Source organism: Nipponia nippon, unplaced genomic scaffold (genome assembly GCF_047370975.1).
Source record: "Nipponia nippon isolate SJK-2023a ecotype South Korea unplaced genomic scaffold, ASM4737097v1 scaffold_28, whole genome shotgun sequence".
NCBI lineage: Eukaryota > Metazoa > Chordata > Aves > Pelecaniformes > Threskiornithidae > Nipponia > Nipponia nippon.
In genome coordinates this window covers 1752800-2034977 of record NW_028262345.1, presented here as the reverse complement: position 1 = coordinate 2034977, position 282178 = coordinate 1752800, and the positions used below count along the sequence as shown (strand labels likewise).

Sequence of the window (282178 nt, the reverse complement as noted above, 5' to 3'; positions counted from 1 at the left end):
AGATGTTAGACTTGAGGTGAAGTTGTAACGTTGTGGCCCTTTACTCTTTTTACTCGCTGTGACTTAGTGCAGCTATAAAAGTGCCCTGTGCCACTAAAAGATTAACAAAGAGAATTGAACCATTTTATAACCTGTCTGAGCTTTAGCATGCTCATCTCTTCATGCGGAAAATATTTTCATATTGTTTAAATTACCTTTAAAAATATTTGACGTTTTTACTACCTCGTTAACTGTAAAGAACTGATATTGTTCCCCCTCCTCAGCCCACCCCTTTCGATTTTTTTGGAAATAGCACGCGTATGCGTACGTCCTTTGTCCACACCGAAGCCTGTGTAAGGAGCCACTTGTTTGAATGGTGGTGTCAGTGAGGGGGAAGGTCATTTTACGAAAGTGACTTAACAGAGCAATATCCCACATTCATGGCAGGCACGCTGCTCCTGTGATAAATTTAAATCGATTTATTGCACATCACTGACTTCCGCTATTTTATTTTAAATTCTGTAACCAGATCAAGGTCAAGGAAGCAAAAGATGAAAGGAGAGGGGGAAAGGAAGCCAGAAGAGGGGAGAGGCAGGCAGGAAGGGGGAAGGAGGACAAGGAATGGTTCAGAGCAGGGTTTGAAGGAGGTAGAGACTGGAGAGATGAGCATTACTCATTCAGAGGCACGGAGAAGGAAAATGGGTTAGTCTTCTGGGCGTGTAAGAATTGGGAGTATTGCTTGCTTAGGTTGTTTGTAATTATGTATTGGTACTGTTTCTAAATGCCAGGTATACTGTTGATAGTCCTTGCAAATGTATTATTCTTTTGGTAGCTGGTTGCTGAGCAGAAGTACTTCTGGACTTCTGATGTGCCAAGGAATTGCTGCGGTGACCGGGACTTCAGAAGGAAGGGTATCCCAAGGCCATTTTAGAATATGCTGTTACAAGATTTTACTGTAGTGTTTTGGTCTGAGATCAATTAAATTTGCTTTTCATTTGATTCATGCTGGAGAACAAACAGTCTGGATCTTCAGATGCCTCTTGAGGTCGATATGTTTTCTTTCACTGAAGGGAGTGTTTTGCTTGTGCTTAACTACTTCTTCTGCAGTAGTGTGAAATTTCATTTTAAACCCAAATGGTCCTTATAGTTTCGCTCAGGCTTTATATATATTGTTAAGTGTTAGTTCATCTGTTCTCTCAAATAGATATTCTTCCCCTGTCTGAAAGGGTTTGCAGTATCAAAAGTGAAATCATAGGACCAAGAAGCAGCCAAGTGTAAATGTCTGTGGAACAAGGTAGGCTCTGACAGCTGCCATTTAAATATGTGCTAAGACTGGTGAGATTTGTGGTAAGTTGTTCCAAGCTTGCAGTGCTCTTTGTATCTGCGTAGCTCCACATGAGCAATTTGCAAGTGTGGTATGTTTTTGCATACGTGTAGGGGAAAGGAGAAGGATGATGTGAAGAAGCTGGCTGACTCCAGGAAATAATCAGATCCAATTATGTTGTTGATGTTTAACTACCAGCTTTACCGAGATGGTATTTCTGTATCATGTTAATTGTGTGAGTGGTGCGGAACACAGAAGACTTTTCATGGAAGCTTGGGGGGGGCCTTAAGAAGGTGAAACATGGTGGCTCATGTTTCCTTTACAGTGAAATAATTCAGAAATAATTGGAGCAAACCCAGGAGCTGATTTTCCTTGTTGGGAGATGCTCCGCTCTCTGCAAATAGAGACAGCCTTGGTGGCCACAGAAGTTCCACCGCAGGGGCAGGGGCTGTCTAGGCATACTGCACCTAGCTTGGCGCGGTGTCTTTCCCCTGTGTATGGCAGAGGGAGTGAAACGTGGATCGGCTTCATCCTCCTCAAATCAGAGGCATGTAGTTTTCAGATACTGCTGCAGCCTTAAAACTTGCAGACAGTGTGGGGCATACAGTCCCTTCTGCTCCTTCAGGACCTTGCACAACACCCATGCGTTTGTTCCCACACGTAGGAGAGAACTGGTCTCCAGGAAGGTGGTTTTGTATTTTTCAGAAGAAAGAAGTTGCCCTCCTTGTATTATTTATCACATATATAAAATCAATTTGTGTGTATTTGATTAAACTTAAACTTTCCTTTGAGGTTTATAATCCGTTGTGTTTTTGAAGGAATTTTCAATAACTTCTCATCCTAGCCCCAAACTATTTATTAAAAGCAGCTTTAGGCAATCAGTACCTGCACTACAGTAGGAAAGCAGAGCTATTGGCAACTGCTATTTTATGTTTACTAGCTTGAACTCTGTCCTCTGAAAATTCATACTGTTGTTTCTCTAAAGCTTTTCTGGTATTAAATACCTTCTCTGGGAGATTTGCTTGCTCCTACACACTTGTAAGTGGACCCAAGCTAATGTCTTTTCCACTTAAAAGAAACATTTGACAAAGTTGGTCAGGCTTAAGAACTGTAGGCAGTAGTTTCCTGAGCCCAGAAAATAAAAATACAGGTTTCTTACACAGATGATAGTTTGAAAAATGCTTTTTTTTTTTTTCATATTACAGACATTTGTTTTTCTCTAAACTGCGTTAGGAATTTGTTTTGAGTGGGCGGTAGCAGAAATGAGGAAAATAATATTAGCGATAGATTGCAAATAATTTGAGCTGCGTTTTTGAAAATTACAAGTAGGTAATTGCATTTCTGTAGAGGTAGTCTGGATCCTAGAAAAACCTGACCCTAGAGAATCCTGCTGATCATACAGAGCCTTATAATCATGAAGCCACTTCACTTTTGCTTTCAGAGATGAAAATGACTGTTTTCTTCTTTGTTTTAGGATACCTGTGATCTCTCGTATGTGGAAAGAACGCTAGCAGAAAGGTGAAAAAATGGGTGTTAAAACATTCACTCATAATTCCCCTGCTCACAGTCAGGAGATGCTGGGAAAGCTGAACATGCTTCGCAACGACGGACATTTTTGTGATATCACCATCCGCGTCCAGGACAAAATCTTCAGGGCGCACAAGGTGGTTTTGGCAGCCTGCAGCGACTTCTTCCGTTCCAAACTCGTTGGCCAAGCAGAAGACGAGAGCAAGAGCGTGTTAGACCTGCACCATGTGACAGTGACTGGTTTTATACCTCTCCTGGAATATGCTTACACAGCAACACTATCTATTAATACAGAAAACATTATTGATGTGTTGGCTGCAGCCAGCTACATGCAGATGTTCAGCGTTGCTAGCACGTGCTCAGAATTCATGAAGTCCAGCATTTTATGGAATACGCCCAACAGCCAGCAAGAGAAGGTGCTGGATGCAGGACAGGAGAACAGCGCAAACTGCAATTTTACTTCTCGGGACGGCAGCCTTTCTCCGGTTTCTTCTGAGTGCAGTGTAGTGGAAAGAACCATTCCCGTTTGCCGAGAGTCGCGAAGAAAGCGCAAAAGCTACATAGTTATGTCTCCTGAGAGCCCCCTTAAGTGTAACACACAAACAAGTTCCCCCCAAGTGCTGAATCCTTCAACTTCTTACCCGGAGTCCAGAAATCAGCCCGTGGACTCGTCCTTAGCTTTTCCCTGGACTTTTCCTTTTGGAATTGATCGAAGACTTCAGTCTGAGAAGGTGAAGCAGGCGGAGAACTCTAGGACTTTGGAAATGCCTGGGCCCTCCGAGTCCAACAGAAGAATCGCAGACTACGTGACTTGTGAGAGCACAAAAGCCAGTTCTCCCCTTGTGATTGAAGAAGACGTGCGTGTCAAAGTGGAAAGGTTAAGCGATGAGGAGGTTCACGAGGAAGTATCGCAGCCCGTTAGCGCATCCCAGAGCTCTCTGAGCGATCAACAGACAGTCCCAGGAAGCGAGCAAGTGCAGGAAGATCTCCTGATCAGCCCACAGTCTTCCTCGATAGGTATGACCGTTTCTGGGGTTAGATATATGTACCAATAGGTATGTGTGCACTTGGTGCTTTTATTGGAGGAAATCCGCTTCATGTTTTTTCGTGCTTTACTTTTGTGAAACTGCATTTTGTTTCCTGTTTTATGAAATGTTACATATGAACCCCTGGTGGGGGGGACAGGACTTGGAGCTCTTTAAATAACTTTGCAGAAGGCAGCTAAGAAAGGTAAGCCTGTTGATAGCCCTCCTTATTCAGAAGAGATTGATAATCCCTTTTAACCTCTGGTGGCTTGACTGGGGAAAATAATTCTGTTTCCATTAGTGTCAAAAGGCATGATCTCAGCTGAGCGGCAACGCCAAATCTGAAAGACTTGTGGCTGTAACCACAGAGGGATAGAATGGTACTTTGCATCAGACATAAAATCTTGTATAATCATGACAGAGAGCCTTTGTAAGAAGATTTGCAAAATAAGTGGTGGAACACTGTCATCTTAATGCCCCAGACGAAAACAAAACCACACAGTCGTAATATTGAGAATCTTTCCATTTCTGTGGGATTTGGTTCTCAAGTTGCTTCTTCAAATACTGCCAATTGCTGAGAGAAACCTTTTTTCCATGAAAGGCAATTTTAAGCCAATTTCGGGTTCTTCTAGCAGGCTGCTGTTTATTAACAGCTAATACTTAAAGGTTACTGTAACAATCCTTTTTTTCCTCTTTGCACAGAATACATTGAATGGCTTTTAGTAAGTCAGAAGATAGGGGGTTTGCAATATTTCTAGTTTAATTACCAAATTTTTGCCTAAGTCAGCTATTTTGCTTTCAGTTAAGTGGCTTGATCTGTGCTTGGTAGAGTGTTTGTTTACTGAAAGATTTTTAATAAAGCCTGTTTGTTTGAAGACCATAAGAATGGCAAATGTACTGGCTGCTTCATTCAAATAATGTATACATGAAAGGCTGCTTCAGTTAATTAAATAAATAAACTACAACAAAGTAAATAAATGTAGACTAGTAGCCTACATTATTTGTTTTCTTTGGTCAGCGTGACACTGTGCCTTCCCTGAAGAAAGTCAGTGTTAGATCAGTCTGACCGTTCCAGGATTGCAATATATAATCAGCGTTGTTAAACTATTCAGGTAATACTTGCTAAAAAGAAATGAAAATATTTTCCATTTATCCCCTCCTTCAGGACTTTATGTTGTTGGTTTTGTTCGTGGGTTTGTGTAGCTCGTGTTGGTATTTTAGATCGGTAATGCTTTTTCCAAACGATAATGTTTTATTTACTGGAGACAAGGCTGTTTACCTTTTCTGAGAAGCAGACTTAATATCAGTTTAAATGTAAATCTTTTAAATGTAGTTTGCCAAAATAGTGCATAGATTAAAAAATAAAAGAAATAATTTGTTTGCTCCTGGGTAGTGTCCAGGAAAAGTGGTCCTTGTTCAAGAAGAGGTTTAGTTTGACTCAGTTTTTAACTCATTACAGTAGGAACATCGGAAAGGCCTCGCCAGGGCCATGTGATAAGAGATGCAAATTAGTTAATCAACATAATTGTACCATCACAGACAAAATAGAACAAGTAGAAATAATTATTAGAGAAAGTTAAAAATAGCATATCAAGTGAGAGGAGGGAGTTTTTACCAACTATAAATAACATACTTAAGCAGCTTAAAAGAAGAAACTGGGTGTAAAGTCTAGGTTATGGATGAGTAGCATACGATCTACGGAAGTTTTCAGAGGACATCTCTTGGAGTTAGAAAAATTGCGTAGTCAAAAGTGGCTTGAATGAATTGGGACATGAGAATGTGAGAGTAGGGCTGAATTGTAGAGAGAGAGGTGCCACTGAATGCTCTGAAATCTACTTTTCTAAGAGAGGCTTAGTGTTAAACAAAAATTACTTTGAAACTTACTCCAGTAGCCAGGCACTTTACTGAATTCTGTTCTTGCTTTAGCCAGTTTCCTGAAATGATTTCTGTTGACAAGCATCTGTGCACATCCATCCTCAAAAGGTATCTGTTTTGAAGCCACATGTTGTTTTGGGGAAGGTTTTCCGTTTTCTGTTTCCTAGTCTAGGTTTTGTACCACGGAGGTCATGTACCTGACCGTTTGTATGGCATGGGGCAGAGGGTCTTAGGCTTTAGTGATTATAATGTTTAAACTTGAATGTCTTGTTATTGAGGATATTAGTACAGCATGTTCTTCCTTAAAATGGCTACAGAGAGAAAAAAAGTACGCTAGCCCCAAACCTTTAAAGTACCAATCTGTTCTTTGTCCTTGAATATGTTGGAATTAATATTTAGTGGTCTTTGCATAACATTGTTAACTATCCTTGTAATAGCTTTTATTCACATTTTGCTATAAAGAGAAGCAGTGCTCCTGCTTTTTAGCACAGCTCACATGTACCTAATATATGATACGGCACGCTTTGTAGCTAGAAAGCACCTTTTACCTCCCAAAGATGTGTTTCCTTATGTAGTAATAATATAAGAACAGTAAATGGAGGCAGCAAGATATGTTAAAGTACAGCTTTCTCTTCCCTGAACATATTTTCCTCGTATAATTGCATATATTTATCTCAATGTTTTATAGTACATTTATAAAAGCATTCCTGCTTCTCCTTCTGATATTGCAAAAAGCTCTTATTCACTCTTTGGGCAATTTCAAGAATTGTTCATTTGCGATTTATTATACTTGGAAGCAGTTTATAATATGGAAGGAGTCGTGAAGCAGGGCCTTGATAAATAAGTCATTATGGTTACAACAATAGCTATGTCTGAGAAGATATTTTCATAACACATTAACACTGTTTCCATTTGAGAGGTGAAGGCATAAAATTAAACCTAAGAGCAATTGGGCCTATTTTTCAGTAGACTTTCAGTTAAGTATTTCATGAGAAAGAAGCATAAATCAAAACGGGATTAACTTTTGTCACTTTATAGATTACACAGTTGCTGAATTTCCCAGCCATGGTTTGTCAGCTTGTAACAAAATCAAAAATTTTGATTCTACTAGTGTTACTTGGAAACTGCTAGAGATGCAAGTTTCCTCCCATCACTGGCCCCGTAACATGACGTCACGTTAAGACAATAATCTTTCACTTCAGTAAGGTTTTGTAGAACACGCTGTCCTTTATAGGGACAGCCTTTTTTGGAGACAGTGCTCTCATTCTTTTTGACAAATAAGCACATTTTCTGATTGTCTTTCCATATCTTTGTTCCTTCTCTTTGGTTTTCCATTTTCTCTGACACTTGTCATGGTAGGCCTAATGATACTCATTTTTCCTAGTGAGCTTTAGAGAAAGGTTCCCAAATTCAGATTGCTCACGTACCACTCTCGTAGAAAGCGGAATTATTTTTACCCCAGCAGCAAGAGCAGCTCCTAGCACTGTCCTAAGCTTCGCTCGTTCTCAAGATGTAGGTGTAGAGAGAGAAATTTCATTCCCCCATCTGTTCTCATCTCACACGGGTTTGGTGGTGGAGACCCAAAGGCTGCTTGGCTGTCCAGAAAAGTTCAAGCGGTGCTTAGTATTCAGTCTCAACAGAGGGAAAAGGAGGCAAGACGGGGGTACTTCTGCACCACTTCCAAGTGACTTTCATGCTACTAATCATACATGCGTCATGGTTTGGGAACCCCTGTTTTGGAGAGGAATGACAGCAACTCCGAGCCTTTTGGAATTTGGCGGAGTTCAGTCATTCATTTTTATCATCTCCCATAGACATCATCAGAGGAAAAGGAGGAATGCGAGGAGATCCGGTCTGCTCTCTTCACTCAGCTTAAAGATGGAACAACACATGGTTTATCTAAACCAGAGGATTTTTTTTTTTTTAATCAAGGCATATGGTTGGCGGGGGGTGGGTACCAGTTCTTAGAATTGTTTTGGTACTGCACGGCCAACTTCCCTCTCTGTTATGGCAACATCAGGCCAAAATAACCTTGCCTAAACAAGGATTGAACACCAAACTCCAAGTGGCGATGAGGGAGGCTCGTCTGAGCAACAGCCACATCAGGTGAATGAAGTCGTAGTTTTGCTTTAGTGCTGCATTTACCTTAGATTCTGTTTGCAAAACCCACTTGAGCTGCATTTGCTTGATTGTTGGCGCACCGAACAGAGCTCGGGAATGGTTTTGTGTATACATTTCTCTTACAAACAGATGTTTGGTCTCTTTTGTGTTGCATTTCTAATTTCTCAGAGGGCTCTTCCTGTCTCAGCATCTTATCAATAAATGAAGGTGTTATCAACGAATATATGTATGTGGAAGATTTGGAACACAAAAGCAATGTAGCGTAGCAGGATTGAACTCTTTGTTGCTCAAGAAGTCTTGAAAACTGATGAAATAGTCCCTTTAGGTGAAGGTAACGTTTGTGCTTAACAGTGTTAGTACTGGATGTGTTTTGAAAACTCTGGCTGTGTTTAACATAGATTCTTTCCATGTTCTAGGTGTGCCAAATATTTGCCCTTTATTGAGTTGTCCATTTACTAAATAATCTGTGCAGAGGAGCAGCTGAGTTGGAACACGTTGCTTCCGGGTTTTCTAAATGATTTTCCTGAGACAATTCTAGTATCTCGTCACCCAGGAAGCAGTGTCTCTCAGAGATTTGGGAAAGCAAGCTTTATGTGTATTTACCTGTCCTCCCCAACCCTTTTGGAACACTTCTTTGCATTAAATCACCCTTTTTTCTTTGCCTAGGCTCAATAGATGAGGGGGTTACGGAGGGATTGCCCACACTCCAAAGCACCTCTGGCACTAACGCTCATGCAGATGATGATGATCGGTATGTACCAATGTAGTGTGCAAACTGTTCTGCAGCAAGTGCTGTGCTGTAATTAACCTTCCCAGCCTTAATCCCAGAATGTTTAGTTGTTCGTACGTCTACTTCTCTGTTGATCAAAGTACAATCAGTGCCTGAAGGGTCAGATGCTTTAGAAGAATGTGGGTGATGAAAGTCAGAATTTGCTTACTTGTTGCTTTTCATTTCCTGTCTATTTCCAGGCAACACCGGTGAAGAAAGATATTCATGCTTTCGCTGTTTCTTCATCACTGCTCTTTATTAATAAATAAATAAAAAAAAATCTTTACTGTGAAACAGGTGTGGTAGTTGCATGCGTGCTAAAGCTGACGTAAAGCCACAAAAGCAACAAAATGAAAACAAGTACCTAGTCTTGGCTTCACCAGAGCTTGCTATTGCCATAAACCACAGAGCAGGCAGAGCAGCCTTAAATCTCGTCTCCCAAACTTCCTGCATGTAGCTTCTTACCACGATGCTGTGTGTCATTTACTGTAAATATTTAGCGGTCTTTTGCTGTGCTGGGATGAGTGATTTATTAAGGGAATCCCTTACAAGGGAAGGCTGGCAGAGAAGGCTGAACTAAAATGGGTCTGTTTGGTTGAAGATGTATCGTCGTTCTGTTAAGAGCGACGCGGTGTACCTGCAAGTGGCATACAAGGGTACACACAACTGGTTTGACTTTTATTTCTTTGCTTTTGTGGTGTATGTCAAGTACGGTGTAGAGCTAGCTATTCCCTTTCTAAGGAAAATTTTTAAAGTATTGACAAGCTGGCTTTTGCATAGTATTTTGTTAGACAAGTGGGTCTGGGGAAGAAGTGTGAACCTTTGAGAGTTGTTCCAGAAACTGTGTCAAGTGAAACTCCCTATAGAGATAACTATCGAGAGCTGCATTTTCATAGCTCATAAAATCTTTCCCGTCATTTCTGTCTAAAACCTGTCCCGTTGTAGGATTAAATCTGAAGGGAAAATAACTGCCTAGATAAGATTTTTTGTATGACAGAGAAGATTTTATCTGCTAACAAGCCTCAGTATAAAAATAATACCCAGCACTTAGGGTTTGAATTGATAGTAGGAGCACATGTTGCATTAGAATTAATCCAGCTTTTTAAAGCTATAATTCTAAAGTCAAGTGGCATACATGTTTTCAGCAGTGGATTATTTCAGAAATTTCCTATAAAATTGCAGAGCTTCAGCACAAACTGCATAGAAAATTCAAAATATGTAAAATCTTTTTAACACACTGAAAATTCCCACTAAAATATCTCTTCCATGGAGAGAAGGAAAGAATATTTGCCTTAATTCATGCCTAAGTTTGAAAATAATTTGTCTCAGAGTGACAGAAGCATCAGCAAAATGAACTAGAATTTGCACGTTGTTTATATAACAACAAGGAAACTAATAGTTATGGGAATTTATAAGAATTTTAGACTCCAGAACTAAAATTTTCTACCAAGTGATTTATTTTATAAATTCAAACGCAAGTGCCAAGACTGTACTTATTCCATGAGTCAGTTAAATGAGTAGAATGGTGCTTTCAAGTCCTAAGAAGTTTTCTTTCACATGCGTGCATGTATATGCCTGTCCGGATGGGACAGTGCATTCTGATACGCTGTCACAGCCCTTCAAGCACTGGACTTTTGAATTCCCATTTCAAGCACAGGATGGGCACCTCAGCAAATAAATATGGCCTGTCATTCACCGTGCGGCAATTTGGGCACATGGTTTTGCGTGCACAAAATGAGATAGTACAGAATTCTGAATAAAATCAAACATTCAGCTCTAGCTGAATCAAATGAAAACATGATTAATAAATCATATGGATGGAGAAAGTTTCCCTCACCTTCTGTTTGGTTATTTTCTTTAATGCACGTTTAGTTTAAGTCCAGGTTGTACGTTGCTTTATTAGTAGAGATTCTCAAAATGTGAAAATCAGTTGTGAGTAGACAATGCAAATGTATATTGAAAAATATATATCTGAGTATGTATTTGTTATATTTCTATTCATAAAAAAGAGCAAAAGACTGTTCCATCTATAGGTCTTTCAATATGACATCCTTATCACTGTGGAAAGAATCACAACTATTTCAAAATTTAGGATATCTTATCTCTTGAGTTTCTGCGTTAAATGATTAACATAATTAATTGAGCCTTCTCCATAATCAGTGTTTCATAAACAGCAGGTCACATGTAATTGTTGTCAGCTTAATAGGCACACAGGAATCTGTTAAGTATTAAAACTACTGTTTCACAGTGAAGCCTGATATATTCTTTCTCTGATATTTCACATTTGGATTGCAGTACACTTTTCTAGCATAGATCTGTAATTCAGCTGTGGCTGGTTTAACAGTTAGTCCCTGCATCAGTTCATGGCTGCATTTAAAAAGGAGTTGCAAAGGCTCAATTATAGAAGATCTCTCTGATCCAATATAATGAGAACTGCCACTTTCCTAAAATAATTGTTATTTACAAATAGAGAGCATTTCTAGGCTCACTGAGCATTCTGGCATTCGCATTTGTCAGAGTTTAGTTCTACGTAGTTAAATATGTATATAATCTCTTGGTGAAAAGAAGAAAAAAATTGCAAGCAGAATACTGTAGTGTTACAGTGAAAACATTTTAAACCTATCTCTTTATCTAGCTGTTACAGAAATTCTCCAAGATGTTAGACGAATCTCAACTGTTAAATGCCACATTTGTCACAAATTGCAAGTCGTGAAAAACTGAGTATATATGGGGGAAAAGAAGCAGGGGAGAGAAAATATAATTGTGTTTCAAATGTAATTTCTTCGTTGTGCTAAGGTCCGCAGTTATGTCACCAATAGGTATTTCAGCCTGCTTGCAGTGTAAGGATGGAAAAAGACATGCCAGTCACTGGTAGCTGGAGAGCCTCGTTATTCCCATTTTATTTGCTTTAACCAGCCTTTCCATCATGAAGCTTTTCTGTAGGAAAAAAAATTCATTTTAAATTTCTTCTAGGGAGGTGGTCCCCATAGTACTTCTCCTTTCTGTTTCAGCTGCAGAGAAGTGTTTATTTTTGGATAACAGACCTGTCTGTTAGTCTATGTTGATGGAGTTTTCATTGGTAAAGTGGAAAGCATACGGTCATACCAACTCCAGAGACAAAAGTAGTGTTTCTGCATCTGAGTAGAGCAAAATCTGTTCGTTATCTAGTGATCTGCTCACAAAGAGGAACAGGAGTGCCAGAGTTCATGTCAGAAATTTGGTTAGACAAATCAGAACCTATGTTTAAAAACACACTCATTTATGTCAAGTGCATTTGGTGAGCCATCAGTTGGCTGTTTTAGACCCACAAGTGGCAGTGAACTATATTCTGCCAGGCCCAGGATACGGGCTGGTAACTTCCCTCTTGAAAATATTCCCTTTGGCAAAGATCAACAAGTCTGTCAGCATCTATCTTTTCCACAGCTCTCTAGGAGCCTACTGTGTATAAAAAGAAGTGAAGGACAATAAAATTTCGTCCTTAGAGCAAATATTATTCCAGTTCCATGTGAGACCAGAAATCCTTATGGGTTTTACAGACCGATTGATACCAAACTCCTGCAGGAAACTCTTTTATCTTGTGTGTATCGAGAGATACCTGGTGCTCGCTCTCTCCAGATAAATTTTACAACTGGAACTTTTGCTACTGGGAAACATTGTACTTAGAATTCGGAGACCTAGTTCTCACAGTTGTATTGACATCTATTTCCAGAGTAGATGAAGACAATTAATGTATAGATTTTAAAGAGACAACTCTAGTTCTTGTCCTCCTGTGCTGGTCTGGTCTGTGGATTTTTGCATGATGTGTAGGAAAATGTATTTGTGCAAAGTGCACGTTTCATTCCTGTGGACGTTAGAAGTCCACGAATTCAGCCTAACCTTGAAAACAACAGTCTGGGCTTGAGATGGAAGCAGACCAGCAAAAGGATTTGTTCAGTTAGGGAGACTTTCTGACTATGTGCAACAGGAGACATTGTTGTACTTTTTTCTCAATGCATTTCAGACATTACAGTTTAGTAAAACTAAAATTGCATTGTTCTGGCCAAGGGATATTCAGGGTCAGAGCAGTTCCCTGCTGCCAGTGACGTCTGATCTTCCATCAGGCTGTGAGCAAGCTGAAATGTATATTTCAACAGAAAATATAGACCTTAATGCTCAGGAAAGGGAAACCCCAGGTAAGTACAAGCTCCTATTGTTACTATGTTTGTACCAGCAGATTTGTTTTTATTTCAGTATGCCCTTTAGCGAAGCAAGTTCCTTGCCAGAGGACTTGGATTGTAACACTGTAGTTCCCTTAGACAGTTTGCAGCTAGAGGCTATGTAGGAGCAATTAGTCAGTTTTAAATAAATTACTTTGAAAGTTAAAGTGTTCCTTTATTATAGTCTGTGTGCTGTTTTTTAAATACAGCGCTTGAGCTGTTCTTATAGAGCCGATTGAATCAGATAAGGAGCAAGTATTGATTAATTAGAATAATATTTTAAACTTAGAAATACGTAATTGTAGATACAAATGTTTGTTCATTGAACTTGGATCAAAATGAAAATGAATCGGCTTTAATTTCATTTGTAAATATCACCGAAGCTACAAAATACTCCTTTGCTTTTCAGTTTGCTCAGTGCTTTCCTCAGGGACTGTTTGCTGATTGTAAATCATCGATATGCTTAAGAAAGTGCCCATGCCTGGAAAATAAAGTCCGGTTTGCAGGCGGTGCTCAGACCTGTTGCCCAAAGAAACAGAAGTCAGAGGTTATTCTCTGGTTTTGTTCAGAGGTCCAAAGTCAGTGACTGTAAGACTTGAGATGCAGGTCAGGTGCACTGCTAGAGAGGCAGAGATTTCCAGCATAAATACAGACCTCAACAGAAGTGCGAAAGGCCAGTCTTTTTCTTCTTCTCATACAAATGTGTTCAAGGTTCAGATTTCCACGGGCAAGGCTTCTTATTTTTTTCCTCTGGCTTGCTTGTAAATCAGTGAATTTTTTCTTTGTAGTTTGGAGAACGTTCAGTATCCCTACCAACTCTACATTGCTCCTTCTACCAGCAGCACAGAGAGACCCAGCCCAAATGGTCCAGACAGACCTTTTCAGTGTCCAACCTGCGGGGTCCGGTTCACTCGCATTCAGAACTTAAAACAACACATGCTTATCCACTCAGGTAAGAAACACTACTGTTTCCAAGAATTACTAATTTATAGACTCGCAGAGGTTTGTTCACTGTGCCGCAAAAATAATAATGCAATTCTTTTTTAATCACCTGCCAAGTGCTTGAGAATTGATTTCAGAAAGACTGGGTAGGGGTACGTCTCATTGAACGCTTGTTTTGATACATCAAATCTGACTGATAGCTCTACTCATGGATGATTAGCGTTTGTGTGGACTGAAAAAAATCTGATTGCCTGAGACTCATGAGAATAAGTCATTTTCATGATAAAGATTTGAGATGAAATAAAGTATACTTGGCTTCTTTATTATACTAAAGAAGTGATGCAGATTGAAATTCTTCCTCTCACATGTTGTAATTGTCTGCTCTGTTTTAGAGGAGACTTGCAGATAATATAGAAAATATTATCTGTCTTATGTCCTTGCACTGAAGAATGTTGTATGCCTTTGGATCTCAGAATTTTTGGAGGGATTGCAGGACAACTGACTTGGTTTGGTAATCAATTTAGCTCCTACAGATAGTACGGGTAGCAAAAGGTTTGTGTGAATGCCTCCTCTGAGTCTTGATCCCCAAATTGTTGCATTCATTTTGATTTCTAACCTAAGTATGGACTCCTAATGTCATTGCTATCAGTGTTTTTCAAGACTTGGCAGCATTATCCGGCAATAGCACTGACATTTTAGTGAATGAAGGGAATGTTAAAGGGTTATTGCACTTGAGCACTAAGCCTCATGGTTTAGCATCTCCTGGTTTGAGCTTGACTTTTACCTGCCCGCAGATGCTGTACCATTTTTGGGCAGAGCAACCACAATTGTCAAGCTGTAATTTTTTCACTGTCAGCAATTATTTGTCAAGTCCCTTCAAGCAAAATGATCATATGACATAATAATATGTGTTTAATACTTAAAAAAAGCAAAGTTTGTGGGCATATCAGGTGCAAAATTATCCTAAGCCGGTTGCTAAAGTCTTAGCTGACAGCAGACAGATAGGCAAAGCATCTCTGGCTGACCTGTCAACTGGCAACCCCTGGGCAAAGTTGGGAGAGATTTGAATAGCTGTTTTAGAGTAATTAGTATGCAAAAGAAACTCTCAAAACTTGTAAATGTTGAAAGTGTTTTCACATAAGCAAAATGGCTGAAGAGATTTTCCTCAGACTTTCAGAGGAAATAGATGCCCTTGGACAGTACGAAAGCATGAAAAGTTTTAGCTCCGCGAGACAATATTCTAGTATATTAACTTGTTTTCACATGCTTAACAAGGAGTTTCAGTGTAACCTTAACTACAGCTTTCTCTGTATAAAAGCCCCAATTAAAAGTTCAGCTCCCGCTTTGAACATTAGGAAAGCAGAGTGAAAGACTGGTGGAATTAACAGCCTGGACTGATGCACATTCAGCCTTTTGAAAAAACCTTTTTTATTCCTTGACAGCCCTATTATGAATAGAGCTCCATATTCCAGATTCTTGGCCTCATGTTTGGATTTCCACACTTTCTGGAGTTCAGACTTTTATTAAACCTTAACTTTTTGGTGATTCAGTCTTTTATGTTGTAATAGTTCTGTTTGGGTGTGATTACGTACTCTCTGCCACTGCAGCATGTTGCAGAGCTCGTATGTTTTAGGGTTTTATTAGTGCCTGTAATAAATGAAAAATGAACTACTAACAGAATTTCTAAATTAATACGAGAAAAAAATGAGAGGCATGAACCTAAACTGTCTTAGAGAGCTGTCTGTCATGCAAAGTTGCTGAAGGTTCTTGTATAGAAAGGTTCCCACGCAATATAAAGGCTGCTACTTCACCCTTTTATCACCATTCGTGCTGCATTACAGGGGCATCCTTGTGCACACAGTCCCCCTGCCAGAACACTTCTCTGAGGCCAAAGGCAGCCAGAAAAAGAGATTGCAATTAAGGGTAGTCTGATAATTGCATTGTTGGGAACCAGTCTGGCACAAGAATCTCCCGAGATCAAAGGAGTTCAAAGATGGTTTGAGATGACTGCTGCATCGGATACTTCTTGGCTGTGGCTCAGGATCTGAGCCATAGTATAATCCATGGAGGCTTATGTTCATTTTAAACTGTGGGGAAGAAGACGTGTGAGCGTTACGGACAGGTCACATTGTTATGAAATTTATTGGCAGCTGGGTCTGAGAAAGTGCAGCTCTGTGGTAATTGTTTCCGCCATTCTAAAGTTAACCAGAGAATTTCTTCCTAAAACAGCGCTTTGCTGTGACTGGCCACAGCTGCTGTCCTTTTGCCGTTAGAAATCTGGAAGGATTTTGCTGGTGACCTCTCATTACAAAAGGTGAACGTTTTTTTGCTCTCTCTTCCGCAGGCATTAAACCATTTCAGTGTGACCGCTGTGGGAAAAAGTTCACCCGAGCTTACTCGCTAAAGATGCATCGCCTGAAGCACGAAGGTAAACGCTGTTTCCGGTGCCAGATATGTAGTGCCACTTTCACTTCCTTCGGGGAATATAAACACCACATGCGGGTTTCCCGGCATATTATCCGCAAGCCTCGGATTTACGAGTGCAAAACATGTGGCGCCATGTTCACCAACTCTGGAAATTTAATCGTTCACCTGAGGAGCTTGAACCATGAAGCGTCAGAGCTAGCAAACTACTTCCAGAGCAGGTGAGGTGCACAGCAAAAACCTAACAGGGAAACTTGCTTCTTTTTTTTTCTTTTTTTTTTTCTTTTTTTTTTTTTTTTTTTCCTAAATCATCTTTTCCTGCTTTCAGGGCAGCCTGCTGTGCCTCTCATCAGGTTGCCAGCTAATTCCAGTCAAATTCATTCTTGCGCCACTCTCTGTTGTATCTGATCTGTCTTACAGCATATAAGCTATATAGGAGGGCACTGAAGAATGGAGTGATATGCAGAAGCTGCTTCTGGGCTACTTAATTTCTCTTTTCAGTAGTGTCCATGGACAGGCTAATGGTGTTAAGCCATAGCGTTCTATACTACGGTATCTGTGGAGTTCTGTAAATGATATGCTATTCAAAATCTTGTACACAGCCTGTTCGCTTACGTAGGGCATAGACTTATTAGTTCATTTTAAGTACTTGCTTGATGGTGGATATTGTGGAAAGATGGCATGACTCCATACCTTTTCTTTTTTCGTTTTCTAGGTAACATATTACTAAATGACCAGACTAATAGGGTTCAAAATAGTAAGGGCCAGTTGGACATCTCTTGTTTATCAGGGCACAAAAGACTTGGCACATCTCACAAATGCACTTCACTAAAGACTATTAAAAGGGTTCTGAGGCACGAGACTAGCACTGTATTCTCATATTGAAATAAATGTTTGTAACTGTTGGAATTTGAGCTGGAAGAATACTAAAGTGGATGAGGGAAATTGGAGGAAGATAGATCTCACAGCTCTTAAATGTATAGAGAGGGTGCAGCTTAGTATGTATAAGTCATCTGCCTTCAGAAACGTGAAAGAAATGTATTGTAAATGTTACGGCATCTACAATACCATCCCTTGTGATTTCTAGACATTATGCTTTTTCCCCTACAAAACGTTTCAGCATTTTGTTCTATTTAGTTATCTCAGAAGTGATGTAGGACGAAAAAATTACAAAACAAACCAGGAAAGCCAGTCACTGTTTTTCCAACAGAATATTGTTTAAAAATACAAGTGCTTCATACCTGTGAGTTTGCACGGTTCTTGTTCTTAGCGTTTGTGCCAAAATTAGAGTGAAAACTCTTAAGGGATGATGCCATGACTGTGGTAAGCATTTTATTGTTGTCGTCAAATTAAATTCAGATTAAAGTATGTGATTTTAGTTGTCTATAGGCCTTCCTTTAGTTTGAATTTACAAACACTAGGTTTTGCATCATGAATTTGGATTTGAAGCAGTGAATGCTGCTGTCATTTAAGAAAAGGACTGCTTTTAAATGGATTATTACCAGGATGAACCAAAGCATACGAACGTGCATATATGTAATATATATGTATACTTGCCTCAAGTACAAACTTACATGTCTGGTGCTGAAAATTTGCGAAGAAGTTTTATTTTCGTTACGTGCTCATGCTCTGAAAATACTACTGGAGAGTTTGGTAGATTTTCTTCGGATACACTGGGCCATCAGTTGGTAAGAGTAAGTTACAGAACTGTTGTCCAGAAAGGACTGAAACGGGAAGGAAATGCAATTCCGTTCTTTTCACAGCAGTGCGATACGGGTCAGCATCACAAAACCCCGCTGCAGTTGGCAGCCTCCTTATGCTTTCAGCAGAACCCTTGCTTCCTCGCCTCATGCTTCTGTTTACAGCCTGTCCACTCTGAGAGGAGTGCTGCTGCTGTTTCTTGGGTGGATCTTGTCTCGGTGGTGGAAAAGGCCCACGTCTTTGCCGGTGCTGAACTCATTTTTGTTTCTATTTTTAAAGGTTGAGTGCTCCCTTTTTTCAATGAGGTTTTCAGTGCCATATGATGTTCCAGACATTAACTTTCATTCTCATCAAGGTGATACAATCTAAATAATAAGAAGTTGCTGTGTAGGAAATATGGATGCAAACCAATGCGAAATAGATGCCTTTGAGTAAATTCTCTGTGTGTTTAAATGAGAACCAGGTTATAGTGCTTAGTGAAGTATGTCGCTGTGATGATCTTAGAGCAATGTGAAATGAATATCTTTGTTCTCTGTGCAATGCAGTATGTAGCTTGTGTGATGTAACTGATACAAAGAAACTGATATCGCTAATGTTTGTGTGAGAAATGACATTTCTCTTCTGTCCTTTGCCCCTCTTCTAGTGACTTCCTAGTACCGGACTACTTAAACCAGGAACAAGAAGAGACCCTCGGGCAGTATGAGCTAGGGGAGCATGGCTTTGAAAGCAACTCTTCTGTCCAAATGCCTGTCATTTCACAGGTGTCGTCAACTCAGAATTGTGAAAGCACTTTCCCCTTGGGGTCTCTGGGTGGGTTGGCAGAGAAGGAAGAAGATGTGCCAGAGCAGCCAAAGACTAACGCCACTGCTGAGGCAGCCGCAGGTGACCCTCCGAAACCGGAGCTGTCATCTATTACTATTGAATAATTCATGGTTTGGTTTCAGTTTTGTTCTTTGGAAAGTGCCTGTGTTTGGTCCTGTACATTTTAATTTAATTTTTTTAAACAAAAGTGGGGAGATTTTCCCTTTTTACTTTGTAAGCTACGCTTTAAACAGAAAACTGCAACAGATGTTACATTATTTTTCATGACTGAACGATCACTTCTGTGAAAATATTTAAGACTGAATGCACAAAAAGATCTTGTCAGAACATCATGGAAGCTGTGATACACTTCTAAAGAAGAACAACTGATTCAGATCACTTTATCTATTTCTTCTTCCACAGTTAGAGCAGCTCATTAAGTTTCTCTTGCTTCTGCAGACCCTCTGGTTAAGGGAAAGAAATCAGAGGAAACCTTTTTAAAATGACAAACAAAAGGATGCATTGGAAATCATTATTGAACAGTTTTGACTAGTTTTGAGTGGATGCTTTAATCTTCTGCATAAAAAAATGACACTTCCTATCTCTGTGCCTGCTGTTTTTCAAAGCGCTTACTGTAACCGTTTTCTTGGAAATGGTAAGCATTTTTGAAACTTAACAGTCACACGCTTTTTAAAAACACATTGTCCCTTTTCATCTCAGATGAATCAGTTTCGACAAACCAAGTGATGTCATGCCAGGTATTCCTACTTCTTATATTCCGGTCCTTTTAGAAACTGCTTGATCAAATAGCCTGTCCAGATTTGCCCATCTAAGGTTAGGCGTGGACATATTACAGTCGGGAAAAGTCTAATGGTGCATAATGAATTGAGGGTGATAGAAAAGTATATAGCCGTGCAAGCCTGACAAGTATCTCACGACTGTATCTTTCTGTAGAAGGGGAGCCACGTACGAAAACGAAGGTGTTCCCAAACTGAAATTCTTAAATCGTGGCCAGATTGTTTGCAGTTCTGGTCACTTCCCCCTATCGTATACACTGTATTTTTACTAATCTCCAAAAGCTAGCTAGAGGGAGTTTACAGATGGGAAAAAATGAGCTCTTTTGTGCATTACTGCACATTTTTTTGTTAATACATATGCATGTATAGTTTCTGAGATTTTTATTAGTCTGTTTTGGACAAAACAAGCAATTTATTCTCTTTAGAGGCCAACTTTCTAACCCAACAGGGGGTTGTTTACAAAAAGCCTATATAGCAATGATGAATTGTTCCTGTTTCAAAACATTTTAAATCCTTGCCAACTCGGTTTATTAAAGGCCATTACTCCAGCTACATACACAGCTCAAGTAAGCAATAAATTGAGAGATTTGCAATTTCATTTTTCCATATTTAGAGAAAGCTGCAAATTTAGAGTGTGGGATTTTCAGAGCAGTGAGTCTTGTTTTGTCGAGGCTGTTTGGGCTATAGTACTGCTTTGAAACCTAAATTAGGAAATACATTAGGAGGCTTGTGATTTTTCTTATTGCTTCTGAAGTTAACTCAGTGTTTGATGCCAAATGCCTATCGCCTACAGATGACATGCTGAGCGAGTAGGTATTACTTGATCTTAGTATTCCAAAGGCATGATATACTCCCTTAGTTTTGAATCTTTTTTTTTTTTTTTAAATTGTTGCTTTCTGTCCAGATTTGTTTTACGCAAACATGAGGAGGAAATGAAACCAATAGAGAAAGGTTGCTCCTGAAGAAACAGAAGGCACAAAAGTTGTATTATATTGCAAGATCAATTTGTATTCAGTTAGCTTAGGCAGCTCTGATGCTCTGTAGGTCTGAGTTGTTTCTACTAATAGCCAACTTTCGTAAGGAAGAAAGTCTGTTGCCCTTTGGAAAGAGCTTAAAGGGTTTCAGTGACTTTAACGATTTTTCTCCACTGTGTTTTAGGTAAAAAACACACATTTTAGTTAAATAGAGTGAAAACAGTTGGGATTTAAGTCCTTTCCAAGTTACTGGAATGACGTTTCTCCACCAGATCCGAAGGGTGTTTTAGAAACATGCTGCAAAGAAGTTCTCTGCTACAATTGAGTCTTGTATGTCTACCTTTGAGAGTCATCTTAAAAGGGCTTGAAGGAGAAATTCTTCTTTTGGGATGCTGTACTGTGAATTAGTCCAGTGTCTGCTGATGGGCTGAATTTAAAGACCAGTTCTCTTCCACTTCTGATTTCCATAACTGAGAAGCCAGTGAGACAAGAAAATGCCTTTTGCTGAGTTTTATCCTGAATTATAGGGCTGTGACGCTGAACTCAAATACATTATTTTCTTTTTTTCCCGATGTTGCTCCACTTTGCAGGTATATGAGAATCCTTTGTGATTCACGTAGTAAAAAGTACTTCACACAGAAACACATTTCCAGACTGTACAGATGTAATAATCAAAGGTGGTTAGATACAGACGGACATAATCTTCTGTTAGAATCTGATAATTTTCACCCATTAGATATTTTGCTAAACAGTTTATTGGTGAGGAGATGTGCAAATACAGAATAGACATATCTGGATACTGGATTTTTAAGACTTCAAATTTTGTGTCAGAAGGCAAAGTGCTTTCTGAATACCAAAGAGAAGGTGGGGGGGGGGAGTTAAAAAGACTTTGTAGCTCTAATCTGTTCTTCCTTGAAAAGAAATGAGTGTCATTAACTGTTAACACCTTGGTACAAGGCAAGTCGTGGGTTTCATTGTTCATTGCACTGTGTTACACATTATTTTTTCAACCCTGTAATCTCTGTGTAACATCTTAATTTAGTTCTCACTTTTCAGTCTGATTCAACTGCAGGAACAATAGAGTTCTTAGAGGATTTTGTTTGTTTGTTTGTTTTAGGGTTGGGTGTACTTGTGAATTTTCCTGTTTGTAATTGTTCCTTGTTAATATCTCTTTTCTCCATAGAAGTGAACACAGATTAAATACAAATATCGTTTTATTTCTCCTCCTGAACTTGTTGGAAGCGTTCAGTTCTTTGAAATGCTGGTGTTCTTCACAGGGTAGATGTAAAAACATAGGACATCGTAAAACAATCTCTGTTGCTTATATGCTTAGATTCCAAATTGAGCGAGACAGATGTCTAACTAAGCTAGAAGAAACTTGCCTTAAACTACACTTGGGATTAAATTTAAAGCATCAATATCTTTCAGTACATTATCAGAGGGTTTTGAACTCTGGCGTGCATTGTCTTTTTTTTACACCACACCACACCCCCCCCCCCAAAAAAAAAAGACCCCGTTATTTGGTATGCATTTCTAGTTCTGCTTGACAAGGATCACAGAATCACAGAATAGTTGAGATTGGAAGGGACCTCTGGAGGTGAGCTAGTCCAACCCCCACGCTCAAAGCGGAGTCAGCGAGAACAGGTTGCCCACTCCAGTCAGTTTTTGAATATCTGCAAACATGGAGACTCCCCAGCTTCTCTGGGAAACCTGTTCCAGTGTTTGACCACCCTCACCGTAAAAAAAGTTTTAGTATGTTTAGATGGGATTTCTTGTATTTTGGTTTGTGCTCACTGAGGAAGGTCTGGCTCCATCTTCTTTACCCCCTCCTATCCAGTAGTTTTACACGTTGATAAGATCCCCCTGAGGCTTCTCCAGACAAAACAGTCGGATCACTCTCAGCCTGTATGGCAGATGCTCTAGTCCCTTCATCATCTTTGTGGCCCTTCTAAGTTGTTTAGAATTTCTTCCAAATAGCTACATGTGTGAGCCATTGCAGCAGTTTCTTTGTCGATGAATAGTCTCCAAATCAATTCACGAAATGATTTATGTCTTGCTTCTGCATATCCTTCTCCCATGTGGCACCAATCTTTGCACTCAGTGGAAGATCCTTTCCTCACCCATTTATTTTGCAAGCAGAGTGCCTTCACTACCACAGAACTAGCAAGGTTCTGCCGTATGCCAGGGACCTGGATTCTCGGAGTCTCTGCAGGGTCCTTACTCCCTGCATACTGTGTAGAGCAGTACGTCTGATGGGAACGATGGGAAAGGAAGGGATAGGTTTTTTCCTGATTTAACGTGGTGTCTTGGGAGAGGGGAAAAAATGCAGAAGCTTTCTATGTGCCTGCGAAGAGCGGAAGAAAAAGAAGTAATGTTTTAGCTGTGCGGGAGATTTCGCCAAGTTGTAAGGGTTTGTTTTGTTTTTCGATGCAGACACATAGCACAACTCCCCTGGAAGTCCGTGGGGATGCCTACACATTTAGCAAATTAAGCTCCCCGTGAGAACTGCTTGTCACTGTTCTTACACCACATTAAAAAAAGATGTGTGTTCCTGATGATTTGTCTGTCTTACTACAGTTTGAGTTCAGTTGTCAGGCTCGCAGATACTATGGTCAAGTCTCTCATACTGAGAGATTAGTAGACTAGGTTATTGAAAATGGTTCTGGGTTCACAAGTATCTTGAGTCTAAAAGGTGTGAATTTAAACTTTTTAAAAAAGTAATAGCTGCCAATGCAGTAAAATATATTTTATAAGACTATGATCCCTATATGTCCCTTACGGGATAAAATTTTATTGTTTTTAAGCTATGGTTTAAAGTTTTATACGAGGGCTTCAGTTGCTTCTTGGTTGCTGGCTTTCCCCTCCAGCCCCAGGACGTAAGAGCACTGAGACTATTGCCGGTCTCTCTCCGAGACAACCATGAAGCATTTTATATGCAAATAGAACGGGAGCTTTGTGCACCCTGCAGGGATGGACAAAATGCAGATGTGGGAGCACGTGTTGCTCCTACGTCCATTGCAACTTCCACACCATCAGAATACGGAAAATAGCTAATTTTCATTCAGATCGATTACATTCGAGTTTTGCTTATAAGGTGAAACCCGGTTTTGGAGGGTTCTCATCTCCAAGTATGGACATAATAAATTCCATAGCATCTCGATGACAGATAAGAGGGTTTAAGGCTGGACGGTGCCTCAGCCACATCAGAGGTCCCTAGTAAATAGAGTCGGTTCAAAGCGTTTGAGGAAATGTACCATAAAAAACAAATGTGAATTTCTTTAATGCAACAGTACTTACTGCTCTGGGTTTTTGTTAACTCAATGTGTGCTATCACAGTAATTCAGTGTCCCACAGGTCTCAACTACAAATCTGGTTGCACTAAAAAAAAAAACGCGAATCAGTTTCTGGTGCTGCCAGCCTGTGTGGCAACTGTACCTACAGTCTTCCTGAGGGTTGCTGAAGTCCCCAGAGGAGTGATTTTGTTTAACCATTCGTTTAGCTGATGCATGCTTTTGATATTCTGACTTATAGCCCTGGCTACACAAAGTTCTTGGACAGCTTCTTTGCCCTGTTCCTGCAGTGCCTTCACTCTAGGTGCTGCCCTGTGGTGAAACCCCGAAGAGGGAAAAGAGTAAGCTGGAGGAAAAAATGTGAATTAAATTATTGTTGGGCTTCTTTGTGCATTTTAGTAACAGTGAAACCCCCTTAACTGTGCCAGTCTCCGGTCACCAGCCGTATATCCAGTCGTCATCTCATCCACAGTACAGCTTCTCTTGTTGATGCTGGCCACAGCTAGATTACTTGGCATGTTTATTGACTTAACAGAATTGTTTTTTGGTTTTGGTTTTGTTTTTTAATGTATACGATGTTTAAATACACTTCACATTTTATATAATACTATCTGGCTATTAGTATTTTTCAGGAACCATAGTTCTTGGTGGCTATATATATTTTTGTGACTTTTTTTGTAAACTAAGTGCCGTTTCAACGTTACAATCATTTTTAGAGTTATTGTAATCAATGTGAATATCATGTTTTTTCAAATCTGTTCTGAGCCTGTAGTGTTTGCTTTGTGATCATATGTGTAATGTATATATTCTGTATAGTTACATTGTATTGAAATACTAGCTTGTTTGATATAAGAAAAGTATGTATTGGGTACCTTTTTGCTAGCCTGGTTGTTTAATCTTTAAAAAAAAATGTTCTAAAATACAAAAAAAAAAAAAAAATCTCCAAACCGGTCCCATTATAGGTCAAAATCAAGGGGGGAGAAAAACTAGTTTTGAGTGTCTTTGGATAGAAACATGAAGCTAAGATTTTTCATTAAAATATTAATGTTTTATGGAGTATATCTTTGCTTTGTGTCGTTATTTAACTATACCAGAGTTTGTCTTAAAAGACTAGCCTTGACCTTGCGTAAAAAGGTGCCACTGTGTTGCTAGAGCTACGTTCTCTTACAACTTTTGCTTATAATTAGACTCAAAATAGTTGAGTGTGAAGAGAACTCACTGTTGCTGAAGCTGTCAGTGGGAGGAAGGTAGTTTAAAACAAAATAAGCGTTAATAAATGATTGGAGAAGTTACATGAGTAAAGAGTATTAAGAATAAAGTACACCTTTCTGTTTAATTTTCCATTGTATATTACATTTCCTTTTGTTAATATTCTCTTTTAGGCTGTATTCTGCAAAAGCGGTGGGGCCATCTTTTGAACGGGGTTTTATTGATGGAAAGCCAGCCAAGAATGAGCCTAATCAAATTAGTCAAAGCAGAAGATGTTTAAAAAGGACAGTAGACAGAGTCATCGTGATCGCAGCTGTGAGCTTCCAAATAGTCATGAAACAGCCTAGAGTCATGGGACGTAAAATACACCTCTGCCGTTTCTGGCAACCCTTCCAATTAAATTAATTTGCCTCCTACAGACCCACCTGTCTGACCGAGCTGGAATGCTGGCTGGATCAACACATAGCTAGGGCACAGGTAGGAAAACGGAAGTTTTGTCACTGCTTGGCTGAAATGATTATAACTCTGCCCAGTAGCATCTGTGAATAACGAGCAGGCTGGCACGGTTAATACACCAGCAGTCAAATTGTGTCTGGCATCTGACACGGGAGTGAAAACGAAAATGGAGAAGCATTCCGTGGTGCAGAGTAAGCAGCCACAGTGAACCGCGGAGGGGGGCGTTGAGAGTTTCTAAATTCCGAGTTCTCATTTTCCTGAGGACCTTGCGTAGGGATGGAAGTATTTTGTCGAAAGCATAATTGGAAGAGGGAACGTACCTGGTCAGGGCTTTGGAGAGAATGAAGTTTGAGATGTAAAGGCTTTGACTCTGTCGGTCTCCCGCAAAAGCAAGAATTTTGCTGCTTTGAAGAGAGACAGACCCAGTTAGGAGTATGCAGTGATGCTTAGCAGACCATTACAAATCTAAAGCCTGTATGACTGTATATGAACATATACTATCATAAAGCTAAGGCAAGACTGCTAAAATGCATACCTTTGATGGATATCGAGGTTCAGGCTTGTGACTCGAGCGGATTTTTCCAAAGCACAGCCATATATTTAAGTTTAGCATGAAACATCTATTTTAGACGTCCTTAACAAAGCAAGTGTACGCTATTGAAGTTTTTCTGTGGCTTCCTTATAGCGTTTAAGCATTTTATTCCTGACAGTAACAAAGTACTATTTCTTTTGCACAGAAGAGAGTGGCTGAGATGAGATTGAACTCGTAGCTACCGAGAACGTAGTAGAGCAGGGAACAGAGTTCTCCCAGGGCTTGCTGCACCGTTCCTACACATGCGATATCCTGGTGAAAGTGAAGCTGCTAAGAGAAACCTGGCTTGGATTATGTATAAAGCGCTTTTCACAAGCTGCTTGTGCATGCTGCACCTCCAGAGTACTGAGGGTAACTCTGCCGTCACCGTTCTTAGAGCAGAGATCGCTGTGAGACCATGAGCGAGCAAAGCAGGGGTAAGTGTGTACATGTTAGAGCCTCGGTTACAGCTCGGTTACAGAGACCTGCGGTTTTCAGTCGTTCTGATTTTTGGGATCTGTTAACACTTCTTTTCAGAGGAGACACGCATTCTCGAATAGCAGACTTACTGATAGTAGCCCCGATTTTCTTAGTTGCCTTTCACAAATCCTGTAGAAATAGGCCACAGACACCCAGAGTGAAAACCATGTGTTTGAAAACCACTCTAAAGGCTTGAGTTAATTGCCTTTGATCATGAGTTGCCTTTGTCTCAGTCACGAGATTTCCTGGTGAAGATTAGAGAGCGACTCACGGGGCATCTATTTGTGTCTCTCACTTGAACCTTTACCTCTGATTTTTAAAATTTGAACTCTTCTATCCAACTTTTGAAGTTAATGACCCCAACGTAAGAGAGGCACTTTGCTCAACTGCATGTTCATTTGCGTGGCTGTGCCACTAGCGCTGACTCTTAGACACCCTCCCGTTTCAAATACAACTGATCGGATTTATGTGGGAGTATCTTGGAGAATACATCCACTGCATTTGGCTAAACTGCATTCCCAGTCTTCCATATGCCTGCATCAAGCTAGATGCTCAGGCCCTGTGTTTTGCAATAATCCCATCATTTAGAAGATAACAGTTTTTTCTCACAAAGTACTGCTTGTTCCCCTGTGCACGCACGCGCGCGCGCACACACACACGATCTGTATGTGCTCATTCAGAAGGAATTTTGAACAACGACCATACAAAAACATCGATTGACCAACTCTTTCCTAGCTGCTTCCCTACAGAAACAGCTGGTATTGCTGTCTTTTTCTCGGTTGATTCTCATCGGATGAAACAGGTTGCTAGCTTAAACCTCCAGCAAGAACCCTGCTTTGCTCTTCGGTTAGCCCTTGCAAACTCCTCTTGAGTTTGGAGTGAAAAGAGAGGTGTGGTTTGCTGTGGTGCTGTGCTCATCTCGAAACAAGCTTCTCCACAGGGAGGCAGGACTTACGGACAAGATATTAACTGTAAGGAAGCCGATATATTTTGTGGACTTGAGAGGGGGTTTTTTGGAGGGCGGGAGCGTTGATGGTACTTCAGTATATTTTTCTCTTTAGTTTTTTCTCCGCGTAGACTCTGACATTTTCCAGACTACTTCTAAGAAAAACCAATGTCAGCTACGAACAGATTGCTGTTAAGTATGAAGGAACATCGAATAAGTTTGGGCAGCATTCGTTTACGCCAAAACAAAGTACAGTCCTTAATTATTTGTTGGCTTAAAGCATTTATGTCTGCAGTGCAGTATAGCTTTCAAACTACCTTGGGCCCAAGATAGCTGTGAGTATGCCTCTGGCATTTGCGCCTCTAGAAAGAGAGAAAACTAATGGTAAAATGGATCATCTGAATTCTTTGGAGGCGGGGGAGAAGTCTCCCAGGTGAGTACACCTCTGAGTCAAAGGGGAATAACCAGAAGTGTTGGGAGAGGAGCAAGGAAACCACGATGTGTTTGTGGGCTGGTGGAGGAGGCGGCTCTCCATTCCAGGATCATTTTTATGTGTGTAAGTGAAGACATTTTGACATACACACAAGGAGAAATGATCCCTCAGGGTTTGGTACGACATTGCTGAAGGGTAACAGTCCACTGGCTTCAGAAGAGCAAGGTAAATTACAATCCCAGTCCACTTAAGCATTTAAATAGTTTGCCTTCCCAGAAACGTGTTTAAATCGCTCCTTAAGAGCTTACTCATTTGGTGAACTTTACTTTTGCCAATTGCTTCTCTGACTCAGCACAGTGTATTTTATAGCCTGTGTATTAATGGGGTGCACAGAACTGTTTTTGGAGAATATGTGTGCATAAACAGACCCTTGCACTCTGTAAAACAAAAGTGGAGAGAAAAGACACCGAAGCGCAGGACTAATAGGCAACAGAGCTCAGAAAACCAAAACATCTCTCCAGGGTAGGGCTTCATCTTCCCACAATTTAAACGAGAAAAAGAACAAAAATCCTAACAAACCCTTTTATATAACTTCAGTGTTGCAGTGATCAGTTTCAGGGTTGACGTGACAGCAATTACAAACAACAGTTATGCAACTGCCTCCTTGATTGAATTGAAATTAATACAGAGAAAGAGCCAAACAAAAAGAAATGGCTTGGGGTTGACTTGTTATGTTTTAAATAAATAAAAAAAGGCTCGGGTCAGCCTCTTTTTTCAAAAGTGAGCGCAAGCCCAGGGTGAAAAATCTCCTTGAAGAACAGACAAAGTGAATTGCCCTTAAAAATGCTATTTGTGTTAGAGGCAGAATTTTGTTTATCTTCTAAGGCGTACAGCTCCTTTTTTTTTTTTAATCTGACAGGTAATTCAATATTTTAATTTTGCTCCAGTTCCTTTTACTTTAAAACTCTCTCTTAAAAACTGTTTAACACAGTGTATCATTAGGTATCGTGATTCCAGCGTCAGTGATTCACGCCATCTGAGGAGAAGGCCCACGTATGCGTCTGTGCGTACACATTATTTCCTCCGCTCACCGTCTGGCAGGCGTTCAGATGGTTTTGAGTGGAAATGAAGGCAACGTGGCTGCTGCGCGTTGCACGGGCAGCGTCTGGTATCTCAGGGAGAAATGCTTCCTTGGAGTGAATACCATTTGGTAGCGCTTGAATTCATGTAAAGAAGACTCGGGGAAATTCTTTGTCTAGCTGGCTGTACTGGCAAAGCCCGAGTCCTGCCTGTATCGTACCGGAGTTGTGCCCAACTCATTTTCTGTGATCTGTCTGATAGAGGCAGGATGCAGTTACTGTTCAGTAGCATTAATGGGACGTTAATTGTGTGGACATGAGCTAACCCCCTGGGATTAATTTGCCGTTGTGAGGTAGGTGTATAAAACAACGCCAGGGCGGATCTCTTATCAAAGAAATCCTGTGGCTTTTCTGTTTCTCCAGGATTTCTCCTGTTGATACAGGGAGTAACGTATCCAGGAAGAGACTGGGGACAGGAGTTAAACCTGTTGCTTCTTTCCTCCTCCTCACCTTTTCCACCCTGAGTAGTAGGAGGCAGAGGCGCCTCAAGCTGGTTGCTTCCACTGGTGGAGGAGGAAGCAGATTTTGGAGGCTCCTACACAAGATGGGTTTGCTATGCATCCCACTGACGTGTGTGCTAGCGTGAGTCCTCTGGGGAATTCGCTACCCTGTATGCAACAGGTTGGGTGAGCAAAGTGCCAAAGAAAACCTGCAGAATATAGCACTTTCACTATTCGTATATGCATGCTCAGCTGTGACGAGCCTTTGTGCTGGATTCCCTGCCAGGCTTGCCACAAGTAGACATTGGACGGGTGGCTTCATCCCTGGTAGCCTTGTCGTTGAGGAAAAAAAGCTGATCTCAAAGCTACCTACCTTAGCTGCCGAGTTTCCAAAGGCCATTTGTTTACACTTGTCTTTCCCGGGCCAGTAACTCAGTGTTGGCGTGCTGTTAGGTGACATGGAGAGTGCAGCGTATGTAGCTACTGCCTTGTCCTTGCTTGCCTTTCCTGCTTCCTTCCTTCCGCCTGTTGCTGTGGATTCTAAGGGAGCGAGGAAAAAGTGAAAGCTCGCATGGCCTTTGACATCTCTCCAAGCCAGAAATAAAGCACTGTGAGGTTAAATTTTATGTTTTGCTTAGCCTTCCCCTTTGGAGACATGAAAGGAATTATAGGAGCTTGATCTATAGTGTGGCTAGGCAGCTGTGATGGGTGCTTTATTAAAGTCTATAGCAATCAAGCTAACACAAACCAGAACCTTTCCCTCTAGCTTTATGTAACCCTTTAAAAAGTGATGGATGTTTTGCAGCAGGAGTGAGGGGAAATCAGTAGGTGAGGTCAAACTCCACAACATGATAACCAGCACAATTAATAGCACCTAACGTGAAATAGGAAGCTCTTGGCTCCCCAAATATTACATGGTTTATAATCCAGGACAGATTGCCTTTAAAGTATGGCTCTCATCAAAAGAGTGGCTATGGAGCTCGCGGTGCAATAAAGCTGTTCCATGGAGATGATCCTTTTCTCTGTCGGTGATATCTTAAGTAGTTTTTTTGCTACTGGTTTTACCCCTCTTTTTCTCAGCGCTATAGGAGCCATGCAGCTTTGGGGGAGGGAACTGGATTCCTTTCTTTCGAGAGCTGGCAGCTGAACTGTTAGCTGAACTCTGGTGGCAGCGGTGCCTTTTCCCCATCAGTTGCCATTTGTGCAAATTCACTGAATCAGCTGCAGAGCTGTAACTGGGCACGATCTGTTTTTGTCTTTATTGCTAGTGATGATGCCAGAAAGCCTGCAGCTTGAATTCCCATCTCAAAGTGGGTTTGCAGGACCCGTGTTCTGAAAAAGCCTTTCTTTTGTTTGCTGTCCAACACAGAGACTCTGAGCTGGATGTTGGGAAAGACAAAGAATCTAACAGCACAAGCACAAGCAACTTGCTTGACATACCAGGGCACATTTTCCTCTCCTTCAGCACCTTGGCTATTTTGATCCCTTAATTAACTGGAGACATTCCATTTTCTAGGTACCTGCTAGTAGACCAGGCAGCTACTTATCTGTCTTTTTTCCTAAAGCCAGAGAAGGAGGAATCAAACCTCAGCAGGAAGAGGGAAGAATCAAACCACAGCAGGAGGAATCAAAGAGAAAGAGGCGATTCCTGCTGAACAAACGTCACACTTACCAGGATATAAAAAAACCAGCCTCCTGGATCTCCTTGCCTTCTCCATCTATGCAGGGGCTATAGGCGTAAGTCTACACTCCATCTCCTCATGCAGTAACTTAGTGTTTTATGCAATGCTGTGTGCTATTACGGCTTTCTCTTACACAGGGTGCAGCCACATCATTTCAGGGTTTCTTGGGTTGTGAGATTGGCACAGAAGCATTCTAGTGCACTCAGAGACTGAGGTCCTCGTGTCCGTAATATTTTTTATGCAACTGCATAAAATTCATTACTGTGTTGTTGTTTTTTTTTTTTTTTTTGTCAGGGGTGTCAAGTATGTCCTCTTTTCTCCTTAAAGCTAACTTTATTCTTAAACTCCTGAAGGGAGACAGGGGGAATGAAGAAGTGGAGTTTTGGTTTTCTAAAAGTGTCTTGGAAAGAAAATTACTGGATTATTGTAATTATCCCCAAAACAAGGATATAAAACCCACAAAACTGGAAACTAATTTTCACTGCAACTTTTTAATTTAGAAAGTAACTTTCATTCTGAGTTGGTGGTTCATTTTGAAAAGACAGACTTTTTTTTTTTTTTTTTTGACAAAATACCTCTATGTTTTTGAAATTGCCTCCTGAAAATGTCTCCGATTTTTTTTCCAGGATATACCTTACTGTTAAAGGTTGTCTTCGTGACTTGGAAGACAGGTAATTTCAGATCATTAACATTTTTCACAAAGAGGACGCAGTTCCCTGCAGGACTCTGGCTTAGCCTTTTGGCAGACTCAGGAAGCCAGCACTCCCTTACTTGCATTCAAGTCATGTTTGGTAGTTTGGCTTTGGGGCAGAGGGGGTTTTGTCACGGCTTTGAAGGCTAGAAAACAAACCCGTAATTCCCCTTGAGAAAACCGAAAGGAACTGCGCTGGAAGATGGCAGCCCACCATAAAAGTGCATCGAGAAGGGCAGGTACTTGCAGCCCTCTTTTGGCTAAGCCATGTGTAGTTCCATTGCCATAACCATGGAGCAAAATGCTTGCCCTCCCTATTCTATTTTTAGAAAACAAATACAATATCATTAAAGCAGGAGAGAGGCTGGACTTAGTAAATCGCATTACCGTATTGGCAGAGTTTAGATTCCTGTCCTGGAAGTGTCCGTAACAAAACAACCTGCTTCATTACCCCTAGGTCCGGCAGCCTTGAGTGAGAAAAAACAGATTTTTGCAAAGTAAAATCAGTTCCGCCGTTACCTTTCCAGCCCACTATCCTTAAACAAAGCAGTTACTTCTTTGTGTAACCTTGTGGTGAATGAACTTCAAGTCTCTTAGCCAAGTCTGAATTTAGCTTGTGTTTTTTTATCTCCAGAGGTGTTTCATTAGCTCAATTACAAGTGACATGTTCCACTATGCACTGCTGACTGAAAAAACTCAGCCAAGCTAAATCCCTCTCCAAATAGAATCCAATTAACCTCTTACTCCCCCTTCCTTTAATCCCCCATGCCTCATGACTTGTTCACAGCCACACCTTTTAAAGAAGACCAAAGTAAACTACCTGAGATAACTATGTACTTAACAACTGAGGTGTTTGTACTTGATTTTTTGGTTTGGTTGGGCTTGGGTGTATGCTGTTATTGTTCAAAAAGTAAGAGCCTATGTTTTTTGTGATGGTGTCCAGTGACAGTTCTCTGTTGCACAACCCACCATTTGGGCAAGTGCCCCACTGTCCCCACCTGTACAAGACAGTAACACGTAGAAAAGTTGTCGAACGCGTTAGATGCAGGCCTCTGTGTAACTGCAGAGACCACCCAGGGACATAACTGTTGTTGCGAACGCGCCTGCTAACGACTCCGTTTGCTTATATCAACTTCAGATCCTGGTTAAACATTGTTTTGAAGGTGGTTAAGGTGCCTGGGTGTAACACTGGCTTCCTGCTCGGGGCTGAGTTTTGCCCTAGATCCGTTGATGTTTTGGCAGCAGCGCTTCCTCGCTGGTGTTGTCAAGACAGTTAGATGCTGAAGTCATCAGTAAGGCATATAACCCTAAATGGATGGGTTGGATCAGTGACCTACTTTAATATACGAGTCTTGCAGAAGTCTGACCTTCTCTCCACGATCCACCCTGAGACCTCAGCACCACGAGCCATTTCATCGCATCCTCTGCGCTGTTCTGGTCATGTGTTGAAGTCTTACTAGCAAGGCAGCGAGTCCATCAGCTGGGGCCAGGAGCTGTGAGTTGGAAACCCGGAGCGCTTGATTTGGCTACAGCCTTGCTTTGCAAATCCCCACAAACATCTCGTTTTCTCGATTTTTTTTCCGTTGTATCCTCAGTCTGTGTCCTGAAGAGCTTGTACTCCCTGTGAATTAGTGGTAGGATTAATTACTGGAATTTTGTCTGCTTGCATGCTCAAATAAGCTCTCAATCTGGGTTGAGATTTAGGCTGCAGCAGTTGTTGGTTTTTGTTTTGTTGGCAGACAGTTATTTTTTAAAATAGTTCTGTTTTCGTCTTATAAGCATTTTCCTCCAAACGTGACTATAACAAATAAGCAGTAAAACTCAAGAGAGTGGCATAAATGTGCTGTTGAGGACAAAGCAGCCCTGGGGACTGATCAGAACAGGTTACAGCAGAGGTGCGAGGTTACACCCCATAAACTGAGGAATACAGTAAAAGACACACAGAAAAACTCAGTCTCTTCCAAGAGGGATGCTTTGTGCGTTTTGTGGGTCTTGGATCAGCACGATCCAACTGTCTGCGTTGCAGCCAAAGCTAGTTTTGGAAGTGTTGCTACAAAGGGCACCATAAAATTTCATATCTTTGTTGGGTTTCACTTTTTACTCTTGGTTTGAAGGGCCTGACAAGCACGTTTCCTAAAAACCTGGTGCGTGGACTGACACTGGGAGTGCTGTATTACTGTCCAAAGTGAGTTAGTGTGTGATGTGGGATAGACTAGAAAAACAGGCATCTGTCTTGGGAAGGCTGACAGGTTCTGGATGGGAGTCGGGATGAGTGCCGACGTGGTGTTTTGGTGGGGCGACACGAGCAGATCGTCCAGACCGGTGCATGCCGGTATTTATATACGTGCGTGCATTTGTGCAGCTTGCTGAGTGATGAAACGGGATGAATGCCCTGTAACGTGGAGAGGCAGCGATGAGGCTGTACTTAGCTGCAAAGTCAATACAGAGAGAACTAGTCTGGTCAGGTTTTCCTCAGACAATTATCTATTTATTCTCTTCGTATAACATCTCTCTCAATCCTTTTTTGGCTTTTCTGCTTTTAATTCTCCTTTCCTCCCCTAAGCTGAGCATCCATCCTTCCTGTCTTTTGCCGTCTCAAGCCCGTTCCCGTCAGCGGTCCCAGCGGCCTTCAGACAACGCGCACACCTCCCCGCTTCCCTCGGCACCGAAAACGGCAGCCTTCTCCTCCCTTCGCCGCACCCCCGGGCAGGGCAGGACTGTTGGCTGCTAAACTCAGCCTATGCAGTTTCTCCGCTCTGGGCCCAGCTAACGTGCCTGGGTTTTACGTAGCAGCGGGCCCAATCCCAGCCCTGATCTAAGCCTGCCTCGAGGTGCTTTCCCCACCTCCCCAACCAGGCTGAGACCTTCACAGGTGTCTGTCCGGTTCCAAGCGTGGGTGAACCACGTCCCTCGGTGCTTCGGGCTGTTTGAAGTCTGCACAGCGTTTCTGTGGCTTTAGCCTATTTCTTCATTTAATGTTTTCTGTTCTTGGAGATGTTTTGTTTCTGCCTATCCCCTTAAGAGGTCAAGTGCTTCCACAGGGAGGTTAGCCTGTAGTTTTCCATGCACCCAAGCTACTCCACACACGAGTGAATTTGTTCTGTGGTAATACAGAGCAGGCAAAACCACAAGTAAATCAGACTGGGTTTTTTTCCCACTTTTAATAACAGTTTACTATTCTGTAAGTGCATGTAAAGCACATGCCCTATTCCCCCAGCCAAGGAGCCTGACAGCTTGTCAGCAAGAACTACCATAGGTCTAGAGTGACTGATTTATACAAGTAAAAGCACACGTGACAAGACCTGGCAGCAGCTTGCTCCTTTTTTTTTTTTTTTTTTTTTTTTTTGCAACGACTTGGCAACCCTCTCTCTTCTCCTTCATCCAAACTTTTGCCTTTTATAGTCTTTGAATAACGCCTTTTCTTTTTTTTTTTTAATGTATGTAGCAGTTTCCCCTCCCTTCTCTTTCAGCCATTTGCTCTCCTTATCTGAATTGGCCATGGGACAGGAGATCTTGGCTTCGCAACAAGCAGTTCTTGACTGAGTACGCACAATCACAAACCTGATTGCCCATGGACTCGTGTTTTTGTGCATGGGGGTGAGTGCATCAGGGCTTCATAACGCTGTGCTCTGATATTCCCATGCTCGTGTGTAGTACATGCTTGTGCTAAAACTCACCTTCTTCCGTAGAAGCGTATGCACGTACATGAGCTCACACGGGTGCGATCGAGTGTTTATTAACATCAGTTCTCATGTTCCCAGTGTGCAACACTCATTTAAGGAATTACACAAATTTATCTGCATATCCAAGCGGGAATTCTTACACGCATGCACACACAAACATATGTAAACCACCCTGCGTAATCATATGGCCTCCAACGTAGATTCAGACTTGATTATGTACGAAGGTTTATTGATTTGCTCTTTCTCACTCAAGCCTGCATTCAGGTATAGGCTCATTCGCAGCTGTGCAGCCACGCGGTTTCTCAGACACAAGCATTCTTAGGCACAGACAGTCTCTCACACATAAGCTTATAGATTTATGATTTGTTGTGAGACTGGAAAACAGCTGCTGCAGGCTAATCAAATACAGCAGAAGATTTAATGCAAAATATTGAAAAACACTGTCTGGTAGGAGGGTGAAATTCTGAAAAACATGCTGGTCTCATGGCGCTAGGCCAGAGCAAGAAGATTTGCACCTGGCCATGATAAACGTCAGCAACGGGTCTGGAGGAGGCTGCTGCACCCTTAGAGGGCTGCCAGATACACGGGCTAAAATTCACATTGGGTTTGGCCCTGCGAATAAGCTACATAAGTTTGAGGCTGTGGTTTTTCAGGGGCACGCAAGCAGAGCTGCTTAGCCTGGACTGGTGGGAAAGAAGGGTAGTCCAACTCGAGCACAAGCTTTGCAGCACGTTGACAGAGCAGGTTGAAGCGCTCACTACTGGCTCGCCTCTGCCCGCCTCTGTGGACAAATGGAAAGCCTGTTTCTCCAGGGCTGACAGTTCAGCACCTTTCACCAGTTCTGCTAAGGCTGCAAAGGCTTGGAAATAATTAACTGCAAAGGAAAGAATTTCATCTCAGGTTTCTGCTGACTGATGACACAGGCAATTTATGATGCCACAAGAAGCTCAGGCTGGGATTATTTCTATGTAACTCCCAACGCTGCTGCTTGGCAGCTTAGTGACTGTGTTGGAAGTGACTGAACTAGATTAATACCTTGTGGATTTGAACTATAAACTTCCAGGGGTTTGGAGTTCGGGGGCTCGGCTTAGCTGAGTACAGACTAGAGCTGCGGCACTTGCAACGTCCTCATCTCCCTTTCCCGGTGCCGGTAGGTGGGACCTCTCAGCACAGCTCTCCCCTTTCTCGCCCGGCTGGTATGATCTCGCTCGTCCATCTCCAAAGGCCGCAAAGGGTTGGGCTGTGAGAATAGCGCGGGATCAGTCTTCAAAGTGTCCTTCCCGTGAAGCCTTGGCTTGGCAGCCTCAGCGGGTCTGTGCCGCCGCTCGCGCTCTGGAAAACGAAGCGAGCGACTCCTGCTTCCTTGGGTGCTAGGCAGAGAAAACGTGATACCTGAGCAGGGTGCTCAGATGTCACGGCTAAAGGACGGGTGTATTTTGTTCCTGTCTGCTCTTGGTCTGCAACAGGAGACGAAAGGCTCCTGCTCCAGTAGTGGTTTCGGCTGCAAAGAGAGATCACTCTTTTGCAGTTGATGGCTGTGGGTTTCGTCCCTGTTATTTACCTGTATCAGTCTTTCTGATTGGGACTCCACAGGCTGAACCAGCAAGGTTCTCCGTGCACCCTGCCACGAGCGGAGAGATAAGATTTTCTGAAGAGAAGGACCACGGGGCAGGGGGGCCAAGCCCGCTGATTTTGCACATGCCTGTCTGCACGATCTTCAGCCAGCAGCTTACCCCCAATTATTCCTGGTCTATCCTATCCCCATGGGCTGTGAATACCTCCCTGTCTTTGCCGTGCATTTTGAGATCATCAGGTGAACAGTGCTGTTCAATCTGTTCTTTACAGTGAGACACCAACTGCACATCTACATATTGGTGAACCAACAGCTCTCTGACTCATGGCTGTTGGGCTCCACTCTGCCGAGGAGCCCATATTCCCTTTCTTCGTGGGTAGACAGCCCTGGGTGGCATAAAGTACACATTGAAACGCGCCGTCCAGGGATATGAGAAGCATCTGTTCCTTCCAGATGTTCAGTCATCTCATTGTTTGTTAGGTTCGAGGACAGGAACCCCCTTCAGTTATGTGAGGCACTCGCTGTTCTGAGATGTCCGGGAGAGTGTGTGGGGTGGGGGGAGAATTGGCTTTCTGCGACGCCAGCAAGGAATAGAGGCAGAGGTTTCGTGCTTTTTGGAAAACACTTGAAAGGCCTTTGAGCTCTGGCTAATCTCCATTGTTCGTGTGTTTTCCGGCAGCAGAATGAGAGAGGAAGAACGGAAAGAGGCAAGAGAGCAGAGCTGAGAATTAGAACTGGAAGCCTTTCCCGTGCTCAGGCGAGCTTGGCAGAATCCATCGTGGCAAATGGAGCTGGATGCAACAGAATCCAGGCTTAAGCTTGGCTCAGATCTTAGACCCAGCAGAGCCTCCTTAGATCTGCAGGAGCTTTGTAAGTAGATGAATGCATTTCAGCCAGCCTCACTGAACCAGACACAAGCGCAGCTGTTGAATTCAGCTGTGGAACGGGGCAGAGGGTAGCGTTGCCCAAATTTGAGGCCTTTTTGCCCACAGCCATTTTATGTCTTTGATTTTTTCTACAGTCTTATTTTCTTCTTCTGCTGTAGATCATACAAGACTGTTAGAACTACACATGCATTGCAAGCTTTGACCCATTAATACAGGTAAGCTGAGGCACAAAGCTGCAAAATGACATGCACAAAGTTGCCAGTAAATGTTTAGCAGAGCTGTGTATTGTACCTGAAATGCACGGAATTCCACCTTTAATCCTCTCCTCTCCCAGCACGCTGTGCTTTAGCACCGTATGGGCCATTTGCAGTGCAATTTTGGTCTGTCTGCGTCATTAGATCCTAGCTGACGGGTGGGTAGTTAGAGATCCATCTGAGTTTCATTTCTGATGGAGACATTTCTAAGCACAGCAATACCTAAAACAGACATGACTTGAGGAACAGAGATAGTGTGGCTCTTTATTTTTCTGTATGGGTTCAGCCAGGTACGGATTAGAGCAAGGCCGGAGTAGAAACTTGACATTGGCTAGAGCAGCGCCAGAAAGAGCTGTCCCTTCAGTATATCCCTCCCACTTTGATCCACTGAGGGAAAACACTGTGCAGCCCCCAAACTTTCCCACTCAACACTTGTTCCCTTTCCTCTGCACCGGAAGAAAAGCTTTGTTAAAAAAGAGTCGTTTTCAATTCAAGATTTTAAATGTTTTGTTCCTGACGGTGAGTCAATGATTTTTCCAGTCCCTCCCCCACAATAAACAAGTGCAGGCTGAGTGTGGTCCAGAGGAAAATGTGAGTTACACATGTTCTGGCCACATGCTTCTCCGATACCAATGATAACCATATGGTGGCTTTCAGACCCCAGCTCTCCAATGAGGAGAAATGTTAGCAAGAATCAGTGGAAGCTCCTGCAGAGTAGATACGTAACCCAGCCTTGCCTGTAGCTGCTTGCACGTGCCCAGCAAACACCTTCACAACCTAGTGCGGTTGTAGGGCCTTGTTTTGCGGTTCAGATTGATTGGGCTAATGAGCTTGGTTGAGAAACTCCTGCAGTACAGGAACCCGCGTGTAACAAACTCATCACTGAGCCCACAGCTCCTGTTGCACTTCTCTGCTCCAGCACTTTGCTGGGGAGAGGGGAGCATACTGCCCATCTCCGCTCCTTTCCGTGTGAGCACAGAAACTGTATTTTCTGTTCTGGGAAAGAAAATTAGAGGGGTTGGGGAAGGGCAGAGATGGGCCTTGGGCTAGTTTCAAGGTTTAGAGGCAAACCAAGTACGATAGGTACATTATAATTTTGGCATCTCACTCATTTAGGATGCAAAATTACTAGCTAGAACAGTCCATAAATTGCTTGTCACATTTGAGGACTCTCATAGAAGCAACCCTGTCCCAAAACCAGTGCAGGAACCACAGTGTGCAGCAGGCCCCCGGAGCGTGTCGTACCACCATGCCATGGGATGATACTGCTTGCATACCACGCGTGCAGAGCTCTCGGCTCCCTGTAAGTTAGCATCACCATCATCACCATTTTCTGCAGAGTAATAGGAAAGCTGAAGCCCAGATATCCCAGAAGACACTATTCCCATCACGACCTAAATACCTTGGAAGATTGGGTCATGGAAGAAGGTCCTCTCACTTTGAGGCTGGTGTCTTAGCTTCCCTTTCTCCAAGCTTGCCCTGGCCTTTGCTGGCACACAGTGTGCGAGATTTCCCCATGCATGGTTTCCCGTTCCTCTTTGAAAACAGCTAGTCCTTGCAAGCACTCGGTATCTCACTTACCTGAAGGTTCATTGATTATTTTTAGCGTAAGATCTCAGCTAGGTAACCTTTGTTAAAGCTAAGCTAAATACACAGCAAACATAAGCTTTACTCAGGCAGCAGTTCACAGGAACTTGGCAGAGGCCTGCCTGCATTTCAGAATCCTTGTCCTTTTTCTAGATGAAAGCCCTGCAGAAGGATTTGTTTTTCAGACAGAAGGCAAGCCAAGTTGGTGATTTCATCCCAAGGCAGGCTGTGTCAAGCTGGTCCTATTCAAACACGCAGGAAATCAACCTTGGAGCTCGTTCAGAAATGAGGATGGAGAGTGGGGGCTGAGAGGGGGGCCCTGAGGAGGACAAGATCTTGGATTCTGAAACTGAGCTCGGAACAAGCAGGGAAGATACCTGCTGTCAGTGTAGTCCTGTAAGGACCCGTCGCTCACCCTTTGAAGGATTACCTGGCAAGGCTTCAAGTAGCATTTCTTAATTTCCAGGTCTTCCAAGAAGCTATCCCCTCTCTGTCCTCGTGGAGCCCTGCGAAGGCCATGCACAGCATCGCTCCGATAAGAGGTCAGGTGGCTACCACGGGCGAAGGCAAATTTTCCCAGAGTCCCCTCGTTCCAATCCTTTTTTTTCTGTTTAAAGCAATCATTGTCTAATTAAAGCAGTTGCTTTCTGAGCGTAAATGTGGATTACTAAGGAGGGGAAGAGAGAGCGCTTGCTCTGAACAAGGGAATGGGGAGAAGGGAGAGGGAAGTGGAAAAGAGACTCTTGTGAAGTCGTTCTTTACAAGCTGTTATAATGATCTCCACTTAAACATTTGTAGAGCAGCTATATAACAGCGGTGGTAGAGGGGAGGCAACGGATGGCAGAATTCAGAACATTTGTTCTTGGGTCTGCTACAAAATCACTGAGATCTTTGGACAGTCCCTTCCCAAGCAGCACAGGAAGCACAGTGGAGAAAAACTTAATTTTATCTGCTGCATTTCCGCAGCTGCAAACTTGCCTGTGGATCGGCAAAGTTATCACTCCAAGAACCTCCAGCGCTATGCAGCATTTCTAATACAGATAATCACATGGAAAATTAGTGAGAGGAACCCGCTTGGGATGTATGTGTGAGTGTGTATAATTCTTCATCCCGAAATAACATCTGCAGGACCTTCTGAGCAAGGCAGGCAGAGTTTGCTGTCACTGCTAGAAAAAGCTCAGACCTGCCCCTTTGCGCTTACTCTGTCTACAGAAGAACTTCAAGGACTTCAGTCCTTCCTTTCTAGCAATTGCTTTCATGGATCCAGATTTTAGTGGTTTGGTTTTTTTAAAATCAAGCACTTTCTGATGTGAATAATACCAACAAAATGTTTGCAGCTTGGCCTGGAGGATGGGAAAAATGCAGATACCAAAAGCCAAGGCAGTTTCTTAATGTCGATGCTCATTAGGTCCTTTTTAACATTAGTGGCTGGTGCTGGAATCTGCCCACGCAGGCTGGAGGCTGAGGAAATATTATTTGAACACATCTGCTCCAAGAGATACTGTCAGACTGGGGGAGCATCTTGTGGTAATTAGGGGAATTCATTTCCTTATTTAGTCCAGCAGAGTTTTTTCCTGATTGCTTTTTTTGGTTTGTGGGATCCTTTAAAATTTTATTTCCTGCATTTTTTTTTCCACAACTGAAGGGCTCCCAGGCAATATTCAGACCCTGCGTTCACGTAGCACCTTCTTCCCTGTTGCAAAGCACCTGGCAAAGCTGGGTAAGAAGTATTTCAGAAGTAAAGGAAGCGAAACTTGCAGCCAGGGCTCGAAATACAACACAGAGTTGTAGACCATAATTGCCTTTCCTCTTTCCTGTCCCTGCCGTGTCTTCTCCCTCCTCCCTCCCCATTTCCCAGCCTACACGTGTGCATCTGCTCTCCAGATACCCTACAAGATCCCAGTGCCGGGGTTAAAGCAGACCAGTTGACTGCTTTTGACTCTTCTGTCCAAAATGCCCTGAGCTCTCCCCTGATCGCTGTTGTTCCAGTGGTCTGCACTTAGTCGTAAAAGAAAGGGCTTGAACCGGATCAGCCGGGCGACGTCCCAGGCCAGAAGTGCCTTCTGCCTCTCCTTTCTGCTGCTCTTGCCAAAGGCAGGGTGGTACCTGTCTTCCCCTACTCAAAGCTCAATCCCCCAGCAACTTTTGTCTCCCCATGAGCACTACTTTACAAAATCTTTTAAAGCAAAGGACAGCTTTAAGTCCCCGTCCCTTTTTCTGAAAAAGGGGCCTTGAATACAGCTTAATTAAAAGCTCATTCTGCATAGCTCATTTGATGTTGGTTTTGAAATTCTGTGCATTTTGTTTCCATTCTTACTCTTTTGTGCGTTTAAATCAGTACATTTCCAAATAAGGTTTTTGTGTGCTCACCGCAGATCTCTGTACGCGCTCCTTGAACCTTAATGCTTTTTGTAGCGTTGAGCAGTGACAGGGTTATGCTAACCTCTCTGCTTCACCAGGCACATTTGTTCCCTCAAAATCAACACAGCAGCTGTAGACACTGACATCTGAAACAGTCCTGGCTCTCTTTATGGCACAGAGTTTCTCTTTGGGCTATGTGGATTGCACGGAGTGCCTTGCAAGGAACACAAGCCAGAAAAGCAGGTGCTCAAGGACGATGAACCCTTAGCTAGGAAAATACAGGCTCTCGGGCTGTTTTCTTGTTGGCCAGTCTTCCCACCTGAACAGGCAACTGCTGCCCTCTGAGGCAGAGCGGCGTGGGAAGGCAGGAGCTTGCCAGCAGCGGAGAAGCTGCCCCGAATCAGCTTTTGAGTTAGGATGGGAAGGGTGCGTGTCCTGGTCCATAGCCACCCAAAGGTCCCCACAGAGCAAATATCTAATCCTGGCATCGGAGCTTCAGCGCAGGGAAATGGTGTGACTTGCATAGAGCCGGGAGCCAAACACAGGCAGCGTGACTGCCAGTTCGGCTGGCTAGCCGGTCATCTGGGAGCCAGCCCACGGGGCAGTTTTATTTGGCATGGAGGAAGCTGCTTGGGCAGCTGGCTAGACTGGGTGGACATGGCAGTGGGGACAAGGTGGGTTCACTTCAGGCCAGGCTTGGTTTGGGGCCAGGTGCAGCTCGACCCAAATCTGCCAATTAAGCTAAAAATGAGCACCTGGCTGGGCTTAAATACTGCTCTACGGAGAGGAGGGCTGGCCAGCCTTCCTCTCTGCTTGCTGAGCTTCTGTGGCCCTTCCTGGGGAAACTGGAAGCTTGAAGGAGAGGAGCTCTAAGCGGGAATATGGTTTTGCAGGAGATGAATGTTGGAGATTCTGGCTGAAACTTCTCTGCATCAGATCCAGGAGACCAAACTGTGCTGCTTTCAGGATCCTCTGGTTGGCAACATGCAGGAAAACCAAGGTGGAAAGTGAGTACTACAGCATAATGTTAAAGTACCAATGCTATTTGAACTGGGGTGAGGGGATAAAGCTGTGCAGTGGCTGTGTTTTTATCTAATTGCACTCTGGGGAGCAGGGAGCTAGGGAATGCTGCTGGGAGAGGAGGGAAAGGGGGGTGTGTGTGTTAGTTTTTGAAAAAAAAAAACCCCTCACTTTGAGAAAGCAAAGGTCATCTAGAAAAAGCCTGCGTTGGGGGCAAGATCTAAGAAACCTGCAAAAGTAATGCAGGGTTTCCCCCCGCTCCTTAGTTCCCATTTTCAGCTTGACCAGTTGCTAGAGCCCTTCCTCGGGTGGCCAGGGGTCTAGAAGCCCTTTTCTCTCCCTAAAGCAGGGGCAGATAACAACAACAAATGGCTGTCTTGAAGAACCGAAGGTTTTATTGGAGCAGCTCTCTGTTTTGTATCCGGATGAACATGCTGAGAGGACAAAGCGATCAAAAGGTGCTGGGAAGATGCAGCTGACACGAAGGCAGTGCAAGGTAGGGGGAAAAACTTACTTCTGTGAGCTGTTTAAGATGGCTGGGAGGGTGAGGGCAGGGCTTTGTTCAGTGCCTTTTGCCTGTGCCACAATCGTGTTAGTGCCGAGATCTGAATAGTTCTAATTTTATTCCTAATTATCTGTGCTGTGCACAGATCATAAAAACCAGTGATGTGGTTGCCCAGTAGAGATGAAAGCTGCTTACCTGATGTGTACGGTGAATAACAATGAGAATTAAGTTGCATGTTTTGGAATCACTTCTGCTGTTCTAGATGGATGAAGCTCTGCCACGAAATGGTGGATTTCCTTAAGCTTCCTCTGTTTCTTAGCACCCACGTTGTTAATTTTCGTAGGACTTTCCCGTTTGTTGTTCTCAGCCTTTGGAAGCCAAATGCTCAGAGGTGACTGCCTGGCATCTGTCCATATTAGTTGTGAAATGGGGAAGGTTGTGACCCAGAAGTATGAAATTTGGCAGCTTCCCCTGCATGTGCTGAGGGGGGGTATGGTTATTGCGGGGGGGGGGGAAATCTCTGAATTAAGGAGGAGCCTGCGTTACATTCCTAAGTGTAGTTCTGTGCATGGCATGACTAATGGAGAGCCCTCCCGGGACAGGGGGAATGGAGGTGGTGGTCATGGGGTCTGTGTCTTCAGGAGTCATTTTTGTTGTCTGATACTAAGAAGTGAGCAGTTGTCATGGTTACCGGCCTCCCCTTCCCGGTCTTGCCAAATGTCTTCTCTGGAGCCTGAGGCTTGGAGCAGGATTCGGTGTTTCTCTCCTGTTGAGATCGCACTCTGATCCAAGCACCTTGAATTTCAAACATGCCTACTTTGGCAGGCTGGTGTGATGTTTATGTATGCTTGGGTACCTCAAGAGCCTTTGGTGCCCCTGTCTTCATAAGAACAGGAAAGAAGCAATAAAAATGACCTATGGGTATACTTGGGGATGCAGCCCTGTGTCCGCAAGTTGGGCAGAGATGTGGGCTGTCTGGGTGGGCCTGTGGGGTCTCAGTTCCCTGTACCGTGCCTGGCCTCGGGGGCTCAGTACAGGCGGTGCCTCCTGTGGAAAAACTTTAAGGGATCAGAAAAGCTCTATCTTCTCTCTCATTCTTGCTTTCTGTGTTCAAACCTCAGCGTGTCTAGTTATGTAGTGGCCTGAACCACGGAGGTCAGTCTTTGCAAACATTTTGGCTCAAATCTGACTCTTCCCCCCCCCCCCCCCCCCCCGCCTTTTTTCTTTCCCTTTTTCTCTCAATGCCAGCAGAATAAGCTTGAGTGAGAGGTGAACAGGTAACAAGGAGTCTGTTTGGGTGTGTTTTAGAGCTGGGTTTGGCTGGCATTGCTTTAGAGAGTGAACTGAGCTCTGAAAAAGGGTTCATGTGAGTCCCATGCAGTGAGGGGATGGCAGGGATCACAGCAAGCCATGCTGTAGAAATTCTTGGAGCAGGAGGAAGGTGAAGAGTCTCAAAGGAAATGTGAGGTCATTTCCCTTTTAACATAGTACATTTCAGAGATATTTTAGCAATTAATCAATATCGAAATCTGCAGTCCATTATAGGGCTTGGCAATGTGTTATTTTATAGTCTAACAAATGGGAGCCTGCCTGTGCTAATAGGTTGAATCTCTGAGCTACAATAAAGGTTACTATCACATGTTGAGTGATAACGTGCTCCTCCCTGCCTCTTTTGAGATGAGGTCAATTACGGTTACCATCTATGGTAAAGATTTTCTTCCAATTAAAATGACGAGGATGCAAGGAATCCACTTTTGCTTTCTTTATTTTAAACTTTAATTACCAAAAATCTAGGAATGAGGGGCAGGGGAATCTCTCTGCATAGGCGGCCAAGTGTTACGACATAGCTTTGGCTTCAGGTGCCGAGGCCGCCGCTGAGCCCCTTTGTAGCCCATGCTGGAACATCTGGTCCATCTCAGGATGGAAGGTCAGCCTGAACAGCCGGGCAACGGAGTCTGGTCCCGACTACTGCACAAGTGCCTAGACTGTGGGGGCTGGACAGCTGCGTCTGGCGTAGCGAGCACGGAGCTGGGAGCCTGCACAGCTCGAGCCGCTCCTGGGGAAAGAGCTCAGCTTCCGAGGTCGCGCTGGGAGGTGCGGGCTGCGAATCGGCATCCTCCCTTCCCCTTCTGCCTCCTGGATGGCTTTGAGCGCCTCTGAGCAGAGCGCTGGACTCGCGGGATGCCTGGGCTTCCCCAGCCCTCTGAACAGGGTCCTGGTGAGGTGTTCTTGGCCTGGTGTGTGCACGTAAGGAGGCCTTGTGGTTAGGGCAGCGATCCCTTTCTACTTTACTAGATCTATAGCTGGTGATGTTGGCCAGTAGTTATTCCTCAGCTCTGCTTACCTGGTTATAAACAAGCTTGGGTCTCTCATCCTTTGGATTAACTAACCTGCCCATCGTTTTTCGGGAAGATGTTCTATTTTTCTTGCGCACACCCTCTTTGTTCTCCAAAAAACCAAATCGCACTTCTGCCTGGAGGCTTATTTGGAGTAGTGGACAGTGAGCAACCTCTGGCTCTGCTGTTAACTAACCTGGGCCCCTCTGGAGATGGAGAGGGAGTTGACTGCTGCCTCTGCTTTAGGGGTTATCAGGGAACAGTGTCGCAGGAGTGAAAGGCACTTGTCATTTAAATAGCATTAATAGGGCAATTATTATCTTAATAAAATGACCGATTATGACATTGAAGTTGTATTTGAGGTTTAACAGCTGCAGCAGCCCGACTGAATTGTATGTTTGTTAATCCTCAATGAGGGTGTTCTATTTCACTGGGTGATGTTTATTTAACGTGCAATAAGTGTCTTAGTGAATCTCTATTAAAGGCATATGTGGAAACCTTAATTTGAAGCATTACAGAAGAGAGTGAGACTGTTCAATTCATAAAATCCTCTTTAAACACTGTGAGCTCCAAACCCCAGCCAGTGCCAAAGCAAACTGTATCCTGTAAGCTCTGTGCCAGATGTCTCATGTGGGGTATACTCGGGGTCCAAAGAAAATAAGGTCTGAAGGGAACAGTTTGGCCATTGAATCTCCAATCCAGCCTATATAAAGGGGGTTTCGTTTCCATTCAGGAAATACAAACCTCTTCCATATGGATCCTGTTCAAAGTGTGTTTGCTGAACAATTCTTCCCAGCAGCAGCGATTCCCAGTAACACCTACGCCTGTGAGCAGAAACTAGATTTGGTGGGAAGGTTTGGGAAATATCCTAAACCTCTCTCTGAGTTTCTGAGAAAGAAGAGCCAGTAAATCAGTCGGAGGTGTCTCTGGGTGTTCGTGTGGCACCAACTGGTGCCTAGCCTGGCGTTAGGCACCCTAGCTATTCTGATGGTGTTCCGGGTCAGATGCGAGATGAAGCCTTAGCAAACCTGAGTTTCTTTCTTGTGTGTGTCCTGTGACTTTAGGTAACTTGCTACCGTGGTTCGTTGTGCCCTGGGCAGGCCACCCCAGGATATTGGGGAATTAACTTTTGGGAGACTGAGATGGCGTCCCTGGAGAGCCTGACTTTACTCTGAACCTGGCCTGTTCCTTTCTGGGTGCCTCTGCATGGTATTTTGCAGGTAGATGCATGTTCATTTTGCCTGTGTTCAGAGACATTTGGACATGAACCAGGCCTGAACTGGCACCCTGTAGAAGTGGTGAACTCAGCTAAGAGGTGGGATCCTTTAGTGCCGATTTGGCACTGAATTAGTGCAGCCACAGGACTTCCAGTTGGCTCAGACATAGGCGTAGCACACGTACAGACGTGACACAGGCTGTATCTTGAGCTCCTCTGAGTTTTGTGGCAATTCTGCTCCAAATCCAAACGTATGAACTCTGATGCCAACCTTCTGTCTGGGCCAGGACCAGGACATGTGCTCAGCTTTCCTTCCACCTATCCGTGAACCCTTCTCGATGGGCGAGGGAGGGATGGGCAGCCCTGGCAGCCTTCACAGCGTGAGCTGCCTTCGCTTTGGGTGAAACGCAGTAATTAGAGAGGGACCAACGCTTAAGGCTCCTGGGAGCTATTGCCAGCCCTGTGCTGTTTCCTCAGGTGGGGAAACATCATCTCTGAGAAACTTATTTGCTGGGGTGATGCCTTCTGCATGTCTGTATGAGGTCATCTGCTGTAATGTAATGTCTTCTCTGTTTTCTCATTACAAAGGTGGTTCTGAAGTATTGTCCTGCCTTAGAGGAGGAAACGGAGGGGCTGAGAGGATTGCCTGAGGCTATTTGACAGGGCAGCAGCAGGCTGGCATAGAAGCTGTCTCTTGTCCAAGGGAGGTTATTCAGCTCCCGTATGGACAAGACTGTCTTCTCCCTCATCCGTGGCTCCTGTTGTCTCTAACTCAGCTTTCCTCCGCTTGTGGTGTAAGATATGGCTGAAACAGCTTGCCAGCTTGCTGAGCTCTCCTTGCTGCTCTGACCATGTCCCTGGCCTAGGTGCCAGCAAGCCCAGCAGCAAATGGCAGGGCATACTGCTCCGAGTCTGTAAGAGCTTTGCTTGGGGCGGGCGTCCTGCTGAACATGCCCTAGCTGTTGTGTGGGGCTGGAGACCTTGGCACTCCTGGCTAGCAATTTACCTTTCCTTGCTTGTAATCTCTTCAGGGCAACAAGCCAAGCAGGCCCATAGGCATGATTGAAACATGGGATAAATATTCCGAGTGGCTTGATCTATAGGAACAAGCGCATGGGGGAGGGAATGAGTTCATCTCCTCCGTGCTCTTGGCTGCGGCAGGGCTGTTCCTATATTCCCCCGTGTGCCGCAGTGGGGTGATAAGCTGGTTGCAGGGAGAACTCTCTGTCCCTTCCCTGGAAGAAGAGATTCATCTGAACCTTCCTCCTGGGAGCGGTCCTTGGTAGGCAGCTGAAATTTTCCTTTTCCTCTCATCCCATGACTGCTAGGGAATATCTAGTCCCTTGCATTGTCCAGAATAATTCCACTGTCCAGAGGATTAGTGTGTTTCAGTATCTGTAGGCTGGCTTTTGAGCACTTGTGAGCTTTTTTGCACTTTTGAGCTGCTTTCTCCCCAGTTGGTCCCTCCAGCCCTTAATAATTTCTCTTGTTCTTGAAATAGCAGGTTATTGCAGCTTGCCTGCAGGAATATGTTGACAATGAAGCAAAGGACATCTCTGCTCCTTCCCCGCCTCTGCCCCAGCCCTGATGACCATGGCTGTAGTCGTGCTGTGGAACATGCAGCCCCTCTAAAACACCTCTGGTAACTGAAGTGGATCTCCATGACCTTGATTTCAATTTGGTGACTAAACTAGTCTGCAGGCTTTCCAGTCCTATCAACCCCATTTAAAAAAGAAAAAAAAACCACCATACAAAAAAGTACAAAAGCTCAACAATAGCAAGAGTTATAAGTACAATTTTTACTGTATACAGTTGCCCAAAGAGGTGGGGTGAAATTGGTGTGAACTTGGGTGCAGCAAGTTGGATCGAGCAGTGTAAAAGGAGCGTGGTGAAAGGTGACACGGTACCCTGTCATGTTAAAGACATCTTGGGTTTCTGGCGCAGAGATGTGGGTAGAAGGGTGAATGATAACTGTGTTTGGTGGAGTGAGGTGTTGTTTTTGAGAGGGGAAGAATTTCATTTCTGATGGGAAATGTTTTGAATTTCACTTGCTTTCCTCTGCTGTCTGTTCCCAGCTCAGACAACTCTTCTGTTCTTCAGCATGCTTGCCCGGGGCTATTGTATATGACTGTTTAAACACTGTTTAAACAGCCATAAGCCTGTTTATTTACTGAGGCTATAAATTATCTTGAAATCAGAATTCATCACCCTGCAAATACCTTGTTTTAACAGGCAAGCTGGCTCTCTGCTAGAATGGCAATGGTAATAGACCTCCTAGCTGCTCTGCCAAGTCTCTGCCAAGGGCGAGTGTCCTTGCGTGGGCAATTGCTGCCTTCCAGAGATCCAGGCAGGCTCAGAGGGTTGATTTCTCTTTGTGGGTTTATCTGCTACTGTATTGGGGAATGCAGCGGCCAGTGCGGGTCTCTGATGGATGAACCGTGTGTCCGAGTTATCTTGTGCTTGCTGGGATTTGTTAGGAAACTAATGATCTGTCTAGCCTGGTATCTTCCAGGCGTTAGCAGCAGTTGTCTCGAAAGAAAGCACGAGAGGCTGATATTAATCAAGGAATGAGCTTTTCCTAGTGGAGTTTTCTTCCTCACCCCAGCTAGTAATAGGTAACTCTGTTTCTGAAGCGTGTGGCTCTTAAACAACAACAAAACCAGCAGTACCCTGTTCCGTATTACTGGGGTTGTTTCTTACTTTTTTCCTGAGGCCTCAGACTTAGTGAGTAACTGGAAGAATTTGTCTGAAAACACATAAACGTCGCGCTTCCACTATGCGAAGTGTAAATTCCTTGTCAGAAAACTTCTGTCTCAAATGTTTGAGCTTGGAGATTTGGCCAGTCAAGAATAAAAGCCACCAAGGTGGCTGTTGTAAACTCGCTGTCTTTTTGTGGTCCTGGCTGTTGCAGAGGCTGTGGGTTTTCCTGTGGGTGCTGAAGTTTTCTTCTCTCGTTAGAAGCCGCTCCTCACCTCAAGCTGAGTGCTGTCATAGCAATCCGGGGCCCAAATGCTGTTGCATGAGCTGTGTTGGTCGGGTTGACTCACTCTGGCAGGTTTGGTAGCAACCGTTAATCATCTGACTTACCTGTTCTGTGCTGTGTAAGCTATCGCCTCTGCAAATTGCTGGAACCACAAAAACTGGAGATGGGAAAGATCTGAGGTCATCCAACTTCTCCATTTTTCCCCCTATGGGGGAAGGCTTGTTCCCTACACTAGATTTTCCTGTACTGGGTCCAGCTTTAAGTGACTCAAGCAGCAGGGTTTTCATCGTTTCCCTTGGGAGCCTGGCAGATTTCTCACCATGAGAGATGTTTTCCTAATCCTCCACCTGATCTGTTCCCCTCCCTGATTCCAGCATTGAACTGGAAGAGTGGACAGCGCAAAGCTACAGTGGGTTAATGCTCATCGAATTACTTGAGTACTGTCTAACTCTTTCTGGGTCACTTTGCATGTCCTGAATAAAAAGGCTTTTGAAAAGAGAATGTGATGGTGTCACCATAGTGACACTTACCTTAAGACTGGCAAGCGTTGATAGTGTAGGTAGTGTGAGTACCAAGAGCTGTGGTCCTTTGTAGGAGTCGCAGGTTTGCAGCAGGTTTTCTTTTCTATGGAATATAAGTGTACCTGCAACTGGTGGGAACTGGGAAGATCACCCCTGAAACTTGGCAAACCAAACACAGGGCAACTGCTGTTTTTATTTTAGGCTTTGCTTGCGCCTAACACTTAGTCAAGAAGCTTGATTTTTCTTAACAAGCTGAGGATTTTCCCACGGATCGCTTTCTTTGCTTATCCTGTCTGTGCTGCCAATGCTGTGTAACTAGTAGCTTGACTGTAATGCTGAAGTAATTCTTAAAATATTGTCTGCTAAATAGATCGGTCGTGACGGGATGAAGCCATTTTCCATGAAAGATGAGTGGGATCAGACGTTGGATACCCTGTCAAAAGGGAGCCTGTGCAAGAAGGGGGAAATAAATGTTTAAAGTGTGGCCGTGCAAGGGACAAAACTAGAAGCAAGTCCAGTGGTCTACCGCTAAGATAATTCCAGAAATATTTAGGACGGAGTGGAAAGTTGGTAGTGGTTAAGAGGTCTGTGGTAGTGTAGTAACTCATGCAATGGGAAGCTTTGGGTTTTTTTGTTGATGATCACTTGGGAAGCTGTTTTATGGTTTATCTGAAATGAGCAGTGGGGTCTTGAACCCTTACTCTCCTCCCTGGTTTGACCAGGCCTAGGGAGCGATGCTGTATTTGCACCTCTGCCAGGGAAATAGAGGGTGTTTAGCGGGTCCGTGCTCCTCGCAGCCCTGTGCCATATGCTGGTCCTGCTAACCTCTGGGTGCAAAGGGAGGAACTGCTGCCTTCGTGGGGAAGAGAGGTTTTTCTGCTCCATCGAGCACTGTGGCCGTGCTGGGGGGGGCAAAGCCAAAGAACATGACTAATGGTAACATAAAGAACCACCTTCCGTGCGGCCTGATTCACCCGATCCTTGCACAGATTCAGTCTTTCCTCCAGGAATGTTTGATAATGCAGCGCACACCGCTGAGATCACCCTTCTGGCAAGTGCCTGCTGTGGTATGAGACCCAGTCATCTGGCAGCACGTTGCTTACTGCAGTCTCCCCGGCAACCCTCCATGCTGTTCTTCTTTGGAAGCTCTGTGTATTTGTAAAGGAGCTGTCATCCTCCTTACAGTAAGTGCAGCAGATGTGAAAGATTTTACCTGTGCCAATGAACTCCAGACCAGGGTGCTGTTGCTCTAAGGAGCGATGCGGCCTTGGGAATAGTGCTTCCCTCTGAAAGACACTGTCCATCCACTCATTGTGTCCCAAAATATCTTTCTCTCCCACTAGTTACCCTCTCTGCGTGCTTTCTGAGCCTGTTTCTGCATCTCTAGCCAGCCGTGCTTGCATGAAGAGGCTGGGCTGCCGTGAGGATCACCGGATATCTCCGCTGAGGCAAGGCCTTGCAGCGCTGGCATGCACCACAGAAAGGATTCACTCCAGATGACAGGTCCTAAGGTGGATTTACCAGTCCTACAGTTGTTTGTAGCACTAAAGCATTAGTGCTCCCGGTAAGGAAGCAACTGAACTGTGGCTCAGACTGTCATGTCCCATGGGTGCTTCTCTTGAGCAGAAGCTGCTGGTGGTATTGCTCTGGAGAAACAGCCACTCTCTCTGTCTAGGGTGTTTAAACCTGGCAGTTCAGAGAGGCAATTACCTGCTTCCAGTGTCCCAGAAAGAAGTCCTCTGAACTGCTCTGAGAGAGGCTGTAAATCGGGTAGGGTGGATGCTTTGTCTTCTGAGTAGACCTAGTAGATGCTCAATGCTGAATAGAAACAAGCTCCATCAGTGTGATGCCGACTGCTGCCAAAACCCCTTCTGGAACTTCAAGGCTTGAAGTTTGTGTTCCGTCTCCTGCAACTTACAGAGAGGCTGCTCTTACGTTTCCTTTTCAGGTTCATCTATTGGTAATATGGAAATCGAGGTCTGGCATTTTTTTCTTGCTGAGGAGATTGTACTTTGTTGGGGCGAGCAAGGTAGGGGGGGAAAAACTCGGTACGCTCTTTGTGTGAAAGAACCTCCCTGCTGGATTGTATATGGACCCGAGACCAGAGGACTCGGTCCAGTTTCATCTGCTTAAAAATGGGCGTTTAATGTACGTTCTTGATCTTAGGGTGATCGGTGTGTAGCAAGAGACTCCTGTCTCCTTGGAGAAAGCCAAAGCCACTATCTCGGAGTAGCTGGACCATCTGACAGCTGGACTTAAATGAGGTGACGGTAGGAGCTGGCTTAGCCAAAGCATCTCGTGTTCCCTGTGGGTGACTGTGTGCTCTTGAATTATAAAAGCTGCTCTCAGTTTTGTCCCCCACTGTGAGCCCTGGGAGGGAAAGTGCTGGATTAGGCACAAGCTCTGGTGCACTGCACAGTTGGTTTGCTTGTCCGCTCCGTGTTGAGCGGCAGCTGCTGGGAACCTGCTCCCCTGGAGCTTTCCTACTGCCTTTCTGTCAAAATCCGTGCTCCCAAACCTGGGCAGACCCCTTGCCCAGTATACCTCATCCCCGCTTTGTGCTCTCAGCCTTAGGTTTCTCCCGAGATGCCTGCCAACTGCGCTAGACAGCCGGGATGCCGGCGTGTGTTCAGTCAGGCGCTTTCCAGGAACTCTGCGGCGGCTGCCATGTCTGTAAATAGTGTCACTTGATGTTTCCCAAGGGCTGGAGGGGAGAAAAGGCATTTCCCTCTTGCTATTGGGGTGATGCTGCAACGCTCACGAGACAGGAGATGGGAGCTGGTTTACCCAGTGCATCCAGGATCTGGGCCTGGGGAGGGAGAGAGGGGGGAACCTGCCCTTCCAGCCTGCAGAGCCCCAGTTTAGCAGCACGATCTAGATTGGAGTCGCTGGGCAGAGAAACCAAGCGGGGCCGAGGCATTCGGCACTTACAGGGAGCCTTCAGCCGTGATAAGATAACAGTTTGAGTAACTGTGAGGTAGAAAGTCTGCGTAGTGGATGGAGATCATTGTTGTTGAAGGATGTTATGGAGACAATCCACTTAAAGTCTTGGCTGCTGTGCTGGATTTAATTTTTTTTTTTTCTCCTGCTCATCTCCCCATCAGCAAGCTGGGGAATACGTGTGGGAAACAAATCGGCAGACAGACAGTGGCATGTGAAGCGATTCTCCCTGCTGGCACAGATGTGACTGCAACGCAATAATACAAGTGGTGATTTGAAGGCCAAAGATAACTTGCTGCTTTCTTGCTTGCAAGCCCTAAAATGGTTTGGAGGAAGGAGGCGAGAACCTGAGCCTACTGGTTTGTGAGGGATGTCAGATGCTGCACAGCTGCTTTTTTATCTAATTGCTTTCTTCAGAGCTCATAAGCAGTGGGGACAGGCTAGCGTTACAGCACATGATAGCATGAACCGATGCTTTACTGGTAGGCAGGCACATGTGTTTGTGCAAAAGGCTGTTGTCTTCCAGATGAAACAAGCCCTAAGATGTCTGTAGAGATTCCCCCCCTTCTCCTTGGGCAGCACACAGGCTCTCCATCCCCATGGGGTTTGCCATGCAAATGCTGGACAGGAAGGAAACGAGGTCTCCCCTAAACCTTGCCGTGCTCAGTTGCATGAGTGAGCAAGCACCTGGTATGATGGATTTAAAGAAGGACATGATCCTGTATGGTGCGATATAGGTAGTGGGGCTGGTCTTTGTGAGCACAAAGGAGACATGGTGGTAGAAGGGCCAGCCAAGAGCGAGCGAGGGAGCCGTGGCCTCGTGGTGTGCATCGGCACTTGGGGCCAGCCAAGCAGAAGGGCAGGAGGCAGGGGAGCGGGGATCGGCCAAGCAGAAGGGGAGCTGGCGTGAGATCCGGGGCCGGGAGGGCGGCGGGCGCTGTGCCGCCTGTCAGCAGTGAATCGCAGCCCGGGCACGGAGCGGGGTGCAGCTGCCATGCCCGTCGGTCGTGGCTGGAGCACGGCGGCGGAGTGCACAGAGAGCGCGTTTCTGTGCAGCCTGCCCTCTGTGGTGTGTTGGTCCGCTGCCCTGCAGCACGTCTTTCCGAGCAAGGCTGAGGCTTAATGCCTTGTCTGGAGAAAACGGAAATCTTTTAGGTGAAAAAGAGTAGGAGAGAGTGCTTTATGTGCCCTGGGTCAAATCCTCTTTGACCCCAAAAGGGCTTTTTAAGCACCCAAGACTGCTGTGGGTGTGGAGCTGCCTGGAACAGCATGCGGCGTCCAAGGGAGCAGGGCTGTGGAGCAGGATGGTGCATGGAGCTCAGTGCTGAGGCAGACCCCAGCCTGGCCCTCTTGCTGTGCACGTCCCCGGGAGCAGCTGGGCTGCCCCAGCCGGGCTGTGTGAGAAGGCTTTCCAAGCAATTGTGTGGGATGTTTTCCTTTGATTCATCAGCTGTAATTTCTCCCGAAGACCTGGCATGCTTTCCTGGTGGTTTGCCTCCTGCAAGTCATCTGTTCCCATCTGGGACCGGCCGCTCAGGGTCCTGACCTCCAGGCAGCCTTGCCTGGGTTCACTTCCAGGGGATGCAGCCTTTCCTTCCCCCCCTGCCCCCATAAGTATCCCGATAGCTCCCAGCGGCCTGAAATCCCCTCTGTTCCCTGACCTTGTTGTTTGTGCTGGCTTCCTGGGGTGAGAGGTTGCCCCCAATGATTGCATTGGGTTCCCCGATCTCTTTACTTTTCTCACAGTTTCTAAGACGACCGGTGCGATGAGATGCAAATGTCAGACCCTCTTATATTTTGTGTGCCTGGGGACAAGCCTGACTCTGCTGCACCTCCAAGCTGCTGCTGGATTATACAAACCCCTCGTCTTGCCTCTGTTAACAGTTCCCACCCGCAGCTCAGCAGCGTTTCACCCCGGCTAGCCCCGAGTACAGGCTAGGGCCGGGTTTGTGTTGCCGAAATCCCATGGTTTCGGAAGTGCACCGCATCAAAATGAAACGGAGCGTATGGAGTCTGATAACTGGTTTCTTTTAATGTGAAATGAGCGGAGGGCTGTTTCCTTTGAGTGCTGAGGCTGAAATACTGCAGAGGGGCAATAGTTTGGGAACTGCTGGTGGACTTGGGGGGGGGGGGGGCAGATATCAAGTGGGCTGCTGGCCATCAGCCAGCTCTTTAGGCCTGGACCTTTAACCTGAGGGATGGGACTTTCCAGGCTGATTCAGAGCTGCTTTTCCCCCAAAGCACCTCCTTCAGGCACCTGGCAGAGGAGGCCAGCTGCTGCGAGCCGCCTAGCTGGGCGCTCCATCCAGCGCTGCCTACACTTGTTTCCCTTCCCTCCCCACTCATTCTTTCTTTCTCCTCTTGGCTCCCTCCCCTCTGGCCTTTGGGAGAGGGGTCTGGGGCTTGCAGCCCGCAGCCCTGCCCCTTCAGCGCTTCCCTGGTGATGCTTCAGCAGCCCTTGCGCCTTGGCCGAGAGGGACATCTAGTGGGTTGGGAGCTCAGGGACCTGCTTTTTTTTTTTTTTAATTTCTCACATTTTAATTTATTTTTAATCCTTACGAAGGGCTGGTTTCTGTAGGAGCAGGAGCTGAGGTTTCTGAGTAGTCCTTCTGTACCGATTGCCTCGCAGCAAAGTGGACCTTTGGTGGGCCAGTTCACGGGGTGTTTCTCTCCCACCTGGTGCCGTGTGAATCTTGGTTGGGGCTCTTGGTTCCCCTGCTGCTCTCTGGAGGTGGCTCTGTCCTAATCTTGTGTCGTGACAAGGTGTGTTGAGCCCTTGGGAGACCAGCGGGTCATCGCCTGGGTGCTGAAGGAAAGAGTCTGCCTTCAGGGGGGAGCACGCCTGCGAAATGGCTGTGCGATAGCAACAGGACCTGCTTGTTTTGGGTGTATCCAGGTCTCCGAGAGCCTCCCTGCCCCTTGCATGTCTCCCAGCTTCCCCAAGGCAGGGCTAGTCTTTAACTTAATGTTTTATCTCTTGCTGAAATCCTGCTCTTGGCACTCCTCCTCTTCTCGCTCTATAAGCCAGCAGTAGCAGCAGGGAGGAAAGCGCATGAGGAGAAAGGTTTGTGTTCCTGTGCGCGGCTGGGGAATGGCGGGGTTTGTCTGGGGGAGAAATCGCATCTGCCTCGCCACCGGAGCCTGCAGGTCTCTGGTCCTACGAGGAGCTTCTGCAAAGGAAGCAGAGAGGTCTTGGCGTTATCTTTTTTTTTTTTTCCTTTCTAGTACGACAACCCTGGCCAGGTTGAGGGAAGCTGTGTTAGGTGCCGGGGGAAGGCTTAGCAGATGCAGCTGTTCCTGCAGCGCGGAGCTTGGGTAGAGAGTGAGAAACATGGGATGAGTGAGGAGCAGCTGCCAGGAGGAAGGACATCGGATCCTCTTAGGGCAGTACCTTTCCCTTCACTCTCTGTGCACCCTTCCTGGGGCTCCTGCGTGTCGGCTGCCAGCACCCAAGATGAGAACTGGGTGCTGCTAGCGAACCAGAGTGCTCTGCTGCTTTCCTTACTTCTCTCCTGACTTCTGTCCAAGCCGGGGGGTAGTGGCTGGACATTTTAGACACCCCTAATTAATATTAGCTTGCTCTAGCTGGGAGCAAGTCACCACTCCGTGTTGGTACCTACCAGTCCTCAGGAGATGGCGAGCATAAAAGCTGGGCAAGGAGGGCACCAAAGCAGTTGTTGTGCTGCTTTTAAAGCCGTGAGCCCTTGCAAAGCTTTGGGGTAGGGTGCTCGTTGTAATGCCGGTTTCCTCCCTCTTCCCGGGGGAATTGCACTTAATTCTTTCTCTGTACAATAGAAATACTCCAGACCAGGTTATCAAGCCCTGGAGGCGGATTTAAGGGCACTGGCCCTTCTCTGAGAAGGGGAAGGTGACGCTGGAGTCATCGATATCCCCTTGGCCAAACTGGAGGCCTGAAGACCGCAATCCAAACAGGACTCCTCTTGAGTTACAGGCACAGCAAACGCATGTCCGCAGCGACGCCGAGAGCGAACGCGGCATTTTCGTCTGGCCATCGCCCCCCTCTAGCTGGGTTGATGTTGTGAGCTGCAGTGGTGGGAGGAAGGAGCCCTTCATCACAGGTTCGCTGAGAGGTTGCTCGGAGCAGAAGCGAGTGCAGTCTTCCTAGGTAATCAGATCCCAGTGTGTGTGTTTGGGGCATAAAGGAAATGTGCTGGCAAAAGCAAGGATGAATTTGATGCCTGAGCCAAAAAGGCTTTTAAGAAATCCCTCCTGACCCCAGTAATTCAGGGCAGGTGATACTTGGTGTGGAGCCTATCTCAAGCGATGGCTGAGAAACGCTGCTGATCCGTGCGCTCCAGCACGCGTGCCGTACGGAAAGGCTGCGCTGGCCTCTCGGAGACCGCCCTGCCGCTGCGGATCTACGCTGCCCGGGACCGAGCTGGCTTCCTCAAAGCCCCTCGTGTGCGTAGTGCCAGCCTGTCAGCGGGGCTTTTGGGGAGGACAGAGGCGTTGTGTCGCACCTCGCCGCGGTGGGTTGCACGCGGTAAAACAAAACCTGTCCGAACGTGCTTCGATTTGGTTTTGCTTGCACAGGGTTCATGCTTCTGTTGGGAAGAGATCTCCTGCACTCTTCTTGCTCGGCCCACATGCCCTCCTGGCTGAGAAAGGATCCCAAAGCTGCCTGTGTGGGTGCAGCGGAGAGCAAGTAAATGTTGCATCTTGTGCTCAGCAGGTGACAAAACATCCCGCTGCCATTCCCTTGTGTGCAGGACCAACCGCTGGGCTCCGATGGCTTTGGGTGAGCTGGCCTACTCCTCTTCTCTTGCATCCAGTCCAGGCAGGACTGTTCTGTAAGTGATATGATGAAACGTCCAGGGCTGCAGCAGGCAGATTGGAGGCTGGAAAATCCAGGGGTGGGTGCGGCGCCGGGACCTTTGCAAGTAAGACAACGCAAGGAGGAAAGGGGACAGAGTCCCTGCGTGGTTGGGGCAGGGAGGACCTCGTATCCCCAGGAGGTGGCCTGGATTTGGCTGGCTGTGATATTTAGCCACTGGTGCCATACCAGCCGGGGTGCACAGGTCCTGGAGTCGTACACAGGGAACTGGTGTTCCCGAATCCGCCACGAGATGGGGTGGCCGGCGTGGCAGCCCGTGCTCCCCTTGGCTCCCGGCTGAGCCTGTGAGTTCTGGCTGGTTCCAGGAGGCCGGGACAGGGGTGGCCAGGACAACGCGTGGCTGCTGAGTCCCGTTTAGTGTCCAGCACTGCCAGCCTAATGCCTGCAGGACTTCAGGGATGAACTCGCCTCTGGGGCAAGCTACCAGTCTGTGCAGGGTCCTGCATCTCTCAAACTGCTGCTGTTTGGGCAGGGATAACTCCTGCTCCAGCGCAGTGTAGCTGGAAACCCTCGAGTCCCCAGCTGAGGGAAGGCAGCTGCAAAGCCCATCATGGTTTTCTGGTCTCTTACTGATGACAACGGCTGAGCCACTCTGGTCAGGAGCAGTTTTGGGAGGTGGGGAGCAGCAGTTTTGGGGTTTGGCTGACTTTTCTCTTCCCCGGTTTCTGTTTTAGTGATACCATCGGCCTGGGCTGGGCTGCGAGGATCAGACGGCTCTCCTGCACGCAAGGAGCGGCCAGCGCAGGACTCATCTGTACCCACCCCAGCGATGAGACAGGAGCGAGGGTCAGGACGGAGGTAGGAAAAGCGGCAGGGAGGGAAGACCCCTGGGCAGGGGGGGTTTAGCAGTGTGCAGTTTGGGCATGGAAGCAGCAGATGGCTTCAGAGCTGCAAGTTGTGCCTGTAGCAATGTTCTTGTTGCTGCTGGGGAAAACAGAAGTGCTGAGTGCGGCCAGCTTCGGGGGAGAAATGCAGCAATGCGCGGTTCGGGGCCCTGGCAGCTGCTCTGGGTCCACCCACGTGCCAGTGTTGTGTCAGAGATCAGGGGGTCAGCGAGTGACCACAGCAAACGCTTCTTTTTTTATGTTGCTGTAGGACTGTGTAAGCACAGATATAAAAATGTTCCTTAACTCTTTCTCTCTAGAGAGCAATGAGGCATAGGTGATCTTCCCGTGAGCCCTCGCAGCCTGGCTTCTGGTGTGCCCCGGATGATACGCCAGCCCTGCCAGCCGCCGCGGAAGCCCAATGGTGAGATTGCCAAGCGATTAAAATCCTCCTGTCTCCAGCAGAAAGAAGCTGGCAGGAACAGAGCAGCCGTGTGGTGCGCAGCACCAGCTGCACCACGTGTCCAGGCTGGACTTTGTTTGCATGCTGGCTTGTTTGTGTTTTGTTGGGTTTTTTTTTTTTTAAGGGTGCCCAAAACAGCACAGTGGAGCTGCTGTGTGTGGGAGCGATACAGGATTAAAGTGTTTGACTTCAAGGGGCTCAGCTCCCCATTTAGCATCAGTGCTGCAGGTTTCCTGGGTCAGGAACGCTTGCGCAGAAGCTCAAGAAGAACCACGCAGCCAGAGCATTAGAAAATATCCCAGTTTATTAGAGCATCTCCGCTTCATATAGAGTTTTACAAAACAATGTATTTACAGGCAAGGAGAGGGCTGTAAGAAGTCAATGGGAGCATGCTCTTCTCAGGGCACGGAACAGGATGCATAGAAAAAAGCAATCAAATCGGCACATTCACAAATCACTTTTGCATTTTTCCTTACAAAAGAAAGAAGGGTCTCAGGTTGGTGTCAGGCACAGCTACCCCCGTTACCGTTGCAGGAGGCGAGCTCCGGGAACGGATTCAGCGCAGCCCTTCCCCTCGTCGCAGCACAGCATAGCTCCCCTCTGCTGGAGCTCAGCAGAAGACGCGTCAGCTGAACCACAGCCTAGTGTTAAGGCACAGCCTCTCCAAGGTAGACGACCATCTGTCTGTCTGTGCACGCAGACCTGTTTCCCTCAGGGTAAGTGACCGCTTGTTTCAGCTGAACTTCTCTGTTTCAGTCCCCCAGCCCGGACTCGGCGTGACGTCAGACAGGGGAGACGACGGCGTGGGACACCACCAAGGGAGGGATCCTGAAGAGGATCCCCCCCAAAACCATGGTAAGAACTTCTTCCCCTGCCCCCCATGACTGAAGACCAGAAAAAGGGGTGCGGACGGCAGTTTGAAAACAAACGAAGGAGATAGAATATATTCTGAAAGCTTGTTTTTGAACCGGTCCCAATAAAGTTTGCCTCTAAACACAAAGTGTTTGTCTTTTTCTTTTTTTTTTTTTTTTAATTTAAATTTTTTTTTATTTATTTACTAAGTTTAATTTCTATATGTATCTTGAATGACTGCTCATTCAAGCTTACCCACAGGGGGAAGTTCCTTATACTCCCAACCTTGATTTCTAAGTTGAGACATGGGACCACTAAGGGCTAAACTAAACCTGCTGTTTGGAGTCCCAGGCACTTGCGGCGAGGTAGAGGGAGGGTTGAAGTTCACAGTAGTGGCTGCGCGCTGCCGGGAGGAAACGACAGTACCAATGTCCTCGGACAGCGGCGTACAAGTCCACGCAGGGATGAGCGTGTCCCTAAAGGCCTGTCTGCTGTTTGATCCAGTCTCGCAGGCTGGTGAGCCGGCTGTAGACTCCAGGCTTGTCTCTCTGGGCGCAGCCGTCGCCCCAGCTCACTACGCCGGCCAGGAACATCCGATTGCTGGGCTCCACGCTGACCAGGGGCCCTCCGGAGTCTCCCTGCACAGACGCAAACAGTTGCATAACCACCCACCCAGTACATTTTCCTAATGCAAAGCGATAAACAGAGTAAATCGCAACAAGTCTGTAATCCCTAACTCCAGTCAAAGGCCAAATACCCTCAAAACTCACTCAGTCAGCTGCCTGCACAATTTGCTGCCCATTCCCTGAACCAAGGAAAAAAATTATTGTACAGAGACCTAAAACAAATAAATAAGTATGGCATTAAGAGTCACAGCACCAGAATAAAGAGCTAACACATGGCCTGTCTAGCTAAATAAGGCGCTCGGTAACTAAGAGTGGAGCGTGGTCGCACTGTTCTCCTACCTGGTGAGGCGATTGGGAACCTAAGTCATGCGTTGGTGCTGTGCAGTTTTTGAGACTAAGTCCTGCGTCGACACAATTTGCTGCTCACGCCCATTCCAATTCGTCCGTTGTCCAAATCCAGGAGGATCCACACAGATTTGTTGTATATGAAGTGTGGGGATACGAGTGAAAGGGCTGAGCCAACGGCCTGTCTCCCTAACTAACATCCTAACTAATCAACCCGAGCGCTGGCCTACCTGGCAGGCGTCCACGCCGCCCGTCAGGATCCCCACGCACATCATGCGCGGCGTCAGCTGGTCCGTCAGCAGCTTGTTGCACACCGTCTGGTTGATGAGCCGGATTTCCGCTTTCTGCAAAATGGAGGCTCCGCTGCCTGCGAGGAGGGAGGAGCAGCATAAGTAAAAGCACGCAGCATTTTTAAGCCACATTTCCCTTCCCTGTGCCCTTTGTTCGGGCTCTGAACGACCCACTAATTGTCAGGTAAACCCCTGCTGCAGCAATCTGCTTTTTCCTAATATCGCTTTTTTCCAGCAGCACGTTAAATCTGCGCGCTCCTAAGGGACTCTCATTTGATTCCAGTCTCGAGGCGAGCTAATATGTTTAAATTGTGTCCGGCCAGCCCCCCTTTTCCCTAAAACCGCGTGCAAAAACAAGGCAACGCCAGCGCTCACCTCCTTCCACGGTCGCTCCCCATCCGGTCACCCACAGGTCCTTGCCCACGGGGAAGTTGTGGGTGGCATCGGGCAGGCAGATGGGCTGGACGACGGAGGAGAAGGTGACGGGGCTCTGCAGCTCCATCACGGCAATGTCGTAGTCGTAGGTGTAGTCGTTGAAGAAGGGGTGGGAGATGATGCGCTTGATTTTCCGTGTTTGCACGTCGGCGCCCTTGAGGTTGCCTTGGTTGGTCAGGCCCAGGTAGGCTGTCCACAGGCTGGCGTCCGAGTACCTGCACGAGTCCCAAAACGCAGGGCAGGGTGAGCCGCGTCTCACAGACGTCCTAGCTCGCTATCTTAAACATTTTCCTAGAAATGCCTGTAAAAACTCTTTTCTCCTATTCAGGCAAATGCCTGAAAATGGAAGCGCAAGCATCAAGGCGTCCTGACCGGGTTCCCACCTACCTGATGCCCTGCAGCTGCAGGAAGCAATGCGCCGCCGACACCAGCCAGCTCTCCGAGACCAGCGAGGCCCCGCAGATGTGGCCCTGGCCCTTGACGTGGAGGCTGACCTGCCACGGCCATTCTCCCACGTCCGAGTTCTGCCCGCCGACGATCCGTGACTTCCTCGTGAAGGAGCGGATCCCGCAGTCTGGGTGGGGAAGGAGAAGGGACGCTCGGTTACTCCTGTTCCCGTTCAGCTCCTTCCCTTGGCACATCTCCCACAGCACAAGTGCCCCGTTACCCAGGTCAGGGACGGCGGATGCCATCGGCACGGGAGCACAAACGCTAAATTTGCTAAAACATTTACTGGCCCAGTCAGTAAATGTGCAGACAAACCCCTGCATTATCTCTGTAAGCCCTCTCTAACCATCTCGAACAGCACAGACGCTCCGCGCGCTGCTAAAGAACACAGCTTGGCTATTTTCAGATCAAGGTATCACACAGAAAAACCCAGGGGCTCTCTTTGCCACACTTCAGTGTTTCTCTAAGGAGCCCGGCCCAGAAACCCGCATCCCCCCTTCCCCAGGGTGCTCACTGCAGTTGTCCTCGTCAGAATTGTCTTCGCAGTCCTGCTTCCCATCGCACTCCGGGTTCTGCTTGCTGATGCAGTGCCCGCTGCGGCATTTGTAGGTGTATTCCTTGCAGGGGACTGTTGCGTGGACCGCTGCAGGCAGGACGAAGGGAGAAGCGTTAGCCCCAGTTCTTTCAGGAGGCCTTTACCTCTTCTGCCCATCCCCAGGACATGGCCACCCCGTGAAAAAACTGCACACCCGGCCACGAGGAAATCCGTAAGAGGCTGCACTTGAGGGGAGGTCCCCTCCGCAGCCCACCCTCACCGCTGCTGCAGCTGCCCTCGTCGCTCCCGTCCCCGCAGTCGTCCCTGCCGTCGCACTTCTGGGCGTTGGGGACGCACTTGCCGTTGTCGCACTTGAAGCTGTCAGCCGCGCAGCCTGGGGAGGAGCAGCAATGAGCGACGGCAGGGCACAAATCCCACAGCACCTCCAGCACGCGGCTGCGTCCATCTCCCTTCCCCTCCAGACAAGTAAAGCCGCTGCAGCCACAACATACAAACGCCTATCTCCTGCGTGCCCAGTCTTTTCTTCTCTAAACCGCACACCAACACTGATTTACGCAGCCCTTTCTTTCCCAAAAGTCTGCGTTTCCTACACCCCTGCTCATCCTCGTTTCTCTCCTCCGGGCTCTGGCGTGGGCTCGAGGACGCGGCGGCAGGCCGGCCTTTTGGGTTTCTTGCCTGCTCCTTTTCCCGCACAGCACTCACCTTCCTCCTTCGCCCCCTTCGCCTTGCTCAAGCCCCCAGCCCTTTCTGCCCGCGGGGTGAGTTACTCACTGCACTGCAGCTCGTCGCTGTTGTCGCCGCAGTCATTCACGTTGTCGCAGACCCAGAACTTGGGCTTGCACCAGCCGTTCTGGCACCTGAACTGCTGGTCGGTGCAGGCTGAAAAGGGAGAGGGAGAAATCAGGGGAGAGACCTGCAAAGGCGCCTGTGGGGTCACCGGCGACCCCTCCGCCGTCGCCTCTGCCGCAGCATCAACGGGAAAACCTGGGCAGCTCTCCCAGCAAGCCCACGGCAACTAAGCGCACCCGAAAATAGCACGACAGCTTGGGCCCAGGCACGCATACGTAAACACATAACGCGCTTAGGCTATAGCACAGTATTTCCGCTGCTCTGGAGAACAAAACTGTTTGGGGTGCTGTAATGGCTTAGGCAGTTCAGGCTGCACTCGCGTTACGCCAGCCTAACAGCAGCAGGACAGCCAGAGGCAACAACTCGAGCAAAGTGTTGGCTACAAGCAGCGAGAAAACACCTGAGACACCCGGGTCACGGTGCTGGTAGCCAGGCTGGCAGCACGCTCTTCCTCATACAGCCCCTTACCTGCAAATGAGATCCCAAACCAGGGGATCCCGTCCTCTCTAATTAATTTCAGACCCCGGACAATAACAATACCTACGAGATAGCTCTGCTAACCCAAGAGGAAAACTTGTTGCACGAAGAAACAACTCCCATGTATCACACAGGTTTTCCAGATGTGCTCTGCAATACCTGCCCGGTTCGGTAACAAAATACATCCCTTTGTACCACGCAGCTCAGCCAAACCCACAACAGCCTTGAGGATTAAATAGAAAAACACATTCCCAGCTGGGAGGGATGGGAAAGGGAGGGAGATCCCACTGGGAGAGGGCTAGATTAGCAGGAACCCACAGCTCCTAAGCTGGGAAAGGATCCCAAATTGATCCTCTCACTCCAGCCTGGAGGAAGGAGGTAGCGCCGGTGCTAGCGAGCGAGGCGAGCACGAGACCGGCCGCTGATCTGCAAAGCCTCAGCACTAAGGCTTAGTTCCCCAGAACGAGCCCAAAGCAAATACCCTTCCCGTAACAAGCCAAAAAGCAACAAAGGACAGACTTACTGCAGGATCTCTCGTCGCTGCCGTCTACGCAGTCCAGCCACCCGTCGCAGCGCATGCTTCTGTCAATGCAGCGGCCAGTGTTGCAGGTAAACTGGCCAGGGCAGGCTGAGGGGGGAAAAAGGGATGAAATGACACACGAGCCTTCCAGCCATCCCCTCTGTGTCCCTTCCCCAAAGCACACAACGTCCCCTGTGCCCGCTTCCAGCACCCAGCATTAAAAACACTTCTTCCTCAGAACAGACCAGGGATACAAGGAGGTTTGCAGGAAATAAAAGACATGCTCCCATCGCCCGGGAAAGCGCACTGCCTGATTTACAGGGCGGCGTAAACGCAGAGGAGGGACAGCCTCCGGACCTCAGGCAGATCAGTTCCCCCCACAGCCTCCGGATTTCAAACTCACGATCGCTGGAGTCGTAGGACAGGTACTCGGCAGAGAAGCCAGTGTCCGTGTAGGACTGGTCTGAGTGGAACCGGACCTCGATTTTGTTGGTAGTGCTGACCACCACAAACTGGGAACGCTCCCCACAGTACCTGCAGGGAGAGAGAGCAAAGATGAACGGAGTGCGCTGGGCAGCCCTTCTTCCATCCCTGAACTCGCCATCAGCACAACGGGTCCCTTCGCGCACCCGGACAGCTAAGGGCTGCAGGTCTGATTCCGGCACGAGCCGCTGGACCTCAAGGTCTGCGCGCGGGAGCTGAATTTTGGTGCCGTTGGCAGAAGGTTCGGGCCAGGCGCAAACACCGCCAAGCTGTGACTTTGGAAATGATTGGGAGCGAGTTCATCCAAACCCCTGCCTGACACAGCGACGTCTCTGATCTCAGATCCACCGTGTCTCCGGATTTGTCCCGCGGGATCCCATCCCACCACAGGTTGGTAGGAATCGCTTACACAGCCACCGCTGCAGGAACGAGCCAGGGCCACAGATGCAGGTGCTGACTTTGAAACCCTCTCTCTTCAAGAAAGAGTCAGCTCCCTGGCCCAAAAAGTTGTGAAACAACATTGCTCACTTCCCCTACGCAGTACCAAGTTGTCTTTTTGGCCCAGCTTGCTTGTGTAATAGCAAACAGTAAATGTAACAGTAAATGCATCACAGAACACAACGCAATTACCCTAAGAATGGAGATTTGCTTATTCAAGCAAAGCCACGCCAGATGTTTCTGCCTTTCTGCACGTGAGGCGTGTGATGTGATGTTCCGCAGCATCTGGGGGGACTCAGCTGCAGCACGCAACGAACCCAGGGTCTGATCCCCAGGACCAAGCGTGCTCCCCCCCTCACCACGGGGCATCGAGCTACGAGAGCAGGTCAGACCCAAGCACCCTCCTGCCTCATCATACCCCAAAAAGCACCAGCACGCTTGCTCCCACAGCAAGTTTAAGGAAAGCACAAGGTGCCATATGACTAAACACAGCCCCTCCACTCGAAGGACCGAAGCCGCGGGTCAGACAGCGCCTGACACCCACCTCGTGTTGTTGATCTGCACGTAGTCCTTGGTGCAGGAGCTGACTGGGATCCCGGGCTCCAGCACGAAGAACATGTTGAAACGCACCTTCACGTTCTTTTTAGAGGGAACCTGCAAAAGGAAGCAGAGTCAGCGGCACCTTGTTTTCTGGAGCACAGAAAATGGGAGTAAGTTTCGTGGGAAAAGGGTTTGGGGGGAGGACAGAAGGTAACTGAAAAAGGAAGGATGTCCAGCAGGAAAAGAAACACCTTCCTGAAAAGCCACTGTGGCTCACACTGTCACTTAGACAGTTCCTTGGCTCGCTGACCCCAGAATCCCAGATCAAACAAGCACACAGAGGCGGGGTTGAAATCAGACCTCTGTCAACAGTGCCTGTTCTCCCAGGGCAGAAGGTTCCCCCCCCCCCCCCAGTTTCACCAGCAAGTGACTGGCCTGTCCCAAAGCCCATGTGCTCTAGCATTTTTTGCGTAAAGCTACAGCTATTGGGGGCTACGCTAAGTGTCATGCAGGGTTCAGGCCTCTCGCAGCCTCTGTTCATTTGACAGACTAATTAAGGCGAAGAGAGGGCCTCGTCTTACCTCTATGTTCCAGACACAGTCCATGGCTGGGGGGTAGTGTGCTGGGTAATAGGGAGTCGTGAAGGCGCCGCTCTCTCCTTTCAGAGTCCCACTGCAGGCTACAAGATAAGCACCAAGATGAAAACAGGTTAGAGATGTAAAGAGACGTGGTTTTCCCGAGCCTTAGCTGGCCATCACCCGAGGCAGGAAGGGAGGCAGATGCAACAGTCTCTAACAAGGTTAAGTCGATCTCTGGAGAGAGCAGCTCTGCTCCAAGGCTTGGAGACAACCCAGGAGATCAATTAGGTGCTTCCTGCATACATCAATCTGCATGTCTAATCCAACATAATTCTTATTTTGCCCTCCTCGGGGGATGTCATTACAGCAGCCAAGAGCACCGTGGGCAAGGCAAGCTCCAAGAGCCAAGATGTGACCTGCTTCCAGGTCTCCCGGCCCTGGAAACATCCCCGGCAAACTGACCGCAGCCACAGCTGCACCTCCCTCTGCAGTTGCCCGCGGCAGGGAGAGGTAGGGGGGAAACTGGGCCAAGGCCTCTGCTCACCTTTCATCTTCGGGAGCTGGAAGAACTCAGCCTTAAAGCCGGGGAATCTCCCCTCCTTGTTGGTAACCAACGCGACGAGCATGACGTTCTGGGAGGACAGGAAGGTCAGGTTGTAGGAAGGGGCGTAATTCCCACAGAGCCTAGGAAGTCAAGGACAAAATCCGTTAGACACAGCTGCACAGAGAGCCTCAAGCAGCACAGATCACCTCTGAGCTCAGTTACCAGCAGGACTTCTCAGTATCACCCTGTCACTTCACGCCAGGACTCGGTGCCGTACAGGAACCTAACGGGGACACTCACCTGACCAAAGCGTGGGGCTCCACGGGGCTCAGAGAGTTGTACACCTTGACGTAGTCACTGTCATCTCTGCACTGCTCCAGCTCCAGCGTCTTGAAGGTCAGGCTGATGATGGAGTTGGCGTCCGCCCTCAGCGTCCAGTAGCAGAGCGCGTTGTTGGGGTAGGGGCTGTTGGGGAAGCCCGGCGTGGTGAAACTGGTGATCTCCCCCTCCTTGGCGTGCAGGGCAAACATGCAGCTATCTGCCCAGGAGAGCAGGGAAGAGTCAACAAGGCAAACGAGGAGGTTCTGCCCTGTCTTTCCCTGAGATGCAGAGTGCAGCCCTTGTAATTCCTCATCTGCCTGCAGGTTGTCCCTGGGCAGATGCCTCTTGCAGGGAGCACCCTTGCTCACAACCTCCACCTACAAAGGGAGGCACTGGGGAAGGGCAGCCAGGGGCATGTGCTACCGCTAGGTAACAGCAAGGCCTGCGCCGCAGTCTGGCCGACCCCAAACCAGCTCCAAGCAGCACGTGGAGGTTTGCCTTGCACTCAGAGCACCTCTCTTCAGGCCCTTCCCCGCCCTGCAAGGGAAATCGCCACCCCAAAGAGGTCTAGGGACGCACAGAGGCTGTTATGAGACTGAAGAACTGCACTTACTGTCCCGAGCGGAGTCAGCTATGCTGGGGTCGACAGCTGCAGGAGAAAACAGAGGTGGTGTCATCCTTTGGGCTGTGGGAAGTCCCTGGGCGCAAAGCTGAAGCTGTCCCTGGGACCCACATTGATTTGGCCTTGCCTGTGGGGTCTCTCCCTGTAAGCTGGCCAGCGGGAGGCTGCTCCTGCCTGGGCTCCGGGGAGCCGAGTGATCGAGCTTGTCCTCTGCAGGAGGGAGGATTCATCCCTGTCCCTCTCCAGGTGGGCTCAGAGGAGAACACAGAGTGTTCGAGCGAAGGGGAGCGGGTCCGCGCAGCCTCCCCCAGTCTGCATGGCCCATCAAAGCAGTGCTGTGAAAGCCGGGTCCTTACACTCACCCTTGGAGCCATCCCTGCTGCCAAAGGCCCCCACGGGAGGGCTGTGACCGGCAGCTTACCCCTCCAGTGAAATGTCCCCCGCCCCCGAGTCCCACACAGAGGCCCAGGGACGGCAGAGCCAGCACTCACGGAAAGCGACGACCGACTCCACCTTCAGCATGGGGTTTCGCAGGCGGGGGTTCCACCTCTGGACCAGGCTCTGCTTGTCCGCCATCGCCCTGTCCAGACTCTTCTCCCGGTACTTGGGGACGAGGAACTCTGACCAGTAGTAGGCAATGACGCTGCCTTCGCTGCAGGGGAAGGGCGATTATGGGGTGAGAGCAAGGACAGACGCAGGAAGGCTCAAGTACCAGTAGAGAAAGGGTCCAGGCTACTTGACGAGCCATTTTTGGAGGACGGCCATGGGAAAGGGAGAGTCTCGATGACAAGTTAAGCAAACTGCACCCAACAAAGTCCCCTGCCAGCCCAGGGAGTCCCTTTCAAAGCTGCCAGGCACCACCCACTGCGGTTCATAGGGCTCTACCGCACCATACCTTAATTTTCCCCAGACACCTCCCTCAGCACACAGTGATGAGGACTGGCAGAAAACAATACACATTTTCAGGGCACTTTTCACTTCCCACCCTTTACTGTGTCACTCAGGGTGGCTACTGAGGTGCCTCCATCCCCAGCAGCCTGGGAACGAGGGTATACGGCTGCGTGACATCCCAGCATCGCCCTCCGCCACTCCCAGACAGGGCTCAGACAGCACCTAACACTCACCTGAACGCAGTTATCACTGTCTCTTTGTGGTAAGGGCCAATATCTGCCTGATTCCTGTAGATCTCCTCTACCTGAAAGGTTTAAAGAAGAGTGTTCAGCACGTCTATAAGTGAGGAGGGGGGAAAGGCTAAAGACAGACAGAGCTTCAAGTCTGCTGTGGAAAATCAGAGCACATACCCAGCATCCCTGGCAGCAGGAATCTGCAGGGGCCAAAGAGAAGAAGAGGGAGAGTTGAGAGTCTCAGAGGTGCCCAGACCTGCCCACCGCAGCCTGCTCTGACTCACCCCCGCTCTTCCCCAGGGGAAGCACAACAGATACCCCAGGCTGAGGGGAAAGGCAACACCAGCCACGGCTTCAGCACGAAGGGCAGACATGCTCCGGACTCATCCACTGACCCCGGGATTTGCCCAGGCAGCCTCCCACAGCACACGCTGGGTGGCACAGGCAGGGAGGCACTGGGCTGGAGCCGTGATGCCAAGACCCAGCTTAAAGGCAGGCTCCTTGCACCCAGCCCAGTGCGTCACGGCCAACGGGGAGAGCTGAGAGGAGCGAGAAAGCTCCGAGCAGTCTTACATGCAGGATCCCCGTGGCCATGGGGCAAGAGGAAAAAGTCCTGCTCGCAGGAGGAGGGATGCAAGAAACCTCTTACCGTGCTCTTCACCTTCTTGGCCAGCATGATGAAATCTGGCGAGCTGGAGTTCTCATAAGCGTCAAGGAAGTCCCAGTTCAGAACCCGTAAGTGGCCATTGAAAACCTTCCGGACGGCCGCGTTCCTGTCTGGAAGGCAACGGATCAGAGGCAAGAAGGGCAGTCAGGGCTGGGAGCATGGCACAGCAGGTCCCCAGTGACAGCAATTGGGGCAGGGGGGTGGAAATGGTGTCCCCCCCACTTCCCGGAGCCTTCCCAGAGCTGGAGACGGCACACGTGAGCAACACCATATAACAAAGCTTTCCCATGTGGATATGCTCCCAGGGTATCACCCTACACACCACCCCCCACCAGACGTCGTACTCACATTTGAAGTGCCAAACCAGGAGGCCGGTGACGAGGGAGATGAGCAGGAAAACAACGATCACGACGGTGACAACCACCCGCCGCTTCGGACCGCGCTTCTCCATCTTCTTGGAGTTCATGGCAGGGAGGAACTCCACCCCTTCGTCCAGGTGGTTCATGTCCTAGGAGAGGAGAGAGGGCAGGATGGTGGAAAGGCCATTCCCAAAGCCTGGTTTGGAGAGGTCCAACCACAAAGCAGTCTAGAGCAGAGCTACCTGTCCGCGGCAGCTCCCCACCACCGAGAGCACAAGGCATGCCACGGCGCCCGCGGCTCCGCAGCCACCCCACAGCAGGACAAACCCTGAAGGCTTTTGCTTTGCTTTTCCACACGCACCCGGTTCGTTTTTGGGCCTAATACAAGGTCATCAGCTCAAGTACACTCAGGGGCGAGTCCACACCCCACCCCGTGACCGTGGCAGGTCACAAGCCCGCAACCTGCAAGATCTCTGCCTGCCGGCAGATGAAACTGCAGACAAAAATTCACCCCTGCGAAGCGCTCGCTACGAGGCAGGTGTGTCACCCGCAGCTCGTGGGGCACAGCACGCTATAAATAGCATTCCTGTAAAAGAAGAAACTGAGCTACTTCCTCCCTTTCCATTTGCACAACTCTCTGTACGTCTCCTGGGCCAACACAGCACTCCTGTATTTCTGCTCGAGATTTCCCATTCAGCACAAATACCCATTAAAAGAAATAAACCAAAAAACAAAGATGAACACAGAAGACATCCCCGCAGCCCACGACCAGACGGACTCTCGGGACAAGACGTGTTGGGTAATGAAGAGCAGGTCCTAAAGGCAGCTGCCCAGGAACGAGGAGTGACACCCATAGCGCACAGCTCTCACTGTCATCACCGCCCACGCTGGGCCGGGTGACGAAGAGGAAGATCTCTGTCGCAGTGCAAAACCCTCGGTGCCCCACGGTTTCACTCTCTCGCACCTTTGGCTTACCTGCCCTCCATCCTCACCCTGCCCGCGGACCTGCACCTCCAGCCTGGGGGGAAATCAGAACGGCTGCAGACCCAGATGTTTTCAGAGGATGCCACGCAGCCCAGAGCATCCTCGGTACAGCAGACATCGGGGACCCGGACGCGCACCCGCTGCCCTAGCGCCTCCTCTCCTCCCACAGCCGGCTAAGCCGCGCTGGGAGAGCAGACCACAGCTTCTGCTTTCTTCTTGTGCCTCCCTCAGGTAGGAAGGGCTCTCTGGTGCTGCAAACTGCCCAAGCCATGAGGATGCCTCACCTTTCCAGTCACCGCCTTCCCGTTTTCCCCTCTCTTGAGCCTTACTGGGCATCCGGCAGCTTCCTGGGCAGAGGCACGGGGCTCCGGACGACAGCAAGGACGCCGCAACGCAAAGTGCCGACTAGCACAAATTCGCTGCATTCAAATTCCTGCGCTCCGCAAACATGATGCCGGGTCAGATGCTGCCTGTCCTCTCTCAGCCCAGGGCTGACACAAACATACACTAACGGCTCAGGCTAATTTGATGCAAATGTCACAAGCCCCCTAAAAGCCAGGAAAAACAACCAGCAAAGGGCGTCCTCTCGACAGAGGGACCTCTGAGCCCCCTGCGCGCTCCTGCAGACCCAGGCGATGAGCCATCCTCGCTGCGCTTCCCTTAGATGCAACGGCTTCACCCCCTTATCTTTCCCAAGCCTCACTTTGCGGGGAAGCCCAGCTGCCACCCGGATCATTCCCCCACTCCTTTTGCCCTTTTCTTCACCCGGTCTCTCTCCTCTCCTCCCACCCTCCACACCTCACACACAGCCTCTCCTCCCTCCGGTATTCGCCTGAGGCCCTTTACAAAAGAAAGGGACAGTGGCAGGCACCTTACCCTACGTTTTTGTAAAGGACTCTAAGTTGAATCCTCTGCACTTACCAGAAGGCCACCAAGACCAGAGCAACCTATGAGTTTTCGCACCATCTGCTCTCAGAATAATCCGAGTTTATCATTTGTAGGGCTCTCCATTACAGCATGGGGAAGGCAGCCTTCGTTCATTTGTGAGATTTACTGCCTAAGGCTGGGCAAGAAGAAACCAACGTGAAGCACACCATCTCTGAGGTGCCAGGCTGCTTTTATCACCAACATCCAGCCACTGCCAGAAGAAATAAAAGCCCTAGTGGGGCCACAGAGGACAATCCCACGGGGGATGCTCTGATCCCTGTTTGGCTTCCGTGAACAGATAGGAAAAACTTGAAAACATAACCCAAGGAAACTTCGAAACAGAAGACACACAAAATAAAGCCGAAATACGTACAGACATCCTAAATCAAGAAACTCTTCAATCAAAGTCAAGATTGCCTGGAGTCTGATGCACCATCTTCGAAACAGCCATCTGGCTCCCATCGGTTTCCAAATCATGCAAGAAATCCCCCCAAACCAGGTAAAGAGAGGAAATCGGTCACAAATCTCGCAACCACCTCCCCTCTCCCACCGCGGGGCCGCTTGCAACGCCAAGTCTTCCCAAGACTTCCAATACATTGCTGCTGTTAGCAGAAAGAAAAGTATTTAATTATCTTCTAGCATCTGCAGGAGCCTGTGGCAAGAAAACAACCTGAGGGGCTTAAATGATGTATCTGTTCCCACAGCAGCAGCCTTCCCAGACTCCCTGGGGTCAGCGAGGGAGAACCATCTGCCCCCAGCTCGCAGGGGAAAGACAGCGTCTCTGTGTGCTCTGAGTAACAATTTTTGGGCACGAGCTGTTCAGTCTTGGCCTTAATAACACTCTCCCCTGGCAGGCTGAATTCAGCTAGATGGCATTTCTTCCCTGAAAGAGGGATCGCGCACTTCTTGCACGAGACGCGTAACGTTACGGGGCGGGGGTAGCAGCAGCAAAACGAAATAGGGTCTCTGCTGGCTACCGGGAGAGCAAAGAAAACCCTGTTTTCAAATAGCGTACCCTTCGGCTGAGGGTACCTTCAGCCCTCTGCAAAATTCCCAAGATTCAGTTTCACCAACCTGCCAGGGAAAAAACGGGCTCAGCTGCAAGCAGGAGATAGTGCTGTACGAGGCCAGGCTACACAACACCGTGGCTGATGCATTTAACGTCCTCTTTGAGCTAAAGGTTGTGTCTTTGCAGAGAGAAAACTCTTAGATGGGAGCAACTAATCAGTGTGATTAAATCAGAAGGAAAACACAGCTCCCCTCCGCCTCCAACCCGTACAAACACACGCACCGCTCCTGCGGCTGCAGCGTGACCAAAGGAAGTTAGGCAAGAAAACTCACCATCTGATCTTTCTTTAGACAATTTCTCTGCTCTTCTTGGAAAAACAAGGATGAAAGATCTTAAACCTGCGAGAGTTTACAGCATGCCTTTTTGTCAGTTTGTTCTTGCTCCGAAGTTGAGACGGCAGCGATACCCACAGCACCAAGGGAAAATAAAGGAGCGGGGGGACTCCTAGGGAGGTTATTTTTGTTCTTACTCCTGTACGAGGTGCATAAGCAGCCACTGACACTCTTACTTGCCAGAAGTTACCCAGTGATTAGGGGCAGATATGAGACTGGATCCAAAGAGGTTTCCCTCCCTGCCCTCTGTTTCGTATTCCAGAGCTCATCCTCTCCCATCCTCATACCTTATGAGCACCATTATATTCCCCAGCCAACTCTGACGCTTGTGCGAAGCTGCTTTGAAGAGCTGTCGCATGTGGCAGCCCGGGTAAGCAACAGTGATTCCTGCAAACTCTCTTCTCAACAGAAGGCCAAGGATCTGAAGCATCCCCCAAGCACTACAGGAATGCTGAATCAGGCCGTGCCGGAAAGGTTTCAGACGAGGCCCCGTGTCCCGACCTCTGAGTAAGAGGCTGAATCTTCCTTGCCCACGCTCAGCACGAAAAGCACCCATTTGAACTTAGTACCCGACTTTCTGTGCCCAAACCGCGTGGCTCAGCCTCCGCTCATGCACATCCCCTGCGCTGCTGCCACTCCTGCCCGTCGGGGAAAAATACCTCCTCCACGGTGCTGGTCACCATCCTCTAAGCTCGGCAGAAACCAGATGGAATCAAAAGCGAGAGAGACTCGAAAGATCATAGTTAAATCAAGCAAAAGACGACTACAGTTTTAATCTCCTCTAGCTAACGGTTGCTGCACGTTTCCCTCGCGCATACTGAACAGTCCATCACAACAGCAGACGTAAACCAGAGAGGATCGGAAAGCTCGTCCTGCTCTCACCTTGTCCATGATTCTCCGAGAAACAGTCTCTAGCACAAAGTGACTCAAGGTCTGACTCTCTCGCCCTTCTCGAGGAAATTACTCCAATAAACATTATTAACAGAAAACCCTCCTTGATATTCTCTCCGCCTTAGTCACAGGTTCAGTTACTTCCTCGTGCTCCTCCTCGCTCAGCCCTCGCCGTCACCGCGGGGCTCCCCGCGGCAGGATGGGAGGTTTCTGGTCACAGCGTCAGCCCGGCTGGCGTGGCTGCTGCAGCCACGCGGTGCCCTGGCAGAAAAGCCACATGCCAATCAAGTGAAAGGGTCTGAAAGACGTTGCCCCATTTCTTCCACGCCTCAGTTTCCCCAGGAGCACAGACTCCGTGGGGAAACCTGGAAAAGGAGTGCGCACAAATAGATTTATACAGCGCTTGGAGGTCTCCTGCATGGAACTCCTCCATGCAGAGAGCTCAGAGAGAAGTCCCGTGCGCAAGCAAACCTTCCCACTGCACCTCCGTAAGCTAGCCGCACGATATATTTTTAGACAGCAACCGCACTCTGCCAGACTGGACAAACCAGATGCAGACGTGACTAATTCTGTCAGCAGGAAATTCAGCAGGCACATGGGGATGGTGGGAACTGCCACAGTCGACGCTGGACTGGAGATACTTACCCGAAAGCAGAGCTATCCTCCTGCAAAGCGGGATGGCAAAGGCTGGGACGTGCCACAGAGTACGGCTCTCCAGCAAGAAGGTTTCTGGCATGCATACAAAGCGGGAGTCCATCTAGGATCAGCATCTCCCGCAGAGGCTGATTTCTGGCTGCTTTGGCGGTTCCAGCAAGGCAGCGTGATGTGTCCCGGGCACCAAGGGCCCTCACTGCGCCCCTCTCCTCCGAAATGGGTGCTCCATCTCTCACTCAGTGTCTGCGTCTGCTTCGCTGGACCCTGACCCACAGAAAGCCTGGCCTCCTGGCCATGAGTTTCACCTGTCCCTTCTTACCTCTGGTTCATTTGTTTGTCCAGCACAAGGCAGCTACGAGATTCAGCTGCTTCCCTTGAACTTTATCACATTCCAGCCTCAGCTGGTCTGCCACAGGACTGCTCAGGGCCAAAGCTGTACAGATCACTCAAGGTAAGAGAGATGCGCAGCCAAGGCAGCCTCGCTGCAGAAGACCCGCTGTCTGGCACTAATGTACAAAGCCAAGAAAAGGAACCCATGAAACACAGGCTTTGGGGTGGCCTGGGGAGGTCTCAGATGAAGCAGAGTCATCGGACTGCGCGGTTAGACTCCGGCCGGGTAATTGCACCCTGCAGATCCCAGCCTGTGTATCCAAGAAGCAATTCCTACCTCCCCTTTTCCAGCCACACCTGCCTCAGGTGATGTTCAATAAAAACTAAAACAAATATCACACGAGAAATGAGAAGAATGAAATCCATCGACTCATCAACCAGCTCAGGACACGGCCAGCAAGCCGGGCTCGGAGCCTGGGACACCCCAGCCTTTGAGATCAATGGGGTGGGCTCGTGCAGTGCATAAAGCGCCAAGAAAGTTATATTTTCAAAACCTGAGGTTTCCCAGATCATACTGAAAGCTAACACCAGCTTTGTGGTGCTGGCGTAAGGGGAAACAGCCTGTTTGCCATATGAAGAAAAAAAAAAGATCCAGAAGCACCCATGGCGTGCACAGCATGCAACTCGCTTCACCCAAGTAGCTCGAGTACAGCTACGCAACTCTTGAGATCAACTCCTGCACTGGCTCTTGCTGCAAACCCTGATACTCCTCCAGGAAGAGATCTGATAAGAATAATCTTCTCAGTTCTCATCTTATTCTTGATAAGAAATACATGGAAACAGCACGCATAAGAGCCTAGTTTCCGTAAGGCATATTTGTGCTGTGCTGCCCCAACATGGGCAGTAAAGCACGGAAGAAACCTTGCCAGCGTATTATTTTTCGTCTTCAGTTCCTTATTAAGGGCAATGACACTATAAAATGACGACATCAGAACGAACGAGGGAATACGGAGCAGGAAACAGAGGACACAGAGTCCTCCAGACTGTCTACCTTCCAGGCACAGGGGGCGAGCGTGAAAGATACAAGTCACACACACCTATTTCACACACCAATTTCGAGCTCGGTCCTCTACAGTATTCAATCGTCTTGTGACCATCCTGAGTCATACGGGAAACCAAATTCCTTTAGGTTTATTACAGAAGAAACTAAAGTTAATGTTTGCACAGGACAGCACAGACTTGGCTTGCTGCCCCGCAACAGGCTTATCAGCGCAGCTGTGTCATGCAACACAGCAGCTCAAAAAAAGCGACCACGCTTCTCATTGTGTTTCTGTCGTAGCAGAGACTTCTACATGCAAGACAGCAATTCTTGGGGAGAAGTGGGAAAGAAAGCTACCTTACAGGCCTGGTACATGTAGCTATGAGCCACGAAATTCCTTCCTACAACACGCTTATGTCCCAAGACCAGAAAAGAAACATGCCACAGACGCAAACAGCTTATTTAAAACACTCTTGCATCTTTCCGGGTACAGAAAGTACTGTCTGAGCAACATAAACGCCCTCCAGCAGCCTAACAAAAACAGCTGCGCTCCAGACCTCGATGAAACACTCCCCGCTCATCATCACATTTCACCCACGCTCTTGACCGAGTCTTATATAGCTTTGAGGTGGATCTGGCCCACGACATTTGAATGTTTGGAGCCAACAGCAGGGGAAACACCAGCATCTCCGACCGTCTGGCAAACCCATCCCTATTAGCTGCTCCCTCCTCCGCCCCAGCCTATCGCCCGGGTATCGCAGTGCGTTATTTGCAAAGGCTAGCCCCGGCGGCCTTTGGATGGAAGTGGCTTATTCTACCCTGGGCAAGGCGAGAACCTTTGGTCTGATACCTTCCCCACAGCCAGGCCCTCAAGAATGCTCTTGCTGCTCCCTCAATGGTTTTACAAAGTGATCTTTTGTTTGCTGAGCAAAGGTCTGGCGCGCTCTCCATCGGCCTCAGCTTTTTTCTCATCGTGCCTTCCTTATCCCTGTTTGCCTTTGGCACCAACAGCAGCAAAACTGGCCTGAGCAGCAGCAGCTCACCCACCAGCCACTACCCGAGAGAAAAGCTCTACACCTTTCCAAGGAAAAGGAGTAGCTTCTCCTCACTGTTCCCAAGAACTGTCACAGCTCCTCTCCGCTGCAGGAGGAGACGCAGTCATTGCAAAACAACTCACATTTGCTCTGCCGTCGTGTTTATAGGGAGCCAAGTCCAATGACAGTCGGTCCACGAAGGACAAACTCCTCGGTCTGTTTACTGCCAGGAAGGCAGGTACCGTCTTCGGGGAAGTCCTCCTGGACCAGATCAGCTCCTCTTGAACTGATGGAGGGGGAAAACTGATCCAGAACCAGGGGAGGAAAGGACCTGGCATGCCGCTGCCCCGGCATGAAGGGACTTGCTCAAGCACTCAGCCCTGCTGTAAAGACACTGCAGCGTGCAAACCTACCTTCTGGCAAGAGAACAAGCCGGGCCGGGAAGATCGTGCTGCACACAACAGTGTCACCCCGACCCAGCCGGGGAACAAGGAGCTCAAGCTGAAGTGTATCAGTGAGAGCATCTCCTTCCCGCTCCTGGCAGTCACCGCAGCCCTGACACAGGCAGGACAGCGGGGCTGGAGGCAAGGGAAACTCTTTCTTGCTGTAGGCCAGCTTTCTGATCGGTGCTAAAACTGCCAGCTCCTTTGCCGCTGCCAGATAACAACCGCTAAAGCCAGGCCTCAGAGACCGACACCAGACAGCCTGCAGGTGAGCTGGAAAGCGCTGCTGTCATGCTATAAACTGTCGTGCCCAGTTTTGAAACAGCTCTGCGGCACAGAACAGGCTCTGGAGGTGCAACCCAAAAACACCAGTCCCTGCCCGACCTTCAGCCAGGAAGACCTACACGAAAAGCCAAGACTGCAGCTTAAGCTCGCTCACGTTTCAAAGCACACTGATAACGCATCGGTTAATTAACGAAGCCCCAAAGCCCTCAGTTAAAGTCAGACCTTCTGACGGCTTGGACAGGTTTAGTTAGATCCGTTGCTAAACAACTCGGACCTACGCGCTGCAAACGATTCACCTCCACGTAGTTTATCTTTACTCACATCCTCAGCACCTAGCTTAAGCCGAAATCAAAACCATCAGAGCGATGTTAGCGCTGACATCGAGGCGGTCCAACACGGGCACAGATCGCTGCATCGCGACGGGTGGGGATTTCCACTTTCCCATAGCTGTTTTTCCTTTTTCTGCTCCGCTGGGCTTGGCAGCGTCCCCCAGACAGGTTCCCCTGACCTCACCCGATGGCGGAGGGGGAGTGGGAGCTCCCCTGCTTCCCGAGGGATCCAGAGCCGCCCTGGTCAGTCCTGACCCGTGAGGCTGAAAGGAACCGGAGCGAGCGGAGGACGAAGCAGCTCGGCGAAAGGCTGACCGCTTTTGGGAGAGCCCCACCGCCCCCCCCCGGCACCGGGTGCCGCTCTCACCTGCGGTTGGGCGCTGTACCTCATGCCGGCACCGGTGGCCGTGGGGTCCTGCAACATGGCGAGAGCGGCTGCCGCGCCGGCTCAGGCCGCCATGGCGTGGTTGCTTCTCGCCTCGGCACGGCTCGGCACGGCTCGGCACGGTGCCCAGCCCCTCCTCTCCGCGCTCCTGGCAGGTGCGGGAAGCAGGAAACACCCCACGGGTCCCCCAACGCTCCCGTGTCCAGCTGCGGCTCCCGCCTCTCCCGCTTCGCAGGCGGCCGCAGGGAAATTAAGGAAAACGTCATGCCCGAAAAGCCATGCCCAAAAGCCCCGCGCAGGCTCTGCATCATCCAAAAAGACCCTTTTGCCGTGTGCTTTACTTTAGTAAATGAGACCAGAAAAATCTGTCTTTTACCGACGCAAGCTGCCCCGCAGCCAGCAGGCGGGCTTGCTAGCACTCATGTAAACAACAGCTTGTAGGGCAAAACTTTATGGACCCAAGGTCTTATCCCTTCTCGGCTGACAACGACTAGCAGGCTATGAAACCGTGCTGCAAAGAGGGCACAGTCCAGCATGCACGGGCAACTTTTGCCCCAGGGACAAGCCCGCTGTTCCCAAAAACATTTGGTGCGTTCAGGGGCTGCCAAAGCAAAACATTCCCTTTATCCCAGCCTGAAACCTGCTCTCAGCTAGGCTACAGCACTTCAGGAACGAGCCAGCTCTTACCAAACAGAGGAGACCAGGTGCAAAATGACGAGCAACGCAGCACTCCAGCAGAAACTGCACATGTATCCAAACCTGGCACTCGGAGTGTTGCTCACATACCAGCAACAGCTCCTGGGGACTCTATGGTCTAATATTAAACAGTGCCCCCAGAGAAGAAAAGGAGGGACCAGTGGCAAAGCCCTGGGTTTTGAGAATGCCCTAAGGCAGGTTTGGAAGAGGGCTTTTAACACTGAAACCTGCATTCCTGTCACAGCCTTACTCCATCATTTTCCCCTTCTTGGAAAGATGACTCCTCCCCCCCCCCCCCCCCCCAGTATTTACATTTCTCACATTCAAGAGTAAGTCAAGATTAAAGATAGCTGGACCAACATCATCCTTCTTGGAAAGGACCTTCCCTTCTCCGTCTTACGTGTGATAAGTCTATACCAACATGTGATACGCCCGACAATCTATCTGAAGGCTGAACCGGCCATCCCACTGCTGATCTGAACCCCTTTACACCAGCTGCATCCAGCCCCGAAACTGATTTTTTCCACATCTGAACATGTAAATTTCCCAGAAATCTGGTTTTGGTGTAACAGGAGTTGCCCGCTAATTCACACGCCGCAGGGAGATGCTTGCTAGGTTACTTTTGTTTCCCCTTGCTCTAAAATGTCTCCTGCAGAGCGCAAGATTTGCGTCCCTTTTGCAGGTGTTTCTCTGGGGAAAAAAGAGACGGTGTCAGGTCTCTGATCCTGCTGTTTTCTCTTGAGGTGAAAAACACAACATAACTCCTGTGCTCTTACAGAAATACTTGTGCCACCGCCTTCCCTGCTCCTTCAGCTACCAGAATCCCAATCACTCGCCGAGCACCGCACAGCAGGAAGCATCTCCGGATTTAAGGTATTCCCCTTCAAAAGCTGGCTTTTTGTTGGTCAACCTGCTGAAACTACCCGGCTGGCTGATGTCAGGAGCTGCTCTCAGCCCTCCCGCTGATGCCCAACCCTGCCCAACGCTCTAGTTTTGCAGCCACTCCCTACCTGGCTGACTGCAGTGCTCCAGCCTGACTTAATACCCCCATGAAACAGCATATTTTAGGTATAAAGCAGCTAAGTCCGAGCTGAACCACTGCTCTTTATTTCTGCAAATTTCTCCTCTTCAGCACATCAACTGATCTCCTCCAGGCAGGTGCCAGGCAAACACCAGTGCTCTGGGATGTGGCTAATGAGGGCAAGATGCAGACTCACTCTTTGAGGCCTATGGTGTCTCATGCAAAGATCCACAACTCTCAGCTTCACACAGAGCTGCGAACGCCCGGTGTTTCCTGTCATTCAAACCACTGACATTTTACGAACTAATTCATTAGCCCAACCGGCTCTTTGAACAAGGGGATGCAATCACCATGGGGAATAAAAGAAAGCAATATGCATGCTAAATATAAAATATTATACAGCTGGGAGTAGGCTGGTTTAGAGCCCTAAACGATAGGACTCCCATTTCTTTGCTGCTGAAGCAGTGCCTTATTTTGTGGCTGTGTTGCTAAGTCACCACGGTAGGTGAGGGCCCCCTCTTTCCGGGCACCGTACAGTCCCAAAACATCAAAGCAGCAATTCCCAGTAAGCAGTCTGGCACGTGCTTTTGCGGTAAGACGCTTCCATGTGTGTCTCTAGTCTGACTGAAGGATGCTGAGCCCAGCCAAGCCACCATGAAGAAAGACGTAACTGAAGCAGAAAGATCAAGCCACTTACCCACGTGCAATGGCAGCAGTCAGCAACAACAAAACCTCTGTTTCTTCTCCGCTGATATCAGTTCATTTAATAAAAGCTGTCACCTTCTCCTCCTCACGTTGTCTCTTCGTATCAGTGTGGCCACAGCAGCATTACGAGAGCAGCAAGTCGAGGTTTAACATGCCTTTAGGAGGAAGGAGAGCACTTGCTTTAGGCACCGCTGAAATCTGAGAACCAAGTCCGTCTTTGCCAGAACTGTACGCAAGTCGCAAGAGCTAGACCTCCGTGAGCTCGACCCCCAGGAAAGTCCCAGAGGAGACAGGGATTAGCTGCAGGAGCAGCAAACGCTGCCTCAACAGGCAGGATACTTCCGCATCAGCTCCCAGCCCTGGGAATGCCATCCACGTGAAAGAAGGGAAAACGTAGCTGCTTACATTAGGAATGAAGGCAGGCTGCCCGCAGGGAAAAAGTCTTCTGGTGGAGGCAGTTCCCAGTAATTCTACCTCCGTAAAGGAGCACCATCCATCCACACCGCCACACCAGCGAAGGGCCGGATTCACCCAGTGACAAAGGGTTCTCCTCCCCGCAGTGTGTCCCAAGGAGTCTGTTCACAGCGTGACTCCTAAATTCAAATTTCACCGGCAGTGCCCTCCCACCCAGATTCCTGCCAGACAACCCCGAAACCACCCCATCTCTGCAGCTAAAACGTTCAATCCGGTCTGGCAACTTCCACTGCGATACAAAGGATTGGGAGAGAGATAAAACTCACAGGGTGTCCTGTTACTTTGCATTCCAAAGAGTAAATACAAGGCTGATTCAGTGGGAGGAGAGGAAAACGTCATCCAGAAGCCCTGTGGTTTCCAGCTGAACCGGCAGCCCCCGAGAGCAGAGGTGAACACTGGGTACCGCTCGACTGGACCTGCACAGGGACAGCTCTTCCTCCTTTCTGGCCTGAGGCAAGTTGTCTTGGTATGATTCAGGCTCTCCACCTGTAATGCAAGGAGAATAATTACTGACTTTGGAGAATGGGACCTGTAAAAGTGCAATGAGTTGCCCTCAATTGGCCACATGCTGCTTTGAGGCAGAGCCGAGCGGCGGTGCTACTTTTCAGAAAGCTGTTCAAGGATTACTCTGTAATTTGGATGGGAACTTACCCTTTGATCTCCAATGCTTCTCTCAAAAGCTCTGGAGTGAGAGCCCCGCTTCCAAAACATGACTTTGGCAGGGATCACAAGTAGCTTTGCCCTTCCGAGATGATGAAAGCTGGCCAGAACAAAGGGCACTAGTGACCAGCTCCATCCCGTGGAAGGTACGGGCACGAGCAGCGAGCAAAGGACGTGACAGTGTACAACACGCTTGCGACGAGAAAGTCTGCCCTCAGCCCTCCAACGCTTCCCAGACAGCTGAGACACGCTTTCAAAATTAAGGCGGATCGTTTCTTGTGCCTCGGTTGCTAATGGTGCCAGCCACCTGCCAGCTGTGGGGCTCCAAAGGGAATCCAAAGCCCTAGGAAACACACCACGGGATGTAAGCTTGCTCCCAGGACTATACTATTAGCCGGGTCTCTTTCTTGAGCTCTTCCATGGCTTGTGAAAGCAGACAGCCTCTTTTTTGTGAGCTCTGAATCAGCAACAGCAGTGTGTGCCAGCCAAACTCTAAGTGCAACAGAGTGGACAGGCTTGATTGCCTGGTTTCTGGCACTGCGTATTTTGAAACCTGGCTTCACGCTCAGTCACGCCCAAGATTCAAAGTCAGTTAAGGTCCTGTCTGCCTAACGAGCTGCAAATGCATAAGCTGAGGCCACGACCTAGCTGGGGAGAGAGATGCAGACAATGCATTGGAATTACCCCTTTCTCTTTGGTTTATTACAAACAAGTAGAGCTGCCCCATGGCTCACCTGCCTTGCCACCTCATTTTCCACAAAAAAACGAAGTTCAGACTTTGTGTTGGCGTTACTTCAGCTGTTTACAACCCAAACAAAAAAGACGCAGCTTTGACTTTTCACTTATTCCTGTTATTTCCCTCACTTTGTCGGTGCAGAGGCCAAAGGGATGTGGCATGGGGTTTTTTGCTGGTTTATGGTCCAGCTCCTACTGTCTTTCAGACAATTAATTGCCTGATGTTCTTCCAGCTTTCTCTCTAGTGGGGCACGGTAAGACTGCACATGCTGTTAATATGCCCAGCCTAAAGCAGGAAAACTGGCTGCAAACTTACCCCCGGAGTTCAGTCTGTCGGAGGTGAGAAGCAATACCTTCTCTCCTGGACGACGCTAGTCCTCTCCGGGATGAGCTGGCAGGCTGGATGAAACACCGTGCTGACTGGATCAGGCTTGCAGACCTGATCTAGTCCATTCTCCACCCCAAAAGTAGGATCAATAATATAATATAATGTTTGTCTGAAACTCCCCTCCTCCCAAGACAATCTATTCTAGCATTAAGGTGTCCCTACTTTCTGTGAGTTTTCGTAACATCCAACCTAGATCTCCCTCATTGCATGAAAAAATTGGTAAGCTCTGACTTACTTTCCCATGGCTCTTCTACCAGTTGTCTGAAGCTCCGATGTTTGTCGCTGGCTCACAAGTACTGGTGGGGAAAAGGCTGTGCGTGGGCTGAAGGAGAGCCCTCGGATTCCTTCCACCAGGTGTCAGGGAGATGTTGGGAAACCTGCCTCACCTTGCGACCCATCTCGACCACTGGGAGAAGAGAGCGCTTCTCTTGAAGAACCAGTGAGCTGGGAACAGTGGTTCCCAGGCAATTAGTTGTTGCTCTCTGGGATGCTTGGCTTATATCATAAAAAAAGCAGGAAAAACATAAGCAGGGATTAAATCCAGTCCTAATGCAAACTCTGATCCTTCTTGCCAAAACTGTTAAAATCCAGGCGCGCAGACATAGTCAATGAAAGCTTTCTTCCTGCTGGAAGGAGCTCCTGGGTTTGCTGACTGTGAACAGATACAGTACCCTTTCAGCCTGCCCACATCACTTCGACTCACCGCCGCGACACAAGCTGAAAAATAAAAATAGCATAAATCCTATCAACCAGACACAAACTCAGCTTTCTAATGACAAAGGACTCACCCCTCTGGCTGGGGGCTCTCTTGGTCACAGCTATCTAAAAACACAGACCACGCTTTCGTGTCGCCCTTCAAAGGAACAGAGTGCTATTTTTGCGACAACGAAGCGCTTCGGGCTTTTGGAGAAATCCTCAGCTTTGCACATTAACACCTTCCCACCTGCCCAGCTGTCCTAGCGCATGTTTGGAACAACAACCCAGTTAGGTTTATGATTTTTGGTAAGCTACCAGCTTCGTACAAAGAACACATACAACACTGCGACGATAAAACTGACATAACCGCCTCCCTCGCTGCGTCGCACCAGCACCAGCTTTAAGACCCCTTCACAGCCATTACAGGGGCCAACCGAAGTTGGAAGTGCACTTTCAGTACAGGAACACTGTTAAAAGCAAACCTCGATACAATGGCTTACCAAGGTATTGCTTATCATTTAAGCTACTCAGGCCACCCCAGCTATGAAACAGAACTTATTTCCTTACGTGAGCAAAGCAGTGCAAAGGGAGATCGGTAATTCATAAAGCTGCAGTGACTCAAGGGCTTTGGACCATCTGCCCATACCCATAATTTCACTGTATAACTGAGAACACAGGAGCAATTCTCACCATAGGCTGACAAGCAACCCTTAAGCAGCTGAAAAGTCCACAGTACAAATACTTTTTTTCAGTAATCAAGCATGTTGTTCTATGCATAGAAGCATATTTTCGTATGTATGTCTCGTAAATACCAAGTAGCCATTGTTTCCCCAAGCACAAACTGAAAAATTTTCCCCCGTTGCCAAAAATTCATTCAGAATGACACACGGACGCATTAAAGTCACTTACCGAGTTTCAAACAGTGCCAGCATCTTTGCAGGTCCTCGCTTCCAGGTCCGTGTTAACTCTTCAGGCAGCATCAGCACAACAGGTAAAACAGCGTGACCTTCGGCAGGTTTGCTCCTCTATTTTCTGGGCCGTGACGGCCTCGCTCTGGGTCAGCACATCCACTTACTGATGCTCCCTCCTGTATTTGGTTGGCACCTTCTGCTCTTTAAGTGTTGTTGCAAAACTGTCCAATCCTGGAGCTCTTGAAGACCAGCATGTTTCTGCTTCAGGGATCTCGGTTCTGGCAGGTGAGTTATTTTGCTCCAGGTCTTGCAAACTGGAAGAAATTTACATTAGAAGATATGGATGTAAGGCTTACCAAATTGGTTTCGTGATCGCTTCTAGACAGAAGGAAACAAATTGGTTCTTAAAATATTTACCTCTGATTTAGCAGGTTTTTGGCCTCAACGCAGGATGCCATATACGAGATTAATCCATGCTCAACTGGATTAATCTGCATTGAATGGGTCACTTTACACAAGATGCATCATCCCCAAATTAAATCATTGAAAGTCCAAATTTAAGCTACTCATCCAGAATTCCTTTTACAGTCCGCAGAAAGAAATGGTTATACCCAGAGAGTGATTCATCCTACAAGAAGAACTGGAGGGAGCTCAAATGAATTGCCCTCCGGAGGCATCAGTGGCTGAAAAGGAACCTAGGGTGAGCAATTCAGATTGCTCTATCCAGAAGTTGAATGCACAAGTTAAGAAAGATGAATCCAGCCTACCACCTCTGGATACCATAATTTTTCTTTTGCGAAGTATATGGTTCTTTTGCTCCTTGTTATCCTCAGCTATCCCATCGCTTACTGGTACACAGCAGGGCTGCACAGCGAGAGGCAGGGTGGGAGAAAACCATGGTTTGCGAAAACACCCCCACATTTCAATACACGTTCACAAAACTCCCGTTAAATGATGATGCTAAGTTTGTACTCAAAAATCTTCATTAGCTATAATGCTGCTACCCTGAAGCTTTTATCAAATGAGTGACCGATATATTAGGCTACCGTTGAATGATCCAGTGTAGCACTGAGGACCCCCTTTGATGTACAACACATCCGACCTACCCACACAACTACGATTCAAGTAAATCTCAGATTGAGATAAACTGGTTGCTACCCAGCACCTACAGAATTAACCCCCGTTTCCGTTCGAGCCAGTTTCCACCGAGGACACAGCAGCGCATTCTCCTTTCCCCACAGCTCTGCCCAGTCTGCAACAAGTCGCTGTGTTTAAGGTGGCGGGGCAAAAGTCTTGAATTTCAGACTGCCGTCCTATATCGTGCTGTGCGAACAGTACTGAGCCAGAACGGTCCTGAGGTCAGGCACCGCGTACCAAACCCGGGTACAAGAGCCGAGTCTGTTGCGACTTCGTTCTAGTTTCTGTGGTTCAGGTTTGCCATGTGAAAAACAAGTAGCAAGGTTTCTGTTATTTACCTACAAACTATGCCAGTGACTGTAAGGCATTTGGAAAATAAAGATCAGCTGTTAAAAATACGCAGGTTGATGGCCAATTAGCTATTGCTTTTGAAAACGAACACTTGAAGTAACCCCAGGGTGAGTTCATTGGGTTATTAGGGCATCCTACTGAGGTATATAAATAGAGATTTCCCCCGTGATTTAAATAAAACAGAGCAGTTGTTAAAATAAAGGTTAGAAAGGCTTTAAATGGCCTTTGGCAGTTTGTGTAGCACGCTCAGTTCTTGTAAGCAATGATTACGTGATATTCTCTCGCTGGAAATAAACATCTGATCCACAGTTTTTAAGAAATAATCGGGGCTCTTGGATAACTCTAGTGAGCATCTCACTGTGACGGAAACAGGCTGCACTTCCATTTTTTAATTAAAAAAGGTAATGGCAAAGATGCATCAGACTGAAAGCCCCTTCAGTTTCCGGCAGGACAAACAGATGGAAAATGGGTAATACCAGCTTAATGCTTTCTCTAGGCCACCTTCCTCTGCACGCAGGCTCCCCTATGCAGCTCTGACTGCAGCACTCATCCGGAACAGACGTCAGAGCAAGAGGACGTAGGAGCAAACACCACTAGGAACACCGTCTAGCTTAAATATACCCTCACCCACTCCCAGCATACACCAAAAACAGAACTTGAGCCCCTCGCTGCCTTTCAACCTACCGCGTAGGAGTTAAAGGTTACTTAGTAAAAGCAAGGGCTCTTTAAGTGCAGAAGCTTCAGGGTTATTTTTCAACCAGAGTGGAAGCAACTCATCAGACAGGTGGCAGCTGAACCATAACAGGCTGTACTTTGTTCTTGAAAGTTGGAAGTAAACACGTACTATTGAATCCAGCATGTGGTCCATCGAAATAAAAAGCGCACATAGGGACGGATGCTCTTTCCCCAAAGAGCACGCACTTCAAAGGCAAACGGAACGGGCTTCGGCGAAGCAGCAATGACTGCAAAGGTTGCTCACAGGTTAGCAACCAGTTCAGCACAGACAGACGTGGAAGCAGGGAGACGGCGTTGACCTGAACAGCAACACTCTAAAAACTCAGTAGCAGGAACAATCGGAGATGCGAAACTCGTGGGATTAGATGCAGGTTTCTTGTTTTGTTAAACTTAATACTGCGCCAAAGCCTCCTGTGTCCAGTGACAAATTCACAGTTACTTGCAAGAGGATTCACAGAAATTTAAGGGGCTTCACACTGTAACCATCTTTTAGTACTTGACTGTAGGTTTGGACATCGAAGAACTTTATTAATCACGAACAGAACTAACACAGCAGTATTATGTTTTGGATTTAGAGGCTCTTTCACATAAGCAACACCAGGAAGTTGTTTGTCATCTCTTTCATTTCTTATTTTAACTTCACAACTAAAAGGACTCAAGAATGTCCTCGCCTCCCTCCCAAACCTTTCTGCTGCCTCCTTAGTCAATAGTTTAATGTACAAAAAAGGTATAAAAATTGGCAAAGTAGGACAGGAAAACTTTATCACTCCAGATTCTGTTCCCGAGGCATATAAACCATAATTCAAGTGCCTGCTTTCCAAGGGTGTACTGATGTGCCCTGCTTATTCAATACTTGCAGCCAGCCACTTCTTTTTTTACTGAAATACCCGGTTTCCTCCAGCCCACCCCTGAAGCAGCTAGCCATTGTACAGACAGACCGACACACCCAGCCCGAAGCCCAGAAAAACTGCCTGCTCCGCTCAGGCGCGGTGGTTCTGAACAGCAACACACACGGCTCCAGCCACGCAGTTCAGCCAGCGCTGGAGAGCACTCAACTGTAAGACTTGGTTCTTTAAATAATTATATTCAATAATGTGTAACTCGGAGCAAACCACATACTTTAAAAAAAAAGACTACAAGAGAAACCAGGTTAAAAAGAACCATCTTACAAAGAAGATGGACAATCTATTAGCCCTTGGCAAGCTAGACAATCATTGTACACAAAACAACAAGCTGTACAAAACCGAAAAGAGATGGCAGAGAGATTTGTAAGGCTTTCTGCCCTTTTATTCTTCTCCTGGTCCAACATGTCTTCTGATCTCATTCCGAGAAAGCTTCAAGGTCATGTCAGAACAGCCACAAATTCATCTCCGGTATGTGCAAAATTCAAACAAATTTACATATAGAGATAAAACTGCGAAGGTAAAAACAAAACTAAAGGCCAGGACCATGGGTTAAAATATTTCTTCCGAGTCCAAGAGACTACAGTTTGGGTATATTTGAAAACATATTCCAAACTTTTAAAACAAGCTACCGTCTTTTTTGACTGATAAAAAGGTTTATTTGTTGAGGAAAACTAAAGGAGGATCCTTCTGGTGAACACTTTCTTTTTCCTTTCCACTATATTCCCATGTGCCGACAGACTTGTTCACCCAATGACTTTATCTCCTCCACTTCTCACTCTTCCCCATGGTTACTAGCTTTTTTACAGGAAAAACCTTCTTGACTCTCGTCCTGCCTTTGACAGAAATTTGACGCGGAAGCGGTATCTGTTCAAAAGAAGTCTGAGCTCAGAGAGAAGGGAGAGGTATTTAAAACATCTATAAATAGTACACTGAATGTGTCAGGGATCTACTTCCAGGCTATGTTACAAACAAACTCTGGTGTCCAAGCCACCATCCTAAATCACCTATATAAAAGTAGTGACAGCTAGACTCCAGCAAAAGGAGGCATCTTCTTCTATGACTTTACAAGTTTCCCTGGTTAAGGAAGACCCAAGATCAACTGCTTTGTCTACAACCCAAAATGCACGGAAACGATATTTGCAAAAAGCCCTTTGGATGGGAAGAGAACAAAGAAAAGGAAGACATTTCTTAAATGATCAATGCCACAGCACGTGGCTTTACACATCTGGACTGAAACATGTTGTTTTGTAGTTACAGCATCTTTTGCTGTGAAATTTCTACCTAGACATCACAATGCTGACTCCAGACAAGCAACGTGACAGAATCCAGTCCAATCCCTAGCCATGCCTGCGGTTAGGTAGTCTTGGGTGGTTGGGTGGAGGATGACCAGGGAGGTTCTTGGAAAGTGATCCATTTTCAAACCAGTGTTCATAGCTGATCTTGGGTCTGTTTTGGAGATGGAGCTGTTGTCACAACCACAGTGGAAACTGCTTTAGTAGAGCCAGACACCGTTCCCTGCTGGAGATGGGAGGCTGGTACCGTTTGAATTCGAACCTGTTTGAAATGGAAAGAAAAAAAGCTCAAATCATGTCAAGAACAACCCGGTGACACATTGCACTCGCATCGCACTCTGAGGCGCTGGTAAATTATCCGTTTCTGCTGCCAACAAAAATTCAGGTATATGAACAAGACCAAGCACCAAAACACATCAAGAACAGAATCCGTCACAAGAAGATCACTCCATCCACTGTTCACGTGGGATGGTGGCAAGAGATCTCAACATTAGAGAGGAAGAAGTAAAAACTAGTTTGAATAAAAACCGACATGTCAGCTGCTTTTACAAGTTTTCAGAAGAAGGACTTGGATCCATGAGATACTTCACTTCTACAGACTTGTTACTAGCAGCTCTCAACGCAGATTAATTCTTTGGAATTACAGAACACTATGTTTCCAGACGGAAAGATGGATATGCAAAGAAGCGCTGCGATTTCTTCAAGAAATGGTGACCCACAGAAGCCAAAGTACAAAGCACTACAAAAAGAGCCAAGCGTATAGAAACAAACCTTTAAGCAGTTGGGAACATCTCCTGACGGGATTTTGGGGTTTACATTCATTATACTATCAGTGCTTTAAAAATATTTTAAAACCGTATCTGGATAGAGGGAAGGTAAAGGAGATGATGCACTGCATGTGCTTAATGCAGACACTACAGCCGAGCTATGTACCTTTACTTTTTACAGAACCCCACGTATCAAGTGCAAAGTCCTCAGGTGATGTTAAATCATAAAAAAGCAAATAATATTATCATTCTAGGTGCCGTTACCTGCGTGGCCTGGCCTTGCTGCTGCAGCTGCTGCAGTTGCTGTGCAGTCAGAAAGCTCACTGGCTTGTTCCCAGCGATCAGTTTTGTCCCTGCTGGCATCGTAGTCAGGATGATATTTCTACCTAATCCACTAATGCTAAGGAAAGAGAATTGTTCAAAGGTTAGTAAACAGCACAGCAGGCTAGGTCTTTCAGACTCACAAATTGTTCTTCAGTTGCTAGGAGATTAAAGTTACCTAATTTCCTAATGATTTTAAGTAGCGGGGGTTTTTTTCCCCCCACAAAACTGGCAAATACACAAGTGACAAGTTTATGTCAACATTTATCACTGTGATAGAGAATTACTTTATCACACGAATTAAACCCTCTAATTCTGGACTGTGCACCTCACCGGGTTAGTCTGATCAGACCTGAACACTTCTCAAGGAACACAGAAAACAGCCGAGCACAGAGTGTTCTGCCTTGAAATATTAACTACGGGAGACACTACCAGAATAAACAGAGAGACTTCAATATCTGAATGCCAGAGGAATTTTCACTGAGGCAGTTAACACTTCCCTAGTTTCTTTAATGGAGAGACGGCCTCAGATTACACATATTTTTAGGTATGTCACCAGGTTAATTCTTGATCAAACACAGAGAAGCAATCTAATAGCTGGCTTCAAGGCAAATAACACTTTTTCTTCAGTGCATTTGCTAGAAGCTACACCTCGGGGCACCTAAACAAAGATTATACTCTCATTGCCATACACCATATTCATTCCGTTTCTTGCAGCTAATGGACCTATTAATGGACTGCGAGTCTGTTCCCCCCTCTGCTTGCTAGGTCCCCAGGAACTTGCTGAACACAGACCTTCCGCAGCCTATTTCTAAAGCGAAACTACCAGATGTAAAATACTCACTTGGCCCCAAGGTTGCCCTTGATGATGGGGGCAGTCACCACACTCTTGCCTTTCACAGGCTGGCTGATCACTGACAGAGGCACTGTTATTCGTGCTGGTAGTTTACCCTAGAGAAGTTGAAGAACACATGAGGAGCCGCAGGGAGTTCAGCAGAGAAACTGCTTGACAACATGCAATTACCGCTCAGCTGGCTTTTTAGGAGTCCTGGGAGTAGAAACCAACAGCAGCTTTGCTGATGAAATCTGTGCTCCATTTCAGGCTCATTAAAATTCACCTCCATCTCATACACTTCACAGCTGCCTCAGCCCTGAAAACCCACATCATCTTTGCACCACAATATTACTCTGGGAAGGCTCATTGCATCCGTCCATGATTTTTATCCTTAGGAAGCTCTGGCAATGTCAATTAGCTTATTCAGCTTTCACAATACCGTTTATGGTGCCTCCAGCTTTGGACATTAAAATGGTATTAAACAGGGAATTCGGTAAAGAAGTTAAAACAAGTAACAAGCACTTCTAGTTCTGACACCATTCCAAGGGAAATTATTTCAGAGGCGTGGGGCAAGACGCTGAGCTGCACGAGGTAGGACTTTAGATAAGCAAAGTTTATTTCATTCACTCGCAACAGGAGGTAAGGGAAGACATATCTGACTGCTTTCTGGTCATTCAGCATTTAGCTACAGTTCCAACACCATGAAATTAGTTGCAGACCCACATTCTACAGTGCTTAATTTGAGGCTCTGTGGATGTAAAGAGAAGTTTTCAGACGTAAACCATCAGTACATTTCAGCATTCCCCTTTTCACCCACCTCCAGAAAAAATTTAGCATTACTTACTGCCTGGGATGTAGATACTACTGTGGTGCTGACGGGTACCTGCCGCACAGCAGTGGCTCCTGTGCCTATAGTTATGGGAGTCCCAGCAGCTCCCGAGGCCACAGCGACTGCTTTCGACACTGTGGCACTCATGGTTGGTAAAGAGACAGCTGAGGTATGGACTGTGCCAGGCACGCTCACTGCTGAGGAAGAGGGCACTTGCTTAGCATGAGTAGCTACCGTAATAGTCTGCCCAGCTTTGGGCGGCATCACCCCCAGCCCCTGCACGATTCTTATAGTAGCAGCCGGCTTGGCCTCAGTGGATGCCGCCGTAGTTATGGCTTTGCTCTTCTGATCTGCCACAGTCATGCCCAGAGCAGGCATCAGGCGGAAAGCGGAGCTTGTTGGCTCTGCAGTCTTTAAGTCAGGAGTCACTTTAACCACCGTGCTTCCAGCTGGGCTGGAAGAAGCAGAAGTGGCCGTGCTAGTCTTGGCTGGAGAATCAGCAGTCTGGACAGGATTGGATGTCACGTGCAAAGTTGCAGAGATGCCTTTCCCACTAGCACTGCTTCCCGCAGCTGCTGTGAAGAGGTCCTGAGTCAGTTTGACAGTAGTGACTTGAGATTTGGCCAGGGTTGCCATCATGTCCGGGGTGATCCGCAGCACAGTCTGTCCCTTCGCATCTGTGGTGATAGAGGACGGGGGCAGGCGCAACACATCCTTTCCTTGGATCCGAAAATTGGTCGCTGTGAGTGGGATGCCACTTCCAGGCTGGGTCTTCATGCCAAGTTGTCCTGTAATAGCCACCTGGAAGAGATCAGAGAAACCGCTGTACCTAACCAGGAGACAGTCAAAGTACAGCTTCCCAACAGGATGCTTCCTCCCATCAGAACTGCAGTGGCATGATGCTAGCACTCAGTACACTACTGAAAATAAGTTTTGGTTGCGTATCAGATGGCATTCCCAAAACCATATAAAATACAAAATACTGTGGAGCTGCTTTTTCAAACAACATGAATGAAAATGAGATCAACATCTGAAGATGGTTAACCTCGGACTAACACATCTTTTACCAGTACGTGAAAATGGGGCTCAAATACACCAAACCAGCAACCGCCTAAATCCGTACGGTCAATAACTCATACAGCGTTACGGCTCACTACAGTTTTCGCTATCTTTTCACATCTGCATATCACGTCTGCCACAACACGCAGGAAACGACTGGGTTGTGGAGCCCAGTTCCTTGTCTCTCCCTCTCTTCTCACCTGCTTGATGATATTCTGGCCAGCTACGTTCTGGATGACAGTGGCAGAGGAGGTGCTTGTAGCAGAACTGCCTGGGGAGCTGGTTACCGGCTTCACAGCAGGACTGGGTGCTGCAGACAGTCCTGTCACAGTGATGCCTGTCTGTCCTGTCGCGGAGCTTCCTGGTCTTTGCACCTGCACCGGGCTGGTTTGAGCTTTTACCGGCAGAGTCATCACAGCCTACGGAAAGACACAGAGGCAGCCTGTGAGCAGACTAACGCACTACTAACAGGCTGATAATGTACTCTTCTTGCCTCGTGCCTTATAGCTTGCAAGTTTTATGGACTTTTTACTGAAATGCACAATTTAATGGTGCCACATAAATCGGCAATAGGGAGGAAAAAAGGAGCACTGAACAGCACTATTTATGCACAACTGTTTCTATGCTCCTGCCCTGCAGTTACTGCATGTTCCAAGCGAGCAAGTAATCCCTGTGCACCACACGGAAATACTAGAAGTCAGATTAGAAGTCAGAGCTACCCCACCATTCCCATGCAGCCAAACTCACCTGAGGGAGCACTTTGGTTTGCGTGGCTGTAGCTGGAACGCGGATTTGAGGCACTGACGTAGGTGGCTGCTGCTGGGTTACCACCGGGGCTTGCTGAGACACAGCCGGGAGGCTGGACTGGGCAGTGACCACCCGGACCTGTGGCAGTCCCGAGGAGGTGGTGTGACTTACCACCCGCGTGGGAGGCGGCTGCGGCTGCGGCCCCGGCTGTGTCTGCGAACTCTGGGCTGTGGAAAGCAGCGTCCCAAGCTGTGGCATGGTAGGGGATGATACCAGAAGAACACTACAGAAAAGATAAAGCCAGTAGGTCAGCAAAGACGCAGATGACTGAGAAAACAACCATTAACATTCACAAGCAATGTACGAGACAGAAGAAGTACCTTTGGCTGGGTTTTGCTGGCTCTGATCCAGCACTAGATACACTCTTGCTAACCACAGACACTGGTGGGGGTGAAATAGGCGTTGCTGGTAATGCTGGTGCAGTTGGTGTCACGGGAGTCACGGGAGTCGGTGGCATGCTGGAGTCACTAAGGCTCAGCTGACTGGGCTCCGATGCGCTGCTGGGGAGTGCTTTCACAGAACTCTCCTTGCTACTAGATTTCTGCAAAGAAACCACATCAAGCATGAAGGTCTTTACAAAACCTGGGTTTGACTGCTGCACTCTAGAGAGTGGGCTGAGTACTTTAAGCTGAGTTCTGTATGATTATGAATGATGCCCCGGTGCTAAATCCTGAAATCACAGATGACTGACTGTCTGCTTTCCTCAATTGCGCCAGGAGTGGGCTGGTGCGTTTGGCTGCTCCTGTTCTCAGGGAAAAGTGCATCTCAGCAGCGACATTCATAACATGCAGATTTCCACCTTGGCTAATTTGCTAACAGCCAGCTACTTTAGAGATATTTGATATCAAAAAAATATACTGACAGCTTCAGCACAACAAGGATGACAGCAGCAGACACGTTCTGCACACTCTGCTGCAGATTAACCTCAAAACTAGATCTGAAAGACCACCCCTAAGATAGGGAGCACAAATGAATTCCATTAATCTTTCTGCTGAGATCAACAAAGATAACAGTGGAAGCTGGGAGGTGTAAAAGTCCCCTCTTGTCGTCTTCATTTTGCGCACTGGCGCTAGACTAACGCTGACGTTCATAAACATAATGAACTGGTAACTCAAATAGGTGGAAATTTTCATCAGCCACTATGGATGCAGAATTTATGGATTAGGTTAAGTCCACACCTCCTTCCCAATCCCAAAAGCATCTGTGCAAAGAAATGTACCATTTTAGCTGGAGGTTTTGGCTTCTGCTGAAGAGCTTTCTTGGCTTTTGCTGCGGCAGCTTGAGCCTGGTGGATCCGTTCTGCAAATACAAATTAATGGTTAGAGCTCCTGAACCCAAGCAAACCGATTTAACAAAGAGGCCAATTCAGAACTGTAAGTTCATCTTCAGACAAGAAATCAAACACACGTTGTCACATAATAGTGCAAAGAAAAATACCAAGTAAAATTAGCCAAAAAGGCTGAAGCAAAGACACATAAGAAGTTGTGAACGTACGCATACATCTGCAGTTCTTGCACACAGGATGCTATTTTTCTAACAAATAGTTCAACCTGACACACTGCTCTGCGAGACTGGATTTAAATGCTAATGGGCTAACGTTAGCAAACTGACTAGAGGAAAAAGCTAGACTGACAAATTAATGTTCATTATCCAGCTGGACTGAAGAAGCTCAAGAGATTTATAAACATTTTCAATTCTTAAGATATCACCAAGCCAGGCTTACCAAACTCTTCCTCACTCCTGTCCCGGTGCAGGTAGATCCACAACTTGCGTCCAATATCGTATTTCACACAGGGATCTTTCTCATAATGTAATCGATCCAGAGCACCACTAACAACAGTATTAACCTGAAAGTTCAGAATTCACGGAATTACAAGGTGTCCCTGGTTGGGCTAGCCAAAAGTCACGAATAAAAAAGCAATCCTTTTTTCGCATAAAAACGGAGTAAGCTGGTAGCAATCCATTTGAGTAAGAACTGACTGAGAGCAGATGTTGCAGCACAGGATGCTGTTTACCACCTTGGATTAAATGGAGCTTCCACCAAAGCTGAGCGCTCCGAAAATTGACTGTTTCTGAATCTAAAATTTGAGCAGATATATGACACAGTGTTAATTCTGTGGCTTTTCTAGCTGTTTTTTCATCATCCAGAGTTCGGTGCAGATTTGCAGCAGCTCACCAGAATAGAACATAGCTCTCATTCGCTAGTCAAAGCAGCATAAAAAACTATTGGGCCTCAGCCACTGAATACTGCCCGGGTCTGCGCAGTGTGTTTTTAGGAGAATCCGTTTGAGGCTAGATGTGACATCCAACTTACTTGAGCACTTGTGACATCGGGAGCTAGGAACTGGGAATCTTTAAGCAGCTCACAGATTTCAGCACGAGTTCCTTCTCCATTAGGAAGGCGAGCAGCAGCATCACGAACTGAAATACAAAATCAGAGCTTAAACTTCCAGCCCGAACTAGGCAGCTGTATTCAAGTACTTCGGCAGATACATTTTGGTATTCTCTCTTATCCCCGCTCTCGTAGTGCCTACTTACTCACTAAAATCTAGCCCCCATGATCCCCCCAGAGATTATAAAGGACCATTTTAAAGTACATCAACTGTGCCGGCTTTGTGCTAGGAGTGATGAACTTGGGGAACAGCACTGAACCCCAGAACGACTTCGCAACGCCCCAACTTCACAACAGTGTACTGAAACCACCACTTTGTTTTCCAGTTCTGTGAGCCTTAGCTTCAGCCAGCCTCATGGACTCTCCTCTCTATTTCCCGTTTTCTCTCAGATCAACAGCAATACACAGATGCCTTCTTTTCTAGTTATTCCTCCTCCCAGCATTTCATCACCTCTATTCCCTAAAATTTGTTTCTTGTTCGCTTACGTCACCCCAGTCTGCCCACCTTTTCCCTTTATAATGTAGACTCCTAAAGTCATTGTTTGGTGGGTCAGCGAAGCCCTTTTCTTGTTTAAAAAAAACTTTTTTCGCCATCACCTTACCGAGGGACAAGATGGTGACATATGCTGGTCTGTCTGAGCGCAGGAGAGAATGCTCTCGGGCTTTGTTCAATGAGGTTTCCTTGTCAAACACCCCCTTCACAGGACCAACAACTGACTCAAAGCCATGCATACGGAAAGTGAAAGCTTTGTGGGGCTGGCTGTAACGGTAACGTTCCTGTATTTGGAGACAGAGGATTGAATTTAGCGGGAAACATGCAGTGCAAAGTCTTAAAGCCTGTGCTACATTTATATTATAATTTATTATCATTTTCCAAAGTTTTTTTCAAATTAAAGGCTCAAATACTGCTGTATAAACTTATTTTGAATCAAGACAAGCACGAACTACTTCAAGCAGAATATAAAGCACCACCTAACCAAAGTGTGCAGGTGCAATACCTTAGGTTCATTGTTAAACAGCTGCACGGACTAGAGAGGTGCCAGAGATACACCGTCTGCCCAGCAAACACCCCTTCCCCCAGCAACAACAAACTCTTTCTTCCTCCTCTAATCCAGCAAAAGAGACATTTCCAAAATTTAACCTGGATATTCTACCATGCACACAGCACATGTCCCCAGGGAGATGAATCGTCATCATGTGCTTACCCTATAATATACACACTTGCATCTACTACAGACAAGATAACTAAGTGTATGGGTGCACTTATTGCCACTTGTCTTCTGCTTGTACTCTTAGATGCCCCAAAAATATAGAGACAGGTCATCCTCATATGCTGGGGGACGGCAGAGGAGATAAAAAGGTTGGCACTACCAATTTCAATTAATTTTGCCCAATACCCATGGGAAACACAGGTGCTTTTGAAGCAAGCAGCTAGGCTATATTGTTAGCCAGTTTTATGTAAGACCAAGGTACCTACTTCAAGGCAGAAGAAACATACTAATTCTTTACGTTAACAAAGTTTGTGCCACCCCACACAAATTCTCTTGTTTTAGTGGCCAACTGTTTCCACATGGGCATTTAGAATTAATTCTTACCTGCTCCTGAAACACGCGTTTCTCCTCTCCAGTGCTAGGTCGGACTACATAGTCAGTCCTTCTGAAACAAAGGTCACCATCAGTTCTGAGGAACAACAAGCCCACAACAGTCCCGAAGAACATCCCAAAGGACTAGTCACCTCACCCTTTCTGCAAATTCTTCTGAACAAATTCTGAAAGCATTTGACAATATAAATAAGTCCTGCAGAGATCTTAAAATACGCTCTGGGCACTACCTGAAGGTAAGCTAGGACTGTAAATCATCTAATTATCACGACACAAGTTAGATTGCAGGTTTGCTCTGATAATATACATGAACTTGGAGAAAAATCAGTTGACTTTGTGAAGTCTAGTTACTGCATTTATAAAATCAGACTATCAAGTGCCCTCCTGCCCCATGATGTAAAATCTTTTTGTTTTAAGCAACCCGCCATTCAGCTCCAGAGGCACAAGGACCAAACTTCATACCTTTAGCATGCACTGCAAAAGCTTTCAAGCAGTATTATACACTTACACTCTGGGAACTGGGGTTGTGGCATCTGAGCTGTCTTCATTTTCCTATCGAAAAACAGAGAAATGTCAATGTTGGATATAACCCAGTCAGGTTTTGTACTGCTAGAAGGTGATTTTTTTCTGACTCACTTTGAAAAAAGTCTGGTCTTTGGTCTCCAGCCAGAGCTGAAACAGCGCTGCCAATTCCTTCTCATGATCTTGGCAAGAACCTAGACCAAGAAATCGGGAAAAATAAAAGTCCTTTATTTGTTATGAAGCCGGTTGCGTGTACTTCCCAGTCATCTCCTGCTCCCTTCCCCCCTCTATGCATCACCAGTCACAAGGCATCTTCCACACTTCACAGACGCTCCAATCTCAATACTTGAACACATCCAGGCTTAGGAAAGCGCTAAAACCTCGTTCTTCTCCCGTGTTGGTACAAAGGACGGTGCTTCAACTTCCGGCACAGCGGGCAAGATACTGTTTGAGACACAGCGACCTGATACTTGCAGATGGCTCCCACCCTCCGAAGTAATCCCCGTCACTGAGTCCACGAGCAGAAACACATGCCTACGTAACCTCCACCAAAGACTGCGAAAGGGACGAGAAGAATAGCTTCCTGACTCCAAATCTCTGCCCGTTTAAGCCTGCAAATATGATCACTAGAATCACTATAGTTAAGAATGGAAAATTCTGCCTAGTAGCTAAAGGAACGAACATAAACGCAAGACATCTGTAATTCAGTCAGTATGAGCCTGGGCACATTGATTATCCATTTGCTCTTTGGTTCCCACTTTTAAAAATGGGAATAGTATCCCTTTGCTCCACAGAGAAGCTTAATTCATTTATAATTGTAATAATTAATAATTACTCTGAGTAATCGGAAGCTATGCTCTACAGAAGGGAAAATAGGAAGGTGTTCAGACAGATTTGAAAGGTGACATAAACATGGTTCGGTCAGCAACATAAAGAAATACAGCCCAGTGCCTTTGCTCATTTATCCTCGGTCTGCTGCTGCTACTCGTGTGTTGTGAAAACGTCGAACCCAAACCACATCTTTGCTCAGCTAAAAGAAAAGGCAAGGCCTTTTGAAGGACCAATGAATTTACAGCTCTGTCCTTCTCTCTGGGCTGCAGCAAGCTGAAAAGGAAAGTCCTGGAGAAAACAATGAAAACCTTTACTATAGGAGAAATCATAGAAGAGCACAAGATACTCACCAAGCAATTTCCACTGCTGAGTTTTTTCCTTGAATTCAACAAAAGGCGAGAAGCTGGAAGGAACATCTACGATGAAAAATGTGCATGTCAGAGACATCATACCATCGTCCAACTCCCGAAATCCTACTGCTGTAATGCAAGCTGTTGAGTTAGACTCGTAACGACAGATAAAGCGTTTTAAGTCATTATGTAAGTGCATCTCTAAATTTATACTTGCCCAAAGGGAAGGCAAGCACCTCAGTGCAAGCACAAGAAAAGAACAGACCAGGATAACGAGTCCTTCATCCTACAGGCTGTCAGATGAGATCCTGTTCATGCTGTGAGGCACCAGGACCTGTTACTGTACAGTGACTGTTCCTGGGCTCATGGGAGGCGAACTTGGGATTTACAGCATTCCCCAGCATTATGGAGAATATTAAGTATCCACGTTGCAAAGGCCACTACAATCTACACTGTCTCTCCCTTTAAAACTTCCCACTAAGCAAAAGAGAACCACCGAATAATTTAGAGTGAAAGGAACATCTGAAGCTTAACTGGTCCAAGCCCCAGGTCAATGCTGGCCCAACTTCATGCTTACAGGGGATGGCTCAGGGCATCATCTCATTTATTTTTTGTTATCTCCAAAGACCACCAGAACGACTTCACAACGGGAAGAGACTAATTTCTTCTTGCTTCAATCATCCTGCCTGAAGGGCGTGATCTGAACAGGACAAACTGTCTGTCTAGAGGCAATTTCACCCACATTTTCACGTACACGGGAATCAAGCTGCGTTTTACCTACTATCGGCATGCAAAACAAGTCTACCGCAATCAAGAAGTGTAAGCCGTAAAGCCTATCATAGAAATGCTGTCAACAATACAATGATTTATTGTAGTGATGAATTAAAAGTTGATTTGAGCTGTAATATAAACCAGCACTGATTAGAACAGAGGTACAAGCATCATTAGTATTCTTAACAGCCATTCTTACCTCTGCTGTCACCTGTCAAGTACTGCAAGGCGGGTAAAACCAGTTCAGACCAGTTAGGGGCAAAGGAGAACCAGTTATTTAGTGCGCTAGCAGGAGAAGATTGCCAATCCAGAACTTTATCTTCAAGCTGAAGAGGAAAAAGAAATATTCTGTTAAAGATCTCACACTTTAAGCTACGACTGCTTTAATAGAAAACAAAACAGCTAAACATATCCAGGGGACAGAAAGATTTTTATGTATACAAAAAAAACCCTACACCTGACTTTTTCAAGTAACCGTAACACGGTATTTCAGACAACAGACACCAAAAAGGGGAAAAAACTTCCCCACTGTCTCTGCCCTTAATATACAGAAGGTACCTAACCATCATCTAAAGAACGGATATGGAAAGACTTACAGATTCAACTGACTAAATTTATGAAACATGTTAAAAACAGAACGTGTTATGCACTCCCAAAGGGTTTTATTTCCTTAATATGTAATCCACATTCTAATATAATTTACAGCAGGACAACTCTGGAGAAAAATCACTATGACACAACTATAAAACCCTCTATCCCCTAATGTTGCTTTCTGCAAAGATTCCTAGATAAGTGGGCGGTTCCTTACCACAGAAAGAGTAGCAGGTCCTTCCAGAAACAGTATCTCCAGAAGAAGGAAAAAGAAGCTGGAAGATATTTCATTTATTCCAAGGCATGGCTTCATCTCTTCAAGAGGTCTTCAAATGAAAGAGAACACAAGCAGAGTGAGTTCCCTGAGTAAATATTCACCTTTGTATACGAAGATGAACACCACACGCTTCACCCATCCCAAGCTGCGCAAAACCAAAGCCTGCGAAAGTCCCGCAAAAATCTGAGCTGCAACATCTGTTGCTCTCTCCATCCGTGCAAGGCGTTCAGGGCCCTTCGAAGCACTTACTCCTCTTTGACAGATGACAGAGGGATGGGGGAAGGATCCTGAGACATCGGTGGGATTCCATCTGCATTGCTAAGAGAGTCAGCCAAATCTTCCACCTCGGATTTAATAATCTTCAGCTTTTTTTTCTTCTTATCTTCCTTTTCCTTCACCTTTTTCTTGAGGGTTGCAAGGTCGAATAAGGCTTTAGATACGATAAAAGGTAAGAAGAACAATGAGAAAAACTTCTTACCATATTTCATTGAGAATCGTTAACTACTTATTTAAACATACATTCAGAAATGTGGGTAGTGGGCACTCATTCACCACCAGTTCATTCCATCCTCCCAGTCCTTTCCACGAATCCTTCTTTTCCCCCTCAATGCACTCTGTTTTAATATAAAACCTCTAGTTTTTAAACCAATGTATACGAAATTAGAAAGGCAAAGGTAACTGCTTAGAGCAGAGATACAAATTACCCTTCCTCAATTAATCAGAAACTTAGTGGAAACTGGAGTTGTCTGTGAGCCACTGAAATGGAACAACTCACAACCCCAGAGTGGTTAGCCAGCTATATGAAGAGCAAAAGGACACAACAATCTATCGAGACCGCCTTCGTCCCGAGCTTTTCACACACAGGGGATACCCTACATTCATGCAGCGTGCAAGTGCCGCGTCCAAGCCACTGACCTGCCAAGGAACCTTTCCTGCCAGCGTTTACTCGAGTCATGATGTCCTCAAGAGTCAGGTCTGTCGTCACTAGATCGGGGTGGTCCTAACACGGGGCAACGGGATAGAAATTAAAATTGGGAAAGGACAAAGTGTTAAAATAGCAACAAGGGTACAGGAGATAACCCAAGTACTGAAATGCCCCACATTGATCCGGGATCAGCTTATAAAGTTATTTACTGCAATAAAAGTCGGGAAGTCTTCTAATCCCCAAATCCAGAATTTTGTCTCTCCAAAATACACTGCTAAAATTACAAAATCCTTCTGAACAGATAAGCATAAACAGGATTTGCATATATACGCTGACAATTAAATACAGGTTATGACAAAGGGCTGAAGGGTGGCTGCACACACAAAAAGTAGCAATCATTCTGTCATCCAGAAGTACCCTGAACTTTATGGCTAACAGATAAAAGACTAATGGATAAAACGTAGTCCCACCCCCCAGACTTCTTGACATCTTACAGGTTGACGTTTTCGCTTCTCATGGTGCTTCTTCAACATCATCTTCAGATCACTTTCCCCAAGTTCTATCTTGTCTGCAATGAGAAAACATTCAGAGATTTTTTGCAGAGTTTTCCATTATTGTTACATTACAGACTCCTTAGAATGCCATTTTCTATCCATTCCCACTTTCAACAATCTCCAGATTTTAATAACTAAATTTTCCTTATTTGAATTTCTTATTTTCTTTTAATCAACCAACTTATTTCAATACTTTCTTCCCTGGGTCATCAGACCTCATCGCTGATGCAAGTATGGAAGTGAAAAGTAGTGAGAGCCAGCTGTGCTGCACGAAGGGTTTGCAGACTTGATTACAGTAACCTTTGGAAGGGTTCAAACTGATTTCTTGCAGGGTCTCAAAGTAATTCTCACCCCTAAATCCGTATCAACCCCTAGTTCCGTTCTCACCTGCTGTTTTCATGTCCAAGGTTGACAATGTGGGGATCACTCTCAGGGGAACTGGTGGACTTGGACAACGTGCTGGAGAACTTGGTGGCCAGGAGCTTAGATCTAAAATAAATAGAGAAATAAATTTATTTCTGCAGGACCTAGCACCAATCTACATAATTCTATTACCCCATGTTCAGTAGATCACAGCCAATAAAACCAGAGTCCAGTTTCCATTCTTCTATCAAAGACACTGTCCCCGCATCAAAAATTTGTCTTTCTCCATTCACACCTCAAGTCTTTAGTTCAGCCCAGGGCATTACCTTCTTCGTCAGAAGACAAGGTAGTATCTCCACACTCTTCTTTCACTTCCCTCAGAATCTTCAAGTAGCGCCGATGTGTCCGTCTGTCTCGTTCTTCTGTGTCATACGTCGTCGAGAAGTGCTTTCTCCTTAGGGTCATATCAGGGCCTCCTTTCCTAGCTAAATCCAGCAAGTACTGGAAGATGAGATACGTGTGGCATTAGCTATCGCAGCTACAGCTCTGAACAGATAAGCTCAATTCATGTACTTTCAGCAAGTTTAACGTTTGGAGTAAGCACCTCACTTCTTTATAAAGTAACCCTTACAACGTGTCAGTATCTGCCATATATGCAATTTTAAGGCCAGCATTTTAGACCACCATTTAAAGCGGGCAGAAAGCAAAGAGGGATCTAATAAGAAATTTCTGCACCTTCACCTCCACATACAATACCTCACTGTCATTTTATGTGGACTGTTGAGAGGAACCTAACCACTGATCTGAGATTGATCTGTGCAGTCTCCATGCCAAATACCTAACACAAACATGGAAATCTGTCTCTGAAGAAAACATGTTACCCCTTACGGCTATAGAGGAAGTAACTTCCTACACACTTCTGTATTCTTTTTCCCATATCGCTGCAGGGTGTTTTATAATGACAGACATCCATCTTCATCCATACATCCCATACGTTTCAACGTCTAAGCTTAACGAAATGATAAGCGAGCAAGTATTTGCAACAAACGCATTTCAGTTGGCAGCAATTAGCTGACGACAGTATCCACAGAGGAAGATTTCATCGGGGATTTACTGGCGTCAGAATCAGAGTTTTGTATCTATTCTATACCAGTCCCCAGTCAAGCTGGGGAATTCATACAACTACATATTTAGCAACCCTACCTGTTTCACAATGATGGACATGGCAGAAAAGGAAGGCAGAATAACTTGTTAATAGGACAGTAAGGTGTGAAGGGGCAAACGCAGGAAGCGGGAGACAAGGTGGGCACGGAATAAAGCCACTATACACCAGTGAGAGCTACAAGAGTTTCAAAAACTGAAATTTGCAAACCTAACAATGTTTCTAGTGTTCTCACATTATAGGGACCACTGGACACCCAGAAAAGAGGCATTCATTAAAGGAAAGACCTCCGAGAACTGTGAACGCACAGTTACAGAACACAAGAAAGCGACGACCGCGCCCCGAAGACACTCACATTGCGGGAAGCGAGGATCTGCTTGAGCAGTCGGTAGAAGTACTGCTGCTGAGAGCTCAGGTAGCGTTTGTACTGGGACTTAAAACAGAGCTGCCGGTATTTCACAACTTCAGGATTAAAGTGTCCATCTGTAAGAAAGAGGTAAGAAGCACTTCAGTTTTCATCAACTGCTAGTTGAGAACTTAACCCAGAAAATACACAGAGGTTTATTATGCTCACTGACCCCGGAAGAGTTTCTGGGCGATGTGCAGTGGATTTCCGAAACGGAAGTTTTCGCCACTGAACAACGCAGAGATGAGTTTGTTCTGATGCTCTCGGTTGTTTTCAGGGAAGTGAGGCAGGAATTTTTTTAGGTGGTCTTGCTGCGCGTCTGTCAGCACCTCCTGCCACGTAGACAAGCTGACGACTTCAAAGAAGATCTCAGGCTAAAGAAAGCAAAAAGCAATAGTGAAGAAAACGCATCTGCGTCCTTGACAATTTTCTAGCCCTTAAGGCTTTCTGCGGTTAATGAACACAAGTCATGAGACAGTGTCTCATCAAACGCAGCAAACAGAGGGTAAGGAGGAAAGGTGAGGAAATTAATGATGCTATTGACAAGAGATAAATTCAAAACTTGTTACAAACAACTTTCTCAAAGGCATTTTTAAAACAAGAGAGACTGTTACCTAGAAAAAGAACATAAGAGAATGGTTTTAAGACGTTTTCCTGATGTTCATCAAAGCCCTTTTTGGCACCTTTTCCAGGACAGTCAGAAACATTTCCCCTGTTTTCACTTTGCCCTGTGAGCCCCACAAAGGCAGTTAAACATACTGTTTATCAAGGCCCTGAAGAGGTAAAGCATCTTCGCACTACTCACGTCCTCCAGAAGGTCCTCAGGCAGACTGACCCTGGTGGTGCCCAGCATGCAGTCCTCCATGATGCGTGTGCCATTGCCTTCCCCGCAGGGTCCCAGCTCCAGGGGGTCCGTCAGCATGTGATCCAGAGAGTCCATCCTTCGCCCTCTCCCGCTCCTGAACAACAGCGGCAAAACCCTCAACAACCGAAAAGCCCAAACCCCAGCACATCCCCAGCTGAGGAATGAGAAGCTGCATTTGATGAAGTGGTTATTTAAATGCAAGCTACAGAATCGGGCCGTGAGATACGTAAGATATTACAGAATTAATTTACAGTTTGATTGCAACACAGAGGAATGCTTTTCCAGACAGCGTGTCCCTGATACTGGGAAGGACAGGTGACCCATGTCACTTTGCTTCCCACCTGCAGGAGCTGCTGTCCACGGAGCTAAATACCATGAAAAACGACACCTCAATCCCGAAAGCGGTTTTAAGGAGCAAAAGCGAGCGGCGGGCCCGAGTTGGGGTTTCCCTCCGGTTGAGTTTGCGGCTGGGGGCGGCCTGCTGCCCTCAGGCACCACCGGGAACAGCTGCGCAGCTCCAGGCCCCCCCCGGCTCGCTTCTGGGGGAAAAACGCATGAACCACGCGGAACAGATTAACAAGAAATAAAAATAAACGCTTAAAACAGGGCCGGACGGTAAGAAACCATATTAAAAAAAAAAACTCATTTCATACCCGCTCCGCTGGCTCTGGGCGTGACACCGGCGTCCGGAGGGTACGGCGCTTCCCCGCTCTGCCGAAGGCACCCCGAGACGCCCCGGCCAGGCCGCCCCGGCGGTCCGCCGCCGGCTGCGAGGCCCTTCCCGGAGGAACAGCGGCGTCCCCCGGCCGCTCGCCGCGGAGGCCCCGGGCCGCTCCTCACAGCCCCGGCGGCGGCGAGGGCTGGGCCGGGCCGGGGGCGGGAAGCCCCCGCACGCGGCCCGCAGCGGAAGGCGGAAGGCGGCGGCCGCTCGCCGCGCCTGCGCCTTGGCCCGCGCGGCGCATGCGCACTGCGCGCCTGCGTGGCGGCTCGGCCCTTCTCCCTGTCGCGACAGAGCCCGTCGCGACAAGCGACGTTTGTAAGCCGAGAACGGCCAAGCCCCCCGCGCACTCGCCACCCCCTCTCCCGTACCCCCAGTCAACAGACAGGTCAGCACTAGTATTTTTTAAAAAAAAAAAGAAAAAGATTTATTAATTAATTTCGGTTTTTTTTTTTTTGTTTTTTTTTTTTTTTTTTTTTTGTTGTTACACGGGCCCGGTTGCACGAGACTATGAACACGATAACAGGCACTGAATGTACAACAAACATACACAATTAAATAAGAGAAGGGGCAGAGCCAAACAGCCCAAGAGGTGCAAATTCAGGGTGGGCTGGTTTTTTTTTTGTTTTTTCCTCTTTCTTTTTCTTTCTCTCTCCAGGAAAATACAGAATCAGACCCAAAACACCTCCCAGGAACAGCGAGGAGCCTGCAGCGATGCCCATCTTCAAGCAAAACGTGGCCCTTGTAGGCCATTTGAGGACCCCAGGGTTAAGCTCCTGTGGGACATTACCTAAGAGACAGATCTTTGGGTTGCTCTGGTTTAAAAAGAAAAAAAAAAAATATTATAGCTTCTGCACTGCAGAAATTGGAAAAAAAATCCATGCAACTTGTCTTTTTTTTTTCCCCCCCCGTCAGGCCCCTGCCATCTGTGCAGTCACTGTAGTTCCTTACTGTGGAAGGAAAATCCATGATATTTCAATTTCCAGGGACGCTTCTCTGGCAGCAAAGCATTTGTTAAAGGTGGGACACTGAATTACGGGTGTCGGGCTGACGGCCTGCTGTTGCTGTGGGACAGAGTAGAAAATTTGGTAAGGAAGATTTAAGTTCAAAGAGGCTGTTTTAAAATTGTTTTCTGGAACACCGTGTAGTTTGCAGCTTTAGCTAACTGGTGTAAGTGTCTTCAGTCTGTGATCCTTTCCATCAGAAGGTGAATAGAGCAAATTTTTTTTTTATTTTTTTTTAAACCCACATCTGCAATACAATGGTAAGTGGAAACAGTTTGATGTTCATCTATAAAAAGACTACAGACCTTTTAAGACTTCAAAATTGCTCCTGTAGGGCAGTATCCGCCTGGAACAGCCCATTTCCAAGTCTCCTATTTGCCTATTTTTTGCCTTGTTATTAAATAATCTAGCAGCCTGACAAAAGCCAAGACAAAAATACCCTTTCTCCCACACCAACAACATCACGACACCCAGTGTCATAATTCAGAAGCCCTCAGCAACGCAACTTCAGGTGATTAGTGGGAACGGCAGCTGCCGCTGAAGTCCACGGGCTCCCAAATCCACTGAATTTAAAGACACTCCTCACTGCGCTTGTCTAAGTGGGAGCTCTGGTCCTCATTAACTTGACCAATCTCGTTAATGCCCCAGTACAGTGGTACAGCAAGAGAAGCTAAATCCCAGGCACAAATTAATCCACTTTTTGGCAAGTCACTTCAAAGCTACCTCAAAACAGTTCTGAGCTGGCCAGTGTTTTCAATCTGATTTATTCTACCACGCACAGTCGCTATTTCCATGCCATATTAACAGATATGTTCATTACCAAAGCAATACCTGCTACAGGGCTTTGCCCGCAGGTCGGCAGACTTCCTCTTGTCCAGTCTGAGTGTGAAATTCTCTCGTGTCTAAGAGCTTTAACTGCCTAAGGCCCGATACCACAACCTGTAAACACCTGTAGCGCTTACTCGCACAGGTAACCCTCATCTAAATCTGTGGGAATACTTCCAGGGAAAAAAAAGAGAGTCCCACATTCACACTCAGTGCAGCACAAGAGAAAACACATCAAAAACACCTCTCTGTTCTTCAGTCTCAAGGGCCATGAAGACAAAACATCCTTCTTTGTTTTTGTTTTATAAATAAACGTATCCTGTTATGCACAGACATTCTGGGATGAGGTTTCAAGCAGAGTGAAAGGAGGTTTAGACATACACAGTATATCCCATCAGCAGTCAATGGAGTTGTTGTCATATTCTTGCAAATACCAGAACGCATTAAATAACCAACCAACCAGACCTGCGAAGGAGAATTACGTAAGGGAAAAAAAAAAAAAAAATTACACTGCCTTAAAAGATAAACCTTCTCTTTCCCTTTCTCCTGGTCCCTAAACATAACATGAATTCTGTACATAGACCAGGTCTACACCAAAGCAGGCACCCCTCACAGATGGCTTTCTGTGTCCCATAAATAGTGGTCCACTAGCATGTTTCCTGAGTCCAGGGCTGGTCATTTTACAGAACTGTCCAAAGGAATTACAGTGCATTGTTAACAAGGTATTTGGAAAATCAGAGTAACCAACTCTCCATCCAGTCTTCAAGGGGAAAAAAATATGTCCACTTCGAGGTGGCAACAGAGACAACCACGCTGCGTCCTCGCGAAGGTGTGCTCCTGTACCCTCATTTTCTCCTGGCACAACTAGCTTTAGGTCACAGCAGAAGCTGCTTTGCAGGCTAAGCTGAGCCTTTTTCTGTTTACAGGCAAAAAGGCGATTTTTCCCTGCAAATACAGGAGGGGAAAAGGGACAGCAGTGGCTCCGTACTACCCTTATGTGCTACTACGGTTTCGATCAGTTTGTTCCAAACACGGGTTTAAGACTGCGCTTTTTGTTCTTTCTGGAACTGCCTGGTAAAATGGGGCGGGGCAGACAGCACATAAACAGTTCTCGAGGGCTGGAAAAATAATAATTTAATGGACTGCTTCGGCACATCTTCACAGCTTCATTGTTATATCCGTCCCCGCGCACGTACGCAAGGAGCCACCGCTTTGCTGCTGCTGCTCTCTTTCTCCAGGCAGTCTGCTCGCATTGAGCTGGCGTATTCCCTTTCACCGTGGCTGCTGAAACAGACACAGGAAGCAGTTCTGCCATTTTCTGGCAAATTTACATGATGTCCTCCTGTTTAACGGCTCCTATTAAAAATATACATACAACATAATCTGCCAGTTAGCCTTCAGTTAGGCAAGCTTTCTCTCATACAATTGAAATAAAAAGTTCTTTACTGGAGACACTTCCAAAAAGGAAAAATAAGGGTCAGCAGACATGCCAAAAATAAAGTCCAGAGCAAGCAGAGGTTTCACTTCTCCTCTTGTCCTTTTTGTTAAAAGCTGCATAAAATAGCATCCCAGAAGGATTTGGAGGGTACTTCTTCATGGTCACCGGGACTTAAACCCTCTTAAAGCATTAACAAGAGCTCCAAGATTTTAGTTGAAGTTAAGTGAGCGTATACTTTAAAACATATTGAGCTCCAGGATACCCATGCGTCTGGGCTTTCGGGGGAGGTGACAAGTACAGCCAGTGACACCGCAAGGCTTCTTCATTCGTGTTCTGCTGAGAAAGTTCTTGGTTTAGTGATGTGCACTTCGCTGCCGCCGTTGCCGTTGGTGGTTGTAGTGATGATGTACTGGGTGGTTTGCTGCTGACTGCTCGTCTGCGATTCCAAGGTATCCGTGTGGGCTGGTGGCTGGGAAACGCCGACTTGTACCTCGCTGGAGAGCGAAGGGTTTTGTTTGACATCCAGATCAGGCTGCCCTTCGGATATCACATAGTGAGTCTGTGTGGGGAATATAAAAGATAAATAATGGTTTCATCTTCTGTAACTTTTCTGTTCTAATTAGTCTGTAACTTTCCTGCTGCTGTGCTGGAAGACATTTTGGTAGGAACTAGGAACTTTGAAATCAAGTTGTATTTTATTTAAATGTATTTGAGAGCAACATAACCCTTGTCCTTTGTTGGACTACTTTGCATTTGGTTAACTTGCAGACGGTTAAACTAATTACACAATTAGCCCATCACTACGAATTAAAATAGCAATTTTTTAATACAACTATTCTGAAAGTTTTTTCCATTTTCCACATGTTCTAGCAGAAGTTGCATTTCCAGCGTCCAATATCAATGCAGTACAACAGCCTGCTTCTAAGCTAGACTGCTTACTAGGTGAGACAGCAGTAACTCTTTGATAGCTTTCTGTTATCCATAGGATTACAAAGTAAGAAATGTTTCCAGAAACTGAAAACATGTTCTGAAATTTGGCTTAATGGATACAGCTTGCTCTTCAGTATTTTTAAGACTATCAATACCACTAAATCATACCTTGCCCTGCACATGTGACTAAGCGGGCCTTGTAAATGGCTAGATGCAGAAAACTCTTTGTAATCACCACATAAAGGACTATGATGCTACTTCAGAAAAAAAAAAAAACAAACCAACAGATCTTTTCCTTGAAACTCATGGGATTATTTCCTGCCTTCTGTAACCTAAAGTTTACAACATTACTAGGTTTGAACAGTAGCACTTTTCTCCTTAGCTTATGGCACAACACATCATATAATTTCTCAGCTGTTTCGCCTATAGATTCTGCCCAGCAGGGAAATCCCCACAATTGTTACAGAAAGCCAATGCCCTTTTGGACTATACAGTCTGATACCCCATTATTCTCTATTCTCTGTGCCCCAGTCATTGCTTTGGCACTCCTTTAACCTTCAGACTGAAGGCTTCAAGCCTGATACATTGTTCTGGATTTAAAAAAAAAAAAAAAAAAAGGCCATGATTGTTTTCCTTACCTGAGTAACTGCTTTCACTTGCCCTGTGTTGACAGTGGTGACCGGTGTACCAACAGCGGTCTCTGTGATCACGTACTGGCCCTGGGGAATGGTCATCATCTGAATCTCAGATGCTAAAAAATGGAAATTGAAGAACCAAGACCTTCAGTCAAACTCAAAGACCACCTTGAAAGATAATGTCTTATGTCAGTAAGATTTCAAGCCTGAAACAGTGGCTGTTGAACAGAAATTCAAGTACTGTAAAGCCTTGTAAAACTCTACAGGCCTCAACAGAATTATGCCAGCTAACATCAGCTGCAGATTTGGCAATTCATGCCTAGACAACGCATCCTGTTCTCGCCCAAGAAGTCACAGAATTACCATCCAGAGCTGCGCGGACTGAGAAATTGTTTCATGTCACCCTCATCTTCTGTACGATTCTTTCAAGCATCCACCCAAATTTGAACAAGCTGCTACCCAACACATGGATTCTTGCTGAATCCAAGTTCTTTGGAATAAAGGAGCCCAGTCTGCCTGTCCAAACCATGTATCAGATAATTATGGACCTCCAGCAGAAAAGCTAGTACGACCATTTTCATTTGTCTAAAACCATTTGTTTTCTTAGACCTCTATGAATATTAATCACAACGCTTAATGAGGTCTGAAAATACTATCCTGTTTGGTAGCTGGAGAAATGAAGCACACCAGTCCCACACACTAGCCAGACTACTAGTGAGAGCTACTGCTGACACTTACAATAGCTCCGAAATGAGTTCCACGTGCTGGGAAGATACGTGTGCTGAACTGAAGACCCTTGCTGCTGCTGGAGGGCTTGGTTTGGTGTAGGTGTAGTTGTCTGCATCTGCGAGGGGCTGAGTTCCTGCTGAGATTGTTGGGAGGAGGGACTCAAAGGCTGACCCCCAACCTAGGGGGGAAAAAAAAAAAAAGCATAAGTGTTCTTAATGTACTAAGGATTGCATACCTCTGTACTGTTACAAACATATCCTTCTCATTAAGGGAAAACACAGGGGCAGGTGGCAGGTTCTATAGCCTATCGAGCACAAAAATGACAAAGCTCTCCTCCAGCTTGCTTCACTCTATGGTTAGTAAGCACAGATCAGGACACTGAAATAGAGACGTTGCTTGCCAAAGGTTACATAGCAAGTCTGTGGCAGAGAACTGAGATGAGAGGCTAAATACTACCCAACAGCATGAAGAGCTGAAATATTTGAGGAATGCCAGTTTCTATTTACATCTTTCAATTGGCTAACTTGACTTAAGCTGCAAGTTTGTCTGTTCCCAGCCATTTAGCTCTACCATGTATATACTGTTAGGGGGAAAAAAAAAAAAAAAAAAAGAAAACAAACCCCCCCCCCCAAAACCCCAAACAAACCACACAACAAAAAACCCAAACAAAACCACAGCAGAACACCCCCATACACCCTAGGAACATCTGGGAACTACTTGATGATCTCAGAAATGTTCATGTGAGAGTTATTTCATGTGTGGTCCTTTAAATGACATAGAAAAGTATCTCCTGCATCAGTGCATGTAATATGCCAGCTGAGCAGACTGGTAGGGAAAACATTTCCTGCAAGAGTAGAGCGAAATACCTGTGATGATGACTGAGTTGCCGGCGATGGCTCTGTGACCTGGATGTGCTGCACCTGGATAGCATGCTGGGTGTATGTCTGGGGGTCGTGAAGCTGCCCAACATCCACTGTGGAGTGCTGGGACTGGTGAGGTGAGGTAGCCTGGGGGGCAAAGATAAAGAAAAAAAAAATCAAAGCAGAGGTGTATACTTCAAATTCTTTGCAGAAGCAGCCATGTAAACCTCTTCTGTGATACAAGGTCTGGAACAATGAGGTATGAGCCTTAGCGAGGCCACGGAACACTCCTTGTTCAAGCCTGCGTTCGCCCTCTTTTCACTCCTGGGAGACAAAGAAGTACACTTAACATGTAATGGCACCGAGACGGTTCCATCTTGGTGATACCAATGAAAAGGGCTTCCCTAAGGTCATGCAAGCTGCCTGTGGCAGAGGCTGGACTCAGATCAAAGGGTCTGAAAACCAGGATTAGTGTCACCATGGGACCATCTTTCTTTGGAAGCCTCTTTCTATAAAATGTATACATACTCAAGATCTGCATATCCAATACTGTAGTTTGACATAACTCTGTATTCAGACAAGTGCTTAGAGTCTTACTGATTAAAGGCTTTTTTGAGCAACACTGGCTAATGGTACCACTTGGAGTAATTTAATTACAAGTCTCAGATCTTGATAAAGTTAATATTAGTTGCAGGAATCAGTATTCATGTTCTTGTATTGTTAGAACAGCCACAGTCAATATTAACCGGGGCCGCTGTTTAGGCCTTTATTAACCAAATTCATAACCTAATTTGTAATGAGGGGCCAGAGAGAACATGGAATTTCAGATTCCACATACAAACACACAGTAGTTTCAGCTTCACCCGGTGGATAATGGATTTGAAGGCTACAGCGGTTTCTTACAGCTGCCCGAGTTATTTTCCTCAGCTCAGTTACTCTAGTTACACTGTTTTTATTTTTAGGAGGCTGTTGAGCATCACAGAGAATGAATATTCTAATAGATGATATGAAGGGAAAAAGCAAACGCTTTCTGTACTTACACATTTTGGCTCTGGCTCACTGAGAACAAGGAAGTACAAATTAGTCTTCTCAACTGCAAAAATGGGTCACCCACTGACCCACTTTTCCAGTGGCTGGAAAACCTTCCTAGAGCAGACTTGAGCAAAGGTGCCCAGACGGGTAGAACTAAATTAGGGCTGTGTTGACATGTCTCCAGCAAGCTGATCAAGACTGGCAGAATTATTTATGCCCAATACACGATGCTTACAGTGGAAACTCTAAGCATTACTTATCAATTTATCCATTAAAAAAAATAGGTCTGCACCACTTCTCATAACTATTCCTTAGCAAACTTCCGAGCGCTACAGCCCCAAGAAAACACAGGCTTGATATGGAGGGGGTCAAAAGCACATCAAGTCCCCCAACAGGTTACTCACCTGGGCCACTTGAACAACCTGCAGCTGTATGTGCTGGGGCTGCTGCAAGCCCGTTGTGGACTGAGACACAGGGATGTACTGGATTCGCTGGTAATCTCCCTGGGGAGTTCGGTAGTCTGTTGTGAGGGTCTGGGATATCTCTGTCATCGCTTGTGTCAGTAAATCTGTTGTCTGAGCAGGTAGAGAGAGATACAGAGCATCATCACATACTGTCTATTGGATTGAATACTTTTGCAGGGCTATAGTTCTTTTCATCACACTGAATCTACACTTACCGCATTGGGCCTACTCATTTATTTACAAGAGCTTAACGGGTACAGAAGATGGGGTCATAAGCAATCAGCAGGGACCGTGCAGTAGGATTTCTCTCTTCTGTCTAAATGCTAGTCAGGACTATTAAGGGCTACCTTAACATACAATAATAATGACATTAATCTTCTGACTTAACAGTATTCTATTAGACAACAAAAATCCTGCATTTGTAAAAAGCTGCCTTAGCTTCCAAGTCAAAAAGCGCTTCTCAGACATATTCTACCTTTCCCCCCACACCTGCCAGAGTGATACTTTTCTTGACCACTGTATTTCTAAAGCGTGTAAACACATTTAGCACCTAACTAATCAGGTTTAGGAAGCCAACAGCATCCCGATTGCATCTGCCCATTTTCAAGCAAAATGGTCTTTTATCCCATTTCAGTCTTCAAATAGGAAGTTTTAAACTGTAGTTATTAAAATTTTTAAAACTATGCAGCATCCCAGCACCACTAAAAGACACAAGACTGATTTTTCTAGTCTCAGCTTTCACTTCCGTAGCAGCTGATGTATTAACAGTGGAGAGATCAGCTGCTGGAGGTTCGTATCGCTCAGTTCTGCACTATCCAAAGGATTACAGAAAGATTTTTGCCTCCTCTGAACAGTTTGATCCCGTCCCCAGTCATTGTTAAACACGTCCTCTTGATCCCAAGGACTTGCAAGCACCTCAAGAGAACAGTCTCAGTGAAAATCCACAAGATGTGTATTCCTGAATTAAGCAGGCATGTGTGAAAGTATTACGCGGAGTCAGGAGCATATGGGTCTGAATGAAAGGAGGGAATGGAGTAGGGAAAAAAAAAGACCAATGCTTAGAGCTCCAAAAAGAGAAATACATAGTTGCTTGGCAGAGCAAAACTACAACACACAGATTCAGGAACAGAAGTGATCTCAAATAATGTCCTAACACACGCTTCAAAATGATGTCTGCCAAATAAACACTAACACTACTATACCAGAGGGCTTCTGTTCCGTTTGTTTCCCTCCATTGGCCTGATCTAACGTGTCTTGAATCCTTACCACAACAGTCTCTCCGGTAGTGCTGTCGGTGGTCAGAACGGCAGGAGCGGAACTGATGACAGCCGTCGCCAGCGGGGCATGTATTGTGTTAGGGAGCTGAGCAAACTCCGGGTGCTTCTTGCGTATGTGTTGTACCATCTTCGTCTACAGAGAGGTGGCAAAAGAGCATTAGAAAGATGGTCAGCCACTCCGCTTTGGGCCAACTGAAATCAAACAGCCCTGCGGACTGCAGCTTTTAAGTCTTCCTCAGTAAGGCAGCACCAAGATTCACACTACGGGATGCTCTCGTCAGCAAGAAGGAAACAAGGATCACAAAGTTGCTGCTGATTAGAGCTATCTGATACTGAAATATTGCCCCAAATGTCACAGCCTGTAAGCTTTTTACCCCAACACAGACAGATTGGGGACCTTTTCAGAGGTCACCTTTTCTGCACTTTGTTTCCCTACTCCTCTCCCTTGTCACTGCCAGTAAGCAGTTTCCAAGCTTTTCTGTTTGTGACCGCACTCTGATAACATTTCCATTTCTTCTTTCAAGCTCATGCCCTCTATCTAGGGAACCTTTTAGCCATAAAACGAGCAGGCTGTCCCTGTATCGTCAGCACTCAGCATGAAACCAGCACTCTGACTCAGAATAAAAGAGCTCTGCTTGCGGACTGACAGATGACAGAGACCATGGTATATAAAAAAAAGCATCACCAGGGAGAGGCTGTCTTCTGAGGGTATGAGACAACTCCCGCACCTTACTGCTGTACTGCTTGGAACAGTGAGGACAGCAGACTGGAGGGGTGGCTATGGTGCCTGTCAGCTGGGTGTGGGTGCTCAGCATGGGATCTGGCTCTCCTGGGCCCGCAGGGCGCAGTTTCCGGATGCTTGGAGGTAGCTCAGCACCAGGATGGTTCTTCAGGATGTGTGCTTTGCGTTTGCTGGCACTCTTGTACACCTGCAGGGTAAAGATTTGGAATGAAAACGGTGTAGTCCTGATGCCTGTGCAGAAAACAGCTACCAGTTATCTTTGTCTGGAAGGTTGCTTTAGACAATATGTTTAATTAAATCCCCAAACAATTACAACATAATGCATGAATATACATACACCTTCCAGTGTTTAATCAACCCGTAAAAGCAACCCCTTTTTGTGTAGCATGCAGAAGCCATTTAGAACACGTTGTCTGCCACAACAAAGCAAAGCAGGACAGGAAGGTAAGACAAAAAAAAAAAACAACCCAAAACTTTTTTTGCCTGATACTTAAAGTTCAAATCTCAGAGAAGCCATTGACCACCAAAGTTATAATTTTTACCATGTTAATTTGTCATGAGGGTTGGTGCCTCCACTCTCACGCAAAGCATCCAATGGTTTTAATAGCCTTCAGCAATCAATATATTTTAAAATTCTTTTTAGGCACATCAAACGAATATTCTGCAATATTAAAAACTGTTTTTTTCCCTTTAAACAAAAAGGGGGCATCATGGAAGAACGTACTGAGGATAAGAACAGTTACTCAAAATACACTCCCTGGTAAATAAAGGCCCACATGCATAAAAAGCAAAAGCCAGGGAGTAAGAACAGGAACCCAAAGGCAGCGCAGAAGAAGCTTCAGGCTCCACTGAACACTGGGAATTACTGGCATGTGACTAAGCAAGCAGCTTAAAATAAAAGGAGTTAAAGACTAACTTTTAGAAGTGATACAGAAACCAAACTAAATTAGCGTTCAGGAATCACAGATAGGTAGGATACTTAGTCCTGGGTTGCAAAAAGTGATACAGGACTAAGGCTGGGTGACTGCTTGCTGGATCACAGTATTTAAGCTTCACCAACTTCAAAGACAGCAGAAAAGGAGAACTGCAGTTTTCAATTAGCGTTCAGCTGCCTTGGCCTAAGTGCATTTCATCTTAATTTCTTTTGGATAGTGCTGCAGAAATGTTGCTGGCAAGCACCTCAGAAAAAGCTACAAACCCTGCCAGATGTTCCTACGCAGAGACAAATTGGTTGCATACAGGTCTACGACTCAGCTACCCTCTGAATGGCGATTTCCTTACATACCTTATCACAGTACTGACAGAAGTAATCTCTGTTAGGTTTGATGATGGGCAACGTGAGCTCTGGCACCTCTTCTATTTTCATGTCTGGATGTCTCTTTGATAAATGATTCACCTTCGGAGAAAGAAACAAAGAGAACAAGAGAGCATATTACAGATTGAAGCCAAGCAATTGCTTCGTTTCCTAGAGACGGATAACAGCTAAACCAAAACTGTAGTGATGCTAGCCAGCAGCACCGGAAGCATTTGCTGCTGCAAGGGTTATAGTGCATTCACAGGCAGCTGCTGAAGGTAAACATGGTCTTGCTAGATCTCATTTACAGTTTCTCTAATCAAAGTAAGATGGGAAGGGGTAAAATAGCTTGCCAGAGCTCTCTTGCAGCTCAGAGTGAGGTAATGTAAAGGACCTCTGCCCAAGGAGGCCTTTGCTAGCAGAGATAACAACCCTCATGAAATATTTGCAAATACGATCTCTTGCTGCTTAACAACCTTTACACAGTGGCAGTTACAGGGCATGGCCAGGAGAGGCCCCTCAAGAAGGGGGAGAAAAAAACAAAACAAAACAAAACCCCCGAAAAACAGACAGGAAAACTAAGGCAGTAAGGCTCAACTAGGCAATATATTAATCTCATGGTCTGTTAAGTATGTTACACATCAATCAGCATTAGTGTTGAGATATGGTAGTGACAACCAGACATACAACAGAGGCAACGAAATACGCAAAGGCACACATTTGCTGAAGTGACAAGACACAGTTTTAGAGAAAGATATATAATCTCAACTCAGCTACAAGATTATCCCAGTTTCACAGCCTCTTTGTGTTCCAATCATTGGAATCCCATCTTTATTCCTTAACTTCCCTTAACTATTCATCAAAATCGAGCACAGAAGTTCTAAGAGAAGCTAGAGCACACAGACACTCACCAACATCCCCCTCCGGCGGAAACCCATCATACAGAGTCGGCACTTGAACATGAAGCTTTCGTAGTCAGTGGAAGCTATTCGAGGCTTGAATGTTTTTGAGCGGCTGATTCGATCGGCTTTCTTGGCCTCCCTCTCTGGGTTGTGCATCCTCTGCATGTGCTCTCGCAGCTTGTCTTTCCTCTAGGGAAAGAGCAATCGGGGAGAAAAATGTCAGCACCGCTTCCTGCCTTACTACCTGTTACAAGGAAGAGCCACAATGTAAGTTGTTCAGAGATCTCTTTGGTTTTTCCTCTCCAGTGCTGCTGTGGGGTAGAGTTGCAGGCTCAGTGTCGGACAGCTCAGCAGGAACCCTTTGGGCTTAGGTTTATCCTTCAAACCAAGCTGAGGTTGCTCAGCCACCAAAGTAGGAAGGAGCCAAACTAATGCTAGTTAGCAGCCTCAGTGAGGACGAACCCCTCCACTCTGACTTTTCTTTGAATTTATCTGAAATATTAGTGCTCAATTCTGTATGGCTGGAAACTTGCATCAAATAACGCTCTTGACTGAGGAGGACCTCAAGTCCTACAACGGTACTGAACCCAGATGCGATCCAGCCTCTCTGGACACACACTGCCTAGAATGTGCTTCTTCACCCAAAAGTATCCAGTCCCTCGGTATCCCATAAGAAACAAAGCGACAAGGAGCAGGCTGCTGCCACTGCAGTTTACCTGGCTCACAGTCTGCTCCATCTGTACCGGAGGGATCTGGAAAGGCATCAGGTTGTCACGTGCTGATAAGATGCATCCCACGGACACAGCCATCTCGGCCAGGAATATTGTTAATCCATTGATATCAGCAAGAAGTTTTCTTAACTAAACTGATAAAAGCAATACAACCCAAGCACCTGGCAACCGAGCTGTATAATGACCCAGTCCTTAACGGGCAGATGAAATTTCCTTTGCTATCAAATTATTGGAAATAAGGTCTCATAGATGAGACACACTGTTACAGCAGAGCATGCTGGGGTGGATCTTGCCCCTCGTCCATCAGAAATGAATGTTGTAGCTCACGCACGACACGAAGCAGCGCACGCAACTTGCGGGCAAGCCTAACTAACACGTTTACACGTGTTAGTTCCTTCCACCTTTGAGAGCGTGAACTTGTCTACTGGAAGGAGGGTAACGAATGGTGTTCTCCACGTGTATCAGGAATGATCCAGTCAAGAGACATCTTACCTTGAACTGCTTGCCACACGTGGAGCACAGGAAGTCTTTGCGGTCTGAGTGTCGCAACATATGGAGTCGCAGCTTGTCAGGACGGCAGAAAGCCTTGTCACATTCTGTACACTGGTAGATCTTTTCTGAATGGAAACTGCGTACGTGTTTCTTGACCTAGAATTGCAGATCATAGAAAAAACGGAATTTATTCAAAAGAGAAGAGTGTGCGGTAAGACAGTCTAGGAAACTCTTAGTGAAAAGGAAAAAAAAAAAAAGAGAGGAAAAAGGTTCTAAGAGTTCTCTAATCTGCTTTGGCTTAAAAAGTATTTTATCAGAACAGCTGATATCTTGGCAATAGTTTCTATAAAGCCGTAATGTCTTTGTGATCCATCTGTATGGACAATTTGATTTCCTCAAGACTGATTCTTGAAGGCATCAGCTATTGCACAGTTGAGCTCTTAATGGGCAGCAAAAGTCCATGATGTACCAGTTTTACTGAATCATCCTTGAGTTAACACGTTCATCTGAGGTTCATCATCTTTACTTCATTTATAAGAAATCTAAAACGCAAGGACTAATTCCTTTCAATCAGAGAATGAGCTTGCAGTTACAATTAGCGAAAAAACAAACAAACAAACAAAAAAAACCTTAGACAGAAAAGCATTTGCATGCCATTCAGGAATGGCAGTTACTTTTGCATGCTTTGGGACTATCCTTGACCTCTTTAAGCATCTAGTGGGATTCCCGCGCCCCCCCCCCCCCCCCATAAAGCAACTAATGAAGTTTGACATTTGAAATCCAAGCACTACTCAAGAAATGGATCTCTAATTAATTCTTTACCATCTTCTAATACTAATCATACATGGAACGACTTGGTATCTTTTGCTGTACCACATAAGAGTATTTAAGTAGGCAGCAATCTGTGGTGACTAGACTTAATTATTCACATAGCACCAAATGAAAAAAAATCATCTTTAATTCCAAAATACAGCTGAATAGCTGGAAAAAAAAGCCATGGGACCTTCTTCTGACTGGCTCAGTTTCACAGGGAAGTTTATGGGGAATTAGGTTGCAGCACAGCATTTCTGAGTCATTAACATTTTTCCTTGTTCAACATTTACAGAAGATAAAGGTTTTTTTGCTGGGGTGGAATTATATTAGTAAATCACTTTTCCCCATCCTTTCTTCTTTAGCCTATTGGGTAGTCTATCAGTTCCTATTACTTGACATAAACTGGATTTCTACATTTCAATTTATGTCAGGCAGCTCAGCAAGACATATCAAGCTCTTTGTCCATATGAAGGATAATGAATACGTACATGGTATGTCTCAGTTTTTTCTTACTGAATATCGAAATAGCATCCTTAAATTCTATTAAGGATCTTCTCCAACAGCTCTGCACACTGCACAAAGTAATTACATTACTCACTACTCCAGTGCAACCTCTCCTAAGCAGTGTGCAGAGAAGAGAAATGCAGTACCCAGCTGAAGCCCTGGGGGGAAGTCAGGAAGCAGAGTATCCTGATCTGTTCTGGCATTTCTGCAAGGTGTTCAAATGAATTACCCTGACAAAAACAGTCAAGGGATTAAAAGATATTTGTATCATGTAAAACCACAATTATTTTTTTTTTTTTTTGTTCAGAGTTTTAACGACAAAGGACAAGGTGTATTCAAGTACAAGCTGCATACAGCAAAAGACAATTCCTTGTTGTGCCATGGATCTGTACGGACCAAAAGTAGTCAGGACCTCTGCTTTAGGCATTTTCTGGGGATAAGGGACCACGCCTCCCACAGTACAGTGTCTTCTAATGCCAGGTTGGAGCACCACGTCTGACGATTTAGTGGAAAGAGCACTTCAATGGCATAAGACAACATCTAGCAATGCTTGGTCACTCTTCCTTTTTAATTTCTGACTGACATGGACCCCTTTATCTTGTGCGAATGAACTGACATGCAGCGTTACACAAGAACAGTACTGAAAATTTCATAAACAGAGTGCTTGCAAGAGACCCGGAAAGCAGTGCTTCAAATCAGTATGGCATCTCACCTGGATAAAATCTGGAAAGCGTTTTTTGCAGGTGGGGCAGGTGAAGTAGCCATCATTGACATGGATGGCCACGTGATCTTTAAGCAGATCTAAGCGGTCAAAGGACTCAGGACAGAAAATGCAGGAGTATGTTTTCTGGTCCATGTGGAACTTCATGTGGCTCTCAAGAGCCCCGCTGTTGATAAAGCCCTTGTTGCAGATGTCACAAGTCAAAGGGCAGTTCCCTTCCCGTCCATGAAACCGCAAATGCTGATCCAGTTTGTCCTTTTCGCGGAAGGCCTTCCCACACTGGAGGCATTTGAACGGGCGAAAGGATTTCCGTATGAACAGGTGCTGAAGAGCTGCATTCTGAAAAAAACATCGAAGAGACCATTAGCTTTTGTTATTATGTATAGATTCCACACCGGAATATTTTCAAGATTAAATACACCAGATGATCAGTGAACCTAAACTCCAAAAAAATGCTTACAGATACTGTCTCCATTTTACAGAAGGGGAGGCTGCGTCAGGCAGAAGTTAAGGGATATACCTGCAGTTACACACTGAGTTTACTCTCCAGTCCCTGTTTTTTGCTCATTTAGCTAACTTTTGTCTTTAGGACACTGTAAAGTGAAACTAAGTCCTCTCTGAAGTACAGACCTGGGCCCGAGAAAAGCTGCAATCCCAGCTGATCTTGGGGGATTGGCTCAAAAGTTCAGCCACTATACAAAGGAAGGGCAAGCTAACGCCCTGTCTTTCATGCACGAGCAGGGCTTATGAAATTCCACAGCCCTTGACAAAAATCACCTTCTGCACCAAAGATCACCACAGAGGTGTGCAGCAGTGGTTTAGCATTGCCTGGAAAACTTCTGGTGGAAGATACATTCAGCCTTTTTGTTATTATCAAATAGAAGGATAGTTTCAAAACATTACAGCAGGGGCAGAATGGCAGGTTTACAAGCAACAGGTAAAAACTCATGAGCAATTTGCCTATCTTTGCCATTTAGCATATATTATGTGCGAGAGCCTGAAAACAAAGAAAGATGAAAGACAAACACACTGGTGCCAAATCAAGACGACCTCTGATAGATTCTGTTGTCTGCTCAAAGGGTAGTTGATTATACACAGTCAAAATTGCTTTTCTTGGTATTGCAAGAAACTAAGAAGATTGTGAATTGAGCATAATGCAGGCTGTGCGAACATTCATTTTAAAATTTAATACGCTAGGCTGCTCTTCTCTGTTTCTCTCCACTCCTACTGTGCACAATTTTATTTCTCAGTCCCTGCTTTGTTTTGGTGTGTGCTTTCCTTCAGTCTACCTTTCTGTCACATTTCATCATCGTTATCTCTTCCCTTCCTCCCCTTCCCCTTCAGATAAATGTTATAGAGCCATCCCAGTCCTGATAGCCGCGCTGTCTGCTGGAGGAACAGATGCTGCTGGACATGTCGCCTGTAGAAACTGGCAAGCGTGAGCCGCACCTGCATTTCAATATTGGATGAAAACTTTTATGTTGGACAGTTGCAAAGCTGGAAGTCAGTCATACCTCTGCACGCATCAAATCCCACAGTACAACTATCACCCATACTGTACTGAAAGGACACTGCAATGTTGCCATTTCTCTGCAAGAAGTCTAAGGAATATTTACTCTTCTCCAAAATAACATCTACACATTGGCATTCAGTGACGCTGTCTCTTTTCAGATGTTACACAGAAACTACGTCACAATAGTTAGAGAAATAGCGCTAGAACATTACTGGCACCTGTGCTTACACATGTTCAATATTACGTACTTCTCCCTGAGACACATTCAAGACTTCTGCAAACAGATTTCCTTGGTTTCCTCTCTCCTTTTCTTGTGGGAATGTCTGGGTTGACATTTGCTGTGTCCCTCAAGCGTCTGCCCACAGCTGACACTGAGAAAGTAAAGTTAGGAGCTTTTCTGCTGGAATGAGGGAACAGCTTGGGAATACTGTGAAATGCTGTGCTAGCGATTAAATTAGTGAACCTGAACGATCCTTTTCACCATCTGAACTGCAGAGGGAAACCTATACTTTCATTCCAGACAAAGGAACATGAGAGCAACTGTTTGGCTATAGAAAAGCTAACAGTCTCGTACAGGAGCCCCAAGTGAGCCCTCCCATGAACTGTCGCCATCGCCATCTGCATTTTACAAGCGGAGAAGCGGAGACAATGGGAAATACAGGGATCTGCTGTAAATCACAGCGTGAGCTGGAAAGATAGACATGTGCTGTGTAAAAATTAACATGTTGCTTGGAGTCCAAAGTATACAGTTTTCCTCTTAACTACAGGGGTATGCCAATAAACCAAGTAGTTGAAGAGATGCACTTCAAGGTCTTAACTCCACTATTCCTGTACTTTGCTATCTGTAACCCCCAACAATCTGACTGCGAAGATAGCAGGCCAGACTTCTACACCATGTAGATCAACATAGTCCCATTACGATCCCAAAGGCAACAGAAGGGCGAAACCCTTTACTGCTCTTTGGTTAGATAAACTATCAACTATAAAAACGGAAAAAGAGAACTAAGTGTTGTCTCATTAACTGATAACATTGATCCAGTGCAAACAATTGCATCAACAAATCCTCCAAAATTTTAAGATGGATATTATAGTATTTCATCCAAGCAGTTGTCTCCTATAATATTCACCTTAAATTTGCAATGAATTAGTATGAAAAGAACTAGAAGAATGCAAGTTGTTATTCAGATAACACTTAGTTCTGGACATTGGTTGCTTAAAAAAGAACAGATGTGACAATTTACGATGCAGGGTCAATCAGGAGACAGCAAACAGAAGTTGGACAAAACAACATGGAAGGCGATGTTGTTACGTACCATTCTATTAGATACAGCAAAAACCCAACGAAACAAAAAAACCAAATCAAACCTACCTGCAGCTCCAGCTGAGCAGGCAGCATTGAGGGAGAGAAAAATACTTATGTTATGCAATGGCCTTTAAAACAGAAGCCTTGACTTCTGCCATAGTCACGCTTCTGCGGGTCACTACGAGGGCCAGCTCTTCGAGCTGGAGTTTACTCTTTACTTAGGCAAAACTCCTTTGAGGTTTTTGCCTCAGGAAACACTAAGCAGATCTTCAAGATTTACCCTGTAGTAAGTAACTGCCCAAGGGGAGTTAAAGGGCAAAGATAAAAACCACAGATAATCTTGAAGGTGTTTTGTGACCTTTCATGTTTTCTCAGAGTTGATTAATAATGATGTAATGCATACTGCAGAGCCCCAGTGAGGATGAAATGCTTTTAGCAGAAAGGAATAACTAGGGCAGGATGACAACAGGGCAAGGATTAGAACAGTGAAAAAGTTAATGAGCGGGGACTTCTTTTTAACCTCATCTTACTGTTTTTACTCTTCTTCATACAACCAGTTGCATTTCTTTCAGCACGAAGGAAGTGACTGTGCTTTCCAAATCATACCCCTATCCCTGTCAGTTGCTTCCTCTGAGTAAAGCAGTCACCTACACAAAGGACATTTTAGGATCAGGTCTGTATGTAAAAAAAAAAAAAGGCAATTTGGAAATGCAGATGTTTCTGGGATCAGCCCATAGACACTCTGGACACTTCCCAGAACTAAATTAAAAACAAATATTCATTTTGGCTGTGGACCACACGTTCCTCTAATTTGTTAGAAGACTATCTTCAAGTGTAGGTGTATCTCTTTTCAATACTAAGGACACGACTGCCATATTTAAGGTCTGATCTCCAAGGAAACTCCACAGGCTCTAAAGCAGAGGCTGAAAAACGACTGATCCTATCAGGACTTGAACCCTGGGGCACCAGAGATCAGTGCTTCCAGCTAGAATGAAAGCACTCTCCGAGCATCACTGCGTTAAACCTTAGAAAAGTTGAAGCAATTCACAATGAATTATTGGTTTTCAAAATTAAGCCCTACATGAGTAATAAGGAAGAACTAGAGCTACACAGGTCTCCAGATCGTAATCAGGAGCCAAGACTTTCTCCCTGTTCTTGGGAAGTTAATGATGTACTGCACATCTTCAAACCAAACGTTTGCTTGCTTATAATGTTAAGTGCATGTTATTAAGAGAAGGTGCTGTGAATAGTTGAATTGAATGAGTGCTCATAGGGTGCTAGAGTTTGCTGTGCTTTTTCAGTGCTTAAAAAAAATAATGCTTGCTAGTTTACTCTTATCTCAAGTTCTCATTGCTCAGTCTGATGCAATATGGAAAGGTCCTGTGCAACCATCCATCTGCCATTCTGCCAGTGCCCCTATCTTGAAACATCTCCGGGACTCCGCTGAACACGAGCTGCCAGATGTATGGGAAGTTAGGGAGATTTGGCAATACAAACATGTCACCAAGGACTAAACCACCACTGCACTCCTCTTAGTTGCCATCCATTTGTGATGAATTTCCAGGGAACAAAAGCTAAGTCACAAGACAAAGAAGTAACTTCAGAATTTCTGTCCCTTTCTTCCCACATTTACTGTTTAAGATGACCTTAAGCCCACATGTTGGATTCAAGAGTTTGGGGAAACAGTCAACACTTTCTCTTCCCATCGCACCCAGGCCTCAACTTTCCACTGAGGAAGTTGTGGGCTATCATAAGCAGTAAATACCCATGCTCTTTACTGTCGAAACTCAGCATCTTCCTTTTTACTCTGTTATCCACCCTTCAATACATTCAGTAAAAAACCCCCAAGCTTTTAACATATGAAAATCAAATTACTGGTAGACACTTGTCATTCAGAGAGCGCAAGCATTTTACACAGTTAAAAACTCTGCAGTCTTAATGTGCCTGAGCCAAATGCTTCCTTCAAGATATGCTGCTGCATTTATGGGGTAACACCACCACTGGTCTCGCATATATATTGCTATAAACTGAGATCAAAATTTGGCTCAACATCTTCCTATCCAGAACAGTTACTCAACTCTCTCTCTAATCCTTTCTCATCCCCTAAAAATGAAGTCTTACCCCAATTGCAGCTGTTCCTTTCTGTAATCAAAATTTTACACATGGAAGAAAAAGAAAGATTTTAGGCTAAATAAACCAATCTCACAGTGACATGGCTTGAAGGATTATTTGCTTGAATCATTTCCCTCCCACACACAGTAGAGGGAAAAAAAAAAAAAACAAACCAGCTCACCCAGCTGACACAAAGCTCAGGCTCAAAGCGTTTGCTGTCGGTGCACAAAGCTCTTCGCACAGGTTTTAATCTCACAAAGGCAGGCAGGTTTTTCTACCCCAAGAAAGGACTTTACCACTAAACATCATCAACTAAGTGGATCTAAACTGAGGTTGTGGTTCCTCTTTGGCAACTATTTGCAAGACAAGAGTTCCGAGAGACACAGATGGTGCTGTGAACAAGTCATTACTCTGTGCCACAGTACCATGATTCAGCCGGCTGTTGGAAGCACTCCTGCTTGCCAGCTTGGAGGGACTGTGTGTCTATGAAAGAATTACTGTGCTGGAATTGAATCAGCTCCAACTGGTGACCAGCTCTCACTAGCATCTCACGAGATACTAGTTCTTTACATGAGATTCGTCTTCCTCTCAGTGCAAAGAAAATTCCTCGGGATGGGATGCTTTATTCAGGATTTGGAAACGGATACGACAGTGAGAAAAAGAGACCAGCTGGTCCTGGCAGGCAGGTCCGGCATTCTCTGGGTTACAGCAAATGGAGAGGGCGAGAGAAGGCGTGAGCCGCCGTCCTCTTTGCTTACCCTGATACGCTTTGCTCGCCTCATGTCATCTGCTGTCATGGTGCTCTGCGTAGGCACCGTGCTCTCATCATGCTGCGGCTGGATTTGTAGCGGGTGGTTTTCTGACTGCTGCTCCAGTGCCGACTGCGTCTCTGATGGCACTGGAGTCTGCTCCTGCTGCTCCAACCCATTCAGTGTGGCTTGTCCGGCCTCATCAAACTGCCCCTTGCTGGAAAAATGCAGCAAGTCCTGAAATCGCAAATCATACAACCAGTGATTATTCCCCCCACCCACTGAAAAATGCTTTGATAATACTCAGCAGACAACAAGATTTCTACGTATTTAATCACAAACTATAAACAAAATGCGCCTACACTAACACTTTCCTACTGTGTTCCACTGATGCTCTCAGTGGATCACCTCCACCTACAACAACAAGATTCAGAGCGCTAGGGAAGAAGTGCTGCAGGTAGGCGACTCTCTTGGCCATCATACTGTCTGATCGGACACAGACCATCAAAATAACGCAGCTGTTAATAGCCAAGCAAGTTCTTCTGCACTCGTGACCCTATTACTGCTTTAACCAAAGATGACGTAGGCTGACCTGTGAGAAATTAAGACCAAAGTGACTCACACAGACCAGGGAAAGGAGAGAACTTCTGTCTCGCTGAAATTGTTGTCACTTTGAAACATTATCATGTATTACTTCTGCAGTGCCTTCTCCTTTCTAACAAACTAGCTGGAGTGCTGAACTGGAGAGTGACAAACGAGGTCATTATACCGTGCACTGTGTGTTTTGCTATCCAGTTTCTGAGCTCTGCATACTCTCATCTACCCAGCTGCATACATCACTTATTTATCACACAAAGCTGTTTTCCTCCTTTTTTGCATTAGCATAAAAGAAAAGGGAGGGTGTTGGGAGCAGGAAGCACATATCGAATTTCTACATTCTTTCTCTATAAATTCCAGTAACTCCTCTGGGATGGAATCCTCTCGTAACATGAGAAAAAAGCCGTAGATCCTTCCTTGACATCACTTAATGCAACTAAGGAAACTTAAAAGCACAAGCTAGGAAACAGAGCGCCAGAAGTATACCAGCTCAAGGCCGGTACTGTCAAAGCACAAAAGCAGGTGTGGGAGCAGAAAAACGAGCGCAGCTGTTATAAACCGCGAGTCCTTACCAGATAGAGACACTTAGTAGAGCAATATACCAGCCAAAGGTCTGGTCCTGGTCTAGGTGGCAGGTTTCACATTTGCTGACACTAAACTGTGCCCGCAGGATCCCGAGTCTCAAGTTCTCAGGCAGATGAACTCACGCCTCGTCATTAGCGAGGCAAGCAGACCTCCAAAGGCTTGGGACATAACCACAGCCCTGCTCGACTGTAGACACACGCGAGCTCGCTCTGGGCCATGCTCCAAGCCGGCAGGATGTGAGCCGCCTCCAGTCCAGAGGCCATTCAGACACATTAGCACGGGACTGCAAGCCCTGTCTCTGCAGAGTTAAAAATTTGGGAACAGCATTATGCTTACTTGTCTAAATGGAGCTGGCTTGGGTCACGTCAGCTTGCAAAGAGGGTGATCTTGCTACTGCCTGCACTTAATGCAGCATTTAGGGCAATTCTGCATACTCAGAAAATGAGCGGCAGGCATTCACAGGCAACATATACGTTCCTCCCTCTGAGTCAGCACTGAACCATGACCCAGTGAGATGCCAGAGGAAAATTACTGCTCCAGATAGCAGCTTGCAACTAAGTCATAAAACAGAGCCACCGATCCCTCGTGTCACCTTTCATGAAAGGACTTGGTGGTAACCTAAGCATGGTCAGCATCAGGGAGAATTTAGCCTTTTCCTTAGATAAATGCATCGCATTAGATCCCTACAGAATATAACCAACAGTCACCAGCAAGAGAACATTCTGCAATAAGAATGCCTACAGGAGGCCCTTTTGTTAATATTAAAACATCATAAAGAATCATAGCTCAAACTGATTTAATTCTATCAGCAACAGAGCAGACTCTGACCTCACGTTCCAGAAAGGACAAATACGAACCTAAATTCCCATTACAGTTTTACTGTCTAAATTACTTTTGTGATGCTGCTAAACTGCCGCAATAACCTATCTCACTGCTAAGTGCTTCGGGATGAAAGTTGCTGTAGAAATGCAAGTGATTTTACAGTTTTTCTGGAAGGAAAGTAGTGTGCTCCCCAGCAGAGAATCACAGCTAGCAAACGAAGAATTATTTGGGTATAAATCCAAAGCACACCCTCGATTTGCACCGATGCCCCAGATTATTTTAGTCAAGAGTTTACATCCCACGTGATAGGGTTCCCCCCCCCCCCCCCCCCCCCCTTCCCAATCCCCAAAAATATACCTGCGTCCCTTCTTCACATTTTTCCCCATTTTCACTGGTTACTTCCATACGCATGAATTTGGGAGGGCGCCCTGGGCGTCTGCCTGGTCCAAACCTCCTCTTTCCTCGCCCACGACCTCGGCCTCTGGCTCTGCAGAATACATAGTGCTCCACGTTAGAGACAAAAAGAGACGGATTTGGAATCTCCACTGATTTTATGCATTCTTTCCCAACATCACTATTCACCCATTCAACTCAGTAACAATGGCCTGCAGTAAATAATAGAACCTGAAGAAATTCTGGCAGCAAAAAAATAGGGTACTGGCTGGTATCTATCTATTTTGTGCTCTCTGAGAAATCCAAGTCCAGAACACATTCAAATTTATTTCACTAATCATGGAACTGAGAGGACTACTGGCTTCTAGCAAGTCCTCTGCCATGGCAACTCTCCTACTTCCAACACCCCAGCGTACAGTGTGCTGGAAAGCATTTTCAGCTAGATGGAACAAGTGCACAAGGAAACCAATTTAAAACCTGAAGCCATAACATCCCTCCCCAAAAAAGCATTTAGCCATTCATGTCAGGCAGTAAACCGAAGGGAACAATTTTCTGTGTCAAAAAAAAAAAAAAGATACCCCACACCAAAATGCAGCCACTTGCTACTTTCAGAAAAAAGGTGGCACCTTTTGCGTCTTCTGCTCTCTGATGGATGTTTCTAGGTTCAGCTTTTAATAGGTCAGGATAAACTATCTTGCCAGCCCAATGAGGAGCCAAAGCACTAGAAGTCTTGTTCTCCAAGCTCTGTATCTGCATACCTCTGAGAAGCATCAGTATTTCAATACTCTGGTACCGAAATATTGCAGTTGTTTAAGTCAACAACAAACAGAACAAAAGCAAACCAAAAAAGTCTCACCAGTTTCAACGGGGTATTTATTTCCCTCAAGCTACTTCTTTCGCAACGTCTCGTACACCAGTCAGCTTCCTGGTGCCATATTCTTACCTTCTGGTGCTGAGCCCTTCTCTCATGGGTACCCAAGTTGGTCAGTAAGATCTGCAGGGCAAAGACCCTCCTCTCTGCAAGTCTGGGGAAGCACCATAGTGATACACAAAGCTAGAGCTTTCAGTACCTGCTGAAGAAGTCCAGCTTCTCATCATGGGAGTTGAGGTGCTGCTGGAGTTGCTCCGAGCTCATAAAACGACGATTGCACTCGTAGCACGGCCAGTTCTTCTCTTGCTCTCTGAGAACTATGTTCAATTGGAAAGGTCAATAACAGCATTTCAGTCACCACCAATTAAACGCCTCTTTTTTTTTTTCCCCAAACCTTTCTGTCCTCTGTGGGCCGTATTTCTCCCCTGAAGGTTAGACAGCCTGCAGAATACCCAGCACTACTCCATTTAGCTTTGCTTTTATCCCCTCTGCACTGTGGCATGACTACAGCTCGTCACAGAAAGACAAAAAGGTCGCTGGGGACAATTCATATGGAATACATACGCTGCTTGAAATTCAGGGAGATTTTGAAATATACCGTTGTATGAAAGAACACCTATAGGATTGTGTCTCTGGCATAAATTAGGGGAGGTCAAGAGAAATTTCTCAATCTAAAGCAGTAGCACATCGGTTTATGACACAGACTCAACATTAGACATCAAGTACAGAAACATACCTCTTTCCAGCAGCAACCTAATGCTTCCCAGAAACGGAGGCAGAATGTTAAATTATTGCAATATTAGCATGAGAAGAGTTAGCAGAAATAAGTCCCAATAATACAATCTGGATTTGCTTTAACTTTTCTTAACCTAGCAGAAATTTGGGAGCACTGTACAGGCCATGTACTTGTGACTAAGAAGTACGACACCCAGCCACGACCACACTGCAAAAACTGAGAGCACAAGAGCTCAAGTTACCCTTCCTTTCCTCCTCAGATATGTCATGGATCTTCTGGTTCACGAACTCTGCGTAAGAGGCAGCGTACCACACCTGTAGCAGGGATACAAGATAATAGAACACTTTCTTAGATGGAACCAGAACTAAGGGGAATTCATTTGAAAATGGTTTTTAAGCAATACATTTACTTCACTCGCCTCAACCACCGACTCTTATTCCTCCTTCCACCCACAATAATAAAGCCTATTGAGATCAATATGCCCCTGCTGAGGAATAAAAGAGCTTTGCTCAGAAAGCATATCCATTTAATTTTAAGGTATAGCCTCCTAATATGAATGTTAATCTCACACATGGCTACCCGTAGCTCTAAAGGAAATAAGATTAATCTCTTTAGACCCGACTGCATGATTGCAAAGGACGGATGTCAGCAGAGTATTGTTACTTGTTGTACCAAGAGGAATGGAAAGGTTTTGAACTCGGGGGAATTTCCCATTTCTTTCCTGCTCTCTTTATATAGACAATAGGCAGCACTGTCCACAGAGACTCATTTACAATGTTTCTGAACTTCTGAAGGATTGGAGCAATATGGTCCTGCTTCCCAAAACAAAGAAGTGCCAGGCTGCAGCACACTGGACCCACTTCCATTAAACAAGGGATTTAGGAAGCCTTCAGCAGAGAGAACCACAGGAGGCAAAAAGACAAAGTTTATTAGAGCCTAAAATCAGATGCTCATGTTTAGCTGAGAATTCTTGCTTCATTTCTCATTTAATCTTACTGTTTGATTAAAAAGGTTCCATTTTAGAAGAGATTTCTTAAAGAAGGCACGAATAGATTTTCAGCATGAAAAACCTGGGCAAGTTTAAACTTGTAGCGGGCCGCAGGTGTTTTCATAGCAGTGGTGAGTGGCATTTCTAACTCCTTCAAAGACTCACTAGCAGGTGCGTGTTACTTTGCAGGCATCGCGCTGGACAAAGAAGAAAGCCTGGACCTCCTAGACTACTCACCTGTCACGCAATACAGAAGTTCTCAGCTTTACCTGACTGATCCTCCTAGTCCAACCTTTGCACAACATTTATATGAATGCCCTACATCCACTTGGGGAGGAAAACCCATTACAGAGCCTAGGTAATCAGCTTTCAATTATCAAACCCATTTTACCCCAAAAGACACTACTAACACATGAAAAATGGTGCTTCTCCAGGCAGGTCTGCACAGATTTAATTGAAGTCTGATTTCAAATTGATTTAAAAAAAAAAAAACACTTTTGAGAAAATGATGTTTGGATACACTTAAAATAGATTAACAAGGTTTCTAGTGATTCAGCTTAAACAAATTAAGGACTGACTTCAGAGAAAGCAAAAAGAATCCTACTCTTAAAAATCAGCAACAGGCACGTAAGCAGGCTTTTGCCCTGGTTTAGCTCAGTGTGTTTAAAACTGTTTTTTGTTAAATTGTTGAAATTTACGTGCAAGAAAAGATTTGAAGAAGAACAAACGATTTCCTGATATCAAAGTTTTTTGGTTACCCCCAGTTCCCCAAAAGATGTTGAAAACGAAGGCCATCTCAGCCAGCCACGCTGCTTTGAGCTCAAAGTAATCAATACATTTTTAGAGGGAACAAAAAGTAACTCACAGGGAAGTCACAATATCCTTTATCATTTTCCACATGCAAAGTTTCAAAAGTTCCAGGAAAGCCCGGTAAAGTGAGAGACCATATTCACTTAAGGCACCAGAAAACAAGTCAAGGGCACACAGGACTAACTGCAAAGGGCATCCAGAACTAAAAAGAATAAGACTGCTGCAATAAAAGTTAGATTGCATCAGCAAAATATATGCAGTGTAAAGCATGGCAGTGACAGACAAATCATTTACATACTCTCATTTTAAACCTCCCCATTTCATACCTGAGCCAAAGCTCATTTAAAATCCGTAAGTCGGTGCCTAACTACTTATTGACTTCAGTGACACTTGATTTAGGCCATCATGTGCTTTATCAGAAAAAAAAAGCCCTACAACTATTTACAGCCATCACTTCTGGCATTTGGTGATGCACTTATAGGTAGCAACTCTAAGATTTGATTTCATCAGTAGAAAAAATGAGTCACGAAACACGAGCAATGCCATACCTTGAGTTCCTGCTTGGGCTCCACGTTTTTAATGGTTGTGTAATAAATATGGTGGCCATACTGATACGCTACCAGGTTCTGCTCCAAATGGTTTTGAGCTGGACGCACAAACATCATCCAGTTACAGAGAGCCTCGCTAGAAAGTTCAAACCACAGGTCCTCTTGCAAATCTCTGTCTTTTCGGTCACCCTTATCAAGAGACACCTGTAGCAAAATTCAATTACATACGACTGTAACTGCCTGGCAGCAGGTTCAAAAATATTTGAGTTTTTAAATAAACTACGATGACCATGCAACTTTTACAGTAGGAGAGCAATGAAGGCATAGCCAATTTTCTCTCTTTGCTAACAGGGATCCAGAAACAGGCAGCACTTAAAAATACTTAAAAACAGGTAGAGATTTAACTAGGGAGACACGATAGACCCTTCCATGGCTTTCAAGGGCAAGAAGCATTTATTAAAAGGGTCAGGCACAGTACTTGACATGTGGCTATAAGGAGACACACAAGAAACTGGAGGTCTAGTAGGCTATTGGGCATCAGTTGTCAGATGTTTCTAACTGGCAGAGACACTTCTCCTTTCGTTCCCTGACTCATGCCACTGCCTCAAGCTGGAAGCAGCGCTTCTTTAGCTGAACTTCTGTTGGGTTACCAAATCCGCCTGTGGTCACAACTTCCTTGTCAGACACTGACCATCAGAGACCAGCGCTCCTAAGACTGTGGACCTAATCCCCAGCAAATAAAGGACAAATTCCTATAATGAAACCAGTAAATAAATGGATAAAAGTGAGTCAAATCCATTATACCTCAACGCCAACGACTTGGCACGAGGAAGGGGAGAAAAATCTCTCCTCTCCCCTACATGTTGTAGGGGAGAGGAGGGAAAGGGGAAGAAAAAGTATTTTTCACTTAAGTTACAGCATAACACAAAATAATTGCTGCAAAACATCCTCATATGGGGCTGCTATTTTTACATCCAGATGCTGCTTCAGCCCGTGTGAGAGTGATTCACAGCATTTCACGTTATGCGTCCTATGTATCATAACACCACAATGCCAGAATATTCACAATTATTGTGTCTCCCTGAATAACAGAGCAGATTTCAAGCCAAAGCAATCTGGGTATTTCTGAGTTACATTCAGAGACAGAAGTAACAAAAGAACATCTCTAATGAAGTAACTGATCAAGGCAGAGCAACAAATTCACGAAAATCAAAGCTTAAGCACAGCTGATCCCGCACACATGCGCGCACTCTTACCTTCAAATGGATATAGCAGTCTTTGAGTTCAGTTTGTCTCACCAGGGGTCCTTCCACAGGTCCAAACTGCGTGCGTTTTGGGATGCGCCTTTTGGAGAACACACCTCCCAAAAACCTGTCTATATAGAGCACCAAGGGGAGGCTGGCTCTTGCCCTGGTCAGCACAGGCCGGTTTGGGATCGGATGCAGAGGTCCGTGTTTTGGACACACGGAAGGATGTGCGTTATTACACTCCTCACACCCTACAACACAAAGTCAGAGAGGACATGACCGTCAGGCAGACACTCACGCACCAGCTTAGAAGAGACAGCCTTATCTCTCTCAAAACATCTTTGGCTCAGCTGTGGGAACATTTATTCCAATAGTCTGTCTACATTTTAACACATTAAAGAGGGCAGCCTCCTGCAAAATGAAGAACAAAGCAGCTCAGACACTCCACCTGAGACAGAATCTTGTCTTTCCAGTAAAGCAGCCCAATATGAGTCTACATTTCTGGATATAAAGGGGTTTACTTATTACTGCTAAAATCTGAATGGTTTTCGACCCCATTTACTAGAGGGCTGATGGAAGGGAAAGAAGAAAGGGAAGGGCAGCTACTACACTACATACTACTTCTTACGCTTACACAAATCATTAGGATCAAAGGGTCGAGGTGGATCTGGATCCCATTCATCCATGTCAGTGTCTTCCCCATCTTCATCCTCATCTTCATCCTCATCATCTTCCTCTTTCGTTTCCATCCTTGCTATTTGATTCTGCAGAGGTGCTAAAGGGTCAGAACCATCCACTGCCTCCATAGGAGGTAACACCTGGTTATGCACCGGTAATGATGCCTGAGGAGAGAATTCACAGCAAACAATCAAAACTGATGCACGAGGAAAAACACTCCTACAAAGACGAGCAATGAAGGTTCTCGCTAGTCTACCCTTTCTGCTTCCTTTGGTAATGGAAAGAAGGACAAGGGCAAGCGAAGCAACATGATGAACGATGGCTGAGGGATGTTTCGCATTGCTGCTCCTTGACAGCCTCGCTCAGGACAGCTCTGTGTCACTACCTAGCTTTACCCTGTCGAGGACTGACTTCTCAGGAGAAGAAACTGAAACCACAGAAGTTCTGGACCCTCACAGAAGGTCTGAAACAAAGTCCAGGCTCTGTGGAAATTATCTGGAGCCTAAAGCTGTATTTTAACTTCTTCTGTACAAGTGAGAGAACCCTGCACTTTGACACACGATCTTCTCTCTCCTATTGTACAATCAAAGAAAAACAATCCCCAGAGCACACATGTAGAGATCAATAAGGGATGAGACAACACGGGGACTTAGATACAAACTATGGAACACAGAGGACAGTTGAGGGCATTGTGTATCCTCTCACTCATTTTGAGGTTTATCCCTTTCTTTCCCTACAAAAAAAAGCAAAAATTAATTGAAGTGCACTGCACAGAATATTCCACCGCCCACACCAGTTTCTCAGGTAGAGAACAAGAAATACTACGCACAGTAAAGCTGTCTTAGAAGACTGGCAAAGAGACCCCGTGGATGTTGGTCCTATATGACAGTCAGCATTACACCTTCTGTTAACTTTGCTTTTCAAAGCTGAGAAAAGTATTTTAAGGTGGCTGCTCAAGACAGAACAATCTGTAGAACAGGTTTCTCTGTATATTAAATACACAATCTCTCCCTAAAAAAACCCCACGCATTCCACGGTGAGACTATGAAAGACAGTACGAATCTGTGCTATGGCTTTCTCACATCTCCTCCCATATCACTCAGACACGTTTCATCACCTGAGACAATGGAGCAATGAAATCGGTGTACTTGTACATTTAAAAGAAAAGGGTGCCTGGCAACTTACTCTATCTGCTTGTGGACCCTGCTCCAGAGCCATTGGCTGGGGGGATTCGGCAACGTTGCCGAGCACGGACAGGTTGGTGGGATTCATGCTCTGAGCAGCAGCAGGCAAGAGCACAGTTACCTAAAATTATAGGTACTCATTTTAGCACTGCGTCATTTCCATCCATCACTTACATATGGACAGTGCCCTGCATGCAAAAGCTCCCTGGAGTTCTACACTAGGTCAGAAACTGCAGCATTTTAATGATTTAATGATTTTTTTTTTTTTTTTTTTTTTTTTTTTTAGTAGGGATGATGGACTTGGACAAAACCTGCAGATCCAGGGACAAAGGGAAAAGCTTCAAAACTCAGTCTAGATTTTGCAGCTTTTGAATTTCCTATCTCCCACTTTTGGCTTTAATTTAAAGTCCTATCCAGCTGGGGTTCAAACTGCTCTAAAAACAGATGTGAGGAGCTCTTTAGCTTTTGGTAAAAGCAGTGATTTAGGGTCTTTTTTTTTCTGTCTGCAAATTTACTTTCTTTTTTTTTTGTAAGGGAAAAGGTAAAGAAGGAAAAAGAAGCATCTCCTTTTTGCCTATCTTTTTCTCAAGCCAACCAAGATCCATTATAAAACCAAGATGGTGTATTGACCTCATTGGAAGATCAAGCACTCCAGTGAGAGGACTCCAACAATTATTTTTTCTTTAGAGTATTTGGTCACACTATATATTCTTGGTTGTTTTCATACTCATTTTCTCGTGTAGAAACAAGAAAATTAAGGCTTATTATCATGCTGCTCCCATTCATTCAGCGATAAAACAAAGCAGAATTCAGATCCTAGGAATCACCTTTCCTGTCTTTTATTTCTCGCTTACCTATGCGGGAATTTGCACCATTATCCCGCATGATTTTTCATCTTCCTCTACAGTTGACATCATGTGGCTTCTAGTTTGTGCCTCTGACTGTTAAACAGCTTTTACGCTAAGATTAAATCCCTGCCCCTCTACAGAGTGTTTAATAAATATCAGATAAAACTGAGAACAGCGAGTTCTGCCAACAGTAAAGGAGCAGACAAGAAAATCCATAACAGCAGCAGATAGACAGTCTTAAAACTTCGCATCTAGTTGTTTTGTTTAAAGAGGTATTAAGAGTAATTTATGAAACTGCTTAAAAACTACGGCAAAAAGACTTCAGGGAACCGTGTGACAGTGAGGAGGAAATTGCCAAGACGACAGCTGAACCAAGCTGTCTGGTATTGACATTTCTGATGCCAAGTGGCAACAGAAAAGGCATCATTATTCAATGGCACACCTCCAGGTCTGCCAGCACTGAGAGGTTCGCACAAGCTTCTGTCTATTTGTACCTCATATTAGCATTTCCTACTACTAATCACACTTCAAACGTATCCTTACTTTCACTTCCATGTCAGACACTCCAAGGAATATAGGCATTATTTTTAAAAACCTTTCAATTTCTTTTTAAGATAAAGTTTCTTTTGAAAGACAAGAAGAGCTTTAATTATTATTTTAACATTTGTTGTCAGTTCAGGGATGTCCCACATGAAATGCTGATGTAAAAACACCCGCAGAGGCAGGAGCTGCCCTAATGAGGGACGAACCATTCACAAGCAAACGAGCATCTCTGCTGGGACTGCTGTCAGACCGTGTTGGAAGGGAGGACGGGCTGAGGACACACAGACAAGTGCTCGTGCCCTTGATACTCAACACGGGATAGCAACAGCACACCACCTCTGCTGTCAGGGTGTCATTTGCACTGCACATATAGGTAATGTCTATTTTTAATTAGATCATATATTTTGTATTTGTATATGAGCTTTAAGGCAATTAAATAGGATTTTTTTTGCTTCTTAATGCAAGGAAACTGATGTGGCAAAAAAATTCCAAAATGACACTCCAAATACCTCCAGAGAACTGGAAGAAAAGAGGTAACACCTTTACTGTCAATCGTATCGTTTCCTGCCTGTGCCTCAACAGTTTATACGGTCTTCTTTTAGCAAGAAGAAAATTTATTTTCAGTGCACATTCAACCCTTCACTCTGCCCCAAGACCGTCAAATACACATTTTAATGATGGCTTTAGTCATGATTCAGATCTAACACGTTAATTCACACATGCCATTAAAAACTTACCAAGCAGCAATGATTTTAAGTCTCCATGACAAGCAGAGAATTTGAACTACAGATCTAGATCTGAAAGCACCTATACCCAATTACCACAACACAGTTCCCAAAGATACTAGTAAAAGTTAACAACAAAACCTTCCCATCCGTGACGGATAAAAAAAAAAAAAAAAGAAAAGTTATCAAAACTTGGCATCATCAAAACTTTATAAACACAGGCTCTAATTTTATTCTGTTCCTAGCCCACTTCACACTGGCAAGCACATGAGACCTGGGATGCCCTGCTAAGGTAAGGGAGCCAGTAATCGAACTTCTTCAAGTTTTACAATTAATTTCCTGTGAAGTTTCTGGTAAATCTAGAATTTGATCCAAAATCTCTATCCCTTGAGAGCCTTTTATGAATTTCAAGGCATTTGAATCAGAATCTGTATGAGGACCCAGTCTTTCCAGAATGACATTAAAGTCAAGTCAGCCACATCAGCTTGCTGACTTAAAGGGACACTGTTAAAAGATTTTTCATTATATCTGGGGCAGTAAATTAGTCTTTGTTGAATAGGAATTTAAAAAAACACCCTCAAACTCTCTTAAGTTTTCTTGTCATTCATACACAAACTAGCCAAGATAATAGTGGCTTCTCATCATAAGCTTTTTGCCCCGATCACTGGGATGACAGTACATGACTGAAGACTGCCATTTGACAAATTCAGAGATAGCTTATTACGCTCTAGCACCACAACAATGTCCCTTTACCTTCGGTAACAGTTTCCTTACAGTTTCAGGCCCAAGGAAAATAATGTCTTTCTTACCTGCTGGGTGGTGGCATCCTGTTGAACGTAAGCCACTTGGGACGGATCTGTAAACAGAGTCTAGACAAAGTGAAAAAGGCTTATCAAACCGGCCTCGGGGTTGTTTATTCTCAACGCACACAAAAATTACCCTGCCACCAAGAAGTGATCTACATTTGATCCTTTGCTAACTTCTAATGTGCCTGTTACCACAGCAGACTAATTCAGCTTACCCATGTGAGCCTACATGCATAGAGATTAAACTAAAATTAGGTACTCCATGAAAAGATAATAGCACATTTATGTGGCACTTTTCATCTACATACTTCAAGTTGTCACGGGATTTTCTTTTTAAATACAGAAATCACTTTGTCAATTGCTGATGTGATAAATTCTACAGAATGAAATTCAATAGCTGTATGAAAGCTAAGTTACACTTGAGGGCAGGACAGAAGATGACTAACTTTATCTTTCTGCAAATTCACAAGAGAGCTCCTCAAAAGAAAGCATGCAGATATCGGGCATATCCTACAGGTGAATTTGATATGGCCAGGGTGTTGGGTTTTTAATTTCATAGAAGACATTCTTATCCAATATTCTTACTGTAGCCTGCAAGAACAGCCCTGATGGGAGAGCTTCCGCCCAGGAAAAGAGCGGCTTACATGAAAACTATTGACTGAGGTCAGCCTTGCTTACTTTGCCAGAACCTGAAATACCTGAGCCTGTAGCAGTCTGGCTCCAACAAAATAAAGCATGGCATAACACAAATTCCATTAGCGTTTGATAATTTCATCTCCGCTGCATGAGAGTGTCTTAATACTACACTTCTTTTGACAAAAAGAGAGTATGCAGAGTTTGAGTTATGTGGTCAGTAACTTCCTGAGAGATATCCTCTCAAAATACCTTACCCTCTCAGAACACCCCACCACATAGGAATTGTTTTTATTTAAGAGCTAAGAACTGCACAAGAGAGACCACGCCGCATGAGGCTATGCCAGTGTTGCTGCAGGTGTCAAGTACGTGCGCTTTGTAGCATTGCTAATCTGTCCTGTCAGCAAAGACAATATAAAACATTCTTGACAAAGCATGCCTGTTCCTCTTTTTTATCTGTCCACACAGAGGTACAAATGCATACTATATTAACGCCATATAAACACATGCTGTCAGAGAATAAAAGCCATTTGATATAATTACGAAGAAGAAACAGAACCTAGGTCTATAAAATCAACAACTTCTCTGAAGAGAGACTAAAAAATTAGATTGACTACACTGAGATCCTCTGCAAAGAGACATGACTGTTATCGTAACTATCAATTATGACAACCGTACTATGTAAAACAAGGACTCTCCCAGAGACACACAGATCGCTCTTAGCATTTTACTGAACACAGAGGCAGAATTTCTGTAGAGATTATCTGCGTTTTGGAAAACACCTTTGGTTTAATTATAATCTCATCCACCTTCAGTGAAATAATCAGCATTTCATAATTCATAGCCTCGACATCCTTTGATTACCACATGCACACATCAGACAAATAAATAGCATGAAGTTCCTGCTCAGCAATGGACAGAAAAAAGCGTTAAGAGCAACTGCCTGCTATTTTCCAGTCGTATCACTTGGCTGGTAGCTGGCTTTAATCTCAAACAAGATCATTTCATTTTCTAGGTGCCAAAAGAGGGTGGGCTCAGAACCACACATGCCTGCGTAGCTTCCACGGGATGGATGTAAACGAGCGTGTGCTCCGAGGTGTCCACGGAGGTGTAGGAGGTGCCATCCGCCGTGTAGACCACCTGCTGCGAGGGACGGTCCTGCTCGTCACTGTACACGATCTGCGCCACTGTCCCCCCCTCAGGGACAAAGTGCACCTGCAAAGAAAAAAAAAAAACCACACTAGATCTGTACTGAAACTTCTGCAGTCATATGCCTATGGGAAACAATAAAAAGCACATCGGTTGCAGAGGTGCCTTGGAAAGCAGAGAGTACCTTGTGTCCCAACTACTAGCCAATTGTTTTGCACACACCCATTTAAAATCTCATCTGAATTATGCTAGCAACACAGAAATCCGGACATAAGAACTACCATCAGTTTCTGGGTTTACTCTGCATTTTAACTCAAGACCTAACTGGTATAAAGGGCACCTTCCCATGCTTAGTTCTTGCGTGATGCTTTCAAAATTCGTAAGAGAAAAAGTTCAGATTTGAACTAGTTTATCTATGGGATTTATTGGTACATTGCTTCCCTTTATTCTCATATTCTTTTCTGGATTTATGATAATTACTTCATTCAGCTAGTTCTGTAGTTAGAGGTATTTTTTTCTGTTTGATGAACGGCTAACAGAACCTATTAACTCTGCTACTGCTTCAAGTAATAGCACTGCACCTATCACGAGGAAGCAATAGTGTATGTTAGATTGCTTCTCTGTAGTATATACATACAGCATCAGTTGAAAATTCAACTATTTAAACAGAGAAACATATAACTGAAAGCATTAAGCAATGATTCCAAGGACTACTGGAACAAGTTATGTCTAGGGCAGCCGTTTAAATCCAAACAAGTTGATTTTCACAGAACATTATCATCATAAATGATGATCAGTGGCCTACCTTAAACAAGCTAGAATACTTAATTCTAGTGGCAGTAGGAACATGTTTATCTTTTGACACCCTTTACATGCTGTAAACCCTTTTCAGCGCATGGGTAAAATAGGACAGTTAGCAAGTAACCTAGTTTTAGCATCCATATTCACATAAAATGTTTTCACATAAAAATATGTGGGAAAAAAAAAAAACCTGTGGCATCATTTTATTTACTTTGTTTCACCTTTTAGCTTTTGTTTTAGAAGACACCTGGTACTCCCCCCCAGGTGCTCAGAGCTGATTCTGTACAATAAATCCTCCTGCAAACACTACGGTAAGGATGCATGCAGTTTCACATTTGGAGAGCACTCTGCAAATACTAATTAAGCCTTATAACCGCCATGTGCAAACAACAGTATGGTTATCCCATTGTACAGATAACGGAACACAGGCCATTGAAAAGTGCCTTTCTTTGCAAATTTCAAAGCTGGAAATTACCAGAAGAGTCAGAATTTCTCAGCTTGTGGGTCAAATGACATGCAGTACCCTCTTCACAACATATTCAAAAGAATAAATCCATTTACAGTTTTCTAGAAATTCTCAGCTGCACTCAGAGACAGAAGGACTAGCCGCATACATCAGAATCTGACTGTATTAGTCACTAACAATTAACATTTCTCTCTTCCCCACTACCCAGATGTCTGACTGGAAAAAAAATTATTCGTATTACTTTCCCCAAGGTCCACCCACAGTTCCAACTGATTCGACTGATGCCATCAAAATGGGCTGCCACAGACCACAGATTTTGTTAATATTCATTAATCTGAATACCCTTTCCCACATGGTGATACGTATATTTGGACACTGAAACTTCTATAGCCACTGGCTGGTTTCGTTTAGCTCGTTTCAGATGTCTGTGTATTCACTGCTGTGGTTTGCACAGCTCACTTTCTGAAGCTTTAATCCAAAATCACCACAGACATGTTTGCATTTCTCCTCAAATGAAAGCTGAGTTTCCAGACTGTACGAAACAGTCAAATGGGACCGCCTGCTTGCTAAGCCACCGCACCGAGCCCAATCCAGTCTGAACAGAAACCAGGAGCTCTGGAAGGCACTAGTCACCTGAGCAGTATTCTGTTCCTGCTCAGCAGAGTCAGCCCACACCTGAGGACTTTCCTCTTTTGAGTCCATCTCCTCCCTGCCGTGGTGCTCCATGAGCAGAGAGATCTACTGCAGGAATGTCTGGCTGAATAGATTCATCTCTTCACTGTGTTTCTACTTCCAGAAGACAAGGTGATCTTCAGTAACATGGCTATAAAAAAAAAAAAAGAGATGGAGATATTAAAACAAGCGTGACACACAGAACGGAGGTATGAGATATTATCATCAGCTACTGCACGACAGGAACACACTGCCAGAGTAAAGCAGGCTTGGCTGTATGAACATGTGCTTTCTCATTTACCACGCTCAAGTTCTGCTGTATACTACTTTCCATGTCCTATTAAGGAGGAAATCAGTCAACCATTGCTACAATTGCACTGAAGGATTATACTGAATGCCTCCTGCACCAAAAGATTATACGGAATTCCTCCTGCGCTTCTTTCCTTGGCCACAAGCAGTGCACAAGATATTCGTCACATTGTCCTTCTGGCACCTACGGGCCCAGAAATCAATAAACGATGCAGAAAACTGACCTTAAGCTTCCAACAAGAAAACGCTACGTTCAGAGAGGCATCACCAGTTTCTTGGTACATCTGAAAGAGATTTTCTTGGAGAACCAACTGACTTGGTATCTACAGGCAGCTTCCACCTTATACAAAACTGCAGTCCCAGTTGGTATTCAGGCAGTGTTACAATTGACAACTTTTAGAAAAAGAACAATGAAACTTAAACGCTAATTCACGTGAGCCTGAAGATCCTGACAAATTGCTTCCAAGCTAGGTTTTATTCACCTCTTGCAATTTTATTGAGGCCCCTCAATCTGCCACTGGGGATCTCAGAAGTATAATTTACAGCTCTGCTGACTGGTTTAGTCAGTGGTTCAGCACCTTCCCAATCCTTCGTCTCTAATGTCATATTAAATCACAGGCCCAGGAATTAGCGTGAGGCTGAGCCCATTTCATTTTTCAGCTAGTCCAATTAACTTTATTTTATACCGAGTGTCTCACTGGGCTGATCCAATGCCAGTACCCCGTCTGTGCACCAGGAAGAAAGCAGAAGGCTCCTTGCTGACGCTTTCATTCATTTGCATTTTAAATGCAAATTATTTTAGTCATAATTTATTCCCATAAATGCTAGCAGTTGGCTTGTCAATGACAAGCCAAAAAAAGATAAGGAGGGGGAAAAAAAAAAAAAAAGCAGCAGGCACTTTCTGCCTTCTACTCATTTTGCCAGCTACGGATAAGCTTTGCAGACCTGAGCACTGACTGTACCACTGGTCCTGGCCAGAACGTATAAATCAATAGTACAGAAAAGTCTCAGGCTAACGTCATTGAACTGCACGGTGGAAAAAAAATTATATTACTTCCACATATACAAAGAAAAAAACGTGCGAAAGATATTTCTGGGCATCGCTAGGCAGTAAGTCATGCCATTATTGGTGACTAGAGCCTAACATTTGCTTTCTCACTCCGAGCAACACAGTACACGCGTGCCACACGGTCCCCACACAAGCAGAGACTGAGGAGCGGTGCAATGGCTGTTCTGACTTCCTATTAGACCCACACATCCTTAGGTTCTGCGATAAAGGCACAGAAATCCTAACTGCATTAATATTACTTGACACAAAACATCCAGAAAAAGCACTGAGGAGAAAAGGAAAAAAGAAATACATGTACCTGCGCACAACGCTTCAGCTAGGGGATCCCATTGGTATGGAAAAATGGAATGCAGCAAACAATGATTAGGGCTGATAAACACCAGCCTTGCTCTCCAAGTGCTGAAAGCCAGTCTCGTTTACAAATAAATATTATTTTTATATATATTATAGCACACACAAGCTCCAATATAGAAATAAATATCATCCATGCCTACATAGCACCTTTCATCCAGCTCTCTCAAAGCCACTTGTTATGTTCTTATTAAGGATTAATTCAGGGATTTGCTCATACCTAATTCTACCACTTTCACTCAACTCCATGGCTCATTTTATTTGGTATACAATCACCAAGAGGTCTAGAACTGCGTGTATGAAACGTGACAGTATTTATGTCCGTAAGGTAATCTGAACAACAACGTTTACATAAAATTAAATGCCTATCCTGTTGATATTCATTGGCTAGTTTATCCCAAACAGCTCTTTTTCTGGACTGTCACTATTAATCAAGAGCCAACTGAGGTAATTGCACTAACAATAGCTAGTAGTTTAATCAATTACCTAATTGCTTAGAAAAATAAAAATAAATGCTAGAGGTTTCAAGTTTGGGTGGTTTGGGTTTTTTTTAAACTATAATTATCCTGTTAGTAATCATGCAATTAAATTAACCAGTGATTGAATTAAGAGAAAGGCACTGTTCTGGCTAATTCCACATGGTGCAACAAGTAGCAGAATTTTTGGCTGACCTTCCACGCAAGCAGATACTGAAGGTCTGAAGGAAGATGCTGACTCACTCCTGCAGACTCATTTTGGCACAAATAACTCACGACTTGAGCGGAAAGGAGACCGAAGGGTTCAGACGGGTCTTTAATAGACAAAACTGGGCATTAAGATTCATATCTGCAAAAAAATAGTACCAAAAAGTTGGAGAAGAAAGCAGAAGACAGTAATTTCAGGTTTTGCCATGGTCTTAAAAGTTAAGATTAATCTCAGAGAAAAGCAAGGTTGAGCCAAATTCAGTGGCTCGGTGGTGCAGTTTCTATAAGCAGTAGTGTTATTGCTGTTCTTCACAGAAATGAAAAAAAAAAAATATACTGCTCAGCCCAGCCAATTGTGTAGCAATAACAATCAGACAATATCAGGAGCTGCAGGATTTGCCGATGCTTTCAACTTCTGTACTTCAAAATACACCCCAGGATCTGCCCCTCTGGTATGCATTCTCATAAATTCTGTCATCACCAAAATACACAGAAAAGCACATTTCCCTGTGGAAACGTGGATGTGCTGAGTGAGAACTCGGTGAAAGAGCAGACGGGCCATGTCCCAGAGAGGTCCCAAGGCCAGGCAATAAAGAGGGCCCGAGGCAGGAGCAAGCGTTGAAATTTAGCTGGTAGGAAAGCCAACAGTGAAACAAGACCTGCAGTTAAGGTCGGGAGCTGGAAAGCATGATCTGGTCCAAAGTCACTGACAACAAAACTTCCAGGAAACACAAACACCTGAGTAAGTTTTCCAACACTGATGGCACAAAAGACCAAAATAACTTTGCCCCCTAGTCCTCCATAGGATGCTCTCCCTCATTAATCCTGCATGATCTTATTTTCTTCTTTAAATCCCCCTCTCAATATCCATTACAGCTTAACACTGACAGCCACAGTGCCTCGAGATTTTAATGATTTCCCTGTGGTCCTCTCAGCAGAGATGTCTCGCTGCACAAGGAGGCAGCAGATGTCCAGCTCAGCACACAGCCACAGTATTTTTTCAAATTAGCTGCAGAAGGATCGTGATGAGTACGTTAGGGTATGTGGCATCTACACTAAGCCTGTTAGCAATACCAGTTTGCAAGGTATCAGTAAAGAAAATACTTATTTTCTCAGAGGGTCTAGCTGGAAGCTTTGTGGGGTTTTTTTGTTTGTTTGGGTTTTTTTGTTTTGTTTTTTGGTTTTGTTTTTTTTTTTTTTAACAGAAATAAACGTGAAACTTTGGGCATAAGCATTGCCAAACAGCTGGCATGCAAGGGAACACGCTCTGCTTGTCTCTGCTTGCTCTCCACACTGTTTGCCCACGGATTATCCTTTACAGTTGTTGATTTTTCTCCCCATATCTGACACGCATCAGCCATTTTCAGACAAGCTAAATGCCGAGGCAAGCACCTCAAGGGGAAGTTCTGCAGCGTCCAAGGGACACACACACACACATTATGAGACCTATCACCCAATGTATCGACTGCGATTCTGTCACTACCCCAACGCTTACGTACAACCCGATAACCGGCATGCTCGTGACCAAGAAGCAATGCCAAAATGCAAGATGCTAAACCATTTGCAGAAACTGTGAAGACACCATTTTCCTACCCAAAATAGCAAGCATGTCTCACCCTGGGTGATGCTGGGTGATGAATGGCAATAGGTATAAATATAACCCAGTATCACTCCAGTACGTCAGTGGCATGACGCGGTGTGTCATATATAAAAAGATAAAAGATATAATGTGAATCCAGAACCCACAAAACTCCCATTACTTCACAAGAAAGGCACATCTAAATTCAACACCGATGTTGCCTTGTACATAGCCAAGTTCTGGTGCACATCCTGGCACACAGAATATCTACTCCAGTGGAAGTGAGTGGAATGAGCTCATTCTGACTTGTGTTTGCTGGAGCTCTATCTGACACAGCACCCATGGGTGCTGCCCTTGAGCTCCCTAGGACATGCCTATGGTTTTCACAGGTAGAAGCACTCTCTGAGTTAGGAAGCGACGCTGGCGTGCAGCTGTGCTTATCTCTCAGCGAGGCTTATCAGTGCCGGAACAACCTGGTGCTCACAACTAAAAAGCATCTGATTTAGCATTGAGGCACAGTCAGCAGACACATAGGGCAGGACGAGTATTCTCCTACATGTCTGCACACCCATAATATCCATCTGTCTGCCTCACCAGGTAAGTGCAAGTAAATCCACCACCTCATCAAGAAAAAACAGATTTGTTTCAGTATGCCATTCACATTTGCCTTCCTTTTCTCAGCCCCCTCTGGGGACCTGCTGGTCTCAGAGACCTACGGCCTTCCCCTTTAGTTCTTGCCTTTTATATCCAATCCAAAAATCTCATTAATGGTGTAGCTTCTCCTCTGCAGCTCCTGATGTCTGGAAAACATCTTTGTGTCATTGTCTGAACAATTCTTCACCTTTTTGGAAACCTCACTTGAAAACTCCTTTTGACCGCCACGATACTCTCTAACCCCTCTCTCCTGTTCCTGCAGCATGTTGTTTTCTCTGAACCTGTATTATTAAATCAGCAGCTTTCCCCATTCGCTGCATTCAGCTCCGGAGGATGAAAAAGCACTGCTCAGGGGCAACGCGCCTCATTCCCTACCCAACAGCAATGTCCTCATCAGCCTCGCTGTCCTCAGCAGAAGACACCCCACCCTCAGCCATCACAGCACCCACGCCGTGCCACCTTGTAGGTGCGCCTATGACCCCTGACACCTAGGGAATGAGAGTGAACGGTGCTTTAAGAGAGAACCTCTCATAACAGCAAAGTCACTGTTATTTTGTATTTGGCATGTAAGAATTTTTGGCACAAGTTGAATACAGTGAACTCATATGATGCTTCAAAGGAAAGCTCGGCTCTGAAATTCAGAGAAAAGCACCACACAAAAAAAAAAAAAAAAGATCAACAGTAACCATATTTTCTTGGCATACCTGCTATTAAGGAATGACAATTTCTTTCAATGCTGGGCCTACACAAGAAGATATACAGACCAAAGCCTCTGGGGACTTCATCTGCAGCAACCCCTCCAAGTCTAATTAAGGACATTCTGCTGAGAAAGCACCCGAGCCAGTGGCTGCCAAACATTCCTTTTCGTCCCTTCTCTGGGATGAGAAGAACGGGGGAATATTAAAGCTGGGCAAGGGGAAAAGTCCAGCTCCCTGCTCAGGGAGCCATAAAGCCACTGCAGTATCTCAAATGAGAATCCACTTTACAATAATGGTGCATAAAACAGCTAATGTGATTTACTCCCCAGTGTAAAAGAGGCTTGCATATAGATTGGGGTTCCCTGCAGCAATCATAGCAGCGGCTATTAGCTTAATCCTTTAAGTACTGCGCTCACTGACCACTCTTTTTCACCGCCAACCATATGCAAGGACAGCAAGAATTGTTACGAAAGGGGTTTTTACGACTACGGGTCTTCCTCCAGCTTTTAATATGAAAATGATTTATTATGCTCAAAAGGAACATCACATGTGTCTGCAAAAAGCTATATCCCACACTTAAGTTAATTACCCCAGCTTGCCTAGAAGGCAGAGTCGGTGCGCTTCCTGAGATCCCTTGGCAAGAACACGCTTTCATTGCAGCAAGAAGGCTTCTAACCTCATTGAGGACTGAGTCACGACTGCCGTCTCCTCCTCTGCATTCTCATCCATCAAAGGCACATATTGTTTCAAGGAACTCTGGCTCTGGTGCATTTTGGATGAATGTTAATAATCAGGTAATATATAACCACAATATTTATGTTTTACTGGTGAGTTGGAAATGGAAATCATACATAGGGCTAGGGCAGCAAAGATTATTTATTTCCACAAAAGGAAAAACGGCTTCCATTTATTTAGTCGTTTAATAAATAGGAGAGCTCAGCCAAACACAAACTCACTCTTTACTCAAATTGTGCATAATGAATCGATCTATCTATACCCTTACGGCACATCCATCATCAAAGCAACAATGAGCTGGAAGAGATCTTTTAGATCTTCAAGGCCAGTCCTCCGCTACGGTGTCCAATGTGCCCCACAGTCCTTTTCCCAAAGGGACAGGGCCCAAGCACTAAAGGGGAGAGCATAACCGCCTGTTGCAACTATTCTCTCACGAAGTGTAAGTAGCTGAAAGTCTAACTGTTTCCACCACAAAATACAGGAGATAATCAAGCACTCCAAGTGAGCCCCAAGAGGGGAGGTTAACAACCTACTAGGGGACTAGAGACCTATGCAGAGATGCAGTTCCCTCTCTAAGGGCATCTCTGTTTAGTCCTATTCTTGTAGAACTGAGTGTTTCTCACATATCTGTCCTTCACCTCCGAGTGGACTAAGAGACAAGTTAATTACACTTCCATATACGCACATGCTCTTCTCGGTCACCTCTCTTCCCATTTGCTCAACATCTACATATCCACTCCAGCAGCTAATTTATTCCTCCCATCCTCCACTTCCCGAATGCGTGGCCACATTCTTTATGTTGTCTTCTTCCAAATGTTTCATGCTGTGTGGTCCCTATGATATCATCCTCTGTTGCTGTCTTACAGTGCAATTCTCTGGCTCCAGCTGCTTTAGGCAGTGACCCTGTCTGTCTAACTGATTTGGTTTATAAATGATAGAGGGAGAAGTACGATAAAGCAAGAAAACAGGGAAAACATGTATTTAAAGTACAACACGACAAAAAAGGAAAATAAAAGGTCTCTGGCGCAACCTGTGCTACAGTGCTGCGTATGCAACCTTAAAGACGACAGGCTCAGGTTTTACTGAAAGAAAACAAAACCGTACCAACACCACCACATCCCTCAGTTCCCCTCCCCTTGCCATCTTTTTTGCCTGCTATCCCTTCTCCTGCTCAGACAACCCTTCCCAAAGCTATCGTTTATTAGAGGAGGTTGTTCCCCTTCCTACAAGCAGATGGTGCTGCTTCTGCCCTCCCTCTCCCACCCCTCTGCATCTCTCCTCTGAATTAAATCACCCCTCTACTTCAAGCTCTTAAAATTCAAAAGATAAAACTACCTTATTTCTGCACATAAAAAAAACCAACTTGCCTCTTTCAGAATAGCTGCTTCTCTGAAGTACTGCAGGCCACAGAGAACAAATTAGGCTATCTGTACATTAACACAGGTGAGGACTTAATATATAACATCAGTTAAGGGCTACAACACAACTTCTATTTCTGCCTGTTTTACTAGCTTGAAATAAAAGTGACAAATAGACCCGATCTCATGTTTAAGTCAAAACAAAATTCACAATACTGAAACAGCCTCTGTAATTAGCTACACTTATAAGTCAATTAAAATTCAGTTTACACAGCTGACAGCAGCTGCAGGTGGTCAGAAACACACTCCAAGTAGCTGCTGACTGCAGAGCAAATTACCATAGCAGAGCTCATCCAGGGATTTTCTTTGCAGGTTAGTAGCGGGGGAGCCAGAGGAGAGCAAGTGACAACACCTACCCATTTCTCTCTAAAAACAAGTTGTCAGTTATTCCATCAAGTAATAATAATAACAGCTATATCAATATCTCATCCTATAGCCAAGGTAGTAAAGCTGCCTTCGTTTTAAACACCTAACACACAAGAGAAGCATGCACATAGCAAAGTGCCAAAAAGCAGCATCACAACTCGGGAGATAAGTTCTCCATTTAAGGACTGACTGGAGAAATACACTCTCTTACTTTTTTTTTCCCCTAGAAATGAAGGCATTAGAAGGCTTGAGACTGCTGATTACTTCCACAAAAGACCCAAAGAACCCTCTTGTAAAATCAGTTGATGATTCAGTAGCATTTCACCATCTAACTTAACCAACAGAAAGGGAAAAAAAAAAGAAAATTGAATTATTAAAAACATAACAGAAGAAAGCTAAAGTTCAGTAGAGTCTCTATTCCCATTGAAACTCTAAAACATTGATATGCATCTTATAGACACCCAGCTTTACGCTTGTTCGTTCTTTAAAGGCCTGTAAGAACCACAAATACATCAGTAATACACTAGACAGGTTGGCGTACAGATAGCAAAAAGTGCATCGCAAATACTGACCGTCCATTTCACTCTCAGGACTACGAAGCTCAGTAGCCTACACCAGGTTTTTACCTCTGATCTACGGACCCCTGGAAGACCCCTTCTGAGGATCCACAATGAGCAGCTGGGAGGTAAGAGGTGACCCTGCATAGCTTGAAATGTCTCGTACAGGGAAATTAACCCTGTAAAAGGTGTATTGTCCCTTTAGGATGAGTAGTTCTGAAAAGCAGAGCACCAGGACCTCATCTGTCCATTCCAACTTAACAATTTAACAAGCTCCCATTAACAGTTTTTTAACTCAGCTCCAAAACCTAGGTAGCAAGAGGTCCACAAGATCAAACAGCCACATGCTATAACTGTATCTAAGACCACAAGAACAGGCGTATTTGGCAGAGGCAACCACCACCACTGGCACAAAGACCAACATTAGCAGAGCGGTGGCAAACACCACAGCTTCCACTTCTCCTCACGCATGGGCCTCACCCTTTCCTTCAGGCCCTCCATGGACAGAACCACCTCGCACGGTGAGAGCCAGCGCAAGGCCCAAGCCCACCGGCCTGGTCCTGCTCTGCCCTTGGATGAGCCTATCCACACCAGCCCCATCCTGGCACCCCAAGATGGCGGGGATAGGGCTGCCTTCCCTCCACACCAAGCCCCAGGGCCACCCAGACTGCTGCCTTGCCCTGCTGGGGCCCGTAATGGTGCCCAAGGGGCCCCCAAGCTCCATCCTCGGGCGGGTCGGGACCCCACGGGGATAGGAGCTCCCTCCCGCCTCTCAGCTCCCCTCAGGCCGGACTGCCTGGCCTCCCCACCCGCTCCCCCTTATATACCCTCCGCGCCCCACCGCCGCCATCAAAATCAGCCAATCCGGGGAGGGGGTGCGACGCCCCCTCCCCTAACTAGGCCAATGGGAGGCAGGGGCGCGAGGCACGCGGCCAATCAGGAGGCGCAAGGTGCCCCCCCCTTCCCGCCACCGCTCCCCCGTGTGAGAAACCACCGCGGTCCCGTCCCCCCCCCGCCCCGAGAAAGCCCGTGAGGGCGCCCAACGGTCAGTCAGCCCCAACCACTGCGGCCCTGGCGGGGGGGGCAAAGGGGGCTGGCGGCGAGAGGACGCGGCGGGAGGGCTGAGGAGAAGGGAACGGCCCGACAGCCGAGCGTAGGGGAGCTGGTCTAACCACGGGGCGAGGGGAACGAGCAGCCCAGAGTAATGGGGGGGGGGGGACGGACGGACGACGACGGCGGAACAAGATGGCTCCGGCACCCCCCCCCGCTACTGAGGTGCCGGGGTCCGGACTGTACCATCCAGGGAGGGGGGGAAACGGGGGTGGGGGCAGCCCCTTCTCCCTCTGTCCGGGGCGGGTGGGGGATCCCGGCTGGGGCGGGGAGGGGGGGGAAGCGGACTGTACCTCTTCCGCGGGGGGGGAAGGGGAATGACTGCGCCCTGCTCCCCCCCCCCCCCCCCCCCCACTCCCGGGAGCCAACGGTTTATCCCGTCCCCAGCGCTAAGGAGCCGCCAGCTCCGGGCGCCATCTTGGGTGCGACTAAAACAACAAGTCCAAAACCCCCGGCGGGTCCCCGCGGCGCTCCCGGATCGGGCTTCCCTCCCGGACCGTCCCATCGCGTTACCTGAGGGGGTCCCGTGAGGGTGCCGCGTCCCGGCCGCCGCCGCCGGCCCCGCTGCGGCCCCAAACCCCCCCACCTGTCCTCACCTCACAATGGTAGCTGCAGAGCGGGAGGGGGGGGGGCGGCCGCCCGGACCTCATTACCATAATCTGCCTGGCAACAGGCGGCGACGCCGCACGCTGATTGGTTGAAACGCCTCCGCCCGCCAAGATAGGGCACAAAAGTCTTCAAGAAAAGACTCGGAGGAGGCCAGGTCAGGGGGCCGGGGAGCGGGGGGGGGGCCACGATCCACGGGGAGGGGAGGGGAAGGGGACCCCTGCCCGGGCCTTTACTCCCCCCTTTGGGTGCCGACGACCAATCAGAGCTCCGCTCTCATCCCAGCTCCGCTCCGCCGGGTGCCTTACCGCCAATCAGAGCGCGCCTCTTATCGCGGTGCTCCGCCCCCTGCTGGGGGAGGAGGTGTGTGGAGGGGGGGACGCGAGCAGCGCCCCCTGCTGGGAGGGCGGGGCAGGGCGCCCCCTGGCGGCGGGGAGGAGCGGGGGGGGGGGGGCCGGTCTCCGAGTGACGTGCAGTGATTTTGGGGCGGGGGGCGGCCGGGCCCCCCCGTTTACACGGCAGGGAGGGCCGGTCCGTCTCCCTCGCCCCCGCTGGATAAGGAGGCGAGCCCGAAATCCCCCGTGGGCTCCTCCCAGCCGCAATCCTCTGCAGCCCCCTGGAGTATAATTCTCTGAAATTGTGTCAAAAATAGCAGTCCAGCGGGCTTCACTGTAATTTTACTTATATACTTATAAATCAAAAGCTGAAGCAAGAGCCATTACTATCTATCGAGGGTCAGCCCATAAGGAAATGCCCCCAAAAGGGCTCCTTCTGCCTAAAGGGACCCAGGCTGGCGCTGGCATTTCTTCTTTTTTTCATGGTATACATGTCCGAGTCCTAAATGTCAGCTCAGGGACGGATAATAATTACTATTGTTCGGAAATTTAACTAATTGGTCATTCCAGTTGGAGTTATTGCTGTACTTTTGTTGCTGCTCGTCTTAAAGAGGTGTTTGTATTACAGTGGCATGGAAAAATACTGCTTTTCTTATTCCTTATTTGTGATTAGCATAGGCTCAGAAAGCTATTTGATGTAGTAATTCAGTAGATATTTCTTAAATAAGACAATCTCTGTGTTTAATACCTTTCAAGTTTATTCCAAACGGCTTCATGAACTGCGTGTGTGTGCACGTACATAATAAACAGTGTTCCACTGAAGCGTGGGCAGCTACAGATCCTGCAATGGGCTATTGTGGCCAGCTGACCCAAAACCCAGTAACAGAGGAAGGGTAAATTTTGGTTAAAGAGGAATCACTGCTTTTACCAAAACTGGTTCTGCTCATTCTCTGCCCTAGGAGAACAGCGAGAGGGTCAGATCTTGGTGCAATTAAGCGTACTTCTCCACTAGGTCTGTCGTTCTAAAGCCTGATCTAGTCTTATCAATTAAGAGGCGCAAATATATATTGAAATCGTCCCCTGTGGTACTGACCTGTCTCTTCCCTGAGCAATCAAGATAAAAAAAGAAAAACACAGATGTGAATTTTCTAACTTGTGCTTAGTAACTTAACCTTAAATTGTTAGATAAGAAAGAATTTTAAAACTGAAGTGAGCAGAATTAGTTACCCAGTTAAGGGAAGTTTGTTGGGCTTTTTTTTTCTCCCTCCACAATACTGCTTGACGACTCTGGGCAGTTCTCTTAACTTGAATTATGAAAGTTATGGAGTCAGTTTATTCCTCTATCCTACAGAAAGAGTTTTGATTTCATTATACCATGCTGAAATGTTGGGATAACAAATCGCACAAGGAAATACATAAGACCAAACAAAACTGCTTTATTTCCCATAAGTCTTAACAGCATTTTGTATTCATTTTAAAAAAATAATCAAAGCATTTTCAAAGCGCTGTATTTTTATTTGGGGTTTCCCAGAGTCTCCCTAACATTTGGAAGTCTTACTGATTCCGATACAAACACGCTCTTGTGCCACGTTTTCATAGAAACATGTAGTTCTACAATTGGGCACAACACAGCACAGGACCTCAGAACAGGGCTGTCCTTTCCCGGTACATGGGTCAGAAGTTATCCCACAGGTTGTTTTCTCCCCCCCCCCCCCCCCCCCCTCTTAGCTTGGAAAGATGTATTCAGTGCAAGTGTACAGTGGATGCAACAAGCTGCCAGATGTAGAAAAAGCATGCTGGTCTGATTCATCATCTGCAGTATCTGGAATCTGATGTAATGCCTATTGTATTTCCCACATTTAATGTGTTGTTTCTGATGCTCCAGCACAGGCTTTGTTTTTCCAATAGCATCATGCTGTCAGAGAGAGACAAGCCTTCACATTAAGTTTGTTTGTTTATTTCTAATCTTCAGAGTTCAAATAAGCTACATAAAATAATTTCCCCATTCGTCTGTATTGTCTGGAGCAGCGCTGTAACCCTTGGTTGAATCCTCTTTCTTCCCCCCCTCACGTCCTGGGATCTGTATCTCCATCTCTGCACCACCTCATTTGTATACTGCTGTTTCAGCACGGCCTCTGCTGCACGTGTCCAGTCTTGCCTGTTTTCTCTCTTCCCCGTGGCCACTACAAGGCTCGTTTTTCCAGACCGCGGCACCGTCTCCCAGATCGAAGCGTGCATACTGACATCCTCCCAGCAAGGGCCATTTTCTCCCTCGTTCCAGGTGGAAAAGCATACTGCAGCCTCACCCCATTTCATTTACTTGCAAATATCTTTTTGACCTCTTTCACTTGACCCTCTTCATCCATTCCCTTCACCTAGTAAAACCACTGCCACAAGCCTTTGCCTTAAAAACAAGCCTCTCACACCTGGACCACAGTCCCCTAAAGCTGCTCACCAACCCTCTGTCTTTCAGACCTCCTAGAAAGCTTGTCTGTTCTTTTCCCAGCTATACCTCTTTGCTTCTGGTTTTGTTGAGGTTATTTGATTTTTCTTCACGACATTATCCCATCCCGAGAAGCATGTAGATTAAAACATGACCAAGAAAAATGCTCAAGCGCTGTAAACTCATTTGAGTTATAGAAGCAGACGATGCCTCGCTGGCCCTGTTGACCTCCCGGACTAAGTCTGTGCATGCTAAGTAGGTACTTGCGCCTAGATTTCCAAATTAAACTGTGCACGGAATTGGGCTATGCATTGTGGTACCCATCTAACTTCCCTTGTGCAAGTCAGCGGCTGGCTGTGATTTAAAACACCAATCTAGAAGATGGAAAAACTTCAGCTCTCTCCATGTTTCTGTTAGAACCTGCTAAATTATAATGCAACTGAAATGTAATTACTTTACATCCTGCACAGAGAATACAAAACATGGTGAAGGTAGTGATATGAGTTTACTGATTTAGAGCAAGCCAGAATAAATTTAATTAAGATGGCCTCATGTAAAACATACAAATACAACAAAGTTATCCTATTTTGGTTCTCAGAGTCATTTCTCCCCCCAAAAAAATTTTATCTAGTTTTTTTAAGAAGCTGAATTAATCCCCTTATACTGCAAGGAAAGGTTTGACTAGAAGAAGTTTGAGGGTTAGTGGTTTTAATGGCACAGAATCATATCTATATTTTAAAAGTGATTTTCCTTAAAACTAAATGAAAAACATGCCATTAGAGGCAGCATTTCATCCCATACATTCACTATTGGCTACCCTTTTGCCTCATCTGTACCCACAAATGGCATTTATCCCCCAATATTTAATAAGAAATATAGGAAACAGGCACAGTAATAAGCAAGGAAACAATTCACATAGCCGCCGCTGCCCCTCCCCCCCCAATCTTTACTGTGCATTTTGTGAAAGGCGCATCAAGTCTTAGGAAAAGGGAGCTTTTCAGTTCACCATGAAAACCAATTTAGCAAAGCCATGCTGTGGTGCAGGGATGGGAAAAGAGTTCTGGCTGCAAAAATGCCTGCAGGGAAAACACTTTGCTGCTCACACACCAATATCTCCCTGACTTCATTATAACAACATTTATTAAGGCTGCTGCTCCTGATGGAGTCTTGAGATCTTTGGGTTTAGGGGAAGATAGAAATCAACTAAGAGAGTTTAGCATTTCACAAGTTTTGATGTAAAGTGCCTGTTTGCAAGCTTTTCCAGGGTGAGAAAAACATTTTTCATTCTTATGCACAGCTGCTGTTGTGGAGTCCTGGCTCTTAAGCAAGGCAGCCGGGAGCTTGTGGTCCTAGGAAGCGTCCAAGCTCAGAGGCTGTGGCAAGTACAGGAACACCGGTGCAGCAGAGTTGTTCTTTGCATTGCAAGACTTCTTAATTATTGGAGCATTTCCCAGAAATCTGCACTGGACAGAGGTAGCTTAACTTCAAATCCAGGTCAACTACTTCTTCAGCTGGGATTCCAGCTGAAGTATATGCATTTCTTCTCTGGGAAATATCTTCAACCATGAATAGCCTTACCATACTCAACTGAAAGTACCCAACTTTGCCAGTTTTTCACTCAAGTTCAGGTGTCACCACTACCCAGTTCAGGTTATGGAGAAGCATTGTCATTACTAGGAAATAATTTGTGCATCAACTGCAAAGTAAACAGAGAGGCTGGGTTTCCTCTCCATTAAGCAAGCTGGAACGACTCAGAAAACTATTAACAATGCTTTTGATATTTTGAGTTTGCTAGAAAGCTGAACAGAAATAAAGGCTGAATATTCTCTATTGAAATTAGTACTGTATCTAGGCATTATAATAAGTCTTTAAAAGATCATCCCAAAGATTTACAGGATCTAAAGGATTTAAGTTTTCTAGAAAGTTTCTCCAGCCCTGGGAAAGGACTTATTAATACACATCCTTTTGATAGTTGCTTTAAAAAAGTGATGATGAGATGACAGAGTCAGTCTTACCCAGCTTCTGTTGGGAAAGGAGGGATCTTCAGAGATATTTCTCCTGCTTCTGGATATACTTAATAAAGAGAGGCAACATGGAAAAAAGTTCAGTGATAACTTACATTAGATGTTTAAACAGCAGCTACTTTAAAAAAAAGGTCATATTTTATCATCTAATTTAGTATATGTGCCAATCATGCACTGTTTACCTGGACTTTTTATAGAACAGAAAAAGCCTGTGGCTGGGAAAACTTGGTATTATTTTTCAATATGTATGAAGACAAATATATTTGTATCTGTCTGATGGTCAGTCTTCCTCCTTCCCCAGAATTTAGAAACTAAGAAATCTGACCTACTCATGGATGTAGGAGCTGGCACGGGCGGGTGTTCCATGCCAGTGAGTCCTATCCATCACAGACACCATAGTATATAATCTAAGCGAGCTTTCTCTTGGGAAAAATTAAGACTTTGTTCTTGCAGCCTTGAACAAGAGACTAAAAATGTCACTGAAGACAAGGCTTTTTTTTTTCCAAGGCCCATTTTACTTATTTGTTCTTGTGCCAACATTTTTATGTACTTTAAACAGGGGACTTTTTTCTTCCCCCAGTGTTTACTCTCCTGATGTATTTATAGACAGCAGTCATAGTCTTTCCTGAAGTTTATTTCGTTAGACTAAGCAAGCCACATTTCACAGAATGGTTGGGGTTGGAAGGGACCTCTGGAGATCATCTAGCCCAACCCCCCTGCTAAAGCAGGTTCACCTAGAGCAGGTTGCAGAGGATTGCGTCCAGGCGGGTTTCAAATATTCTCCAGAGAAGGAGACTCTACAGCCTCTCTGGGCAGCCTGTTCTGTCACCCTCAAAGTGACGAAGTTTTTCCTCATATTCAGATGGAACTTACTGTGTTACAGTTTGTTTGGTAAGATCCCCTCTCAGTCTCCTCCAGGCTAAACAGACCCAGCTCTCTCAGCCTTTTCTTATAAGAGAGATGCTCCAGTCCCCTAATCATCTTGGTAGCCCTCCGCTGGACTCTCTCCAGGAGTTCCTTGTCTTTCTTGAACTGGGGAGTCCAGAACTAGACACAGTACTCCAGATGTGGCCTCACCAGGGCAGAGTAGAGGGGGAGGATAACCTCCCTCAACCTCCTGGCCACGCTCTTCCTAATGCACCCCAGGATACCATTGGCCTTCTTGGCCACAGGGGCACATTGCTGGCTCATCGTTAACTTGTTGTCCACCAGGTCCTTCTCCACAGAGCTGCTTTCCACCGGGTCAACCCCTAACCTGTACTGGTGCATGGGCCTATTCCTTCCTAGGTGCAGGACCCTACACTTGCCTTTGAACTTCATTAGGATCCTCTCTATGCCCAACTCTAGCCTAGTCTTGCTGAATGGCAGCACAGTCTTCTGGTGTATCACCCACTCCCCCCAGTTTTCTATCATTAGCAAGCTTGCTGAGAGTACACTCTGTCCCTTCATCCAGGTCATTGATGACTAAGTTGAGCAAGACTGGACCCAGTACGGACCCCTGGAGAACACTACAAGCTACAGGCCTCCAACCAGACTCTACACCACTCATTACAACCCTCTGAGCACTGCTGTTCAGCTAGTTCTTAATCCATCTGCCTGTCCACTCATCTAACCCACATGTCCTGAGCTTACCTATGAGGATGTTATGGGAAACAGTGTCAAAAGCCTTACTGAAGTCAAGGTAGACAACATCCACTGCTCTCCCCTCATCTACCCAGCCAGTCATGCCATCATAGAAAGCTATGGTCAAGTATGATTTCCCCTTGGTGAATCCATGTTGACTGCTCCCGATAACCTTCTTTTCTTCCACATACTTAGAGATGACACCCAGAATGAGCTGTTCCATAACCTTTCCAGGAATGGAGGCAAAGCTGACTGGCCTGTAGTTTCCTGTGTCTTCCTTCTTGCCCTTTTTGAAGATTGGAGTGACATCGGCTTTCCTCTAGTCCTCAGGCACCTCTGCTGTTCTCCGTGACCTTCCAAAGAGGATGGAGAGTGGCTTAGCAATAACATCTGCCAGCTCCCTCAGCACTTGTGGGTGCATCCCTTCGGGGTCCATAGATTTGTGGCTGTCCTCTCTGCCTAAATGATCTCTAACCCATTCCTACTCAACCAAGGGAAAGTCTTCCTTATTCCAGACCTTCTCTCCTACCTCCAGGGTCTGGGGTTCCTGAGGGCCAGCCTTAGCAGTAAAGACTGAAGCAAAGTATTTAGTAACTCTATCTTTTCTGTATCCTCTGTCACCAGGGTGCCCACCTCATTTAGCAGTGGGCTCACATTTTCCCTAGTCTTTCTTTTGCTACTGATGTACTTGAGAAAGGCCTTCTTGTTGTCCTTGACATCCCTTGCCAGATTTAATTCCAAGTGGACCTTAGCCTTCCTCACCACATCCCTGCGTACTCTAACAGTGTTCCCATGTTCCTCCCAAGTGGCCTTTCCCTTTTTGCACATTCCATAAGCTTCCTTCTTCCATTTGAGTTTTGCCAGAAGGTCCTTTCTCATCCATGCAGGTCTCCTGCCCTCTTTCCTTGATTTCTTACTCATAGGGATGCATCAATCTTGAGCTCAGAGGAAGTGATGCTTGAAAATTAACCAGCTCTGTTGGACTCGCTCCTAGCTGCTAGAGCCCAATCCATAAGATTCTTCCAAATGGATCCTTGAAGAGACTGAAGTTACCTCTCTTGAAGTCTAGGGTTACAATCCTACTTATTGTAGGCTCTGTTGTCTTTCCAGCAGATACCAGGGTGCTTGAAGTCCCCCATGAGAATCATGGGGTGTGATCATAAGGCTACTTTCAGCTGCCTGCAGAAGGCCTCATCAACAACTTCTTTCATCTTCCTTTGTGTAGGATGTTCTTCATTCCCTCATCTGTCACTAGCTCCTCTGCTGGAGTGGGGCAACAGGGCATTTCAGAAGAAGCTTTCATCTTATACAATGCATTTTCCAAAGCAGCTTTAGAAACCCTTTGTGATTTGTAAGAGTAAAAAAATCATCTTCCCTGGAAAGCCTCTAGCTCTTACCTAAAACTCTGGATCCCCCAAGTTTGTAAAAGTACTCACCAGCTACGGTCTCATCCTTCAGCACCTGAATAAGATGAACAAGGCTTATCTGGAGAGAGTAGTCAGGGTCATTTAAGGATGCAGGTCATCAGGCAAGTTCAAGAGGATGAGGCAGGTCTGAGATCCAGACACAAATTAAATCTGCAGGTCATGATGCAGCCTAGTAAGGACAATCAGGATCAGACAAAACCCAGTAATCACGTATTAAGTCCATAGCAATGAGGCAGGCTCAAGATCAAGCTGGGAAGTGATGTTGGAGATCCATAGCCAGGTAGCTAGACCCCAACATTTCTCTAGGACCACTCAGGCACAGAATGAGGTCCCAGGGCTCGGCTTAAATAGAGCTCCTGGGCCCGTGGGTGGAGGCCACAGGTGAAGCTGCTCAGGATCAGTAGGATTTATTAGTGGTCTCAGGGGCCTGGCAGGGTGTTTGTCTACTGCTTAGGTGCTACAGGTAAAGCTTTGTCCCTACAGTTGTTCCAATTTTAGGTGAAGTAGGCTGTTGGCGTTTTTTTCCCGTAAGTTTTGCTTTAGAGTTTGTCTTAAATGTAATGTTTGTACTGTTACTCTATTTATTAAAAGCTTGTGGGTCTAGTTCAAAAAAACTATAATTTTGGAGGAGTTTGTAGGCTTTACCTCTTTTCCTGAGGTTTGAGTCTTTATTTATTGTACTTTCAAGTTTTTCACTAATCTTTTCTCATAATAATTATCAAGTTAGACCTTCGAAAAGAAAAAATACTGTTGAAATTTTCCTAGAGGGTTCTGGGATTTTGTGGCTAAGTATAAGGAAAGCCAACCTTTGCAACGTTAGTAGAGTTGCATTGCTATTGATATCTCCGGCGCAGGAGACCGCAGCGTCCTGTTTGAGTACCTGACCCTGCAGGGAGAGTTGTGCAGACAGGCACCTGCAGCGGCAAGGGGCTGTATTGATTCAGATGTCATCCTGGATTGCATTTGAAATACTTCTGTAGAGCAGTTCTTTGCAGCTGGATGTGTCCTTCAAGAGGATAGTTGTCTTGGTAGAAGAGGAATGTTTACTTTACTGACTGATTAAAGGAGGGGATGTTTTGAAACTAAACTGAGTTTGAAAGGTAAGTGTATTCCACCCACACTATAGACTGATACCTCAATGCCTTTGAAAACAAGTGTCTTAGGAGAATAGTAGGTATCAAATGGAGTTAATGTATAGCAAGTGCCAAGATTTGTCAGTGAGTTCAATGCTGCCTTATCTCTAAAGCTGACAAAAAGAAAAGGGTATCATCTGAGACAGCCATTAAGATTGAAGCTGCAGCTTCTGCCCTGGTGCAGATGGCTACAAATGAAAAACTCCTGCTGCCAGCCAGACAGGAAAAACATGAAAATTTGCTGCACAGAGGAAAAGCGCAGAGCTGCTCAGAGCAGGGAATTCTGGCAGATCCTCCACTGTGCCTCAGACAAATGACACTGGAGGAAAGATGCAGATACAGTAGGCTGCAAAGAAATAACGTGTCAATCTGCCTCCCCAAAATCTTTTAGTGAACAGAACATAACCCAATTATTTTGAGCCATTCTCTTTTTTTTTCCTTTATTTTTTTCTTCTTGCAGGAAATACTGCTCATTGTCAAAGCTCATGTGATGTTATTTGAGTGCACCCAAATGTTATGTATTCCAGGTGTGCCCAGGCACCTGGCCAGCTTGACCTGAAACAGAGGTGTCTTCTTCAAAGCAGCAGATTTACACAGTAAGGTGAGAGCATTTTTTAAACACAGTTATGACAGTAGTTATCATTTCTCTGTTATTACAGAGTTGTTCAACTGTTGCTTTGAACTCTTGTAACCTCAGCCTGCATACAGTGGAAAAATTCAGGATTTGCTTGCCTGAGCATGAGGCTGCAGTTCACAATAAAATATTTGCTGCAGTTCCAGCTGAGAGTGCTTGTGTGTCCTGCGTCATGTTAGGTTTGCTCTGCCTTAATTTTGCAGGGACTCTTCCAGAGATTTGTTTCGAGGGTTTTGCTGTCAGAGTAGAATTGCTATTTCCCAGGGCTCTAAAATCCTTTTGCTTGGGAAGACTGCCTTTAAAGCTAATGTGCTACAGTGGGAGATCAGGTAGGATCTGGGATGTATGTTTTATCAAAGGATCCCAGAATTTGACCCCCGATTTTTAGAATGTTCTGAAATTTGCTGCTTAGTGAATTTGCCTGAATAGTAGAGGACCACAGTAACAGCAAGGGCATTTCTTAAAGCAAATTTAATCATTTTGATCAAGAGACTTGCTAGCTGTAGACCTATCCAATCAGTAGCCAATTTTTACACTGAAATGCCTTTTTTGCCACTGTGGTAAGACTGTCTTGAAAGTTACCGTTTTAGTTGCTGAAGTATTTAGAAGGGCAAAGGAGAGGAATATACCTAAGATGTCTAGGTCATTTTAAACTTCTCAGATCAGTCTGATAAGGCTGAATTCATCTCCCGAGTGAGTTCTGTTTCATTCAAGAATACCCTAATAAGTTGAATGAGCCACTTCAAGTCCTTGTGGTCCTCCTTGAATGCAAAAGGTTGTAATGAGACTTCTCCCTCTGTGTTAATCTTTGTAATGAATTCTAGAGCCTGGCTCCCCTTCTCTGCCCTCTCTTCACTAATTCCCTGCAGAACTTCTAGGAAACCTGCTGGTGATGTCTGTTTTCATTTTTTCCCTCCCAAGTTTGGCCTTCACCTAGTTTGATTTTTACCCATTCAGTTCTTACAGTGGTTGCAGAATCTGTAGAAAAAATATTTTACAAAATACTGTTTCATTTAATATAGAGCAACTGCAACACAGCAGAAACACATTAAAGGAGTAATTAAGACTAAAAGACAATTCAGTATTTCTGTAACACCTGCTGGGGGTTTATCTCCTTTCATAGCCTTTCACCAGGCTTTCTTTAACAGCTGACATGTTGGTTGATAACATAAATGCAAAATAAAAATGAATGAAAGAGCCCTCTACCGTACAGAATGCAGGCTTCTTTCATGATGAAATACTCAATAGTGAATCATGCAATTGTTGAAAAGCTATTGGCAAGCATTTGAGTTGAAGGCGCAGAAAAAAGACTTAACGTGTGCGGTGTTTTTCCTTCCCTTATGTCTAAGAAACATTTTCACAATGCAAGAACCTTTAATGAAGAGAAAAACTTCTGTAGCTGTAAACTCATTTGATTCTAATTTTTCATTGCTGTACTTCTTGGATGCTTTTTTGGTAAATTATTTCCTGCCCTGTGCCAGATGCTGTTTTCAATCACAATGAAGTAATAGTCCTTTGTGAGTGATATCACAGTATTATACCACAGCCCTTATTGTGACTTCTCAAATTTAACATACTGAAATACATTCTTTGTTGGTTGTTTGGGGGCTTTTAGATCTAGGGTTTGACTGAAGTCAGTCTGTAATAAAAAAGAGAGAACAGAGCCCAGAGAACTTGGACAGTATGCAATTTGCAGAAAAACACGGAAACAAAAGAAGGGCAGAAAGGAAAAGTTTGAATATTTGATATATTCTCTCTTCTTGTATAGACAGAGGAAAAACTTGAAATAAGACTTGTGTAATTTGTTGTTTTTCAGGTTTGGAGATGGTGTAGGTATTTACTTGCTGACCATGCCAAGGGATCTACCCGTGTGCCTGCCCTGGGCTGCTGCAGCTGATGCTGGATCAGCAGGTAGTGTTGGGCAGGGGTCTGCTCCTGTTTCACACCACTGCATGTGCTCTGGCTCTGTGCCCATGTGCTAAGGCTAATATATCCAAATACAAATAATTCCTGGTTCTTCAACTAGATCATGGGGCTAGGCCCTTCTAAATTTAGGCTAGAAACTTTGCTGTTCCCTTTTAGACATGTGATCTGTGGGTTTCATATCATGATGACACAGTTCCATCCTTTGCCGGTATAAGGCTTATTAAAACTGGTGTATGTGTTTGTGCCGGTGTCCGTGTGCATAGAAATGAATTCTTTTGAAGGGTTATGTAAAGATATATTTTCCAGAAGACAGAACAAATACAAGGAATCCAGCTGAGTTACTTAAGGCCTGATCGTGCAAGGAGTGGAGTGCTCAGAATTTTAAATGGAGCACTTTGCATCCCCCAGGTCTGTCAAAGGTTGTCAGGGTGTGTCTGTTTGTGCACATGTATATGTATGTGTTTAAGCATAAATTGATGTAAGGACATAATTATATATGCTTATTTTTTCCCCTTAGAAGTAAGCTGGTAATTATGAAAAAGAAAGTGAGATGGAAGACGTTCCTTTTGAAATTGGTAAGTAAATATTGGCTTAATGTCTTTGCTAAGAGGAGACTTTTTTGGATGGCTTTTCAGCCTTTCCAGGCAACAAAGGAGCTGGCAAACAGGTCTGTCATCCAGCTCTATTTTCAGGAAGTATGGAAAAGGTCTCATTAGACTTTTCAACAGAAAAGAGGGAGATATTTATAATACCGATAGAATATTGATACATTTAAATGTGCTGATATATGAGATTTCAAGAAAATGAAAATGTGGTCAAATTTTGCCCTCATTGTGGTCCACTGAGACTGCACCAGGTAATAAGTTGAGGAAAAATTTAGCCAAAAGCAGTTTTGAGGGAAACTATTAAAATGCAGATAAATGAAGATGTCTGGCTGACCAGAAGAATCTGTATTCATGTGGCGAATCTTTCATTACTCATACTGCAATGCTTTCTGAAGTATATTTTTGTATCATCATTTTCCATTTTAAACTCAGCTCTTAAATCCCAAAAGGGAATTAACTACCAGCCATTTGCATTTTAAAGGGAAAACTCAAACCTCAATAGAGTGCTCTACTTAAGACTCCTTTTATATAACTTAGCCAATGAGCTACATCTTGGTATAGACCTCAGGGAGTCAACCAAATGACTGAGACAAGGCAGGAAAACCTAGACTTGGAAGAAGCCTTGTAATTTGTTTCATAAAACGCAGAACATGCTGGTATCGGTGTGAAGCTCTCCTGCACACTGGTGTTTTCATCATTGTGGGGCAAAATGCCTTCGTTGTTGGGGGAGAAAAAAGGGCCTTTGACCTTTGGCAAACTGGGACAGCTAGAGCACAGGCTACTCTCTCTTCCCGTGTGCGAGGGAAAATCGTAGTAAAAAAGTTGTAAAATAAAACCAGCAACTTTTAATTCAGCCTTTTGCAAGACATGGGAAATGACAACTGGAAAGTTACAGGAGAAGCGACATGGGTTTTGTTAAAACAAAGATCTCTCGGGGGGCTGACTCATCTTCTGAGAAAAATGTGATTCAGGAAAGGGATGGAGGGGGCTGTTCTCCCCCTCGGGCCATGGGTCTGCTGGTGGAAGTTGTAGGCGGTCCACTCCTTCCCTTGGAGACATTGGGATTCATCTTCTCAGATGTCCTAGTTCCTTTCAGCTGTGTCTTGCTGTATGCCTTTATTGAACTGAACCAGACTTCAAATACACGTATTTCTTTATTTCTTATCGCCAAGAGAACCTATCTTCTGACTTCTTGCTGCCTTAGGAGCTTGAAAGCTGCGAAAGTACTGCTACTTCTCATTATCTTGTGGCCCTCCAAAGAACCGTACATTTCAAAGGTTGAAAAACCCAGTGCAGAATATGAAGCTGCTCTCTTAAATGAGTTTATAAATAAATAGTACTACAGAGCACTGTCTGTATCTGGGGCATTTAAAAAAAGTTCTAGAGTGAGGTCTGCAAATATGAATTCCCATGCCTGGGAATTCCAAAATCCCACTGATTTCCCCCTAACTGTGTTGAAGACTAGGCTGCTAATCCGCACAACACCCTTCAGCTCCTTCCTGAAGCGTGGCTTGGTGACAGGCGCCGGAGGGCAAAGCTGCAGGTCCTGCTCTTCCCTGTGATACCTTGTGCGCAACTCCCTTCTCTCCAGGGTGTGCATTTCAAGAAACTAAAATAAACATACCTCTGTTGATATAAGAATGACTGGGTGATTGGGAGCCATGAAGCTTCTAAAGATGATTGTAACAGGAAATGTATCTTAATATTTGTTTGAATAGAATGATGCAAACTGCAGCAGTCTATGCTGATATCAAGTGAGGAGGTGATTTTTGGTGGAGTTATTTTGCTTTTAAGTGTACCAGAAAAATAAGCACTTAAAAGTATCACGCAGCTGATGGAGAACAATGGTTCCCAGTAATAAAGCTTTGCAGTATCACATGTGACATGTCTCCTAGACATCTTAAAATTCCCTATTGTCTGTTCCTGTGTCACAAGTTACTTCCTAACACACCCTGTTGCTTGCAAACTGAGTAACTGCACAAACAAGGGATGGGGGGGAAATAAAAGGCAACTTCTGTATGCAGTAAAAGAGCTTGTTAGCACAGGTTATTCTATGATGCCTGATGTAACAGGCACTGAATCAGACCTGATTGCGGAGGGAGGGGTAGATTTTTTGTTGTTGAATTGCACTTATCTTCAAAGCTGCTGGAAGTGATTGTACATTTATTCAGCAGGACAAGTCCTGAGGTTTTTATATTTGATGTTGTTCATTGCCGTGCTATTTGTTACGATGATTTGGCTTTTAATCCAGCAATGAATACTGAATGAAGAATTCAATCATGAATCAGATCTCTTCTTTTGCTTGCCAGTAATACAAGCCATTTTTATTTTCAATTTCAGGTTTCTTTTACAGTACAGGACAAAAATAAATTATGAATGGAAAGAAGTTAAAATTGTTCCTCTTGAGCAACTCTCCTGCATCAATGCTTAATCCTTCCATTATGTGTGATATCATTAATCATTCTACTGTAATACTTGACACGCACATTTGTGGGACAAATTCAGATCTAATATAAAAGCTGCAATAATACTGACTTATGTGGAACTGCAGCTAATTATAACATATTTGAATTTTCATTTTTCATGAAAGACCTCTCTAAAATGAACAACCTTTCACACTGTTCAGATGAGACTGTCTGAGTGAGACTGGCAAGCAGACGAGGAGAGAGGAAAGAAACATTGTCCAAGGACAACAGGAGAAATCTCAGCATCGTAATGAGCCAATATCTATGGAAAATATGCTCAGGTGTTGGTGGATTTCTTTTAATTGTGAGGTTTTTTCTCTTTAAGCTCTCGTATGGCTTTTTTTACCACAAACTGCACTGCTCAGCTTATTTCAGTTGGGATGGTTTGGTTGCCTTTATATGAATGCCTGATCCTGCCATCTTCGGAGACTAAACAACGCTTCTGTCTTCACAGGTGGACTAGAAGAGAGAAAGATGACAGGATGCCTTCAGCCCATTGTAGGAAGATATTACGATGCAACAGGGTGAGAGTTTACTAAATATTTTCTGTAATGCAGCCTCTCCTTCCTCTCTCCCCCCAGTGTCTTGACTATGCCTTTATTTGTAGACCTTTAGATCCCCTGCCTTTTGAGTCCTGCGTGTCAGGTTGTGTTTGCTACAGCCCTTTGGAGAAGGATCGGGCATTATTCTGCCTGGAGATCCTGCCAGCGCCCAGAACCTCGCATCCATCTGGAGAGAGAAAATGAGCAGCATAAACACCCAGTTTTTGTATGCTCTGAAAACCGATGGTTAGCTAAAAAGGTGGCTAGGCTCTCTTCTGTTTTTGCATTTGGGATCCTAAATCTGAGTGTGGGCTCATTACTCTATTAAATGATATATTGGAGGTAATTTCCTTTCCTGGATAATAAATCCTACAGATGTGCACATCTATTCCAAAAATGATTGCTGGTATCTTTCAGACATTGCATTTGTCTTGGGTAGCCTTCTTCAGACAAACAAATTGTCCAGTGAAATTCACCGTGATCATTGGTTTTGCCCTCCATCTAGAAAATGAGAGATCATAGACTTAGCACATTTTCCGGACGCTAAGATTCATATGCAGAGTACTGAAGGGAGCGGCGGCTTCCTTGAGCAGCCACACTCTTGTTGTTCTAGCCTTAAGCATCCTTGATAGATGTATTTTTCTTTTTCTAATGCATTGCCACCTTTTCTGTGCTGATGTACTTCAGCAAAGCAGTAATATTTCTAAACCTAAGAGAAGGGGTTATTTTGAAGTTTGCCGTTAGGGTAGAGTGAGTGTTAACGTTACGATAGGTTCCCCAACAGTCTGTTACATGCTGTAGGCCAGGATCGTGCTGGTTGAGATTAACGTAGCACAAACTGCTGTTTAAATCTCCCCCCAGAAAAATCTCAGAATACCTGCATGAAGTTATGATGTGAAAGCCAGTTGAATGGCACTGTTTTGGGCACAGAACAGAGCAGGAAAATGGCCATCAAGAGTTAAGAATTCATTGATGCAGTAAAGGGTAGACTTTTCCTCCCTTCCCTGCCAAGCCCTTTTAAAGATGTCTTTGAGTAGAAGCAGAAAGGCTTGTTGTCCACTATTCACTGTGTCACTTCCTTTTCATGGATTCCTGTGCTGTTTTTCCTCACGCCTGCCATTACTCCTTTTATCCCTATTTTTAAGGTACGACTCCACTTGCAAGGCATCTGTTCTTATTTATTCTCCATCCTTTCACTTTTCTAAACTTCACTGTATTCCCATAGAAATCACCTTTCTTTTTTTTTTAAACTCCTATCTGCCTTGCATTATCTTTCGAGGCCTAGAAGGTCTCTGCATATTTTCTGTTGCCCTCTTTCTATAGAACATCTCCATCCTCTGTGTATACCTTTATATCTTAAACCCAGTTTCTTCAGCAGTTTCCTTCATCTCGTTGCTGCTGGGCTTTCTACACCTTGTCTGCAATGTGTTGTCCTTTTGAGTTACAGATGGAAGACTGAGCTGCAAAACTGCAGGAACCCTAGAATTCCACAAAGAAATTACGCAGCCAAATATAGATGTCCCATTCCAGAGCAGACTGGCAACTTTCTAATGTTATTTATGGGTTTTGGAGAAGTATTATTTCCCAAAGGCACATACATAGCTGGATGCTGGATCAAGTTTTAGTTGGCTAATAAGTTTTGCATTGCCTTATGCTCCTCATACAGCCTTGTTAACGCATAGAGGTCTTGTCCTAAGCGCAGTGTGGCTTGTGATGAGTTGTGGCAGTTAACTGTATATCACTCGTGCCAGTTGGGTGGTATATTTTTTCTAGAAGCACTGTTTAGTGTTTTTTATATTGCTGAATTGTGCTGGAGTAAGGAGTTCTCTTTACTCAAGCCCACCACATGCTGTAGTAATTTTCTAAATTCAGTTTGCATTCGACTTCCTAAAACCAAGGCTGACTCAGCTCTACCGCTGCAACCTCTAACTTGCACATATCTGTCACGCAGAGCTAGTACGAATGATATGATCTGCCATTTAAATCTTCAATCAAGTTTTTTTTAATTAAAAGAACTGCATAACATTACCATTCACAGGCTAGATCAATTTTATGCTTTAATTTGTGGAATTTAGGAGAATGGTGAGAATATTTGAAGACTTTCTCACTTCTGTGAACTCATTCTCCAGGTACTGGAAGGATCTTGGCACATCAGGTTGCTGAAGTTGATGTTCCCAGTGACTTTAATGGTACCAGACACATTCCTAGCTGACTTCTGTTTGCCCTTTTCATCAAGAGTTTAACATTGCCCTTTCAGGGCACGTTTTTGCAATCATAAATATGTTCTTTCCGATGACACAGTTGTGGTCTTGGAAGTGATAATGGGCAGAGATGTTCACATGAAACACTTCTTAAAGAATAAACAGTAGCAGCCAAAGGTGAGGATGAGATTCTCAGTGCTTTGTTAGCACAGATGTACTGGGAAAAGGGCACTAAAAACCCTGGAACCAAGCATATAAAATGGGATTCTTGGAAGGAAATGAAAGCTGCCACCTATCTGACAGGATTAACAACAGGAAAGGTGTTCTAGGGAATGCCGCAGCCTTGCAGCATTCATTCAAACTGGTACTGTTGTCACAGGCAACAGATAACTACCGGTTCTCATCTGGAATATATCTACATGCGGAATTAACAGTGACCATTGTGAGTGTCAACACACCTGCAGTAGCATAATCTGCTGTTTCTACTCATCTGAAAGCATCCAACGCCAAAGCCTTTCTCTGCTGAAAGTGTTTGGCTTTTTTCAGTTGCTGGAATTGCATTTGCATTTTCTGGAGACGCTGTCTCAATCTCCCTTCCACCCTGCCACCCAGCAGCTGCATGAATTCAGTTGCTTGCAGAGCTCTTGATGACCACCAAGGAAAGAACAAGATCTCTGGTGGCTTAGAACTTTTTTTTCTGAGGACTTTTTTTCCTAGGGAGCACTGATCTATGTATGAGGGGGAATTGGTTATTCCTAATGAATTCAAATTTTAATTTGTTGCTTGTTATTTTAGGTAGTGAACTGAGCACTGATGGCCTCGCTTTTGAAGCAGAATATGCTGTGTTGCAGCCTCGTGACAGGACTTGAGCTCTTACACGCTGGCGTGTCTGCAGCGTAGCACTAGGAGAAGGCTATGTTACTGGAGGTGAGAGTGAAGCTGAGGTCATACCTTGTGCTTATCTGTGAGACTTCCTCAAAAGTTACCAGACTGAAATTGCTTTTCAGGAAAACGAGGATAACGCTGTTGTAATCGAGGCTGTCTCAGTAAAAATACTGCAAAGTGAATCAAGTATCTGTTTGGTATGTCATGCTTGCGTAGAGGGATGCCGCTTTCTTTTGCATTAACAGCCACTGTCCTATCATAAATTATTACATCTGAATATGTCGAGGCAGAGGGCTAGGTCTATTCTGGTTGTACTGTTGCTCTGACCTCTGACACTGGCACCACATGGCTGTGGAAATAGAGACTCTTGTGAGGGCCCTCATGCTTTGCATGCCTCTGTACTTAGACATTTGTGACTTGATTGCAAGAGGTACTGGGTAACGTGCAGCCAATTACTTCAGTTTCTGCTGTGCCCCAAAAATCAAATCTTCACATACCCCAAATTAACAAATCCTTTTCTTTTTTTTTTTCAGCTTTTTTGCCATCCTTTAAATGTGTTAGCTCACAGAGGGATTGTGAACATTAATACTCACCAAGCACTATGTAAATATTTAAGTATTGAAAGTATATTAATTTATATAGCACTTTTAAATGCTATATAAATTCAACCTCGAATGAAAGCCCCTATCCAAAGGTTTATAAAGAGCTTGTACATTTTGGGCTGGGGAGAAAGAAAAAAATACCTCTGTTTTTAAGAAAAGGGAAAAGCTTAACTCAATGTTCTGTTATTTACTCATGTATTGATATTGCACAATAAAATATTTACATTAAAATGTATCAGTTTTCAAAAAACTTGTTAACTCCATTTTCCAACTGAATTTGGCCAAGTTGGAAAGAAAATTATATGTGCCAGAGGACTGCAGTAAAAGAGATTTAAAGGTTTTCAAATACCATAAAAAAAGAGACTATAATAAGTGACTAGTGGACCAGTCAGCTGTTTTAATTAAAACTGGGCTGCTTATTGATCTATTGCAGATTTACCCCCATCTGCAACATTTCAGCAATATTCCCTTCAACCATTTCAGAAAATAGCGCTTGTAAGGGACACTAAAGACTATGGAAGTTGAGAATGGAAATGTCATATAACTATGTGACATTTTGTACAAGGATCTATTATTTTTTTTATAAGTAATGTGGTGAAATTAGAATAGCAGCATCAATGCACATTTGGCGCAATTAGTTTTAAAGCCAGAAACGTGTCCTTAAATAGTGGCAGAACATCTGCACTGAAAGAAACCGGTGTTTCGCACTGACTGACACGCAAACTGGAGAAGAGGTGATGACAATGATGTCATGGGGATACGTGCCTGTTTTTTAATTGAAGTTTACGGAGAGCTTTGCTGTTTACAGAGGTCAGCAGCACATGTGCTGTCATCTCTTCCAGGTAGTTCCTGGCAAGCACCTGTCCTCAGTGGTGGCAGTGGGATGGAGGAACCTGTGATTGTTATTCAATGCCTGGTTTTTAAGAAAAAAGAACATTAAGAAAAAACACAACTGTCTTCGTTTTTATTGCAAAACAAGAGGGGAGCTTGCTGATAGCACTGTGGGCCAAGGGTTTTAAGACATCAGGGATAGATGTAGACATGGTTTACTCTTTAGAGTGGGAAACATCATTGTTTTCTTTTTAGATGAGGAAACTGCGTCATTTTCCTTTTATTACCCCAGGAAATCCCCTCCTCGTGGCAGTGGTGGGGAGAAGCAACAAGGCCAGAAGGCTTTGAGGCTGCAGACCCCCATACAGCCCCTGGCCACGCCACCCCCGCAGCCTTTTAGGCTCCTCGATGTAAGGAATTTCTATAGCAGCCTAAAAATAACAGAGGGGTGAAAATTTCCCCCGGGGTCTTTCCCGCCCCGCGTTTCCTCTCAGGGCCTCCTCAGCCTCGGCCGCCATTTCCCGGGAGGGCGGGGCTCGCCCCGGTGGGCGGGGCAGTCTGCCCCCACGCCGCCTCCTATTGGCTGGTAGCGGGGTAGGGGGCGCGGCTCCGTCGCCCAGCCGGCCTTACTCACCCGGGGGCAGGGGCGGTTTTCCTTAGCGGCGCGGCGATTGGCCGCCAGCCGGGGGCAGCGGGACGTCACTCCTCCGCGTCTCCGCGATAGGTCAGGACTGCAGGGTGGGGCGGGGCCTCGAGAGGCGGCTCCCGACGCGCCGCTGAGGGGGGCGCCGCGGCCGCAGTAGCGTTTGGGCGGCGGCGGAGGAAGGTGGCGGCGATGGGTTCCGCGCTGCGCTTTCCCCTCCTGCTCCTCCTGGGGCTGGCCGGCCCCGCCGCCATGCTGGCCGGCTACATCGAGGTGGGTAGGGGCTGGGGGTAAGCCGGGCTTCGGCCGTTGGGGGGGGCGCCGGCGGCCGTTGGGGGCGCGCGGGCGGCCGTTGGGGGCTCCGCGCCGCTGCCCTTCTCCTCAGGCGGCTGAGGCGGCGGGTGCGGCCCCGCTCCGAGCCGGATCCCCCGGGGGGAGCCGCCCGCGGGGGCCGAGCATTGTCTGGCGGCGGCTGAAGGCGGAGGAGAGGCCGTGGGGGAAGCGGGCTCCGGCGCAGCCGAGGTGGGATTCTCTCGCCGTCGTACCGGGGTGTTTTATCGGGGGGGAGGGGGCTGCGTTATCGCCCGGGGTCAACCTGGTTGTGAAGGCGGCAGCTAAAGCGGCGTGTTCAAGGTGTCTCCGCTTGCACGGGAGGACCTGGAGGTTGAGCAGCTTCTGCAGAGACCTTCTAGGGGTAGGCGGCGATGAGTTGGTGTTTTCCCCTTGTTTTCGGGAAAGCACTCCAACCAAATACCGCAGGTCTCTTATCTGGCCAGAGATCGCATGGTTTAGCAGCTTCGTTTCACTGGGATGCTTGGGGGGGGTTAGTTTTGGTTTTGTTGGTTTTTTTTTTTGTTTGTTTGTTTTTTTTTTTTTTGAGAAGTGACCTCTGCTTTCTTGGCACGGTAGCAAGAGCTGTGAGCTTCAGATTGGTCTAGAAGCTTAGAAGAGTGTTAGAGGGCAATTTCGTAGAGAAAAGCCTCGGTGAAACGAATCCATTTGGTTGCTGCCCCCTTGGTAGATGCCGAATATAGCTCCGGGTTTGAACTCCTACCTTATCTTTCAGAGGGGATGCTTCAGCCAAGTGTAAAAGGTGTGCCTGTAATGTAGAAATGGCTTAGATGCCGCAATTCATATATAGACGCGCACGCATACCGCGCACACGCGTATATATGTTTATAGACATGATATATATGTATATAAATACATCATGATGCATATATGTGAATAGATATTACATTTGTATCTCAATATATGAAAGTAATTGGAGGGGGGAAATTCCAACTTTATCCCTAAAACCAAAAACTTTGTGAAATCTAGCTATCTAAACGACAAGATGGGTAGGAAAAAAATCTCGTCGATTTAAAAACTTCACGCTATAACCTATCTATTAGAGTGAAAAGGCAAAACAAAGAGCAAAGTACGTGCTGCGCTTCAAACATAAATAGAATTTAATAATCTACATCTGAATGTTGTTTGGAAATGCAAAACAGCTACCTCCGTCTTGTATAGATTCTGGGTTATTTAGGGATGGGTAAAGAACAGGCTTGTGGCTACTTTGAATGGCTTGATTTGACCGTTTACAGTAAAATTTAACAGGCTCGGTTAAGCAGAACATCTGCCTCGGTGCGATGCAAAAATCAGAAGCTGGCGGTAATTACTAACTGGCAATAAGTGTGGCTCTTCAATATTTTTAATGTGTGACGTGTGAAATTAGTCTAGTCAATGAGTTTTGCTTATTCAGCCGCTATTGAGGAATAGCATTCTCCCTACTTCGTACCAGTCCTTCTGTTAAATTTCTATAAATCAATGGAAAGTGGCGATAATTGTCTTTGGAAAAACTTGTGTGGAGGTTACCTTGCAGGAGAGAGAACGTAAGGCTCGGTAGGGCTGCTCTGAGGATGTCTAGCTAATGCCAAGGTCAGGTTACTTGGCATTGCCTTGGTGGTGGGGGACTCTCCTGGCTGCTCGGCGACGGTGGCCGTGTTAAATCTGATCTCTTCCACCTGTTTGGAAACTCCTCCAGCTGTAGGTCACTTCCTCTGTCATATCCGAGGCAAATTCGGCTGCTATGCACATCCCTTCTGGAAGCTGCTGCTTGTGGATAGGCGCTGCAAAACGGCAAGTTGGAAAACAAATCTAGCTGTAATGTTATTCTGAAGCCTTGGGTCCGTCTGAAGAAGCGGATCACAGGATTCGCCAGTCACGGGACTGGCAAAGGGTTTGGCACAGAGGGGAGAGCAGCAGCGTCACACCTCAGCACCCCCGGAGGGGCTGGCAACCCCGGAGAATGGGGGTGTTGACCTCTTTGAAAAGGATTAAAATGAAACCGTTTCTGCCTCATTCTTTTTCAGAGGATCAACGTGGGGTTGGTTTTACAGGCTGTGGGTTCGCTCCTAACCTGCAGCAGTCTAGACTGGCACGAGTCGGTACTAGCGTGGGGTTATATTAGTGCACCAGGCTGTCCTCTGCGCCTCTTCGATCTGTTCAGCCATTCCTGCAGCAGAATTTGCATCCTCTGAAGGCACGACAGCCACCTTAATCTGCTGACACAAAATGTCAACGGTGACGTTTTAATTCTGATTTTTTCTTCATCCTCTCCCATTGTCTTGTCTGTGGGGGACTGCAGCTCTCGAGTCTTTATTGCTGCCAGATTTTCTGAAGAATAGCATCTTGATGCAGAGCTTAGGAAGTGAAATGGTTACTTGTTTTTTATACTGTGATAGTTACTGAATGATATCAGGTAATGTGATGAAAAATGTGCAAGAGATTTTTTTTTTTTTTTTTAAATAATAAAGATGACGTTTGAAAGCATACTGGAGTTAAGGAAAATGCGTACCAATGTCTGCAGTTATTAGTTTAGTTGGATTGGCACGGTCCCGTTAGGTGGATTTTCTTTCACTTAATTATCCTAGCTACCAGTCCCTGTCCCTAGAACACCCGGTAATCTTCTTATCGACTACAATTTGTTTTTCTTTCTTTCCTGCACAGAGGAAGGGGAGTGGCAGATTTTATTTTTTATTTTTTTTTAATTATTGGTATGTGAAGCTTTGAATAGGGCGTTCCCAAGGGCTTGTCGTTGGTGATAGTCTCCCTTTCAGATCATCCTGTGTTGATGGCAGATAACCTTTGACAATCTCCCTTCCAAATGAATTTGAATAGAAGAGCCTGGAGAAATCATTGCAATTAATGTTTTTTTTTTCCATAGTAATATGTCGCCGGGTTGTATCTGAATTCAGTGGCTGCTGTGTTTTGCTTGTGAAGTCCCAGAGAACTTCAACTAGGACACTGATGCCAACTGGAAAAAAGAATATAAATCTATTCTAATTTGATCTGTATTCCAATGATAAACTAGTTCTGCTGTGCCCTCAAGGCTTTTAAAGATGCAAAGTTTCTTTTTTATCACTTGACCTTTTTGTATAATCAAATCTGAGGCGATGCAGACTCGATATTGCTTTTTTAAATCACATTTGGTTATATCGGTCTTTTTCCAAAGCCGTCTTGAATGCTTATGTCTGTTAGCTGTCTGTTTCAAATGACTCGGATTTGGGGTGAGAAAAAAAAAACCAGTGTGTTTTACAGCAGAATTGTGCATTTCATGTTATTATTTTTGTATTGCATGCTTAATTTCTCACCAACAAAAATATCAGTCTTGTGCCATTTCTGCAGACCTTAGGGACTTCTAATTGCCTACTGCATTGAACAAAGAACTCCACCTAGGGGAAATTTCCACTTCTGTCTTGAAGTCCTGAGTAGAAACAGCTCAGTAAAATTCCAGTCTTGAGCGTGTGGCCTTTAGTTTGCTTTCTGTTCCTAAAACTTCACATCCTGGTAAGTGTTAGGAAATATACTTTCATATGAAAGTGGTTATATGCAATGCCTCTTCTAAGCCTCAACAAAAGCTGCTCTGAAGGAGAGATACGTATAAGGAAATAAAGCAAATCAGATGGACATCTGATATTGCAGAGAGGCTCTGGAATTTCTGCTGCGTTGTAGAATGGCACATGAAGGTAAGCTCTGCTCTTTGGAGAAGGCCGTCAGCTTGCCTTGTGTCACAGGTGAAATATTTATGACCTTTCTTAAATGTTATTTAGGCATTAATATCTCTACCAGGGATTAAATGATTTTTTTGTTAATATGTTCATTGCATTGCCTGAGAATTACTCAAAATCTGTATTCTGTAGGTGGCTTTAGCTGGATGTGAGCTTTATTAGTACCTACTGCTCCTCCTTCGGCACCTTATAGGGCGAGGAGGGATTAATGCCCTGTCTGTGTTCTGTGTACCAGTTATGCCTCTCTCTAGATGGTGCTTGTAAAAATTCTGCCTTTGCTTTTTTCCTATGTGTGCATCTTTTGGAGGTGTACGGACTCAATCTTATAAGTTATTTTGACTGCAGCATCTGCTTCTACAAACGTACTTAAACCATAACCTTGTTCTTCAGTTGAAAATAGAAGAGAAATACGCTATCCCCAACTATCTCCTTCTTGTTAGAACAACAAAGGCTTTACCTCTGTTTCTACACTTTGGCATTTCAGACTCTTCTCATTAACTACTCTAGGTTTTCCGAATTGACGTAATCCTTCAGACGCTTGCTCTCGTGCTACTTATGTGCAGTAAAACTTAGTGTCATTGATTTTTGGTTCATGCAGTCAGCACCTCTGAAACATGTTGTTAATTTAAGATGATGCTCACTCTTAATTGAGTGCTTCAAATACTTGCAATGGCCTAGAAACCATTCTGGTAAGGCTTCTAATTCAGAACTGTACTTGAACTTGCAAGATTGCCCCTTTTTTCTCCGAAAGTGTTGTCTATGCCCATAACGGGCATGCTCTGCTTTCCCTACTAGCAGTGAGTTTGTCACAGGCAAATGGCCTGTCCTATCACATCCTATCCTAAAGTAAGTTTTACCTTACTGTTCACCTTAAATGGAGTCCTTAGGGCACTTTGCCTGTATTAATTTTGTAATTTCCATTCCGATATTGTCATTTTCAGCTTTTTGCTGTAGGCGCCAATAAGTCTCAGGTTTGTGGGGAGAGGGAGAGGAAGTGGATTGACAACATTGTGCAAAGTCTCAAAGTAACTCTTCCGTGTATATATGTACTTATTGTATGCTTACAAGTGTGAATTATAAAGCAGTAAGAAGGAAGATGTGAGCGGAGTAAATTGTCAGGTTTCTCTTTATCGTGGATTGACCAAAATGGCATACTTCTATCTTTCCTCTGGTTCAGGAGAGCTGGTGGCTGCTCGTTGGGCACAGGAGGCTAAAAGGTAACTTGAGCATGCTACTACTGTTATGTACCTCGGGCAGGTTGTACTTCAGTACTACAGGGGAAAGAAACAAATGAACCATTGCTCCTGAGAGGCGGTGCACAAGGGAACATGCATGTCAGGAGAAATAGTTTGGCTGGCTTTTTTTAGGGTAATCTCTTACTGTTAGATTGGCACTTCTTTTAATTTCTGAATCCCTGCAACTGTAAGCAGGGATATACTCCACTTGTAGATCTTACGTGTGAATAACACTTGGTTTTTTTGAACTTGTTCAGCACTAGATTTACTACCTTCACCCCCATCTGCCTTCTCAGTTGCAGTTAAATATATATTTCTGACTGCGCTTTCTCTAAGCTCTACTACCTCATGCGAGAACATGGAAAATGCGCATACAAAAGAAAATAGAAGTCAAATTTACCTTCTAGCATGGCTTTTAAATGGTCAATAAGTTCTAATGCTTGTTCCACAGTCTGATTGGGTTTGTGCATTTATAAAAGTTTAAGCTCCAACTTGAGATGAAAGATCAAAACACTAATGTTCTGCAAATGGTGTTAAACTAATCTTTCCAGCAGCAAAAGATAGCCTGCTTGGCTTTATGTAGTCAGGTGTCCACCTGATCAGGAACGCGTGCGGCTAAGCGGCTTACCAGCGCTTCATTTTGAAGTATTACAGTGGATGTTTTTTATATAGCCAGTGGGGAAAAGAATGCGTTCATTATTTTTGAGAGATCGACCCATATATGTGTTAAATTTAGTTAAAACGCTTTGGTGTCATATTCTGTGCTGTCGGCCATGATCATGTTCCTGTATAAATTTATACATTGCAGACCTTCGTTTTGGCTTATATCTTTAGCAGCGTGCTAGTCACTCTTAACTAGTGTGCAGAGTCAAATGTTGCCGCTCTCCGTGGCATTTGGTGTTTTATTTCACTTTTCATTTTCACTGGCGACAATGGAAAGTCGAATCACATGTTCGTTCTCAGTGTTTTGTAAGGGAGAGAACTGATGGATGAGGTCCGGAAAGTCTTTTGTTTTCTGTTAGAGGCAGACCTGGTTCCTGAACATGTATCTATGTATTTCTTCATCTGTTTTAGAGATCAACACTTGATCTCTCCCAGCCAAACTGGCACAGTAGTCCGTGAGGACTGCTGCTGCTGCTGCTGCTGTTGGGCTACCACGATGCTGGTGTGCTGACTGCAAGGATAATGGCTTTGCTTGAGGTGGTTTTTTCCCTGCAGATTGTTTTCTAAAGATGACTATGTTAGGCCTTGCAGTAACATCTTTTAGCCGTGGTTTGGGGCAAGTCTTAGTTTTTAAACCTCCTGAGCAATGTCTGGCTACAGAGTTTAAATCGTTTTTTGCAGGTGCCTTTCTGGGGGATTCTTCCTCTGAACCTTTGAAAATTCCACCGGTTATTTAAACTGCTAGGATTTCCTGTGCAGATGGGCAGTACGGCAGGTTGCTGTGGCTCGGCAAGCCCTTCGCTTTATGAAGCAGGGTCTGAAGCTGTTATTCCATGGAGTGCGTGAGCTTCAGAGAAGTTTACAGAGAAGATGAAATCAGTAATTGTTTGGCTCGGATGGCTTTTCTGTGTTTTGAGACTAACTGAAAATCATTATGAAATGACGACTTTTGAGTTCAAGTTTTTCAAGTCACCAGATGTGAAGGGCTTAAAAATTGCCAGCATAATTTAGATGTAGGCTGGAAAAAAAAAAACAAACCCAAAACCACAGAAGGTGGGAGCTGACTCCTCTTTCCCAGTTGTCTTGGTAAAGCTTCATGTGTCTTAGTTCTGGGCTAAGGCACTGAGTCATCAGTAGTGTTATGGTTCACCTCGACTATTTACGATGTGACTAATACGTGGTATCATGCAAAGGTGCAGCGTGGATGATAACTGTTCTTCAGCACTCGGATTCCAGGCTTTGGCTCAGTGACAGGGATGCATTTAAGTAATTTCATACAGTAAGCTTCTCTCTAACAAAATTACAACACTCAAAAGTGTATTTTGATTCAGGTCAAGGACAGAGACAGACAGACATGCATAAGCACACAGAGATGGCTGGGGCCATGATTCCTCCTTACTGTAACAACAGGTTTCTGTTTGAGAAATCTCCTTTCTGCCGACTTCATGTTTAAATAAAAGTAGTGTTTAACCTTGAAAGTTCCCTTGCTCATTTAGGTCTTTTTTCTTCCAACAAACATTTGCTGCTTAGGTTATGTTTTCAAATGTCTGATATGTTCTGAGGTGTGGGTCAGTGTTTTGGCTTTTTTAATTCTTGCAGTAGAGAGTTTTTTATTATTCTGTTAACTCTCTACTATGGCAGGGGCTTGCACTTTCTCACGCAGCTGCTATGCTTGGGTTCTTTAATCTGCCACCTCAAAGCACTAAAATAGTCAGTGAGGAGACCTCAGAAATCATCGTCTGATGATGTTGTTGCAAAGATGAAACAGCGGTTTGGTAAACTACTTGGTACTTTCCAGGAGTTGCCTTATGCTAACTTCAGTACTGAAATGCTTAAATCAAAAGCTGAACATTTGCATTTTTAATCTTTGGGCTTTTCTTTAAAGGCTCTTACGTTATTTTTAGCTCCAGCTCCCTGCCAAAAGCTTTGTCCCTTTTCTTTTGGATTTTGGGTTGATGAATCCCACTAGTTATGATGTCATTGCGTAGTGTGAAGTGACAGCAACAAAAAGAAAAATCTTGCCGATACCATCTGTTACAACAAACATGATGCACTCATGTTAGATTTCAAGCAGATTTGGATTGCATATTCACAACAGAAGCTGGTCACTGCTTAGACGTATGGTAACCTCCAGCATAAAGCTTTTAATCACCAAATTCTCTATATGGTTTTGGACTTGGCGTGACACGTTGCCAGGTCTAAGTTAAGTAGTAGGGTTTTTTATCAGTGTTTAATCTTTTCCCATTCATATTGGGACTATAACTTGCTGAAAAAATGGTCCTAGAGGCATCTGCATGAATTAGTATAATTCACTAATACCAAATGCTGGTTGACTTCTTATGCTGGTAGTCCTACAATAATTGTGGCCTGAAATAGAGAGGGGGAGATTTGCTTTAATCTGCTAAGTATTCCTCTCAAAAGATTAAATGAAAAATGTTGATTCAAACCTGTGGTTTGAGTTCCCAGTGACTATATCGGCATTTGAATGTGAGTCTTTCTCTGCATAATTTATCAAAGCTCTTGCTGAAGAAATTGAATTTGGTGTCTGTGTTGTTTTACACAGCAAGATCACGTAGAGGTGTAGAAACCCTAAAGAATGAGACACCGTCAGGATCCAGGCTAAGCACGTTAGCCTGTGTAACAGTCTTGGTCAAAGATTAATTCTCAAGTGTAGGGTATTGCAGTGCTCATGCATGTACTTAAATGTTGCTGCCTGTCAGGAGAAAGGGAAACGGAGAAATTGTTGAGGGTGCACGTTATCATGGAAGCCAGTTATTACTCTTGAATGGAGCAGGATGCTCGCAGCTCCCATCTGGACTGTTGGAATAAGATTAAGTGCCTCTAAGTAGTTTGAGTTGCAGGGTTTCAAGTAACTGCTTCATTTCCAGAGTCTTTAAGTAGAGCCTCGTAGCCTCAGCACTGGAAATGTCAAGCAGCAGAGAATGGTTTTTTTCTTGGTAGCCAGCCAAAAAAGTTGGGATTTTGTGTTTGCAACATATTGGTGTATCAGAGCTCAGCCTTCGGACACGAGTGTACACAGCGCTGCAGGCTTACCTGGGCGAAAGGCAGGCCCCAGAAGAGGCTGAGTGAATTCTCGATGGGGGTCACGGAATGAAGTTAGGGTGTTCTTGTGGATGCGCGAAGCTTGGGCCTGGGAGGGAGCATCATGTCGCAGCAAAAGAGACACGCTGGAGGCTTTAAAAACAGGGAAAAAAGTGTTCCTGCCCCCGTCACTGCTGATAAATGCTGTCTTGTTCAAATTGCATCAATACTTGCTCTGCAACAAAGCTAGTCAGTATGTGGAGATTCTGTTTAGGGCAACAGCCGCTTTCTCGGAAGCAATTTACCAATAACAAAGGCAGGAGATGAATGGCCTGCCAGAGTGCAGGCTTGATGCAATGTAATATTTTGCACTGCTGTATTCCCTGCGTTGTCCGCAGCTGGCTTTATGGTCCGAATCACAGCTTGTGATTTGCTTAGGTCCCTCGCCTGCTGCCTACGTGCTTATGCTTTTGTTTTTATCGGTCTTTTCATTGTACGCGTGTACAGGATACGTTTGAGTTTGCAAATAAGAACTTGGACTAATCACAAGAGCTGAAATCTATTACCTACGTTTGAATCCAGAGTACTGTGCCGTATGCATAGTGTTTTAGATAAATTAATCCTTCATTTTAAATGCTTGCATCTTGCTTCAGAATGTCTTCGTTTCTCAGGTTAAGAGACAAAGAAATAAACATCAACCAGCTGGTCACCTTGAAGTCCTTTTGCCTTCCCTCCTTGTGCACCAGGTCCTTCGCTCAGCAACGTGGCTCCAAGGAAGACTAACGAGAAGAGCTGGATTCCTAATGTAGCAGGGCTATTAAGATGGCAGGATATCTTCTTTCAAATTTGCTTAAATATAAAATCCGCAATACAGACAAAAGGCATTTTGAAGCTGAGGCTGAAATTCCTAGGTTTGGATGGATTTGTTGCGCTCAATTATATCGAGCAAGCTTTTGCAACTTGCTTCACGTGGGAGTTAGTGTGATGAGAAGAATACTTTTCAAAGTATAACCATATGGGAGGTTTTCCACAGGGCATCTATAGCATGTTAATTCCCTCTTTCATTGCAGGGCTCCGACTAGAATGCATCATTGTAGTCCTTTTGTAATGGATGCTGATGTATTTCAAGAGCATTACTCTTCTGAAATGGCCAGTGTCATACTTTTTAGTCGTGTGTATGCAAACAGCTAAGCTGGTTGCTCCAGAGAAGAATATTATGAAGATACCCACAAAACTTTGGGCTGCAAGCTTCATCTATACTGTAGAAGAGAAGCGAGGAGGACTGCTTTCTAAGACTCTAAATGGTCTTTTGCTTCAGGCAAAAGCAAAGATGACTTTACTTCATTTGCCTTGCCGTCCTTGGTTTCAATTTGGCTTTTCTGGCTTTTCGTGTTTCCTGTCACTATCTTTGCAAAAAATTAAATCGTTATTCCCCATTATGTAAGTGGCTGAGAGCTTTACTCGTACTGTTCTGTTATTTTATTTAATAGTCTCTGATTATTACATTTATTTTGATCATCTAACTGAGGGCATAACGAGCGTTTAGCCACTGCTGGCAGCAAACTTAGCTGTCTAAGATGGGCTTAATGTGCACAGCTGTTTGTAGCTAAACTTTCAGCAGCTATTCCCCTGGTGTTGACTTTGAGATGCATTGCCACTTACATAGTTATTTGTTTATTTTTCTTTAGGAGGATGCTACTGACCTGCCTGTAAGCTGCTTCTCGTGCTGTCACAGGGGGCTGGTAGATATTTACTGTTTATAGCAGCTAGCTTTAAATACGTAAGATCAAGTAAAGCAGAGATTTTTGTTTTGTAATGTTTGCCTTGGAATGACTTCTGTGCTTTGGAATATCTCTTCAAATACATCTCCGAGCAGCATCCATCTAACTATGCATCTACATCACATCTAGGATGACGTTCTTCAGTGCTGAAGAGGATTAAAATAGTCATTAAGCTGCAAAATACACCACATGTCATGTAAAGCACAAAATAAAGATACAGACAGACCGAGCATGCTGGAGTGGTACAATCTGTTGGAATGCATCAGGATGTGAACATCTTTAACTCGAGCCAAATTTCAAATGCTTGTATTGCAGAAAGATGAAACTGGGGCTGAGTTTGCATGTGGAAACACTCAGCCTATTGTTGTCTGCAGACACACTTTCTTGCTTTCATTTTCTTTCCTGTGTATGACTGGATAGTTGGTCCCCTCTGCAACACCTTGGCTCCTGAGTGAAACTTAAAATCGTGTGCTTAGCAGTATTCATTAGGGTACTTTCTGTAGTGGTGAGAATTAACTTCGGGGACAAATACTGGCCCCAAAGCAGGGGACTGTTAGTGTTACTCCTGCCCCTCTGGGCTAATATTTACATCCGTTTTATCGATAGGTATAACTATGAAAACATAGACAGCCTCTAATGGAATCGTGCAACTGGATAGTTAGTCCATTTGTCTTTGCTGTCCAGGCTTTAGAATTGCCACACAGCCTTGACAGACATGAATTCATTCTGTGCCGGTTACCTAACCCGTTTTCCTCCTCAAGCTGGTATTACAATCAGATACAAAAATTCTCAGTGCAGCATTCTTGGAGTCTTCTAAATGTTCCTAGCCTCATAACACAAATTCATCTAGTCCTGGTATCACTGCTGTCTAGGCTAGCTGGGGATTGTGCAGGGAGAGGCAGCCTCAAAGATAATTAAGCTGTAGTCTGTTAAGGAGCTCATTTGTCCTCTCAATGATTTTTTTTTTTTAAGATGTCCAAAATGAGGATATGAGAATGAGATATGTTTCTAGCTGTCTCTTGTTATTGCATCATCAAGCTATAATTTCAACATGGCCTTCTCGGGTGCTGATCTGTTATGATGTGAGACATCTGAATATATTCCATAGGGCTAATCCACAGCAGTGACTTGCCAGAACCTGGTGAGGTTAATATTTGCAGCTGAGATGGGTACACAGCTGTGTTTCTGAATTCAGACATGGCCCACTAAGGCATTTTCTTAAGTCAACTAGTGAAAAACACAGCCACCGCTCCTCAGGGTTAGAACTTTATGCAATATTTTCATCCTTTGACTTTGAGAAAGCTCTGTTGAAACTACTCAGCCTATGGCTAGGAAAATGGTGAGTGGCCTATTGCATCAATACACAAATCAATCTACCCTCTGATCACTGTCCTAGTGATGGGATTTACATGTTAAGTCAGCATTTCCATTGCTGTCCATCTCTGCTTGTAGGGTCAAGGAAAGTAAATTTTGTTTGTGCTGGCTGACTATTTCTTTCTCACTCAAGTGGGTATCATGTCAGACGAGCATCTGAGCAGGCAGAAAAGCTTCTCCAAGGAGAAGTAAATAGTCCCCCTCTTCTCCTACCTGATAGCCTTTTCCAAACAGGAAAATGAAGAATTGTTCGGAATCCTGTGTTCAAAATAACACATCTTGAAGTTTTTCATTACTGTTCCTCCAGCTGGAGAATACTAAGTCTTCAGGAAAAAAAAAAAAAAAAAAAAAGTCGTTTTGCTGCGAAGATGAACAGCCTGGACAAAGGGTTTAAAAAAAACCCAAACATAAAATACTAGTAGCTTTCAGAGACCTTGAAGAGGAATTTCTGTTGAGGTGATGGAAGTTCTTGGTGTATACTGCCTCTTTAAGGCATAACTAGATTGTCTAAAACTGTTCTGCCTGCTCTCTTTCAAAGAGCAATTTCCCTCACTGTTGCAGAACAGGTAGTTTCTGCTTCCACGTTTGTAATAAAGCTTTCGGCTCATGATAGTTTTGTGCTTCGAAGCCCTTACTGAAGTGTCACATTTCTTAAAACTCGTCAAAGAAGTGACCGTCAGGTGTATGCAGCTGCAGTATATAACTTCTTCCCCCAATGTAATGTTCAAGTGTAGTTCAACAAAGTAGACAGAAAAGAAGGAAGCGCTGCTTTCTATCCCCTACCTTGAAAATTTCCAGAACATGCTTAAGGAAACCTCAAGGAAATAGGTATCAGTGTACACAGAGTTCATTCTTCCCACTGAAACCCAGGAGAAATCGATAACAAGTTGAAATCTCATTTTATCAAAGATGAAAATCAGTTTTACTGTTTTTATTTCCATGCGATGCTACACAATCTCATACAGCTCCATAGACTGAAGAGCTATAAAACTCAGCATATGAAAATCAGGTGTGTTTGTACAACATACAAAGCCAGTTCAATGTTATGAGATGATAGCCCTGAAATATTTGAGGTTCTAGGCTAGGTTCTGTTGAACTGGTTTTACTTTCTGGATCAGCAAAATCAGTAAAGGGGATCTCAACCTAGCCAGCTTTAGTCTTCATTTTCTAATAGCATTACGCAGTTATTCTAAGTAGAGATCTGCTGCTTCCCTTAAAGGAACTGTTTAATACATCCATTAGAGTTTCAGTATGCTAGCCTAGCTAGGATATGACGCTGTGACTATTAAACCCCAGCTGGTAAATTAATGCTTCCGAAATAAAATGGTACTAAATTAGTCAGGATTGCTTTTAAAGAGTAAAAAATTGAAATCCATTAAGCCATAACTGAGGTCCTTTGCTTTCTATGACCCTGCTGCTGACGAAACTTTAGGGGTACTTCAAAAGGCTCCTTGACATTTGTCTTCTCCCGTGTGTCAGACTGCTGGATCCAGCTGTTTGAGCTCTCGGGGACAGATAGAAGTCCACCTTTTATCCTCTGCTTTGGAAGAAGGAAGTAAGTTGTGAGACCTGAGCCTAAACTCTGCTAATAGTACCGGGATCCTTCTGGGAGATGTTTGGCTGTTGGGTGACTGAAGTTTAAAAATAAACAAGTAAATTTTTCGCCATCTGTCTCTTGGAAGTAAGAAGTGTTGCTAGGAGCCACCTTCCCGCACCTCAGCCTCTTTGCCTCTTAAGTCAGAAGTGCTTGTCATTCTTTATCCTGCTCTTGTTTGCTTGCTTGCTCACCTCCAGGTTGCCAGCATTAGTGGAAGGAAGCTGGCAGCCTTTCTTCGGTTTCGTTGCTGTTTACTGTGATCAAAAATAGCTGCGCTCAGGAAAATGAAAGACCAATTTTGGTGAGAATTTGAGATGGTTTTGCTAAGTTGATTCTCTTGCATTTATTTTTTAACCATAAGTGGTAGGAACTTTTCCTAATGAGCAGCTAACTGAAAACTAAACTTTTTTCAGGCAATGTTCACGTTGAAGTTTTCTATTTAAGAAAAAAAAAAAAATCATTTACTATAGCTGAATAAACTTACAATACCAGTATGGGAAGCTTTAAACAGCAAATACAAAGATTTTTTTTTTTTTTTCCAAGCACTGATTTCTGCGCCCCTGAACATTAAAGGTTCTTAAAAGATTTTGTTTTGTATGCAAGCCATGATGTAAGGTGCTGCCTGAAAGATGGTCCATAACAAGCCATAAGCAGTTCTCAGAATAAATAACAGGAGGAGGTGTGTGGGAAGGTGCGTGGGGAGACGTTTTTGGTTTAATATCCCAATTTGCATTATTTCCTAAATATATTTAATAAGAGCTACAGTTAAGTTACCCGTTCTCGGTAATACTACTAACTGCTGACTATTTTCATAGCCTTATAATTTATAGAATTAACCTGTGCTTTTGACAGAACGTTAAAAGTTTTAAGTATAAACATACCCTCAGTTTGGACACTGAAAACAGCAAGGCTGTTCCATAATTTTTTTGGTAACATGTTAATTTTGGTCTGGTTCAGCATTTACTTGGCAAAGCTTCGGGAGCAGCAGCAAAGATGAAAGCAGCCCTGTATTTTAGCTGTGGGTTTCCTATTTTCAAAAGATGGTCATTAGCATGGTTTGGAAAGCCAAGACTTAGAAACCTCATGGTTTCCTCTTCCAGATTTAAGTTTCATCTGGACTGTTTGGAGGGCAGCATTACCAATTCTTTTCTTGTTCGTTTTTTTTTGTTTTGTTTTTTTTTTTTTCTTTTTCAGAAGATTATGAATTCGGGGGTGGAAAGCGATCAGTATGACCCACAGAGCTTCAGTGGGGTTAGAGCAATGCCTGTTGAATTATTCCTGTGTGCTGTAGGGACGTTTGTGTGTAGCCTAATGGCAGGACTTAAATGAGTATTTTATGTTCCAAAACAACTGCAGTCTGTGCACGTAAATAACCGAGCTGTGATACCAAACGACGTCTATAAAAGGAGGGATACTTGAGCTCAGGAATGGTTGAAACCAAAACGGAACTGCATTGCAAACTGCATTCCTACTTCTTATCTTTCCTTTATCTTGCATTTTTTTTTTTTCCAGGTATTTTTCTTTGCCGCTTCAAATTCTTGATGCTCTGTTAAAATGTGCCCTTCGGTTTCCTGCTTGCTTTTCAGATAGTTGTCTGTTAGATAAAAGCACAATCTGTGCAGCCTTTTTATCTCAAGTCATTGGAGTGGTTAGATGCATGGTTCGACTGAGTAACCACAGGTTCCTACAGTGGTCTCTCCATCGCAGGCTTTTTTTGTGAAGCTCGCAGTGAGCTTCGCAAGATCTCTAAAACAAATATTCATGCTGGTTTGGGGGAGGTATTTTGGTTTGGTTTTGTTCCCCCCTGGAATGCTAAATCACTTTGAATCAGTAGTAAGGGTTTGGTTTTTGCCTGCCTGATGTTAACAAGTGATTCTCGGTCTCCTTTCTGCCAGTTTTGTCCACCAGGAAAGCTAGTGGACAGGTTGTGTGTGTATGTGAGTTGTGATGAGTTTTAGTCCAGAAGTTATTTTTGCTTCGAACAAACTGAAGTGATGAAAGGTTTTGTAAATGTACTTTCCTGTGTATTATGGAATCTCTGTATCCTGGTAACCACAGTGATTATATTCACTAACTCTTAGGTAGCTAAAGTGCCTTAAGATGGAAAGGACTCGCTATCGAACCGTGTGGAGAAGTTACTTACAGAATAGCATGTCTCAGTACTCTGCCATATGTGTGCTGTTGTCAGTGAAGCCTTTATGCTATGAACAGCAGTAGTTCATATTAACAGTCAGCTCAGTAATGAAAGTTAGATCTGAAAGGAGAGTCAAATGCTTTTCCTAAGCGGAGTGAAACAGTATTAACTCATAGCCACTTTTCCTACATTGTGTTTTGGATCTCCCTTCCAGTTGTCCAGGAAGGCAAAATTGCTCCGTGACCTTTTTCTTCAGTAGATTTTTGGTGTACATGAAAACATTAACTTGCGCTGAAGTTTTCACTTGCTGGCTAGCTAACAAGACATCTTGAGTCTCTGTGGTTCAGATGCCCAAATAACTCATGTGGGAAAGCAGTAATTAGTCTTGCTGTGCAAGACAGAATGATGACACAGATTGGAGCGATGAGGGGTTGAGGATTAAACCGGGCTGAGCCCGCTGACGGGTGACCTTAGGCAAGTCACTTGACTTTGTGCCTTAGTTTAGCCCAGTAATAAATAGGTCTAGCCTTCATGTGCTGTGATACGACTTAGAATCGCTCCATTAAAAAAAGGTACTTTAAATAGCGCCGTTGCCGTGTTTTGCTGAAAAGGGGAAAGAAGTGGCCGTAAGTGCAGCCGTCTGATACTTTGTGTGAAAATTGTTCCTGGTGTCCTTGTGACGAGTGGAAGGCAGCCTGACTGATGAAGCGTATCTGGACCTACCTGTGCACTGTGTAAGGATTATTAATGACATAATAGTACTGCTTACCTCTTCTCTCGCCCCTATATTTTTGGGGTGGCTTTTGTGGTAAACTGTTCCAGTCCCAGCCATTACACACAAGCTTTAGTTTTGAAAGCTTGAGGCCTATCAATTAATCTTTTTTTAAAGGACACTGTTCTGGGTACAGTAACATTTGTTCAGGGAATGTTCCAACTGAGTTGTTGTGAACTTTGTCTCTTGGGGGGTAGGAAAGAGGATGCCAAAGGCAACCATGTTACACAAACAACTTCAGGAAGCCAAGACCGTGCTGAATTGCGGCTTTACTGAATTTGATCGCTGCTCCCTGAGACCAGCTATGCACCAGTACTGCCTGCAGTGTTGCTTTCCCTGTCTGAATGTGGCAGTTCCTGAGTGCAAACGTCTGACGGGCAGATTATCTGCCCAATGACTCATGTAGGCTTGGTTTATGGAGCATGATAAACTAGAGGAGGAGGGGGAAATGACCTGCTACCTTATTAGTACAAATTCCAAGGGCAAAAAGGCTGCCCGTGAGTCACAGGTACTTGGAAATCTCCCCTTTTCTCTGTAGAAAGGCAGAGGAAGGTGCGAAAGCAGTAAGGAATTCTTCAGGCTTCAGCAACGCTTTGCTCTTTGTAATATGCTACGGTTGCTGTCGGCACATGTGAAAGTACATAGATTATCGTCACTGAACTTCCGAGCGTTCGAGGCTGCATGTTAGCCATAAACAGCGGCGATCTAAATATAAACTGCACCCGAGCTAGCGCTGCAGCTCCTGCATTGGTTTCCAGTTTTCTGCTGGTGCAGAATCCTCTACCACAAAAGTCAATAAAGGACGAGCAGATGAGAACTCCACCCCTTCCAGCAAGTTAAAGTAAGCCAAAGACTGCTTTACTGAGATTTCTGCCATTTAAATTCAAAAGCAAACACAGGCTGGTATTATCAGCTCACACCAGATCTGCCTGCAGACAATAATTCTTCCTGTCTTGGACCCCTGCCCATGTGCATTATTGTAATTATCAGCAATTTAAAAAAAAATAAAGCAATAAAGCTAGGATGAGCTGCTAGTCTGTAGATTTACTGCCTGCTGTGTCAGGCATTCATTAGCCTTCCTGGGTTCAAGCCACCTATCTGCTGAATAAAAGCAGGAAGAGAAGCTAAGGAAAACAAAGCGTGAAACACTACTTGAAGCACGAATTGAAAGCTCTGCTCGTGTTTACGAGTTATAAATCCAAAACCAGGGGAATTTTAAGTATTCTGTTCAGAACTTCTTGGGCATACAGTCCCTCTGCCAACTTTCCTCGCTTTTTAACTGAAGTGTTGGTTTCCAGAACGCTAGCTTGCTATAAACCATTAATTCACAGGTGAGATTCACAGCAGTGAGCATTAGGTTTAAGGGCTGTGCGGCACGTCCAGACCCGGGAAGGCTCAGCTCTGCAATTCCAACCCAGCTGTTCTCCTTCCAAAAGCTTTGGCTTAATGCTTCACATCAGATGGCAGTGGTAGAGTTTGTGACTGCAAGCATCTCCTCTTGATTTTTTTTTTTTTTAATTATTTTTATTTTGCCAAGGGCTGGCCTCTCCTTATGGAAGGAGAAATACCCATGAACTTCAGTTCTGTAGACAGCAGTAACGTCGGGTGTGCAGCCGGGCTTCGAAGCAGTCAAGTCCCTGCACAAATGTGCGTACCGATTTTTCAGCCAAGGAAAAGGTGAAAAGTTGGAATACTCACACGTTTAAAAGCGGCAGCCATCAAGGCTTATGCTCACGCGAAGGCTGATAAGGTAGCAAGACTCATTTTTGTTACAAAGGAACTGTTAGAATTCCTCAGTGGTCTTGAAAGAGTTCAATCTATATCCTCCGTATCTGTGCATATTACACTGCCATAGGGAGAGTTGCAGTGCTGACACCCCTGGGTTGCGCTCTGCATAGAACAGGAAATGTAGTTTAAAAAAAAGATCCAGAAAAGCTGCTTTTTTTTTTCTTCCTTTTTTTTTTTTCTTCTTCAATTAAGTAAAGGTGGGAAACGTAATTTATGTGGGTAAGGACTGTGCTGAACAGCATGTTCTGAAGTCCCTCAGGCTGTGGTTCATGTGCATTCTGATTTAATAAGCAGTATTACTTTTGAGGGGCTTCGCTTAATTAAAAACAAACAGCACGAGTAATCTTTCAAAGTACTGCCTGGCATTTTTTGTCAGTGTAGCAGCAAATAGTTGTGGAATACTTGTAACTCTTCGGAGCAGGAAATCTGAGCCGACCTGCAAGGCAATCCTGCAAAAGGCTCTGCAGTTTCTTTTGAGGCAGTGAATGCCCTCAGCAGCTATTAATCTGTGTTCTCTGGCCACCAAGTCAATGCAATTCACAATTAGAGCTTTTTTTTTTTTTCAGCAGTTTATAAATTCTAGAGGCTGGAGTTTCAGTTTTAAAGCAACTTAATCTTCTGTGGTCTCATCCGGCCCACGCTGCTCATGTATTGCTGCAGAGGAAGCCTGATGCTTCGTACTCATATGAGGAAGCCTGGTACTGCGCGAGCAGTATGAGTTTTCCTAGCAGACTCTCGATATTTCTCAAGCCTTGCAGCCCTTCTGCCCTGTAAGCAGGGCCAGCGCCTCTCGTCGTGCTTGTGCAACAGGGAGCGCACGTGCCCAGTAGCTGGCATATTTGCACCAAACGCGTTAGCTGGGAGACTGTGATTTTTCTTTAATGCGTATTCCTAGATTTTCTTTCGAAGCAATATGCTATGAGAACAACGTTTTAGCATAAATGAAAAGCGAATCTAAGGTTTCCTGCTAAGCTCCCGTCCACCCCGGTTTTGGTGGAATAGACTGATATTCTGGAAGGCTGGCTGGAAAGACTGATATTCTGGCTATTCTGATCAGATGAGCAAGGTTACTGTAATGTTTGACCTCATGGAAAATTCAGAAAGTAGTTAAATTTGACGTTTTGCTGATAACCTTTGTAGTATAAAGGAAAGCTCTCAGGAGCTCATTTCTATGAAATATAATGAACAGCAACTCTTCACAAAAGAGAAACTCAAATCACCCTTCTATCCTGAAGTCCCCAGCAGCATGCCAGAAGGCTTTCCCGAATAGCATTCGATAGGGAGCTGAATAGACGGCGTGCTTAATAAGCTATGTTGTGATGAGCTTTAACAGATCCTGGAAGTACAAGGCAAGGCAGATGAGTGCGTTTTTCATTTTTATGCCTTTTTGAATCAGAACTGCAGTGTACTGCAGTTTCGGGGGTAGATGTCAAATATTCCTTACTTTACGTAAGTTGATAGGAATTCCTATACATTGTTGTTCCCAGCATTGAAGTAGAGGAACACTAGAGAGCAGAAATGACTTAAATTCACAAGAATCCTCCCGAAAGAATGTTGTTGTGCTGTGCCGTGCCCATAATCTCTCTAGCCTCGCGTCCCTCATTTGAGATGGTAGATAGCTGCAGGAGGAAGAGGCATGACCCTTTTTTAGAGCATAGAGCCCAGGCCTCTGGATGGGTAAAGCTCACCGATCAAACCCGCTGTCACGAGTCGAAGAGGCTAGTAGTAAATAAAAGACTGGATACTTGGACAGAAACACTTCCATCAGAGAAGGAGAAGATTTAGAGGTTTGAATTCCAGTGTTTCGGGACCATAAATCAGGCGCTGCATGACAGGGTGAGGAATTTAACTGACGTTAACTGGCCAGAGATTTATGTGTTTATGGAATCTAATACTTCTTTGGTCTTGGAAAGCAAACTGGATTACAGAATTATACCAGAAGGCAGAGCGGAATTTATCGTGAAACATCTTGTAAATACAAGTGCCAGTGAGGAAGGGAATGGTTTATGTAACAAGTCTTTTCCCAAATAACATTCATCTTGCTCTCATGTTATGGATATATATTAATAGGATAATAGCTACTAAAATAATGTTGGATGTACAGAACTGGATGAACTCTCTTCCATTAGGTGTGTGTTGCCCCTCCCGAGCTGTCAGTCTGCTTACTTAAGAGGTTGAATTGTTGCTCCCCAGCACTAAAAGAGGCGGCTGCTTCCATTTATGGCTGGGAAATTCCCAAAGCAAAATGTGCTGTCAGTTTGTTCATCCCTCTGCAATGTGGAATGGGTGAATTCTCTGAAGTACTGAAGAGCTTAACTAAGGACATGGCTTTATCCCAAGCTTCGTGCTGGCTTACACGTTCCCCAGCCCTCCTTTTGCAAAATGATGCTTGAATGTAGACGAGCCAACCTGAGGCATCATCAGCTGGAGTGATCTGCTTTTATTTTTAGTGCACCAAAGGCAATTGGGGGGAGCAACAGAAACTCACTCTGTCCCAAAAAACTTCCGTAGGTGACTTTTCTTCACCGCTTAAGTAGCGGTGTTAAAGGTGTGGCCTTCACCGTTAGAGGTGAAATTTGCTGTGCTGTATTCTCTCACTACAGGTAGAACGAGATAAAAATGCTGAATTAAATAACTGATGTGTTTGGCGGCTGGAGTGGATTGTCAGCGGTGAAAAATTGAAGCCCGTTACTCAAAAATCTTAATTTGTGGGTCATGGGGTTACAGATTCAACTTGTGTGTATCAAAGTTCATTAACTTACTCAACAGTGCAATTCAAGAAAAGATTTCTTCCATTTGATTAGAAGTGATGAAATCAAGCAAGTAATTAGTCTCGTTTGTTCAGCTGTGAATTGGGGCTTAGCATGTTCTGGTAGCTCCGGCAACAGCACTCGACTGATATGCAAACGATTTGAGCAATCCAGGGAGGAGGAATGGTACCTTTGCCACGGTGGCGAGGTGTCAGGCCGGGGAGACAGCAAAAATAAACACGAGCTCGCATCAGTGTGTGAATAGGGGGTGGTCATGATTTCAGGAGGTTGGTATGTGTTTGAACAGGAGTTTTGCTCATGCAAGAGCTGTTATGAATGGATTACTGATGGGTGTTTGTGCCTCTGCGGGTGGAGCCTGCACCTCTCCTGCCTATGCAGTTACTTTATTTTGCTGCATACTTAAGTTTGCTTTGAAGAAAACGGATTTCAAGCATAGGCAGTGCCAGTGATCTCCAAACTGTTCGTAACACAGGCATTCTATTCCCTTTTGATGCACTGTACTCTTCTTACAAGGGTTAATGCTTTGTGCATACTTGATCTCGCATTTCTTTTTGTTCTTTTCAGAGTTCAGCTTGAATCTTGGATGTCGTTGTAGTGTTGTCATGAAACAAAATTGTGTTGTGGACTGTTTCCTTTAACATGTCGAGTCTTGTGCTCTCTGGAAAGCGGTTGTTGGTACCAAAGTGGCGTTTGTTTGGAGAGAGATAAAAAGGCCCCCTTACAAAGTTTGCATGTGTGTGTTTACAGTTATGAAGCATCATTCCACGTTTGCCTTTTTCTTCTGAAATGGTATGGCAAAGAGGAAGGCAGCGCAGGAGCGTAGGTTTGAGTGGTATCAGTCAGCACTTGTTAGAAGCACATGTTTATTAAATGGTTTGATTTCTGAAAGAACACAGTTATTACACCTCAGGCTGTTCATCAGAAGCCCTCCTATACCTGATGTGCACAACTATCTTCTCTCCGTTAGGACAGAGAGTACGACAAATGTACCTACACTAAATTTGAAACTTGGAAGCATTTTGTTACTGGGACATCAATGCCAGTATCTGTTATATACGGTTCAGTATTTATTACTCTGTGATCTGTGCTAAAACTTGCTCTCGTGAGGGTCTGTTGGGGGAAAGGGTTAGAGTAACTAGAAACCACTTATATAAGACTCTTGGTCTTAAGTGATGTGCAGTTAAATAGTTCTTAAAACTCAAGAGGGAATTTTTCTGAAGTTAAGACGTGAATTTACACTTCTGTGTCTCCAGTTGGTCGTACCCCCCAAGCACAAGCCGTGTGTTCAGCACTAAACAATCCTTGACTCTCTGAGTGTTGAGATGTCTTATCTGCAGGCAGTGGGTTTGTGTGTAAACGGAGAGGGGGAGAAATGAGCCAATTGTAACAGAGTTAATTTTTTCCTAATATCCAGCAGCTAAGAGCTATACTCGGGGGCTGTCCAGTTGAATTCTTCTCTTTGCTCCTTTATTTGCTTTAAGCATACATGTATTGATGTAAGTTGATGGGGATCTGCGGGCAGTAGGGAATGAACAGTGCCCACAGTAATGCAGGCATTTTTGAGTGCATGAAAAGTTAAATATGAAGGCAGGACTGGTGGCCTAGGGTGCCTGCCAGGAAAAAAGCAGCTTGGGGCAGTGGTGCCCTGAAGCCTCTGTGTATTGCTGTTTCTAATCTGCCTTGTCTGAAGTGGTTGAAATGGATTTCATTCCCCTAAACACCTTAAAGAGCTTTCGATTTAGGAGTTCATCTGGTTTTTGCCTCATACCTTTTCTTTTCTTCTATTTTTTTTGTTTTCTTTTACAACAGCTAGTAGCTATGTAGGGAGAAGATGTTCGGCTCCTGGCATCCACTCGGTCTTTTCAGAAAACCCCCAACTCTGCAATTTAATTTAATGCCCTTTTTCTTCTTTTGGTCAGCCAGCAAGATTTCAGAAAGGGAACCTGACCTTGTTTTCATTGATCGGTCTGCAGTTTGACCCGAATGTGGGTCTGGGTTGTCGGGTCTTTGTCTGCTGGGGCAGGGTGGGAAGCGCACAGAATACGCATCAGAAACCAGGCAGTGCAAATACCCGTAGGAGTGCACTGAACGAGAGACAACAGGCTTCGAGGAGCTGGTTGCAACAGCTATGTTTTTCTGATTCAGCAGAAGTCATCTTTACTTGTATGTTTGGGCAAGAAGCTTAAGTGTTTCTATCCCAAATATTTGAAGGTTTTGGGAGAAACACATGGCTTCAAACTCTGAGCAGGCTTCATCCAGTTGGAAGTAGTCATTTTATTAGTAGTAGCAATACCTGCTTTGTGTGTAACCTCGCAGAGGTATTTCTGCCAAAAGTTATTAGTTATTTATCTTCAAATACCGGTTTAAGTTTTTCAGATGTCTGTTTTAGCCTTTGTGGGTGCAACCTTTAAGTGTGAATTACTCTTGGTTTTGTTTTTGGTAAGCTGTCGTTGCAATAGTAAAAACAGAGTGTGGAAAAACAAATGCTTTGCTGGTGAAAACTTGGTGTGGGCTCACCAGCTTTAAGCAATGCGGTTATGAAATAAGTTTGCAAGGCTCCGCTGCTACGTGGATTAAGTGGGAGCTCTCTGAGAAGATGCCAGAGGGTTCCTGGTTCTTTGAGTCGCTGAAGATGCCAGAGGGTTCCTGGTTCTTAGAGTCTCATTCTGCTTTTGATCAGATAAAGCAATCAGCATGTTTTGTGTTCTGTTTGTCTTCACAGGCGCTCGCAGCCAATGCTGGGACAGGGTTTGCGGTGGCAGAGCCTCAAATTGCCATGTTCTGTGGGAAGCTAAATATGCATGTGAATATCCAGACTGGGAAATGGGAACCTGACACCTCCGGGACCAAGAGCTGCTTTGGAAGAAAGGAAGAGATTCTGCAATACTGCCAGGAGGTGAGTTTTTCTGTGTGATCCTGAATCTTCACCACTGCTAGGGAATTGGATTCCGATTTAGCCGATCAGTAGCGGATTAACCCTGCAGGAGACTAACTTGCGTGTGACTAGCTCAGTTCCCTGAACTGTCGTGCTGTCTTACTGCCCAGGAAGACAGGGAGGACGCTGCAGTGGGATGTAGGAGCTGCCTCTGATTACACTGCCACAGAAGGTCCTTGGTCTGTAAGTCAGAGAAGTATCTGTGTCTGTCTTTGCAGGGCTTTCTTCAAATGTTCTGCGTCTGCGCCAGTTAACCAGCATCTGCTCTGTGTCTGTGCAAAATGGAACCTGACACCTGTTCTAATTAGAATGTGGCTGTGTTGTTCTCGGTGACGTGTTCAGATCAGCCAGAATATTAGAAAAATAGTTTCATCAAAATGTTGATGGTATTTTTAGGCTCCTCATGCTTCATTGTAAAATACATAGTCTCTTTTCAGTGTGCCTCAGATGCAGTGGAGTGTATTGGCCTTGATAAGCGTCTTTAGTTGCTCCTCTGAGGTGGCAGGCATGTAAAATACCACAAGGGATGTTTTTTTTAAAATGGAGAGGTGATAGAGCACACCGTGTCTGGACTGGAAAATGTTTAGAACTGTTTTACGAGGCTGATATAACTGGGGCTACATTTGGTTCACGTAGCGGAAGCCTAAATATAAGTCAGTGTCTGGAGTTGAGAACTCGAGCAGGACATAGGGATCATATTAATACATCATAAATGGAGCAGGCATAAGGAAACCTGAGGAGATAGGTGCATATTAACTTGGCAAGGGACGAGAGAGTCTGAAGATGTTACTAAACCCTATTTGTTGGTGATTGCCCTCTTCCAGAGGGTATCATGCTGCACCGGACAGAGTAGCACAGATAAATGCTTCTCTTCCACTACCATGCAAAGCCCAACACCTCAGCTTAGTGGCAGTGAAGGGTCTTGCCCCTGACCTGGCTTTCTCCTGCCACAAAGAAGCGATGAGACATTCCGTTTCTGAAGCCCTGTGTGACAAACAGCTGGGGGCTTTTTTATGTCTTCAGCTGTTGTAAGCTTGATGTGGAAGAGAATGTGTGTCCGTGTGCAAATTTGAACTTGTTTTTGTGTGGAGAATCAGCCTCGCTACTTCTGGTTAGGAGCCACTTTGCACATTCTTTGTCCTTTCTGGAGAGAAACCGATCTCTGCGTCTTGTTAAACAGATGTATCCAGACCTTCAGATTACGAATGTCGTGGAAGCCAATCAACCTGTCAGCATCGACAGCTGGTGCAAGAGAGGGAAGAAGCAGTGCAAGGACCACACTCATATTGTCGTGCCCTACAAGTGCCTGGGTGAGTGCCTGTATGACGTGTTTGTGCATTCTTGTGGGAGAAGCAAAGAATTGCCTCCTGGTGGTCTTACAGAGAGAATGACTGAGTTTATAAGGCTTCTCTCGTATCAGGTTGCCATTTCCACATCCAGCTTCCACTTAAACGGTTTTATTTCCATAAGATGGAACTCTGCCTTTCTCGAACAGATCAACAGCTTGATAACAGCTGTGGTGGAATAATGGTGCCTGGCGTGAAAAAGAAATTCCCATTCTCTCTGCAACTGCCATGAAAACCTGAAGGCTATTGTATTTGAGTATCACAAAGACATTGGGATTTAATACTCTGATCCTATTTTTGTGGAGCTTTAATATTTTGTTGCCTTGGAGACTTAACTGCTCGGTGTGTTCAGGCTTCCTGCTTTGGTCTTGGCAAGAGATCTCCGTTCTATTTCAATGACTATATTTAAACTTTGCTGTTTCAAAGAGGCCCTGCTTCTTGCAGCTGTATCCCATGTCCCCACTTTGAACTGTGAAAGAATATGAGATAAGCTGTGATGGGTTTCATGGTGCTTTCCAGAATCTGTCCACCCACTTGAATCAGGCAACACGTTTAGCTTGTTCACCGTGCGGCTTTTGACCTGTAGGTTGTGCCTGACACTGTGCTGCACTGCATGTGTTCTTAGTAGTAAGCTTAGTCTCAACTGGCTGAATCTCTTTTCAGTTATCTACTGAAAAAGACTTGTTTTGCAAGAAGTCTTGTGCATTCGTGGAGAGTCTGATTGCTGGGAGCATTCAGTGGGAACCAGTTTTCATAATTCATATCCATACCTCAGGTTAGCTTATGGTTTGACATAGGAGAACACAAGCAAATCTGCAGAACTGTATGGGTACTGTTCTCCTGTATGTAATACCCTCCACTAGACGATCGTAAAGCACTTTGTAAGAAACGAAATTTGCTGTGGATACATCCTGGGAGAAAGATGCATCTCTTTATAGATGTGGAAATTCAGGTTTGAGAAGCAACCATACCCAGCTGATTACACTGAGAACTTCTAATGGAAATAACGATGAAAGCAAGACCTCTGGATTTATAAGGAGTCATCTCTTTTAGAAATAATCCTCCCCCAAGCCTATTCTGCAGCTGAAAAATAAGCTGATTTTAGTGACACGGCCCTAAAATTTGATACGCATTGAACTATCCGTTAAAGTTTTTAATTAGTGTCTTTCACAGTGTTCTTGACTTGTTCGGCCCAGCCTGCCAGGCAGCTTTGGTTTTCAGATCTGAGTTGCAAGTCAGTCCATGTATGTATAAAATACCTTTTTGTTGTCTTTAGCAGTACACAAATTGCTTGTTGTAAATGGATGATGTGTTTCTCCGGGGTGCGTATGATTATAGTAGAACTATGGTTATTTTCTTCCCATTCTTGCTTGTGTCTTCCTCGCTACGTTAATGCGCAGGCTATCTTGAGGTAGGATCTTGCTATCAGACCATGTTTAACCTTCTCCTGCCTCCCCCCACCAATGAAAGCTCTTTTGTATTTCAAAGGTGAAGAGGGGAGAAGAGGAGAGCCCATTAGCACTCTCACTGAACTGTAAAATAAAGGTAACAATAGGATGATGGGAGCAGGGCTGAGCCTGGTGAGGTGTGAAAAGACAAACTGCTGACAGTTCTGGCTAAGCTGCTAGGTGGCATGGAAATGCCTCTTCGGCTTGCTCTGATCTGAAAAGGGAGAGGATTTTTCTTTTTTGACAGCGCAGTGTGTAAGGGTTTTCTGGTTCCTAGGTGAACCGAGAGAACCTTCCATGTGTCTTACGCAAAGGTGCTAGGATTCAGTGTTTTTCAAAATAGCTGTTTATTACTGAGTATTGTATTTGATTGGTTTAAGTCTTCTGCCTTTCAGTCCCAGAACCACAGTCTCTTGATGTTAAAGTTCGGTCAGTTTTAGCTTTTTTATCAGAAACTTTTTAGTTAACCTCTCGTGAGAGGGAAGGAGGAAGGATTATTAACTCAAAATTGTAACTGGCCTGTTTTGAGAGAAGAAAATGGGGAAAATACCATTTCTCTTGTTGTGTCTACTAGTTCAAAATTTAACTAATTTAAAAGGGATGATGAATGCTAGTTGATTTCGTTATCTTGCAGTTGTCATCAGATAATCTCTCCCTAAACTCTATTTGACTTGTGTATAGTGTGTAGGAGAAGTGTGAGCCTTTGGTATCAGTACTAAGGGGCAGCAAAAAAATGGGTCACGCAAAATATTAAAATTTATTTTGAAAAGATAATGTTGAAGATTGGTTGGACAAGTAATTCTGCTCCCTGGAGACTCCGTGAGAAAAGCCTTTGACTTAAAACTTCTCTCCAATTTTAGCAAATGATTCCTAAAGCTGCCCGTCATGTGTGGAAGGTGTGTTGCTTTGAAACACTTGGACTGTAGATCTTTTCCTGGCCTTCTCCAGAGTATCTAGATATCTCCTTATTTTAAAATTACTGGATGTGGCATTTAAATCTGCAAGCAAGAAAGAAAAATCTCAGCTTTGAGAAAATTTCACATTTTAGATTCCAGTGGCAGTGTTTGTTAGGACTTCTGGGCTAGGAACTGAAGGTTCCTGATACTTACTTTGCGTGTGTTGGTACCAAACTGACTTGTGGTGGAAATTTAGGCTAAATAGCTTTTAAGTCCAACTAATACAGAGTCTGTAGAGCAGACTGATTCCCTCTCTCTCCTCCCTGCCTTCCTCAAAAGCAAAAGTCTGGTTTTAAGATTGTGCCAAAATTTCATCATGCTGGTGAGGTTGTGGTTATCTACTGTTGGAATGCAGTGTATTTGCTGACTCTGGTTGTACTCTGGGTTTTGGACTGTATAGTTATTATTTTTCCAGCCCTCTGTGTCTTGGTTAGGACTGTCCGAGTCAGGGAATGTGCTGCAGTTGATCCTGAATTAAACCATCTGGAAGCAAAACAAAACCAAACCAAACCAGACTTGCTCAGCTCTCCAGATACTGAAAACATAGATAACACTCGTGGCTTATAAAAATTTCCAGGCTGTTAGAGCAGCAGACAACATGAACTAGCTTTGGTGTGATGCAGCTCATTTGGAAATTGGTGATTAAGTGGTTTGAAAACTGCCATATGCAGATGCAATCTTTTCAAAGATTTGCATGAAATCTCTTCAGTCAGTCCTGTTTGTTCCATGAACAACTATTTATTAACATGCATTGTAAACTTTGCCTTCAGTACAGCCTTGGGGTTTGCATAATGTTTCAGCGATCGGCCCCTACTCCTGTGTTTTACCTTGGAAACTCTGAGGCTCTGTTCTTGTCTAAATTTGCAGAGCTAGCTGCTGATCTGACCTGTCCCTGTTAAGAATATAGCAAGCTTTTAAGGCACTTGCAACGAAGTGTACTTTGGGGGAGTTCTGATGGTGGCTTTGTTTTCTGTTGGAAGTTGGACATGTGTGAACTATGGATGTTTCTTGTTTTTCAGTGGGTGAGTTTGTAAGCGATGTCCTGCTGGTTCCAGAGAAGTGCCGATTCTTCCACAAGGAGCGGATGGATGTGTGTGAAAGCCATCAGCACTGGCACACTGTGGCAAAAGAGGTAAATGAGCTGCTGTGGCAGGAATGTTTATTCTGGATCTGTCCACTTGGATGCTTGTAGTATTGCAGCGTAACAGTGTTCTATCTCTGGGGTCTGTTATTCCCATGTTGCAGTCTATGGACTGAGGCAGAGAGCAATGAAAAAAAAATTCAAAAGTACTCAAGTGACTTAAAAAATCTGCGTAGCTCGTTATTCTTCACTCATGGAAAGCTATCCTAAGTAGCTAGCCCAAGATCATACTCTAGGATGGAGCTAGGAATTGAAATCAGGTGTCTAGGATATTGCTTTAACCAATGGCTCATCCTTCTTTGCAGGGTAGAGCTACAGTGGTCATAGGACGTTTGCTATTTTTCTTGTACATTCTGCGTTAATGTGCCTGCTGCTGCTGGGGATTTGGTTGGGAGTGCTTGCTTGGGGACAATCTGAGTTTCGTTGTGACTGATTAGTGGAGGTTTTACGTAAGAGATGGATTATCTTCTCAGAATAAATCTAGCCCATGAGGTGGTTTTGTTTGTTTGCTTTATCTGACTAGCAAAAATGTTGCAAATTCTCTGCACGCCCATTTGAACTGGGAGTAATAAAAGCAAGATGATGAGGAAATAGACCTGTTTTTCCATTTTGTGGAAACAGCAACACAGTGATTAGTTGTGATGGTGTGAGTAAAGATGAGGTTAAGGATGCACCAGTTAAACTTCCTATTTCTTTAAAATCCTAGGAGCAAAACCCCATCTAAATAAAGCTGTGCTAGAGGAATCACCTTTTAATTGAGGATAAACTTGTTTATGTCTAGCAAATATAAAAATCACTTGCTTTCAACATAGTTGGAGAACTTTCCCAGAAATATTTGGCTCATTTTACATTGGTGCTGTAACAAAGCAAAGCACTAAAGGGTTATGATGTACGTAATAAAGCCTTCCCCTTTTCTGGGGCACCACAAAGCCATGTATTTCCTTACCTTAAGAGAAATGTACAGACATAATGTCTAATCGCAGTTTGCATTTGGCTTTTTCTTGAAATATCTGATTGATTTTCATCTACAGCACGTTAAAATGATCTTGACACAGAGTCCATTTGAGCGATTATTCACTTACTCCAATGTAAAGTTTAATAGATAAAGTTTAATGAAATGGCCAGCCCAGAAAAGCAAACAGCAATTCTGTTTCTTTCAAGTGCTCTCTCCCTTGAGCTGGCACAAAACGTCTCGTTATTTGTCTTGAACTTAGCCAGGCTGACAAATCAGCCATTGTTAGGGGCTGAGGGGGGTTTGATACGTTAGCACCAGGAAGCACTGCGTGGCTCTGGATCTGGGACTTGTCTGGGGATTTTGCTTGAAATCCCCCTACAGGTTGCAAATCCATTTGCCTTTGATGTTCAGGCTTAGGTTGTATATTGCTGTTGTCTTTTTGCTGTAAAATATAGACCATGGGTAGTATTCTTGGAATCTATGATAGGCAAACTTTAGCTTTATGCAAAGCAAGAGCATGGTGCTAAACTGACATCCTTGGGCTCCTCTTTCAGGCCTGTCTGACAGAAGGCATGATCCTGCACAGTTACGGCATGCTGCTGCCCTGTGGAGTAGACAAGTTCCACGGAACAGAATATGTGTGTTGTCCTCAGACAAAGGTTGTGGATGAGGCTCTGTCCAAAGAGGAAGAGGATGAAGATGAGGATGAAGACTATGACCTTTATAAAAGGTAGGGTTCTTACTGGCATAGATGTTAGCAGCTCTGTATGTGAAGCTGCTGTCTGTGAGTTTTTCACACAGGGCCTCCCTTGTGGTGAGGATTGAGAGGAGAATTTCTGTGCTTTTGAATTTCCCAAAGGAGTGTCCCGAGCCCGAAAAAGCCTTGCAGAAGGACAAATGACTTTGCAGTGCTCCTGTTACTGGAGGAGCTGAACCGCCCCCCTCCCTTCATCCTTAGACAGTCAAAAAGACTGTCTGGTTGCTACAGTAGGTACCTCCCCCAAATATGGTAGACTTTTACTTACTGAAAAGAAGCTGATGAGAAAATGCAAGGAAACCCCACTAAGGCAGAGGCATGGAGAAGCTCTGCCTGGAATAGCAGGCGTGTCCGTAATGAGGGAAGTGCCGTTGCTGCCACTGATGGGCCGATCAATAGTTGGTACATCTATTTTTCCCATCTCTTGTGTTGCTAGAACAGGTGAAAGGAGAGTCGTTATTCTGCTACGTCAAAGGTTGGCTGCAAAGTGGTTAGCCTTAACTTTCCTCCCTAACTTAACTGTATCCCTTCAGCGAGTTCCCTACAGAGGCAGGTGTAGAAGACTTCACAGGAACAGCTGTGGAGGAAGATGAGGATGAAGACGATGAAGGGGAGGAGGAGGAGGACGTGGTGGAAGACCGTGATTACTATTATGATAGCGACAAAGTTGACGACTACAATGAAGAGACCCCCACAGAGCCTAGCAACGACAAGGCTGTTTCCGAAAAAGAAGTCAGCAGCGATATGAAATGTAAGACACATTCGAGCGTACAGGCCTCTTGCTTCCTTGAGAGTATTCTTGTTGGCTGTCAGTTGGTGATGGGTTTTTGATCAAGTCAATAAATGCCACTTGGAAGTTTTATTTGCCAGATAAGTTAGCAAACAGAGGGAAGCTGATGATGCTTATGTTTCAAGTGTTGAAATTAACTCTCTAGAGCATGGGCCATATGTTTCCAGATAAACAGCAGTTCTGCTGGCAGAAAGCCCAGTGTTTGGTACAATGAGCGAGCACCTCCATGAAGGTGCAGCATTGAGTCAGAAAACCATATCTGCATAGGCTAATTTTGGAAAAATATTAAAGAGGCATTGGGGGTACACTATGGATTTAAAATCCTAGTTTGAGGTGATTATCTTGGATTTGGTGTTTGATACCAGCTTACGAAAAGGAAGCTAAAAGTGGCGGGCCATACTCTGCAGAGGTGGCATAAAGGTGCCACCTGGCCGTTTAAGGTCGAGGAAGATACTTGGTGCTGCCTTAATAGCCTTTGCACAAACCCCTCTCTTTCATGAAAGAAAGTCAGCCAACACAATTGGCCCAATTTTATTATATGAGTAATAACTGCGGTAGTAATATGTACTGTGCTTGCGGTAGCTTTTGTTAAGTGGTAGGTGCCATTGCAGAGGGCATCTGCCGATTGTGTGGTGCCTCAGCGTTATATGATGTTCTATACTTTACGTGTAGAAGTGTCTGCAGAGGAAGGAGGAGGGGAGAGGGAATGAAATTCAATTAGCTACAGATCACTGAATCATTGCCAGCAGTTCTTGCATCTTTTTGGTAAAATGCCAGCATGCTGCAGATACTTCTACTTGCTGAAACAAGACTTAGCTCACATATGTACAGGACTGTTAGAGATCTGCAGGTGTTGAAGCAGAATTGGAACAATATGATTGAGGTGTCTGTTTTGGGGGTACGCAGTTTTTTTTTTCCCCGAAGTACCGTGAACAGTTGCTAACTTATACGCCGTATCTGTTCTCTTGCCTCAAAATAACCTAGCTGCTTATATTGCCCGTTTATTGTGAAGCGGTCCACGTGCTGTGGCTACCTGGAGTTTCAATGTTTAGCGTATAGATGTTTCAAAGCTTAAAAACCTAGCAGCTGAGATTGCCATGGCGATCGTGTTCCTTTTGCTTAGCCCGCCTTTTCACTTGCTCTTATACCTCACCTTCAAGATGCAAAGTGTCTGGCCAGGCAGAGCACAGTGGAATAGGACATCTTTGAATGCTTTATGCAGCCCTAATGGGTTTTCTTTCCATCATGTTGGTTTTATACAGTGGAGGCTCTACCACTGGGACACCCAGGGCATAACGCTGTGGCATCAGCAAAATTAAGATCCTTGCTGTTTCAGCCTCTAGCTAAGGAGAAATCACTCTAGCAGATGAGAGCTTCATGTCGAGACAACTGCTCGGGTAGCCTACTGCTGTGCGTTCGCTCCAAAGCACCACGTGCAGGCGCTTCTCTGAATAGCGCTGGCAAGCCTTGTGGTGGATGCTTTCTCAATGTTAAAAATCCCCCCAAAACTGACAAAAGCCCTTGGGTCGGTGAAGTAGGGATGCTGTGGCCAGCGCTGGTGCCCCAGAAGAAGGTGTGAACTAGAGTCACCGCTGCTTTGTCTAAGTCGCTCGGCAAGACCTGTGCTCCTCACTAGCTCATGTTCTAACCCGTCTCCACACAGCTGTCTGCTCCCAGGAGGCGATGACAGGGCCCTGCCGGGCTGTGATGCCTCGTTGGTACTTCGACCCTAACAAGAGAAAATGCATTCGCTTTATATATGGAGGCTGCGGAGGCAACAGGAACAATTTTGAGTCAGAGGAGTATTGTATGGCTGTGTGTAAAAAGATGAGTAAGTTCTGCCTCCCACTGGCCCTTTTGCAGCTAGCCTCTGTCTGTCTGGCGTTTGGTGTCTCCTCCTCCTTGCCTGGGTCAAGAGAGGGTGCGTGTGTAGCTCATCCTTTTGGTTCTGGTGTCTGCAGCAGTTCTGTCTGTCCTTTTGCAGCGGTCTCCTCTTGTCTCTGCTTCTCTAGGTCTTTAGGGTGAACTTCCCTGAGGAAAGCGGCCCTCGATGTATGCTGTCTGTGCTCACCGTTGGCTTGCAGCTCTTGCTAAGGGCTTAGTTGTCATCTTCCAGATCTATAGCAAGGACCAGGGGCTGTCTCTGACCTCTTGTGAAAACACATCGCTTGTTTGTTTGCGTAACTGGCTTTTTTTCCAAATACACGGAAGGAAGCACTTTCTTTGCCCAGTCATGTTACCGTGCATATGTTTGACCAGTCGGTCCTGAAAAGCACCATTCTCCTGGTAGTAAGCATTTTCTTGCTATTGTATTTTGGGAAAATAGCAGAGAAGTAGTATAGGATTCAGGTTTCCACTTTCAGCTCGGTGTGAAACATGAATCATGACTCAATCCCTGCATTTTTGAGAGCTTGAGGTTTTTGGCACCAATTTCAGCTGGCTTTTATGTCAGATGATAAAACTACCAAAAACATTTTAACCTCCTTATTAATCTTATTGTTGAACTCCAGCACTTCCACTTCAGCTACCATTAAAGCCTTTTGAAAGGCTTTTTGTGTTATCTGGGGCTTGGCAGTCTGACTGTACAGCCATAATCCTATTTACAAAATGGGCTTCATGCAAGTGCTTTAGATTGGGCTGATCTAACTGAAGTGGTGAAATAAAAGATGCGGATGTCGGGAGCTTTTTGTACAAAAGTTTGTCCTGTTACAGAGGGATTTGGGGCTGGAAAGAGAGTTCTCTGTGTCCAGGCTTGGTTCAGAAGTGCCACGAGCAGGCCCAGAATACAGTACTGATCTGACGCTGTCCCTTGCACACAACAGTTCTTTCCCCTGCTTCACTCCTCCTTCCCTAGTTAGAGCAAAGCTTGGTGGATTCAGGTGCATGCTAAGCTGCAAGGTAAATTTTTTTTCTGAAGCGTACTGTCTTTCAGTGATGCGTTGGAGGGTTTTTTCCCACCCAAATTACTAAAATGGTTGAAAGGTTGCCTTAACTTTCCCTTTCTGCCCTCCCTCTGCTAAAGGACAACAACGGAGCGCATCATGTTTGCCATAGATCCTTTCAGAAAGGGCTCTGGGGTGTGTAGTTTCTAGAACTGTAGCGCAGAAACTTTGTTCAGCGTTTCCTGAACTGCAGTATGTGGAGTACAGAGCCCCTGTCGTGGATTTTGTAGATGCTTGAAATTGTCAGTTCTGAAATTTTATTTCTGCCCTTGTCGGATTTGAATGTCTTAAAGATACAAACTGTTCAGTTTATTGGACAAGTGAATTTGTCACACTGAGCCTCCTTCTGTTGCTGTCTTGTCTAATATCATTGCCTGTTAGTCCTGCATGGTGCATCTGGTAGGGAAGGTAGGTTTGAAGTGTAAAATATTGGGTAGCGTTTTGTGCAGATTTATTGTCGAGCTCCCTCATCGTATTAATGATGACTGGAGCCAGCTTGTCAGCGAACAGCTAATGCACAAAATGTCATTTAAACTACCCAAAGCCAAGGTGAAAGGGAAGAGAAAACAAGTTCCTTATTCTGCAATCCAAGTCATTCTGTTGCTGGAGCTGAATAATGCTTGTCTCAGAACTAATGAGAAGACCGAACAGGTGCTGGTTGCCGCAGTGCATTACGGTGTTTTTGGGATGATGTAACTAACTGATGTTGTGCAGTAAATTGGCAGCCTAAAGATACCAAAATGGACTCCTGGTAGGTGGCGGTTCAGTAAACTCAGCCTGCCAGATTGTTAATTATGCAGGCGTGGAGATTCCTCTCCCTACCTGTCCTTTGCAATCCAGGATCACACTTTGCTGGACCTCCGCTGATCCTTACCTTCTCTTTGCAGTGCCAACCGATGATGTGGATGTCTACTTTGAAACCCCAGCTGATGACAACGAACATGCCCGCTTCCAAAAGGCGAAGGAGCAGCTGGAGGTCAGACACCACAACCGCATGGACCGGGTGAGCGTCTAGCTTTAGTCTTTTGTGCTGCACTGCATAGTTGCTGCCCATGTTTTTCTGGGCAAATTGATGGTGAACTGACTTCCTTTCCAGTCACCAGCCCTCTGTGTGTTTCTTACAATAAGACCGCACTGTGGCAGTTAGATTTTCATTTCTTCAGAGCGTTGGGAGAGGAATCACTGACGACACTTGGCTTGCTGCTCAGAGGACTTAAGTGCTAGGTTTAAACCCCACAGCAGCTCTGTTGTGCCTTCAAAACCCAGCCGGGCTGTACAAGAATCTGCCTGTGAAGGTCAGACCTGGCTTGCAAAGGTCAGACCTAAATTTGTGTCGTCTTGATGTGTTCTGTCCTTTTCTTGTCCAGGTGAAAAAGGAATGGGAGGAAGCAGAACACCAAGCCGTAAATCTCCCCAAGGCAGAAAGGCAGACTCTCATTCAGGTAAGAGTTGAAGGACCTAAAGAGGAAAGTTACTGGTGCTTGGCCTTTGTCTTCTCAGTAAACTAAATGAGAGATTGTAATATCCGAAGCCAAAGGACGACTGAGATGGAAGAACAGCTTTCCTGTTCTGTCAACAGCTGCCTTTTAGAGGAGATTTGATTCAATTGCGTGCTTTGTTCTTAAAGCTGGAGATGATCCGATACCATGCCAGGTCCTTTCCTAAGCCCAGTAGTAGGAAGCTATCTCATCCCTCAAGCGTAGCAACAGCAGAGCCAAATTGTAACTTCAGACTGTTGGCCTGTTTTGCGCTAACCAGTGGCCTCACTGCCGAGTTCAGATTGGCCCTGACTCTCTGGACACACATTTCCTGTGCGGGCAGACTTTGTGAAAACCACTTAGGCAGCAGATAAAGCTGGTTTGCTGCCAAAATGCCAATCTTGTGCCTTATGAGGAGAGTTCAGTTAGACGATGAAGTTAATCAGGGATATTCGCAGTATGGGATTGTTAGGGGCAGGCTCTTCTGGCAGTGACAACTATATGAAGTTCCCTCCAACCACTATACAACTAAGTGACTGGCTCCAGCTTTTAAGCCCGCTTTGGATTTTATCCTGGAACATAGTTTTCTCTCTACGTTTTTTAATGTAAGCCACTGTTTGGAAATCTCTGCGAGTCCAAAAGAGTTTTTCATCATCTCTGTTGAAACACAGCAAAGCGTAGTGGACTCTTCTGGTTCGTTTGGAGATGTGGATTATGACCTTGCTAATAGAATAGATAGAGATTTGATCTGAAGGCGTGCTGATGAAAAATCCCCTATGCGATACCTTTGTACACTTGTGCAAATTCGTACTAATGGCTCTAGGCTGAAGGGATCGATCCTGGTTCTGTATTGCAGGGTCGAGGGAAAGAGTTAATACTGTGTCATTCATTCAGCACAATCTGGATCTCCCAGTCCCAACATGATCTTTATCTGCAAGGCCATTTGTCCTCTTCAGACCTTTGAAATGGCTTGTGAAGGAAGTTGGGAAGGCAAATTGCACCATTGAATTTGCAAAGACGAAATGTGCATCAACATTTCTCAGTGCCCTTCTCTCCTACTGTAAACGCCTAGGACATGGAGTGTGACAGGCTCCATTTGTTCGAAGGAGTTATGTGAGTGAGAATAGGTGACCCTGATGGATACAGCGCATTTCATGTGCATCCTTTCTTTGTTCCAGCACTTCCAGGCAATGGTTAAATCTCTGGAGAAAGAGGCAGCGAGTGAGAAGCAGCAGCTTGTGGAAACTCACCTGGCTCGTGTGGAAGCCATGTTGAATGATCGCCGCCGAATTGCTCTGGAGAACTACCTGGCTGCCCTGCAGGCTGACCCGCCGCGGGTGAGTTTCTTTGCAACAAATTTTGACAGCAGGGTGGCGCTGGGTAGGGTGGAAGGTGGGAATGGCTTGGTGAGAAGACTGCACGTGGCCTGCCGGGGCAGAAGCTGGGGATAGGTGCCCAGTAAAGCTTTCTCCGTTGTGGCAGTTTGTGCTGAAGACCTAGCAGTGGGTCTCCTAATTGACTTACTCTGCTTTCTGCCTGGTTAAAAACCGCTCCGCTTTGTTTGGTGTTCATAAGGCATAGTGTTCTGAGTCAAACAGACTTAATTTAAAAAGAAAATATCTAAGAGGTTAGCGCAGGTGATTGATCTGTCCAGTAACAAAGCAGGCTCACATCTGAAGTGCTGTATTTCAGCTGTGAATTTTGTTTGAATCAAATGGATCTGAACTCTTCCCCTCCTCAAATCCTGCAGCCCCACCGCATCCTGCAGGCTCTGAAGCGCTATGTTCGTGCTGAGAACAAGGACCGTCTGCACACCATCCGCCATTACCAGCACGTCCTGGCAGTTGACCCAGAAAAGGCTGCACAGATGAAATCTCAGGTATAAGAATGTTTCTATCAAGGGAGGCATTGTTACCCAGCCCTGGCTGTCGGAGGCTCTAGAAGCCATGCGTCGAGTCCTGACGCTAATTTGCTGGGTACTATAGCAACTTCTCATACTTGTGCAGAGGTCTCCCATTCTGTATGCATGTTGCCTGTCACCAGATACGCTGTCTGTATGATTTTCCTCGGTACTAGACTCGGTGTTAAAAATTGGAACTCTGGTTTTAGCCATGAACTACTGTTGGTCACAGTGACGAGGTCAGGGGTTTAGAGCTAGTTCGGTACCACTTTTGTGCTTCCTTTTGTCAAGCACCTGTGAAATTATTTGCTGGGGACTTGAACAGACTTCCTCACTTCTTTCGAGACCTCGTGTCTACGTGTTCCTTTCGTTAGGCTCGTTCTTCATGATGCTTGTGTTTTGGGTTTGTGGAAATTCTCTTGTGCCTCTGCAGAGTTATTGCCGTGTTTACAAAGCGTAACATATAGCCTTTGCCAAGCACTTGATCATCATTGTTAGCTTTATTAGAAAGTCTGTTTTGATGAGTTTATTTTGTGCCGTTGCCATATATTTTACTCCCAAGCAGCCAGAGAGTCATTTTCTTTCTGCTGGGTAGTGTATGTGAATAATGCTACTTCAAGTGGGTGTCAAACCTGGCCAATGTACTTGTAAGAGTAGTTGCAGATATTCCACAAATCCTTGGAATTATCTCCCGATGCTTGTTTTTACAACCCACTTTTAAAATGGTGAAAGATGTACTGAAAGGCCTGAGAGATTCAAATGAAGGACGGCCTGCTAGCATCGAAAGGTCTGCTCATAGGGGAATGTCCTTTCACAAGTTCAGGGAGAAGCGGAGAGAACTGACTGTCCAGTCACAGCTGTAGGAACGTAATCTGTGTTTTACCAGTCCCAGTTTACTGGGAAAAAAAATGCTTTATTACTTGGCTGTCTAACCATTAGGTGGAAATACTGTGGTTTAAGAGTAGGACAGGGACCGGAGTCTGTCACCGTCACCTCTGGTGAGGTGTAGAGTAGTGTTGCAGTGATTTTCTAGAGGCAAACCTCACACTTGGAGGGGTCTGGTCCGTGGCTTTCATGTTGGTTCTGGGTGCTAGCGGCGGACCTTCAACTCTTGTGTCTCGGGTTGTCTGCCACCGATTCTATGATTCCTGTTAAGATGCGCATCCTTAGAAAGCGTGGTAGCAATTGTGGTATTTACAAGCTGATGTTTGGCTTGTGATGCGGAATATGCGGTAGCATTTTCAGAGACAGCTTAGCATACCAAGCGCAGCCCACCCTGACCCTTTGTTCTGATGCTGCCAAAGCCCAAGAGGGAGTGTGTGAACTGTTTTCTTAAGCTAAAACCTAAACAGTCCTTAATTCATTCTGAAGGCTGCAGTGTCAACAAATCGACATGCAAGGGATGTGGGTGGTACAGTTCAATTTCCATTCGCTTTGCTTCTCAGATGCACTTTAAGCTCCTCAATCGATTCCCTTGATTGACAAGCTGCCACATGTAAAATTAAATTGCTTTCATCCTTGCTCTTAAAGGTCAGGTACACGTCAGATTGTAAAACAGGTCCATTCAACTCCTTAGCTTTTTCCAACATTTCGCTGTCCGTATAAATGTTTTTCTTGGTCTGCATGATCCCTGATTACGCAGCACCCTCTTCAGGTCAGGCTTGACTTCACCAGTGGATTTAATATGCTAGGCAAGAGCGATTTGAGGTTGCATAGAGTTTGAATTTATTTCTCAAATGAAGGGAGAATGCTGTTGCCAGTGAGTGGGTGTAAGACAAATGTAATGCCACCATTGTTCTGAAAGGCATCTTTGTTCTGAAACCAGAGCTGATAAATAATATTGTCTGCTCCCTTTGCATGTATCTTTTCTAGTAGTCAGGAATGATAATCCATTTAATAAAGCGCTTGCTTGTAGCTGCTGCAGGAAATGAATTATGACCATATCTGGCACATGGGGAATACCGGCTTCAGTGTTGCCAGTGGAGAGTTGGTTACAGCAAGAGTCAGCTGAATCCTCTCTCTCACCCCCAGCCTTTCCCAAAATACTGAGCGCGCCATGTACAAATGGCCAGTTCCAGTGAAGCGTGACGTGTTAGAGAGCATCAGTCAGAGAACTGGACTAGATGGACCTGTGTCCCGTTCTGTTGTCTGTCATGGCAGATCCACCAGTAGTCGATACTTTATTTAACAAGTGAAGTATCGGTACCAGTCGAGTGACTGACGGTCTTTGCCTACTCCAACACACTCTTGTACATTTGCAGGTGATGACACATCTCCATGTGATTGAGGAACGGATGAATCAAAGCTTGTCTCTGCTCTACAAGGTGCCATATGTGGCTGAAGAAATCCAGGATGAGATTGGTGAGTGTCTCTGCGTGCCAGCTCCCGTGCGACTGTGTTAGACTACGAGCTTTTATATCAAGTGAAGCGGGCTCCAGAAAGACCGCTAGCTCCTTTGAGGGGATGCCGTCAACAACAGGCGCTTAGGCTTAGCCTTAGGTACCGCAGGGCAGATACTCTCTGGGTTTTGCAACACAGCCAGTCAGAATAGCTTGTTCCTAAGAACTTCCACGATCCCTTTAAAAAAAGTCGACAGCGTTCAGAGTAGCAAAGCTCTCTCTCCAGGGGAGATGAAAAAGATCCATAAAAATAAGGAGATGCTTTCCCGCTTTGTAGGAGTTTAATCCCATCTTGCCAAAACCTCTCACCACATCAAGCCTCTTGGCCCTTATTTGTATGTATTTCTAGCCAACGCCTTTACTGAGAATTCCAGATGAGACTTCAGAGCATGCAAGATAAGATAACCTGGCAGCCCCGAACAGCGTTCCCCTGCAGCCCTGCCTCAGCTAGGTTCAAACCATCTGCCCCTTTCTGTTCCTGCCAGGCTTCATGCAGTTTGTGTAATATTTCCTCTTATTCCTTTCAGATGAGCTGCTTCAGGAGCAACGTGCAGACATGGATCAGTTCACATCCTCCATTTCTGAATCCCAGGTGGATGTCAGAGTGAGCTCCGAGGAGAGCGAAGAAATTCCCCTGGAGGGCAAACCTTTCCGTCCGTTCCAGGTGAAAACCTTCCCAGCCTCACCTGAAAGCGAAGGTATGTGGAACTGGAAATGGGGTTCACTGGCTTTACAGAACGTAGGCGCTTTTTCTTAGCCAGTAGGCTCAGCTCGGTGGAACAGAAAGGTTCATCCCCTTGGGTGATGTAAGAGTTAAGCAGTCTCCCCAGCAGTGCCCCTCAGACTCTGTCCATTGGAAAGAGGCAGTGGTGCTAGTAATTTGCACTGAGCTACTGTCTTGATTCTCTGATTCTTCTCTTCGCAAAATTGCTTTATCTCTTTCCATTTTGCAGGGAGTGTTAAATTTTTACTGTGTGGTTTGACTCTGGAATTAATTTTCAGTCTTTTGCCAAAACACTCTCCTATAATGTTAAGTCTTTGTGCCGTGACCTGCTGAAGGGCTGCAGGAATTCTCTTTATTTTTTTAAAAATATATATCTACGGGTTTTGTATCATTGGGTGTTGACAGCTGGTGCGTGCGTGTGTGTTTATTTTAAAAATGCTTGAACAGAGTCCTGAGCTTAAAGAAAGCTGTAGACTAAAAGCTTTTCCCAGGGCCTGAGTCGGAAATCACGCGCAAGCCTTTTTTCCTTTCTCTCTTAATCTCCTTTCTCTGCTATTTTTGTTTTTGTTTTCCCTCCTGCTAGATCCTCAGCCGGATTTGTACCATCCAATGAAAAAAGGTTGGTTCTAAGCTGCTCCCTCACAGTGCTTTCGATCACTCTCCTACCTTCTCAGTGTGTTTGATAGCTTCACTTTAGTTTCATACTCACCTTTGTTTTCATTTCCCTGCTCTCATTTAGATCAGTAACTTCCGATTCTGCTTGTTTAGGCCTAGTATTAAAGAAACGAGCTAGTCTGAGCATCTAACTGATTGTGTATGTTCCTCCCTGATGGGCTCACAAGGTCTCTGAGTGCATGGAGTAGCTTCTTTGTCCTCAAGAAATGTGGGCCTAGCAGTCTGTCTGCAACCGTGCCGTACTTTGCATCTCTCCATGTGTACTCATGTTCGACACTTCTCAAAATAAACCTTGCGGTGCTGATGGTCGATAGTCTGTAGAGGCTCTTCTGACAGCACTAAACTAGGAGTGAGAGTGCTGCAGCAGACATAGGCTGTGTTTCCCGGCTGAATGTCCTCATAAATATTATAGAGTGCAGTCGGTCTGGGACAGATAAATTAGGAGATTCCTTCTTTGTGTTTGTGGTCTCCTTGGCATCACGTTTTCACACGCAGCATCTCTCTGTACTAGCAAACTCCTGTGTGATTATCTGTTTCTCCTTTAGGTCATTATTAATTCTGCAGTAACTCAGTGCCTGGCTAAAAAGGGGCTGCCTGGGCTTTAAGAGCGGCATAGAAATATTGGCATTACATTAAGTCCTCTGTTAGCGATGCAGTCTCAGGTAAAGATCAGGCCTGGCTGATCTGCTACCACAGATCTAGTTCCTGAAGTAGAAATGGAAGGCTGATTCTTAAAATGCTCTTGCAGAATAGTGGTGCATGCGCTACGAGTGGGGTGTAAACCCAGCATTTTAATCTGCCTTTGGTTCCAAATATATTGTGCAGAATCTCCAAGGAGGGCAAAGGATTTTGCCAATAACCATTTAATATGAACACAAATAGTTTTGTCACGTGGTGAAGGCCAGGTAGCTTGAAACTCTTCTCATTATCAGCGTTTCTCTACAAATGTAAGTCACCTTCATCCCTCTTGTGGAACAGCGTACAGCTAATTCAGTGTACTGACTGCTCTGGGAAGAATTGGGACAGCCTTTCGTTTGAAAGTTGGAGTTTTTTAGGTTGGGGGTTTTTTTTTGGTTTTTTTGGACAACTGCTTTGTTGACTTAAAGATGATAAATACAGGCTGGTTCTCCTCCTTTGGATAAATGGAAGAGTTTCTGATGACTTAGGAACAAGATTATATCCTGCGCTTGCCCCTTCTCTCCCTTCCGTTTTCATTTCATGAGGGCTGCTAGGGAGTTTGTTTTTGGTTTTGGGGTTTTTTTTGTGCGTGCGTGTTTTTATCCCTGGGAAGTATATAATCTAAACTGTGCCTTTGAGCTACGTAGAACTGGGTCTGTTAGTTGGTACAGCGCTCTGTGACAAATGGCAAAGCTCAGTGCAGCAGCTGAACCCCCAGCCCTGGAGACTAAGCTACGTTGGCTCCTGAGAATTGAATAAAGCAGCCATCGGCCAAAAGCTAACACAGGAGTTCTCTAAAAACTGTTTGTGGCTAGTCTCTCCAGAAAATCCCAGTCATTGACTTTCACAATAACATGACCTGCTTCGACAGCCGTGAGAAGTCAGACTGGCAGTCTTGGCCGTGCCTGGAATCTGATTACTGTCTCCAAAGAACCGTACAGGAAAAGGGGATGCACTAAAACCCGAGATGCTGCTTTTGGGAGGAGTTGGAGTGAAATGTTAGTTTCCTTGGCATTTTCAGGCAGTAAAAGCTTGTCACTGTAAAAAAACTTGCCTTGGAGCCAAACTAGCCTTTCCTTGCATCTCATCAAAGAACCTGCTGCCAATTTCAGCAGCAGTTGACATAATGTCTTAGGCAACCTGCAAGCTTAGCAACTTGCGGAGAGGTGTGTGCGATCACTGGCAAAGTGTTAAGTGCTGTAGTAATATTTCCCCCACCTCGTGCTCCTCGGTGGAGACACCCTGCCGTAGGTTTGAGGCTTCGCTGTCCTGCTTTTGCATTAGGGAGACATAGGTGTTGTGAAGAACATTGGGTTGTGCCTACTGATAACGGAAAACTGGCGTTCTCCTAACTTGCTGCGTTATGTTAGGTCTGAGTATCTTGCATCAGGCTCTTCTGTTATTGATCTGATCTATTTATAAACGCTTTGGATCAAAACAGTTTATGCAGAGCAGCTGCCTTCTGTTAATTGATATTCTTCTCTTGAGCCTATGCTAGTTTCGGCCTAGAAGTGGGTGAGTGATGTTCTGGTACAAAGGCTGGTGTAGTTCTTTGCTCCTCCCTTGCCCTGGGATTTATTGTTTCTGGGCTTGTGCCAGATACGGGACAGCAGCTCATTACAGAGCCGTGCTGGGTGACCTTGAAATTCTCATTCCCGAGGCGCTCGCTGATGCGCTTGATTCCAAAAGAATGGGCGATGCTGAGCGTGGGGTTGAAAGCATTCCCCGTGTGCTGGCTCTCGGCAGAGAGGAGATGCGTGCTTCCGTCACGGGGGGTCACGGTGAGGTGGCGGTGGCCCAGGGTGACATTAGCAGAACGGAACTGCGCGCTCACAATTTGTGTTCCGTGTTGCCTTGACCTTCTAACAGCAGCACTTAACGGTACGGTATTTCTGGATTCACACGGCAGCCTGGTTTTGGTGAGTCTTGTCTGCTCCTCTCATTGCCACCTCATTTCCCCTCATTAACAGAACCCCCCCCCCCCCCAATCATTTGTCACTGTAGCATAGCTTACGAGCTCCCCTTCTGACACAACAGCATGAAGACAGATTAATAATCAGCGGTCCATGCGGTTAAACACGCTAGCCATGGCAGCTCTACAGAGAGTAGGTAACCCTTCCTAAATATCACTGACGGCTGTCTAACGGTCCTTGCCTTGCTCTTTTGGTGCAGGTTCTGGCATGACTGAGTTGGACGGGCTGATTGGCGCTGAAGAAAAAGTGATTAACAGCAAGAACAAAGTGGATGAAAATGTGGTGAGCCCTCCACCTTTATTTCGTACAGCAAAGCCTGCCGTGGACACTAATTAATAGCGGTGTCTTATTTCCATGTCTCCTTCCTGCTTACAGAATGTCAGTGTATTCATTATCCATATGGTGTGGGGGAGTCAGTTTTCTGACTGTTGTAGGCTCCTAATACTGATTAGCATCAGAAGGGTGGGAGGGTGAGGGAAGGAGAGAGATCTAGATCTTTGGCAGCCTGAGCTGGAGAAGTCTCTGATTTAGTAACTGCTTTCCCAAGCTGAGACCCTTTGATACGCCTTTATTTTAGCTGGGTAACTTGCTGTCTGAATACACCAAATGCTGGTGTGTTCCATCTGTCTTCTTACCTATTATTCGTGGCAAGAAAGGCCTTACCACCTTCTGAAGGTGAGCGACCCAGTAGGTATTAGCTCTACCTATGGTGTAAAGAATTCACTAGGTCGGAGTGGCAGGTGACTTGCCTCAGTTCCCTGGGATTTAAAAAAAAAATAAAAAGTCAACTTTTGAGAGTTTCCTTTCAAAATTGTTTTAAAGCCACAGGTTAGATCTGACACGACAGAAATGCTGTGTGCAAGGCAAGTGCCTAGTTTTTAAATTGGGTCTTAGTTTGAGGTAGTCTGAACATCCAAATGGTTGCAGTACTAACTCAAGTGGCTTTACGAGTTGGAGAACATCCCACACTGTTGAGAGCAGGAGAAAGATGGTAGGTGGTTCTGAGCCTTTGCTAGTATTCCTTAAAGGTCTCTTGTCTGCCTTCGTATTCCTTCTCCCACCTGTTTTGCATGGCTCCTTTCATAAACCGCTTTTGTGACTGTTTTCAGGTAATTGATGAAACCCTTGATGTGAAGGAAATGATTTTCAATGCGGAGCGTGTCGGTGGGCTGGTGGACGAGCCGGTATGTATGTGGCTACCGAGTCTTGCCGAGCGATTGGCGAATTCTTAAAAGTGGATTTTGGTTCCTGCGTGTTACTGAATTCCAGGGGTCTGGTGCCTTGACGCTGCTCTGGGAGGTCACGCAGAGTATAATGCAGTACAGCATTGCTGCATGAAGGTGTAAAGAGTAAACGCCACGTAGCTGCTAACCTGACTCTTTAGTTGCAAAAGTGTTTTGTGGGATAGGAAAGCGGCGTGGGTGAGTGCCTGTCCCGAACGCCTAAGTGGGGAAGCAGTTGTGTGTTCATTATCCTTTTGGTGAAATATTTAGAGGTGAAATATTTACGTTGTCTAGTGTAATCAGTCATGTCTTGTTGCCACAGATGGTTGAAGACCTTCTTGGTGGCCGCCTTTAGGTTTGCGTTTAGCGGTGCATCTCCCGCATCGCTCTTCCTCTACCCGCTCCGTTGTTTTCTTCCCTCCAGGATAATGACAACTCCCTTCGCGATGACTTCAGTTTCAGCAGCAGCGCCCTTATTGGTCTGTTGGTGATTGCTGTTGCCATAGCTACTGTTATAGTCATCAGCTTGGTGATGCTGAGGAAGAGGCAGTATGGGACCATCAGCCATGGAATTGTGGAGGTGAGAAACAACTCCTGCTCCGTAACCGAGGATGAAAATAGTCAGCATTGAATCACATGTCGTGTGTAGGGGGTGAAGATGGCAGTAGCTGCCAAGCCATCAACTGCTCTGCTCCTAGCTAGATGGGATTTAACTCTGTAGATGCCGACATCTTCATCGCTCATGTATTAGTATGCAGGTACCAGTCATCGGCGTGCCATGCCTGGGACCTGTAACTTCCCGGTTGTATTTGCTTATCGGAAGGAATTCAATTAGGCTTCCCTGTCTGGCTCAGGGTAGGACTTAGCAGTAAATGAGCTTTTCAGGCGATATCTTTAGCAGGGGAGTAAGTCAGTCAATCTATAGCAATTTGTCCTCCCAGCTGATGTAACAACTATTAAGACGATCGGCTGAACGCTGAGAAGCAATTCTGTCTTCTTCCGTCTGCTCCCAACACGCACATTTCTAATGACAACGTAATAGAGTCTGGAGAAAGCTGCTTTTCCTCTTTGCCCAGCCGATGCGGGGGAAATTATAACGACCTCTGCAATGAGAGAAGCGGGTCCCAAATTTGTAACGTTAGCGAGCTTATTAGGGATTTGTGGAGGACGTCCCCAAAGAGGTAAGGGCGGGCAAGGAGGCATTAGCACCCGAACGAGGAACTCTGTTACGCCAATTATTTTTTGTGGCTTACCTTTTTTCCTGTTTACTGCTTATCGCGGTATTTATCCAGCGTTTGTCTGTCGGCTCTCGTTACTATGAAATAAGGCCTGCAAGTACCTCCTTTGACCAGCAACCCTCTGGTCTTTCTACAGGTTGACCCGATGCTTACCCCAGAAGAGCGGCATCTGAGCAAGATGCAAAACCATGGCTACGAGAACCCCACTTACAAATACCTGGAGCAGATGCAGATATAAAAGAGATGAAGATACAACAGCCCTGACCGGGAAAGGAGCAGGGCGGAGGGCCAAAGTGGTCCAGCGTTTTGGATCAACTACTGACCAACAGTTGCTTCGAGAGGACTTCATCTTACATTCAGAACTCCTGGATCATTAAGACTATAATTACTACTGTAGAGTTGCAATTTCCATTCTTTTAAATGGGTGAAGAAATGATAATATAACAATATGATATATAAATCTCCTTAAACGGGAAAAATGGATCTATTGCAGATATTTGACTGAGATGTAGTTTTCTTTTTTTTTTTTAAATAATCTGAAAAATACCGGTTCCGTTGTACTGTTGTCTGATACAAGCTCTATATATATATAAAATGGGAAATGTTGATTTTTATTTCTGATAGACCACCTGTATATTGAGGGTCATTTGTACCAGCCCACCTTGTAAAAAGGAGACAGTTGTGGCTCTTCAGTCATTTTGGCTTTTATATATAAAGCAGTGTTCTTTTTTCCTTTTTTTTTTTTTTTTTTTTTTTTTTAAGTGAATTTTGCTGGGAGTTGCAAAGAGATTAATTTAGGGATAGGAACTATGACAGCATAAGCAAGGAAGCAATTGGGAATGGTAACTAACAAAAATCCTTATAACGAGGAAAAAAAAGAGGAGAGAAAAAAAAAAAAAAAAAAAAAAGAGAAAACCCATCCTCATATGCCAGTGATGTGCACCCTGCTGCTTAGCAGTTTGGGCTCTAGGAATCAAGACTCCCTGGAGGCAAGGAGTTAAAAGGCTTCTAGCATCTCTGTTTATAGTTATTCTAGTGGAATGTTAGAACATGGTTTGTGCATACTGGGGTCTGCACATTCCCCTTCCAGATTCAGTTCTGCTCTAGAGTTGGAAGTTCCTGGTATCGAATTTAAATCCTCCATTCTGAACCAGTTTCCTTCAGTACTCACCTGGCATTAACAGCCCCCTCTCGCTACTACTTTCTAATTTTCCCCAGCTCTCCCGCCTCACCAACATGGTAAGTAGTTAAGAGACGCAGGGTTCTGAGCCTTGGCATCTCTTTCGGCGATGTTGGGCCATAGGCACGGCTTTGGGTGTTTGCCCAGAAATGACAAATCACTGCAATAATCAGTACCTTGGGAGCTGACGAACGTGGCGTTTGCTCTAAGTGGGGTTAAAACAGCAGCTCGCTTAACTGGGGTTAAGAGAGGGGTAAGTTGGGAAAGGGATACTGCCTGCTTTAAGGGAAATTGGATGCGTAGGCCCCGAGAAGAACAAAAGGGGTATTGTTCCACTCACCATCATGTCTTTGTAATGCTTGTATAGTTGGTGTTAATGCTCACGGCTTTTTTAAATCTGGAGGTTCTGGTAACCTGTGGTGTATTTTTTCTATTTTTCCTGTGACTTTATTTTTTCTTCCCCCTTCCGTGTCTCTTCCCACTATGCACAGATTTACCTGCAAACTCCTTAGTGTGGTCTGTGGGGAATGTACAAAGTTTAAACACATCAATAAACACTTTAACTTCCAGATCGTTTCTTCTCTTTATTCACGGGCTCGCTTCAGTTTCTCTCTCTTCCCACCGTGTCCTTGCCAAACCTGCGGAGACCTTTCCCCACCTTTTTGTCCGCCTCTGCTTCCGCGACCGTCATCGAAGGAACGTGCTGAGGTTGAGTACGTGTAGCCGTGCCCAAAGTCTGTTGTGGTGCTTCCAGATCCTGCTGACCTTTGCGGAGAGGAGGAGGCACGATACTAAACCAACGCCCGGGACTCCTCAATGATGTTACGTCCTGACGCTGCAGCCGTTAGACGCTGGAGCGCAGGTCAGTTAGAGCTTTGTGGCTGCTGTTCGTCATCTGGCTGGCTGTAGAAGACCTCACGAATGGTTCTGCGGCGGTAAAAATGCCAGAACCGCTCCCCAGATGAAGGCGGCCGCTGGCACGGCTTCTCAGAGCGAGCAGAGCCAAAGCGCTCTGCAAAAGCAAGCTGTTCCTGCCGCTCGGCCGTCCACCTGCACTTCCTAGCGAGCTGTAGGAACAGAGCCGGGCGGTGGGGAAGCGGATTTGGGTAGCACAGAGCCCGTATTGCCCGCAAGCCGTAGAAACAGGGTTGGACAGGAGAAAGGGATGCAGGAAATACTCAAATTCATAGATAAGAGGGCATAGAAAAAGACAGGCCTCTACCAGTGACACGGTTTCCTTGAATGCTTCCTGTCGTGGATGGCCAGATCTGAAATACTTTGAAGACGTAAAGGCCCCGGGGCAGTAATTGGCTAACTATAGTTAGCATTTACTGTATCGCTTCTAATGTTTTTGTTTTAGGAAGGGAAATAACTTGACTGTTTGGTTTAACTTTCTCTTCCAGAACGCGTAAAACTAACAGCCTGTAAAGCACACAGCTGTCTCTGCTCCTGCATGCCATTCCTCTTGTATTTCCCTTCTTTGAAGTGTGACCTCGAACGCAAATTCCTCCTCTCTCACGTCTCGGTGAAATGACCGAAGAGTCGTTGCCATTTGAACGCTGTTTTGGGAGGCCACGAGGCAGAATTAATCTTCCTTCGCGTTGATCTGCGCAGTTCCCGATACGTCTGAACGAAGAGGGGGAGAGGAGGTAGGAGGAAACACGAAAGCTTAGCGATTTTGAATAGGAAACAATCGTGTGTCCTGTTTCTCCCTAAACGTGGGCTCCTTGGTTCCGCTGGGACTTCCATGGTCTGGTTAAATTATTCAGACTCTGCAGGAAAGAACAGATGCTGTCCTAGAAAATGCCGTCTGTTGGCTTGTCACAACTACTTGGGAAAGAGTTTTGATTTTTAAACTGTAAATTTCGTTTCAATGATGCTGGAGCAAATCTTCAGTCCAAAGCTGTTTCTTGGACTGCACCCTCGGGTTGGGTGACCTGAAAGAGAAATTACAGAGGCTGCGGGTCGAATTCCAGAATTGAATTTGGGCATTAGATTTTTGCTTCGATAAATTCTATTAGTCCTACAAAATAAATACGTCAGGCTGGAATCAAAGTCTATTAGGTACATGCTTTGGCACAGACTGCCAAGTGCTCAGGATCGATTCTTTATGATGGATTTTGACTGCAGCTTCTGAAAAGTAATGTTTAAAAATATTCACTCGGAGATCGGTGCTAAGACACGTCCCAGATGTTACTGGTACCAGCCGTGCAAATGAAGGGCTGACCTGCCAGCAAAGAGGCCGCAGGGCAGCTGGGGGCAACGTCAGAAGTGTCATCGCGATAAGACTCTTAAAACGAGGTGATCCGAAGCACAGTGGAGTAGCTGGTTGGTAAAAGACTTGCAGAGTGCCGTGGAGAGCTGCGTTTCAGAAGGAAACGGTGATTTTAAAAAAAAAAAGTAGGTCTCTGTTTACCTTTAAGAGGAGCAGCGTAGTTCTCGGTGAAGGAAAAAGGACGTTTGAGAGAGGGGCCTTTGGGAACGGGGAAGGCTGAGCAGAGGGGGAAGCGCCGGGTCAGTTCGTCTCCTTTCTTCTTGTAAAGCTGTTCGTTAGTATTGCTCCTCCGAGGGCGCGGTGGGTTGACGTACGCTGAAACCGTTCTGTGCGCAGCGCTAGGTGGACGTAACGTGGGCGGATTTATTTTACCAGCCTCGCTTGTCTTCCGTGTGGCAACCAATACTTGGCGAGATGCGTGTGGAGCGTGATTTCTACGTTCAGCTCCGGTCGACGGAAGAGATCGAAGGTGCTCGTGAGGAGAGGAGCCCAAGTACGTGGTGATGTGGTGCCTCTCCCTCTGCTGCTCCATCAAAAGGTAACCTGACGGAGCACGTAACACCTCCTAATCCTTAGCCCTAGGGTGTTTTAGCCCTGAACATCCGTGTTTCTGCAGATCTCAAGGTGTCGTATGTCCATTTGTCGAGCTCTAGTGCAGTGCTTAAAGTCGGTGTCATCACGCGGGAATTTCTTCGGGTGGGTCTCCAGAGCAGTTGCAACTCGGTGTTTGGCATCAGCGCTTTGCTCCGGCTGTATTGCAGCGGCTTTTAGATGTGCACAGCAAGGGACAAACAGCGGTGAGCGGGGAGAAAGCCTGTTTTATAGGACATGGTAACAGGTAACTGGCAAGCAGAGTAATAAAGAGTACGGGAGGCAAAGCGGGGGCAAGTGGAGCTAAATGCTAACGTTGGGTTGTTTGGAAAGTGTGAAAATCTCTCAGTCAAGCCTTTGAAAAAACGGTGGGCTGCTGGAAATGAGCATTGATCTTTAGCGTTGTAGGCATGATGGCAAATGGAGTCGATGTACTCGTCCTGTCTGTGCTGACCCAATGTCCCGCTGCCGGCGAGCACACGCTGCGTGCCGGCTCTGGGCCGTGCTGGCTCTGCAGCAGTTTCTCAGCCCCTGTAAAAAGCTCTTGGTGCTCTCGGGTCTCAGGTCGCGGTGGGACCACGTCCAAATCACCTGGCTGCGATCCTTAGCAACAGCGCGGGATGAAAACCTCGGGGAGCTGTAAGGCAGCAGGCTTAAAAGCTGTTTCTCCGGTGCAAGAAGTCAGGGCAGCCGTAACCCGTGCCGTTCCTTACCAGGCGGTGCCGGATGCCTCTCCCCAAATTCCCCCGTTGATCCCAGCGGGCGCTGGCATCTTTGCTGCAGATGCGGTGAGAAGGCTCTGCTGAGTGCAGAGGCGAGGCATTAACGCGTGTATACGTGGTTCTGCAGGAACGAACACGTTAAAAACGCAAGAGTTTTGCTGTATTTACCAGTGACCCGTGGGGAGCCCGTGCTTTGTTGCAGGAGCACTTAACCTCTGGCCTGTAGGCTCTCCGTGCGGTCTGCCAGGACAGTTTAATGTAGACTCTTTTATTTCAAGCAGCTCTCCTTTCCTGAGAGCAACTTGAGAACAGGCTGCGGGCTGAACGAGTTGGTTGTTAAATAGCATCAGCCGGCCTCTGGATGGCATCTGGGAGGTTCTCCGAGCGGCCGCCCTGCCCGTCGCTCAGGAGCATTGGACCGAAGGTGATGGGAAAGGCTGGAGCTTGAGGGAAGCGGTCCGATTTCCCCAAAAAGTTGCCATGGGGCAAGTGGGAAGGGGTAAAGACCCTGCAATGGCAGAGGTAAGAGGAGGAGGTGATGGAGCACGGTCTGCGAAGCTTAATAGCCTCTTCCAGAATTGCTGGCTCCAACTGGAACAACTTGGGGATATTCCTGCTTTCTGGAGGCTTCCTCATCCTCCCTCCTTACAGCTCCGGGGAGCTGTGGGTCCTACAGCCTGGCAGTGTGTGTTGTGGGAAGGTACGTGACTTAGCAGATTTTCGGTTTGCCATGCCTTAGACTCCCCCAGATGGTCCCTTTGATCTCTGGGTGGGAGAGCAGAAGGGGCAGGGAGAGCCAGTTTTACCTGTGAATCTTCCACCTAGCATCCTCTAAATCCCTGCAGTCTCCATGGCAACGCGAGCCGGTCCAAATCCTTCCTCTGAGCCTGGGCTCGAGGCCACTCCGGAGGCAGAAGCCTCTCGAAGGCTGGCTGCCCAGGACCCGGGAGCTTCTCGCCGTGCTTCCATGCACGGATTTCCCCGGAAGGCACCCTCAGCCCTTCCGCCTCCTCACCTGCCCCCTGCAAACGCTGCGTGGCGGGGAGCCCGTCTCTTCTCCAGCTGGAGACGGCGTGGATGTGCAAACAGCCGGTGGGGCAGCCCCACGGACCGCCTCCGAGTCCGTGCCCGCACGACTGCGGCTTTTCTCCGCCCGGCTGCGTAGCAATAAGTGAAGCACCTGAGGCTTTGAAGGTGTTTGGTCTTTGCTTTGAAACTTCTGCTCACGCCGGCTGCGTGCGTTGCTGCTCCTTCCAGGTGTCTGTGCTCGGAGAGAGGAGAAGGGTGTGATGTTCCCCTGCACTGCCAAGACTGCAGCGTGCCATCGGTTTTACCCGGAGCTGCGGGGTTTCTTTGGTCTGAAGAAGTGGAAGATGCGTTTCCTGCGAGAAAGGAAGCTGCTCATCACGAGAATGAAAGGTACTTGACTTAGCCTATAAGCCACAGTGATTCTACCAGTCTGCGTATAGCTGTAAAGCTGATGGGAGGCGTCTCTGGTGCCGTAGCCTTGAGAAGGTCCTGTTCTTACAGTGCCCGTGCACCCTGAGCGCTTGGCGTGCGGCCCCGAGGCCCCGAGTTCGCGCTGCTGCCTGCTGCGATGCCGCCCACGTTAGCAAACCCCGCGGGCTCGCCGGGTGACAGGGACTCTTCTGACGGCTTTTTCCCCAGCGGGCCGAGTTCTACATCCTAAATTTCTGGGGAGGCGATGCCATGAGGGAGGCTGGGTGTCCTCAGGACGCATTACACAAGATCCCGTGGGCTGTGTGCCGTAGGTTCTTCTACTGGCAGAAGCAAGTATGGGCTTAAACTGTTGGAATTCTCTCCCTGTAAAACGTATTGCTCTGATGTCTAAGAGGCTGAGGGTGCTTTTTTTGTTCTCCTGCTCACGCTGGACAATGTCGCTGAGGGGTAAGGAAGATGCAGTTGTGACCGAATATCCCTTCTGGGTTGTATCATAGCAGCTGTTTAGCGCATTGTCCTGCAAGGTCTCTGAAGCAATGGCAAGCTCAAAATATAGGAAAATTCTGGTCTGTTGGATGGTGCCAGGGTGGATTTTTTTTTTTTTTTTTTTAGCTGAAAGCACAGCTGCTTCAGAGAAAATACCTGCAGGGAGAAAGTGGTGTAAAGGCTTTCTGAGTGGAGGGAGGGATTGATTCCCTTGCCTGCTCCCTGGGTGGCTGCTTTGTGTCTGTGCTCCCCGAGGAGCTGCCGGGCAAGGTACCCAGAGTCGACCTGCAATTCCGACTTTGTTATCTGGAGCTGGGCTTGGTGCCCCCAGGATGTGCTTTTGAACATATAGCAAAGAGAGGCAGTCCTAAAAGCAATCTAGTTGAAAAGAGGTGTTACACAGTGAGCTTTTTGTGTTGCTGCCCGGGTTTGCGGGGTGTGTTTGGGAAGGGGGGGGTTGTTTTTCTGCGTGTTTACCAAGGCCTCTGGTTTCTGCAGCACAGACTGGCACAGGAACAGAGCGGAGCCGGCGCTGCGTAATCAAACGCAAGGTGAGTAATAATCGTTTTCTTCAGCATGTGGCGGTTTGGCAGGGAATAATCCTGCAGCTGGTGCAGGCTCATGGAGAAATGTAGGTTGGAAGGGACTTCTGGAGGGCATTTCGCCTAACTCGCGCTGAAAGGGCCAGCTCTGAAGTCAGATCAGGTCGCTGCGCGGTTGAATATAACGCTGCCTTTTTCTGCAGCGGCTCCCCTTCCTCTGTCCATGGGTTTTGGGGCACGACAAGCTATGTGAATTAGTAGATGAGGTCAGTAAAGTCTACAGGTGAATTCCTGCTCCATCTTAACGGTGGGCCACAGGAAAAATGCATCCTTTTTACCTCCACTGGACAAATGTATTTATTTGTGTGCAGCTCTTTTTCTGGGGATGCAGTCCTTGCGATGCTAAACCCTACTTCTGCGTGGAAGGAAGGGTCCCGGGTGTTGCTTTTTAGTATCTGTTCTTTGGATGTAATGGGATAATCTGCTTTACAGGCTTCGCGATTTTGCCTTATCCTGTGAAAACGCGGATGCGGACGTCAGTTTTCAGCAGGCACGAGGAAGGCGACGCTCCTCGTGCAGCATCTTTGCCACGTGAGTACTTGCATGCTGGAAAAGAAATGAACTGCAGGCAAAGCAACGGTCTGGCTGTTCTCTGCGGGGATGCCTTTATGGTGGTTTGTGTTTTTTCTGGGCTGAATTTTGTTTTTAACGCTTGCTGGCAACACAAGCTTGGAGCATGTCACCGGAGCTCAGTCCAGGACTGTCCCTGTGGCAACCACAGTTGCTTAATGCAATAATCTCGTTTGTAAAGATGATGTGTATTTTGTGCCCTTCTCTGCTTGTTTTTTTTTTCTTACTCCTGTCTCCTTGTTTTGAAGGGTGAATACCAAGAACATCACAGAGGATGTTACTGCACTGTGATGTGATGAGGCATCCTTCATTTTTCAGGGTGATGCGTCAAGAACTACAAGCTGCGCACGAGAGAAAACTGAGAAGTCCTTGCATTTTACTCAAGTTTATTTAAAAAAAAAATAGAGAACACTTGAATCTCCTATGACCCAAAATCAGTAGTGGAGTTGAATCTTCCCCAGAAATCAAGTTTTGGTATCCAGCAGCGTGCTCCGAATCAGGTATCGCACGCTCTTGGTTTAGACGGTGCATTTTTTTTCCTGTGCCGCCAGTTCGTATTTTCACAAGGGACTTAGACATCGGCTTATGTTGAGATGTTCAAGTGTTCTCTACAGCCTACATAATGAATACGGGACTGGATTGAGTCCATCCAGCAACGCAACACTTTACTGTGGAGCAGGTCCCCCACTGGTATGTTTGGAATACCTTTATGAAGAAAGAGACAAGCTTCAGCCCAGAAATTATGATTTCTTTTGCCCCACTTTAAAGAGCTGTTAATATTCTCTACTGTGGCTTTTTTTGACAGCTGTCTGTGGCTAATAAAGCATGGGGGACAGGACCTAGCTGAGCTCCAGTCTTCTCTTTCCAGTGTTGGAGAATTATTTTTGCTTGCGCTGAAATTCCAGGAGTGAGTCCTCCTCAATACGTATGTATATAGAAGATGCTGTGCAGAGCTGAATAAAAACGCAGGACTTGGTCTCTTTGGTTGGTGTGTTTTTTCTCTCCCCCCCCCCTTTGTAAAAAAACCACAGGGGAGGGGGGGCTGCAATTTTCATTTCTACAGTAGTAAACGTCAGGCCGGAACCTATCTCATGCGTTTGGGCTGTGACTCTTTGGGGGGGGGGGGGGGGGGTTGTGGGGTTTGGGGTGGTTTTTATTTTATTTTTTAATTATCTTCAATTCATTTAGAGATAATTACGTGTTATATTTTGAATTTATTTAGATTTAATTACTTCAAATAAATTCAAAATATAACATGTAATTAACTCTAAATGAATTCAAAATATAGATTTAATTACTTTATATTTTAATTATTTTTAACTTAGATAACTAGAAGTGTAAGTGTAATAAATTTTTAAAAATATTTTTATTCTTATTATTCTTGGTTTAGGGCTGTTGTGTTTTACTTGAACAGACTTAGAGTAGATGATTCCTCGCAGAGAGGTGGATGCCTTCATCTGCCGCCGTCCATAGTTCTTTACCTGAGCTGTACCAAGTGAAAAAAGAGATCATGCAATTGGTATCAGTCATCTTTTATTGTGAAGCTTCTCCGCTTACACCTGGTACCCGTTGAATCACAGCAACAAGAGGAAGCATCCAGCACATAGAATAAAGCATAAAACACAGAATAAAAGCTTTCTGTCAAAACAAGACCAGACACGGATTTCTCCTCGCTCCCTCTCTACCCCTGGAGAGCTAACAAAACAGCTTTACAGTCATGTTTATACATCCCTTGCTGCCTGAGAGACAGAACGGGCTCCGGCACTGCACTTAAGCCTGGCCCAAAATACAAACTAGTATCTACATAGGATGAATCACGCAATACATAAGCTCACAAAAGTCTCAGCCCCTGAGCCCAAGTGATAATTAATTAAGCAAACCACTACGGCAGTGGCTCCAGGAACGAAGCTGTGAAGTACATCTCCAGTCCTTTGGCCATTTAAATCTAAAATTTAGCTGTGCTTCGCTACAGAACAACATCAGCTAGCTTTAACTGCGGCCACACACATGCATGATAACTTAGGTTTCCTTCAGTCAATAAGAAAAAACAGCAGCTGAGGTTTTCCATTCTTCTTCATTGGATCTTCTCAGAAAGACAGGGTAGACAGGCGCACAATTTTCGGCCGACCCCTCTTCTCTGGTTGCATCTTGCAAAGGCTTCTGTAACAAAGAGTTTTGTTGCAGTGTTAATTTAAACCGGAACTACAGCGCAATGGCAGCATAGAGCAAAAGCACTCTAACAACCAACCCCAAAAGCAGCACTTTACTTAAACAACTCCTGGTCAGGCACAGAAGAATAGAAGATCAGTTGGTCAAAGACAAATACTTTGAATTTAAAGCTAGGCTAAATCAGTTTCATTGTAATAAGAGTTTAAGAATAAAACTCTCTATTTATGTGACACTGCTGGGGCCTAAGTAAGTAAACTGTAGATAAGACCCAGACATCTCCTCCAAGCCGTTCACTTGAGCCATGCCGCAGCTTGTCCAGGTCAGTCTTTCAGACAAATTCCTAGCCCACAGGGGAAAAAAAGAAAGAAGGAGAAGGAGAAGGAGAAAGAAGGAGAAGGAGAAAGAAGGAGAAGGAGAAAGAAGGAGAAGGAGAAAGAAGAAAGCCCCAAACCCAACAAACCAGACATTTTGTCCACCCTTGCACCCCAGTGACAGTACTCACCAGGTGATGGAGCAGTTGAAGTGACACGGGGAGCGGTGGTAGCACATCGTAGGCAGTCAGGTCAGCAAGCGAGGTGTATCACAAACACGCTGCAAATCAAATGAGAGGTTACCTAATAAATTCACCAATAAACCATCTTTCTACTAAGCTCACACATCAAAGCAGGCACTACAGACATTTCATTTTCCCACGGTATCACCCTCAGCCTGGAGAAATGAGGGGCAATTACAGCCCCCAAGGGAGGAAAGCTAGGAGGTGAGTAAGAGGCAACTGCTGTTCTTTCATCATCGCAGCAGCAGCACCAGTTATGGAGAACAGCTAATAAAAGCTATTCCAGTTTTTGATACAATATTAATGGCTTGAGCTGCATTTCCAAGCAGTGCTGGCAGCTCATCGTTTAATCCAGGTATTTCACGCTCGTGCCCCTCACCACACATAGTTATTTCTACCCAGCACACACAATCAAAACAGATTCTGGAGAAGGAAAGCCTTGACAACAACACTAAGCATTAGAAAAACCTTTCTTTATATTGATACCCAACCTCTTAGACCTCAGCACGTGCAGTAAGCCCAAAACACCCCAGACAGGAGCCGTAGAGACAAGCCCGACTGCTGTCGCAGCTGGGGACTCGGAGTACAACCTCGGCTTTGCTAAGGCATACCGAGGACAAAAGGTTTACCAGATTTTAGCAGTTGCACGCAAGATGTTTTCAAACTTCTTTAAGGAAAACAGTAGGACAGGTAATTACAAACTCATTGGACTCCACTTTGCTATATGGAAATGTCGAAAGCACTCAGCGCTTACCACGACTATCGGTGCACGCATCTGTTCCCTGCTGCCTGCTGTGTTTCACTGCCTTGATCTTTACAGCGTCAACGCACCAACTGCTGAGCAGTAGTGGGGAAAGCTGGCGGGGCCCCGTCTCCCCGACGTTCCTCCTACGCCTGTCCACGTGCAGCTGAGCTCTACCGAGAGCGACAAGGGCATGGACTTACCTGAAGCCGCCGAGGAAAACAGCCTTCTCTCAGCAAGACGTTGACCTGGGAACTTCTCGAGCGACCAACACGGTGCCGTACTGGGCCAGGGTCAACGGTGCTTCCCGCGAGGAGAAGGATGCTCTTGTTGAACTTCAAAATGCCCCACGGAACCGGCACAAGCGGGGCATCCAGCACAACGAGGTAGCCCAAGACCAGTCTTGGCAGGTAGACACAACACCTGAACCTTACTGTGTCCTGTAAGGCAAACAGACATTCCTAATCTTAAGTATAAAATATAGATTGTAATAGTTTGGGCTTTTTTTAATTACGTTTTGAAATACCTCCGCTATACCCAGAGTTTTTGGCTCGCCCGAAGCTGCCAACGTGTTTCTATGTTTTACGAAGCAGCTGCTCTTATCTGAAGTAACAAGCACATTACACCTCGCCTGTTTGCTGAACATCCATAAATCTGCAGTGCTGCTGTCTGATACCGAAGGATGCCCTACGAGCACGGCAATTTGTTTTGTGAAACACATAGGCACACCTGGGGGTTTTTAACTTCTTTTTTTTTTTTTTTTTTTCCCCTGACAGTCGCTCCTATCTATTTTCAAAGCAATGCTGGAAAAACTCCCTGCCAGGAATTCATATACCTGTCCACGTGTCAGGCAAGACACGAGCGATCTGAGCAGTACGAGACAGGTTAGATCCCACAGATGGTATATCAAGGGGGAAATTGAACATTATTTCAATAATGCCACTCTAACCCGAGTGTCACCGAGACTCCTAAAACGCATGATTTCTGAGCATCACGTTATATACATGTGCATCCAGCAAAGCATTTGCTTGTCTGGGGTCCCATGAATTTTAGTACAAATACGTTAACAAATAACGATCAGTTTATCGTCTCTATCGCATCGTGTAATTCCTGATGAAACTGAGAACGACACAACAGCAGAACAGCCAGAGCTATCACGCAGCAAGAGCGGCCTCCTCACCGAACACTTCACGACCACCGTCCAGACAGAGCCCAGGATACTGGACTGAGCTGATGAACGCGCGCCCGCTGGGAATTCAGTCCACCAAAGCGCCGCGTAAGCACCTCAGCCTGACCCGGGGTAACGCTAAAAGCGCATGCCTGGTTTTAAGATCAAAATTGCAGCTTCTCCAGCAGCGTTGCGTGATGACACGCTTAGCTGGATGAGGACAGAGCACTCGGCCCTTGGCAGAAAGGGAACCTGCATTTATCACAACAGGTAGGCCAACTCCTCTGCAAGCAAGTGCTCAGAAATAAATGTTCAACGACCAAACTCATCAGGCACCCAGCCCTCAAATCAGTGCCAACGTCAGCACGGGACCCTTCCGCCAAGTTTCACCAGCGCCTGCACCGTCTGTTGGCAAATACGACGTCGGTAGATGAACGCCCCAGCAGTCCCACCAGAAAAAAACTACCCCAGCCAAAGGCAGAAAACTTTCCCCTCCTTGACAGCACTTATCTGTATGCTTTGATTTCACGTGAAAACTTGCAGCCACATGCTCAGTTTGTAAGTTAACAGAGAGAAGGATTTACACTTGATCTGAACAGCTCTAATACAATTAATATAGCAGGCCTCCCACATCTCGATGCTCTGCTTATCTTACGACAGATATCAGGCTTCCCTCACAGAGGCATCAACTGTACAGACCCACTAAAACCTAACCGCAAATTGCTTCTTTTAAAAATACCTCTTACTTCGCAGGAGATAAAGCCAGCAGCAGAGACGCGTCGCGCACACCATTCGCGGGAGCCAGCGGGGAGGCCAGGGTGGATGCGTGCGTCTGGCTTCGCCTTTTCAATCTTGATCTGTCCCTCTCGGGATCCTCTTCCATCTCTTCAGGCAGCTGCAATGAAAAGCTTAACGCAGGTGCTGTTTCGAACAACCCTGCGAGGCACGGCTCACCAGGCACCCTTTTTCAGCTGGGATGGACCTTCCCTCAACCAACATTTATTTCTCTGCTGCACCTGGCTGGCATAGACAAGATGACAGCTAGCACGCATCCGGCGTTTCACCAAATAACGTGATGAAAATGGCCAAGTAGTGCTGTACTGCTTGCCACGAGTCTTACCGACTGCTCTGTCCTTGCCCCTCCGGGATGGTTGTTTGCAGCTGAGGTCTGTGAGCAACCCCCTGCCCACGCTCCCAAGGGTGGGTGATCCCATCTCTAGTCATGCCACGCACGAGCGGCCAGCATAGGTAGGACCCCTCCGTTACTAAAACCGCTGAACTGTTCGTTACAGGCTGCTGGTATCATTCGTAGCCAACCCGTGCGTTTCAGATGAGATTCGAGTTCTGCATACTTATAGAGGATGCGTAAGCATGTACTGCTTACTGTTGTTATTTAAATCACCTGAGTTAACAGGCAAGAAAAGTATTAAGGTGGGGTTTTTTTTTAAATATTATAAGTTCTGGAAGAGAAAAGTGACCTAGAAAATCCAGTTGTCCTCTGAACAGCAATTGCACTAAGTTTGGAAACCAAGTGCACTAATTAAACGAAAACAGTAGATTTTAGTGGTGCTTAAAGTGCTAACTTCAATTCTTCTTTAGACCATGAATCCCCAACAAGTCTCTCAGTCACAACAATAAAAAGTTTTGCATAAAGATGCCAAGTACCAAGAGTCTGCAAAGCATTTCAGCTCTTCTAGCAGCACCTTTCCATACGGTCTCGAGAAGCTTCTCTTCCCTCCAGCTGCAGCAAGAGAGTACCTTAAATCACACCTCGCGTTCACCAGCCATTCTACTGAAGGCTTTCGTGGCCAGTTCCTCCAGGCTAAAAGCCTGTCCCTGACATTTGCCCGCAGCAGAGGATTTGTAGAAAGGGGAAAACTTTCATCTCCCCCTTTCAGTGGTCTTCTCGCAGCCCTTCACCACTTACTCACTTAAATCTGGAAGCACAAGGGTCTCTGTTCCTGCCAAACACTTCGGCACGCGTGCGCTCTGGGTAGCTCAACGAATTCCCTAGTTTAATTGCGCAGCAGAGAACATTTGCCATTAAAAACAGCGGTCTTAGTGTTTCTGTATGCTAATAGAGAGGAAACAAAGATAAAATGCAGATCAGTATTACCTTAGCTCCTGGCTCGTGCAGTACCAGTTAGTTAAACATTAGCAACTTGCTAATGTGCAGATCAGCAAAGAGACGCAGCATCGCTTTCTGGCCAAGGTACTTCCAGGAGCAGATCACAGCCTACCAGACGTCCAGAACCGTGAAAAGAGAAAAATCAGCGCTGGAGCGGCACATCCGCATCGCCGCCATCTCCCTGGGGACCAACAGCACAGACAGACCGTAGGAGCTTCACAAGGAATCAAATGTTCTTTCACAAAATAACACTACATCAGCAAGGGAACAGCACCGGTTGGGTCTGTGTGTAATAACGAGGTCCCCGGTGATTAAACCCACCCAGGCACACATCGTAACCCACCTTGGAGAGGCAGGGATTGCAGCGGAGCGGGTTGTCACGGCTCTATTTCAGGGTCGCCTGCGTCTGGCCGTAGCGTGCTACCAGCATGGGCAGCAATGGTTTTGGGTGGACAGTGCAGGCTTTCCCAATCAATAACACATCGTCTCGTCAATGAGTTTTATTGCCTTCCAGCTTCAATGGGAAAGAGCGCTTTGGGTTACGGGCTCGTTACAGAGGATATCAATTCGACACGCAGGCTAGCTAGGCTCTACAAATGCAATTACAGCCACAACAATCTCATTTCTTCTTTCTACTCTATTGACCCAACGAACGTTAATCATATCTCAGATGTGGGGCACTTCTATCACCCGACTACACGACAGGTAATTTTGCGCGCCCTGTTCAAAGAAACCCTCGTGCGTCAGCTTTAGGCTCAGCGTGTGATCCCGCTAAGCTTGTTAAAACACCCAGCTAAATGATCAGTAAGTATTTGCTCTTATTTGCATTTACTCAAGGAAAGAAGGAACATCCCTGCTGAAGACCTGCATTTTAAGTATCAAAAACCTCAGTAACAGAGGGATTCAGCATTACCTAGATGACACAAGGGCAAGAAAAAACAGGAAAAAAGTATCCTTAGTTGATCAAAAGGAAAAGAGATTTTTTTTTCCCTTTCTTGTCAATCAAAGTGCAGTACATAGGGTTATAACCTATGCACTAAGCTTCCCGTTAATGGCAGCTAGTCTATAACAAGTTGACCGAACGACCCTGCTTCTAGTCCCACGAGGATTATTAATAATCAGAGCACATCACCTCCACGGAGCACTTTTGAAGCTCTTGCTCTGGCACAGGAGACCCACATCAGTCCAGTTAAAGGCAACCCTCCCCACCGGAGCCTGGGGAAACCGTTGCTCGTGAATGCCAGCCTGCTTTACAACCTCAAAAAACAGTCCTCTGTATGTGGGTGTCAAACGTGGGAGCCCCAAATGCTGCGCTCGCCTTGGTTTCTTTGCTCCTCAAGGTCCTTTTCTTGACAGCTGCCAGCAGCACGAAGCATCGGTCTCCTTCCAGCCCTGCTCCAAAAGGAGAAAATAAAATAAAATAAAAACATAAAGTGTTTGCTCTTCCAGGGACCTTCTGTGGGGCTGGGAATTGCAACCGCTTTGAGCCAAGGAGGATTTTTCTTTCCTCCCAACGCTTGCTTGAGTTTTTGGAGTTGTGCAGACCAGCAGCAAAGTGTTTAGACTAAGCTGTCTTCTGCACGTCTCCGGGGAGGAGTACAGCAAATGTATTAAAAGATAATAATAACAACGCTGTTTGTGCTCCCCTGTTCACCTAGCCCAGCCCTTAGTGAAGGACAGCACAGGCGTTTTACATGTTGATGATGAGCTTTTGGATGAACTTGCTGTTCTTTCACTAATCCTGCTTAATGATGTCTTTTAAATTCGGTTTTGATCTTGATCTCCCTGTACCATTCTGCTGCAAGCCAAACGAAGGACCTAAGGGGAAAAAAACCACATATCCCTGGACACCAAGTGCAAAGCAGACACTAAGAAGTGAAAGGTTCTGTTTGGAAGCGACCAGCTCCAGGAGGGGAATAAAGCTGCTGGTTGAGAAGAAAAACCATACCCCAGCTGAGACTGCTGCACAGCCCGGCTCTCAGAGACGCACCACGAATACCTGTACGCCCAACCCGGGCCTGCTGAAGCCATCGTCTTGCTTCAAGGGTCTGAACCCTGCCCAGCAAACACCCCATCTCCCAGGCACGCCAAAATCCATTGCAACCAGGCTGCCTCACCTACCTAACTCCTCCTCTCAGCTTCTGAATAAGAACATGGAAGAGACCAGCTACGTGACAGTGCTAACAGGGAATCCTCCATCCCTTCCGTCCGCTGGCCGCCCACCCCTTTCTGCAGGCAGATGTGGCCATGTTAAGTCACACGCCGTCCCATCCCTCCGACATTTCATCCATCCCCCAAACCATTTTCAAGCTGGACATTGCCTTAACCACGGCTTCAATCTCAAGGCATCGTATTCAAGAGATCCATCAAAATGGTGCATTAAAGTACTTTATTGGTGATCACTTATACTCTGTGCACGTCAAGCTTTGTACAAAAAAAAACCTCCATTAACACCAGAGTGAGCGACAGCCACCGGGAGCTTTGAATGCTGGTTTGGCTCCCTTCTGCAGAAGCAGAAGCAAAAGCAATGTTAAAAAAATAGCTAAATTGGCCACACCAGTTGGACTCTACCTGCAAACCAGTTCTGCAGTTCACAGCCCGAGCTGCAGCACGGAAAATTAAAAACTCCCTCCCAGACGAGCCTGGTTTGCTCTTGCTACCGCCAAAGGGATGCACGGGAAAGGCTTCGCATCTCCTGCCACGCTCCGCCTTCGGGGTCCTGCCTCCCACTTCTGACGCTCTGCCATCAAGTGCCGGTGTAGTTTATAAACACTAATTAAAAACCTCATCTCAAGAGCTCTAAGCCACAGCGGGGAAGAAGTTTCCACGCCTGCCATGGCCTCATTTGTCGTCTGAGGTGCTTTCCGGCAGCAGGGCACCGCTGGAGCTCTTGTTGCTTTTGCGGATGCACATGCCGCAGTCCAGCTCCACGTCGATGTCCTCGAATTTCAGATGGCAGGACTCGTTGCAGCTGTGGGAGGGACAGCGGTCAGGTATTCACGGGCAGCAAGAGCTGTCTTTTCACCCCAGCCCACTTAGAAAAGCTGCTAAGGACTATCTGCTCTGCGGTGGGACCGAGCCGATCCTTTCCAGCTAGGCCATGGACTAGTCCATGCTTGGACACCCACTTTTCTTATCCCATGATACACTGGCAGCTGGACTTCCCAGGGTAGCATTGGGACTAGGTATTGCTCTTGACCATCCCAGCTTGTACACGGTGCCAGGACCCCCTGGGACCCCTCGTGCCCACGTACCAGCGAGATGCAGCAGAGTTTGCTGCCAAGACGGCGAGAGCGCCCGCGTAGTGCCAGCAGAAGCACATGGTGAGGAACGCGAAGTTGCTGCGGTCGGTCTGATCCCAGCCCGGTCCTCCCCACGGAGGGGACAGCACAAACCCAATCTGGTCACAGACAGAAGAGATGTTAGGCATCAGCACACATCCTTCCTTGCTTTTCCTCCTGTTTTTAGGCAAGCTGCTGCAGCTGACTATGGACTAGAGGCAAAATAATCCCAAGTAACACCCGGACCCCTGCCCTGAGCACCCCCAAGCATCCGTTTCCCCCCAGACTGACACAGGGGGGCATTTCAGGAGGAGCGGGACACTCTGCAGATAAGCCCTAGAGCTCGCAGTGCAGCCCAGCATCCCCAAGATAAAGCTGACAACCCAAAGGCGACATGGCCAGGCTGTGCATTTCTCCTTAGACCTAAAGCTGCGTGATTATGTGAGAGGTTTCCAGATATTTCCAGTTACTTTGAACAAATAGAGGAAGAAATTGGACCTAATAAAAAGAACAAAATCTCATGATTGTGGCTTCCTGTTCTTGTGGGGTCTAATTCCCATTTAGCATGCAGGTTTGTCCATGCTGCATATAGTACACATACATATCTCCACAACGACAGCTCTTGCACTAAGCCTCATTTCTTCCTAAGATATTCCAACCAGCCTAAAAGTTTAACCCCAACAGATGTGCCGGAAAGGGCAGAGAAGCCCCCCTCTGCTTGCCTTCCTGGGTGTGAAGCCCACTGCCCGGAGGAGAGTGCTGGGTGTGCACTGACCTGCCAAAGCCAAGAGCCCTGGAGAAGGAAGGAGCTGGTCCTGAAGGTCTCCAGGATGATGTGGTCTCGGAGAAACACCTCCAGGAGGGCACAGAGGGCTCCAGCAAAGATAGCCATGGCCAGCAGGGAATGGAGGTGGTGGTCCAGCGCAGCATCGCTGTAGTCACGGAAACAGAAGAGCAAACCTGCCAAGATTCACACTGCATTAGAAAAGGATGCTCTGGAATTTGTTTTTTTGAAAAAAAACATCTGAAAACTGAGACTATGCTCCAGGTCTTGCTATGATCTGCCTCGTGGCAAGAGCCAGACAGCAAACAGCCTGCTGTCATCACCTTCGCCCTGCGAGGGCCACGCAGCCCCCAGCGCCGGGGTCTGCTCTGCCCACAGAGTAGCCCCCGGAGCTGCGGGGATCCCCGTGCCCCAGCCAGGGCCATAGGGCTGTCAGGAGGACCCAGCCTCAAAACAGCCCAGAGATTTTTGGTGACCCTCCCAGCGCTTCCCCTAGCCTGTACTCCATACTCTCCCAGGCACCACGTGTGAGTCACCTTCAACGAACAGAGCCACGGACAGCAAGAGCCGATCTAAGCCAAGCGGCAGCTTGAGCAGGGAGTGCGAGATGACGTCCACGATGCCAGAGAGGAGGAAGAAGAGGTACATGGTGGTGTAGTGCCAGTGGGTGAGGTCTGCCCAGCTGTGCATCTTGGGGTTGTGGAGCTGCAGGTGGGGACCAGCGGGAACAAACTGCTCGACCAATATCCCTAGGCAGAGAGCAGAAAGGTCACACTTTTCCTTTTACACAGGGGAAAGGACAGGCTTGCAGGAAAGCTTTCTTTGCAATGGTGAAGTCGTGGTGGTATTTGCCCAGAGGAATGATAGCAAAGTCCCATCACTCTGTGATGCCACAAGAATGTCCCCAAGCCCTCCCACACCAGTTGCAGCTGTTTCCCACTACAAAAAGCCCCAGTCTCATGGCAGAGAGTGGCTGCAGTGCCGGTCGATATCGGGGCAGAGACTCATCATCATCTCTTACCTGCTAGAGCAAAGAAAGCTTTGACTGCCCCTTCGAAGACTTCCACACGCTGGACCCCATGGCTTGGCTGACCCTCGGCGTTGGCTTTCCGCCTGAGATACTTCAGGGGGTATCGCACAGACCACCAGAGACCAAAAGTGAAGAAGAAGGTGCCCCGGAGGGCACTGCCAAGGAAACTCGTTGGCATTGGGCTCGCTTGCTGGACCTGTAATGACAAACGGCGCCTGAGGACCGACTCAAATTATTCCCAAGAGAGATGTCAGGCCGCTCACTTGCTTGGTGTCCTCAGGGAGCCGCATCCCAACAGAGCAGGTCTGCACGTCCCCACCATCAGCTCCAACGGGTGGTACCACAGATGCGACATCACCTTGGAGAAGCTGCCACCATGTGCCACTGTATATATGTGTATACGTATAGCAGGATGCAGATGCAATCATCAGGACTTCATCGTGCCAGAGAAAAATACATTAGTGCCCAAGAAAGCGTAACAGCTACGTGCTATTAGAAGAGGAACCATAACAAAGTTTTTGCTAATAAAAAGCAACACGACAATTATTTCCTTGGAACATAAACTCCCTCCAAACTAGATAATTACCGGGGCGTGAATCCAGCCAGTGTGTTCAGCAGCTCCAGCCAGCCAAGGCTTTGCTGGGCCCTACCAGCTGCGCAACAGGAGGAGGAGGCAACCCAGGAACCATTCCCATTTCCAAAAGGAGTCTCATGCATATTCCACACAACCTTTGTGTCGCACATGAGCGGTGATTTGACACAAGGGAAAGAGATTTCATCTCCAGAAGGAAGAGCTCAAGGACTAAAGGCACGAAAATTGCCTTCACGCTAAGCCAGACTAACGCCGCTGAGCACCAGCAAGGATGGAGAGGAGCAGAGGTACGGCAGCGTGACCGGCTGCCACGGGCAAAGTTATATCCCGCAAAGTATTTAAGCCCATACTGAAACTGTTGAAAAAAATCCCAGAGCAGCAAGCAGAGAAGGGAATAAGTAGTGATCTAAATGCTTATAGCAGTGAGCTTTTGATGTTACCTTGGGATGGTCTTGTTTCCTCCAGCAAGACCTCTCTCCGTGCTCTCTGTATGCATCTATCACCTGAGGAGGTCTCACTCTTTCCCTTCTCACGGGCTTTCTGGTCCTTTTCTACCGCTCAGATGTGCACGGAAGAAGGCATTACTCATCCTGAAGCTACCACACCGACTTGCCCTTGCATCACAAATCACATCCTCGCTGTGTTTATAAATACCAAAGTAAATTGCAGAGGCTGGATGAACAACTCCAGCACGTTCTCCAAGTCCTCCCACACTAGAAAGTAATTAGGTACTGCAAAATAAGGGTAGGAAGTGGCGTGGCATTGCCTTAGGTGAGGGAGAGCTCTGCGAGATGTCCCCGGTCGGGTTTTGGCTGCGGAGCTGGAGTCGGTCGAACTGGCTCTGCCCTGCGTGGGCAAGCACGGCGTTTGGGTTCGGAGACTATCGTCATCTTTTGCATCTCTGGGACACAGGTAAGCTGGGGAAGGCTCAAAACTGTTTACACCATGTTAAGGTTTCCTTTCAGGAGGGAAGTTACTAAAGAGCCTTTCAAGCAGATGAGAAACGCCCCATCCCAGGAGCTGGTTTGGGGATCGGTGATGGCTTTCTGCTCTATTTTGGACACCTACATTAGGGTGAGACGGCTCATGCCCCAGGAGGACCCATGACTTCCCTCATCATAGCCTGGACACCCAGTCCAGGACACATATCTTCCTTGCACTGACATCTACATGCTGAAGTGACTAAGAACAAATGCTATTAAAGCACATTTAAGCAGCACACAATCGCACAATACCTAACCAAATTTTACCATTGTCCTACAGGGACTGTGACTACAGCCTGAAGCTGGAGTCAGGAGCATACCCTGATCAAGGTACGTAGCAGGAGCGTTAATTTGACATGCTTAATTAGAGGAGAGGAGGAAAACAGAGACATCCCAGTGCCGAGGCATCAGCAATGACATCTGACACATCCCACCTGCAACTCCAGAGGCTGAGCTGCACCAGCATCCAGCTGTAACCCAGGGATTTGTCACCCCACATCCACCGGGCATCCCTCCTTTGCCTTAGTTACCAGCAGCCCCCAAACCTCTCTGTTCCAGAGCTGTCCCTGGCATCTCCTACCCCAACCGTCCCTCTCCCCAGCAGAGTACCCCCGCTCTTCTTTTTCGTTCTGGGGACCCTTTTGCCCAATTCAGCAAGGCTTTTGGTAGTTGTCATGAGTCCCCTTTGCTTCCCAGCACCCCGACACAGCTCTTCAGCAGCCACCACATATCCCAGGACATTTATCACTTAGCAGAGATGTCCCAAACCCACCCTTGAATCAAGCAGAAGCTTGGATATAACCCACTCAAAAAGACCCACCTTCTTTTATAAAACGGCCACTATTTTGCAGAGAAACCAGACATGTTTCCAAGCAACAGTCCGCTTGCACAGCTCACGTATTCAAGGCACAGCAAAACAACCCCTCCACATCCACACGGCCCCTCGACCAGCTCACCGAGCCCAAACCTGATACCTCTCACCCGCCAGCTTCCCCCAGCCCCAGCTTTTGAGTCCACGCTCACATAAAAGCTGATTAAGCTCCAAGTGAGCCGCAGCCGAGGAAGAGAGCACTGGTTGAGGAGAGGCACCCGGGTTATTTATTTTTCCTGCAAGCTAGTTTGTCTGTCAGAGGACTTGAAATATGACTGCAGTCAGAAGTTATTACCTGAGCCGCCCTTCTCCCTCCGCAGCTTCCAGGCTGCGATGCTTTTGCTTAATAGCCATACGGGAGCTGCCTGCTCTCCTTACGGTGCCTCGCACTGACTGCTCGCAGCCTCCCTGGGCTCGGCTCGGGAAGGACGGCATTTCTGCCCAATTTCCAGGCTCTCCCCCCAGAGCCGTTGCAGCTCCAGGTCCATCACCATCGATGATTTTGGCTCCGCGTGGGGACTTGTTCCCGTGACGCAGGGAGATCGATGCTGGCAGGAGGATGCTGTTCATGTGGACGCATGGGTAACCCCTGCAAGCACCCGTGGTGGGGGCAACCATCAGCCCGGCAGGCAGCATCCTAGGACAGGCAGCACGCAGAGGGCAAGCTCAGCGCCTGGCCATGAACATTTGGAAGGTCTTCTCATTGTGGATCCTCCTCCAGCCTTGCTACCCAGGCACACCTCTCTTGGGCCAAGAGCCCTCACCCAACAGAAGAGGCACAAGCTCCCTCTCCTGCCAATCCTCTGCCATGATGCAGCTCCGAAACATGATAAACCCCCCAAAAAAGAGCTAAAGCCGCAGATTGCTGGCAGACTGCCTCCATCAGCACTTCCACCAGCTTCATCAGTAGCCATCATCACACTAAACCTTTGCCTTGCAGAGGTGGACTCTCTCCACATCCCTTCTTCCCAAGCTCAAGCAGCCATGTCCATCCCATGGCACAGCTGCTCACTAACACATTTCTCTCTGTGGGTAGGAGAGTTTACCTGCAACTCCTGCCTGTCCTTCTCCCAGCTCCAGATGTGGCAGCAAGGAGCGGGTATTACTCAGAAGAGGTAGATAAAGGGAGAAGCCACCACGGGGAGGTGGCCCTCAGACAGGATGTTTAGAGCCAAACGTCCTGCGGGCCAGTTCAAAGCGCACTGAGTCAACCGGCTTTCATAACCTAGGACATCTCCTGTCTGCTATTAAAAAAAAAAAAAGTCTCCCAGAGTTTGCCACAAAAATCAGGACGAGCAGCCAATTCCCATTCCCATGGCAACCCCGTGTATTCAATTATTATGTTGGTGTTTTTGGATGACTGGGGAAGGAGCCAAGAAAAGACAAGGCTGCGGCATCACCCGGCACAGCCAGGCTCTGCTGGAAGGGCTCTGAAGTCTCTGGCCTGGGCCACCAGGATAACCCTTTTAGTGGGGCATCTGGCCTTACAAAAAGTGCCTGTAGGCAGGAGATTTTGGGCCAGGAGCTCCCAAACCAGAGCAGAGCCCTTCTGAGATCCATCTCCCAGCCCACAGCAGCCAAGAGGAGGAGGAGGATGGCCCTCTCTCCCCCAAAAGATGGGCTGGCAGGACACAGGAGCCTGTTTCCACTCCTTTTCACCTATCCAATACTCGACGCTGCCCAATGCCAAGCATCCACAGACACAAGCCACTACCAATCTGCCGCACATCGCATCGCCAATGGCTGCGTGCCCAGCACCTCCCTGGCTGCATAGACAAGCAACGCAAGTGCCTCAAGGCAAATAAATACCATGGGCTACCCCAGCGTCCCCGTCTCCCTCTGAAGCACCGAGCTGATGGTGCAAAACCACTCGGTGCTGCTCAGGAGTGCTGCCCGAGCCTCTGACCACTAACAACCCCTCAGTGCATTCCCAACCCAGTATTTCTCCGGGTTGCAACCACACGCACATAACTCCTCCTGCAACCAGAAAAAACCCAGGAGGCCTGCAGGATAAGCCATGCCCAGCCCTGCCAAGAGTCACACACGTGAGCCAGCGCCCCAGGGAAGCCCCGAGGCAGGAATAGCATGGAAGCAAACCATGCACAAGCCTCCCCAGGGTGATGGGCTGTTCTCCAGCACAGCCATAAAAGCCACCAAGCCATAGCCAGGAGCTCTTTTATACCCATTATCTCCATATCAGCAGTAGCAAGTAGGAGGAAAGAAAATAAGAAGCTGGTGGTGGTGCTGGCACGCAGCCGAGCCGTACGCCCATCGCTACTCACCTCCAACGGTGCTCGGGGAGCAAGACGCGTGGCAGAGGGCTGAGCACACGTGCAAAAGGGTCCTGTAACATCAGGGAAGCCCACAGCAGCAGAGGGGCTTCCATAAACACAGGCAGCTTTGCCCAAGCTAAAGCTTCAGGAGCTTGCTACCACATTAAGCCCAAGCACAGAGAGAAATGCAACTCCCATAGGAGCTCTTCCTTACAGACCTACCCCTGAAAATAATACGACAAAAAAAAATCATACCTTTCTTGCTGGAAAAAGAGCAGCAGCACTGTCAGGGAGCTCTTTGCAGCTCAGTTTTCCTTTCTGCAACCATCCAGCTCTACAAACCATTACCCCAAAAGGCAGCTTAGCAGGAAGCTGCTTCCCAAGCAGGGAGAGTCAAGTCCTCGGAGAAAGTGGGAAAACACAAGCTGGGAGGGCAGCAGCTGGAGGGAGAGGGGGGGAAACGAGGCCCAGGTGAAAGGTATCTGCTCAGAGGCTGAAGGTGCCTTTTTCCATGGCGTTTAAAGGGCCAGCAAAGAGTAAAGCCCATAGAGAAAGGTTTCTATGAAAAGGGCAACTTGTATTAAAGTACCTGCCGGTCAGACAGGAAAAAAAGTTGTAGGTGCATGAAATGGTTGAGGAAAGGGGAGTTTCCAGCCTTTTAAACCATCCCCACGATAAAACCGAGGATGAAACTGTGACAAGTGGTTGGGAACAAGAGCCCGATGAGGGGATAGCAACCCCCCCCAGATCCCAGAGCGGCTCGCTCACACGCCGTGCGTGCTAAAATCACTGCAGGCACAAATGGATGCAACTCCATTACAGTTCCTTAGCTGCAAACCTCTGAGGCGTGGAGGAGTATTATGGGATTGCACCAGCACACGCCTACCCTCCTCTTCCTCCCAGGGACAGATCAGGGGAGGACGATCCGTGTCCGACCCACTCCAGCCCCTCTAATGTTCTCAAGCTAAACCCTGAACTGAATTTTATTTTTTTTTTTTTCCTTCTTTTTCTTTTTTCTCAGCCGTAACTGCAACATCCTCTCCCTGAAGGTTCATCATCAGCCTCGGTGCTAATGAAAAAATGTGATAATGTTTGCCTGCTTCCTGGGGGTGGTGGGAGGCACAATCTAATTAAAGGTTTGCCAGCAGCTCAAGCACTGCAGATGGATGCTTGTTCGGGAAGTGCAAAGTATTATTATTATTATTATTATGACGAATGCTAACACCGGGCTTTCATAAACAGGCAACAGAGGAGGTGAAGCAGGTGGTATAAGCATAGGCAGGGCTTGTTCTGCTGCCTACACCATCATTTCAGCCTTACATAAAGGTGGTTGTGAAGGGTGGCAGTGGTAGATCCTATCTCTGCCTGAGAAATGAGTGGCTCGTGGTCAGGCTGTGCTGGGGCTCTTGATGAAGGGCTTGCCTTTCTAGCTGGAGGAAGAGCCAGCTGCCACGGTATCTGGCTACTTTGGGGTGTGTTGCCTGGCTTTCTTCATCAGAGGAGGTTAGATATGACCATCGGGAGGATCAGCAGCTCCTTCCTGCCTCAGATGAGCAGGTCACTTATTTCAGGAACACCGGCAGCCCCCGCGCTTGATGGACACCGTCCGACAACATCAGGCTGCAGTTACGCAAGACAAAAACCACCCCCGAGACATCGCCCAGGGCATTACAGTCCCTTTAAAGACAGCTGTGGATATGGCTACAAATACAGCCCAGGTCCCCTCCAGCTGCGTGGCCGGTGGGTCTGGTACAAAGTTTCAAGACACTACCTGAGAATTCCATTTATATGGTGAAAAACAGAATCCAGGCCTACTGGTTGATAGTAAGTTTGTGTTCAAAGTAACACTCTGTTTAGGACTGTCCTGGTATATCTCTCACATAAGAAATAAATGCGAGGATGGCTTGTGGCTGCACCTCGCTATATAATAAACCATCTCTGGACCACTCACCATGCATCCAGCAGCCTTCATGCCCTTGTTTGGGTACCTAAGCTATTTACAAAGGCGGTTTTTAGGTAAAACAAAAATCCTTAATTCTCATCCAGAAATGAACACCACCTGTATTTTCTTATTTAATCACAGGCTATCTCCCTCCTCCTTCGCTGACCTTCATACCTCGGGAAAGAATGTGCTCCCGAGCTGGAAAACAAATTAGCGAGCGCTATACTGACAGTCCTGGGATGTTTGTAGGAGCGGGGAGTTAATGAGGCAGACAGAAACTATTCCAGCCACCGGGTGCTACAGAGGGGAAAAGTGTTTTGTGGCCATGTAGTGACGAGGGACAAAGAAAACCTGGCAGTGAAAGGAGATGGGGACTTGATTAAGAGCAGCAAAGAGAACCGTGAAGAATTAAATCAACCCACTCCCACCTTCAAAAGCAAGGAGTGCTTTTAAAAGCCAAGGTCAGCTTTAATCTGTGTGCCCTCAGATGGAAATAACCTCTGACTTTTGGGGGTAGGAAGGAGGAGGGTGGCTGCAAGGTGACTGCAACCTCAGCCAGCTTGGAGTATGCTCCTGCACGCCCAGCACCAGCTTTGCCACCTGGTGCTGCCCTCATGTGGCTATTTAATGGGAAATCGGGATGTTTGACCCATTTTCTAAAAGAAAATAATTCAGAGCAGACCAGAAATAATTCAGAGCACCACGCAAGGCCTTTTTGCTGTTCAATTAAGCTGGTTCCTGTCCTGCAGTACTCTAGGTAACTCGGTTTGTCACCTTGAAAATAGGGTTTTCTCTGTGCATTAGGAGGCGGCAGCCTGCAAAATGCTCTCCCCGGGTTGTGTCTCATCATAGCAGCAAGAGGAATGCGTGCAGGTTAGAAAAACTATTCCACTTGGCAGAAAAAAAGTATCTGCAAAATGATCAGCGTGTTCAGCGGTTACAACTCAGGAGACCTAATTGCACAGCGTTTATCAGATGGATTTACCGAGATGTATTGCTCCGCTGCTTAATTCTCTTCACACCGAGCCTGTTTGCAGCTCCTGATGTCCAGCCCTGCAAAATAAACCAGCTCAGTGGTGGAAATATAGGAAAGCTGGCATTCAAGGAAAGCTAGTTAGTCTTTATAGCACTGTTAATAAGCAATAAAATCCAGGCTGTAGCCCCTGTAGTCTGCAACAAGCTCTTTGCGTAAGGGGAAAGGGTGTTAAAAGATGAGCTTTGCCTTCCCTGGGCAGAGGCTTGGACCTGCCAGTAGCTGCTTTTCTGTTCAGTCACGAGCATGAGCACAAAAATCAGCAGCCGTCCATCCCCTCCGTTACGCAGCAGTGAGAAGACTTCAGTGCAGAGCATCCTCCCAGCCCCAGGGTTTGAGACATGAACAGTTGCAATTCAGCTTGCGCTGGTGTTTATTTTTTATACATATATTTTTTTAATCCCCGTACTCACTACTGGCACATTTTCCTCCTATCTAGGAGGTGACATTTCCAGTCACTTTTTGCAAGCAATTAGCTGGCAAAGGCAGGCTAAAAACAAAACGTGTGCCTGCTTCATCTCGCTTTCCAAGCTGAGGGTTTTATTTTCAATGGAAAACTGGGATGTTTTACGAATCCCTGCTGCTTAGCCATGTATCTTACAGCCCTTCAGGCTTTACAGGTCTAAGGGATGGATTTGTCTAAGCTATTATTACACACTCTATAATTTATCAGACTTAAATTTAAGGATATCAGCTCAGTGAGGATTTTTAATTCACATTTATTCACTCTTTCAGCCTTTAAGTGAACAGGAAAACTATTAACAAAACCCCTCTTTAGTTCAAAGCTTCGGTAATAAAAGTTGTATTGTGCACAATCAAGGCATGATGTTGCAAATTTGACATTGTCTCACATTCAACACTCTTTTACTCTTCCTCCTTGGGATGATGCCTTGGTCCGCAGGGATACGACCTCAAGCCTGGCGGTTTCCCCAGCTTCAATCACGGCAGGTCAAAGCCTTCGGGTACTTGGAAAAGTCAACTGGCCAAAGGATGCCATCCATCATTATGGAAACACACATGGGAACCCACAGGACAAAGCGATCTCATCATGTTGAATTTCTGCACTTAGTTTTGTTGCTAAAAATCACTGCAAACAGTGCTCGTTTCAGAGATGGCGATATTCGGGTACGGATGGAGGGCAGATAGCACCCAGGCACTCAACATGCTTCCCAGCAGCAGAACGGTGGCACCTCTCTTTGCTCTTCCAAAACATAAATATTTAATTAGATTTAAATTTTTTTTCTTCTAGAAAACATATTCTTCACCTAATTGGAGAAGGAGATTGTACCCTCTTCATTCTTCATCAGATCCATTTAAGAAGGCAGCTTGGGAGCTCGTGTCATGCTTTTGCTGCCGGACTCCGAGGCTGATGTAGGGCTCTCCGCCGCCTCTCCCGCACCTCTGGATGCAGCTGGAACACACGGGAAATAAATCACCGTCAGCAAAACCCCCAAACTGGTGCCACTCACCAGACTGCTCAGGGGAGCGAAGTGCATTTGTAATGGATACATTATTACAAATGTCCTAAAATGCTGGGTTTTGGGGCTTTTTTTACTCTGTATAAAGTCTATTTGCTTGCATAGACTGGACTCTCTTCTGTAGCCCATGTCTTGGCAAGCCATGCAGCATCTCTTAGAGGCTCATAGGCTGTAGGAGCACCCCTGAAAGTGGGGTAACGTCCCCTTCCCGCTCCCTTGGAAAAGCCATGCCAGGGGCTGGCGATGCCTTAGCAATCAGACAGTGCTGTTGTACCTCGGTGACTGTCAACCGCTTCGAAATCCTTGCAAGGGAGAGGACAAAGTGTCAGGCGGTCCTGGTAATGCTTTGATTTCTCTATTGGATTAAAGTTTGACTTCTAGCACTTGGTGCAGAGGAAAAAAATTGGCCTGAGTTCCAGGAGCAGCTTTGGGGGCTCATTTATTTGACTTCTCTGCATTTAATGCCCATGCCTCTTGCTGACACTCTTTTGCATTCTGTGCACTCGACAAATAACATGCACGTTTGTCACCGTGCCCTAAAACTTGCAGCAGTTAGGGGCTGCTTATTCAGCTGTGACTTTGTACTCCAGGATCAGCTGGAGTACATCTGCATCTCACTCCAGACATCCCCATCCCTGTTTGCCCACCCCGCTCCTGCCCAAATTCATGTCCCAGCCGTACCAGCAAGCGAGAGTGTAGTTTATAGCCAGGATGGCCACAGCAGCTGCCCAGTGCCAGAAGAAGCACATGGTGAGGAACATGATGTTGTTGTGGTCCTTCTCGTCCCACATCAGACCTCCCCACGGCTGGAACAGCACGATCCCGATCTGGATGGAACAAACAATTTATTACCTTGCAGGAAAAAATCAATGTACTCGAGCCTTCCAGCACCCCTCTGTCCATCTCAGTTATCACCACGATTCACGTGGTGACCGAGGGACTTGAGCCCTGACCAGGACAGTGGTTTTTGCTGAGGCAGTGCTGGCCTCATGGCAGTCCAGCCTTGCAATGAGAGGCCACACAAAGCAAGTCTGTGCCTGCAGTCTCTCTTTCTGTACAATATCCAGACACAATTGCCCCTCTGCATTGCAGACCCCTAGCCGTCCTTTGAAAACTCCAAATTTAGTATTTTACAAGCTCAGCCCAGTTTTTAATCTCTGAATAAACTGTTGGAGTTAGCACAGCAGACCTGGGGCTAAGAAAGAGGAGGAGAACTCACATTTCTTTTCGACAGCCTAGTTTTGCGAGTGGTTATCTCCAACTGATTTCTTTGCTTCTCCAACTACTACCAAAGCAATCAGCTGGCTGTATTTTTACTCAGCCATTTCATTGCTTGGTGGGGTTTGCATCTTTCCACTAAACCAGAGGGAGTGCTGCAGGGTGCATTAGACACATTAAGCAATTAGTACTTGGTTGTTAGACACTGTAAAATGTTGCTCGCTCACTGCAAGCGCTCGCCTTTGCTGTTCCCCCCAGAGAAGCAATAAGCCAAGACAAACAGCTATTTCAGCAGGAGCAGTCATCAGAGATGACCTGTGATAAGTAAATTTTCATTCTGGGTTATGATCTATTTACGAAGCCAGCCTGGCAAAATTATCCTTCAGAGACGTGCGATTGATACGTGATGTATGGCTTCTTTTCCTCTTTTCCCATTGCTCTCCTACCTCGGTGCTCTGCTCCACAAGAGAAGGCAGAACTGACCTGCCAGAACCACGTTCCCTGGACGATGGTGACACCGGCTCTGAACATCTCCAGGACAATGTTGTCACGGAGGAAGACCTCCAGCATGACGCTGCAGGCCCCTAAAAAGATGGCGATGAGCAGCAGGGAGTGGATATGCTGATCCAGCATGGGACGGTGAAGGACGTGGTAATAAAAGAGACAACCTGCCAAAATACGAACCATGCTTAGAGTAGCATTAGCAATACCAACCACGACCACAGAGCCCTGGTAGAGTAAATCACTTGCCCCATTGGCAAACTGGGAGAGGTCACCACGAAAACAAGGGACTCCACATAGCAGCATCCCTCTGGGATCATCCTGGAGGGATGAGATGCCCAACCTTGGGGCAGGAGGATCTGAGCAACATGGGGACCAAAGACAGAGGACAACAGAAAGGTGGCTTTCTTCTCGTGTCGGTGCCATCACCTCTTCGGATCACCCTCCCCTTGTAGCCAGGTTCCTGCTGTGTCCTGCTTTTCTATTGCTAAACTTCACCATTTTCTTGGGAGCTGGAAATGACAGATTTCCTTTGCTCACATGCCAAACTGTGCCTGTTGAGCTGCCCCTGCTGCTGCTTCAAAAACCACCGGGATCAGGGAAGGGGAAAATAACAAGAGATGTGCCTTCATTAAGGGGTTTTCTATATAAGCAAGACCTTCATTTCCTAGTGGCTTTTCCCTATGTGAGCCAAAAGGGGTCTGAAATCCTGGCTCACGACTTGCAAGACAGCCTGAAGACAAAATGATATTCATGATGTGCTGAAGCAGGAATAAGTCACTTGAATTTGCCACATGCAATGCAAGCAGATGAGGATGATGACGCCTGCAGTGCAATTAATGGCTCTCGGGGGGGGAACGCGGGGCATGCAAACAGCTCCGTAGATGTAAGATAAATGCAGCATCCACCAGCCATTTATCATAACGAGGGAACTCAGCCTGCTGCTTTGTACCGCTGTCACCCCAGAAATCCCAAACCAGGCAAAGCCAGGACCTATTGATGCCTGCATTTCCCATCTTGCTACAGACCGCCCTTCGATAATATATCACCTACAACGTGTCCTGTCTTCAGGGGCATTCAGAGCAATATCTCAGTCTGGCAAATTTTGGTCCCTGTCTGACTCACCCTCCAACACCCCCCCTCCCCCGAATTAAACGTCACCTGCTACTGACCTTCAACGAACACAGCCACAGACAGCATGAGGCGATCCAGACCCCGCGGCACCACCGGGGAGATGTAGGTGAAGACGTCCACCACCCCGGAGAGGCCGTAGAAGAGGTACATGGTGGTGTGCTGCCAGTTCATCAGCTTCACCCAGTCGCGGTTCTCCCCGCTGTAGATGTACAAGTGTGGACCGTCCGGGACGAACTGCTCTGCCAGCATCCCTGCACGGACATGCAAGAGCACGCCTGATGGTTTATTTGCAATGATGCTACTCGTTGCTGTGAGGGGTTTCTGAAGCAAGAGCTGGTGGTTTTGCCTTAGGGAGAAAGGACTGGATAGAAAAATCAGGCCTGCCTGTATTAATGGTAGCTCAGCTTTGGGAAAGGGTACAACACTGGGTGTTTTCACATCAAACTCTATTAGAGATCAAGACAAGATGAACATCAAGGACTCATCCTTCCACGGCTGGACCAGTTTCTGTGGAGTAAGGGCTCCTGTACAGTCATCACTACAGGCTGGGAAGTTACCAGCATAGCTAGTAAAATATAACCCTTACCTACTATAGCAAAGATGATTTTGATTCCTCCTTCGATAGCATCCACACGCTGGAAACAATAAATCCTGTGCGATTTCTTATTTACTTTCTGGCTGAGATACTGCAGCGGGTATTTCACAGACCACCAGAGCCCGAAGAGCAGAAAGAAACTGCCTGGAAGCGCGTGACCCTTGAAGTTCGCCATCCTGACAACCTCCTCTGACTACAAGGCAAAGAAAACCAATGTCATTATACAACTTACACCAGTTATTTGATATAATGCTGGAAAAAATGGGATTTCCCTGTCAGGGAGGACTGGAAAAGGCTTGACCAGGCACGTGGGAATAGGAAGGAGCACTGAGAAACCAAGGGTGAGAGGTGGGGACATCAGGGACCTCTCTGAGGTCCTTGCCCCCAGATTAGGAAATACCTGAAAAAGCCGGAGCCCAGACTAGTTTAACAGAGGCCCTGTATCTGCTGCAATCTCTGATACATCCCAGCCTGAACTTTGCATCCCCCAGGATCCCTCCCAGCAGTAGCTCCTGCTTTTCCTGCCCTTCTGCAGGTACGAGCGAGAGCATCCGCTGCAGGCCAGGGCAAGGTCGGCTTTTCGGGACCAGGCAGGAGAGAAAACACACAGGGAAAACAGTAAGGTCTAGGGGTAAACATCAGTGGGTTTCTTTAGCTCCTTGAACAGGCACAGAAGTGGTGTGCTATGTCCAAAAACTTTTTAAATTCCTGGAATTTTTTCAGCCCATGGAGGGGGAAGAAAAACCACCCCACATCTATTTCACAAAGCCAAACCATTTTCTTAAAAATATAGCTTCAAAAATATCCCAAAAGCTGCTGGAAACAAAACATTTTGGTTCTGGGCAAAGAAACCAATTTGATCCCTGCATCACGACGTCCTCCCACCCCTTCTCTCTCCAGAGCATCACTAAGCTGGGATTTGCACCGCGCAGAGCCCAGGGATCCCAGCCGAGCTGCTCGAGCCTCCGTGCCCCTTCATGCCGGAGCTCACGCGTGCACGGTTTGTAGGAGAGCCGGGGGACCCGTTTCCTAGGAGAATTACAGCAATTAAAAGCCAGCCGGCTCCTGTTTGCCATTTGCTGGTTTGCTTAATTAGGTGGAGAAACGATTAGCTCTTTCATGTGGGCTCGAGCATATGTTCGAGGGCCTGCCTTGGCGCAATGGCAGGTCGGTTGTGTCAGGCTGGTCAATTAGGATTTTTTTAATTGATAGCAAAAGCTGTGCTGCCAGCACCCAGGACTTCCTTCTCTGTTTAGTAATGCTCCTCTCCACGCTAAGCTGCACTTAACGCCGGGCAGAAACCAGCTCTCTCATGGCATGGATGCCATCCATCCACGTAGCAAGGGGCTGCGTTGTTTGGTGCTGGACCTGACCTCCCCATCGCAGACGCCCACGACCCGGTTATCCTTAAACGGCCTTCCCCGGCTGCATTTTGGGTTTCAATCCCCACTCACTGGAAATATAAACCAAAAAATGCTCTTATTCTGCCGTTGCCAAAGGATAATTTGGGCGTGAGGTTGAACATGGCGTGCTGCTGCCAGCCTTTGAGAGGGGAGAGCAGTTGCTTTGGCTTTATTAATATCTGATTTCAGGTCAGTTTGTCCCAGGGACGCCTTGTTTCGCCCCATGAAGTCCATGCCCCTGGAGCTCGGCTGTGTGCAGATACCATCTCCCAGAGGCGGCTGTCCCTGGGCAGGAAAATCCACCCCGTTAGATCAGAGCTGCTAAAGCCCTGTAGCCGACCTGCCCGATTTGAACTGGTTTAACCAAACCAGCTAATCCAACACCTCGAGGTAAGCAAACATTGCCTCCTCCAGCAAACACCTCCCAGGTGCATGCAGCTACATGCAGCAGCAGACATGGCTTACGTCCTTGCAGCCTGGCCCCGCAGTCCTGCCTTCACCAAATACCTGTGAGCTATCGTGGTGGGTTTCATGCAAAAAAAAATTAGGAGGGGATTTAATCCGAGGGTGGAAAAGCTGTGCGTGGAAATATTCTTTTCTACTGTATTGGCTAGCAGCTTTGCAGGCAGCTGTTAGCAGCACTGTAAGGCTCTGCCTTATTTCATGACTTAAAAGGAGAGATTTATTGACATCGGGTGCATTGGGTAATTAAACACAGAATCAAAGCAAGATGCTGTTTAGCAGCAATGCTAGCACAGTCCGGTGGGTTAATACAATAGCCTCTTCAGTCCTTTGAAAGAGACAGCCAGGGAATCAGAGCATCCACCTGTATCCCTGGGATTAAGGGAGCAGCATACCTGAGCCAGGGAGATGGCTGAAAAATCTGTATTTTCTGGGTGAGCAGGGAATCCTATCACATACATGCAATGATATAGTATCAGGATCATGACTGAAAGCAGAACTAAACCGATCCCAGAATACCACGACAAGAAGTACTGCAGCCATATCATGCCATATTAACGCTATAATTATAACACTACCACAGCAATATATAGTCAAATGTATAACTCCATGGCCTAGCTCCAGCAGTTACATTTTAAAGGCAGATATTTAATGGGACCTGATGCCTTCCCACATGAGATCAATGCAGTCAAAGTGGGATGACCTAAAGGATACACTGATCAATCAAAGCGGGGAAGCTTAAAGGTCACTTAAATGGAGCACGCATAACCTGGCTGGCCAGCACGTCCCCCTTACAGCGCTTACGTGAGATGGGGAGAGCTCGGCAGGGCGATGGGGACTGTTTCGGGGTTGCTGCCGTCCGTACCTGCCCGATTGCTCCCTAGCAGGAAGCAGGGCGGCTTATCTGGGACGCGTGACCAGCAAAAGTATTTCTTCTGCTTCTCTTCCTCCTCTGAAAACACGCAAAAGGTGAGCGCAGGGGGAAAAGAAAAAAAACCAATTATGTTTTCAACTGTGAGCACCCTGGAGCAAACAGCTCTCGTTTATCCCTACAGCTCCAAATGCGGTGAGAGTTTGCCTGCAATCAACCACATCAGGGAAAAGAAAAAGCTGAAGGTCCAGCTGATGCTGGGGTTGGCCGCAACAACCACGATTACAGGGCATCCTGGCAAAACGTGACTTTGCCCTGTTCCCTCGCCGTCTAACCTGCACGTTCGATAACGCACCCGCGTCCCTGCTGGCTTGTATTTAATGCACTTTGCTCCCTGTTTATTACAAAGCCGTGCACTGCACCGGCTTAATGATTCACTGTTTCATCTGCTCTTATCACCTCCCAAAGGAGCTGGTTTCTTCTTGGCTTATAGCTAATGCACCCAACGACCCGGCGAGGCATCCGGAGCAGCGGGGAGGATGGCGAGGAGCCCGACTAAGCTTTCGCCTCCTCCTCTCGCCCTACTGTGGCAGCCACAGAAAATCTCTTTTCAGCCAAACCCTGGGCCCTTTGAGTTTTCCAAAGGTCTCATTTGCTTTACTGAGTTTTTTTTTTCTAAAGGTTTTATTAGTGCATTGATAGTGTCGGTCAGGCCATCACTTCCATTTTCCCCAGCTTGGAAATCGCAGTCTAAAGTTCGCCATTGGAAACAGCTCCCAGCCATCACCCCTGCAATTAACTCTGCCCTTCGACCTCTGCAAATCAGGCAGTTCAGACACACCAGAGCTGGTTTGCTCGCCGTGGGACCTGCTGCCTTGCTCTCGGAGCATCTGCGGGGTGACAGGGACGGTCCCCGGGGAAAGGCTGACTCAGTGAAGAAGAGAAATGTCTTGGCTTGCAAAAAAAAACCAAAAGGCTGAGCTCAGGCTGAGCTGGGGAATGCCGCTGGGGTGCATAGCTGGAAATAATGAAGCTATTTCCAGCCTTCTGGAGGTGGTTTGGGTCTCCTCGTGCTGAATCTGAGACTGCAGGAGAGCATCAAACCCAGACCGACAGACTGAGAGCAGCTGAGGTGCTTCAGCCAAAACCACGTCCTCCATCAGCCCATTTCCTACCCCGTATACTCAACACCACCAACCCCCCAGCCCAAACACTCCACCAGTGATTCAAAAAGGCTGGGAGGGAAGGCAGTGGTCCAGCAACGGGGTGACTGGAGGAGAAGACATGGAAGTGAGATAACTGCACCTCTGTGGACAGAAAGACGGCAGAGGAGACACCCAAGAGATGTCAGCAGAGGCATCATCTACAAATACAAGCTCTCCTGTTGCCCACTGCCTGCCTGCGCTGCCTCACTCCATTACCAGCACTGTCTTATTTGTCTGCAGAGGCACTTCTAATCATAGCAGCACTTCCATTAGCTCCCCTAGGAGCTAGATCCCTAATGCATTAATGTCAGACTAAAACCCCACTCTGAACCATTTCATCCCATTATCGTCGGTTTTTCTTCTATCCCTGCCTCCATCTGCACCGGGGAGCGTTAACGGTGACACCGAGCAATCACGTTATTTGTTACTAACACTCGCGAGCCCAGCCACATCTGCAAAACCAGGAAAGCAACATTTCTGCCTCTAAAGGATCCTTAGGGGTTTTAATCTTACGTTGAAAATTATCATCATCATTGGAACCTATTAGCCTCAATTGCTGGGGAATATCTGAAGGACCATCAGGTACTGCAGGAGCTTGTACAGTGGCTGCTGATAGCCACATGAGACAGAGTGAGCTAATCTTAAAACAAAGGCCTGCTGCGATGGGAAAATGCAACGTGGAAGTTCAAATTGGGATGAAAGCTTCAAATTCGGGATGCTGGACCTGAGGTCTATTTAATAGACACAACGGACCCACTTGAAAAGAGACACTGGTGATGGAGAGGTTCTATTGCTCTCTGCCTGCTACCGCTCTTCCTTACGCTGCCTCTTTTTGCCTTCTGTTTTACAGGTCCCTGCTTTGGGCTCTCCATCCCTACCCCTGCGCTGAGCCCTGCCACCAGGGAAGCAGCAAGAAGCAGCTCCGAGCTACAGCCCAGCGGAGAAAGCTGAGAAATAAAACAAATTAGCCAAAGCCATCTTAATTACAGGGGCTCAGAGCGGGCGCTTCATCATCCTTTTGCTTCTCTTTACGACCTGCATTTGTTTATTTGTGGTTTTAAGGCAATGAGGTCTGACTTAAAAAATGATCTGTTTTGGGAAATGCACGTTACCATCTTAAAAGCCATTTTTCTTCGCCTCTGCGTGATGCCTAAGAGATTAAAGTGCTTTCTAAAGGTGGTGGTTGCCACGGGACTCGGTGAGCCAAGCTCTGTGCACCGAACTGCCTCTCCAGCTCCGCGATATGCGATGATGGAATATCCCTGACCCCACCAACCCCTACTACCTCACAAGTACCGGCAGAAAACGGTGACTCAAACCCAGAATTATCGCCACCAGCAATGCCGCAAAAATTACTATTTTCCAAAGACGAGATGATTGCACATCCTAAAATTGTCCCGATTGCCCCTCAATGCAACACAGGCTAAGCGCTCCTCCCACCTGCCTTTGACATTCCTCAAAGAAAACTGTCCAAGACAAGCTACTAAAGAAATCATTTCCATTGCAATACATCCCAGATATATCTAGTTATTCACCTTAAACACATACACCTAAGCTTGTTGAGCAATGCAAATGCACCTCGATTTATTAGATAGCTGTGGCTGCCTGACACAAACCTCTGCAAACGCCCTGTGCCTTGGCGATTGCACCCTGTGCAAAGCAAGATGTTATTAATTTTTTAATTACAAGCTGGTAGAAGAAGGAAGAAACCCTTTCCCAGCGGTCCCCAGCTAAGGGAGGCACACCATCGCTCGAGCACAGCAGTCCCTGGGCTCCAGTTTTCCTCCTAATCTGCACATTTTTGGGCGTTAAAGGAGACTTTTCTGGGTAATTCTGTGGGGAGAGGAGGGCAGGGAGAGAGTTTCTGGTTCGGTGCACGCAGCAGCGATTTCGGTCTAGCTGTTAGAGATTTTTGCATTTAATTTGGCTGGGAGTGGAGCAGGGAGCCGGCGAGGTCTTCCCGCAGGCAGCCCAGCAAGGGGCTCGGGGGGTTTGGGGGGGACCGCTTGCCCCCAGGCTGCCTTGCTCTCTCCTCTGCCTGCTTTGGGGCCCCACATATCGTGTTTATTTTTCAACTTCCTCCTTGGAAAATGTTGCTGCCCGTTTGCCAGGCTGCCCCATGGCGTCCCACCACCGCAGCCCAGCCTGGCAGGGGCAGCAGCAAACCCTCCTCTGCCCCGTCCCGCCGGGACCCCGGGCCGGTGGGACACCCCGGTGGGTCGAGGAGGGCAGAGCCCACACCCCCCCATGTCCCCCCACTTTGCTTTCCCAAGGGGAGGGTATCCAAACTCGCCCACCCTGACCCCTCTCCTCCCTCCCTACGGGGCTGGTTCGGATGCCAAATTTAGGGGTTCCCCCATCCCTACCCAAAGGGCGGGCAGGTGGGGTCCCTTCCCCTCCCAGCTATGGGGGGTGAGTCCCACCGCGCAGGGTGACTTTCCACCCTCCTCCCCAACCCCTTCCCAACACGAAGCCCCCTCCTCACGCCAGCCCCGGCCAGCAGAGCCTTACCTGTCCCGGTGATCCCGCTGCCGCACCTGCGCCCAGGTGAGCCGTGCTCCTCCCCTGCCTGGGGCACCTGCCCCCTCCCTGCCAGCCCCAGGTGCTCCCAGCCTCCCCAAACCCCAGCCGGAACAGAGAGATGACCCAGGACACATAAAAAAAACCCCACCCCTGGGCACACCAGGTCCTTTAATTTGCAGCTTCCCCCCAAAAAACTCATCTGCAACTTCTTGACTTGAAAAACTGGCTGTCTCACGGCTTTCCCCCAATCTTTATTTTATATAATCATTGCAATGATTAAATTCCTTTCTGTCGGACTCCCCCATCACCCACCTCGTGCGGGGACGGGGGGGCTGCCTGGGGCATTACCCCCCACCGCAGGTCCCTGCACCCATTGGCGCAGCCCTGGCCATGAAACACTGCAGAACGGATTAATTTCTTTGAAGCACTTCATTTTCTGTGCTTCCCAGGTCATGATGGATGTTCCTCCAGGGATCCCCGCTCATAACCCATATTTCAGCTCTGAACGCAATTTTCTGACCAGGCCTCCTATAAAATGTAGTTTATTCTTAATAATACTTTCCACTTTCATCTCCAGCCCTGCAAGTGCTTTACAAATGTTAAATAATTAACCCCCATGACGCCCTTGGGAGAGAGGTAAGCATTATTATCGCTATTTGTAAGAGAAGCACTGACAGAGCCTTCTGTGCAATAGCCCTGGGTTTAACTCACTTTTAGGGAGCAGCGCAGGTACTTACATCACGGGATGTAAATACACCTGCCGCAGGGAATTTGTAGTAAGAAAGCTGAATTTTAATGTTTTAAATATATTCACCCTGTTTTATAAATGACTTCATGGTTAGAAGCGCTGCCTGGTAATCCCCTGTCTTCTTTTTTTATTATTATTTTGATTTATTAAAATCAAATCTATTCCCTCACCCTGTCCTGCAATGTTGTTTAAACAGGTGACTTCTTGTAAAAATAATTATCCATTAATTCATCCTTTCTCACCGCTCGGAGAGGTGGGCGCTGCTGGAAGGGAGGAAGCATCCCGCAGGCATCCTCTCGCCACTGATTTTATCGGCGGTGGGGCTGGATGCCCAAACCGTGCGTGTTTTTTCAGGTGAGGCGATTCAAATTTTCCAGAGGCAAAAGCCAAGCTGCAGGCATTTCTTTTCTCTAGTCAGGCAGCTCCTCCATTAAATTGTTTCATGAATGTCCTAGGAGCCTGCTGCCATTTTAATGCATGTCCTGCAAGCCCCAGAATAAATCAGCATAAATCGGGGTGCTGCAGGCACATGGGATGCTTTACCCCAGAAAAACTCTAAACCTGAAACTGAGGCTGTGAAATAAATGGGAGGAAAACAAGTGGTGAGATGGAGGGCCTGGAAACACGAAGAATTATTTACCTGGGGAGCTGCTGCCTCTCTGTGCAAGCGCACGAAAAAAAAAAAACCAGGGGATGTCCAGAAATGCAAATGAGACACCAAAAATGCCATGCAAAAATCTTGCTCATTAGTGATGAAGTTGCTGGACCTGGTGCATAAATCCCACAGCTCCTCTCATCTTGAAAGGCTGAGTTTAGCTAAAAACTAAACCTTTAGCTAAACTTGCTTCTAAAATGGAAGTTCGCCCCTACCGAAGGCTCTGCTGCGTCGTGTTGGTGTTTCTTTGCTACCAGGAAATTTGCACCGTCAAATATTTGCAGAACAAAATCACGGGGTGTGTGCAGGGGTGGATCTTACTATAAGGAAACAAATAGCTTCTCCATGTGTATTTATTGTAGTAAAGACCATCCCTGAGCTGGAGGTTAAACAGAATCCGACCTCAGCAAAACTTCTCATTTCCACGTGGTCCAGAGCAACCACTTCCCAACAAAGCACGTCAAAAAAAAAAAGAGTCATCTCTAATTTATAACTATATTTTCACTGGGGCTCAGCCACCCCTTAAAACCCTCATAGTTCCTTAAACGCCCTTGAAATCACATGTAAAGACTATAACTCATCTGACACATTGACAGATTTTGGCCTCTCACCAGCCACAGGCACCGGGCTACCACTGGCGGTGGGAGTCCTGGGCACCACGTTGCACCAGCCAAAAAAAATCCAGGGCTCAAGTCCTGATTAGCAGCTTTTCCAAACCTTGTTGCCTTCACGTGAAATCAGTCCTGGAAAGAATTCACAGTTCCTTTTCTAGGTATTTTGGAGGTGTTGGGAAACTGTTTGCGTCCTGCTCATCTCTAATTTTCCACCTCCTTATGTCTATTTTCTCCCTGCCTCTCCCACGCAGAATTGCAACCCCTGAACATATCCATAGGACCTCTGACAGCAAACAGCGGTCTCTTTATACCGACACGCAAATCTCCAGGGAGTGACTGGGAAAGCAGGAGTTTGCTGCTCTCAGAAACATCTCAGGGTGCCCTCTGGGAAGATGATACGCTCCTTGGTACCTGCAGTCTCCAAGGATGCAGTGTTAGATACAGGCTGGAGCACGCAGAAGGAAGAGGAGGGAGAGATGCCTAAATTTGCTCGGGAAGAGCTCAGAATTAATTGCTCGGAGAAATGGGGGAAATGATGGAGTGTCAGAGCCAGGAAATTAGTTCCCTCGTTTTCGTGTGCTGGCAGAGGGGACGGGTGAAAGAGTCGTCTGCCGTGTAGACACGCATCCGGAGAGATGAGCTGCCCAGGTTGCCTGCAATTTTAGGATGCAGGAAAATTGGAAAGCAAGCTGGAGAGCTGCCTGGCACACTTGCCCAGACACAGATGTTTATGCAGTCCCTCACTGGGATATCGATGTGTTTTCCAACCAAGATAATTAAACCTTGTTTTCCTTTCACCCCTCCTGCACCCTGAAACCTGCCTAAACGAGCTGGTGCTGTGCAACGTAGCACCCGCCGCAGGCAACGCATCTGTGGAAAAATGGTGGCATACCTTCATCCTCCCATTTTTCAATGAGCCATCTCCTACAGAAGGACCAGCAAGCAGCTCTGCCCCGTCAGGCTCCCTGGTACCCAGGGAAGTATCCCTTCAAAGCATCCTCCCAGCTCGGCGATGTTTGTCAGCTGAACGCTTACCCATCGCATGCAACCTGGATTTGCAGTGATGCTGAAGGACCTTGCAACAGGGGAAGGGGCAGAGACCTGCAGCTGCCTTCAAACTACCATCAGCACAATTTACTCCTCACCATGGGCAGCTTTAGACCCCACGCAGGGTGCAATGGGGAGCGCAAAGAGCCCCGGGGAGGTGCAAACTGGGAATTAGCAAAGGAGAAGGCAAGGGGCTCTGTTGAACTCTGCTCGAAACGTGACCTAATTCTTGCAAACACCCTGTTCCCTTGCAAAGATGTCTAGGAAGGATTTTGCCAGATGACAAAAGGAGAAGATGAATAAATCCGATACGGCACATCTGCAGCTGTGGAGAGCAAACAGCATCCGTGCACGGCCAGACTGAAAAGGGATTGCTTTGGGGCAGAGCTTGGCAAAGAAAGCAGACACAAGCAAAGAAAAAACCCAAAGGTTTCTATTACAGCCCCGCCGTGAACAGATCTGAGACCCTGGCTGGGTAAAAACAGGCGAGAGGGACTGGAATTAAATAAAAGCAGGGAGAGCTCAGCCACGATGTGATTCAAACTGCATCAGTCCCAGCTGGATGCCAGCACTGTAGCGTGCTTGGACAAAGCAAAAGCGTTAATAAGGGACAGAAGATCATTAAAAAGAAAATTGTGTAGCCAGATAAAAGAAATGTAAGATAAAGCAAAGGCAGAGAGCAAGAAAACAGTGAAAGGCAACAGAAAGGGAGATACAGGGAGAGGTGGTGAAGGCTAAAGGTTAAAGCAATTGCACCCAAAAGGGAGCACAAAGTGGGCAAAACTCCGTGGGAAATTTTAACAGGGGCAAGCAGGGTAAAAAAATAACTCACGGCTGATGCGGAGCAAAAAAAGCAGGCAGGCAACGAAATGCTCGATGAAACCACCCCCGTCCCCGCATCGGAGAGGGGGTGACACCCGCACGCCCCGGCGGGAGAGGTACAGGCAGCCGGCGGGGAGCTGGGCAGCCCCTGCCCGCGGGTGCCTCGGGGCTCTGCCATTAATATTCCCCCCCCCCCCCCCCCCCCCGGCAGCCAGGCAAAATTAAATCTTCAAATCCCAGGAGCTGCCCCTTTTTATTTCTGCAATGGTCATTCTTTGCCCAACTGCAGCGCTTCTCGGCTAAATAAATTGCCATTTTTTTCCCAGGCCCTTTTAAAGGGAGCTAGTGCAGGCATAGGAAGGGCATAGGAAAAAAAACCCACAAACTTCCCAGAGGTTTGATTTTTGGTCTTTTTTTCCCCTCTCCTTCAAGCTGCCATTCAGCAGTGAGTGGAGCAAGGGCACATCTCAGTGGCAGAGGGAGGAATGTCACGTCCCCAGCCCCACGGCTGGGCTCGCCCTTGCTGTTCCTCCCCACGGCACCTATTAAAACCAGTGGCGTTTATCTGGGGACTCGTTGATCTTCAACACCTGGAGCTGGAAAAAACACCTCTGACTGATGGTGAGGTTACTGGGGACGTGAAGCTGCGAGGGACGGGCAGGAGCAGACGTGGTGGGTAGTTTCATCTGAAAAGAGAGAGGGAAAATTAGTTTGTCATCTTGACACATTAACACCAAGCTCTTCACTTTTTAAATTACGTTTGAGAAGTGTCATTGTTAATGCTGCTATTTACTTTTTCTTATTATTCATTATATTTATCATCAGTTTTTACCCACAGTTACCCTCCTCCCCAGCACTCCAGCTCCAATTCTCTTTCATGAGCAAACATTTACAATTTCTGCTAATATTCGACATCCCGATCAATCCTAAAAGTTGCACTTCATCAAAATCCCGGAGACGAGAGCAAATTCAAAACCTGATATTTATTGACCTTTAGCAATAGAAATACAGCCCTGACGCAGTACAAACCAGCACCTCCCCAAGCTCTGCAGAAGCGACCTTGGATGGCGAAGCATTTCAGCCTGCTCTGTAAATCCATGCCCATGAAGGAGGATGCTTTGGGAGGGCTGTGGAAAGCGGGTGCTGGGTTTTTGGGGAGCAGCCTTCACACCTGAGAGCTTGCACAAGGGATTTGTGTTGTTAAATGGGAGAAGAGAGGCAGCAATTAGGGAGAATCCTTGTGGATGCAGGGACAAGGGTTGCAGGATGCAGCTGCTGTCCTCACCTTGGGGACCAGCTGCCACATGGCGTGGCCAGACGTGTCTCAGATGTGCAGAAATGAACCCCAGAAAAAAATCTGGGAACACTAGGTGGTGCTGAGGGCTCGCAGAAGGGCTCCCGCGCCACCGCCAAGGGATGCTCAGGGGTCCGAGAGTGCAGGCCTAAGGGACCAGGGGCAGCATCCCCATTTTGGGGGTGACTTTCCACTAGCGGAGCCCAGCTCCCAGCCAGCCCCACGCCGCTGGTCAGAAGCTTCTTGTGTCACTTTGTCACAGCCTGCTAAAAGCAGCTGGGCTGTGGCACTGGTTTTAAGAAGACCAGCTCTAACCTGGTCCCTTCCCCTCCTTTTCTAGGGTTGTACTGGACATCGCATCCCTGTTTTACCAATGGGGAAACTGAGGCACAAGGCCAGGCATTAGCCAGGGCAGTTTCCATCCCCACCGACTGTCCCAACCCACCTGGCAGCATCGCTTTTCCAGTGAGGAGGTAGCATTGCCTTTGGGTGAGCCCTAAAACAAATGCCAAGGGGTTCAAACCATCCTTAAAAAACTAAGGATTGCAGCAAAGTGCCTGTTTTCAGCCACCGATCTCTTTGGTGCTGCGCTTTTGCATGCATACACGAGTTTTCCAGCACCCTTAGCCACCCCTCTGAGAAACGAGGAGGCTGCTAATTAGGGTGAAACCGGCTCAGGGCTGCCCCCCCTTCTCCCCCAGCCCCTTTCGCCCACCACCTCCCATTCCTCCCCGTCGCCCGCGGGCTCCGGTTACGCCGCGGGTCCGTAAACAGCGTCTAAAATAATTGCGCAGTTGTCACCGTTGGGCAGGGGAAGGGAGGGGGGACTATTTTAAAACGCCCGGCTTAGCCCAAAGGGCCGAGGGGATTGTGGCACGGCCCAGCTGTCCCGGCCGAGCGCGGGCGGGCGCTTCAAAGTACCAGGCGGGATGCCTCAGCGCCAGCCTGTCCTCACCGTTTCGGCTGGGGAAGGGAGCCAGGCTGGCCGGGGACGAGCTAATGGTGTTTTGACATGTTGTTTCAAGAGCAATTGCTGGGGCTTGGGAGATGTGGGGAGCAGCTGGAAGGGACCTGGGGGTGATGGAGGGAGGGTGGCGGGGATAAGAGGGAGGTTGGGAGAGGGATGCAGCCATGTGGAGGCTGCAGATCCTATTCGACTTTAGAAATAGGGGGAAAACCCCAAGGCAGAGGGATGCTGCAGGCCCTGGACAGGGGGCACAGAGACAGGAGCCTGAAGAGAAGCAGATCTCACTGTAGCTTTTCTCCTTGTCCTGTACCACTTCTGACAGCAATGCAGCCATTATCTCCTCTCGCCAGGGCAAAACTCAGAGTCTGGAAGAAAAGGGAAACACATCTCCTAATCCCACGGGACTACCAAGCTTTGACCATCCCTTAGTCATCAAGACAGGGCTTCTCTGTAGCTTCAGGCCAAAAGACAATACTTTTTATGCTGCCTATATTGTAAGAGCTGGTGATTAAAGTGTTATCAGTGCTTGTCAGCCCTAAGCAAAACCCAACCAGTCATTCCCTTTGGTTAGCGTGAGGCTGGATGGCCAGGAGAAGACAGGGATGCTGTCTTCATCTTGGCCTCTTGCTTGTACTCTTGCTCTGCCTGCAAGCGAGCAGGATTGCCCGCCCTCCTGATGGTCACCTATTGCTAAGGCTGGTGAAATGGGAATGCTCAGCTGGGGCAACTCTTCCAGGCTCTCTGCTTTATTTTGCATCATTTCTCTGCAAGCCGCTAAAGCACGCTGTCTGCATGCTTCCCGCATTTAGATTTCCAGGGATTGCATATCCATCCCGGTGACCTTCCTGTCCCCTATGCAGTCCTGCTGCCTTGGCCATCGGGGTGAATTTACCCCCTGAGTCAACCACCCCAGGAGATGAACAGCCTGATAAATAATAGACTTGCTTGTCCGTATGCTTCTTGTTCCTCCAAATAACCCTTCCTTCCCTTTCCCAGAAATACTGGGCACTAGCTGGCCCAAAACTTTGGTTTTTGGGGAAAAAAACCCCATAATTAGCATGCTGATCAATTGGGCATTGTCACTTTTCATGGCTCTCATTCATCGCTCACCTCTTGCTTGTGCAAGGCAGGGGTTACGCATAAGGACCGAGTCTGTTCCTCCACCGCCACATGAATTAACAAAAGCGTGATTAAGGAAAGCGGTATTTCATCGCACCCACTCTTGCGGTGCAGACGCCCATCCATCTCACACCTCAGCTCCATCAGATATATCCACCCGGCTGGGCCAAGCCATGCACGGGCAGACATGCGGGATGCTTTCAGCCTTGCATCCAGTAGAAACGACTTCCCGAAAGCCATCTCTCCCCCTTCCATGAGTAATCAACTATTTAAGGCCTCATGTAAAGACTGTCAAGGGTTATCCTACATGTCCTGTACAACAGACATATCCGGATAATGATGATATGTTATCCTGACCTTGTGGTTCAATGGGGGGAGGTTTGCCAAACCAAAATAGGGCTTTACCTGAAGCCAGAACAAACCATTTAGGAACTGCATGCCCGTCTTGGAGAGGCCCAAGGCTCGGACCCCTCACAAGGTGAACCCAGAGCAATTCCCAGCGCCAGGCAAGAGCCATCTTTCAGCAGCTGCGAGCCATTTATTAGACGGGTTTGAAGGCTTCTGCAATAGCCGAGCCTGGGGGACGGAGGTGGAGGGGGCAGACAAATGTGAAAAAAAAAAATAAATTGTGTTAATTGCCGGTCCATTTGTATGACGTGAAGCTGCCCTGGTCCGTCATCTCGTCCCCCCAAGCCGTGGTTTGTCGGGTCTTAGGCTTTCATGCCGGGGTCCCAGGGGAACCCGTGTTTCTCCGCATTGCCATAGGGACGGCAGCTGCAGCTGACTTCTCCTGTTAGAAGGGACCGCCGGCGCTCCAGAAACCATTTCAGGAGCATTTGTCGCAACAGCTTCTGCTAATCTCTCTTTCATTTGTAATTATTTTCTCGCCCAGGCACTCCGACACCGGAGCCGCCCTCCCAGCCCGCCCCTGCAGCCGCACGGGAGCATCGTCGGCCGCGCTTGGGGATGTCGTGCCGAGATAAAAAAGGATGCGGAGGCGGAGACGGTCTTGCGAGGAGGATGGTGGGCTTCAAACAGGCTGAGGCTCCTCCGAAGGTGATTGAAGTGGGCCGAGGGATGGAGCCGGCAGCCTTTGAGGCAGCCCGCGCCATCTCGGCCAAGAATAATTGAACAAATAGTTTATCTGGCGAACCAACAGCTGTAGGGAACAGGCGATTTCCAGAGGATTAGGGGAGAGCTGTGAAAGGGAGCTCCCACGGGAAGCCTAAAACCCTCATCTTGAATTCAACCGGCCAGGAACACATGTTGGAGCCTTTGACTTACTTTTTAAGCAACTTTTTCCTCCCTTCACCCCCTTTTTTTCCAAGCTGCTCCACAAACCAAAGGGTTTTAGCTGTTGAAGCACAAGGCAGGAAAACAGGATCCATGGGAGAGAGATGAATTATTTAGTGGCAGTTGAATTCTAAATGGGGTTTTCCTATTTTATTTTGTTCTAATCCTGGCAGTATTATTGTAACTTTTTCCCCAGCGTTTCCTTTATTGGGTTTTATGTTCCTAGCAGTCACCAGCAAGGCAAGGAAGCAGGAGAGATGACTGCTCAAGCAAAGCTGAGCCACAAGGTGAAGCTGGGACGTGCTTTACCTTGCAGCCACTTTACACTGCAGCCTCTTCTTCCTCTGCCATGGCACAAACACCCAAAACAAACACTCTACACCCAGCTGCTGTTTTGCCCGGGGTAACATCAAAGCAGATCTAATCCCAAACCCCTCGGCTTTTGATCGCATGTGAATAGATACAATTAGAGATGAAGATAAGGCGCCTCGGGAGTGGGCTGCAGCTCAGCTATGGAAACTGCTTCTACGTCTTGTCCCACGGAGTGCTCCAACCTCGACCTGAAGGATCATGTCTGGGAGAGATCATCCTGGCTGTGCCCTGCACTTCCCCTCCCCAAAGACAGATGCTGCACCACCTCTGAACCAGTCCCTCCTAAAACCTTTCTGCAAAACCATTGGGTCCTGCTTGGACACAGATTACAGCTTTTTCTGGCATTGTTTGCAAGGTCAGGAGCCTTCAGTAGCCAGGGCTCACATCTCTCAAAAGTCAAGTGGCACAGATGTGGCACGGTGGAGTTGGAGATGCTCAGGGAAAGCCTCCACCACCTGCTGTACCCCCTCTCAAAATACCTGCAGACCACCTCAAAACCATCTCGATCCACCTGCAGACACCCACAGAGGAGTAAAACCCAGTGAGCATCACCAAGGATGAGCTCACTCTGGCCAGACAGACGTGTCTATAAGAGCTAGGATGAGCTGCTGGCTTGACCTCCCTCTCTCTCCCTTCATTGCAGAGTCAAGACACCAGCTTTGATTAAACATCTCATTTTCAAACAAACAGCCATATTAGATAAAACCCTTTTTCCCAGCCAGAGGTGGACTCTGGTCACGCGTGTCGCCAGGCACAGCAGACCCTGCAAACCCAACGCCAAAATCATGTACATGTATTCACTCCAAAACAGCCCAAGTTTGAGGTTCTCCCCATTTTCCCCCAGCATGAAACAGTGCCTTGGCCTAAACCATGCTGTATTTAAAAATGGGGATCTGGTGGTGTCCACACACTGGTCACTGCAGGAGATGATTGTACAGAGCTGACGGAAAGCGCTAGGCTCAGTGGCAGCCCCCTTCCCTTCACACCAACTCCAGATCTGTCCTCAGACTTAATTTGGATCATGAGAGAGACAGAGTTAACAATCTAATCACTATTTTTAGAAAACTAGTCCTCTGTTGAGTATGTATTTGGCAATCCCTGCAGCTGCATCACCAGCAATGAAACCTTTGGGGATGGGTTTTGCCTAACTCCAGTCACTCAGAGAGAAAATAAACTTTTAAGCCCTTCCCTTGCTGGTACAAAACTATTCTTTACTGCCTTCTCACCAGAGCATTATCCAGGCTAGTTTTAAATTCACAGGCAGCAAGAGCTCCCGGTAAAATTATGGCAAGTTCTAATTTTTTTTATTGTAGAGCGAAAAAATGTGAAAATTTCTGGAGGAGAGATTTGCTGGAGGTTATTAAACCCAGTAGTCTGGGGGCAGGTTTCAGTTTAGGGAGGTTATAAACCACTGACTGCTGAAAGCTGCACAATTTACTAGGAAAAAAAGAAAAAGCTTGCTCTGTGCCGTATTTCTCAAGGATGCACAGCTCAAAATTGTCCTTTTCTTGCTCTCCGTCCCTGGCATTCAGGGAATCTGTGGTTTCTGCTGGGTCCCACCTTGTAGGTAGAAGGGGTGAGTGTGGAGGGGCTAAAGGTCCTCAAAGCCTTAGATGAGGTTCACTCAGCATCTAAAAACATTATTGTCAACTTCTAGATTTGGTGGACAGAGGGGCGATTTCTAGAGAAAGCCAAGTTCAAGGCAGTTCTAGCAGACTTCAGTACATAAACCACAGTTCAATGGAAAAAAGGGGAAAAGAAAAAAACCCTTTTAAATTATGGTCTGACGAGAGCTTAACAAAAGGAGTCTCATTTGTTGGTTTTTGGTTGGGCTTTTTATTTTTTTTTTTTTTTTTAAGTACCATTCAATCATTTCACTCACTGGAGAGGCCTTAAATTGAATCTCAGCCCTAGAAAATGCATTAGTTACTGCTGAATTGATGTCACTGCCAAAGAATTTTCTCTCGGCTTAAGCTGTCTGCAGCAACACGCCAGTGGCACGTTCGAGATGTTTCCCTCTTTGTGGAGTGAAATTCCTTGTGTTGGTTCTTCACTTTTCCCCTTTCGCCCCGTTTGTATTTAATTCCTTTTTAGGGGTGGGATGGGCTGCTGGAGCTCAGTGGACCGAATGAAGCAGCAGTTCGCTGCAGATTTCTGCGGTCAATGGGAAACGCTTGCACATCCCACCCAGGTTTTGCCCACAGCATCAAGGATTCACCTCCAGATCCACCACGGGCATCGCTATGTCTCCCCTCTAACCTACCACTCATTGCACGAGCTGGATTTAGACAAGCCTTAAAATTACAATGAAGATTCAACATCTACCAGGGGTTTGACCCGGAGCCTCTGCAACCCAGGACCTGTTTGTCTCTTGAGTTTCGAGGCGGGTATATTGGTGACAAACACATTATCAGTGATGGATCCTATCACTACGGCTGGCACGGAGGCGCACATCTTGTTTGCATTGCCATGCTGCAGTTCCCAGGACGTGCCGGCCACAGGGTGCAATCGTTGGAGCTCCTCTGCAAAGGTGGCTGCTCCAGGTCACCGCTTAGGCACGCGGGCATGGCATCATGCATTGCAATATCATCATCTGCAGTATATTACAGGGCCGTTAGATGTCTCTGTGTGCTGCAACAGGAGCTGGGGTGGAATCACACCTGGTAACAAACCGGGACGAAGCTGGGACTCGAGCACAGCAGGAGTCCAGCTGGCTGCATTCTCAACTCTTGTCTGGTCCAGAAGGACATAAACTCACTTAAAACATAACATTAAAGCTTCACGGCGGGGACAACAAGCCTGCAATAAATAAAACATATAAATAAAACAACATGCCAGCTCTTTGGGCAGACTGATGTTCTTTAAAGGCTTCAGTTTAAAGCATCCTCATCTTTGCTTGGGCTTCAGTAGAAATTAAGCATCCTCATTATTTAACAAGCCCAAATCTTAATTTCTTTGTTTCTCACTGCAGATTTTTCCTGCCTTCCCGTTCTGGTGCTCAAACCACAGCAGTGTCCCTTGCTTTTTACCTTCCCCCTTCATTTTCTGCCAAAAGGCAGGCAAAAAAGCAGCCAGGACTCTACTCGCTACTAGATTTTCCTTAGCCCTTGAGACTCATTACCTGCTTTTCTTCTCGACAGAGCTTTCAAATCAGGACTTTTCCACATTTCCACATGGGTTATTTGTTTCTGTGGCTGTAAAGGCGTTGCTTTTCCCCTTTTTGCACAAAGTGAGCAGAGAACAGCTTCTTACTATTTACATACAAAACCATCTCAGTCTCTTGGGCAACAGCTTCATCCAGGTTTCATTATAAAACTACAAATCAGCAGGTGCTTACTTGGAACTTTGTGCTGCCAAAATTACCAGACAGGAAAAATGGCCACAAGCCTACAATTTGCATACTGGGGATGAGGGACCTATATGAATCCGGTGTGGGAACCAGAACCTTTCTGATTATTAAAATTAATTCATTAACTTCAACTTAAGAAAAAAAGGATGTTGAGAAACATTTGCTCTAAGAGATCCCACAAAGCGGTTCAGAGCCACTGAATTACCTTTCCAAGTACTTTCAGCTTACTGAAATCTGGAAAACACAAGCTCGCAGCAAGTGCAGGCACAGAGGCAGGGAAAGGAGCTGCATCCCTGCAAACTGGGGTTCCCCTTCGAGCCCCTGGCTCCCCAGACACCTTCTCCATCACCTCACTGGGCAGTTTTCACCCAGGACAGGGACACACCTAGCTGCCCACCAAGTTTTCTCAGCTCCACTGTTCAGCTTTTCCTAGCAGTAGAGCTGACCACTTTAGTAGGAAACAGGCTGTGGCTGACACATTTTATTAGGTGCTGGTGCAGAGGGGTTTCACCTGAAGGTACTTAGGAACACCAAGGCCCATTGGCCACACTCAGGTCTCTTCCCCAGTCAGGCATCTCCCATCCCCTCCAAGCCACACTGCTCTGGCTCCTAGAAAACCCCTGAGATCTGCTAAAACAGCTGATATCCTGGGATTATTTCATACGTTTCCATCCTGGTAGGAGACAGGGGGTTCACTCGTAACACTGTCTTGTTTTTATAACGCCGCTCTTGCCCACCCCTGCTTGACCTTTACCAGAACCCATCAAATCTGTCTTCACTCGGGTTGTTTTCCAAATCTCCCGAGCCCCAAAGCCTTGTAGTCCATGGCCATTAAACAGGCTCAGCACAGAGGTACCTGCACAGGGGCCAAGGGAGAAGCTCTGAAGAGCAAATACGCAAAAAACCATAAAGGAAACTACATCCTAGTGAAATCAGGAGGATTTACGATCACACCGGCATGTAAGCACCTGATATCTGGCCCTGAATACATATTTTAAGTATCATACTAAATATAGGAAATGTGCTGAGCCATTTCTATAGTGCCCTGGGCTCTTTCTACGGGTTCATTGCCTGAAGCCAGATCAATAAAACTGTGCAGTAAGGGGCTCTCAACCTACTCTTGGGAACGCTGCTTGAAGCCAGGGATTCTCAAACCTTTCTTACTGTCTCTAAGGAGGACAAATGCAGCTAGCCAGCATTTTTGCCAACCCATTCATTCCAATCTTATTTCACAACCCCTCTGTCTCCCTCCTATCATCCTCCCTCCCTGCACGTACAATTGCTGATGTCTTCCCAACCAGATGCACACCTGCAGGAAAAGTTGGCATCTTCTCTTTCCAAGCTGTCATGGAGTCAAATAGTTTATGAGTCGATTGATGACAGATAAATTAATTGCAGAAAATATGAATGACTTAAAGTTTTGTGTGCTAATATCTTTTCTTCTTCTTCTTGTAAATCCACGTCATGGTATATCTCAGGCTATTTGCATCGTGTTCAGATTCCCATGTCTCTCCATCTACTTAAGGTGGCAGAAGATAACCTATGGCTTGTGAGCTCCTGGATTTGACGTTTTAAGCATGCAACACAACTTTTCTGGAAAGGCGCTTAATGAACTTAACTCAGCCTGGACTAAGAATGGAAGTACAGGGACTTTTGGGCAAGATTTTTGCTGGGTGTGAAAGCATGCCCAAATCCCATGGCACTCACTGGTATCCAGATTCATCCCACCCTGCTTAACCTCAGGGTTTAGGCTCTCTTTGTGGACATCAGACAGAGAGGAGGTAATTCAAACTACCCTGATCATCTTTGGCAACAGCAGTTTTTCTTCAGTGGCTGCATGGAGGGGCAAATAAAGCTTTTAAAGGCTGAGCCCTGTATAAAACATTGGAGAATCCACAACTTCTATGGCTCATACCCCTGTGACAGTCTCCCATGATGGACGACATGAGTGTGTAATTGCTTCACAACTGGGTCTCTAGTTCAAGCCATGGAGAGTCGTGGGGATTTGTCAGGTTTTGGTTCATTCCCCATCATTGGGCAAGGGCTTGCAGACCCAGAGGGAGCCCAAATTATGTATGTAGATGACCTGGATGTGGATGTTGTAAGCCCAGGTTGAATCTGGCCACAGATGCCCTGTCATTTATGCACGTATCGATGACTAACCCATTACTACTCAGATAGAGATCACTAGTCAATATATTAGATCATCATCTGATATTGATCCAACAAGCTTCAATTATCTGCTTAGATTTAAACGAATTTCAGTTTGTGGATTGAGGACAATCATCTGTCTGTTTTATGCAACAGAGTAAGCAGCAGGATTGATGAGCAGTCTAGAAAACATGACATCTAAAGGAAGACTGGGTAAGACAAGGTTGCTCAGTTGAGAAAAGGAGGGTTGGAGAGGCAGGAATAATTAAAATGCAAAAATAGTTAAGTGAGGTAGTGAAATAGCCTCTGTTCACTCTCAATAGGATGCGTAAGGAATGAAGTGGAACTGGAACAAAGGGGTTCAGGCTGACCTTTAGGAAACATCTAAATATAATGAAAAACTAGAAGAGATTCCTTACAGAAGTATGGAATTTGAGTCACTGATGGTTTTTACGGACAGGATTTTCAAAAGTGTCAAACATGGATTAGGCAGAGTTGCCTCTGCCTTTGCACCTTGAGGGTGCAGGTAGGTTAGATGGTGTTTCAAGGTTGCTCTCTGTCCCTGCTTTCTAGACTTGCTAGAAAACATTTGGGCACAACACTGTCAATATTGGGACCGAAGTGGATGTTTATAGCTAGACTTGTACTTAACTGGCCTGCAGATCTTGCACTGCTAAAGTCAATGGCAGATATTATAAGAGCAGCCCTCCCCTTTCTTTTAATCAGTCAATGAAGTAGGATAACACAGTGGTAGGGTGCTGCCTAGAAGTAAGAGCTAGGATTAAGACTGGTTACATTGACTCTGCCCCCAAATCTTTACTTGACTTTAGAAGTTCTGAAACCGAATGACCTAAATAACAGACACACAGGGATGTGTTTGGTCTGTAAACTTGATTCCTTATTTGAGATGAATGAGGTCACCCTGCCATTTGCATCGCACCCATTAGGGATGGGATGCTTTATGAGCAGCCAGAAGATGAGATTGCTACTCCCACATATCAAGACAAGATCGTTGAGTCTGCAGTGCTACCCAAAGGCGGACTCTGCTGTCTGAGATCGTTGACAACTCTGTTATTGGTGGGTTTCCCCCAGATTCAGCCACTGATTCCTATGGCCCTTGTTAAACCACTTCACTTCTCCCACTTTCCAGATTGGAGGCGCATTATAAAGCACAGCACCACCAGCTCCTGGGCCGGGCAGCACTTTAGTAACACTGTCTGGGCTGAAAGTAATGCCATTGTTCTGCATTTGCAATAGATTTTTGCTCAGTGTGGTAATGCACCATGGGTGAATTCCACAATTTTGTTGCAACGACTGTTAATCGGGTCTGCGCTTTTCCAGGGGAATAAGTATTTAAACGAGAAGGAGCAGGTTTTTCCCCACCTGCTATTTAGCCTTTAGGATGTCAACAGAAAACAAGTCCCAAGTGGCAGAGGCCATAGCACAAGCCAAACAAATGTAGCAAGGTCTCTGCCCCGCTTCCAGGGGGGCAATTTGTTCTGGTAGAAATGTACTCACCTTAGGGGTGCTCGTTTTCATTTATGCTGGGGTGATCTGGAGGAAAATATGAGTTCCTGACTCTAGAGCCATTCCACCTTAATGTAAAATAAATAAATAAATCCTTGAGATCAGATGAGAATGAAGCCAATGGAAGATAATCTGGAGAACTGTGCTGTAGAAGACACTCTCACTATAAAAAGTGACTTTTGATAATTGCTGGAAAAGTGCCGGAGTGTATTTTGGGAGAGAAGGGGAAAAAAAAAAAAATTAATCTATGACCTAATGTTGCTGGAACCCATCCACCAACCTGGGTGCCCTGTGGCTGTTTAATTTTTTTATCTGCCTTTCCAACAGGCATTTCACAATCGGGATTGTTTTGTGTGCAAGGCAGAAAGAGCGAGGCTGCGCCCTTTCAAGGGCCCTCTCTGGTCTCTGCCTTGAATGGCTCTTATTCAGGTGAAGAGCAGATAACACCTCTACAGCCAGTTCATCATCATCTGTAACAACCTGAAGACCTCATTAGAATGGAGCCGTGAAGAAGGGCGATAATTAAATTGAGATGTAATTAGACGGATGCTCTGTAGTTTTACTGCTACTACTCTAACTGCTATTGCTACTATTGTCAAACAGCAATAAAAGAAGAAAAATTCCAAAGGCAAAGTATGAGTAATGAGTAAATGCAGTTATTTATGCTAGCATGTCATTTCTGCTATGTTTTAATATATAAATATAGCCGGGACGATTCTATGAAGTCTGTGTCTAGGTGAAGTTTCCTAGACCTGTTTTCCCGTGGGGAATGATGCTGTGATCTCTCTGCTCCTACCGGGAAATGCTGCTGTCTCCATGCAGTACGCGGTGCAGGATCATGATCCGAGTCTCTTGAGGACACAAAATGAAGCAGGATTAGCAGTAAGATGTAAGTGGTAAGAGATAAAGTAATTAACCACTGGATCAAGAGTTCATGTAGCACAAGGGGTTTTTGCCAGTTTTCCAGGCAAGTCTTCTCTTCAAATGTGGTATTATAAATGAACCCAAAGCTATTGACTTAATGTAGGAATTAATATGTTTTCTTGCTGGACGGGGCTTAGCAAGAAGCTGGTCTAGATGATGGCTGCAAAATCAATGTGACTATATTAACCACTTACTGCACGCTGGATTGCAACGTCATCTGCAGTTTGAGGAGGTTGATGCGCTTAGAAAAAAAAATAATCTGTGCACTTTTGCTTTCAAAACTTTAAGCTTGTTTGACTTCTGTTGGCCAAGAAGTATCTATAAACTGGTGGTCCAAATAACTACCTTGCTTATAACCTACCGGTCCAAATGCCTGCTTCTACCCTGTGTGTTGGAGGGAGAGTGACCCATCCCGCTCTCACCCTCTTTACCCTGGAAAAGGGCATGCATCTCCCTAACACACTCCTGCTATAGCATGAGGACTGTGCTTGAACTCATCCTATGTGACAGATGTTTCTACCATCACATCTGTGCTCTGAACCAGCCTCAGCCCCTCCTGATTTAGCTTTGCAGAGATCTCCCCGGGTAACATGAAGCATCTTCAGTGCCTGGTGCCGGGGCTGCACTGCTCCGTGATTCCCATGGGGCTGGGGGACACTGGGACCATCCAGCTGAATTTGTGGCAAGCCTCTCGGGCGTGCTGGGCTTCGGGATCTGATCTCTAGACATCTGTGAGAGTTCGGTCCGGACATGTGCGGAGATAGTTTGGAGCATGAATCTTTACCTTGTAACCTCCCGGCCTCCCCCGTCACACCCTTTCAGCTCAGACTTTAGCTGTGCCATGTGAGCCCACATTTTCCATTTGATTTTACAGCCTGTAGGGCTGTTTGTACAAGATTGGCCGGTAGGGATGTTAGCAGATTACGAATCAAAGGGAAGGAATTTGCTCCAGAAAATGCAATGGCAGTGATGGCTCCCACTGAAGCCTTCATCAGATGTAATTAAACAAAGCTTCATATTAGGAAAATGCTTGTACTTGCTAGCTCCCCTAGGCTGAACTGGCTCTTGTTTCCCCATCAGTTAACTCTTTCGGTCACAATCTGTGCACGAACAACCGTTGAATCCCCCCAGCAAAGCAAAGCAAGCTGCTGTCCTCAGCCCAGGCAAGGCAGCAAGCTCACCCCTCCAGTCTCCCACAAAAAATGGAAGCAACAGCACCAGTTAACGCAAGACCACAGAAGCCCGAAATAGCAGCTTTCATGCCACTTTTCAGCTCCATGGCACCAGTAAAGCAACAGCAGCCATGGCCATTTCAGCCACCACCGGTGGCTAAGACCAGAGGAGACACTAGACCCCAAAAGCCTAACTCTCTGCAGTCCATGGAAAGCAGCCAGGACATGAGCTATTAGGTGCAAAAGTAACATCTTCCAGCTTACCGGCTATTAGTTTCTCTCTGCAGTTCCACATTTTTCCCCGGTAAATGGGGGCAGTAGCTCATTGCTACAGCAAGCTGTTCTCCTCAACCATGCGCTCAAGGGGAAGGCAGAAGCTTCAGGCAAAGCATTGCTGTTGTGAGAGAGGCAGGAGCGCTCCGGGATGATTTATGAATGCCGTGCGCTCTCCTGGTGAACGGGATGCTCAGCATCTGCACATGACTGAGAGGAAAAATAAGCTGGGAGAAAACACGATGTTTTAAAGTCACCCTGCAGCACACACCTGAGGGTTGTCAGAGATGCTGCTGAGAAGCTTTAAGAGCTTCCCATTTCCCTCACCAGCCTGCACAGTTTGGGGCTGAAAGGGTGAAGGTTGGAGGATACAGAAGATCAAAAGGACGATAGCATTTACAAAAGAAGAGCAGGGACCAGAGATGCTTTGGGGAGCAGGCTGGGACCAGGGTAGCCCTGGAGCATTGAAAGAAGTCGACAGGTAGAGAGAGCAAGTCCTTTTTCCTCCTGTAAAATACCTTTTTCTCTAAACATTTATCTTAAATGTGCTTATTGTTAAATAAGTTTTACGTTCCTGCCAGTGTTCCTCGCTGGTGATGGATCCGGTAGCACCAGGGCACGCACAGGGTTGCTGTGACATAGGACCAGGGCTAAGAGTTGGAGAATTAAGCAGCAATGGGCTGCAAATGTGAAGCACAAATAGGCCCCGGGTTCAAGCTGGGGCTTGCGAGGAGGGATTAGGTTATGTGACAAGAGCAGACTGTCCCTGACAGCCCCTGGGAGGGGGGGTCTGCTCCTGCGTTCCCGGTTGAGCTGCGTGTCCCTCGTTGTGTCCCCACCGAAGGAGAGGCAGGTTGTGGGTCTGGTCGCTGGTGCATGACCAGCCAACAGAGCAGAAGCAAGTCCTTAATTCACTGCAGGTTTGTCTAGGACCTCTGAGTTATTTCGCCTTATCCCCCTCCACAGTTCAGCTACTTTTTGTAAGTTGGTGGCATAAAAGCATTTTCGATCTAAGAACCGTGTTGCCTTTTGCCTAAGTCTGCACGTAGCATTTCCGAGATTTTTCTGTTTAGTACTCACCAGGTGCTTCCTCAGAGTCGGTGGACGAACCACAGCCCCTTTCCCCTTCATCACTGAATTTTTAGCACATCTCAGAGGCGACGCGGCCTCCCAGCCACACAGAAAATGGGGAAATCTTCCCTTTTTGGCGGTGCCACTGACTTACTGTGTGGTCTGGGGCAAACCGTGTAACCTCCCTGTGACTCTATTTACCAGTCTACACACCAACGAGCACAGCATTTACCTCATCAGGGGCTGAGAGGCTTAATTATTCCCAGACGGACGGATGCTGCATAAGCGCAAAGTGTTACGATGACTAAATCTTCCTGGAGGTGCCTCTAATATCTCTGATTAGTTTGTTTATCCCCCAGATTCTGTACCATGGGCATGACAAAGATTACAAGGAGCGTGTTTAAGCAGGGGCACGAACGCCGTGCCAGATACCTCCAGGTCAGAGGGAAACAGATGATGGAAAACCAATTAATTTTTTACAGCAAGAGAAATAGCTACAGGATTAAGAAACATTAATTATTTATTGAACTGCTGCCTTTGCAGAAAAAAGAGTTTATACCTATCTGTATCTATATGTATAAAATAATCACTCATTGTACACAACAGGATAATAACTTCGGTAATCTGAGCTCCTGTTTTGATACTGCTCTTTTCTCAGAGGTCAATTAAAATAATAAGAGCAAAAATACTTAGGAGTCTCAGGAAGAAAAAACTATCACAGTAATGACAGGGGTTTGAGTTATTGAATATTTAGGCCACGGTGCATGGAGGTATGGCTCCGGTCTCCCTGGTATGAATTGCTGTACTTCTGTGTGTCTGAGTAAAGTGCATTTATTTTAGCTGTGGATCTGCCCTGAGATGCAGGCGAGCTCCAGCATCAGCGATGGGGCAGAGCTCAAGAGGCATTGAGCTACAGCAGCTTAGCAAGCTCCCATCGGTCAGCTGCAACGCAGACACCGGCCGCATGCACCCCCAGCCCAGGGCAATTGCAGGATTAAATATCTTTTCTGAAGCCACCTTCCTGCTGGTAAGGCGCTAAACCTCGGTAACTCAACACTGCAAAAACCTATTCACCTTTGGTTACCTGCCTGGATGTACCTTGAGATAGCGCTGGTGTCTTCTACAGATCTGTGCTGATGCCTTTGTGCTGGGGTAACTCTGCTCTGGTTCACGGCACACGCAAGGTCTGCAAGGTCTTCTCATCGCTGGGCAAGAACTTGCATTTTTCGTGGGCTTTGATCGTGGGAAACTTGTATTTGGCTTCAACGTTCTTGAGAGATGCACCTTGTTTCCCTCACATGCTCACATGGACACACACACACTTCACTAGCATTCAAAACAAGGACACTCAGACAAAACAACTCTTTCCTGCTTTGCCTGGAAATCAGGAAAAAACAGTAAACAATTTTAAACAAGCAGAGAGGCTGGAAACTGAGTGCTGTAACTGAATGAGTCTTTAGCTGGACTTGTGGAGGACACCAAGGCTCTTGCTGTGGGAGCAGTGGGATCTCCTGGTCCCCTGCGCGATGCTTTGCAGATCCTGAGCTTACAGCCCTTGCCTCTCGTTCCCCTGGGGATAAGGCCCAGGGGCGCTGGATGAGCCCTGCCTAAGTATCTGGGACAGGATTAGCTGTGCAAGGCTGATCCTTTGGGATCCTGCTGGTGTCCTTGCCTGGTGTATCTAGGTACAATCCTCAAAATGCAAACTCAGAGGGACACGAGGAGAAGCAGAATATGTTTTAATGCAGCTTCAGACTGGAGTTTGCGTGCATGCTCAGGGACGAGGGGACCTCCAAGCTCCATCACTGGTGGAGCGTTTCCCACCAACAGCCTCATCCGGAGGAGACAGAGAGCAGAGCCAAGCCAGGGCCGTCGCGCAGCGACTGGGAACAAGACAGAGGCGAACAGCAAGCCCATACAGGCCTCCAGCGAGCGCACCCAAGCACGTTTCATCTGCAGAGGGGCCCTCACCCATTAGGGCCTCTCAGGCTATGTGGCAAGATTTCTTTTATCCAGGTGGCTGGTGGATTCAGAGGCTCTTCCCCACTGGAGCTATTCCCTGTGCAGGAAAGGGATGGAAATGATGCCCTGATGAGAAATGACAGCTGTGTCCCTTAAAGCTGGGCCTGAAATTAACCCTTGGGTCTAAACAGCTACTGAACTTCTGGGAAGTGAAAAGGGATGTCTTGCAACATGTGCAGCCTGGGAGATTGATTGGCACTGGTATTTCACAGCTGGCTCCATCCGCCGCTCAACTAGATTCCCCAGTCCCAACACCCTCCGGCTCTGCACGGCCAGCGCAGCTCTGGGTTTTACCCCCAGCCCTCAGGCCAG

At 46.1% G+C, this 282178-nt stretch overlaps 8 protein-coding genes and 3 long non-coding RNA genes across 71 annotated transcripts in view; 5 read left to right on the top strand and 6 right to left on the bottom strand.

Moving 5' to 3' along the window:
- ZBTB44 (zinc finger and BTB domain containing 44) overlaps window positions 1-24804 on the top strand; it is a 41177-nt gene extending 16373 nt beyond the window's left edge. For 3 of the 6 annotated variants that reach the window (XM_087763432.1, XM_087763433.1, XM_087763435.1), the window contains 5 exons: window positions 2778-3847; window positions 8518-8602; window positions 13605-13768; window positions 16103-16403; window positions 18527-24804. In XM_087763432.1, coding sequence (XP_087619558.1) covers window positions 2830-3847; window positions 8518-8602; window positions 13605-13768; window positions 16103-16403; window positions 18527-18809 — 1851 coding nt within the window. In that variant the 5' untranslated portion in view covers window positions 2778-2829 and the 3' untranslated portion in view covers window positions 18810-24804. Of the gene's footprint in view, window positions 1-2777; window positions 3848-8517; window positions 8603-13604; window positions 13769-16102; window positions 16404-18162; window positions 18203-18526 lie in introns of those variants that run through there. The other 3 variants (XM_087763437.1, XM_087763436.1, XM_087763438.1) reach the window with 3 other exon arrangements.
- Window positions 24805-25143: 339 nt separating this feature from the next.
- Window positions 25144-60468, top strand: LOC148054979 (uncharacterized). 17 transcript variants are annotated; one of them, XR_015706075.1, is made up of 16 exons: window positions 25144-25431; window positions 26148-26418; window positions 30985-31156; window positions 37728-37918; window positions 38094-38150; window positions 40243-40318; window positions 43031-43144; window positions 43504-43653; window positions 51726-51902; window positions 52062-52282; window positions 52667-52747; window positions 52885-52982; window positions 57611-57784; window positions 58213-59311; window positions 59658-59761; window positions 60335-60468. It is a non-coding gene; the product is annotated as an uncharacterized LOC148054979 (long non-coding RNA). The 17 variants fall into 17 exon arrangements; XR_015706070.1 differs by having other exon boundaries at window positions 57907-59311; XR_015706071.1 differs by having other exon boundaries at window positions 57899-59311.
- On the bottom strand, window positions 60087-83611 carry ST14 (ST14 transmembrane serine protease matriptase). Of its 9 annotated transcripts, XM_087763425.1 has the most exons (24): window positions 83123-83611; window positions 82738-82957; window positions 81990-82152; window positions 73158-73386; window positions 72779-72920; window positions 72142-72290; window positions 70863-71022; window positions 70497-70624; window positions 69848-69918; window positions 69215-69375; window positions 68715-68750; window positions 68081-68318; window positions 67781-67920; window positions 67240-67337; window positions 66663-66772; window positions 65601-65731; window positions 65201-65305; window positions 64123-64230; window positions 63611-63724; window positions 63310-63438; window positions 62736-62922; window positions 62289-62563; window positions 61854-61990; window positions 60087-61290 (listed from the first exon to the last, which is right to left on the bottom strand). In XM_087763425.1, exons 6-24 carry the CDS (start codon window positions 72280-72282, stop codon window positions 61129-61131), a joined length of 2631 nt encoding a protein of 876 aa, XP_087619551.1. In that variant the 5' UTR covers window positions 72283-72290; window positions 72779-72920; window positions 73158-73386; window positions 81990-82152; window positions 82738-82957; window positions 83123-83611; the 3' UTR covers window positions 60087-61128. The 9 variants fall into 9 exon arrangements, with proteins under 9 accessions (XP_087619551.1, XP_087619549.1, XP_087619548.1 ...); XM_087763423.1 differs by lacking the exons at window positions 82738-82957; window positions 83123-83611 and adding an exon at window positions 82403-82718; XM_087763422.1 differs by lacking the exons at window positions 82738-82957; window positions 83123-83611 and having other exon boundaries at window positions 81990-82718.
- Window positions 83612-89234: 5623 nt separating this feature from the next.
- NFRKB (nuclear factor related to kappaB binding protein) lies at window positions 89235-107470 on the bottom strand. Of its 3 annotated transcripts, none has more exons than XM_087763420.1 (26): window positions 107163-107469; window positions 106450-106603; window positions 105817-106018; window positions 105594-105721; window positions 104403-104577; window positions 104101-104202; window positions 103654-103727; window positions 103150-103234; window positions 102484-102664; window positions 102175-102283; window positions 101566-101692; window positions 100596-100661; window positions 99529-99608; window positions 99401-99444; window positions 98887-98944; window positions 97894-98068; window positions 97214-97320; window positions 96623-96746; window positions 96119-96198; window positions 95220-95440; window positions 94840-95122; window positions 94293-94511; window positions 93049-93834; window positions 92214-92320; window positions 91313-91448; window positions 89235-90543 (listed from the first exon to the last, which is right to left on the bottom strand). In XM_087763420.1, exons 2-26 carry the CDS (start codon window positions 106582-106584, stop codon window positions 90418-90420), a joined length of 3930 nt encoding a protein of 1309 aa, XP_087619546.1. In that variant the 5' UTR covers window positions 106585-106603; window positions 107163-107469; the 3' UTR covers window positions 89235-90417. The 3 variants fall into 3 exon arrangements, with proteins under 3 accessions (XP_087619546.1, XP_087619545.1, XP_087619547.1); XM_087763419.1 differs by having other exon boundaries at window positions 98887-98947; window positions 107163-107468; XM_087763421.1 differs by lacking the exons at window positions 89235-90543; window positions 91313-91448; window positions 92214-92320 and adding an exon at window positions 92800-92952 and having other exon boundaries at window positions 98887-98947; window positions 107163-107470.
- A 2705-nt stretch (window positions 107471-110175) lies between these two features.
- On the bottom strand, window positions 110176-154572 carry PRDM10 (PR/SET domain 10). 11 transcript variants are annotated; one of them, XM_087763249.1, is made up of 25 exons: window positions 154442-154572; window positions 146800-146953; window positions 144933-144992; window positions 144361-144550; window positions 142362-142526; window positions 140682-140741; window positions 137758-137877; window positions 136529-136736; window positions 135904-136145; window positions 134648-134851; window positions 132543-132615; window positions 131765-131882; window positions 130659-130788; window positions 128307-128534; window positions 122612-122959; window positions 120583-120738; window positions 119369-119548; window positions 118449-118559; window positions 117150-117350; window positions 116411-116554; window positions 115085-115255; window positions 113655-113795; window positions 112798-112966; window positions 112063-112175; window positions 110176-111053 (listed from the first exon to the last, which is right to left on the bottom strand). In XM_087763249.1, exons 4-25 carry the CDS (start codon window positions 144451-144453, stop codon window positions 110817-110819), a joined length of 3612 nt encoding a protein of 1203 aa, XP_087619375.1. In that variant the 5' UTR covers window positions 144454-144550; window positions 144933-144992; window positions 146800-146953; window positions 154442-154572; the 3' UTR covers window positions 110176-110816. The 11 variants fall into 11 exon arrangements, with proteins under 11 accessions (XP_087619375.1, XP_087619371.1, XP_087619376.1 ...); XM_087763245.1 differs by lacking the exon at window positions 144933-144992; XM_087763250.1 differs by lacking the exon at window positions 144933-144992 and having other exon boundaries at window positions 144403-144550.
- LOC148054978 (uncharacterized) lies at window positions 154562-174097 on the top strand. 8 transcript variants are annotated; one of them, XR_015706019.1, is made up of 8 exons: window positions 154562-154691; window positions 163980-164120; window positions 165970-166064; window positions 166597-166654; window positions 169604-169673; window positions 172688-172819; window positions 172900-172974; window positions 173311-174097. It is a non-coding gene; the product is annotated as an uncharacterized LOC148054978 (long non-coding RNA). The 8 variants fall into 8 exon arrangements; XR_015706015.1 differs by having other exon boundaries at window positions 172900-174097; XR_015706016.1 differs by having other exon boundaries at window positions 172688-172974.
- An 869-nt stretch (window positions 174098-174966) lies between these two features.
- APLP2 (amyloid beta precursor like protein 2) lies at window positions 174967-223369 on the top strand. Of its 5 annotated transcripts, none has more exons than XM_087763258.1 (18): window positions 174967-175126; window positions 198785-198958; window positions 200178-200307; window positions 203767-203879; window positions 205398-205573; window positions 206134-206351; window positions 208054-208221; window positions 210220-210335; window positions 210700-210774; window positions 211989-212147; window positions 212561-212689; window positions 214972-215071; window positions 215637-215807; window positions 216417-216452; window positions 219359-219438; window positions 220269-220343; window positions 220807-220962; window positions 221757-223369. In XM_087763258.1, exons 1-18 carry the CDS (start codon window positions 175046-175048, stop codon window positions 221856-221858), a joined length of 2259 nt encoding a protein of 752 aa, XP_087619384.1. In that variant the 5' UTR covers window positions 174967-175045; the 3' UTR covers window positions 221859-223369. The 5 variants fall into 5 exon arrangements, with proteins under 5 accessions (XP_087619384.1, XP_087619383.1, XP_087619387.1 ...); XM_087763257.1 differs by having other exon boundaries at window positions 219359-219441; XM_087763261.1 differs by lacking the exon at window positions 208054-208221 and having other exon boundaries at window positions 219359-219441.
- A 107-nt stretch (window positions 223370-223476) lies between these two features.
- On the top strand, window positions 223477-230465 carry LOC148054977 (uncharacterized). Its single transcript, XM_087763262.1, has 7 exons — window positions 223477-223662; window positions 224204-224449; window positions 225451-225613; window positions 227646-227807; window positions 228834-228886; window positions 229370-229468; window positions 229826-230465. The coding sequence occupies exons 3-7, from the start codon at window positions 225579-225581 to the stop codon at window positions 229828-229830; spliced, it is 354 nt and encodes a 117-aa protein (XP_087619388.1). The 5' UTR covers window positions 223477-223662; window positions 224204-224449; window positions 225451-225578; the 3' UTR covers window positions 229831-230465.
- Window positions 230466-231366: 901 nt separating this feature from the next.
- On the bottom strand, window positions 231367-233393 carry LOC148054976 (uncharacterized). Its single transcript, XR_015706010.1, has 3 exons — window positions 233175-233393; window positions 232179-232267; window positions 231367-231667 (listed from the first exon to the last, which is right to left on the bottom strand). It is a non-coding gene; the product is annotated as an uncharacterized LOC148054976 (long non-coding RNA).
- Window positions 233394-238639: 5246 nt separating this feature from the next.
- On the bottom strand, window positions 238640-246706 carry LOC104016645 (transmembrane protein 45B). Of its 6 annotated transcripts, none has more exons than XM_087763390.1 (6): window positions 246337-246706; window positions 241354-241558; window positions 240869-241081; window positions 240324-240508; window positions 239522-239667; window positions 238640-239238 (listed from the first exon to the last, which is right to left on the bottom strand). In XM_087763390.1, exons 1-6 carry the CDS (start codon window positions 246424-246426, stop codon window positions 239109-239111), a joined length of 969 nt encoding a protein of 322 aa, XP_087619516.1. In that variant the 5' UTR covers window positions 246427-246706; the 3' UTR covers window positions 238640-239108. The 6 variants fall into 6 exon arrangements, with proteins under 6 accessions (XP_087619516.1, XP_087619517.1, XP_087619519.1 ...); XM_087763391.1 differs by lacking the exon at window positions 246337-246706 and adding an exon at window positions 246091-246234; XM_087763393.1 differs by lacking the exon at window positions 246337-246706 and adding an exon at window positions 244104-244240.
- A 3040-nt stretch (window positions 246707-249746) lies between these two features.
- TMEM45B (transmembrane protein 45B) lies at window positions 249747-262070 on the bottom strand. 4 transcript variants are annotated; one of them, XM_087763415.1, is made up of 6 exons: window positions 261835-262070; window positions 253974-254175; window positions 253426-253638; window positions 252236-252420; window positions 251216-251361; window positions 249747-250467 (listed from the first exon to the last, which is right to left on the bottom strand). In XM_087763415.1, the coding sequence occupies exons 1-6, from the start codon at window positions 261922-261924 to the stop codon at window positions 250350-250352; spliced, it is 954 nt and encodes a 317-aa protein (XP_087619541.1). In that variant the 5' UTR covers window positions 261925-262070; the 3' UTR covers window positions 249747-250349. The 4 variants fall into 4 exon arrangements, with proteins under 4 accessions (XP_087619541.1, XP_009467841.2, XP_087619544.1 ...); XM_009469566.2 differs by lacking the exon at window positions 261835-262070 and adding an exon at window positions 260435-260530; XM_087763418.1 differs by lacking the exon at window positions 261835-262070 and adding an exon at window positions 256713-256752.
- Between the last annotated feature and the right edge of the window lie 20108 nt (window positions 262071-282178).

Coding starts and splice junctions, on each gene's coding strand:
- ST14 (XM_087763425.1), bottom strand. CDS start 72,282: ATGCAGCGAATTTGTGCTAGTCGGCACTTTGCGTTGCGGCGTCCTTGC. Junction 71,023..72,141: donor GGAAGGCGGTGACTGGAAAG/GTGAGGCATCCT, acceptor CTCCTCTCCTAG/GACATGAACCACCTGGACGA. Junction 61,291..61,853: donor GCGGCGTGGACGCCTGCCAG/GTAGGCCAGCGC, acceptor GCGTCTGTGCAG/GGAGACTCCGGAGGGCCCCT.
- NFRKB (XM_087763419.1), bottom strand. CDS start 106,584: ATGGACTCTCTGGATCACATGCTGACGGACCCCCTGGAGCTGGGACCC. Junction 104,203..104,402: donor CTTGTCTTCTGACGAAGAAG/GTAATGCCCTGG, acceptor TATTTATTTTAG/ATCTAAGCTCCTGGCCACCA. Junction 93,835..94,292: donor GCCAGAATATCATCAAGCAG/GTGAGAAGAGAG, acceptor GATCTCTTCCAG/GTGGCTATTACAGGACAACT.
- PRDM10 (XM_087763249.1), bottom strand. CDS start 144,453: ATGGAGCACCACGGCAGGGAGGAGATGGACTCAAAAGAGGAAAGTCCT. Junction 119,549..120,582: donor CGTGTGGCAAGCAGTTCAAG/GTAAGATGTCTC, acceptor CTCTTTCCCTAG/AGGAAAGACAAGCTGCGAGA. Junction 115,256..116,410: donor CTACCGGAGAGACTGTTGTG/GTAAGGATTCAA, acceptor CTACCTGCTCAG/ACAACAGATTTACTGACACA.
- APLP2 (XM_087763257.1), top strand. CDS start 175,046: ATGGGTTCCGCGCTGCGCTTTCCCCTCCTGCTCCTCCTGGGGCTGGCC. Junction 210,336..210,699: donor ACCACAACCGCATGGACCGG/GTGAGCGTCTAG, acceptor TTTCTTGTCCAG/GTGAAAAAGGAATGGGAGGA. Junction 215,072..215,636: donor AGAAATCCAGGATGAGATTG/GTGAGTGTCTCT, acceptor TATTCCTTTCAG/ATGAGCTGCTTCAGGAGCAA.
- LOC148054977 (XM_087763262.1), top strand. CDS start 225,579: ATGTGGTGCCTCTCCCTCTGCTGCTCCATCAAAAG. Junction 225,614..227,645: donor CTCTGCTGCTCCATCAAAAG/GTAACCTGACGG, acceptor TGCTCCTTCCAG/GTGTCTGTGCTCGGAGAGAG. Junction 227,808..228,833: donor GCTCATCACGAGAATGAAAG/GTACTTGACTTA, acceptor TGGTTTCTGCAG/CACAGACTGGCACAGGAACA.
- LOC104016645 (XM_087763390.1), bottom strand. CDS start 246,426: ATGGTTTGTAGAGCTGGATGGTTGCAGAAAGGAAAACTGAGCTGCAAA. Junction 240,509..240,868: donor CGTGGCTCTGTTCGTTGAAG/GTGACTCACACG, acceptor GAATCTTGGCAG/GTTTGCTCTTCTGTTTCCGT. Junction 239,668..240,323: donor AGGGCTCTTGGCTTTGGCAG/GTCAGTGCACAC, acceptor GTCTGTGACCAG/ATTGGGTTTGTGCTGTCCCC.
- TMEM45B (XM_087763415.1), bottom strand. CDS start 261,924: ATGGCATTTTTGGTGTCTCATTTGCATTTCTGGACATCCCCTGGTTTT. Junction 253,639..253,973: donor AATCATCTTTGCTATAGTAG/GTAAGGGTTATA, acceptor ATGTCCGTGCAG/GGATGCTGGCAGAGCAGTTC. Junction 251,362..252,235: donor AGGGAACGTGGTTCTGGCAG/GTCAGTTCTGCC, acceptor TGTTCCATCCAG/ATCGGGATCGTGCTGTTCCA.